Source organism: Geotrypetes seraphini, chromosome 1, assembly GCF_902459505.1.
Source record: "Geotrypetes seraphini chromosome 1, aGeoSer1.1, whole genome shotgun sequence".
Classification (NCBI taxonomy): Eukaryota; Metazoa; Chordata; class Amphibia; order Gymnophiona; family Dermophiidae; genus Geotrypetes; species Geotrypetes seraphini.
Window position 1 is genome coordinate 393,078,319 of NC_047084.1, and position 288,358 is coordinate 393,366,676.

Here is a 288,358-nt window from a genome sequence, read left to right on the forward strand (position 1 = left end):
TTAACCCCCAGCTACAATACAATCAAGAAGGGAACTTTTAAGATAAAATGGAAAAGATGCCAAGTGGTAGTCTTCTCAGAGAAAGATTGTATGCATGCTTATTTTCAACTCCAGTGGAAAGGAAAGGAGTGCCTTATAAAAACATTGAGTATATGCAAAATTGATTTAATATGTATTAACTTACAAATTAAACAGATATGCTATCAATCTGTAACTGTCAAAAATTTCTAACATTCATTAAATATTCTGTATTAGTGTGAAATGAGCTGAAGAAAGTCATCAAAAATCAGGGGATGAAAAGACACATTTCTGAAAATGAACCAAAAATATTTACCTGTAAATGTCCCTAGTAGTTAAGTAACTACTTTGCAATACCTACATCCAAAACCCCCTACCCCCCTTCAGCGGCACCCCATGACCAGCAATTCTCCCTCTCTTCCTCCCTCCCCCATGCATCTCTCCTTCCCTCCTTCATCCCGCTCCACTCTCCTCTTCCTGCAATGGGTCAGCAGCACCCCTCTGCTGTGTCCTACCCTTCTCTATCAGTTTCCTGTTTCTCTACATGGCAGGGTAGTGGCAGACAGAGTGTGAGAAACACTGCTGATGCTGCCCCATTGCAGGAAGAGGAAAAGTGGAGTGAGATGAGATGAGAGAGGGAAAGAGAGGGAGAATTTCAGAACATGGGGTGGAAGATACTGGAGAGGAAGGGAAAGATGCAGCAATGGGGTGGAGGCAGGACCGGTTTTAGACATATTGGAGCCCAGGACAGAAATTAAAAAGGGGGCCCTCTTCTACCTGCCCCTCTCCCAATTTCTCCATCCATCATCACTACCACATATAAAACAACTTTGAATGACTTCTTCACACACAAAATACAGACAGACCTTCACTAAGTACAGAACAAAGGATCACATAATTAGAAATAGAAATATGAATACCAAAACTGAACTGGAAACACCAAAATGTTAAACTTGGTGAGTGCTTCATTTTGTACTGAACACAATCAATGGCATACCCATAAGAGAGGACTTGGCCTCACACTTTGAGCTTAGGCTCCCTAAAAATGAACATCTCCCTTGCTGTAGCTGGTGGGGATCCCCAAGCATCCCCAGCTGACCACCTCCTACCCCTCCTCAGGTCCAGCAAGCAGAACGTTACAGGTTCTGTAGCTCATAGCAGTATTACAGAGCTGCTGCTACTGCTTCCCCCCTTGGCTTTCATGCATGAATGACAGCAGTGGCAGCTTGAGGATATGGCCACTAGCTGCAAAGCTTGGAGATTTCTGGTTGCCAGACTGGAGGAGGAGGTCTTCAGTTGGCAGGACTTGGGGATCACCACCAGCTCAAGTACAGTGGTACCTTGGAATCCAAACTTAATCCGTTCTAGAATCCTGTTCAAGTTCCAAAACTTTTGAGTTCCAAGACAATTTTTCCCATTGAAAATAATAGAAACTGTGCCGACACTCTACATCTCATCCTCCAAGTCCAAATTCGTGGCCATTGAGACGCAGAAATCTGCTGCTTAGTCTCAATGCTCCAAATGTCTCTAAGACTAGTTTTTGTTTTTTTGTTTAAAAATTCAGATATCAATTTTTACCATTTGGCTGCCTGATGTCCCAGCAAATCTGTCTGGAAGCACAGACCCAGCAAGCTATACTGAGTTTTTTATTTATTTAAAAATCCCTATTCATTTTTAAGGGCCGCAATCCAGTCAGGTTTTCAGGATTCCCCCAATGAATATACATGAGATCTATTTGTATGCACTGCTTTCATTGTATGCTAATAGATCTCATGCATATTCATTGAGGAAATCCTGAAAACCCAACTGGATTGTGGCCCTCGAGGAGGGACTTTGACACCCCTGCTCTAAGGGAACTCACAACAGAATCAAAAATATAGTAGATCCCTTGTGAAATAATCAAGGTAAGGTGGCCTACAGATCAGTCAATTCTGATATCTTAATAATTTTAAGTATTATAATAATGTACCCTCAGTGTGATTTTATAAGCTAACGAGACGCTGAACAATGCCAGAGTTCCAGGCTTATAAGTAAAGCTGGTTCTTTTTCAAGCCGTGCTACACACTATCATGGGCATACACTGTGTGCGTTTAAATAATACAAGTGCAAATATAAAATACAAAAGTGACTGTGTTTTGTGCAAATCTTTTAATTAAATGCATATTATTTACCAACTTATCAAGATCAAATGCTGTCAACTGGCAAAGTTAGTGGTACTTATCTCAAGTTCTCCTCGATCACATTTCCTCAATATTCCATTGATGGCCATTTCCGTGTAGTTGAAGTATCAACTTCTAACTTCTTTTTCAGGTTATAAGGCTCTACCAAGCTCAGTTTCAGGTAAAAATATCCTTCCTCAGGAGCCCTTAAAGGAGTTCAATTGCCACTTTCTTAACAGAGTTGAGTAGGAGCTTTCAGCAAAGACAGCAGTGCTACCAGCGAGCAGACCGAACAAAAGATGCGCTGAAAATTTAAAGCCGAGGTGACGTCATGTGAAGCAAAACTTTATTGTTCATTCACCAATAAACATACTACACCAGAGCACTCCATTCAGTGTTTTCATTCAGGCCATCAGGCATGACAGTGCCCAACTCAAGAATCCAATTTCATAAGTGTATATAAGCTCTCTTGTCCCCAGTAAATGTTTCAGAAATTTGTTTGATCATCGTAAATCCTGGAATGTGTGAGCTTTCTCGATGCAGTGAGATATAATCGGGGCTATTTCTGTTTTGGTATGTATTCTGCTCTTATGCTCAAGTAATCTAATTCTTATTTGTCTTATAGTATACCCTACATACATCATCCGACACAGGCAAATAATAATGTATATGACTCCCAAGGATCTACATGTAGTGGAATTGTATAGTTTATATTTCTTATCACTGCAGGGATGCACAAAGTTGTTACAGTCCAAAGAGGTGTCACACACTGTACAATCATTACAGGGGTGATGACCCCTAGATGTTATCATTTTGCCCGTACAGTTTAAAGGTCTTACCGTTGTGAGGTGGTTGTCAAGGTTTTTAGGTCTCGAAAAAGCAATGCAAGGGCCCTCCTGGACTGGCCTGTTCTGGTCTGCTCGCTGGCGGCACTGCTCTCTTTGCTGAAAGTCCAGCACAACTTTTTATGCTAGTTTCAGCGATGCTAGTATGAGCATCATGGATACAAAAGCCTGCTTAAAAATTTTGCTCAAAGTGTGCCTTAAAACTTGTCGCAGTTTGTCATGACAGATTTTGACTAGTCTATCAGCTGCTATAGCTCCAGAGCAAAAGTAGATACAGATTATCCTTGCACTGGACACTACACAGTCAAACTTGCAGCAATTCAGTATGAATAGCTGCATCAAAACATTCCTTCAGACTCTGCACCATTGACAAAAGGGCTGAAATTTGTTAATTTTCAGGGTCAATTATAAAAAGAATCTGCATGAATCTTTTTCTACCTAGTACCATCTGAAAGAGCAAATATTACTCTAAGAGATTTATACTCGTATTTATTTGTTTTGCAATGCAACCCTTATCAATAATAATAAAACCCTTAGCGCACATGCGCACTAGGATTGAAACTCCGTACCTCAGCATGCGCAGTATAATAGAACTCTCCCCTACTTGAAGGAGCCTGTGGCAGTTTCCCCATCGCCCTCCCTTGGTGATGCTGTGAGCCTGGAGACAATGGTGAACCCTCCCCCCTCTCTCCATCGGCCGAGGATACCCCGGGAGAGACCAAAAGGAATAGTAAAAACAACCGCTGCCGCAGAGGGGAAAAGGGGCACTTCCAGTTGCGGCAGGGCAGGGAAGGGCAGGGCTTCTTGGTGATGGATAGCGCCGGGAGCCAATAGGGAGCTAGAGGTGCAACTACCTAGCCAATGAGAAGTAGAGCAAGGATGTGAGGACATAGGCTAGGTTTTCTCTCCTGCAGGGGAGGGTGGAGCTTCTTGGTGATAGATATCACCGGGAGTCAATAGGGAGGTAGAGGTGCGACTGCCTAGCCAATGAGGAGAAGGGCAAGGATGTGAGGACATAGACTAGGCTTTCTCTCCTGCAAACAGAATTTTTTAGATGTTTACACTGTTGTATTGATTCCTCTTGCCTCTGAAGTGTGGCTTACACTTCAGAGGCAAAAGGAGAAAATAGGAGAAGGGAACTAGGGGCTGAAAAAAAGGGTAGGTAGGAGAAGGGAGCTGAAGCTGGGGTCGGTATTGTAAAAAGGGAACATTTTAGAGAAAGGAACTGGGAGCTGACAATGGGGATGTGTAGGAGAAAGGGGCTGGGGGAAGAAAAGGGGATATGTGTGAGAAGGAGGCTGCAAATGGGACATGTGAGAAAAGGGGACTGGGGCTAGAGGCTGAAAGGGAAGGATGGGAGAAGGGGGCTGGGGGGGGGGCTAAAAAGGGGGTTGGGGCTGAAAAAAGGGGACATGTAAGGGAAAGAGGCTTTAAAGGGGGGTTCTTGGGAAGAGACCTGATGTAGGAGGCTGTTAAAAGAAGAAAGTTCAGAGAAGAGAGGGTTGGGGGCTATAAAAAGGGAATGTGTGAGAGAAGGGAGCTGGGGATGAAAAAAGGGGACATGTGAGGGAAGGAGGCTTTAAAGGGGGGTTATTGGGAAAAGAGACCTGGTGTAGGAGGCTGTTAACAGAAGACAGTTCGGAGAAGAGGGCTGGAGCTTGGGACTGCAAAAAGTGAGTTGTGAGAGAAGGGGTCTGGGTCTGGATTTGGGGGCTGAAAAGGAAGACAGGTGTGATAAGGAGACTGGGCCTAGAACTGAGGGCTGGAAGAGCAGGTATGAGAAGGGGGTTAGGGTTATAAAAAGGTAATGTGTGATAGAAGGGAGATGGGGATGAAAAAAGGGGGAGGTGGGAGAAGGGGGCTACAAAAGGGGGCAGGTGAGAGAAAAGGACTGGGACTGAAACAGGGGCCTAAAAAGGGGGCATGTGAGAAAAAGGGGCTGAAGATAGGAGCTGGAAGAATAAGTGAAGGTTGATGGGGAAGGGGGAATGGAGAGGGAATTCTATGGAGGTGAAGGACAGAGAAAGGGCACAGATTTTTAAGTTGGTGAAAAAAGGTGGAAATAGAGAAGGAAAAGGGGGAAATGGGAGTCTGAATATGGGGGTAAGACATAAGAAGAATAGCCATACTGGATCAGACTAATCTATTCTAGCATCCGTTAATGTAATGGGCTTAAATACTACTGGATTCCAAATGAGCAAACCAATATCCCCATTGCCATAGGGGCCACGCCTAATAGCTATGCAACAACAGCCTTTGGTGGGTTTCTTTTCCACAGGTTCCCAAGTTTGTTTGTATGGAAAATTACATGGAACTTTGATGCACTAGTACTTTGCCCAATTGAACAGGGAGGTAAAGTTATATCCTCCTCAAAGTCTGACGTCTTTAACCTAAAAATCGAAGAACACAATCTGCACAAGTTCAAAAATTTTAAAAAAATATCTGACTAAAGCACATGAATGGATTGATAATAATGGGTTCAACAAGACCTACTGAAGACTATCAATTCTGAGTGTAAAAACAATTTTAATACCTAGAAAATACAAATGGTACACAAATGTTATACATAGCAACCAAATGATAAACCCAACGCTGCTGTCACTGGAAAATGAACAGCAAATGAAGCACAAAATATAGTACCAATCACTAAACTCACTCACCACAAGAAAAACACATATTACAACAACACTGTGGAACCTTTAGAAATCTTTGGCAAGCATAAAACAGTTAGAAATAGTGGTATTCAAAATAACAAAAATAAATACAAAATGCAAATATTGCATGTCACACTGCTAAGCATTTCTAAATTTGAGGAGAATGTGTACATTTCTGACAGTGGCACTGCAAAACCAAAAGGTATGCATCTTATATGTTATAATGCAGGAGCAGTAAAAAGCTTTGATCCCAAAGAGAGGAAGTTGCATCAAAAGGAGGAGCCTGGCAGAAGGAAGACCGTGAGCACTGTCGAGCAAGTGTGTGTGCAGAGATCGGCTCACTCTTCAAGGCGTATGCCAGCAGGAGGAAGGCAGATTGGACACACTGGACCTGCAGAGAAGGGGCCAAACAAGCGAGTGGAGGGGGGGGGCAGCTGGAGCCATTGGCCCCGTGGAAGAAAGGGAGAGAATGCAAGGCAAAGCACATGGGCAGGAAGTAAGGGCATAGAGGGGGGCTGTGGCTGAAGGTAAGAGAGACAGAGAGGTGTTTGACCTAAGGAGGGGATGGCCGGAACTGAAGGGAAGGGAGAGAGCTACAGGACCTGCAGGAGGGGGAACTGGAGGGGAAGGGGGGAGAGGTGCTGCACCTGTGGAAAGGGGGGCTACTGGAGGGAAGGGGACTGCTGGAGGGAAGAGGAAGAGGTGCTGCACCTGTGGAAGGGGGGGCTGCTGGAGGGAAGGTAGAGAGATGTTGGACCTTTTGGGGAAGGGGCTGAAGGGAAGAGAAGGGAAAAAGAGATGCCATACCAAGCGGATGAAGGAAGAGTTAATGAAATACTGAACCCAGCAGAGAGGAGAGACACAGGGAGGTATCAGAAACAGAAGGAAATAATGGGCATGGAGAGGAGAATAGGGACAAGGACACAAAGGGAGATGCTGCATGGGAATGGTACATGGATAGAGACGGGCAATGCCAGACATGGGAGGGGGTATATGGACACAGAGAGAAAGAGCTAGATGTGGGAGAGAATAGGGCTACAGAAGGGAGATGCATAATATGGGACGTAGAATAGTGATGACAAATACAGGGAGAAGGACACAGGGGAAATGCTAAACGGGACACAGAGAAAGGAAAGATAGGTACACAAAGATGGAAGATGGATGGTGAGTGAGTTAAGAGATGACAGAGTCTGGGACCAACATGACTTGAAAAATAAAATGACCAGATAACAAAAGGTAGAAAAATAATTTTCTATTTTGTGATTAGAATACTGTATATGAGAACTAAAATGATTATCCTGCCAATGCTGGTGTTAGACATGAGTAGGGCCCAGGGCATAAATTTGGGAGGGGACCTCAAAATCCACTACTAGCCCATGCCATCTTCAGCTTCCAGCAGGCATAGGGCTTTCTCTAGCCAGGGGGCAGTTGCCCTAATTGCACTCCTTAGCTTAACACCATCCCTGGCATGTGTTGATCCTTAAGAAGATAAACAGGATTGTAGAGAGTGAAGCGCAGTGGTTAAAGCTACAGCATCAGCACCCTGAGGTTTTGAGTTGAAACGCACGCTGCTCCTTGTGACCCTGGGTAAGTCACCTAATCCCCCCATTGCCCCAGGTATATTAGACAGATTGTGAGCCTGCTGGGGTAGACAGGGAAAAATGCTTGAGTACCTGAATAAATTCATGTAAACCGTTCTGAGCCCTCTGGGAGAATAGTATAGAAAATTGAATGTTCTCCCAGTGCTCAGAAATCAGGACTTTCATTTCTGGATGCCACAGAAAGGCAGTAGGCTGAGAGTGTATCCTGCTGAGAAGAGAACATTGGGAAGTAGGCTGAGGAGGATTAATTTTGATGTCCTTTAGAGATTTAATGAGAAGATCCACCAGTGCAGGAGATTTGAACAGCCTGTGAACAGAGAGGTCCTCACCCTAGTCCACAGCAGCACTCGGACCCTGATCTGTTTCACCCAGTGTCACATTGTCTCTGACCAAAGCTTCATTCTATGAAAAAGGATAAGCGTCCAGATCATCATCTTCAGGGACCCTGTATGACCAGCTGTCAGTGTCTGGGGGAGACCCGGGCCTTTGTGGAGAACCAGATGCTAAAGCACAGGTAGCTGTGCAGATGGTTGCTCTGTAGCCAACCCGAAAGGCGCTGACAAAGGCTTGCCAGAGCAAATTCACAAAGTCTGGTGTTAAGAGCATAGAGGACCAAGAACCCCCTTCTAGAGGAGGGTTAGAGCGCTTTCTTTTTCCTTTGAAACCTTCAGAACCTGTACTGCTACCACATTATGGGAACCCAAGAAAGGAAAATTGTCCCAACAGTCATTTGGCAGCATTAATAAGGTGGTCAGAGGCTGAACCCGGAGTCCCTGCCTTCCCAGCATACACAGTGGAACATGTGATACAAGAGTGCTCTTCAAGTGCCCATCCGGCACAAACTTTGCATGAATTCATGTCATTGGAGCCTGAGGATTCCATCTCTGGTGGTTAGAAGCAATAATGTGGCTTTTTGAAGAAGTCTGAGAACTTAGAAATCAAATCGGGAAAAATCCAAGATGGCATCGACAGAATTTCCTGCTGAAAAAATGGCTAGAACTCTACCAGAGGACCTAAAAAACCAGCAATTTTAGGATTTTAAAGTGGGGAACAAGACTACAACAAGATTTAACCTTAAAAAAAAAAATCACAAATTCAGACCCTCCCCCGAACTGCTCTATGGGCTGTGATAGCTGCATTCACAGACCAGACATTGGAAAGATTTGCTGCAGCCTGCCACAGCTCCTCTCAGGGTAACTGTAAATAGGAGACGACATCTGCCAACAGGAAAGCTGTCTCTTCTGACTCTTCAGCTGCCAGTAGGCCCAGAGCTGGATTGAGCCTAACCCCCGGATTCTCCAAACTCTGTGAGGAGGGGGGAGGAAACTGCAGCCGACACTGTGTGCACTCCGAAGAAATGCAATTGGTGCCTATACAACCTGTGCTAGCATGCCTGATCAAGTCAAGGAATGAGTAAATAGAAGGGAAAATCCCAAAGCTTCACAATTCAAGCAAGCTGACTGAGCAGGTCCCCAAAGGATCCACCTGTCAGCTGCAGACCAAAGTCTGCTCCTCTCATGCAGGCTAGGCAGTCACTGGAGCTGAACAAGAACACAAAATCTTTTATTTATTCAATTTTCTATACCGTTCTCCCAGGATAGTTCAGAACAGTTTTACATGAGTTTATTCAGGTACTCAAGCATTTTTCCCTGTCTGTCCTTGTGGGCTGGGGCACCTGGTAGCTGGGGCAAGGGGGGGATTAAGTGACTTGCCCAGGGTCACAAGAAGCAGCGTGGGATTGAACCCACAACCCCAGGGTGCTGAGGCTGTAACTTTAACCACTGCGCCACACTCTCCCTTACCCCATGAAAAACCACAAAAATACTTGAAAACCAATAAAGAAGCCCAAGCAGATTAAAGTTGCTCCTGCAAGCTTGCTTGCAGAAGACATAACTGACATGGGGCAGCAGAAGGAGGAGGAGGAGATGCTGAGATCAGTATCTCCTACAACACTCTCAAGAGCAGATGGCTCAGAATACCATCCCTATTGCACTGGAACACCAGATTTCATCATCAAAAATTGTTTCTTTCTCTTTTGAGTATTTTTACCATATCCGGGAAGACATTAATTAAATTATCCATAAATTTATCTCCTCTCTTTTGAAAGAGCTTTAATATCCAGTCTCTATCAGATTCCAAAACAAATCTGGTACTGGATTTTGGATTCAGATTTTGTTTGTACTTTTTTCAGTTGTAGTTTAAAAAGAGATTAGGTTCTTACCTTGCTAATAATGTTTCCTCGATGACTTGCAATTCTTTGCAGGATTCAGCCTATCATGGGCCATGGAGGAAACACATATAACAGCATGCTCTGTGGCCACAGCTGGACTAGAGCATCCAGAGCCACACTTCAGGGCTCGGATCTCTAACTGAAGAACCTGTCCGCTTTCTTATTGTTTGCTGTTGCCATGAGGTCAAACACTGGATGATCACAGCGAAGAACAATGGTTTGGAAGACTGACCCAGACAGCGTCCACTCGCCCGGATCCAGGGTCTGTCTACTAAGAAAATCTGCTTAGACATTGTCCACTCCTGCTATGTGAGCCGCTGAGAGCGCCTGAAGATGACGTTCAGTCCAGTTTAAAAGCAAGTGGGCTTCCAGACACAGATTGGCAATCTTGGTGCCCACCTGGCGAATGACATAGGCCACCGCAGTAGTATTGTCTGAGAAGTCTCTGACTGCCTGGCCTTCCAGAGTCTTCTGCAGTTTCAGTAAGGCCAGCCAAATGGCTCTGAGCTCCAGCCTGTTGATCGACCACTTTCTCTAGGTGGCCGACAACCAGCCCTGGATCATCTGATGATTACAGTGAGCTCCCCAGCTAAAGAGACTGGAATCTGTTGTTACAACTACACAGATAGCTATGCAGAGAGGCATGTCCTTAGTGAGAGACTGAGGGCGTAGCCACCAGTCCTTACTGGTCTGAGCCTCCAGTGCCCATGGTAAGGACTTCTGCAGGGAGTCTGTCTGGGGAGACCACCGGGCTAGCAACACGTGTTGGAGATGACGCATGTGAGATTTCGCCCAGAGGACCACCTCTATTGTGTCCACCATGGACTTGGAGATAGTGTCACGCTGATGGAAACGGATTGGGTAGTAGGTTCGTTTTCTGAGAGCACAGCTTCTGTCTGCATGCCTCTGGAAGACAGACATGGCCATCTGCTATGTTGAGCAAGATGCCCAGGTATTCCAGGGATTGCGTCAGCTACAAATGGCTCTTCCGGTATTTCACAATCCAACCCAGGCTTTCCAGGACTCGGAGGACCTATGCTACTGTGTATTCCACTTCGGTGAACGAGGGAGCCCTGATCAGCCAGTTGTCCGGGTAGGGATGCACCTGTAAGCCCATCTTCAGTAGGTGAGCCGCCACCACTACCATCACTGTGGTGAAGGTGCGAGGAGCAGTTGCAAGGCCAAAGGGATGAGTCTCTGGGATGTGTCTCCTAAGTACTGCCGAGACCACCTGGAGCCACGAAAATTAGAGCATCCTGAGCTAAGTCTGCTATTGGGCTAAAATTTTGGATGGACGATGATCAACCACACTGGTCATAAGATCATCCAGACCCTTCCCGAATAACAATTGCCTTTTGAAAGGGAGTATGCTGAGGGTAGTTTTGGAGGTGGAATCTCCAGTACATTTCCCGGTCCAGAGCATTCTGTGGGTGGAGATCAAATAAGTCGAAGCCTTGCAAGTGACTCTAATGATGTCATATAGAGCATCAGCCACATAATCCACCCCTGTCAGAAGGATCTGGTGCACCAGGTCATCGTTTTCATGCTCCAGAGTTCGTAACTGGTATGGCACGCATGGGTTACAAAGGAAGCCATAGAGGCAGCCTTTGATTCCCAAAACTAAAGCCTCAAAAAGTCTCTTGAGAACCACATCCACTTGGTGATCTTGTATATCCTTTAACACCATTCCACCTTCGCTTGAAAGGGAGGTGCATTTAGTAATCTGCGCTACTAAGGAATCTACCTTAGGCTGCACGAATAACTAGTGACACTCCTGTGCCATAGGGTACAGCCAAGTCATGGTCCTTGCCACCTTAAGGGACCATTCTGGAGCATCGCAATGCTCCGTGATCAAATTGTTAATGTCAGGATACCAGGAGACTGAGCTCTCACAACACTCATAATGGAGGAGGAAGTAGAAGGAATCTGCTGGGAGTCCAAGTTTAACTTCTGAAACGAATCAGTGCTCAGATCCAAGAGAGTGGAGGGTCTAAATAAGTGCAGAACCATGGGATCATCCCCAGGATCAAGAGCCATCATAGGCTCTAAAGTGCCGGACTGCGCTCCTGTACCCCCCTCCCGAAAGGGAGAGCGCGTCCTGAGACATCAATGGCATAGTAAGAGAAGCAGCATCATCTGTATTACCCTCAGAAAGTTCTCCCAGACCCTGGCTATATATAGTTGACAAAGTAAATGGAAATCAAGCAGAAAAATTAACATCCATGGAAGTGAGCCTTGAAGATGTACGCAGGCAGATAGAAAAACTAAAAACTGACAAATCCCTGGGAATTAAAGGAGGAGATAGCGGAACTACTGCAGCAAATTTGCAATCTATCCCTGAACACAGGCATGATCCTGGAGGACTGGAAGATAGCCAATGTTACGCCCATCTTTAAAAAGGGATCATGAGGTGACCCGGGAAACTACAGACCAGTGAGTCTGACCTCGGTTCCGGGGAAAATGGTGGAAGCACTGATAAAAGAAAACATTGATGAACATCTTGAAAAAAATGAACTTCTGATAACCAGCTAACATGGTTTTTGCAAGGGGAGATCGTGCCTAACAAACTTATTGCACTTCTTCGAAGGAATTAACAAACGGATGGACAAAGGAGACCCCATAGACATCATATATCTAGATTTCAAAAAAGCCTTTGACAAGGTGCCCCATGAACGCCCACTGAAGAACCATGGGGTGGAAGGAGACGTACATAGATGGATCAGAAATTGGTTGGCGGGTAGGAGTGAAGGGCCACTACTCGGACTGGAGGAGGATCACGAGTGGGATCCCGCAGGGCTCGGTGCTTGGGCCACTGCTATTTAATATATTCATAAATGATCTAGAAACAGGGACGAAGTGTGAGATAATAAAATTTACAGACGACACCAAACTATTTAGTGGAGCTCGGACTAAAGAGGACTGCGAAGAATTGCAAAGGGACTTGAACAAACTAGGGGAATGGGCGACGAGATAGCAGATGAAGTTCAACGTTAAGAAATGTAAAGTATTACATGTGGGAAACAGAAACCCGAGGTACAACTATACGATGGGAGGGATGTTATTAAATGAGAGTACCCAAGAAAGGGACTTGGGGGTAATGGTGGACATGACAATGAAGCCGACGGCACAGTGCGCAGCGGCCGCTAAGAAGGCAAACAGAATGCTAGGCATAATCAAGAAGGGTATTACAACCAGAACGAAAGAAGTTATCCTGCCATTGTATCGGGCGATGGTGCGTCCGCATCTTGAGTACTGCGTCCAATATTGGTCGATGTACCTTAAGAAGGACATGGCTTTACTCGAGATGGTTCAGAGGAGAGCGACACATCTGATAAAGGGGATGGAAAACCTTTCATATGCTGAGAGATTGGAGAAACTGGGTCTCTTTTCCCTGGAGAAGAGGAGACTTAGAGGGGATATGATAGAGACTTACAAGATCATGAAGGGCATAGAGAGAGTAGAGAGGGACAGATTCTTCAAACATTCAAATAATAAAAGAACAAGAGGGCATTCAGAAAAGTTGAAAGGGGACAGATTCAAAACGAATGCTAGGAAGTTCTTCTTTACCCAACATGTGGTGGACATCTGGAATGCGCTTCCAGAGAGCGTAATAGGGCAGGGGTTCAAGAAAAGCCAGGGGTTCAAGAAAGGATTGGACAATTTCTTGCTGGAAAAGGGGATAGAGGGGTATAGATAAAGGATTACTGCACAGGTCCTGGACCTGTTGGGTCGCCGCGTGAGCGGACTGCTGGGCACGATGGACCTCAGGTCTGACCCAGCAGAGGCATTGCTTATGTTCTTATATTCTTATGTCTGGTGTTTGAAGCATTGCTAGACTTCTCCTTAGGGCGGCTCTCCTGAAAGGCTTTCCACATCAAATTAACAAATTCTGGGGGGAAAGCAGTACTAGGCAGTGCTGAGTCTGCATAAGAGGACTCCAGCTTGCGTCTCTTGGGCTCCGCGGCCTCCGCATCTCTCTGTGTAGGATGTCTGCTGTTCCAAGGGCCAGCGAGAAAAATGGCCTGAATTAAAGAGCTTCCCGTCCTTTTCTCGCCCTGGAGTGCAAAGGAGAGGCTAAGCCAGATGCTTCTGCCTCCCCTTCATTGACTCAGAGAAAATGTCCTTTCAGCACTGAATCTTCATGCTGCCAATCCTCCTCTCCGACGGACCTTGACAAGCAAAAAGAAAGGGGGAAGGCAAAACGCAGCCGGCATACTGCAAAACACCGCTGAGCCTCCTAGAGCTTAACTGCCTATGCTTGAACCCCTGCAAGCAGTAGGTGAGCAAGCTCCAAAACTCCAAAAAATGCTTCTGCAGGCTGGCTAACAGGTACCACAATGGACTGACCAGTCTGCTTCTCCATGTAGGTGGAGCTGAACCCTCGAACAGGGAAGCTGCTAGCAACAAAATCTGAAGAAAACAGCTGATAAAAATAACTAAAATAAAGAAAAGGCAGAGCAGAACAGAAACAGTCTTTCAGGTTTGCATGCAAAAGGAAAAATCTGTAGGTGCAGTAGAGCCCTCTGTGAAGTAGGAGGGACACAGAAAAAATCCATAGTGGATTCATTCTGCAAGGTTTGTGGCTATGGGGAAATTAACCACTTGTCCAGAATGACACACCTATTGCACTAGAATGTGAGTTATATTCAGGTACAGTAGACATTTTCCTGTTCTTGAAGGGCTTAAAGTATTTGTATCTGAGGCAATGAAGGATTAAGTAATTTGACCAAGATCTCAAGGAGTGGTAGTGGGATTTGAACCCTGGCTTCCCTTGTTCTCAGACTGCTGTTCTAAACATTAGATACAGCTGTTATAGACAAAACTTATTCTAAGCATGTTTGGTAACTCAAGAATAATCTAAAGGGCAACAGATCTGATGCTTGGTAGCCAATGACGTAGCTAAAATGGAATGGGCCCTGAACAAAAAAAATGGAGATGGGCCTCCTATATAACACAATTTCTTCCACGTTAGTGGGAATTGAGGGAGGGGGGAAGGGAGGATGCACATTTCCCAAAGCTGGCATATTTCAGTTAAATTCAGAAAAAAAGACTTTTCTTCTACCTTTGTTGTCTGAGCATTGATACGGCCCTGTCTCTGTTTTTCTTTAGGATTTCCTGTCTTTAACATCTCTCTGCCTCCAGCTCTGGCTTGGCCCAAAATTGGACCAACTGCCCACCTCCATCCCTCTGTCCTCTGGCCCCACTCTGCATCTTGAACACTCAAGTAAAATTCTGGGAGTTATCATTGACTCTACACTTTCCTTCAATGATCACCTCAACTCCCTAATAAAAAAATGTTTCTTCAGCCTTCACATGCTGAGGAAAGTGAGAACCTGTTTCCAACAAAAACACTTTGCCGTTCTTGTCCAATCCACCATCCTTTCCAGACTGGACTATTGCAACTCTATCTACCTAAGCCTAACAAAGAAAAACCTTCAAAGACTCCAGAGGATTCAGAATGCCACTGCTAAGCTTATCTTCGCAAAAAGCAAATTCGACCATGTCTCACCGCTTTTGTCCAAGCTCCATTGGCTTCCGATAATCTCCAGAGTCCACTTCAAATGTGCCTGCCTTACTTTCAAGATCCTACACGGCATCCTCCCCCCCCCTTTATTCCTCTTTCTTGGAATTCCTCTAACCCCAATTCCACCAGATCCACCCAAAAACTGAAGCTCTCCTTTCTCTCTCTAAGAAAACTAGGTTCCTCCCTCCCTTTTAGAATCACTGAGCACTGGAACAACCTTACCTCCTCTCTTAGGAATCTGAGCTCCCTCCAACTCTTCCGTAAACATCTGAAAACCTGGTTATTCTCAAAAATGTAACTCTTCCTCCCTCTCTGATTATTCTAGTCCTCTAAATTTCCTCTTCATCCTTCCCTCCTCTGGAGTTCCTTTCTACCCTAACTTCTGTTAACCGTGTCGAGCTTTGCGAATGTAAAGATGATGTGGTATACAAACCTAAGGTTTAGTTTAGTTTAGCATTTATTCATTTCTGTGTCCCTATATATCCCATCCAGCATCTCCCATGTCCCTATTCTTATCCCTCTCCTTCTCCTATGTTCAGTATCTTTTCTCAGTATCCCATTCATCCAGTGGCGTACCCAGTGACACCTGGGCCCATCATTTTTGACCCCCCCCTCCTCCATCTGTATGAAAAACATGATTTTTAGTAACAATCCACATGTCGCACATGAGTGTACCTAGGAAAAGGCAGCAACTTACATACTGCAGTGAGCAGTACAACATCAATACACCCATTGAAAAACTAAATAAGCCATACTAGTACAGATCAATCTTGCAGTCAATTCTAACAGAAAACCATGCCTTTCGAACACACAGAAAACACCTTTGCCTAGTATTGAATATGTAATCACAAACTAACCTCTCCGATTTTACAAAACTGTAGTGTGATCTTTTTGCCATGATGGTAACAGTTCAGACGCTCACAGAATTCTGAGTGTTGGAGCTGTTACCACCATGGCCGACGCTAAAAAAACTCTACGGTTTTGTAAAAGGGGGGATAAAATAGACATATGTAGACAAAGGTTAAACGGAACCACCAAGAAGCAGTGACGCATGTCCCCTAAAAAAAAAAAAAAAAGAAAATGTTTTTCTACCTTTGTCTTCTCTGGTTTCTGCTTTCCTCATCTTCTTGTCACTCTCTTCCTTTCATCCACTGTCTGCCTCTTCTATATGACATCTTCTCTCCTTCTATGCCACTTCCAGAAACTGTATGCCTCCCCCTTCCATCTCTGAGTTCACCCCCCCATTGGTCTGGCATCCCTCTCCCACACCCCTATGCTCTTGCATTTCACTCTCTCCTCTCCCTCCCCCCCACTTCCATCAGCATCTGCCCCCTGTTTTTCCCTCCAACCCAATTCCATCCAGTATCCTTCCTCCTTATGTCTCTCTCCCCTTTCCCTGCACACCAATTCCATCAGCATATGCCCCCTTTCTTTCCCTCTACCACCCTTCCATACCACCCTACCCACTTTCTCTCCTTCCATCACCCTTCCATGCTCCTTTCTCTCCCCCTCCAAACCAATGCTATACAAGGTCCCACGATGACTACGTGTGCCAGCTCTGCTGGAAAGAAGTAAGTGAAGCTGGAGGGGGTTGGACCGGCAGACGCAGTCATTGTGGGACCTTGCAGCAACTCCCCGCGTCTACTGGTCCACCCCCTCCGACATCACTTACTTCTTTCCAGCAGAGCCGGAAGACATAGTCATCGCGAGACCTTCCTACATCTCAATGCAGCTGCCGGTCCACCCCCTTCTGACATCACTTGTTCTGCACCAGAACAAGTACGTCAGAGGGGGGCAGCTGGGGTGAGATGCCGGTCCCGTTGGAGTAGGGCGGGAGGTTCTGGACCTGGCCGACTGTGCACCCCCCTAGGGCGTGCACCCGGGGCGGTTCACCCCCCCCCCCCCGCCCCCCGCCCTTGGTACGCCACTGCATTCATCATAACCCTCTCTGTACCTGTCCTTCCCCTTTTGCCCAGTATTACCCCTCTGTATCACTGTCCCTATGTTCCTTCCAGGGTTAGTACCTCTTCTGTTCCCCGCCTCTCCCCATATCCAGCTTTTCTCTTTCCTTTGTCTTGCAGCTCCTCCTCCTGACTCTCCATGGTCTGGCACGTCCCTCTCCCTCCCTCTGTTTTTGAAAAGTATTTGTCCCCTTCTCTCACTTGGTCCAATCTCTCTGTCTCTGCTCTCCCCTCTAGCATCTGTCCCCTAACATCCCCCTCCCCTTTGCTCCAGGTCTGTGTTTTTTCCCACTGCCCAGCCCCCACCCCCCACGTCCAGCACCTCTGAATCCTTGTACATCCCTGTGCCTAGCATATTCCTCTTTCTGTCTCCCTCCCTGTGGCTACAAAGATAACTTATCCTGGAATTTTCAAATTAAGTTAGTGTCTATCACAAACCAGCATTAGAAAAGTGACAAAAACTTACACCAGCTCAGCCCTTCTGCAGCCCCTGACTGAGCAAACAGCAGAGCCCACACTGGTACTAGCAGCCAGAGTTGGTACAAGAGAAATGGATGCCCTAAACAAATCTTCAGCCTTAAACCCTTCCTCCTCCCATTAACTTTAAAGCTTTTAATCAGAACAAGGTAAAACCAGGATTTTCAGGATCTTCATTGAACAGTACTGAGATCCTGGTAAAAAAGCAGGATTTTCAGGATTTTCCAGGATCCTGGACCACCTTAAAAGCAGACCTCCTCTTTTTTTGATTGCCACAGCTGCTGCTATGCATTTACTGGAGTCCCCTGCAACGTCTTCTTCTCTTCTTTCCTTCTCTGCCGGTCCCACCCCTTATGACCTGCTCTTCTCTTCCTGTGTGGGCAGACTGGCGGACTCCCTGCAGAATGACAGCCAGAGGGGCAGTCAAAATAGGCTGTAGCTTATCCAGGCAGTGGAAAAACAAACAAACCCCCAACTAGAAAAACTTTGGATTTAAAAGGTGACTTTAGCAACCTGGTTAAACTTATTTAAACTAATTACTAGGCAAGTGAATGTTACTGTCTTTTAAACAGTGCAGCGGGATGTAGCTCTCCTCCTTCCATTACTGTTTCTAAACCTGCAGCAGGAGAAGATCAGCACCTTCTGGCTGGACTAAAGTGTGACACTTTTGAAAAGATAGAATCTGTCTTTTGCCAGAAAATGCTTGTGTTCAGGACTCCAAGGTGCACTATAGATGATTGTCATCTCCCCATGTTCCTTGGATGTGAGTTTTTCAACCTTAAAAGTCTATCCCAGAGTGTAAATTAACTTCAGGCATCCTGTAAAAGAAGTGCAAAACCATTCTGCCTGCCAGCTGCATCATGATTTTTCTTTTTGGGTGGCTTTGAGGGACACCTGAGTGTACCCTGCCCCCTCATTCTGGCTCTAGCAGTGCCACCGGGCCTCCTTTATATAATAGGATCAAGAATCAGTTGACAGTCAGAACTCCTTGGAAGTACAAGCAGCTTGGCCTCCTAAATGCAGAGGGCTAGGGCAGGGTGCACAACGATCCAATGGCATGGTAATAAATACCCTGTTGGGAGCAATTTAAATTTATAGGGTGATGCTCAGCACAATAGCATGCAAATTATATGCATGATATTTGTGCAGAGCAGCTCTGGTAAAAAGGGGAAGAACCGTGCCTGCCATTTGCACTTGCTCAGAAGAGCAAAGATAGTGCATATCTCCTTTTCTGCTCACTACAAAAAACAAAACAAAACAACCCCTCTTCTCCACTCCCTGCAATCAGCTGGCAAGCACCTGTGCCACAATCAGATGAGGCTGGCAAGCACTTGTGCCACAATTAGCTGAGCCGGCAGGGGGAAAAACAAAAATCTCTATCAGCTGAGCCAGTGGTGTAGCAAGGGTGAGAGGTGCCCCTCCCTCAATCCCATCTGCGGCGTGTGCTCCCCCTTACCTTCCCTTAGTAAATGACCTGAGTGGTCCATCCAGTCTGCCCAACCATACATGCTCCATAAATTAATTTAGTTTAAATGGTCCTTTTTCTTAGATATTTCTGGGCCAGAAACCCAGAGCCCTGCCCAGTAGTTTGCTTAGGTTCCATCTACTGGAGTTTCCATCAAAGCTCACTTCAGCCCATCTTAACCATCCCAGCTATCGAAACCCTCCCCAGCCCGTCCTCAACTGAATGTCCATATATGGGACACAGGCCATGGCAAGCCTGCCCAATACTGGCCTTAGTTCCTTCAATGTATACCCATTATTTTCTGATTATTTTCTGTGTTCATCCCATGCTTATTTGAACTCTGTCACCGTTTTCCTCTCCACCACCTCCCTTGGGAGCACATTCCACGCTTCAACCACCCTCTCCATAAAGAAAAATTTCCTAACATTACTCTTGAATCTACCAAATTATGTCCTCTGGTTTTACCATTTTCCTTTCTCTGGAATAGATTTTGTTCTACGATAATACCTTTCAAGTACAGAATTTAAACGTCTGAATCATATCTTCCCTGTTCCTTCTTTCTTCTAGGGCAGGGGTGCCCAAAAGGTCGATTGGGATCGACCAGTTGATCACAAAGGCAATGCGAGTCGACTGCAGAGCCCATCCCTGGCTCCACGATAGACTGGTGTTGCCTTTGCGTTCTCCCTGTTCCCGACGCCACAACAGGCCAGCAGCAACTATTAAAGCGCCGGGCAAGCCGGCCTCCCCCCCCCCCCCGATGTCAATTTTGACGTTGGAGGGGAAGTTCCGGCCAGCCAATCGCTGCCTGGCTGGCCCGGAACGTCCCCTCCGACATCAGAATTGACATCAGGGGGAAGGCTGCTGGTCTGTTGCGGCGTTGGGAAAAAGGGAGAACTCGGCGGCGGCGGTGTGGGGGCCTGTTCCCAGACGTTAGCAGTAGCATGAGGACCTGCTTCCAGATGACAGCCCTGGTGGTGGTTTGGGGAGAAAGAAAGGGGAGCCAGAAAGATAGGGAGGCAGAACAGGGAGACAGAAAGAATGAAAGGGGGGTAGGGAGACAGAAAGAATGAAAGGGGGGGGGACATGGAGACAGAAAGAAAGAAAGGGGGCATGGAGAAAGAAAGAAAGACAGCAGAGAGAAAGAAAATTAGAAATGGGGCAGGGAGACAGAAAGAAAGGGGAGGGGACAGGGAGGAGGATGAAAAAGGGGGAGGGAATGGAGGGTGGCAGGGGGCAGGCAGGGAGAGGAAGAAAAAGTTGGACTCGTGTAAGTACAGAGATGTTGGTTGGGGAATGGAATGAGGTCTGGAGGAGACGAAGCATGCAGGAGACAGAAAGGAGGGAAGAAATATTGCATACATAGTCAGAAGAAGAAAGTGCAACCAGAGACTCGTGAAATCACCAGACAATAAAGGTACGAAAAATGATTTTATTTTAAATTTAGTGATCAAAATGTGTCCATTTTTATCTGCTATCTATATTTTGGGAGCCTATGAGCATCCAGAGCAGCACACGGCATTCAGTGCAGCTCCCTGCGCTAAAAACTGCTATTGCAGTTTAGTAAAAAGGAAGGGGGTATATTTGTCTATTTTTTATATAATTGTTACTGAGGTGACATTGCATATTTTAAAGTCATCTGCCTTGACCTCTTTGGAACCCCCCCCCCCCCCCGAATATAAATGATAATTAACATTATTTCTGTGTATAGTGTGCTTTTTAAAATTTTATTGTTGGTAGATCATTTTGACTTGGTCATTTTAAAAGTAGCAAACAAGCCAAAAAAAAGTGTGGGCACCCCTCTCTAGGATATACATATTCAGTGTTTCCAGTCTCTCCTCATACGTCTTCTGGGCCATACCTCCTACCACAGTACTTCCACAGTAGAGAATTGCGCGGGGACAGAAATCCCACCCATCCCCGTGAGGAATCCCCTCCGTCCCCACAAAAAGCAGCAATTACTTCTGACAGGATCATCAATTCCAGCTTCTTTTGTGTTTGTGCTGCTGTTTTCTTTGTAGAATCTCTTCAGTGGAATCCTTTTTTTTGTTTGCTGTTCAGGTAATTAACTTATAACCTCCCCGCTTTTACTACCCCCAATCAAATAAGTATAAGGTGACCGAAGGAAAAACTGTTTGAGGTCTTTTTCTCTTAATTATTTTGTACTCACATTTATGGTATTTTGATTGTTTGGGGGGTGGGGGTGGGATTTTAATTACAGTATGAAAGGTGGAAGCAGGCAGAGGCAATGGATACAGGAAAAAGGGGATAAAGACAGCACAAAGAATATAGGGAAGAGAACAAAAAACAGATACCTGAGATACAAAGTTCAGAGCAGTGCATCTAGAAATGAAATTTATCACGTTGTCGTCACTACACCGCTCTAATAACCTATCACAGAAAAAAAGTGGGTGGTGACCCTAGATAGCTTTGCTATCACTGTGAAAGGCTATTGGAACACCAGAATGAGGTTTTGAAGTCTGAGTGCGGTTAGAGTACCAGAATGAGGCTTGAATATAACTGAGCAAAGCTATTAGAGCACCAGAATGAGGCTTGAATTAAACTGAGCAAAGCTATTTGACCACCACAATGAGGCTTGGAATTTCCACAGACTGAAGTTTGGAACGCTGTTGTGAATAAAAACGCAAACGCTGCAACAGAGAAGCTTAAAAAAAAAAGAGGCAAAACGAGGAGGAGAGAGAAGGAAGGTGAAACTTTAGGCAGCCCCTACCACTGGGGTCCCTGGGCGTTTATGTTTGTTTAGCGTCCATTCTTATCAGGGTACTTCAGTTCGCTCCCACCACGCTTCACCCATGGAGTGCCTGTCCCGGCTCAGCTTCCGCCCGCTTGTTGTGGTAAGGGCTTGCTTAGCTCCAACTCGCATCTTGCACAAGCCAGGGTCTCGCGGCCTCCTGACTTCCCTGTTCCAGCGAGGGCTGCTGCACGATGTCTTCCCGTCTGAAGGCGGCAAAGGGAGCCAGGCGCTGTCTGAGCTCCTGCGGGGCGGCGCGCAGACGGCGTACTGCGGCTTCGATCCCACAGCTGACTCCTTACACGTGGGCCACTTGCCGGCTATACTGACGCTACTGCGCTTTCAGCGCGCAGGCCACCACTCCATTGCGGTCATCGGCGGGGCCACCGCACTCATCGGAGACCCCAGCGGGAAGACGGAAATACGGGAGCCACTTTCGCCTGAGCAACTGGTGCGGAACGAGCGCGGGCTCCGCGAGTGTTTGCGGCGTGTGTGCGCCAACGGGGAACTGTTGGGGGGAGGAAAGGCGCGAGGCAGCCTGAGCATCCTGAACAACTCCGCCTGGTATGAGGAGCGTAAAGCCTTGGAGTTTCTGGCCTCGGTGGGTCGCCACTTTCGCATGGGCACGCTGCTGAGCCGGCATAGTGTGCAGTCTCGCCTCCAGAGCCCCCAGGGCATGAGCCTAGTTGAGTTTCTCTATCAGATGTTCCAGGCCTATGACTTCTACTACTTGCACCAGCACTATGACTGCCGGATCCAGGTTGGTGGCACCGACCAGCTGGGCAACATAATGACAGGCTATGAGTTCATCCACAGGTAAGGGGACCTGCTTTAGTTCTCCTGTGTTCTTTTTCCCCATATTTCAGTAAAATGATGTGGTCCACTTTTTACTCCTGGCGGAATTCTGCAAGTTTATTTGACAACATTTAAACAATATTTTTGCTGATTATTATCCAGAATTTTAGTACAATTCAGTATTTTCATTAAATTATACTAGAGAGAACAAGGAGCCTTCAAATTTTTCTCACTTAGGGACTTTCTTCTAGCAGCACACTTTTATAAAATTCCACCTTAGTGAAGTTTGGTTCATTTGTTTTCATAGTACCGTATTTTTCACTCCATAAGACACATTTTTTTCCCACCCAAAAGTGGGTGGAAATCTCAGTGCGTCTTATGTAGCGAAGGTACAAAAAATGTAACACCCCCCCCCCCAATTTAAAAACACCCCTCCCGCTGCCGCACATTTTTAAAACATCCAACCTGCTGCGCTGCCACATGCCCGCTGCACCTTTGTTAAACCCTCCCCCCTGCACGCCCACCACCGCCACACATTTTAAACCCCCCCCCGCCCACCATTCACGGCAACTTGTTGCAAATAACCTGGTGGTCCAGCGTGATCTCTCCCTTGCTAGCTGTCTCCTATTTCCCAGCCAGCGGCGTGGAGGTCAGGAGCAAAGCTTTTCGCGCTCCTGCTTCACCCGCGCTGCTTTCTGAATGGCTGCGATCAGTTCTCGTGGGACTTGCTCCTGACCTCTGTGCTTTTCTGATCTCCGTGCCGCTGGCTGGGAAATAGGAGGAGACAGCTAGCCAGAGAGGAAGGAATTTTAAAAGGTACCAGGGTGGGGGGATGTTTAAAATACCAGGATAGCTGTCTAGGGAGGGAGGGATTTTAAAAGGTTACGGAGGTGGGTGGGTTATGATTAAAAAAGGTACTGGGTGGTATGTAGGGGGGATGGGGGGATGATTTAAGGTACATGAGGGGTATGGGGCCTGTCTGTCAGCTAATACTGCTGTGGCCAGTGATTTAAAAAAAAAAAAAAAAGCCTAACGTGGCTTTGTAAAAGGCAGGGATTTGTCTATATGTTGAAAAACATTTCTGAAAGCTGACATATTTCAATAAATTCAGAATAAAAAAAGTTTTTTTATATCCTTTGTAGTCTGAGCAGTTTATTTTTCCATTCATTTAAGACCCAGAGTTCCTTTTCTGCTTTTCATTGTTGTTTTTTTTAACTGTCTTCCTAGGATCACCTGTTCATTTTACCCCCATCTGTTCTGTCCATCATTTCTTCTCCCTGTCTTTATCCTGAGCTTCTGCCCTCTGTGATTCTCTCCATTCCCTTGCATCCATCATCCCTCTGTCAAAATCGCTCCTTTTCAAACAATGTCCTTGTATCTAGCAGTCCTTATATGCTGCTGTCTCAATGCACTCTCCCCATCAAGCATTCTTCTCCATTTCTGTCCCTCTTCATGCCCAGCATTGCTTTAGTGTTCTTGTCTCTACCTCAATCCTTATCTAGGATCTTAGAAAACAACAGGGCAGGCAGTCTGCAAAATCCAAAATGGTAATAAACAAAAAGCAGCACAGACAAAAAGATGTGTAGAAACCAAGTTCAATTTTATTATGCAGACATTAGATAAAAATGATGTTGCACACCTGTAACAGATGTTCTCCGTGGACAGCAAGATACAACAGTCATACATGTGGGTGACATCACAGCTGAGAGCACCAAATCGGCCCTTGTCAAAGAGCTCAGATAGACCTTAAAAGGTTTCTGAGCATGCGCACTAGTCTCCCTCCCTAATTCATACATTCGAACCAGAGAATCCTTCAGTTAATTACCAAAGCCATAATTCAGCCAGGGAAGGAAAGGCAGGATTGTGTGGCTGTTGTATCCTGCTGTCCACAGAGACCATCTGTTACAGGTGTGCAACATCATCTTTCTTCATGGACAAGCAGGATAGCAATAGCCACACGTGGAGATTCCCAAGCTGAGGGTTGTATTTGACCAGATAAAAGGAGGAGGAGGCCAGCTGAATTTTAAGAAGCCTCTTTTATTAAAACAACTGGCAAACAATGCACATTAAAGATTGATCAATGCAATAATGTTTGATAAACGTACAAGAAGTACTCCATGTTGCTGTTTTACAGATATCTATTAAAGAAACTTAAAAAATAAAATAACCAAGCGAAACTGGTTTTGCTCTTAGTCTGTGAGCTGTTATTCTTGGAGCTGTAAGTAAAGATCGTGTTGCATATAGCTAATGCAGTCTGCTAACCAATTTGATATTGTCCTTTTTGTAACTGGATGACATATTGAAGCTTGATTGTAAGTTAGGAACAGTTTATTCACAGATATTCTGTAGAACTCTTCCACAGGCCGATGAATGTGGCAAAGTTGAAGAAGATGAACTGTCAGTGGTGCCAAAGCAGTGTTCTCCCCAGAAATTTTTTCCAGCCGGGTGGCACGAAAAAATAGCCGGGCGGGACGGGGAAATTTGGTGGTGCAAATTTGGTGCTATGCAAATTACCCCTCCCTGCTTACGGGTGAAGGAGTAGGCAGGGGTGTCCAACCTTCCCTGGGCCACATTGGATGAAAACAAATTTTTTGGGGTCGCACTAACACTAGCTGATGAGCAAAAAAAAAAAATAGGCTGAGCAGGTCCCAAATTTGCAATCACTAATATAGAAGATGTATGTATCAAATATTAAAACTTCATTAAAGGGACACTGTGGAGAGGAACCCAAAAAAGCAGTAGCAGCCACAGGCTTCCGCATCCCCACTCTGATGAGCAGGGATGCGCGCTCCTGGTTTTCCCATTCAGTTCTATTACAGCTACGGTGAGCCTCATCAGAGCGGGGATGCTGCATCAGCTGTCAGCAGCGCACGTGGAAGATCGTTTAGTCAAGGTAAATATTACTGCTTTATTGGGCCTCCCACTTTGAGCTTAGGCTCCCTCAAAATGAACATATCCCCTTCTGTAGCTAGTAGGGATCCCCAAGCCTCACCAACTGACGACTGCCTCCTCCCCTCCAACTTCCCAAGTTCTGCAGCTGGCAGCAATATTGCAGAGCTGCTGCCTTCCCTCCTCCCTGCCCCCCCTTTGGCTTTCATGCATGCATGAAAGCAGTGGCAGCATGAGGATATTGCCATTTACTGCAAAGCTTGGAGATTTTGGGTTGCCAGACTGGAGGAAGATGTCTTCAGGTGGCAGGGCTTGGGAATCCCCAATAGCTCAAGTATTTGAAAATTGCACTCAGGCGGGAAGAAACTTTGGTGCCCATCCACTAATTTTGAGCTCCAGTCCCTCCCCCAAATCAGCTGCAGTGTTCTTCCCAGGGCCTTTCAGCCGGGCGCTCCGCCCAGCTAATTTAGATGAGCGCCCGGCTGTAATCTCGATCGCAATCCTGCTGCTGCTGCCGCCTTCTGCTCAACATTTTTAAAAAAACCTTCTCACCGGCTTGGAAATTTACCGGGCTGACTCGGCACAGCCTGAATCGCAGGAGCCTGACTTTTTTTTTTTTTTTTTTTTAGTTTTTAATGCCAGCAAGCGACTTGAACCCATGCTCCGGGGCTCTAACGTGGAACCCGCTTCCCTCCGAAACCGGAAGTCACGTCCTGAGGGGGGAAGGGAAGTCGGCATGCACACGCCCCGGAGCATGGGTTTGCTATAGGAGACAGGTCAGCTTACAACTTGCTCTTGCTCGCTTCGGGCTTTCTTCGCTGCCGGATCCTGCCTACTTTCTGTTTCCGTAAAGGCAGGACCCGGCAACGAAGAAGGCCCGAAGCAAGCAAGAGCAGCGAGTTGTAAGCTTCCCTCCATTGCTGACTTATAGAAGATAGGTCAGCGATGGAAGGAAGCTTACAACTTGCCTTAGTCCAGCCCTGCACAACATGCAGCCCAAAACGGATCTCACTGCCGATATGGCTCTCACTCCGCTCTTCTTTGAAGATTAGCTCAGGAGGCAAGATTTAGCCCGAGATCAGACGAACATTAAAGGGCATCTGAGCAGATTGAGGAGAACATGTCCTGTTTTTCCTTGCCTAAAAATACCACCTTGTCTAATGTAATCTCTGATCAGATCCTTAAGAGTGATGCAACTATGTATGCTGGACAGTCTCCTCCAGTAAACAGAGCTTTAAAGCCTGCAGCCATACAGAACCAGATGGTCAAAGGGCTCCAAAGTGTAGTATTGCCAAGGGATCTGTCTCACAAGTTTCTGCTGCTGGCAGATGTAAACACAGCACAAGAAATAGAGACTTGTGGCATTCTGTATGGAAAGCTGATGCATAATGAATTTACTATTACCCATGTAATAGTGCCAAAGCAGTCTGCTGGACCAGACTACAGTACAGTGATATGGGGAATATTGAAGAATTATTCAGTGTTCAAGATCAACATGATCTCCTCACAGAAGAAAGACGGAGAGAAAGAGAGAGGCAGATACTGGAGAGGGGGGGAGAAGGGAAGGAGATAGAGATGTCAGACCATGGGGTGGAGTGGCAAGGAAGGAAGGAAGGAAAGGAGAAGAGAGAGATGCCAGAGCATAGGGGAGGGGTGGAGACAAAAAATGGAGAGGGGTTGAAGCTGAAATAAATCATGTACAAAGGAGAGAAAGAGCACAGAATATAGCGTTTACTGAAGAGACATAGAAAGAGGGAAGATACCATATGGAACAGAGAGAGGGCAGACTGGATGGAAAAGGCAGAAAGGGTGGACAGTGGATGCAAGGGGCAGAGATAGGGTGGACAGTAGATGGAAGGGGTAGAGAGAGGGTAGAGGCTGGGTGAAAGGGGCAAAGAGAGAGGACAGATGTTGCATGGAAGGGAGCGAGGACAAATGCTGAATAGAAAGAAGAGAGTGAAGAGAAGATGACTAAAGCAGAAACGACAAAAGGTAGAAAAAAAAATATTTTTTTTGCTTTACGTAGAATCAAGTAGTATTGTAACTGTATTGATTAAAATTTATCAATAGGAAATGGAAATAAGGCAATTTTGGGGGGGACTAAACCCCTTTCCTCAGATCAGGACAGGATACCATAACAGCTGTATACTGTACTGTCTTGAAGAAAGATTTGGCCTCTGAAAGCTAATTGAAAAATGGATTAGTCCAATAAAATGGTATTTTCAAATTTCTCATTATTTGTTTTATTTCTATTTGTTAATTTGTAAAGTGGTGACTGTTATGTAGAAGTTTTTTTTCAAATTTACATCTACTGTCTTTATATTTTGCACAGTATTAGGGGACGTGTCACTGTTTCTGTGGTGTTGCATTGTATGAAGAGTCTGGTTTCTACATATTTCTATTTTTAGTTTGTGATTATTCCATATTGGGCGAGGGTGTATCTGTGTTCTGTGAGTATGAAAAGGACATGGCTTTGTGTTAGCATCGACTACAGGATCAATTGACTGTGTAGGATCTGGTTTGTTTAGTTTTCCAATGCGTGTGTTGGTGTTCTAATGCCCACTGCAGTGTTTAAGATGCTGCCTTTTCCTAGATGCACCCTTATTGTGTGACTCATGGATTATTACTAAAAATATCTTTTTTTTTATATAGAGGAGGGGGTTGTTAAAAAAATGATTAGCACTGGCTGTCATATATACTAGGTACACCACTGGATTTAATGACCCTATTCTAACTTTACTGTTGAGATAGGTGTTGTCCCCCCCAACACACACACACACACACATTATAAAGAATTAAATTAAAGTTGTATTATCATCAAGCAGCTTTCAAATGACATTATAAGCAAATAAAAATAAAATATTTTTAATACATTGCTAATTATTACCTGCATCTTTACCTATACTATTTTGCCCTAGCTCTTATTTTGCACTATAGCAAAATAAAAAAGAAGCAGATAAAGATCAATCACACAGGTGCCCTTCAAGGCTCAGCAACACCTTTCCATAAATTATGTGGAAGAGGTCTGGAAGTGGAGATAGCACCTATTTCATATCCTCAGTGAGACCTCAGGAAGGAACCTAGTGATCAAAACATTATTAGAGGTGTTGTACAGCCATTTCTTGTATGACTGGATGAGCTATATTTATCTTTTTTTTTTTTAGTTGTTTAAATTCATGCAGAAATAAATGGTTAGATTAAACCTAATGACTTCATTAACGCATTTCCCTTTTTTAAACCTCTATACCATTTGAAAGAGGGTGAATATCTAATTATTCACTTCTAGAATTGGATACTTCTTAGATTTAGTAAAAATATTCTGGCACAAGTGTCAAACCTTAAAGGAAGTCATATCGAGCATTGGAAAATAATAATAATTAACTAATAAAAATAGTATACATTTAATTTTCTCCACTACCAAATTTCCCTGCCCCGCCCCACCCGGCTACTTTTTCATGCCACCCGGCTGGAAAAAATTTCTGGGGAGAACACTGCACATATTCAGAAAAGGCATAATCAAATGGTGTGATGTCTAAATGTCTGCTGGAACTTCTGCAAGAGAGAAATAAGAATTTAATCACTCGGTTCCGTTGCCCTGCCTATTTCATTCATAGGATATGAGAGATAATGTAGACAGGGATACAAACTGCTATGTTTTGCTCCAATCTTTAAAAATAAGCAGAACTTACTAGTTAAAGCAAGATACAGTGCAGTGTTAGGTACAGAGGCATTGTGAAGTTTTGCAGTGTCAATGCTAAGGGGGAAAAAGAAACATGTTAAATCTTAAAGTGCAAGGTCATTTCAAGGTTACTTGAAGCATAACTTTTTCTTCCTTCTTTTGGTTAGGCCAAAAGATTCTTTGTGCCAAAAATGGGTCCAGAATAGCTCTGTATGTATGCCAAATGACTGCCAAGAAAAAGAAGAAACGTTTCAAATCAACACCACCCTCAAGGTCACTTAGAGCAAACTTCGTCCATTCAGGCTGACCTGGACCACCTGTCTGCCACCTGGGCCTCACTAAACTCTGCTGTGCAGAGGTCAGGTGCAGGCTAAATGTGTCTTCTTTTGTCTGCCTTGTCTTGTTCTGGTCCATTTACATAATAACTATCCCTTTCCTCTGGAGCTTTAACTACTAGGTTTATTTTAAATTTATTTCTTTTTCCAGTTGTATTTAGAATTTGATTGATTGCTTAATCATATTTTCAGGACAATGGCCAATTCTAACAACACTTTATACAAACGTGCAGGGGAACAAAAAAAATTCATATTCCAAAACATAAGATACTGGACAGACAGACCTAATAAAGAACACCGGGATAGAGACACAATACTGGAAAGCAAGGGAGACCATTATTTTTATAATTTTCCATTCTGTTCCTCTCTTCCACCCCTGCTAATTCACAGAAGTAACATAAAACTATATCGTATACCACTGTTTTCAATTCTTTTTCCAAATTCCCTCTATTATTTATCAATACAACAATTTTCCTCTGTTAGGGGTTTGTTTGGTTTTTCCCTCTCACTGAAAGCAAGATAAAGGGACTGATTCACAATGTAACTGTAAATCTATAAAAAGCAGAATTTAAAATACCATGTCATTTATAGACGTGGAATATTCTATCATCATAGTTATAATCACCTATTTCAAAATATTTAGCACAACCCCTTTGATTTTATGATATGTTTGGTACTTTGGCTAAAGCATATAAATTAAATACTGTACTGTCACGTTTCTTATCTAACAAGGGTATGTAAAAGTAACCTCCAAGAAAGCAGCAGAGTAATATGATCCATTATTGCATAAACATCAGATAATCACCAAATAATGCAGATAGACATCAGATAAGTGTTCTCCCCAGAAATTTTTTCTAGCTGGGTGGCACGAAAAAAGAACCAGGCGGGACGGGGAAATATGTTGGTGCAAATTTGATGCAATGCAAATTAACCCTCCCTGCTTATAGTGAAGGAGTAGGAGTGAGGAAGAGGGTTGGCCCATGACCTGGAACGCTATGAAAGTTACCCCTCCCTGCTCACGGTGAAGGAGTAGGGTAGGGGTGTCCAACCTTTTGGCTTCCCTGGGCCACATTGGACAAAAATATTTTCTGGGGCCGCACAAACACCAACACTAACACTAGTTGATGAGCAAAAAAAAAGGCTGAGCAGGTCCCAAATTTGCAATCACTAATATAGAAGATGTACGTATCTAATAAAAAACCTTCATTAAAGGGACACTGGGGAGAAGAACCCAAAAAAGCAGTAATTCTTACCCTGACTGAGTGATCCTCCACGTGCACCGCTGACAGTGGGAGCAGCCACAGGCTTCCACATCCTCACTCTGATGAGCAGGGATGCGCGTTCCTGGTTCTCCCATTCACTTCTATTACAGCTATGGTGAGCCTCTTCAGAGGTGAGCCTCATCAGAGTGGGGATGCTGAATCAGCTGTCAGCAGCGCACATGGAGGATCGTTTAATCAGGGTAAATATTACTGCTTTTTTGGGCCTCCTCCCTGCCCCCCCCCTTGGTTTTCATGTATGCATGAAAGCAGGGGCAGCTTGAGGATATTGCCTTTGGCTGCAAAGCTTGGAGATTTTGAGTTGCCAGACTGGAGGAAGATGTCTTGAGTTGGCAGGGCTTGGGAATCTCCACTAGCTCAAGTATGTATAAATTGCACTCAGGCAGGGAGAAACTTTAGTGCCCCTCCACTAATTTTGGGCTCCAGTTCCTCTTCCAAATCAGCTGTATATGACTACGCCACTGAATACAAAAATAATTGTGATGCACATATCCCAAAGCTAACATATTCCAGTTAATAAATTCATAATAAAACAATTTTTTCTACCTTATTGTCTGGATGTTTTGTTTCTCTTTCTGCTTTTTGTTGATCTTCTACCAATTCTCTTTCCAATGTTTGCTGTCCAGTTTTTCTCCTCTCAATACTGTTCCATTCTTTCCTTATGCCTGTCTCCAATGTATTGATTTTTCCCTTTCAGCCTTCTTAACTTTTTCTCTTTTTTGCCTCTGTCCACTCAAATCTTGCCTTCTTTCTCACCCTTCTTCTTTATAAATGTTCAGCTACCTCTCAATTCTCCATCTTCTCTTAGTCCCTAGCTCTCCCATTTCCCATCTCACTCCTTTCCCAGCCTCCTATTTCCTTCTATCTACTCCCCATTACCACATTTCTACCACTGTACTCACTCCTCTCTCACTCATCTTGTCATCTCGCTTTTGACCTCATCCACATGGCTCACCACTCCCTCTCTCCACTGGTCAGGTTGTAACTCCCTGTCCCTTTCTTTCCATCTCCTGCCTAGCATCTTCTTATCCCAGCTCTCTTCACTCCTGCCCTCCCATGGGTCTATCTCTCTTCCTCTAGCTCCATGGTCCAACATTTTGCTCCCTCTCTTTTCTGTTTTCTTCTTCCCTCCCCCTTTGATGCTGAACAATGAAATGGAGTGGGGGGGGGGGGGAAAGAGATGCTGCATCTCTGCCTTCCATCCACATACCTAACATTTCTCCCTCCTTCCCATCCCAAGATCCAACTTCTCTCCCTTTCTCTTCCCAACTGACCCCATCCCATCTCTCCCCCTACCTGCCTGCCTCCCTTCCCCAGGTCCACCATTTCTTCCTTTCTCTTCCCAACAGTTCTCCCTTCAAATATCTTTTTAACTCTTCCTCCACACCAATGCTATAAATTCTGTGCAGGATATCAGGATTATGCAGGTAAGATGAACTAGACCATTTCTAGAATGCTTTTGAAGAGTTATCAAATGTATCTACAATTGATCTGGATCTCTAGAGCAGTGTTCCTCAACCTTATGACACCTATAGACCAGCGGAAATAAAATAATTATTTGGGCACCGGCACCAGTCCACGGACCGGCAGTTGAAGAACACTTGGATAAGTCATGCCTATCTCCACTCAATCTCTGCCCCAAACCCCACCCCCATAATAGTACTAATTTTAACACCATTTGTTGCATTCATTTTTCATATAAACATACAATATAATTGTATTAACAGCACATAGGGCCTGATTCTCCAAAGTGCGTCCCGATTTTAGGCAGCTGTAGGCGTGCTACAGCTATCTAATCAGCCAATCGGGATGCACGTTTTTTAAAAAAAATGCTCTCCAGGAAGGCCGCCTATATTGAAGGCGAGGCCCACAAGACACCTAGGCCCTGATTCTATATAGGACACCCGGGAGAGGCGTCCTATTCAGAATCGGCCTACACTAAACCCCGATTCTGTAACCAGTGTCCATGTTACAGACGCTGGTTAGAGAATCGGGTTAGATTAGACACGGCCCGCTACACTTATCGCGGCAAGGGATCTCTCTGCCGCTATAAGTATAGCGGGCCGCGGCCTGTCCGATCGCTGGCAGGAAGGGTGCCCAATCCCTCCTGCCCGAAGACGCACCCTCCCCCCCCGACAATATCGATCGCTGGCAGGAGGGTGCCCAATCCCTCCTGCCCGAAGATGCACCCTCCCCCCCCCGGCGCTAACAACCCCCAAACCTCCACCCCACCAAACTAACCTGTTCTTACAGCCAGATGGGTCTTGCCCGTCCAGCCGGCAGGCACGCCTGGTCGAAATGAGGCGGGCCCGCCCCTTCCCGGCCCATCCCGCTGAAGACTAAGGCCTGATTGGCCCAGGCTCTAGAAGCCTGGACCAATCAGGCCTTAGGCATAGCGGGTCCGTCCATCCCCACTAAGTCTAAGGTCTGATTGGCCAAGACGAGTAGGCCGATCTTCAGGAGTGCCCAGATGAGGGTAAGAAGCGGTGGGGGGTGCACAGTTGTGTCGGGGGGATGTCGGATCGTGTCGGGGGGTGTACCCAATCATGACGGGGGGGTCTGATCGTGGCGGGGGGTGCCCAATCGTGTGGGGGGGGGGTCGGATCGTGGCGGGGGGAGGTGCCAGTTCGAGGCAGGGGGGGTGCCGGATTGCAGGGGAGGGGGTGCTCGTAAATCGAGCCATGTTTGGTTTCCGAGGCACCAATTTTGCAAATGTTTTGCTCGTCTTGCAAAACACTCGCAAACCGGTGCACTCGTAAACAGAGGTACCACTGTATTTTCATAAATTCTTATCATTTATAAAGGGGAAAATAGGAATTTAAGTATTTGGAAGGTTTAATTTTATAATATAGAGGAAAAAGTGAAGTGAGTTGCTTGGGGGGGAGGAGGGCTAGTTTGATCGTTTGTCTTCAAGTTATCATATTACGAGAAAGGGAGGGAGTAGGGAGGGTATTGTGGGTTTCTATCAATATAATTATAATCAAAGGAGGAGAGGGACCTTATAGTATTTTAAGGGAAATGAAATGTCTACAGGAAAATTATGCTTTGCAGAAGATGTTAAAGTTTATATTTGATAGTAATAATTATATTAATGGAGCTTAAAATACTTTCGCTTAATGTTAATGGTTTAAACCATCCAATAAAAAGGAAAAAAACACTTTTGTTTTTGAAGCAACAAAATATAGATATTTGTTATATTCAAGAGACTCATTTGTCAGCTCTAGAGTCTTTAAAGTTAAAAGATAATTGGATAAAACATTGTTTTTATGCCCCAGCTATAAGGAAGAAAGCAGGAGTTGCAATATTGGTAAATAAAAGATGTAATGCTACTTTCAAATTTATTTCAGCTGATCCCATGGGAAGGTGGTTACATGTAGACATGAATCTGGGAAATACTACAATGGCGTTGTTCAATATATACCTAATATGAACCAAATTGAATTTTTTAAATCTCTACAAAAAATATTGTTACCACTGGCTGCTTCAAATTTAGTTGTGGCTGGGGATTTTAATGCTGTCATAGATCCTTTTATGGACAAAATACCTAGCAGAAGTATGAAATCATTAGGATTGGATAATTTGGTACTAAATTGTGATTTGAAAGATATATGGCGAATATTTCATTTTAATGATCAGGAATTTACGTTTTATTCCCATGTTCATAAATCTTTTTCGAGAATTGATTACCGTATTTTCGCGGATATAACGCGCGCGTTATACGCGATTTTACCTACCACGCATACCCCTCGCGCGTTATATGCCTGAGCGCGGTATAGAAAAGTTTTTAAACATAGTTCCCACCCCGCCCGACGCCCGATTCACCCCCCCAGCAGGACCGCTCGCACCCTCACCCCGAACGACCGCTCGCACGCGCTCCCACCCGCACCCGCATCCACGATCGGAGCAAGAGGGAGCCCAAGCCCTCTTGCCCGGCCGACTCCCCGACGTCCGATACATCCCCCCCCCCCCCGAAGGACCGCCGACTTCCCGACAATATCGGGCCAGGAGGGAGCCCAAACCCTCCTGGCCACGGCGACCCCCTACCCCCACTCCGCACTACATTACGGGCAGGAGGGATCCCAGGCCCTCCTGCCCTCGACGCAAACCCCCTCCCCCCAACGACCGCCCCCCCCCCAAGAACCCCCGCCCGTCCCCCAGCCGACCCGCGACCCCCCTGGCCGACCCCCACGACACCCCCACCCGCCTTCCCCGTACCTTTGTGTAGTTGGGCCAGAAGGGAGCCCAAACCCTCCTGGCCACGGCGACCCCCTAACCCCACCCCGCACTACATTACGGGCAGGAGGGATCCCAGGCCCTCCTGCCCTCGACGCAAACCCCCCTCCCTCCAACGACCGCCCCCCCCCAAGAACCTCCGACCGCCCCCCCAGCCGACCCGCGACCCCCCTGGCCGACCCCCACGACCCCCCACCCCCCTTCCCCGTACCTTTGGAAGTTGGCCGGACAGACTGGAGCCAAACCCGCCTGTCCGGCAGGCAGCCAACGAAGGAATGAGGCCGGATTGGCCCATCCGTCCTAAAGCTCCGCCTACTGGTGGGGCCTAAGGCGCGTGGGCCAATCAGAATAGGCCCTGGAGCCTTAGGTCCCACCTGGGGGCGCGGCCTGAGACACATGGTCGGGTTTGGCCCATGTGCCTCAGGCCGCGCCCCCAGGTGGGACCTAAGGCTCCAGGGCCTATTCTGATTGGCCCACGCGCCTTAGGCCCCACCAGTAGGCGGAGCTTTAGGACGGATGGGCCAATCCGGCCTCATTCCTTCGTTGGCTGCCTGCCGGACAGGCGGGTTTGGCTCCCGTCTGTCCGGCCAACTTCCAAAGGTACGGGGAAGGGGGGTGGGGGGGTCGTGGGGGTCGGCCAGGGGGGTCGCGGGTCGGCTGGGGGACGGGCGGAGGTTCTTGGGGGGGGGCGGGCGTTGGGGGGGAGGGGGGTTTGCGTCGAGGGCAGGAGGGCCTGGGATCCCTCCTGCCCGTAATGTAGTGCGGGGTGGGGTTAGGGGGTCGCCGTGGCCAGGAGGGTTTGGGCTCCCTTCTGGCCCAACTACACAAAGGTACGGGGAAGGCGGGTGGGGGTGTCGTGGGGGTCGGCCAGGGGGGTCGCGGGTCGGCTGGGGGACGGGCGGAGGTTCTTGGGGGGGGGCGGTCGTTGGGGGGAGGGGGTTTGCGTCGAGGGCAGGAGGGCCTGGGATCCCTCCTGCCCGTAATGTAGTGCGGGGTGGGGTTAGGGGGTCGCCGTGGCCAGGAGGGTTTGGGCTCCCTCCTGGCCCGATATTGTTGGGGAGTCGGCGGTCCTTCGGGGTGAGGGTGCGAGTGGTCCTGCCGGGGGGGGGATGTATCGGACGTCGGGGGGGGGCATCAGGCTTTCAGGATGGGGACAGACCTTCAAGGGGGGACAGGACTTCAAGGGGGGACAGTGCACGGAAAGTCAGGGGGGGTGAACGGAGAGTCAGGACAGCGCACGGAAAGTCAGGGCAGTGCACGGAAGTCAGGGGGGGTGAACGGAGAGTCGGGACAGCGCACGGAAAGTCAGGGCGGGCGAAAGGAGCGTCGGGCATCATGCGCGTTATATGCCTGAGCGCGGTATAGAAAAGTTTTGGTACATATCATCGTGATTTCTGCGCGCTATACCCCTGTGCGCGTTTTACACAGGTGCGCGTTATATCCGCGAAAATACGGTATATATTGGTTTCAAATTCATTAGTTCAACAAGTAACACAAGCCTCCATAGATCCAATTATATTATCTGATCATGGTGGGGTGTGGATTAAAATTAAGATAATTGATAAGGAGGATAGTAGACCTATATGGAGATTTGATAATACATTGCTGGTGGAACCAAATTTTATTGAGGAAATGCAAGTGAAAATGAATGATTATTTTCAAATTAATAATACGAAGGATATCTCTATAGAAACATTATGGGATGCTTTCAAGGCAATCATGAGAGGTCAAATTATTCTTTTTCGGCATATATTAAAAAACAAATTAAAAAACAATTTTATAGCTTGGAACAAGATATAAAGATATTAGAATTAATTGAGAAATGGGAATATTCTACATTACAAGACCTCATGAAAGCGAAAGGGAAATATAATGAGATTTCTTCTAAGTTGATTAGAAAAGATTTATTTTCTCAACAGGCATTGTATTATGGAAATTCAAATAAGGCGGGAAGATTATTGGCAAATTATCTAAAAGCAAAAAAAACGGAAAACAAAAATAGTGATTAAAGATGAAAAGGGGAATACTTATTCCCAAATTGGAATGATTTTAAAACAATTTTTAAATTTTTACAAAAACCTATATTCTTCTGAGCCTTATCTAGATAGAGAAAGGGATGGTTTGAAATTTTTAAAGTTAAGGGACAAAAAGTTTAGAAAAGCCAATATTAATAAATGAATTGCAAGCAGCATTGAAGTCCCTTAGAGTTGGATCCGCTCCAGGTGGAGATGGTTATACTGTAGAGTTTTATAAATCATTTCAAAAGAGTCACGTGATGTGTTGAGCCGAGCAGGACGTCCCTAGCTCGAGCTCCTGGGCCCCACGATCCTTCCCGCCTCATCTCCCCTGCAAAAGTGCTTTGTTTTTCTCTTCGGGGCTGGAATTCATGCATGGACCGGTTCGTACAGCTCACTAGCCCTGCCATGAGCGGACGGACCAAGCGTACCGACAAGGACAGGGACTCCCAAACCTGACGCCAAGATGGCGACTGCGGACTCGGGTTCCGCGCTGCCTCTCTCCGAAGCGCATATTGAAGCCCTCTCTGCATCGGTGGTCCGCGCGCTGGATTCACGCTTTGAGGGCCTGTCGGGGCAGCTGACATTGCTGGAATCCCTGCTAACTGAAACCACGCGGCGCACGGGGGAGCTCGAGTCGCGGGTAGCGCTCGTGGAGGAGGCGCACACTTCTTCTGCTGCTGACCTGCTTTCCCTCAAGGACCTCGTGCAGCGTCAAGCCGAGAAACTTGAAGACCTGGAGAACCGGTCGCGCAGGGATAACATCAGGCTGATCGGTTTTCCGGAGTCTGTGCCTGACCCTCGCCTTCTGCCTACCCTTGAAGCCTGGTTAAATGCTGAGTTTCCCCTTCAGGCTGGGATGGGGCCTATTCGTTTGGACCGGGCTCACCGGTTGGGCCGGCGCTCGGAGGATCACACGCGCGCCAGGGTCACGATTATGAAGGTCCACAACTCTGCACACAAGGCTGAGCTGATGAGGGCTTACAAGCAACGGTGCAATACCTTGGCTTATGAGGGTTCTCCGATTCGGCTTTTTCAAGACTACTCTCCAGGAACGTCGGCGGCGCTTTTCCAGGGTGTGTTCGGCCTTGTTTGATCGAAAGCAGCGCTTCATGCTCCAGTATCCGGCACACCTGAAGATTTGGACCAGCACTGGATGGAAGAGCTATGACACTGCAGAGGATGCTCAGGCCTTTTTGGACGCACTGCCGGCTGATCCTGGTCCATCCTCAGCGCCCTGATTTTACCTTGAGTGGGATGTGACTTTTATGGGGATCCCTTTTGGGTGAATTGTCCCTCAGCTTTAGCGCACCTGTCTCCAGTTGGTGGTCTGTGGCTCTTTGTTTGACCTCTTCACTCCCTGGCGTGGACGGAGTGGCTGTCCATTAAGGGGCCCTGCTTGCGCATACCTTCAGGGCTGGATCTGGTGGTCCCTTTGCTGGAGCCCTAGTGACTCTTGTGAGCTGGGCTTCTTGTGGCCCTGACTTGATATCCTTGGGTTTTCCATTATGGGGCACTTGACAGGCTATTTATGTACTGGGCTCACTGGTTATTGGCTTGCCCTGGAGGATTAGCAGACTTCCTGTCTGGAGTGGGTCTGGGGGTGTTTGCAGTCTGATGCTTGGGATGTCTGTATGGACAGGGTGTATGTGGGGTAGACTATTTTGCATGTTTGGTTTGGTGTGCATGATTCCCCCTCTGCTTTTGTTTTTTCTTTGGGATGGTTTTGCGTGGTTCGCCTGGTGGGGGGGGGGTTTGTGTGAGTTGAGGGATCGGGTTGATGCAAGTATGTTTGATTTCCTCGTTGTGCATGTGAACTGTAGCGCAGATGGGTGGGGTGGGGAGGTCTGGGGCCTAGGTTACATTGGTTCGTGACTCCTTCCCTTGGCCCCACTTCGGTGGGATAAGGGGTGTGATTTTGTTGGGAATGGGGATTTGGTTTTGGGGAGGGGTGGTTTGGGCGGGGTTGGGTTTCGGGAGGGGGGGTGCTCTCACTGATGCGGGGATTTTGGGTTTTGGGATTGTGTTTTTTATGGCTTTGTTTGCAACTTCTGGAGAGTTTAGGGTATTATTATTCTTCCTCTTCTTCCTTAGTCTTTCTTTTTTGTCTGTCTGGGGTGCTACTTTTGGAGCTCCATTCTTTCCTTTTGTCTCTTGTCTTGGTGCACTGTGGTTCTAATGGCCCCGGGGGAGGCTGGGCTCCTGGGGTTTTCCTTTGGTGGATTTGTTTGTCGGTGAGGCGTCCTCTAGCTCTCTCCTGGCTGCGGTAGGTTTACCCTTTAGGCTCACTTCTTGGAATGTAGGGGGCATTACGTCCCCGATTAAGAGGTCTAAAATCTTGGCAGCACTTCATCGTCACCGTGCGGATATTGCTTGCTTACAAGAAACTAGGCTCACGGATGAGGAACATCTTAAGCTGCGGCGTTCTTGGGTGGGGGAGGTCTATTTTGCGTCTTCCCCTGGACGTCACTGTGGTGTGGCGGTATTGTTTCAGAAATCTTCCCCTCTTGGAGTGCAGGTCCTTGACAAGTCTCCGGAGGGTCGTCATTTACTTTTAAGAATATCACTGGGAGATTGGAGTTATCTGTTATTGGTGGTATATGGCCCTAATTCGTCAGAAGCAGCATTTTTACGAGACTTGGTTTCCCTCAACTCTCGCTACTCTGGTGATCCTTTGCTCTTGGTGGGTGTTCAATTTGGTTAGCGACCCTGCATTGGACAAATCGGGGACGGCCCCCTCTCCTGCTGGGACCCGAGGACGCCTCCTTGAGGATCTTTGCAATACTATCTCTGTTGTGGATCCATGGCGTCTCTTGCATCCTGAAGTCCGGGACTACACTCATCTTTCTAGAGCCCACAATACCTGGTCTCGTATTGATTACATTTTTGTCTCTGTGGGTCTGTTCTCCTCGGTTTCGTCAGCGGAAATTGGCCCCTTGGCGGTCTCCGATCATGCTCCCATTTGGATTGATATTAATCTGAATCCGTCCTATGTTCGTTCTCCTTCTTGGCGCTTTCCCTTTTATTTGGCTCAGGATGCAGAGTTTAAAACCTTTTTGGAGACTCAGTGGGATGACTATCTACACAATAATGTACAGCACCAAGATAATCCGGTTTTGTTTTGGGAATCCGCCAAAACCGTGATCCGGGATCACATTATTTCCTTTCTTTGTGCCAGACACCGCCGCATTAATAGTAGTATCATCGCCCTACAACGTACCCTTGGCGCAGCTAAGCGGGCCTTTCAGGCTGCTCCCTCCTCAGCTACACGAGAACATTATCTGTCTGCTCAGGCCACACTTAACTCGTTGCTCCACTTTCGCTCGATGAAATGGGCGGCCTTCCACAAACATCGATTTTACCGCTTTGGTAACCGACCGGGGCGCTTATTGGCCCATCTTGTAGATGCTCGGTTGGGCTGCAAGCCGATCTTGACTCTTAAGACACCTGGGGGGGGGTCGAGTGACGCACAAGTCCCATGTGGCGGACACGCTTCTTGATTTTTTTACCCACCTTTATGCCGCCCCGGATGAAATCTCGGGGGACCTCATTTCTGACTATTTACACTCGTCGGGCATGCCCCGCTTGGCTGAGGACTTAGCGACTCGCCTCAATGAGCCCCTTCAGGCGTTGGAATTACAGGTTGCCATCAAATCTCTTGGATCAGGTCGGGCTCCGGGTCCGGACGGGTTCTCTGGCGAGTTTTATCGTATTCTCTCGCATCGCGTCTGCGGGCCCTTACTTGACTACTATAATGCGGCGGTAACGAGGGGCTCCTTTCCACGTTATGCCAATGAGGCCTTGGTTATCTTGTTACTGAAACCAGGTAAGGCGGCTGATGACCCGGGGTCTTATCGCCCGATCTCCTTACTTAATGTTGATTTAAAATTGTTCTCTCGTCTTTTGGCCAACCGGCTGGCGCCACTTCTTCCTTCTGTGATTCATGAAGACCAAGTGGGATTCGTTCGAGGTCGTCACTCAGTACGTAATGTGCGCAAGGTCCTCTTCGCGCTGGCTCATTGCCAGGACTTGGACATTGATTCGCTGTTTGTTAGCCTGGACGCCTCTAAGGCCTTTGACAGTGTCAATTGGTCCTTCTTGTTTCCCACCCTTGAACACGTGGGGTTGGGGGGGTTTTATCTTAGTGCACTCCGTTCTTTATACTCCAATCCGAGAGCGTCTCTTTTGATCAATGGTACTCGCACGGATTCCTTTCCTATTCATCGAGGAACTAGACAGGGCTGCCCCCTCTCTCCTCTACTTTTTCTGCTGTTCTTAGAACCTTTGCTTTGTACTTTGCGTGGCTTTGATGAGGTGCGTGGCCTTCAGGTCGCGGGAGAGTCTCTTAAGACGCTGGCTTTTGCGGACGATATGTTCTTGATCCTGACCACTCCGGAGGTATCTTTACATCTTGCGTTGGACCTTATCTCTGAATTTGGTTTTCACTCCGGCCTTTCCCTTAATCTTGATAAATCTTTGGCGCTGCCTTCTAATCCGGTGGTTCGCGCTTCTTGGCAGGGTTCCTTCCCTTTACGCTGGGCGGACTCGGAGCTTCGCTATCTAGGCATTCGCATCCCTCTGGATCTCACACGCCTCTACTCTTTAAATGTTGGCTCTTTGTTCTCGAGCTTTGGGACTCGGTTACAGTTGTGGCGGGGGCTTCCCCTTTCTTTGTTGGGTCGGGTGAGTCTATATAATATGCTTGTTGTACCGCAGTGGCTTTATGTCTTTCAGGTCCTTCCCCTGTACCTATCCCCGCGGGACGAGAAGCGTCTTGCTCGTATGGTACAAAGATTCCTTTGGTTGGGTAAGCGTGCTCGTCTCCCCTATAAGAGGGCGGCCTTACCTTGGTATAAGGGTGGTTTGGGGTTGTTGAATCTTCGTTTCTTATCTATTGCTAGTGGTATGCGCCATATTACTGATCTCTTCAGAGGCACCTCCACGTTTACTAACACTTCCTTGGAACTTTCCTGCTTTACCTCTACTCATTTTAGCGCGTTTCTTCACTCTCCTTTGCTTTCTAAATGGGACTCTGCGCCCAGTGCGTTGCTGCATATCCCTCTTCGTAAGACCTGGCACTGGGTTTGCAGGTTTCACTCTCTTAATCCTTTGGTCTCTCCATTTCTACCATTGCGCTATAATGCTTGCTTTCCTCCGGGGGTAGACAATGTTAGCTTTGTACATTGGGAAGCAAAGGGGATTCGTTTTTTGTTTCATTTGGTTGATGATGATGGGCTGATCAAATCATTTGCTGTACTCTGTGAGGAATTTACTTTACCTCGAGCAGATGTCTATGCCTATCTCCAGATTCGTCATTACATATCCTCATTGCCTAATACTCAGCTTTCGGCCTCTTGTCGAGAAGTGTTGTTGGAGGCTTTTACCTTTGGCTCCCAACAACCTGTCCCCTTGAAATTTCACCACAGACACCTTAAAGACAAGTCCCCTATGCTTGATTGTCTCAAATTGCGGGATGCTTGGGTGGGAGATTTGAATGTGGAATTCTCTGATGAAGTAATTGTGAATGCTATCAAAAAATTACCATTGTATAATAAATATGCTGTTTTTTGGGAGCAACATTACAAATTGATTCTTCGCTTATACGTCTCCCCTCAGAGAGCTTCTCTGGCGGGACTTTGCCAGACAGCGGACTGCTGACACTGTGGTGCCCCGGATGCTGGCCTTGGTCATATGTTGTGGTCTTGCCCAGCCATCCAGACCTTCTGGGATGCTGTTTTTCTTTTTGTTGAAGACATTTGGACCATTACAGTTCAACACTCTGTCTTGGTATTATTTGGAGCCTCCCTCCACTTCCATCCTCGCAGGCCTGGGGCCTCCGCCTTCTTGCGTTGGACTGCTGTGATTGCCATTAAATGTATTTTGCTCAAATGGATGGAAGCGGAGGCGCCTGATTATTCCCTCTGGCGTTGTCACATGATAACGTTGCTCTCCTGGGAACGGAGAGGAGTTCCAGACGTCTCTTCTTTGCCTGGCCGAGCCTTCCAACGTATTTGGGAGCCTTTCTGGAACACACTGTCTCCAGTAGCCCGTAGCCGTATTTTGAACTGTTAGCCCCTTTGTTTTAATCACCTGTTTTTTGTTTTGTTTTTTTTTGAATTATCATGCATCAGTGAGAGTGGGTGGGGGGTGGGAGGGGTTTTTGGGTACGGTTGGTGGGCTGGATTTGTTGGTTTCTGAAAAATTTTGAGGTGTCTTGTTGTTCTTTACCTTGTTTTGGATTGTTGTTTTTTTCCTGCTCAATAAAACATATTTGACGATAAATCATTTCAAATTACCCTGTTACCATATTTATTAAATTTTATATCGGACTCAACTTACTAATGGTTGTATTGCGGGTACCATGGCTGAATCATTAACTATAGTTTTGTCAAAGCCAAATAAAGATCCCACTTTGGTTTCAAATTACAGGCCTATTTCTTTAATTAATGTTGATGGAAAAATTTGCTGAATCATTAACTATAGTTTTGTCAAAGCCAAATAAAGATCCCACTTTGGTTTCAAATTACAGGCCTATTTCTTTAATTAATGTTGATGGAAAAATTTGCTGAATCATTAACTATAGTTTTGTCAAAGCCAAATAAAGATCCCACTTTGGTTTCAAATTACAGGCCTATTTCTTTAATTAATGTTGATGGAAAAATTTTAGCTAAGATTTTGGCTATACGTTTGGCTAAAGCTCTCCCTTTTATTATTGGTATGCATCAAACAGGATTCGTTGCTCAAAGACATTCTTCTAATAATACTAGGCTTGCATTGCATATGTTGAATTTATCCAAAGCCTTAAAAGATCCAGTTTTTTCTTTATCACTTGATGCAGAAAAAGCTTTTGATCGTGTTGAATGGACCTTTATGTATCAAGCGATGGAATGGTTTGGTATTGGCTCAAGATTTATACAAATGGTTCAAGCATTGTATAGCTCCCCTATTGCTAAATTATATATTAATAATAATTTTTCAGAAGGTTTTAGATTGCAAAGGGGGTTTGACAAGGTTGTCCCTTATCTCCTTTGCTTTTTGATATTGTATTGGAACCCTTGTTATTAGCCATTCAGCAAACAGAGGAGATACAGGGTATTCCTCATAAAGATCGGGAATATAAGATTTCAGCTTATGCGGATGATATATTGCTCTATTTGAGAAATCCTGAGAAAACCATTCCTTGTCTACTTGAAATAATTGAGAATTTTGGAAAATTTTCAGGATATAAGATAAATTGGAATAAGTCAGAAATTCTTCCACTCAATGTTCACTGTACAAAAGGTTTGTTTGATTCTTTTCCCTTTCTTTGGAAAGAGGATGGAATAAAGTATTTAGGCATTTGGATTACAAATACTTTAGATGAAACATTGAAAGTAAATGAAAAATTGTTAATACAGAAGGTTATGGAGATGTGGGGGAGAGTCCAAACTATTAAAATGATTTTACTTGTGGTTTGTAATCAGATGGGTATGTTACCGTTATATTTTCAAGGGCCCTTTTATAAAAAATTAAATAGCATTCTTTTAAAATTTATTTGGCTGGGTAAAACTCCTAGAGTGGCTTTGGTATCTTTACAAAGGTCAATTTCAAAGGGGGGGGGGTAAATTTTTTCCAAATTTTTATAGGTACCACAAAGCCTATATTTTACGCCAAGGTATGTATTGGGTCCTCCCAGTACTCATGGAAAAACTCCCTGACTGGTTATGGTTAGAATGGCAACTCATGTCTCCATTGCGTCTGTGCCATGTACTCAGTATCAAAATGCCTAGCTACAGTAAAGATAATAGAATACTAGTAGATACATGGAAAACATTGCGAGATATAAGTAATTTAACATCTATTCCAATTTTTAAATCTACAAAACAGTCTATATGGGTAAACTCCAAGATCCAAATTGGCGGAGATAGTTTAAATTTTAAAGGTGCCGCTTTCATGATTTCTGGGGGGCATGAATCCAGAACGCAATAGGATTTAGAGTATTTGTTATATAGTCGGGTGTAATTATTCCACTCTAAATCTTGAAAGGAGCTCCAGATCATGTCTGCCGGTATATCATTTCCTTGGGTGAGAGCTATTTGATGATCACTAGGGTCATTAGTTGAACAATGGATTCTAAGGTTTTTAATTTTTGAATCGAAGTACAGTGCTAAGTCATTTGCAGAGGGTAACTTAGTGTTGTGTGTGGATGTGGTGTAGCGAGCGGTGTCAAATTTGTGATCAGGTTGAATAGCTCTTTTGTATTGATTCCTTGTGAGCCATTACAAGATGAGTTGATTTTAATTGAGTAGAATGCGTCTTATCATTTGTTTGTAGATTTTTATGTTAGCTCTCCATTTGTTACGGTCAGCTAGTTCTCCTGTTTTTTTCCAAGTTCTTTCTAGTCGTCTAGCTAGTTGTTTCATTTTTAGAAGTTCGATGTCAAACCATTTGTTATATTTATTTGCATTGCTTTTGCTATTACGTATAGGGGCGATTTTATCTAAAATGGATGTGCTGGTTGTCATCCAGTGATCCCAGAAATCGATTCCTTCTTCTATCTCTGATTGCAGTTCGTATTGTGACCAGTATTCTATTGGGTTAATATAGCCTCTTGTGTGATGTTCTCTTTTTATTATTGGGTGTATTTTAGATTTATGATAAGACCAGATTAGCTGGAAATAATAAGTAAAATGGTCAGACCAGATATCATGACACCAGGTGCCTTTACGTATAGAGATGGCAAGGTCTGGGATGTCCTTTGTGGACATGGCTACCACATCTAACTGATGGCCTTTTTCATGTGTTTGTGTGGGTGGAGTAATTGTTGTGTGGTGTAATTGAGTAGGGATAGAAAGTTTTTAAACTCTTTCGCATTTGTGTTGTCCTCTTCATCTAGGTGTATGTTTATGTCTCCTGCGATGATATTGTAAGAAGGACCAATTGAATTGTTTAGGACAAATGCACAGAAGTCTTCTTTGGCTTTTGGCCAGCTTTTTGGTGGGACGTAGAATAATATGCAGGATAGGGATTCTGCTAGATGACAGTTACCAATTTTACAGGCTAAAATTTCTAGTTGGTCGGTCATTTTGGAATCAAGTAGTTCAAACTCAAATCCTTCTTTAAGAATAATTGCTAAACCTCCTTTTTTTCCCCACACAGTTTAGCGTAAGGATTTTAAAATTGTCTGGTAGGAGATCAATTACTATTGGATCATCTTCTGATAGTAACCATGTTTCAGTTAGTAGAAGGCAGGCTATTTGCTTGTTAATGATCCAATCTTTAAGTAGGAAGGCTTTATTCCTGAAAGATCTAGTATTAAGGTATGCACAGGGGACAGATGTGGGTGTGATAGGTTTGGTAGCGGTAGTGGTTTTGATGGGTTTTACTTGCCTTATTCTTTTTTTAAGGGTTCATTGGTGTCTTCTTTTATTTGAGATAGTAGTAATGTGATTTGTTGTGTTTTCTTGTGGATCAGAGATGTGTAAAATTGACAGATCTGGGTAGTTGATTGATTGTAATTATGGGTGGAATGAGTTAACATCTTTGATGTTGCCAATTACCAGACAAATCAGTAAAATCCAGAAGGAGATTCATGTTTGCAGGGTAAAGTATTTCTTCCTAGAATGGTTTCCCTGTAAATTCTTGAGTTATTGTTTGTATGGTTGTTGACTGGATTGGTGTAATTTTCGAAGGTGGCCCAAAGGAGATATAGATCCTAAGCAGATCTATGGCAAGTCTCTATTAATTACACATACCTCTACCAATTACTCATGCATTTAACAATTGTTTGTCTCTCTGATGGTACAGAGAATTAAAACAATAAGACATGAAGATATGCTATGCCCTGGCCAGCCATGGGCATAATAAATACTATGGAATGAGTGAACTTTTTTTCCCTTCTCTCCCCCATCTTTCTCTCATTCTCTATGTTTAAGTGGGAAACAAGATAAGACTCCTAAGGATTTATGACATAGGCAAATAAATTGCACATTCGGTCACACACACAAAAACATTTAAATCTGGTTTCTGATTACGTTGAGCCCTGTTTACTCATTAAAGCATTGAATTGCAAAAAATCTCTACCTTTAGTTTAAACGGGCTATTTCCACGGTAACACATCTAGAATTTGGCTCATACAAACTCTCAGAACCTTGAAATGCATTGAATGCCTGAATGGATAGGGTAAATCTATTAATACATAACGGGCAGCTTAATGAAAAATACACCAGAAATAAAACAATTTTTCCTGGCTCCTGTTGCTCTCCACACTTCTCCTTTATTTTCCAAAGTGTACAAACTACTTTCGCTTTTTAGTACAAGAAGCCTGTAATGATCTGTAAATTAATTCCCTGTACTCTTCAGTATCTTAATTTAATTGTAATTTCTCTATCTACCTTTTATAGATTATATTTAAAATTCCTCAACAGGCTAATGTAGTTGGAAAAAATCTACAGTTGGCTGGCCACACCTTCCATAAAATATACCTTCATCGTACGGGACAACCTTCACCATACAGGACACCCCTAAGCTACAATTTTAGCCTCCATGCCTACCCCGGGATCACAATTTTTTCCACACAAATATGCAGATAAGGCAATCCATCTTCCCCTTGAAATACCTTCCTGTTCTTTCCCCTTTGAAATTTTTATTTTCTGCAGTAGAGCGCATAACTTATGCGGATCACTACTGCCGAAAATCCACGATGTCACACAATCCTGCTTCCCTAGACCACTTAGTGGCCACCGTCTTATATATACTGTCATCCCACCCAGGGATAGAGGGTTATGAAGCCTGCTCCAGATTCCCCACTTTCTTCTGCTGCTTCTTTGGCCACATGTTGCACCCCACTTCTGGTAACAATTTGTTATGCCACTACCAATTTGTAAATCCACGTATCTATTCAACAAGGGTGTGCACAGTAACATTCAAAGAAAGAGTCAGAGGACTAGATAAACATAAAAATAAAAAACATCACCATGTCCACCCTCACAATCAGGGAATCCGGTAGATTGATGGGTCGGTACAGTCCACGGGCTTCTCTTTGCTGCAGCTGGATTCTAAAAACAAAGTCCCAGGGTTGCCTTTTTATATATTTTTCTCACCACGTCTCTCGCACTGCTGTTTCTGCAGTAAACAACAGGTGTCTCACTTATCTCACAGCTGGAATGTTAACCGATGCTCGAACTCTATCCCTTATCGCAGTGCCATAAGAATCCTTCCTCGGCAACAAGGTAACAAAGTTGAAAAAAACAGCACAGGAAACACCCATAATATGTTCTGATGAAAACAAGTTGAAAGTTGAAACAGATACAGAGAGTTAAAACAAGAATTGGAGCAGATAGGAAGATTCATATACAAGTTGTGTCGCATACGTCCCATAAGCCACGTCCTGGCCATAGGCATAACATGGACCTTCGGACCGTTCTAGTATGGCAAGTCATATGTTCGTAGGAACACAGGAGAGCTGAATGAAGAATTCGTGTAAGATCCGAAGTGCACCATGTAAAAAGATGTGTGCTCAGACATGGATAAGAAATCTTAGAAGTGAATGAACAAATGTTACCAACCAGGGATAAATTTGAGGAATAACCTCTGCTTGGCCTGAATCGGGAGCATGGAATGTTGCCACTCTGGGTTTTGTCCAGTCTCTTTTGCCTTATACTCAACTTGATTACTTCTTCCCAATGAGGTATATATACTCGAGAGCTTTATTCTCTTTAAAGAAAGGTTCTGGGGGAAGAATTTCATTGAGGTGATCGTCATCGAAGCTCAGAACATCCTTCCATGATGACAATGACATTATATCAGAAAGTAGTTGGCACAAAATGCCTAACTCTTGAGGATAATACACAGTACCTCATTGAGAAGAAGTAATCAAGTTGAGTAAAAGGCAAAAGGGACTAGAATTGTATGGCTCATCACCCCTAGACTATTGCAGATATAAACATATTCCCAGAGTTTTACGTATCAACAAACCTTCCATTATGTTTACTGATGATAGTGTGTTTATGTTCCAGGATAACCAATCAAATATGTATACATAAGCAGAGCCTGGTCAGGGTAATATGCACGTCTACAGAAAAAAAGATTGATTCTCTCCCTCATTTCCTAACTAATAAGGGAGAGTGAAGGTCTCTGGCTATAGCATGGGGATTTAGAGACAAAGCAATTCAAATATTGGCATGTCAGATACTGAGGCCAAAGGTAAGCCTCATTCTAAGCCTACATGGGCCCAATTTCCACTGACAAAAACAGGTTTGCTCCATTCTGCATCATTCCACCTCCTGGAAATTGGAGTTGCAGATGCGCCCAAGTCCCTTTGCAGCAGATACATCATACATAAGATAGGGCTAAGACTATACTGTATATTGCAAAATAACTGTCAGATGTTTGATAGGACTCTTACACACCTAAGTATTTCTGATTTCATTTTCATATTATACAATTCATTTCTACAGTTACTTAATGGAAATGAAGCAAACCAAAATTACTAACAATTGCCAGGCATGTATACAATAGCACTAAATGAGTATTATTCAGATCTTCTATTGCCATTCTTGGTATTAGTACACTTGTGTAGAATGTAACAGTTCAGCCAGTGATGATTTTCTGTACCGTTAGAGCAACTCTAACGGTTCTTATTGCATGTGAACTGACCTGGTACATTTTATCCAGGCAATTAACATTTTATGTACTGTATTTCTTGAATGCACATCTCTTGGCATGTATGTGTCTTTCCTATATTTTGATGGAGTTCTTTTCTTTATCATCTACTTCTGGATTTGTGTAAACTGCTTAGACTTGATTACTTCAATATAGGTGGTATACAAAATTACATAATAAACATAAACGTGGAAATGTCTGTCTCATTGCATATTCAACAGTAAGTTCAGTTTATCTCTTCTGTAGCAACATGAGGTAGTTGAATAGCTGACATCAACCTGTTTTGAGAATAATTAGCCTGCTGTCCTCAGAAAACACCTGCTTTTTTAGGGGGGATATGATTCAGACGTTCAAATTCTTGAAAGGTATTAATGTAGAACAAAATCTTTTCCAGAGAAAGGAAAATGGTAAAACCAGAGGACATAATTTGAGGTTGAGGGGTGGTAGATTCAAGAGCAGTGTTAGGAAATTCTACTTTACGGAGAGGGTGGTGGATGCCTGGAATTCGCTCCTAGAATCAGAAAATAGTAAATATTGAAGAACTAAGGCCAGTGCTGGGCAGACTTGTGCGGTTTGTGTCTGTATATGGCTGTTTGGTGGAGGATGGGCTGGGAGGGTGTAGATCAGTGGTCTCAAACTCAAACCCTTTGCAGAGCCACATTTTGGATTTGTAGGTCCTTGTAGGGCCTCAGAAAAAAATAGTTAATGTCTTATTAAAGAAATGACAATTTTGCATGAGGTAAAACTCTTTATAGTTTATAAATCTTTCCTTTTGGTTAAGTCTTAATAATAATATTGTCATTTATAGCTAAAGATACATATGATCAAGAAAAAGAACCCAATGTTCACTTACAAAATGGGGGGATCACCGCTAGGGGTTCACTCACGAGGTTACTCACGAGTAATCTAGAAAGAGACCTGGGAGTGATGGTAGACACAACATTGAAATCGTCGGCGCAGTGCGCCACAGCCTCAAGGAAAGCAAACAAAATGTTGGGTATCATCAAAAAGGGTATCACGACCAGGACAAAGGAAGTCATCCTGCCACTGTATCGTGCAATGGTGCGCCCACATCTGGAATACTGCGTCCAGTACTGGTCGCCGTACCTCAGGAGGGACATGGCAGTGCTTGAGGGAGTCCAGAGAAGAGCAACTAAGCTAATTAAGGGAATGGAAAACCTCTCGTATACTGACAGACTGAAGGAGCTGGGGCTGTTCTCCCTGGAGAAGCGGAGACTTAGAGGTGACATGATAGAAACCTTCAAGATCCTGAAGGGCATAGAAAAAGTAGACAGGGACAGATTTTTCAAATTATGGGGAACCGCAAGTACAAGGGGGCACTTGGAGAAATTAAAAGGGGACAGGTTTAGGACAAATGCCAGGAAGTTCTTCTTCACCCAGAGGGTGGTGGATACATGGAACGCACTTCCGGAGGCTGTGATAGGGCTTCAAAGAAGGTTTGGATAGGTTCCTAGAGGACAAAGGGATTGAGGGGTACAGATAGGAGTAGAGGCTGGTTATAGGGATAGGAGTAAGAGGTAAGTTATAGAAATAGTCAGGGATCACGGCTCAGGCAATAGGCCTGAAGGGCCGCCGCGGGAGCGGACCGCTAGGTGAGATGGACCTCTGGTCTGCCTCAGCGGAGGCAACTTCTTATGTTCTTATGTTATATTTTACTTTTGTGATTATGATAAATATACCGAGGGCCTCAAAATAGTACCTGGCGGGCCGCATGTGGCCCCCGGGCTGTGAGTTTGAGACCACTGGTGTAGATGGACTGGAGTGAGCTTTGACGAAGACTTCAGTAGTTTGAACCTAAGAACAGTACCGGGCAGAGCTTTGGATTCTGGCCCAGAAATAGCTAAGAAGAACACGTTAAGTGTTGATCTCTGCTTTAAATGCAAGGTGAAAATGCATTATCACACTTTATTTTTAAATGATGCCTGGTGTTCCTGAACAGCATAGCAGGTAACAAAACTGTTTCATGCAAAGCAGTTCATTTTCCATTCCAGTAAAGTAGTACTGCAAAAAAATCATTCTGCATTGTGCCCCTCTACCATATTAAAAGGTAAACAAACCTTTTGAGCAAAAGGCCAGTTTTAGGGCAAGGAGGCTGCCATCGAGGGCCTGAGGATCTCTAACAGAGGTTGGAGGAGTCTTTTTCTCTCTCAGCCTTTGTTTGTCCTTGCCGGTCTCTTTTTTTCTCAGCCCCCAAGTTTTATTTGAGATGTTTCATCTCTTTCTCTTCTGATGCTGTGTTTCTCATAGAAATGTGCGTCGCTATTCATTTACTATGTTTTGTAAAAGTGCATCCTATTTCTTTTAGTATGCATCATTAGCAGATAGCACAGCACATGCTATTGCAAAATGACAAGATCAAAAAAAACAAAATAGAATTTTAAAAATGTGAAGTGACTGAAATAGCCATATTTTGTTACATAGCTTAGATTGAAAGTATTACTTTGTGTCCTGGGTGTAGACCTTCCTTTTCTACAATGTGCTGATCTTTCCTTAACAGGGTAACGGGGCAAGACGTCTATGGCATCACTGTGCCCCTCATCACTAGTTCTACTGGAGACAAGCTAGGAAAATCTGTTCGCAATGCAGTGTGGTTGAACCGAGAGAAAACCTCTCCATTTGAATTCTACCAGTTCTTAGTCCGACAAGAGGACTCCTGTGTAGAAAGGCAAGTTCCGTCACATTGTTAAAGGGTCTGTGCTGCCTTTCCTTTCTCTCTCCTCCAGAGGTATTTCAACACAGCCAACTCGTAAATACATAGGTACTGGCTTAGTGGGTGGTTAAATATCTCCAGGAATTAAGGCCCATTTTCTATAAATGTCGCCTTAACTTGGGCACCGGTTGGCGCACTACTGGCACCTAAGTTAAGTCCAAAACACAGTTTAAAAGAGCTTTTAAAATAAATTTCTAGTAACCTACCGGTGCCTAAAAAAAAAGATGTTAGAATCGCACCTTTGAAGGCACTTTATGACACCAGTGTAGGCTTGGCTAACACTGGAAGTGGCGCTAGGCACCATAAAGCATCTCCGTAGGCACAATTTACATCAAAGGTAGGCGCTGGAAATGTAGGCCTTAAACCTTGGCCTACATTTCCGGCGCCTATCTTTCGCGAAGACGCAATTCTCCAAATAGCGCCATTGCATGATTGATAGCGATCGGCGGCTGCTGACAACGGTGCTGTTTATAGGATCAGGGCCTAAGTATTAAGGGTGGTTAATTTTGTGTTGAGTTAGCACCCCCAGTCATTTTGAAAAGTTGGTTCCTATATGTAAATTAATAGGATAGAAATGCTCTTCTTTAGGTAACAGTATTAAAATATATAACCGCATTTAGACAACATAAACAGAATTAACTTTTCAAATACAATAGTATTGTCTGTAATGGGGTGCTTTCTTCTGGCAATATGTAGTCCACTGAACCTAAAAGAGAGCATGTCACAGGACTCAGCTGAGTTTTCAGAGCACTCAGGAGTGATAAAAATTTTCTTTACTTAGTGCCAGCAGCAGATGAATCCAGAGACTAGTGGAATAGCACACATTTACCAGTAGGTGGAGATAGAGAACTGACTCGCAGGTGTATATCTTGGATGGAGCCCCTCTTGCCAGTCCATATGCTCTATTTCCAGCAGGTTGGATGGTTGCTATTCCGATGTTTCCTGGATATCTGATGACTCCTGTTTGGAAAGGCAGTTTCTCCTGTTGCAGAGGCTCCAGTTGAGTTCAGGGGTGTCGGCAACTGGTAGTGCTGACTTTGGGGGCAACACCTGGACTTTAATGCTGGAGTAGGCCTTTCAGAAGCAGGAGTATGTAAGGAACGCTGCTAATTGTTTGCCTGGATATGCAGGGAATAAAACCGTGAGAGGCATGGCAGCGGAGGAAGTGAAACGCTGCACTCAGTGCGGGAAGCTTCATTCTCCTTTGGGGGTTTGTTTGGCCGGCTGCGCGGGAGACGTGGCTGTTCTTTTGGCACCGGAGGGTGCGCTTCCTCCCTGCACAAAAGACGACATGCTTGGGGAGAAGAAGGCAGGACTGGCTCTGGTGGCGGTGATGGAAGTGTGGCCGAGCACTAAAGCAGCAGCTGTAGAATTGCTGACACAGGGAGCGGCAGCCTCGGAAAGGCTTGTGGCCTTTGGCAACCTCTCACCAGAGTTTGTGCTTCTGCTGCATAAGTTGTTGGGTTTTTTTTTGTTTGTTTTTTTGCAGTAGAGGGCAAACCTGGACAGGAGGGGGGATCTACGGAGGGAGCATAGCCCAAGGGGCATTGGTGCAGCCACAGTTTAGTGTGTGGGGGAGGTCAGAAAGGGGCCAAGAGGTGCAGGGTGCTGCCAGAGGCTGATGACTTCTCCAACCCTGATATCTCTCTTCCTCTGTTTGGTTCCAGGGGGGGGTGAGGGGGGTGGAGGCCGGGGTGCAGGACATGGATTCAGAGGAGGCTGAGGGGTATGATCCCTCGGCATTGCGCCTGTTCCATAGGGAGGAACTGGCGGCCTTTATTTCTAAAGCGATGGAGTGTCTGCACATTTCTTGCCGGATATAGGAGGGGAGCAGTGCTCAATCCCCTTATGGCTGGCACTAGGTGGCCGCCTAAAACCTTTCCTGTGCATGGGGCCATGCAGGGGTTGATTTCAGAGCAATTGACTATGCCAGAGTAAGGCCTCAAGGTAGCAAGGGCTATGCGTTTGTTGTATCCGGTGGCTCAGGAGGAGCAGGATAGGTTTAGGCTTCCAAAGATGGACGCTTTAGAGGCGGCAATGACTAGGAAAACCACTTTACCAGTCGAAGGAGGTGTAACTCTGAAGGACTCTCAGGATAGGAAGATTGAGTCTTCTTTAAGGTCTTCATTTGATGTGGTAGCCCTGACTCTGCAGGCGGCCGTGTGCAGTTCTTATGTGGCACGAGCTTGTCTTCAGTGAATCCAGCTGTTTACGGATGGGGTGGTAGAGTCCAGCAGAGCTCTGCCCCCAGACTTTCCAGATGTGGAGTCAGGGCTGGTGTGCTGCCTCAAAGTTGCGCCTGGTACGGGGCAGGTTACTGTTAGGAGAGACCCTGGATAAGTTGGTGAAGGATTTTGTGTTAAGTCTCGGAGGTTGCCGGAGGACAGGGTCTACAGGGGCATCTTGGTCTCCTTCATCTCGACTGCGTTTTCATGATACCAGGAGGTATACCCAGGGAAGTCCAAGCATATAGGGCTTCCTTTATCCCAGGACAAGCAGGCAGCATATTCTCAACATGTGAGTGACATTACCGACGGAGCCCCTAGCGGACATTTTCGCAAGCAGACTTGCTTGAAGACCTTCCCCTCCCACCCAGCCTAGGGCATGCGTCTCCTCAGCGTGTTCTCAGTTCAATGTTTTCCGCGGAGCCAGAAGCACTGCTCCCTTGCTGCACAATCTCGTCCCTCTTGCACCTCAGCTTTCTTTATTATTTTAATTTTAAGTTGCTGTGCTCGCATCTTTATTATTTTCGTATAATTTGACCGGGTTCACGGTCCTTCCCTGGCCGCCTGGCTTCACGGGGCCACAGCCGTGTTTTTCTTATGTTCCGGCCTCGTTCCGGATTTTAAAACTGCACCCAGTGTAACCGGGTTATCTCTATCACTGATCCCCATTGTTGGTGTATTGAGTGCCTGGGTGCAGAACACCGCGCTGAGTCGTGTCCCCATTGTGCGACTTTTCAAGCGCGGGCTCTTCGTCTCAGGTAGCCAAGATTCTTCAACTCTTTGGCCCTATGGATCCTTTGGGGCAGGCCTCGAGCTCGGTCTCGGCACCCTCGTTGGGCGCCTCGACCTTGAAGACCTTGGCCTCAGCTCCCTCGTTGGGTGCTTTTGGTCTTGAAGTCCTCGGCCTCGAAGTCCCCGTCGGCCTCGAAGGCTCCGGCCTCGGCCTCTTCTACTACTCCGGCCTTGGGTAAGTCTCCTCTTTCCTCCTCAGGTATGCCAGCAAAGAAGCCTTCCTCTGAGTCTCATGTCAGCGCCGCATCATCGGCGTCTTCGAGACATCTTTCTAAGCGTGCCTCCTCACGTAGGGAATACTCATCCTCGAGGTCACCCCCGAAGGAGCGCACTGCTGCACCCTCGACCCACCTTCCTTTGGTCTCAGTACCTATGTTCGAGGACATGCTTAAGGCTATTATTACCACACAGTTTTCCTCGGTGGTCAGCCAACTAGTTCCGATCTCGACGCCAGTTGTGGTATGCCCAGCCTTAGCATCACCTTATTTCTTGATGCATCGCCCGCAGGACTCGTTGGGTTGCCTCAAGCGATTCTTCTCCACTGAGGCGCCGAGGACTTTTAAGGGGTCCCGGCTGGATGCCCGTGTTTCCCCCGCTACTGTGGCGAGGCTTGCCTCTTCTAAAAAGCCCCGGTCTTCCCCGCCCTGTCGGGGCAGGTCTCCGACCTTGAGACCATCTACACACACACTTGTCCTCAAATTGGACTCTAGTGTTTGTTCCCCATCGCGAAGCTTGCCAACTTCTAAAGGGCCTCCTTCGAAGCCAGTTGGGGATTTTTCCTATACACCGTCTTCTCCGAAGCTTTCACCGGACTCCGGGGTCTTCCCCAGTCCATTTGGCTCGGGGCCGTTCTTCAATGCCTCCTACAGCCTTAGTCGAACCTCTTCCGTCTCCCATTCACGGGACTCTGAGGCTCCGGCTTACTATTCCAGAGAGGTTTCTTCCTCTTTCTCGGCTGCGCTCCGATCTCCTCCGACGGATGAATCCTCTTCTCAGACCTCCTCCTTTTCTCGTTCATCTCTGACATGGGCAGAGCTCTGAAATTGGATCTTCAGTCCGGCTCCCGCATTACGCAGGAATACCTGGCGGAACTGGAAGTAGACAATGTGCCTCGGGAAGCACTTTGCCTTCCCTTGCATCAGGTCCTTCGGCAGAGGTTTCTCTGGAACCTGGAGACACCTTATGCTGTCACCTGGAGACACCTTATGCTGTCACAGCTATTCCCTCCAAGTTGGAGTCCCGTTACCGGACTACCCCCGTTAAAGGGTTTGAGGGTGCTCTGCTTTCCCACCAATCCTTGAAGAAGTCTAACCCCTCGAAGATCTATGCTGCTGTCCCCCCTGGCAGGGAGGACCGGACGATGGACAAATTTGGTCGTCGCCTTTATCAGAACTCTATGATGGCGAACCGTGTCCTCAACTACAGTTTCTTCTTCTCGTCCTACCTTCGGTTCTGTATTGATGCCCTCTGCTCATTCTGGGAGGTCTTGCCAGAGCCTCGGCGCCAGGCGTTTCGTCTCCTTGTGGAGACCCTCTCTCAGCTCTACCTCTATATGTTTCAGGTCTCTTACAATGCCTTTGAATTATCCTCGAGAGTCACAGCCTTTGCGATCGCTATGCATTGCCTCGCTAGGCTCCGGCTTGCGGATATGGATAAGAATCTACAGGATCATCTTGCCAGTCTCCCGTGTATGGGTAATGAGCTCTTCGATGATTCCATCGAGGCAGTCACAAAGCTCCTCTCGGACCAAGAGCGGTCCTTTGCATCTCTGGTGAAACTTAATCTTAAGGTCCCTCCGGTTCGCCAATATAAAATTCCTCTCCGGAGGTATCCACAGAAATCCACTCCTGCTTTCTCTAGGCCTCCTTCAAAACGGCCTCCGTAGCAGTAGCAATGTCAACCTAAATCTCAGCCACTGGCCCCGGCCAAGTCCGGGCCGTCCTTTTGACAATTCCAGTTCAAGCCTTCGGGCTCCCTTCCTCATGGAGCCTTCCCCATTTCCCATCGGGGGTCGTCTCCATCATTTCTTTGCCCAATGGGAAAATCTTACCACCGACAGTTAGGTACTGTCTTATCATCAAGGAGGGGTACTCCCTCCAATTCCGTCACGTACCCCCGGACCTGCCTCCAAGAGAGTTTCCTTCTGCTCAGTCTCAGCTTCCTCTCTTTCTGCAGAAGCTCAGGCACTTCTTCGCCTGCGGGCGGTCGAGGAGGTTCCCCAGGCATAGTGGAACTCCGGATTTTACTCCCAGTACTTTCTGGTACCCAAGAAAACGGGGGATCTGCGTCCAATCCTGGACCTCCGTGCTCTGAACAAGTTTCTGGTATGGGAACGATTCAGAATGCTCACCCTTCCCACATTGTATCCCCTCTTTGACGAGGGGGACTGGATGTGCTCCCTGGACCTCAAGGAGGCGTACACACATATTCAGATACATCCGGCCTCTCGCCGGTATTTGAGATTCCGGGTGGGGATCTCCATCTCCAGTATCGTGTTCTTCCCTTCGGCCTGGTGGCCTCTCCGAGGGTCTTCACGAAATGTCTGGTTGTGGTGGCTGCGGCCCTGTGCCTCCGTAGCCTCCAGGTGTTTCCCTATCTCGACGACTGGTTAATCAAAGCGTCCTCTCGCTCCGAAGTCCTGCGAGCGACGGAACAGACATTATCCCAGGACAAGCAGGCAGCATATTCTTGACTGATGGGTGACAGCACCGATGGAGCCCCGGTACGGACAATTTTAGAGTGATTGCACTCTAAGAACTTGGAAAGTTCTAGCAGACCGCACCGCGCACGCGCGAGTGCCTTCCCGCCCGACAGAGGCACGTGGTCCCCAGTTTCTTAGTTTCCGCGGAGCTAAGAAGACGCGTTCTTTTCAACGGCCGTTGAAAAGATCTTTTTTCGCCTTCCCGCTCGCGAAAATTTTGTGAGGAAGAGTATCTTCCTTCTTTTATTATTTTTTTCTAAGTTTTTCTTAGTAAAAAACAAAAAAAAACTTTATTTTTTCTCTCGGGTTCGCCCCGGCGGGGCCTGTTGCCATCATCGAAGTCTCGGCTTTCGATTTGTCAGAGGCCGTCTTTACTTTCATGCCCCCTCAACCAGGGTTCAAGAAGTGCCAGCGGTGTGCATGGCCCATTTCTCTGACCGACCCGCACAACTGGTGCTTACAGTGCCTGGGTCCGGATCATAGGGCTTCCACTTGCACTCGTTGTGCAACTTTAAAGAAAAGAACATTGAAAAATAGACAAATTCAACAGAAGTTACTTTTCGGTGCCGACATGGCTGATTCTGTGGCATCGACACCGGCGTCGGCTCCTTCGCAATCGGCACCCACTTCTTCGATGCCACGCAACACCGCGCCGGCATCGCACCAGTCGGGTAAGCTGGCTAAGAAGCCTTCCCCGCTGGAGCGCCCTCCGGTCGCTGTGACAGCAAGTCCAGTCCTGCCGACCACGAAGCGCCCGCGCAAACGCTCCGCCCCCATAGAGGTGAGTGCCTCGTCCTCGGGCTCCTCATCCTCTGGGCGTCGAGCGGCACCACAGGTACCGCAGAAAAAGAAAGCGGTACCGGTGCCTTCCCTGGACGAGCGAATTGCAGCCGTCCTCCAAGTGCAACTTAAAGAGCAGTTGCAGCAGCTCCTTCCTGCTCTATTGGCACCGAACCTTCCAGTTCCAGTCCGGTCTGAGCCACCGGTACCGATGGTGGGGCAGCCTCTATTGTCCGCTTCCACTCTTATCGGTACCGGTCCATTCAGCTTCCTCGGCTTCCATGCCGGTCCTGGCACTGGAACCGAGAGCACATCAGGCTGTCCAAACTTCGGCACCCTTACAGCCTTTAACTTCTCCCGGTACCACTTCTTTGAGGTCAGGAAAGTCGGTACGTAAATCCCGACACCTTGAACCCTCGACACCGGATTCTCGGGATCGAAGTTTTCAAATCAGAGTTCCTGATCTGTGGGGCGACTCCGAAGAGCCTGTTCTCTCTGAGGGTGAATGTTCATCTGGTGAAGAGGATCCTTCTGTTCAAGATCCATCCTCTAAACCGGACATCTTTCCTGAAGGAGATGTGTGAGTCTCTTTCTATTCCCTTGGAGGCTGAGTCCAAGAAATCCAAAGCATTTATTGATGCACTGGACTTCGACCAGCCCCCAAGGGAATTTCAGAAATTACCCCTCCATGATATTCTGAGGGAGACTTTTTATAAAAATCTTGAGACTCCCTTAACTATTCCAGGAGCTCCTCGTAAACTGGACTCCTTATACAAAGTCATCCCCATCCCTGGATTTGATAAACCTCAGCTTCCACACGAGTCTCTATTGGTGGAATCTACTCTAAAAAAGTCTGCGGGAGCTAGTGTGTACGCCACAGTCCCTACTGGCAGAGAGGGGAAGGCCATGGACAAATTTGGTAAGAGGTTATACCAAAATGCTATGTAGGCTAACCGGTCCGGTAATTATGCTTTTCATTTCTCTTTTTATTTGAAGCACCTCATTCAGAATCTGGCTTCTTTTGAGAAATACCTACCTGACCGCAAGAGTTCCGCTTTTCGCCAATGTTCTTCCTCTCTTCTCCAGCTTCAAAAGTTCATGGTACGTTCTATCTATCTTGCCCGCCCCCCACCCAGGAGACCTGGTTCCAAAACCATATGGGTAGAGTAATTCTTCATAAAGCTTCTTTTTCCAGTTCAATATGTCTCCCATATGTTATTAAATTTTGCCCATTGATTAGTTAAAAGGGCTGAAAGTATATATTTTTCACACACTATTCCTAAACGTTCCCTCACATCTCTCAAAGTAGGTACATTTAACATACGCCAGTTATAAATGCCAAGTCCAAAAGTTTAGATTGAGAAAGTGTTAAACCTTCTATTCTTACTCCCAACAATGCCCTTTCAGGATTCCGCTTAAGTGGAGTCTGAATAATCTGCTTACATACTTAAAAACTTGCTCCCAAAACTTCTGGATCCTTTGACATTCCCACCACATATGACAGAATGTACCTCTTTCACCACATCCTTTCTAACAAGTAACATCACTCTGCTTAGTATATTTACTAATTAAAACCGGGGTAATGTACCAACGTACTAGAAGTTTAATAGCATTTTCCACCGAAGTGGCAGCCCTAGCTGTCTGAAAAAGATGTGATACAATTACCCCCATTCATCTATGGACCATTCTTTTCCCAAATCTTTTTCCCATGCTTTCATATATGATGTTTTGATAACTTTATCTTCATTTATAATTTTACATAACTACGAAACACGCCCTTTTGCTACTGGTTCTCCTAACCTTTTTTCAAATTCAGATTTCTTTAAATTTCCATTGCTCTTCATCTTATATGTTAATATATAATTTTTTACCTGTAAATAGAGGAAAGATCTCTCGTTTCTAATTGAAATTGATCCTGAATATCTGTAAAGGCTTTAACCTCACCTTCTTCAACTAGTTGGCCAAAACATTCTAAACCTTTTGCCTCCCATTTAAACATCCCACCTTCCCTACCTGGTGTAAAATCCGGTGTATATAATATAGAGGAGAAAAAAATACCTTTTTCTCTGCCTAAAAAATGTTTTCCTAACACTTTTCCAGATTTTCAGAGAACATTTACTGAAAGGATTATTTATATTTGTTAAATCTATTTCTCCCTGCCATGGTAAATATTTCAGTTTTCTTATACCTTCTTTCCCATCTAACATTGCTTGTTCTATTTTTACCCAAAGCTTAGGAAATGAATGCCATTCAACTATTGCTCTCAACTGTGCTGCTTTATAATAATTCTCCAAAGAAGGAAAACCTAGTCCTCCTTCCGCCTTAGATTTAAACATTGCCTGCTTTCCAACCCTTGGTTCTTTTCCTCCCCATATAAATCTCAATATCATATTATTCCATTTTTGAAAAAACTGTTATCCCAGGACAAGCAGGCAGCCTATTCTCACATATGGGTGACGTCATCAGCGGAGCCCAGATGCGGAAGCTTGCAAGCAGACTTGCTTGAAGAAGCTAGAAGTTTCGAGTTGACCGCACCGCGCATGCGCGAGTGCCTTCCCGCCCAGAGTAGGGCGCGTCTCCTCAGTTCTCAGTTTTCCGCGGAGCCAAGAAGTCCGTCTTTGATTCTCTGCGTTTAACTTTTCAACTTCATGCCTTCTCTACACCGTGGTTTGTGTTTTTTTCTTCACGAATCACTGTTCGTATGTTCTTCCACACCTCGAGGATTCAGCGGCTTCCATAGCCTCGTCCAAGTCTCACTATTCTTTTGAGGCCTTTTATCCGGCCGAAGCTTCATATTTGACCCAGGCTGCCTCGACAATCCCGAGTCCTTCTCGAGGCAAAACATTGCCAGATCAGCTATCTTTATCATCTTTTCTTCATCAGATGGTTGTGGACTTGGACCTTCTAAGGAGTATCTTGAAGTCATGCATCTTCCTCAACCTCCAGCAGAGTCACTTAAAGTGACGTACTTGCAATCTCACTTCGTATTCTACAGCCCTATAAGACAAACCAGAAACTGCTATCTTTTTGCATACCCAAGCATTACTTATTGTAAATATAAAACCTTTCTGGAAAGAACTTTCGCGTACCAAGCAAACAAACAACAACATTGGCTAGACAACTACATTAATAAAGCTAGACTGACCTACAACGCTTTTAGAAAACTCATAAAAACTGCCTTATTCGATAGATATATCACCTAAACAGAATCTTCACCAAACACTTTTGTCTTTTCTCGTCTTCCCAATATGCCCCCTCTGAAATCTTAATCAAACTGTATCTCGTAATTTCGGGACCTTTCACCTAATATGTCCCCTCTGAAAATTCTTAACAAACTGTATATTGTAATTTACGCTGTATTTTTGTAATTTTCGCTGTATTTTTTGTAATTCGCGACCTCTCAAAAAGGTCCTCTCGGAAATTTCTTAGCAAACTGTATATTTTATTTTTTCGCTTTCTTAAAGTTTCTGTACTCTGTATTTCCTCTTGACTATCTGCTTATTGTAACTCGCTGAATGTCCAGCTCTCTTGACTGTAAACCGCCTAGAAGTCGCAAGATTGTGGCGATATAGAAGAATAAAGTTATTATTATTATTATTATATATGACACATTTGAACTTACCTCCAGAGCCACGGCCATGTCTGTTGCCATGCGTCGTCTAGCCTGGCTCAGGGTGTCGGAGCTTGATGTCGACCATCAAGATCGCCTGGCTAATGCTCCATGCCTAGGGGATGAGCTGTTTGGCGACTCCATGGACTCCACCACACAAAAGTTGTCCGCACATGAGACTCGCTGGGACACTCTTCTTAAAACCAAGAAGATGACTCCACCTGTCCGGCCTTTTCGGCAGCAATCGGCCTATCAACGCCGCTATGTGGCTAGACCCTTCCTTAAAAGTGGTAGATACCAGAAGGCACGACATGTTCTCAATTGTGGCCCCCCAGACGTGGAACTCTTTGCCACAATATATAAAAAATGAAAAGGATCTCAGTCTTTTTAAAAATAAATTAAAAACTTTCCTTTTTAAAGATGCTTTTAATCTTTAATAGAAATACTCTTTTGCTGCAGTCAAGTTATCCCTCCCTATGTTTTTTCCTTGAATGTTCCCTTTTCTTCTCGCAACATCTAAAATGTAACTTTTCCCCTTTTTATCATTATGTGTCTTAGTATGTCCGTGTATAAGTCGGTTTCTTATTTAGTACTGGATACTATTAATATGTCTTTTAAAAGGATTAAGTTTGTTTTAAAATGTTCAAGTGTTTGTCTGCTTATGAGTTTTGATTTTAGTTTGTATATAATATTAGTATCTTGTTTTATAATGCTTATGTATCTTATTGTAAATCGCTTAGTAAATTATAGATAAGCGATTCATCAAATGAATAAATAAACATAAACCCTTACCACAGGTTCCTCAGCAGCCTAGGCGTCAGCGTCAGCAACAACGACAACCCCTTCGGACGCAACAACAACAACAACAGGTGAAACCTCCTCCACAGCAGAAGTCTACTCAACCCTTTTGACTTCATTCTCCAGGGCATAGCCAGTGTTTTACCATCCGCCCATTTGCCTCAGCCCTTAGGAGGACGTCTTTCTCTGTTCATCAGCCGTTGGGAGATCATCACCTCGGACCAGTGGGTCCTCAACATCATCCGCCACGGCTACTCTCTCAACTTTCAGACTCTTCCTACCCAAAGTCTGCCAAGAGAGTCTGCTTTGAACACTCCTCAGTCCTCCCTTCTTCTACAAGAAGTTCAATCCCTCCTTTTTCTGAACGCCATAGAGGAAGTTCCTCTAGATCAGAAGGGGCAGGGATTCTACTCCTGTTACTTTCTGGTTCCCAAAAAAACAGGAGATCTCAGATCCATTTTAGATCTTCGCGACCTCAACAAATGCTTGGTCAAAGAAAAGTTCAGAATGCTTTCTCTGGCCACTCTTTACCCTCTTCTCAATCAAGGTGACTGGCTATGCTCCCTCGATCTCAAAGAGGCATACACTCACATACCAGTCAATCTGGCCTCCAGACAGTTCCTCCGCTTCATGATCAATCACTGTCATTACCAGTACAAGGTGTTACCCTTCGGCCTTGCCTCCTCTCCCAGAGTGTTAACCAAATGTCTAATTGTGGTTGCTGTTTTTCTATGCTCTCATCATCTTCAGGTCTTTCCTTACCTGGACGACTGGCTAATCAAAGCCACTTCCTCTCAGGCAGTGCTCCTTGCCACCAACCAGACCATCCTTTTCCTGCAACTTCTGGGGTTCGAGATCAATCTACCCAAATCACATCTCATCCCTACTCAGAGACTTCAGTTCATAGGAGCAGTCCTAGACACAGTCCTCATGAGATCGTTCCTGCCGTCCAACCGTCTTCAGACTCTTCAATCTCTCTGTCAGCAGGTGCTCCCACAACGCTCCATCTCTGCCAAGCAAATGATGATACTCTTGGGGCACATGGTCTCAACAGTTCATGTCACCCCCTTCGCACGTCTTCACCTGCGCACTCCTCAATAGACCCTAGCTACCCAGTGGTCCCAAGCGATGGATCCTTGCTCATGACACATATTTGTGACATCATCTCTTCGTCAATCTCTACAATGGTGGTTGATATCTTCCAATCTCTCCAGAGGTCTTCTGTTCCATCTTCCTCTTCATCAACTAGTAATCACCACCGACGCCTCCCCTTATGCCTGGGGGGCTCATTTGAACGAGTTTCAAACTCAGGGCCTTTGGACGGCTCAGGAAAAGAAACATCACATCAATTTCCTGGAACTCCAGGCGATGTTTTATGCTCTCAAGGCTTTCCAACATCTTCTCTTTCCTCAAGTTCTACTCCTTTGCACAGACAATCAAGTTGCAATGTACTACATCAACAAACAGGGTGGGACAGGCTCTCGCCTCTTGTGTCAGGAAGCCCAAAAGATTTGGTCTTGGGCGACAGATCACCAATTATTCCTGAAGGCTATCTACATTCAAGGAGAGCAGAATTCTCCAACCCCACGAATGGGCTCTCGATCCTTTGACTCTCCAGTCCATTTTCGCTCAATGGGGCACTCCTCAGATAGACCTCTTTGCAGCTCCTCACAATCACCAGCTGCCCCACTTCTGCTCCAAACTCTTCTCACCGTCTGGCAGCGGATGCATTTCTCCTGGATTGGTCCAATCTGTTCCTGTATGCTTTCCCTCCTCTGCCTCTCATGTTACGAACCTTGTTCAAGCTCAAGAGAGAACAAGCCACCATGATTCTCATCGCTCCACGGTGGCCCAGGCAACATTGGTTCTCCCTTCTACTACAACTCAGTTCCAGGGAGCCCATTCTTCTTCCACTGTTTCCTTCTCTGCTTACCCAGCATCAGCAGACACTTCTGCATCCCAACCTACAGTCTCTGCACCTGACAGCTTGGTATCTCTCGGGCTGACCTCAGCTTATTCTCTTCTGTCTCAGCCCGTTCGTTCTATTCTGGATGCTTCCAGGAAACCGGCCACTCTTCAATGCTACCAACAGAAGTGGACCCGGTTCTCTTCCTGGTGTCTTCTTCATCATCATGATCCCACTTCGCTTGCAGTGGAGACCTTGTTAGATAATCTTCTTTCTTTGTCTGACTCTGGTCTCAAGTCTACTTCCATCAGAGTCCACCTCAGTGCTATTGCTGCTTTTCATGAGCCAGTTCATGGGAAACTTCTCTCAGCTCATCCTTTGGTTTCCAGATTCATGCGGGGCATTTTCAATGTGAAACCACCTCTTAAGCCCCCTCCTGTAGTCTGGGATCTCAATGTGGTTCTTTCCACCTTAATGAAGCCTCCGTTTGAACCTTTGGCTACAACTCCTTTCAAGTTTCTCACTTGGAAAGTGGTCTTCCTTATTGCCCTCACCTCTGCCAGGAGGGTCAGTGAGTTGCATGCACTAGTTGCTGATCCACCTTTTACAGTCTTTCATCATGACAAGGTGGTTTTGCGTACACATCCAAAGTTTCTCCCTAAGGTTGTCTCTGAATTTCATCTCAACCAATCGATTGTCCTGCCTGTATTCTTCCCGAAACCTCATTCTCATCCTGGAGAACAGGCTTTACATACTTTGGACTGTAAGAGGGCTTTAGCTTACTATTTAGAGCGTACTAAGCCCCACAGATCAACTCCCCAACTCTTTCTGTCCTTTGATCCAAATAAATTGGGACATCCCGTTTCTAAACGTACGTTGTCAAATTGGCTTGCAGCGTGCATTTCTTTTTGTTATGCTCAGTCCGGACTGACACTGGAAGGTTCTGTCACGGCCCATAGAGTTCGAGCTATGGCAGCATCTGTAGCTTTCCTCTGTTCCACTCCTATTGAGGAAATCTGCAAGGCTGCTACTTGGACCTCAGTTCATACTTTTACATCTCATTATTGTCTGGATGCTTTCTCCAGACGGGATGGACACTTCGGCCAGTCTGTTTTGCAACATTTATTTTCCTAATGGCCAACCTTCCCTCCATCCCTCTTTTTGTTAGCTTGGAGGTCACCCGTCAGTCAAGAATATGCTGCCTGCTTGTCCTGGGATAAAGCACAGTTACTTACCGTAACAGTTGTTATCCAGGGACAGCAGGCAGATATTCTTGCGTCCCACCCACCTCTCCGGGTTGGCTTCTTAGCTGGCTTATCTTAATTGGGGACCGCGCGCCTCCATCGGGCGGGAAGGCACGCGCGTGTGCGCGGTGCGGCCTGCTAGAACTTTCCAAGTTCTTAGAGTGCAATCACTCTAAAATTGTCCGTACCGGGGCTCCGTCGGTGCCGTCACCCATCAGTCAAGAATATCTGCCTGCTGTCCCTGGATAACACCTGTTACAATAAGTAACTGTGCTATCTTGCTCCTTCAGAGTCTCGGCTTCGAGGTGAACTTTCCTAGTCCCACCTCTGTCCGCCCCAGTCTCTCGAGTTCATCGGAGCAGTCCTGGACACAGTGCGTCTCCGCTCCTTCTTGCCTTGGCCTCATTAGGAGGCCCTTATCCGGTTGCACTCCGCGCCGGCTCAGCTCATGATGGTACTCCTAGGTCACATGGCCTCCACGGTTCACGTGACTCCTTTTGCCAACCTTCACCTCCGTATTCCTCAATGGACTTTGGCGTCCCAGTGGAACCTGGTTTGGGATCTTCTCTCTCGACGCATTGTCGTGGCTCTTTCATTGAGGAAGTCTCTCCGTTGGTGGATGCTCTCTTCCAATCTTTCCAGAGATTTTCTATTCCATGGTCCTCCTCCGCAGAAGGTCCTCACAAGGGACTCGTTGACCTATGCTTGGGGGGCTCATCTGGACGGTCTGCGCACCCAGGGTCTTTAGTTCTGGGCCGACCGCCTTTGTCACATCAATGTTCTGGAGCTTCGAGGGATTTTCCTCGCTCTAAAAGCTTTTTGTCATCTACTTCGCGACTGGGTAGTGCTTGTTCGCGCGGACAACCAGGTCGCCATGTATTATATCAACAAACAGGAGGGCACTGGGTCCATGTCCCTGTGCCAGGAGGCAATGCGGCTCTGGGATTGGGCCATCCGCCGCAATATATTCATTCGAGCTGTCTACATTCAGGGCCAGCAGAACTGTCTGGCAGACAAGTTGAGTCGTCTTCTGCAGCCTCACGAGTGGTTTCTCCACTCCGTAACCCTGCGTCAGGTGTTTGCTCGCTGGGGGACTCCGGACATCGATCTGTTCGCGTCCCCCCTCAATCACAAGTTGCCCCGCTTCTGCTCCAGGGTTTACACCCCTCTTAGGATCGAGGCGGATGCTTTCCTTCTAGATTGGATGAATGCGTTCCTGTATGCGTTCCCTCCATTCCCCCTGATTCTGCAGACTCTCATCAAACGCAAGTCTTCGCCTGCCACCATGATTCTGATAGCTCCTTGGTGGCCCAGACAACCTTGGTTCTCTCTTCTGTTGCAACTCAGCCAGGGAGCCGCCTCTTCTACCTATATTTCCTTCTCTGCTTACGCAGAGTCAGGGGTCTCTGCTTCATCCCAACCTCCAGTCTCTGCACTTAACAGCTTGGTTTCTCGAGACTTAATACCCTCGTTCCAGCTCTCTCAGCCTGTCCTGGATGTCCTGGAGGCATCTCATAAGGAGTCCACTCGCCAATGTTACCATTAGAAGTGGACCCGCGTTTCCTCCTGGTGTGCTGCTCGACAGCTGGAGCCTCTATCTGCCTCCTTATCTGCTGTCCTGGAATATCTGTCTGGCGCTGGACTCCAGTCCTCTTCGGTTCGAGTCCACCTTAGTGCCATTGCTGCTTTTCATCAGCCGATTGACGGGAAGCCTATCTCTGTTCATCCTGTGGTCTCCCGCTTCATGAAAGGACTTTTCCACGTTCATCCACCCCTTAAACCTCCTCTAAACCTCCTCCAGTGGTTTAGGACCTAAACATGGTCCTTGCACGATTGATGAAACCCCCGTTTGAGCCGCTGGCACGGGCTCACTTGAAGTTTCTTACTTGGAAGGTTGTGTTCCTTATTGCTCTCACTTCTGCCCATCGGGTCAGTGAGCTTCAAGCCTTGGTTGCGGACCCACCTTTCACCGTCTTCCATCATGATCAGGTGGTCCTCTGTACACATCCTAAGTTCTTGCCCAAGATTGTTTCTGATTTTCACATCAACCAATCCATTGTTCTTCCTGTGTTTTTCTGAAACCCCATTCTCACCCTGGAGAAGCGGCTCTGCATTCTCTTGATTGTAAGCGTGCGCTGGCCTACTTGAAGCGCAGCGCTCCTCACTGTACTGCTCCCCAGCTGTTCTTCTCCTTCGATCCCAATCGTTTGGGTCGCTCTGTTTCTAAGCGGACCATTTCTAACTGGTTGGCCGCTTGTATCTCTTTCTGTTACTCTTCACATCTGGATATAGGAAGATTTTTGAAGGGGGCACGCAGATTGTGACTCCCGTTAAGGCAGCCATTTCCATCTTGGAATTTGAACATCATACTGAGGGGCCTTAGCAGAGCTCTGTCTGAGACCTCGCAGGAGTCATATCTTCTGAATTTGACAGTGAAGATGGTTATTTTGGTGGCCATTGTCTTTACGAGGAGAATTTTAGAGATACAGGCTTTGTCTTGCAGAAATCTATTTCTCGGGATTATGGAGTGGGGGTGTTAATTCAAACTGTACCCTCATTCTTACTTAAGGTGGTCTCAGCATTTCATATTAACCCTTTAATTGGCAGATGGTGAAATGGCTGCTTTACGTAACTTGATGTTGAATGAGAGCAACAGTACCAAGTAACAGGCATTTGGGGATGCAGATCTCCCATAAGAGCCATAGAAGACACATGTTGCTTCTGAGCAACAATGCCAAACAATGGGTTAATCAAGAGGTCAGGCTACCCACTTGTCCATAGGATCCCAGAAGAATGACAAAATGTTGAAAGTACTAGATGTGAGGAGATCCATCTTTTGATACTTGAAAGTGATGAATGACTTTTGTCTTTCAGATCATTTTGTGTTAAATGTGTTAAAGGCGAGGCAAGCTGGAATCCAAGGCGACAATTGTCATATGGATCTGTATAGCTATATCTGTATATGGCTGTATGGCTATATTCAGCAAAGCCTTTGATACAGTTCTTCATAGGAGGCTGTTGAACAAACTTGAAGGGCTGAAGTTAGGACCCAAAGTGGTGAACTGGGTCAGAAACTGGCTGTCGGACAGACGCCAGAGGGTGGTGGTTAATGGAAGTCGCTCGAAGGAAGGAAAGGTGACTAGTGGAGTCCCTCGGGGTTCGGTGCTGGGGCCAATCCGGTTCAATATGTTTGTGAGTGACATTGCTGAAGGGTTAGAAGGAAAAGTCTGCCTTTTTGCAGATGATACCAAGATTTGTAACAGAGTAGACACCAAAGAGGGAGTGGAAAAGATGAAAAAGGATCTGCAAAAGTTAGAGGAATGGTCTAATGCCTGGCAACTAAAATTCAATGCAAAGAAATGCAGAGTAATGCATTTGGGGATTAATAATAGGAAGGAACTGTATATGCTGGGAGGAGAGAAGCTGATGTGCATGGACGGGGAGAGGGACCTTGGGGTTATAGTGTCCGAAGATCTAAAGGCGAAAAAACAGTGTGACAAGGCAGTGGCTGCTGCCAGAAGGATGCTGGGCTGTATAAAGAGAGGCATAGTCAGTAGAAGGAAGAAGGTGTTGATGCCCCTGTACAGGTCATTGGTGAGGCCCCACTTGGAGTATTGTGTTCAGTTTTGGAGACCATATCTGGCGAAAGACGTAAGAAGACTTGAGGCGGTCCAGAGGAGGGCGACGAAAATGATAGGAGGCTTGCGCCAGAAGACGTATGAGGAGAGACTGGAAGCCCTGAATATATATACCCTAGAGGAAAGGAGAGACAGGTGAGATATGATTCAGACGTTCAAATACTTGAAGGGTATTAACGTAGAACAAAATCTTTTCCAGAGAAAGGAAAATGGTAAAACCAGAGGACATAATTTGAGGTTGAGGGGTGTTAGATTCAGGGGCAATGTTAGGAAATTCTACTTTATGGAGAGGGTAGTGGATGCCTGGAATGCGCTCCCGAGAGAAGTGGTGGAGAGTAAAACTGTGACTGAATTCAAAGAAGCGTGGGATGAACACAGAAGATTTAGAATCGGAAAATAATATTAAATATTGAACTAGGCCAGTTACTGGGCAGACTTGCACGGTCTGTGTCTGTGTATGGCCGTTTGGTGGTAGATGGGCAGGGGAGGGTGTAGATGGGCTGGAGTAAGTCTTAACAGAGATTTCGGCAGTTGGAACCCAAGCACAGTACCGGGTAAAGCTTTGGATTCTTGCCCAGAAATAGCTAAGAAGAAAAAATTTAATTTAATTTAAAAAAAAAATAATAATAATTTAAATTGAATCAGATTGGGCAGACTGGATGGACCATTCGGGTCTTTATCTGACGTCATCTACTATGTTACTATGTTATCTTAGACATACATTGGCTGTGGAAAACGGCCTCCAATCTCTGTGAGAGTGTTCTCTACCAGAAGTGTAGTGTCTTCATGGATGGAGATGTGAGCAATTTTTCTTGAAAAAAATTTATAAGGCAACTACATGGTCCACTCTCCACACATTTATGAGATTTTATAGAGTTGGATTTAACAGTGAGAGATGATACTGAATTTAGTTCCTTGGTGATAAAGGTCAGGCTCATCTGTCCCAGATGAGTCAGGAGATTGTTTTGGTATGTCACTTATTGTCAGGACTCGTATGCTTTATGTAACAGAAGGAAAGATTAGGTACTTACCTTGATAATCTTCTTTCTGTTAACACAGCATATGAGTCCTGACAACCTGCCCTATCAGTGGGATTTGCCTATGTATTCTCTGGATCAGAGTTCAGTGTCCACTACTGAAGATTTCATGCTGTCAGTAAAAAAATAAAAATGAAAGAATGAAGGGAGAGTGCTTCAAGGTGAAAGACCCTGCAAGCTTCATGAGGTTAACGCATGTTGAATTTTTGGTGGGTGGTTTTTGGTTCTTGTGCCCTAAGTTATTTCAGATGTTATTTAACCTGTTTGTTATTTCATACAGAACAGAATTGTGTTTGTGGGGAGATTCCCCTCCCCCTTCTTGTTTTCTGTGTTTTAGTGCTGTTCGATTGCTTTGTATCAATTAAAGGGGTCTACACAGCACTAGAAAAGGAGGCGGAGCTGAAAATTTTAAATTTCACCTTCAAGCATCTCGCAGGTATGGGATATTCACTTACTCTCAGGACTCTTATGCTGTGTAACAGAAAGAAGATTATCAAGGTAAGTATCTAATCTTCTGTTCTCATTGCAAGCTTCCTAGGCTCACAAACAACTACCCTCTGTAATTTTTCCTTTTTTACATAAATAAATAAAGTACAATTTTATGTGTCTAAATATCCAATATTGATTCTGTCCTCTAAAGCAGTAGTTCCCAATCCTGTCCTAGAGGACCACCAGGCCAATCGGGTTTTCAGGCCATCCCTAATGAATATGCATGGAGCAAATTTGCATGCCTGTCACTTCCATTATATGCAAATCTTTCTCATGCATATTCATTAGGGCTAGCCTGAAAACCCGATTGGCCTGGTGGTCCTCCAGGACAGGGTTGGGAACCACTGCTCTAAAGTAATTCTTGATTTTACTTATAGATTAATCTGTGGGCAACAAGGTAAACAGTATTACTGCATCTATCTGAAATTGAAAAGTACCTGTATATTTGAAGCTACTCTTGTGTGTTTCTTTTCAAGACTTTTGAAACTTTTCACTTTTTTGCCTCTTCCGGAGATTGTGCACATCATGGACATGCACAATAAAGAGCCAGAGAAGCGAGGGGCTCAGAAACGCCTTGCAGCAGAAGTAACCAAGCTTGTTCATGGCAAAGAGGGGCTGGAATCTGCCAAAAGGTAATCTGAATATGTCTGCATTGAAATAATGTATGGGCTGAGATAAAAGGCATGACAAATGAAGCAAATTGTGTTGTATTTAAACACTTTTGCAGATGCACAACTGCACTTTACCACAGCAGTTTGGATGCACTGGAGGCCATGAGTGATCAGGAGCTGAAGGAGCTCTTCAGAGAAACTCCATTCAAAGAATTAATGCTTGAACCTGGAATGACAGTACTGGATGTGTGTCGCAAAGCCTGTGCCATTCCAGATGGAGCCAGAGGGTAGGCAGTCGTCTCTTGCCTTTTCAGTAATAGTAGCAGCTATTCAGGATGGGATATAGTACATCCAGGTACTGTAGGTATTTCTCTGTAAGTCATGATTGTATCTAAAACTGTGATCTTCCTTTAAAGTGATACATGCACTCTTAGCTGCAGAATATTTTGTACTCAGGATAGCCCTAATGAATATGCATGGAGCAGATTTGCATGCCTGTCACTTCCATAGCTATTCACATCTGCTGGATCAGAACATCAGCATTTTAACAGAATGTGAGTGAAGGGTTTACAGATTGACAATAATTTCTGTAAAATCAACGGATAGGGTCAAAATTTTGGGTTGGTAGAAAAGGATGTAGAATGGCTGAAGATGAGGCCAGGGCCATTTAGTCATAGACAGATCATACCCATATTAGTTTTCACATCCTTATTTTCTATAATACCAGTGTTTAATAACTAAAAAACTGCTTCTTGTTGTTGCTGTATTTTAGTAAAATTTTCACAACAGCCAAAATTACTTTTTTCACTATATGTAGTGCAAGGGGGTATTCATGTAAATTGCCCTATGGAAGTGAAATGAAAATGATTATATGAAGGATGTGCTCACTAATGGTGGAGAGTAGGATTTCTAATATGTGAATTTTGCTGAATGATTTATTTTATAGAAAAGTACCTTTATCTTTGAATGGTTTGTCACTTTCTTCTAGCTTTGAGATGATAACAGAAGGAGGAGTGAGAATAAACCACCACAAAGTATGGAATCCACAAGAGGTTCTTATCCTGGGACAGCACATACTCAAGAATGGATTATCTCTCCTTACGATTGGAAAGAAACACTTCTATGTTGTAAAGTGGCTTCAACTGGCACCTGCAATAGAATCTTTCAGATCCTGCAAATAAAAAGTACATTTCATCTTCAATCCCTCTGTATACTGGACATAGCTATGTTTCTCAGTGCTCCTGCAGTGAAGGACCTACTTTCTGTCTAACAAAGTAGGGGAGATTTCACAGCTTTGCAGGCATTCCTGTATATAATAAAAAGATGGGCTCTCTAATATCTTTGCCCGGATCAGTTTGAGGCCAACTGAGGGTGTTCAGGCCCTGATTGGTGTATTGTAGCCAGCGAATTGATTGACTGGTGAGTGACCAGAGAATTTGAGCGGTAGTATTTCTAATAATTTTGCTTGCCATTTAAGGCAGACATTGATTTTAAATACTGACAGAGCAAAATAGTTGATAAAATAACCCTACTGCTAGGGAAATTGTAGGGCAAAATTAATTTTAGGAACTGGATAATGGAAAAAGTAAGATATCTTCAAAAGAACAGTTAAGACATAATGGATTTATTTTTTTATTAATGATGCCTTACTTATATAGTGTACACTACAGAGTAACATAAGCAGGTGGGGCTTCTTGGGGCATTTTTGATTGGAGGGATGTCTATCAGTTTGAAATGAAACATTTCTATCCTGCTCTAATAACCTTATATATAGAATTAGGGCAAGATCAAGGCCAGAAGCAATTTTGGGTGGAGTCAGAAAAAAATGTACTGACTCCAATTTCAGCTTCAAAATAAAAACTTACATAAAAATATATGGCCTCGAAAAACAAAAAAGGAATTTACCAACAAACAATATATGATATGATATGAAAAATAGTTGGTAATAATTATCTTGGATAAATCACCATTGGAGGCACGTGGCACTTTGGAGAAGTCAAACAGACATTCCAAAAAGTAAGTTAATTCCATTCCTCTTACTTTTTGGAATGTCTGTTTGACTTCTCCAAAGTGCCACGTGCCTCCAATGGTGATTTATCCAAGATAATTATTACCAACTATTTTTCATATCATATATTGTTTGTTGATCAAAATATATGGTACATTTATCATTTTATACTTGTATATAAGTTATATTTATCTGTACTTTAGATCCAGGACAAAAAAATATAAAGCCTAATACCAGTAGAAGTAATTTCTTTTTTCCTTTTGCTCCTTGTTCTCTTTCCCACCCCCTACTCCTACTCCCTCTGATCTTTTTCCATTTTTCCCTCCTGCATAGGCATAATTTGATGTTTTATATTTGGGGCAGGGCGTTTAATAGTTCTTTGTTTGCTCCACTCCTTATACTTTTTAGCTGTTGATTCCTTCACCTCTGGCAGGGATGGCCCCCACAGCCCACCATCACTTCTCTGTATTGATCTTTCCTTGCAGATGTGGAGCTCTATTGGACCGGATTGATGATTGGACTTAGCACCAGATTGGAATTTATTTTGCTCATCCTCCAATTTGTATATTTTAATTTTATTCCTTTTATCTTTTTTTTTTTTTAATTATTTGAATTGTACCTTTCCCTCACAATTCTTGGAATTTTGTTATCTTTTCTATTTTAATAATTGTTTACTCAGGTACTTAACTAGATTGTGAGCCTTTGTGACTGATACGGAAGTTCTAAGTACCTGTATTTTTTTATTTTATTTTAATATTTATTCAATTTTATAACTTTACAAGAATGTACATCTTGCTTAGGATAATACAGCAGGAATAAATGTTAAACATCACATTTTACAAAAAATAAAAAGGCAATACAGATAAGCTTTCTTAGACCACAAATAAGGCAAGTACCTGTATTTTATTGTAAACCGCTTAGATCTGTAATATGCTTAAGCGGTATATCAAATGTTAATGAAACAAACATAAAAACGTCCAGTCCTTCAACTATATCAGTTCTCTGGATGCTTCTATGCTGTGTAGTGATGAATATATTCCTCAAATTTCACATCGTTGGCCTACTCATATACAGTCATGTGAAAAAATTAGGACACCCCATGAAATATTCAGATCTTATTTTCTATCACGGATGTAATTCACCCTTCTATGTCTTCCTAACCTATTTAAATTGTATTTCTTTCCTTTTATCTGTTATAATCATTGTTAGTCCATAACATCTATATGTGTATTTATGATGTTTTGTATATGACTAATGTTTGTATATCCCCTATTTTTAAAAATAATTTTATTACTGTAAATGGCTTAGAAATTTGATAAGCGGGATAACAAATTTTAAAAAACTTGGAAACATATTGATGTCAAATCTTTTTTTCTTTCTTTATCTCTGCAGGTAAAACAACAAAATTTTTCCTTGATTTACTCATGAAACAAAGGATATCCACAAAATGTGTATTCTAACTGAGGAATAAATTAGGACACCCTACACCCTAATAGCTAGTATTACCCCCTTTGGCTGAAATAACTGCAGTGAGATGCTTCTTGTAGCCTTCTACCAGTCTCTTGACATCGGTCTGAGGAAAGTTTGGCCCATTCCTCAATGCAGAATTCTTTCAGCTGTGAGATTTTTGAGGGGGTTTCTTTTTTATACAGCCCATTTCAAATCACCCACAGCATCTCAATTGAATTAAGATCATGGCTTTGACTCAGCCACTCCAGGACTTTCAATTTCTTAGTTTTCAGCCAGTCTGGTATGTTTTGGGTCATTGTCGTGTTGCAAGGTCCAGTTCTGCTTCAGCGTTAATTTTCTTACATATGGTCTCACATGTTCCTCAAGCACCCTCTGATACATGGTAGAATTCATGGTGGATTCTATGAGGTGAGCTAGCCAGGTCCTGCTGCAGCAAAGCATCCCCAAACCATGATACTTCCACCTCCATGCTTCACAGTTAGTATGAGGTTCTTTTCCTGGAATGCTGTTTTTAGTGTACGCCAACTATGTCCTCTCTTCTAGTGTCCAATAATTCAATTTTAGACTCATCTGTCCATAGAACACTATTCCAAAAGTCCTGTTGTGTCTACGTTCTCTCTGGCAAACTTCAGTCTAGCCTTTATGTTTCTCTTGGGGAGCAAAGGTTTCCTACTTGCACATCTCCCATGCAAGTTAAATTTGTGCAGTCTCTTTCTAATTGTAGAGGCATACAATTTCACATCAACAGTAGAAAGAGCCTGGGTTTTTTGGAGACTTCTTTTAGCGTCTTGCGAACTGTTCTGGGGGTCAACTTGCTTGGCCAGCCAGACCTGGGCATGTTGGCAGTTGTTTGGAAAGTCCTGCACTTGTACACTATTTTCTGCACCGTGGAATGGCTAATGTCAAATTCTTTCGAGATCTTTTTAAATCCCTTACCAGACTTATAAGCTGCTACAATGTTCTTTCTGAAGGCCTCAGACAGCTCTTTTGAACTCACCGTAGTGTTCACTCTCACCACAGAAGTCTTGAGCACATCAAACTAAATGTCTGAAGTTTAAGTAGGGTAAACCTCCTTCAAAATGCTAAGTAACGATGTTCTGATCATGTGCACCTGATGTGATATACCTGTGTGTGATTTGAGACACTTTAAGTGGGAGGATATGTGGGGATGTCCTAATTTATTCCTCAGAATACACATTTTTGTGGATATCTTTTGTTTCATGAGTAAATCAAGGAAAATATTTGTTGTTTACCTGCAATTAAACACTTTCTTTTCCAGAGATAAATAAAAAAAGATTTGACATCGATATGTGAACATTTCTTAAGAAAGAACTGACTATTTCATGGGGTGTCCTAATTTCTTTACATGACTATATAGTTCACCAGTCTAAAATGTAAGAAGCTTTACTGGCCAATTTGGTAGCTCTAATACAGCAGAAATTTTGTATAGTCCACAAGAACAGATTAGTTTCACAGATGCTGGGAACAGACTGAGACTTGGCATTTCAAGTAATAACGCTGCTGGTCTCTCATTTCCACACAGTACTCTCTCACTCTACAGTTCTCAACAGTATTCACAACTATTTATCTCGGGTATTAACTCATCTTTTCTACAATTTTGACAATAGTCTAGCCCACTTCATCAGGAAACAATCATTTGAGAACTTATTCCAATCAAAAAGGCTCCAAATTTTTAAACGGAAATGTCAGCATAAATAAGGGATATTTTTTTTTTCCCCAAGAAAGTTTTTATTCAGGTAACAACATAAGTAAGAAAAGATGAAAGGCTAGGATATTTCTGCTTGTTAGCCTTCATAGAAGGAGTATAGTGGGTTTGTTCTATTTCCAGGGGTATATCCAGATTCAGATCTAGTAGCCTTGGGAGGAGCCGTTCGAAGAATTTAACAGGATCAGAACCTTCAGCTCCTTCCCTAATGGCCAATATTCTTATATTGTTTCTTCTGGACCTATTGTTTAGGTCTTCTAGGTCCTTTTTCAGGATTTCGATGTCTTTGGTTTTTTTTTAGGAGAAAGTAAATGTTTGTTGAATTAGCATTGCGATGTGTTTCAGTAGTTTGGGTTTTTTTTTTTTGTTTGAAATATTTTTATTCAAAAAGCAAGCAGACATAACAACAAAATATACAACTACAGCTCAACAAGGAAATACACAGGGCGAGCCCCATAGGGATACACAAGCGAGAACCAGAAGTCTCCCAGAACAGAGGCGGCTCTCATCGGAACAAATGCAGTGAACAAAACAACATTCGTAAGTCTGTGCAGTTTATGATCCCTCCCCCAAAGTTTTCACCCCAGACATACCACACACCACAAGCCCCCCCCCCCCCCAATTCTCCTCATCTTAAGCCTCTCTCCTCCGGAGTGACGGAACAGCAGAGAAAAACAAAAGGAATAACCCCCCTCATACAATGTGCACTCAGCTATGACTGTCTCCCATAGTGACCGATATAGAGTGTTGGGCCCCTGCACCCACACTGCACAGTTCCCAATGAGCCACTTCCCTAAGAGACCACTCCCATCCCACTACCTCCAAAGCTGCCTCGTCCATCCACAGCTGAAGCACCCCCACTTAGCCACTAAAAGGGCAATATACAGAAAGTGCCAGTGCGCAATCGTCAGCCCCTGATCCAACACCTCCTCCTCATGCCCCAGTACCAGAATCATATAGGACCATTGCAGAGACACCCCCAAGATCTTGGTCAGGAACTCCAATATCTCATTCCAATAACCACTCAGCATAGGACATTCAATGAACATATGCACCAATGATCCCCTCATGCACTTACACTTCACACACACTTCAGATTCCCAGAGACCCGCCCTGACTCCCTGGGACCTAGTAAAATAAGTACGGTACAGTAATTTAAATTGTAGTTCTTGCAGTTGGGCATTTCTGGTCCCCCGTACTATGTTAGCAAAACAAGCAGTGAGAACCTCAAGGCTAACCAGCTCCCCCAGTTCTAGGGACAACTGAGAATCTGCTCGCTCCACCCATGCCAGCCCATACCAAATGGAAAGAGAATTGAATGTAGGAGTTGATCCACCTTTAGGAAATGGCCACTCGATGGACTATACTGGTGTTTGGTCAGATATTAATGGCGCAGCTGCAGGTACGCAAAAAAACGGCATCGTTGGTACTGCTGACTAGTGCTACCCGATTCAGGAAAAAACTTCGATTCAGCCTATTAAATTGATTTTTCAATTTGATTTTCCTACCCAGTTGGGTGTTTTTTTTAAACATCCTGGTGGGTTTATTTTATAGCCTTTTCACCCCTTTTATATCCTATTCACCCCCTTTACCTTCTACTAACCACACTGGCGGTGTGGTGTAAACAAACTAAACAAACAAAAAAGACTTTTCCTCTCTCTGTTAAATCCTAGCTCACGTTTGTGGTCTAACACCAGCCCTGGCAGGATACACTTTTCAAATCTGACACATTTTAATAACAAAATAGAAAATTAAATTATTTTTTCTACCTTTTGTTGTCTGGTCATTATTCAAATCTTGTTGGGCCCAGGGTCTCCTTTCTTCTTTCTCTGTGCTAACCATCAATCTTCTATCTGTGTCCTCCCCTCCCGTTTCCCTTCCCTCCCCTGGAGGTCTGGCATCTTTCCTTTTTTTTCGTCTCCATCCACAGATTCACCTTTTCTCAACTACCCTTTCATCCAGCATCTCTCCCTTTCTGTTCCTTCATCCCTAAAATCTCCTAAATCCCATTGTCCACCATCTCTCTCCCTCTTCTCTGTTTTTAGACCCATTATTTCTTCCCCCCAAAGTCTGGCATATGCACGTCTCTTTGAACCTCCCTTCCCTCCCTCCTCTCCGTATACTTCTACACCAGGGCCCCCTCCCCTGAAGGTCTGTACTCAACCCCTAAAGGCCTGCCTGTCCCCCCCTGAAAGCTTGCACCCCACCCCTGAAGGCCTGACTTCCCCCCTGAAGGCCTGCCTGTTCCCCCTGAAGGCATCAATTTACCTAATTTCAGCAGCCTGCCCCTACACCTGAAGGCCTGCCTGTTCCCCCTGAAGGCATCAGTTTACCTAATTTCAGCAGCCTGCATAGGATTGCTGGTGCTAGTGATCTTTGCAAACTGCCATAGGTCTTCGGAGCTGTTTCCTCTGCCACAATCCTGCCTCTGACGTCAGAGGAGGGGCAGGACCGCGGCAGAGAGAAGACAGCTCCGAAGACCTATGGCAGCTTACAAAGATCGCTAGCACCAGTGATCGTATGCAGGCTGCAGAAATTAGGTAAATTGATGCCGAGAGGCCAGTGGGGAAGCCGGCCATCAGCACTTCCCAACTGACCCTCCCCACTCGCCCTCTAAAGTAGGAGCGGCAGCAGCCTGCCAGCATGAGGCAACGCTGCCGCTCCTGCTTCAGGGTCGAGGGGGAAGGGTCAGTGACCGAATCGGGAGGCCGATTTTTTTTATCGTGGTAAATCGATTCGAGAATCGATTCACCCGAAGTGAATTGATTCAAATTGTGAATTGGGCAGCACTAGTACTGATCATTGGCAGCAGAGCTGCATGCCCCATACAGTGGCCCGTGCCTAACTGTTCTGCCACCCCCAATTCCCCTGGCCCCTGCCAACTCTGTGCCTCCACCATAAGAGCACCTGCTGTAGGGGTCCAGCCACATCGAGTTAATCCCCTTGCAAGGGCGCCATCACCGCGGGAGAGCCAAGCACACCAACGCTATGTGTGGAGCCACCCAAGAATTCGGCAAGCCTGCTGGCGCAAATCGAAAATGTAGGGTAAAAAGTTCATGTACCCATCTCATCAGGGCCATCTCATCAGTGCCAGCCCTCCCCTGCCCTGACTCTGTGTGAGCATCCGGAAACCAATGCGCGCTCGGCGGTTATGCCAGATAAAGGTGCAGAGTTGTAAGTCCGCTCGTTCACTCGCTTGAGCCACAGAGGGAGCGTTTGTAAGGGATAAAGAATCTTGGGGAGCAGGATCATTTTAACAAGGGCCACCCTGCCCGATAAAGGGGTAGCTCTCCCCAGCGAAGACAATAATCCTGAATTTGCACAAATTTATCCGAGAGGTTACGGCGATAGACACAGGCCCAATCTGCACTAAGAAAAATGCCTAAGTATTTAAGCTCCCCCTCCGCCCAGCGAAAGTGAAGGCCAGGTCGGTGCCATGAGGCACATGGAGAGGTGACTGGCAGAGCCTCCAATTTACTATAGTTGATACTAAGCCCGAGAAGGTCCCATACAATTTGATCAGATTAATCAAAAGGGGAATAGACACCCGGGCATTACTCACAAATAAAAGCATGTCGTCGGCGAACATGTTGATCTTACAGTCCTCTTGACCCACTTGAATACCGGTAATATCCGGAGTGGCCCGAATCTTAATAGCCAAAGGTTCCAACGACAAGATGAACAATAGTGGGGACAGGGGACATCCCTGCCGAATACCCCTCCACAGCGGAAAGGATTCAGTGTGCTGTTTGTTAATAAGCAACTGGGCAGTGGGGGCAGTGTAAAGATGAGCTATCCACTGTTGCAACGCGCCAGTAGTACCAAACTGTTGCACAATCCAGAAAAGATAAGGCCAAGTAACCTTATCAAAGACCTTTTCTGCGTCCAAACTGAACAGGAGGTCATCACCCTCTCTATATTTACCCTCCCGAAGCGCCACCAACGTCCTTATGATATTGGAAGAGGAAAAATGCCCCAGGACAAATCCCACCTGATTGGAATGTATAAGGTATGGCACCACTTGGGTTAACCGTCCCACCAGGATGGCCGTGAGAAGCTTCATGTCCTGATTAAGCAGGGAGATCTGGCAATAAGAGCCCACCAATTCAGGATATTTCCCTGGCTTAGGGAAAACTATGACATGGGAATGAGTCTGCTCAGGGAGGATTTGGCCAGCGGCTTGCATGTCAGCATATATGGCTCCCAAGGCTGGCCCGATCTGGGGTTTCAGAATTTTATAAAACTCCAGCCCCATACCATTCAGGCCAGCAGCTTTAGCCAGCTTCTACTTGCCTGTGGTGGCATGAATCTCCTGATATGAAATAGGCGCATTCAGCATGCTCCTTTGCCCATCAGAAATACGAGGCAAAGTCAAATTGTGAAAAAACGATTCCCTCGCCGTGAGATCATAAGGGCCCGAGCAATACAAATCCCTGTAAAACCGCACAAATTGCGACTGAATTGCCCCATCATCCGTGTGCACAATGTCTGATCCCTCCCAAATACAAGAAACACACCTTGCCTTCCTAAAAGGTCGGACTAGATTAGCCAATAATTTGCCTGCCTTATTACCCCATTTATAAAGCTGGAACTTGTAGACATCAAGATGGGTCAGTGCCCGTTCAGTCAGGATAGCATCTATACATTTGCGAAGATCAAGATAAGAGCGGCGGGTCTCCGCATCAGTCGTCCGGACATGCTGGGCCTTTCTGGCGTGAAGCTGCTTGGCAAGAGAGGCCAGTTCAGTATCCCACTGCTTCCTCCTCTGAATCGTGTATGCAATAATACTGCCCCTGAGGTAAGCTTTAGCAGCCTCCCAGAAGACTGTATCAGAAACCTCTCCACCCGCATTAGTCTGGCAATAGCAAGTCCATTCTTCAATGAGGTAAGTGTGAAAGGCTTTATCCAAGTAAAGGGTGGGATTAAAATGCCATATTCTCTCATCGGGTATATCCCCTTCCATTTCAGGGTGAAACTAACAGCAACGTGATCACTAAAAGAGACATCCAGAATGTGGGCGCGTACTACCAGGCCAATGGATGAAGCCAGAATAAGAAAATAATCCGAACGAGAGTAGCTATGGTGCACAACCAAAAAAAAGGTGAAATTCATCTCCCCCTGATGATAGATGCACCACACATCCGAGAGATCCAGCTCTCCCATCAGAAAATTCACCCCAGCCTTTCATTATCTTGCCACACCACTCTGGCCGCTTTACAATCTACAGAAGGATCACTGGTGACAGTCACCCCCGCCCCCAATAAATTTGTAGTTAGGAAGAGCCACCAAGTGAGCCAAGACTCTAGAAAAGAAAGTGTGAGTAGATATTGGGTGCGTATAAGTTACACAACACCACGAGGCGATCATTGATGCAGCCAGCCCAGACAACATACTGCCCCTGAGGGTCCATAATAACTTTATGGGACACTGCAGTCACCCCCTTATGGATAAGAATGGCTACTCCTCTCTGTTTGGAGGAGTAGGCAATATCCTCTACCCTGTCACAAACCAGTTTTTTATGTTACCTGGCACTGAGGTGAGTTTCTTGCAAAAAGGCCACTGAAGCCCGCTCCTTCAAAAAGGATAAAACCTTCTTCCTCGTTACAGGGGAGTTGAGACCAGTCACATTTAAGGTGATACAGGCGAGATCAGCTATAGTCAAGTGAGGCACAAAGGGCAATTAGCTGAAAGCCACCTGCCATAGAATGATCCCAAAAGGCCTCCCAGCTGGACCCTCCAGGACTCGCCACTGCTTCCCAATCACTCCCCTCTCCCTTTCCCCAACTCCACAATCCCTCCTCCCGCCCCACCCCAAGCACACCCCAACTCACTAGCACTCCACACCACAGACAAGACAACCCCCTCCCACCCCCAATCCCCCCACTCCTGCCCAACCTCCACATGAAAGCTAACCAAAAAAAACCCTCTCCTTACCCCCCTCCCCACCCACAAAGGAACCAGAGAAAAATTACCCACACCCTCCCACCAAACAGCAATGTAAAAGCAGTCTCCAGATAAACAGACAGTCCATAATGCAACAAAGTCTAATAACAGAATCAATGAAGTCCGTAACCCATGCTTAGCCTGCTAGCCGAGCTCGGGGAGGGGGATAAAAATCCCCAAGACAGACAGTCCTAGGTCGAAAAGAGAGAAGAGAAGATATCCACCTCCACCCACCAAATAACATACAGAACAATTCCCCCACAGAGGCATAAAACAGTGAAAGGGCAGAAGAATAAATGAAAGAGGAAAGAAGAAAATAAAAAGGAATTTGAAAATCCCCCCCAAACATTACTAACTGAATCATAAATTTACAAGGGGTAAATCTCGTCATTAGCATAAAAAACCTTTCACATTGGGAGATGTTAAAAGCCCAAACTATACACGGAAGTCCTGACACAAAGAAGTGCAAGTCCTTGAGGCGCACGGGCCACAACCAGTCAAAGTAAAGCCAAGGGCCAGCAGACCTGCAGTTTATTCCCCCAATTGGGGGAATAAAGAAGGAGATGGATTCCCTCGGCGACTCTCCATGCCAACACCTCGCAGCCACCTCGAGGAAGCCCCACACTTTGAATGTTTATTTATGTTTATGTTTATTTATTCATTTGATGAATCGCTTATCCATAATTTACTAAGTGATTTACAATAAGATACATAAGCATTTTAAAAAACATATTAATAATATCAAGTACAAGCTAAAAAACAGACTCATAAACAGACAAACACAAAGACACATAATGATAAAAGGGGAAAAGTTACATAATAGATGTTTCGAGAAGAAAAAAGGGAACATTCAAGGAAAAAACATAAGGAGGGATGACTTAACTACAGTAATAAAAGTATTTATATTAAAGATTAAAAGTATCTTTAAAAAGGAAAGTTTTTAATTTATTTTTAAAAAGACTGAGTTCCTTTTCATTTCTTATGTATTGTGGCAAAGAGTTCCAAGTCTGGGGGGCCACAATTGGAAACATGTCATGACGTCTGGTACCTACCACTTTTAAAGAAGGGACTGCCAGTAATCCTTGTGCTAAAGAACGAAGAGAACGTGATAAATTGTGTGGGATAAGCATCCGATTTATAAATGAACAGGTGCCGGAACAATGGCGCAGTGAGGGTGCCACACCAAAGCCAGGCCCACCAAAATCTGCAAGGGCCCGGAGCCCTGGACCCCACAGGCCGCACCAAGGAGCAGCAGCCAGCAGTCTATATCATTCCCCCAAGCCGCAAGATAGGGTCCCCTCCACTGTCAAACAATGAAGGCATTGTTCAGGGCAAAGGAGAAAACAGTCCAGATATAGCCTGAATCCAAGCCCATAGTTATCGGCAGGGGACCGGTTCCCCAGCCCCCTCAAGCTTCCGCAAAAGTCCCTCCAGGCGAGTGAAAACACAGGCACAAATGAAAGGAGAAGATGCCCAGACATCTAAGGCACCAGTGCCGGTGAAGCCAGGCTGCAGACACGCCTGGAGATCCCCCAATGTGTTGCACATCTTCAGCCCAGCTGCTCCCAGGATGCACACCTGGGCAGGAAACTGTACTACAAACTTCAGGCCCTTGTTACGAAGTTCAGAGAAGTATGGCACCAAAGCATGACGCTGCGCAGCCACCTCAGCAGAGTAGTCATTGAACAAGAGGATCTTTGTGCCATGATAATCCAGCGTGTCCTGATTTCGATATAACGCCATCAGGCGGGCTTTATCAGCGAAGTTGAGAATCCGGGCTATGACAGGATGCGGTCGGCCATCTCCATCCTTTCAGGGGCCCACATGATGGACTCGTTCCACCTGGATCCTTGAGCTCGCTGGCAGGAACCCGACAGCCTCTGGTAGCTACTTTTTCATGAAGAACCACAGCTCTTTTTCTTTGCTAGTCTCCACCAATCTCATAATCCAGATATTGCTCCTCCTGCCCTGGTTTTCCTGGTCTTCAAGTCTGGCGTTCAGGGTTGTGCACTGGGTCTCCAAGGTCCGCATCTGCTCCTCCATGCTGGAAGTATGATCCTCGTGGTCAGCGATTCTGGTCTCTGCAGTTTGAAGCCTCTGCTCGTGTCACTCCATGCTGTCACAAATGTCTTCAACAGTAACTTGCAGTTTAGACAAGCGGTCATCGATCGCCACTGAGATATTTTTAGTCAGCTCCTTCACCGCATCCTCCTGGAGGAGCACCTTTAGTGGGGTGGAGGGTGCAGATGCCATATTGCTACCTTGAGGCTTCTGTGCTTTTGCTTGTTGAGGTGTCTTGATAGGCATAACTCGGCCAAACTACAGCAGGTGAAGTTACAAGTCTCCCAACTGCAGGTAAGTTGGAGAGTGCGCAGGTAAATTTGAAAGGCAAAAAATCATATAAATAGGCATGAGAGGGTCGGAGCTAAGGCAAGGAATCGGCGCTTAGCTCTGCTTCATCACATGACCCCCCCCCATTTCAGTAGTTTGTTGTGGGTCTGTACATGGGTGATTTGAGATTTTAAAGAAGCTATATTTTCATGAAGAGCTGTTAGAGAATTGTGATTATCTTGCAGGATTCCTTTGATAAAAAGGATTTCATTCATAATGAGTTTTGTCCTCATTTGGCCACGTTGGTGAAAAAGAAGCAGCTTACAACATCTATTATAAAATAAGGAAAAACGGGAGAATGAAGAGTTTTGGAAGTATTGACTGCATTTATTTATTTATTTATATTTCTATCCCATCCTCCCAGTAGCTCAGAACGGGTTACAAGCCAAAATTCACAATGGAAAACATTTTGGACAGTACAAGACTATACAACAACTTAAGTACATTTTGGACAGTACTGCTAAAAGAAAAGACAGCGCTCAAGATAGTACAATAGCTCCTGGTTTCCCTTACTTGACAGTTTATCTCATATTTAAGTGTTGCCAAATCGAGTGCAATATAGAAACTAAGGAACTCTGATATGTATAGAGATGAATGGGTATAAAGTATATAGTCTTGGTATACAACCTTCCTGAAAAATAGACTAACAAAGAAAGAAGAATAAGGAAAATAAATTAAAATAAAGGAGGGTATTAGTTAAATAAGGTTGTTTTAAATAAACAGGAAGGTAGGTAGTTTTTGCCAATGATTAAATCAAGAGCTCTGTGAGCTATCACATATAGACAGCAGATGGTGCTTTTGCTCTAGATCTGAGTTTTTTTCCACCATTAAACAGAAGAGTATAACAAACTAAAAAAGATTCTATCAGGTTTATTGTTTTGATGTCACTACTAGAAAACAGTGGCTAGAGAGAATAGCTTTAGTAATTCTAGATATTTATACCACTATTTGTGAATTTAGATAATTTTGCCTCATATAATACATGCCAGGGGTTCCATGGATAAAGCAAATAACAAAGGTGATAAGGCGCACCCCTGACGGGTCCTCCGCTCTAACTTAATAGGGGGCATCAACATCCCATTAATTTTCACTCTGAATAAAGGGGCGTCATATAAGAGACATATCTATTGATAATATTTCTATCTAATGCCCATCTTATGAGGCACTTATGAAGCACCTTGGAAAGGAAGGGCCAGCCTACCCAACAAAGACTTTTTCAGCAGCGAGAGAGAGCACCACCACTGGGGAGCCTTCTCTTCTCACATGCCATATTAAATGTAGAGTGATCTTTATATTATGAAATGTCTAGATACAACACCCTTCTACTCAACACACTCCATGGAAAAGAGGACAAAGTGGAAGTAAATATCAAAATCCATGTCAGTGCGAGGGCTTCAAAGACATCTTAGCCAAACCAATGTAAAGGAAAAAGCCTCAGAGCCCCCCCCCCCCACACACACACACACATACACCTTCTTAAGTGAAAAAAATGTGGGAAAATTTACCAGGGGTAAATCTCGTCATTAGCATAAAAAACCTTTCACATTGGGAGATGTTAAAAGCCCTAAGCAATGCAGGGAAAACACAAATTTTATACTCAAGCACTCTCAATTACATGCTATCTTCATTCAAATAATCATGACGAAAAATATACTTATCCCACACAATGGTAGGTATGTAGAGCAAGTGTCACAACGGTGCCCAGCATTTTGCTGGAAATGGCTGCTTCAGGATGTGCCGCCTCCCAACCACTTGAGGAGCCGAGGAGTTTGTAGAAGAGTGTTGTATCTAGTATTATATTGTCCTTCCACCCTTGTGTTCGTTGATCTAGTATTATGAAATGTCTGTCATTGGGAAAATGAATTTCGCTTGATCTTTATGCACTAATTTAGGGATGCTTCTCTGGAGTCTCGGAGCTTAAACTTTCATTAAAATTTTATAACCTGTATTAATCAAGTAGATTAACCGATAAGCAGCACAGTTCTCCAGATCCTTCCCCTGCTTATTAATTAGTATCATTGCCACCTCTCTCCAAGATTGTGGTAAAGGGTTATTTTCATCCAGCCTGTTATACTCAGCAGTAACAGGGTCAATAATGTTTGGAACACTTTATAAAATTAATTAGTAAAACCATCAAGACCCGGGGAGGTGCTGAGAGGGAGTGAGCAGATGTCCTCTTCCACCTCATCCTCTGTGATAGCTGGGCAGTCTCACTTTCCAAAAGGATCTCCATCGGAACTTTGGCCAAATATTTCTCTTTCCAGTTCAATAGGTGAGACATTCTAGATCAGAGTTTCTCAACCTGTGGTACGCATACCCTAGGGGGTACACGGACTGCCTGTTAGGGATACGGGGGCTGACAGCCTATTTCTCCCTGCCACCCCCCACCACCGCCATTTAATTATCCCCCACTGCTGCCACAATTCTGGGAAGGGCCAGGTGTGTGCAGTGATTGCATGCTGCCGGCCCACAAGCCTTCCTCTTGACGTCAATTCTGATGTTGGGGAGAAGGTCTGGGCCAGCCAATCGGGGTCCGGACCTTCTCTCCAACGTCAGAATTGACGTCGGGGGGGGAAGGCTTGTGGGCTGGCGGCATGCAATAACTGCACGCGCATGGCCCTTCCCAGAGTTGCGGCAGTGGCAGGGGATAATTAAGTGGTGGCAGCAGACTGGGGGGAAGAGGAATTAGTGGCATATTGGCTTGGGAGCAGGCAGGCTTTGACGTGGGTCAGCTTCGAGGGAGGGAGGAAGGGGGTGGGACAAAGGCTGGAAGGCAGGGAGGGGGCACAAACTTGGGACATGGGAGGAAGGAGGCACTAACTTGGGACATAGGAGGGAATAGGGAGTGAGGGGAAGAGGTGGTGCACATGGGGAAAGGAAGAGGAAAATTGGGCATAGAGAGGAGTGAGGTAGAGATGCATGGGGAATAGAAGGATGAGGGAGAAATTTTAAACGGTATATAAATTTTTAAAATAAATGTTGGATATGGTGATGGAGAGGGAACAGAGGATGGATTGTAGGGGATGCAAGGGGGAGGAATGGGCATAGTGATGGAGGGAGAGATGTGGCATGGTGTTGGAGAGGGGTGATAGAAGGAGAAATGGTCAATGGTGAAAATTGATCTGGGGGATGAGAGGAAGAAAAGTTGGACTCTGAGGGACAGAGAGAGATGTTGGTTGGGGAATGGAATGAGATCTGGAGGAAAGGAAGCATGCAAGAGGCAGAAAGAAAAAGAAATATTGGATGCACAGTCAGAAGGAAGTGCAACCAGAGACTCATGAAATCACCAGACAACAAAGGTAGGAAAAATTATTTCATTTTCAATTTAATGATCAAAATGTATCAGTTTTGATAATTTATATCTGCTGTTTATATTTTGTACTATATTTGTCTATTTTTCTATAGTTGTTACTGAGGTGACAATGCATATTTTAAAGTCATCTGCCTTGACATCTTTGAAAACCCTTATGGCAAATAGTAGTTTACTACTTCAGTGCAAATGGTAACAAGTTCTGTCTATAAGATTGGTAAATGACACACGAACTTGTACTACTCTTGACTGAGACAGCCAAAAATGAGTAATATCGATCTCAATATGAAACCCTCAGAGTCCTGCACTGCTCAATATTATTATTGAACCAGATGAAAGCAGGTGTACAGTTTTTCTTGGGTTTTCATACTTCTTTATATATCTTATTGCATCTTAAGCACCGTATTAATAGAGACATGTGCAACTTAACACTAATAAATAAATAAATAAATAACTAGCAGCACTTATCTTTATCGTGTTGCTGCATGTGTGGCAACAAACGCCTAGCCCGTGAACACAAAGGCCCGACGGGACCCGTTTCGCCAGTTAAGGCTTCTTCGGGGGTCGTGAAGTTCGGGCTATAAAAAAGATTAAAACGATTTAATATACAATACTCCTAAAAACTACCAGTCAAGTTTAACATTTTTATCTAGGTACTCACTGTGAACAGTCTGACCCGCTCTTAGCAGATCAAAAAATGGTGCCGGCAAACTGCCGAAAACGCGCATGCTCTATATGGCCAAAATCAATGACCTCATTAAATGACCTCACACTGTTTGCACATTAATTTATGACAAAGAAAGAAACCTAATTCTACAGTTCTATATCTGTGCTGTAATCACATTGTTGTTAGAAAAAAGCATACCAATCAACGGCATTGTTGAGACCTGATGGTTTAACTGTACTTAGAGAGAAAATCCATCGGCATTCTTTTTGATGTAATAGCCTCTGCCTGTCTCCCCCTCTTATGTTGGCTTCTACCTTATCAATACAAAAACATTTAAGGTCTGTAAACTTATGCTTGAATTGAACACAATGTTCCACAATAGGGGCTGTTAATTTATTGTGTTTTAAATTAGATTTGTGTTCAGAAAATCTAACCTTGAACGCTCGTGTTGACATCCCAACATACCACTTTGAACAGGGACAGACTATGACATAAATAATGTGGTCTGTATTGCACATCAGGAAATGTCGAATAGTATACCTCTTCCCATTAACTGGATTAGTGAATTCTTTCGTAGGCACCACTACTTCACAGAAACTACATTTACCGCACTTAAAAAACCCTTTAGGGAATAAATTATCAACTTTAGGGTGCCGCTGAGTTATCATCGCAGGACTTAATATATCTTTTAAGTTTCTCTCCCGAGAAAATGCAACTCTGAGATCTGTTCGTTGAAAAAGAGGATGAGATTGGATGATCTTCCAATTGTTTTTGAGGATGTTAGCCGGTATGTTGCCGTGTGTGGAATAACGCATCATACAGGTACAGATGTCATCTTTGGCTGCTTCTTTGGGTTCATCTTGAGAACGTAAAAGATAATCTCGATTATAATATCTCGCTCTTTTTAATGCATCTTTCAGGATTCTATTAGGATACCCTCTCGTGTTTAATTTCTTCTTCAAACTTTTGGCCTGCATTTTAAAGGTGGAAATAGAAGAACAATTCCGTCTTAAACGGAGGAACTGAGAGAAAGGCAAGTTCCTTGTTAGACTGGATGGATGACAACTCTTAAAATCTAAAAATGTATTTCTGTCCGTGGGTTTGATGAAAGTATCGAATTCAAAATGATCAATGGCTTGGGTGATTGACAAATCCAAAAAAGTTATATTATTAGTTGAATAGATCATTGAGAATTGAATATTAGAATCACAGCTGTTAAGCCAAACTTGAAATGCCAATAGATTCTCTGAAGTGCTAGTCCAAAGCATCAGCACGTCCTCAATATATCTGAACCATTTATGGATGTGATCTTCAAAAGGAGAATTTGCTATCCATGATTTTTCAAAAGTGTCCATAAATAAATTGGCTACCGATGGAGCAAAGGTCGCGCCCATAGCGACTCCCTTGTTCTGTTTGTAATATTGTCCATCGAAGAGAGAGAAATTCTCTTTCATGGCCATACTTGCTAGAGAACACAAAAACTCAGTTGGAATGGTATGAGGTCGTGTCCGTGTTTCTAATACTTCTTTAATGGGGAATAGAAGTATACAATGTAGCTTCATTGTATACTTCTATTCCCCAAGAGGAGGCTTTATCCACAATTAAAGAAGTATTAGAAACACGGACGTGACCTCATACCATTCCAACTGAGTTTTTGTGTTCTCTAGCAAGTATGGAACTGGACAATGTTCTGGGGCAAGAGCAAGCTCTACAGGAGAGATGGACTGCACCTGAGCGCGGCGCGAACTGGACTTCTAGCAAACAACGTCAGGAGAGGAATAGAACAGGCTTTAAACTAAGAAGAAGGGGAAAGCCGACAGTCGACCAAGCGTCGACGATTCAGAAGAAGGTATCCCATGAAGATACTAAGGGGAAAAAAGGCTGAAAAGAAACAAGAGACAAATTATAGGAGTCGGCTAACCCAGAAGAGGAGGTTAGAAAGCTTGTAGTAAAAGAGAAGAAACCAAAGCACAGGGAAAGGAAATGATGATAAGAAAATACCAGGATCTAAATTGCGTATATACAAATGCAAGGAGCCTAAGAAACAAAATGGGGGAATTAGAAGTCATGGCCAATGCAGAGGACATAGACATCATTGGAGTCGCTGAAACATGGTGGAATGAGGAAAACAAATGGGATACAGCACTGCCGGGGTACAAGCTCTATCACCAGGACAGGTCAGGACAGAAAGGAGGTGGAATAGCCCTATACATAAAAGAAAGCATACAATCGACAAGAATGGACACAGAAGAGACAACCAACAAGCTGGAATCACTATGGGTTAGAATACCGGGAAGGAAAGGGCCTGAAATAAAGATGGGCCTATACTATCATCCACCTGGGCAAATCGGAGATATCAATGAAGAAATGGAAGCCGAGATGAAGCGAAAATGCAAAAGCGGTAACACGGTTATTATGGGAGACTTCAACTACCCCGGGATAGACTGGAGTCTTGGAAGCTCAAGATGCACTAGGGAGACAGAATTCCTGGAGGCTACACAAGATTGCTTCATGGAGCAGCTTGTTAGAGAACCAACGAGAGGAAATGCCACTCTGGATCTAATCCTAAATGGGTTAATGGGACCTGCAAAGGAAGTGGAAGTAGTGGGACCGTTGGGAAACAGCGATCATAATATGATCAAGTTCAAGGTTGAGGTTGGAATACCAAAAGGAAAGAGAACCATAGCGACAACTTTTAACTTCAAGAAAGGAAACTACAAAGCAATGAGGGAAATGGTAAAGAAGAAACTTAGGAACACTTCCAAAAAATGGCAAACGGCAGAACATGCCTGGTCTTTTTTCAGGGACACGGTGAGTGAGGTGCAAAATCTATATATCCCCAGATTCAGAAATGGGTGCAAAAAGAGTCGAACAAAAGACCCGGCGTGGATAACTAAAATAGTGAAGGAAGCGATAGGCAATAAGAAAAATTTATTCAGGAAATGGAAAAAGGACAAAACTGAGGTGAACTGGAAAGAGCACAGGAAGTATCAAACAGAATGTCACCATGTGGTTCGAAAAGCCAAAAGAGGGTATGAAGGCCACTGGACCAGTACGGATCGTCAGTGTTGCATCAATCTGTTAGAACTCAGCGATTTTAAAGGCTCTCACAGCTTTTCAACATTCCTCCTTGTCTTCTGTTTCAGACTACCTTTTGCACTTATCCACTTCTGGCCTCAAGTCTACATCGATCCGAGTCCATCTCAGTGCAATTGCTGCTTTCTATCATCCAATTGAAGGAAAACCCCTTTCTGCTCCTCCGGTGGTTTCCAGATTCATGAAAGGTCTTTTCAATGGTCAAAGGTCTTTTCAAACCGCCTCCAGATGTTTGGGACCTCAATGTTGTTCTTGTTCAATTGATGAAGCCTTCATTTGAACCAATGTCTACGGCTCATCTGAAGTATCTCACTTGGAAAGTGATGTTTCTCATTGCCCTCATTTCTGCTCGAAGAGTCAGTGAGCTACAAGCTTTAGTTGCTGATCCACCTTTCACTGTGTTCCATCATGACAAGGTGGTTCTACGTACTCATCCTAAATTCCTACCTAAAGTGGTTTCGGAATTTCATCTCAACCAATCCATTGTTCTTCCAGTGTTCTTTCCAAAGCCTCATTCTCATCCTGGAGAATCAGCTCTTCATACTTTGGCCTTCTATTTGGAACGCACCAAACCACACAAAACTGCTCCTCAACTTTTTGTCTCCTTCGATCCAAATAAGTTTATAATAAAGAGATTTTGGCAGTTGGAACCCAAGCACAGTACCGGGTAAAGCTTTGGATTCTTGCCCAGAAATAGCTAAGAAGAAAAATAAAAAAAAAAAAAAATTTAAATTGAATCAGGTTGGGCAGACTGGATGGACCATTCGGGTCGTTATCTGCCGTCATCTACTATGTTACTATGTAAGTTGGGACATCCTATCTCTAAGCGTACCATTTCCAAGTGGATGGCTGCTTGTATCTCATTCTGCTGTGCCCGGGCTGGATTACCCCTACACAGTAGAGTCACAGCCCATAAAGTCAGAGCAATGGCAGCTTCAGTAGCTTTCCTCAGATCCACTCCTATTGAGGAAATTTGCAAGGCTGATACTTTATAATTGGTTCATACTTTCACTTCTCACTATTGTCTGGATGTTTTCTCCAGACGGGATGGCCATTTTAGCCAGATAGTATTACAAAATTTATTTTCCTAAATTGCCAACACTCCCACCATCCCATTTTGGTTAGCTTGGAGGTCACCCATATGTGAGAATAGGCTGCCTGATTGTCCTGGGATAAAGCTCAGTTACTTATCATAACAGGTGTTATCCAGGGACAGCAGGCAGCTATTCTCACAACCCACCCACCTCCCCTGGTTGGCTTCTCTGCTGGCTATCTGAACTGAGGAGACGCACCCTGTGCTGGGTGGGAAGGCACTCGCACATGTGTGGTGCGGCTGACTCAACTTCTAGTTTCTACAAGCAAGTCTGCTTGCGAGGCTTCCGTATCGGGGCTCCATCGATGACGTCACACATATGTGATAATAGCTGCCTGCTGTCCCTGGATAACACCTGTTACGGTAAGTAACTATGCTGTTAAAGAAATCAGCCAGATTGTCTGTTGTCACTATAGATTCTTCTACCGGATTTGTATAGGATTGGATATCGTACAAGTCATTAACTAATTTAAAAAGCTTACTGCTATTTATGGATATATTACCAATTTTGTGGGCATAAAAGATTTTCTTCTTTTCATAAGAACATAAGAAGTTGCCTCCGCTGGGTCAGACCAGAGGTCCATCACACCCAGCAGTCCGCTCCTGTGGCGGCCCATCAGGTCCATGACCTGTAAAGTGCTCCTTGTCTAAAACCCTTTATTCCCCTTTATGCTTCTATCTATACCCATTCATAATCCTATCTCTACCTCTATCTGTATCCCTCAATCCCCGCATCCTTCAGGAATTTATCCAATCCTTCTTTAAAACCCCGTAGTGGACTCTGTCCTATCACAACCTCTGGAAGTGCATTCCAGGTGCCCACCACCCTCTGAGTGAAAAAGAACTTCCTAGCATTGGTTCTAAACCTGTCCCCTTTCAATTTCTCAGAGTGCCCCCTTGTTCTTGTGGTTCCCAATAGGCTGAAGAATCTGTCCCTTGGATAAGTTTTATTGCTTTTCAGTTTATGATGCCAGACCTCTCTAAGTTCTATAGTTCCTAATTTTAACCATTTCCTTTCTAATTTTCTTAATTCCCTCTTTATCTTTAAAAGTTCTGGGTCAGACTAGCCCGTTAGATTTCTAAGTCTCTTCCTTTCCTGCAGCCACAACTTCAACTTTAACACCCCGGCTGCTCATAGGAAGCAAATTTAGAAATAGCCTGCTGCAAAGGTAAGGGGCAGAGAGGGAGGAAAAGTGGGGTGGAGAGGAACAGATGCTGAAGGGAACTGGGGAAGGTGGAGTGCGGAGGAACAGAGGCTAAAGGGAACTAGGGAAGGTGGGGTAGAGAGGAACAGATGCTGAAAGGAACTGGCGAAGCTGGGGTGGGGAGGAAATAATGCAGAAGGGAACTGGGGAAGGTGGGCTAGAGAGGAATAGACGCTGAAGGGAACTGGGGAAGGTGGGGTTGTGGAGGAACAGACACTGAAGGGAACTGGGGAAGGTGGGGTTGTGGAGGAACAGATGATGAAGGGAACTGGGGAATGGGTTGTGGAGGAACAGACACTGAAGGGAAATTTGGAAGAGAGATATTCCAGACTATGGGGGGAGCGGAGGGAAGAAGATTGGGGCAGACCAATTTAGGTGGGGGTGGAGGGAGAGATGGAAGGGAGAGGCACAGTAACGGAGCATATGGAAGAGACAGAGAAGGCAGACAGTGAATGGAAGGAAATGAATGAGGAGAAGATGAGGAAAGGAGAAACCAGACGACAAAGGTAGAAAAAAATTTATATTTATTTTTTTTGCTTTAGGATAAAGTAGTATATTAGTTGTGTTGATAACAATTTATAAACAAAACCCTGCCAGTTGAGCATCTCTCTAGTTCAGCAGCCAGAACTTTGATTTATAAGGAAGGAATAAGCTAAATTTTGCAGTACTGAGGCTTGTATGGATGCTGCGGGGACAGTGGTCGCAGAGACGAAGATGGGGCAGGGAGTGGTTATGGGGCAGTGGTTGCAGGGATGGGGCGGGGACAGTGGTCACGGGGCGGGGACAACGTCGGTGGTCACGGGGACGGGGCAGTGATGGGAAACAAATTTTTTACCTGTGTCATTCTCTAATCCTGACACATCCTGCAGGATCCTGTGATTTTGATGGTAAAGGAGTGCTGGGAATGGATGTTTTCTGCCTCATAGGTGGTGAAAGATGCTAAAACCAGAGAAATACAGCCCTTCCTGGGTCAGAATTGCAGGATCCTGACACATTCTGCTGGATCCTGGCAGGTCCTGTGCTTTTGATGGGGAAGGAGTGCAGGGAATGGATGTTTCCTGTCTTATAGGTGGTGAAGGGTGCTGAATCCAGAGGGATTGTGAGCCCCACCATGACAGGCAGGGAAAATGCTTGAGTACCTGAATAAATTCACGTAAACCATTCTGAGCTCCCCTGGGTGAACAGTATAAAAAATTGAATAAATAAATCTGAATAATTAGTTTCAATAAGATTGACCAGGTTACTAAAATTCATCTTCTAAATCCAAAGTATTGCTGTTCTTTTTTTTCCTCTGCTTGATAAGCTATAGCCTATTTTTACTGCCCCTCTGGTTGTCATTCTGCAGGGAATCCCTGCGCTGACGTCTTCTCCTTCTCTGCTGGTTTGCCCACACAGGAAGAGAAGAGCATATCATAAGGGGCGGAACCTAGAGAGAAGAGAAGAAGACATTGCAAGGGATTCCCCGTAAATGCATAGCAGCAGCTGTGGCAATCAAAAAAGAGGTCTGCTGTTAAGGTGGTCCAGGATAGTGGTGCACCAAGGCCAGGGGGGGTTTGGTTGCGGACTGCCACAGATGCCAGCCCTAGGGATCTGCATAGGCGGCCGGGTCCGAAGCAGAGTGCATATGTGCAGTCATCGCAGGAAGGTCCCGCGATGACTGCCTCTGCGCCTCTGTTCCAGAAGACATAAGTGACGTCAGATGGGGTGGACCGGCAGCTGTAGTCATTTTAGGTCCTTGCTGCAATTCCCTGCATCTGCTAGCCCACCCCCTCCGACGTCACTTACGTCTTCTGGAGCAGAGGCAACAGAAGCAGTCATCGCGGGACCTTGCTGGTTTGGAGGGAGAGAAAGGGGGCAGGGTGGTATGGAAGGGTGGTGGAAGGAGAGAAAGGGGGTAGATGCTGATGGAATTGGTGTGCAGGGAAAGGAGAGAGAGAAATGAGGGGGAAGGATACTGAATGGAATTGGATTGGAGGGAAAGAAAGGGGGCAGATAATGGAAGTGGGGGAAAGGGAGAAGAGAGAATGAAATACCAGACCATGGGGGTGTGGGAGAGGGAAGAAGAGGAGAGAGATGCCAGACCATTGGAGGAGGGAAGGGAAGAAGATGGATACCCGATCAATGAGAGTGAAGGGAGAGATGGAAGGGGGAAGCATAAAGTTTCTGGAAGGGAAATAGGAGAGAAGATGCCATATAGAAGGGACAGAGAGAGGGTAGACAGTGGATGAAAGGAAGAGAGTGACAAGAAGATGAGGAAAGCAGAAACCAGAGAAGATAAGGTAAAAAAAATAAATTATATTTATTTTTTTGCTTCTTGGTGGTTCAATTTAACCTTTGTCTACATATTTCTATTTTATCCCCCCTTTTACAAAACTAGAGCATTTTTTTAGCGCCAGCCGTGGTGGTAACTCTGATGCTCAGAATTCTGAGTCTGAGCTGTTACCACCATGGCTAAAAACCACACTACAGTTTTGTAAAAAGGGGAGGGGTTGGTTTGTGATTACATATTCCATACTAGGCAAGGTGGATTGACTGTGCAGGATTGATCTGTACTAGTGTGGCTTGTTTTACAATGGGTGTATTGATGTTGTACTGGTCACTGCAGTATGTAAGATGCTGCCGTTTCCTAGGTACACTTGTGTGATGTGTGTATTGTTACTAAAAATCATGTTTTTCAAGATGAGGGGAAGGGGGTGTCAAAAAATGATGGGCCCCGGGTGTCACATATGTTAGGTACGTCAGAATCCTGCTTTTATACCAGGATCTCAATACAAGTCAATGAGGATCCTGGAAATCCTGGTTTTTTTACCTTGTTCCGGAGTGGACAGTGTATGTTATTCTGTGTAGGGTTGTAAACACAACTCACTGGATACTGGGAAATCTCTTCCCACCAAGAGTTTCAAGATAATGTGTAAACTGCTCAGTATAAAAAGCTTTGAAACGGGCACGACACGGATAAATTACCGACAAAACGATTTCTTATGATCTGGCGCTTTCCCTGCATTTTTAGCTAAGCCTCCTCCCTGTTCTAAAAGCCAAGTCATTTAGCTCTATTGGCTATGAACAATAAACTACAAAATAGAGGATTCTGGGGGCAAGTATAGAGGAAATGACTTTAGTAGAGCAAGGCATTTTGGTTTTCAGCCAGTAGAGAAACTAGGGGAACGGAAATGAGAGGTATGTACTGTCATTTTATATTTAGTACGTGTGTAAACTGGAAATTAAAATAGTGAATTGGATGTTTGTTTTGAATTGATTTGTTCCCACAATAAACAGTATGCTGTGCCATATTTGAGCATTAATAAGGATTATAGAGAAGGCGCTTGGGGGTTGCAAAAAGCTGCTGTAGTTGCAAACGTTGCTTTGTTATTCCTAATGCAGTGTTTCTGCCGATGCTTGGCTTTAAGCCGGGAGGCACAGGAAGGAGCTCCGTGCAAGGTTCACCAGACTGAAGTCTGCAGACTTGCACTGGAGTTCTTCCTGTACCGTCCAGCCCCAGGGGAGACAAACTGGATTTCTTGCGCGCGGGGGAGTGTGTTGTAATCCGAAACTGGGATTTAAAAAAAATGGTTAATTGGCAAACACCTTCGGGTCAATAATCAAACTCTACATTCGATGTTTAATTTAAACTTGGATATTGGAAATAGGTAAGTGTTGGATCCTGTCTGTTCCACCTTAAAAGCTGGCGGAGCTGTAGGGGAAGATGGAGGATCTTTTGCTGCGCTCAGGATGCGACTTTTTCTGAGCTGGCAGTTACTGTGGGATCCTGCTTTTGCTCAGGGCCATTAGCAGCGGCACATCCAGCTTGATTCTCCATGTCTGCAAACGAATCGCACTTTATCTGCTGCTAATACCGGTATTCCCTGGAGCAAAAGCAGCACCCTACTACTCAGATCCTTACTTCATTCTTGGTGCGTTTGTTTTTTTACCAGACCTCACAGGGAATTTTTATTTCTCCATTAAAAGCCGAAAATATCCTTCCTTGGCTGTCTGTATCTCCCCTAATTGAAGCCTATGCCAACTAATATTATCCTAAAATATCAGACTTTTTTCAGGGGGTATTAGAGGGTGATTTTTCCATTGCCTGGTAAAATTGACCCGTGGTAATCAAGTATTTATGAAAGAACCCAGGCTGTGCACGGAAGTGTGCACCTTTTCATAGATTCTATGGCTGGTTGCAGGGAGCCTGGATATTGTGGAGTAGGACACTGGATGATCAACCCCCTGAAAGATAGCCTGGCATTTGAGTCTGTAGCACCTTTATTGCTGGGGAAAAAATGCATTGAATAATACCCATATAAAGAAAGTGTGTGTGTATATATATATATATATTTGTGTGTGTGTGTGTGTATATATATATATATTTGTGTATATATATATATATATGTGTGTGTATATACAGTATATATATTTTCTTCCTATGTAGGAATTTAATTGATACAAATATACAGGTGGTATATATATACTAGTTACTATTATTCACAGGGTATATCTTGGAAACGGTTTATTGATTATATCGTATTCATACGAGGTCTATTCAAAAAGTTCCAGGACTGATTTTATAAAAATCTATTAAACAATCTTATAGCTTATTCCATTGGGTCCCCTTCAAAGTACTCCTCTTCCCTACATATACACTTTTTCCAACATCATTTCTACTTATGGAAAAGAGTAATAAGAACTGAAGAATAAGCCTTACTGGTCCATCTAGCCCAGTATCTCGTCTTCACGAAGGCCAATCTAAGTCACAAATACCTGGCAAAAACCCAAATAGTAGCAGAATTCCATGTCACCAATCCAGGGAAAGCAGTGGCTTCTCCCATGTCTGTCTCAACAGCAGTTTATGGACTTTTCCTCCAGGAACATGTCTAAACTTTTTTTTTTTTTAAACCAGCTACATTAACCACTCTTAGAATAACCACCTCTTAGAATATACCACCTGTATATTTGTATCAATTAAATTCCTACATAGGAAGAAAATACTGTTTTATTCTGTTGTAAAAACATAGCAATCAATACTAGTACTGCCTGATTCACCGTTTCTAAGTATATTAATTTTTTGTTATACCATCTATCCCAAGTATTTAGACGGTTTACAATAGATTAAAACAGTAAAAGTTTAAAAAGTTATATATATAATCTTAAAAAATTAGGGAGGGAGAAGATAGACTAGACAAACAGGAAACAAGTAGGGAAGCTGGGGGAGGGAAGTAAAGCTACAATTAAATTAAGTTAGAAAGAGAACAGAACATAAGAATAGCCTTACTGGGTCAGACCAATGGTCCATCAAGCCCAGTAGCCCGTTGTCATGGTGGCCAATCCAGGTCACTAGTACCTGGTCAAAACCTAAGGAGTAGTAATATTCCAAACAGTGGCTTCCCCCATGTCTTTCTCAATAACAGACTATGAACTTTTCTTCCAGGAAATTGTCTAAACCTTTCTTAAAACCAGCTACGCTATCAGCTCTTACCACAACCTCTGGCAGTGCGTTCCAGAATTTAACTATTTTCTGGGTGACAATTTTTTTTCCTATCGGTTTTAAAAGTATTTCCCTGTAACTCATCGAGTGTCCCCCTAGTCTTTGTAATTTTTGATGGAGATAAAAATTGATCCACTTGTACCCGTTCTACTCCACTCAGGATTTTGTAGACTTCAATCATATCTCCCCTCAGCCATCTCTTTTCCAAGCTGAAGAGCCCTAACTGTTTAGTCTTTCCTCATATGAGAATAGATCTATCCCCTTTATCATCTTGGTCGCTCTTCTTTGAACCTTTTCTAGCGCCACTATATCTTTCTTGAGCTAAGGAGATCAGAATTGAATGCAATGCTCTAGATGAGGTCGCACCAGGGAGCGATACAGGGGCATTATAACATTTTTAGTCTTGTTAACCATCCCTTTTTAATAATTCCTAGCATCCTGTTTGCTTTTTTGGCCGCCGCCTCACATTGGGCAGAAGGTTTCATCATATTGTCTATGATGATATCCAGATCCTTTTCTTGGGCGCTAATCCTCAAGGTGGACTCTAGCATCTGGTAACTGTGATTCAGGTTATTTCCAATGTACATCACTTTGCATTAGTCCACATTAAATTTCATCTGCCATTTGGGCGCCCAGTCTTCCAATTTCCAAAGGTTTGCCTGTAATTTTTCACAAGCCGCTTGCGTTTTAACAACTTTGAACAGTTTATTTTTTTTTAAGTTTCAAAATTTTATTAAATTTTATATATTAAAGCAGATGAGAATATAAATTCTAACAAATCTATTACAAATAATATTGTCACAATGCAAAGGATATTCAACTTGAGTTCCACCAAAATTGAAACGATAATAAAGAAGCATCTTACCATGTTTTCAAAATAGTTTGGATCGCAACAGCAGTAAGTATTGCTTTTAATATCATATGATCATTAGTCATATCAATGGAAGCATCAGAGATATTGAAAATTGCTCCCGAATGTCAGAGAAACATCCATATGTAACAATAATTCTACATGACTCCAAACTTGCTGCCAAGTCATGAACTATAGGATAATAAAATAACATATGTCTATCGAATGATTGTATTTTTATTGAATGAATGTACTTCGCTGAATGTCCAGTTCCCCTTAGTGTAAACCACCTAGAACTTCTGGTAATGGCGGTATAAAAGAATAAAGTTATTATTATTATTATTATTATTAATGTGCCTTTTTCATGATTACAAGACCAGCACAAAGGAGAATATTCAGAGTTAAGCTTGTTTAATTTAACCGGAGTCCATAAACGCGCCTAATTACAAAAAATAGAGGCAGATTGGCAACATCTAAGGTGCTTGAGGAATATGAATCTCCATTGATTATCAGATATAGACACAGATAATTCTTGCGACCAAATGTCACGGAAGTCATCTATTTTTAGCTTTTGTTGTTCCATTTGTACTAATATTTTGTACCAGGATCTGATCCCTTAATCCCTTTATATATTGCAAGAATACTTGGTTTAGTGTCATCTGCAAACTTAATCACCTCACTCATCGTTCCAATTTCCAGATCATTTATAAATAAGTTAAATAGTATCGGTCCTAGTACAGACTCCTGCGGCACTCTACTGTTTACTCTCCTCCATTGAAAAAAATGACCATTTAATCCTACCCTCTGTTTTCTGTCCGATAACCAATTCCTAATCCACAACTGAACTTTGCCACCTATCTCATGACAATTTAATTTTCTCGGGAGTCTCTCGTGAGGAACTTTATCAAAAGCTTTCTGAAAATCTAGATACACTATATCAGGGGTAGGGAACTCCGGTCCTCGAGAGCCGTATTCCAGTCGGGTTTTCCCCAATGAATATGCATGAGATCTATTTGCATGCACTGCTTTCAATGCATATTCATTGGGGAAATCCTGAAAACCCAACTGGAATACGGCTCTCCTGCACTATATCAACCGGCTCACCTTTATCCACATGTTTATTCACACCTTCAAAGAAGTCAAGCAAATTTGTGAGGCAAGATCTCCCTCGGCTGAACCCATGCTGACTCCATCTCATTAAATCCACAATTTTATTTTTTATAATTGTTTCTACCATTTTGCCCGGCACTGAAGTGAGGCTTAACTGGTTTGTAATTTCCCAGATCTAGCCTGGAGCCCTTTTTAAAAATTGATGCAACATTGGCCACCCTCCAATCATCGGGTACTACAGACGATTTAAGCAACAGGTTACAGATCACTAACAGCAGGTCAGCAATTTCATGTTTGAGCTTTTTTAGTACCCTGGGATGTATATCATCCAGTCCAGGCGATTTATCACTTTTTAACTTTTCAATTTGGCTTAGTGCATCTTCGAGATTCACAGAGATTTCTTTCAGTTCCTCCGCATCATCACCCTTGAAATCTATTTCTGGTTCAGGTAGATCTTACATCTTTTTCTGTAAAGACCGAAGCAAAGAATTCATTCAGTCTTTCCGCTATGGCCTTATCCTCCCTGAGCCCCCCTTTTTGCTCCTTGACTATCCAACGATCCAACAGATTCCCTCGCAGGTTTTCTGCTTCTGATGTACTTCAAAAATTTTTTGCCTCTTTTGCAAGTTTCTGTTCATATTAGTTCATAGCTGTCTTTATCAGTGCTTTGCATCTAACTTGCCAGTGCTTGTGTTTTTTCTTATTTTCTTCATTCCAATCCTTTTTCCATTCTTTAAAGGATTTTTTTTGGCTCTAATAGCCTCTTTCACTTAACCACACCAGGGAGGGTAAGTACAATGTGTGTGTGTGTGGGGGGGGGGGGGGGGGAGAAATCTCTTATGTTTGTCATCTTAAAGTGAGAAAGTGTTAATCCATATCAAGAGCGTCTTGACACAGGAAGGTTTTAAGTTTGAATTTGAATGACGATAGTAATGACTTGTTTCATTGGCATTGCGTTTCATAATGTTGGGGTCATAATGGAGAAAATTGATTTCCATGTAGTGTCGTAGAAGATTTCATGTATGGAGAGGATACAAGAAGATTTTGTGAGTTGGATCATAGAGTTCTAGAAGAGAAATAGGGAATTATAAGTTTTGTTAATGAACACAGGGAGAATTTGTAAGTCTTGTTTTGAAAGTAAGGAGAAGCAGCTTGTAGGTGATCCGATGGGAGATGGGTAGCCAGTGTGCTTTTCGGAGTAGAGGGGTTACATGGTCGTATTTTTTGCTTTCTGGATAAGCTTAATGGCCGTGTTTTGATTCAAAATGATTTACCGATTCACTTTGGCGAATTGATTCGTTTCCCCCCAAAATTGGACTCACTGATTCAGTGAACAGCCTCCCCGCCCCCTAAAGCAGTAGCAGCGGCAGTTGACGGCTAGCAGATGCAGACTCTGAACAGGCTTGTTCGCAGTCTGCCCCACCGGGGTCTTCCCTCTGCCGCGTTACTGTTGGTGCAGCAGAGGTAAGCCCTGGCAAGGTAGGCCGCGAACAAGCCAGTTCAGAGCCTGCATCTGCTAGCCATCCACTGCTGCTGCATTAGGAGACCCGACAGTATGTCAAATCTCGGGGAGTGGGAGTGTCAGTTGGGAAGTGCTGCATAGGGAGATGGATGGGACGGAAAGCTGCTGCACAGGGGAAGAAGAGAGGAAGAATTGTTGGACATGGGGTGGAGGAGAGGGAGTGCAACAAAGAGCTAGAAGGGTGAGAGGGAAAAATCCTGCATATGGTGGAGGGGAGGGAGATATGCATGGAGAAGAGAGAGATAAATGTTGGAAATAGGGTAGAGGGCAGGGCGAGATGGTGCATGGGGAGAAAGAAAGAAATATTTCACATGATAATGGAGAGGAGAAAGGGAGAGATGCTGCTTGAAGGGGGAATAGAAAGGTTTGACCCAGGGCATAAGGCAGGGCGAGAGAGATGGTAGACAGTGGGAAAGAAATGTTGGATATGGTAGTGGAAGGAAAGGTACAGAGATGGAAGGTGGCTTAAAAATGATTTAAATAAATAAAATGTCAAATGGGTAGGAGACACTGATGAGCGAGTTAACAGAAGACAAACAGAAACCTGAGCCTGGGACCAACATGATTTGACCAGACAACAAAAAGTAGGGATAAAAAATATTTTCTATTTTGAGATTACAATATGTCAGATTTGAAATGTGTATCTTGCCAGAGCTAGTGTTAGACAGTGAGCATGAGTTAGGACCTAACAGAGAGAGGAAAAGTCTTTTTTGTTTGTTTATTTTGTTTATACCACAATGCTGGTGTGGGGTTGGAGAGGGCAAAGGGTGGGTGAAGAAGCTGCAAAATAAACCCACCTAGATGTTTGAAAAAACAACACTTAATTGGGCAGGAAAATCAAATCAAATTGAAAAATTGATTTAATAGGCTGACTAGAATCAAATTTTTCCCCTGAATTGGGCAGCATAAGTCTGTACTTTAGGTGAATATCCCATGGTCGCGAGTTGCTTACAGAAAGATGTTAATCACAACTTTCAGCTCCTCCTCCTTCACCAGTTGCATATAGTGCCATTCAGGTTTTGTTATTTTCTGATATTTTTTCATCCGATTCATGAGGTTTTGGTGCCTGGGAGAAGACGCAGAAGCTGGAAGGGCGGTCGGCCTCTCGCCGGATAACCCCTGGGTGCACCTGATGAGCTGACCTGCTTTGTTTATTTTGAAGATCGGGGCCCGTTTCCCTGGGAGCTAGCTTGCCATATGATTTATTATTCTTGAGCGCAGGCTTTGGGTCTCTTGTGCTAATTCCTTAGAGCAGTGGTCTTCATTGCAAGGCCCATGAGCCAATGGCTACCCTCCGAGACCTCTGTGGCAGCCCACAGAGCCTGTGCAAAATATTCTCCTCCCCCCTCCCCCATTGGGATCTGGCACTTTTTGGGGGGCTACGGGCAGAATGAATGAAGTAAACATGTTGCCTTTAGCAGCCTCAAAAGCTTGCCCTCTGTTACTGCTTCCTACTGTGGGGACAGGAAGCTGTAGCAGAGAGAAGGTTTCTGGGGTTGTCATTCATGCTGCCTGTAGCCTGGAGATTGCAGGACTGCTGCGCTAGAACAAAAAATTACCGGAATCTGACGAGGAGGGGAAGAAGATGCCAGACCTCTGTGGGGGAAAAAGATGATGGAGGAAAGGGGAAGAAGATGCCAGCCCTCTGTGTGAAGAAAGATGGGGTGGAAAGGGTGGTGCACTTGGATGGGAAGGAAAGGGGAAGACATGGAAAAATAGACAGATTGAGAAGGAAACAGAAAAATGGAACAAAGTTGAATGTTAAAAGTTAATGCAAAAGATAGATGTAGGGCAGAAAGTGAAGGAATGAAAAACAGCAAATGGATAAGAAGTTTCTGCAAACAGTAAAGAGCACAGAAGGAAGTGTAGGCAGAGCCTGGGAAAAGATGATTCTTTACGGATACACAGAAGTTCATACTTGAACTGTTGATTATGATTTCCCGCAAACTGCAGAAAGATAGCCCTTTAAGAATTTGAGAACTCCTCCCCTTCTGCAGTGCAGCACATCACCCTCCTCAGTTATTCCTTCAATTGAACTCGGGTGTGTTTTGCTCTGCACTGAAGTGAGGCTTAACTGGTTTGTAATTTCCCGGATCTCGCCTGGAGCCCTTTTTAAAAATTGATGCAACATTGGCAACCCTCCAATCATCAGGTACTATAGACGATTTAAGCAACAGGTTACAGATCACTAACAGCAGGTCAGCAATTTCATGTTTGAGTTTTTTTAGTACCTTGGGATGTATATCATCCAGTCCAGGCGATTTATCACTTTTTAACTTGTCAATTTGGCTTAGTACATCTTCGAGATTCACAGAGATTTCTTTCAGTTCCTCCGCATCATCACCCTTGAAATCCATTTCTGGTTCAGATAGATCTTGCATCTTTTTCCGTAAAGACCGAAGCAAAGAATTCATTCAGTCTTTCTGCTATGGCATTATCCTCCCTGAGCCCCCCTTTTTGCTCCTTGACCATCCAACGGTCCAACAGATTCCCTCGCAGGTTTCTGCTTCTGATGTACCTCAAAAATTTTTTGCCTCTTTTGCAAGTTTCTGTTCATATTAGTTCATAGCTGTCTTTATCAATGCTTTGCATCTAACTTGCCAGTGCTTGTGTTTCTTCTTATTTTCTCCATTCCAATTCCAATCGGGTGTGTGTTGCTCTGCTCTTTTTTATTTTTGGGTTTTTCCACGCAACTGAACCTCCCTTCCTAATGAAGGTGGAGTGATGCTGAAAAACGCACAGGACTGTAGAGTTGACGTGGTCTTGAAAAAGACAGTTTGAAATGGCCATCTTGGATTTTTAGCAATCTGATTTTACATTTCTTTTTACTTCTTAAGAATCACTCGTTTTGACAAGTGACTGCCTCTGGATGCCACAGAGCTTTCTAGATCTTTCGTCGGTTGTGCGGAGTTGTCAGTTGAGGAGCAGCCATGTTTCACGTGCTGCAGGAGGAAGGGGCGAGAGCTTTGGACTCGTCCCCTAGTCAGTCCTCCAAGGCCCTGGAATCTCTGAAATCCTGGAAAAACCCGATGTAAGAGAAAAAGGTCCTGCTCAGATGAACCAAGCAGTGATGGAGCAAAACACAAGCACGTGGTGGAAGAGGATGCCTCTCCTCTTCTCCAGTCTGGAGTTATGTAAGGAGTCTTGGTTCCCCGATGCAAGGCTTCTCAGATTTTGTCAGCCTTCTATTGAAAGCCTATTTAATGGGCCCAGGAAGCGCTGTGCTGCCTACGGGCGTGCCTATTCCGCTTAAGGGGAATCCTTTTCCCAAACAGGCATCCCTGCATCATACCATGCTGGCTCTCAGTGTCGGTGACCCTTCAGAGCAGGATTGGGATGATTGGAAGTCCATATCTATACTTTTGTTTTCGCTGGGCTCTTCTTTGTCTTCATTCCGGCAGCTGCAGCGATGGACCCCTCCATCCCCAGATCCACCATCTGAAAATGGTAAAACCAGAGGACATAATTTGAGGTTGAGGGGTGGTAGATTTAGGGGCAATGTTAGGAAATTCTACTTTACGGAGAGGGTAGTGGATGCCTGGAATGTTCTCCCGAGAGAGGTGGTGGAGAGTAAAACTGTGACTGAGTTCAAAGAAGCGTGGGATGAACACAGAAGATTTAGAATCAGAAAATAATATTAAATATTGAACTAGGCCAGTACTGGGCAGACTTGCACGGTCTGTGTCTGTGTATGGCCGTTTGGGGGAGGATGGGCAGGGGAGGGCTTCAATGGCTGGGAGGGTGTAGATGGGCTGGAGTAAGTCTTAACAGAGATTTAGGCAGTTGGAACCCAAGCATAGTACCGGGTAAAGCTTTGGATTCTTGCCCAGAAATAGCTAAGAAGAAAAAAATTAAAAAAAAAATAAAATAAAATTTAAAGTGAATCAGGTTGGTCAGACTGGATGGACCATTCGGGTCTTTATCTGCCGTCATCTACTATATTACTATGTATCTCTCCTTTTCTTTTTTAGTATTTATTATCTTTATTAGTTTTTCAAATGTAAATACAAAGATTGTAACAATACTTTGTTGTAACAATACAAATATTATAACAATTCAATCATTATAAATATAAACATTGTTTCAAAACAATACCAAAATACCTTATCTTACCATCTCCCCTCCCCTCTCCCAGAACTGAAAATTCGAAGTCAATACCTATCAATCAAAACACGACTTCGTGCTGTAGGAGATAACGTATTTAAAAAGGGTTGCCAAATAGTGAGCAACACTCATCCGTTCTTAGTGTCCCATTCAGAGACATGCTTTCCATAATTAAGAGATGTAGCATATTGGAACGCCATTGGCTTTAATTAGGACACAGCAGTCCTATCCAAAGAGAAAGGATGACTGTCAAGCCTGAAAGCATGACTCGTTTCAGAAATCTTTTAAGTCCTCTGGGAATAGGATGCTGCAGATCAAATAGCCAAAATAAGCTATAACTGTTACAATGCCATCTAGTGCTCCACATGCTACTAACTCTAGAAAAAACTACAGACCAAAATTAACGTACATAAGGACAGATCCAAAACATATGAGATAAAGGGGCTTTTGGGTGACCACATTTGGGGCAAGGGCCTTCAGAGACGAGGGTTGCATGATAAGCACGCCAAGGTGCTATATATAAACAGCAAAGAAATTTATATCCCATTTCAAAATATGAGTTATCAGGTAATAATCTATATATCGATTTTAAAAAGCGATGTATATTAAACCCTGCAATGTAATTTTCAGCTCCACATTCTGTGCCTGGTATAATCTAATGATGGAGAAAAATCCATAAGAGAGTGTCTGATGTATTTCAATGGTACTATCAGTTGAGCTTATAACCAATATATTTCTGACAAAAGCTCATTCACCTTAAGATGTAAATTTAAAGTTGGTAAAGAGTTCACATCATGTCTGAGTTGCATATAAGAAAAAAATATCCAAAGTAGTCCAGCCATAAGTAGTACACAACAGAGAGAACCAGTAAAAGTACTATCATCATTAAGAAGCTGATACAATTAAAAAATAGGTCTCCTCCTTGTCATCTGAAACCTAGTTGATGTTATACCAGCACCAGCGATCCACAGGCTGCCATATTATCTTAAGGTAAGAGCGGGAAACAGTGTTCTCCCCAGAAAGTTTTTCCAGCCGGGTGGCATGAAAAAGTAGCCGGTAGGGCGGGACGGGGAAAATTAAGGGCTCCTTTTACTAAGCTGCAATAGCGTTTTTAGCGCGTGAAGAATTGCCGTGCTACACGGCTAGAACCAACGCCAGCTCAATGCTGGCGTTAGCGTCTAGCGCGTGCGGCAATTCTGCGTGAGCTAAGTGCACGGTAAAACCGCTATCGCAGTTTAATAAAAGGAGCCCTAAATATGTACTATTTATATTAGTTAATTATTATTAGTTATTTTCCAATGCTCAATATGGCAGCTTTTCTTAAGGTTTGACACTTGTTCCATAATTTTTTATTAAATTTAAGAAGTATACAATTCTGGAAGTGAATAATTAGATATTTGCCCTCTTTCAAATGGTATAGAGCAGCGTCTCTCAAACTTTTTTTTAACTCCGGCACACTAAACGGAGCAAATGTTTTTTTGGCACACTAAATACAGCAAATAGTTTTCATGGCTGGAAAAAATTTATGGGGAGAACACTGTTGCCGTTAGTTTTCAAGGTCCAATCACGTCAAAGACTGATGCTTATCTGGGCAGTTGTATAATAAAAAGAATGGATAAGATAAGATGAGAAGTGAAATTGTCATGAATCAGAGGGATACATACCCTGAAGGTCCTAAAAGCAGGCTTGTGGATTAGATATAAACTATGAAGGCAGTGGTGTACCTAGCATATGTGACATCCGAGGCCCATCATTTTTTTTACACCCCCCCATCTGTATGAAAAACATGATTTTTATAACAATCCACACATCACACAAGAGTGTACCTAGGAAAAGGCAACATCTTACATACTACAGTGAGCAGTACAACATCAATACACCCATTGTAAAACTAAACAAGCCATTCTAGTACAGATCAATCCTACACAGTCAATCCTAACTGAAAACCATGTCTTTCGAACACACAGAACACAGAAAACACCTTCGCCTAGTATGGAATTTGTAATCACAAACTAACTCCTCTCCCTTTTACAAAACTATAATGTGGTTTTTAGCCATGGTGGTAACAGCTCAGATTCTCATAGAATTCTGAGCAATTACCACCATGGCTGGTGCTAAAAAAACGCTCTACAGTTTTGTAAAAGGGGGGGATAAAATAGGAAAACGTAGACAAAGGTTAAATTGAATCACCAAGAAGCTGGACTCTGTATACAATGCAACACCACATAAACAGCGATGCATCTCCCCTAAAGCAAAAAAATAAATAGAATATTTTTCTACATTGTCTTCTCTGGTTTCTGCTTTCCTCATAGTCTTGTCACTCTCTTCCTTTCATCCACTGTCTACCCTCTTTCTGCCCCTTCTATATGGCATCTTCTCTCCTTGTATTCCCCTTCCATCTCTCCCTTCACCCCTATTATTCTGGCATCCATCTTCTTCTCTTCCCTCCTCCAATGGTCTGGCATCTCTCTCCTGTTCTTTCCTTCCCTCTCCCACACGCCCATGGTCTGGCATTTCACTCTCTCCTCTCCCTTCCCCCCACTTCCATCAGCATCTGCCCCCTTTCTTTCCCTCCAACCCAATTCCATCCAGTATCCTTCCCCCTTATGTCTCTCTCTCCTTTCCCTGCACACCAATTCCATCAGCATCTGCCCCCTTTCTCTCCCTCCATCACCATTCCATACCACCCTGACCCCCTTTTTCTCCCTCTACCACCCTTCTATGCTCCTCTCTCCCTCCAAACCAGCAAGGTCCCATGATGACTGCTTCTGTCGCCTCTGCCTCTGGAAGATGTAAGTGATGTTGGAGGGGGTAGGCCGGCAGATGCAGGGAGTTGTGGCAAGGTTCCGCAATGACTTGCAGCTGCCAGTCCACCCCTTCCGACGCCACTTACGTCTTCCGGAGGCAGAGGCGGCAAATGCAGTCATCGCAGGACCTTCCTGCACTTCAGTGTGGCTGCCGACTCTGCTTCGGAATAAGTACAGCAGCCGTGCTGAGGTGCAGGTGCCATTTAGAGCAGCTCGGAAGGTTCTGGATCCAGCCGGCTGTGTACCCCCCTAAGGCTGGCACCCGGGGCGGTCTGCCACACTATGAGGGGACAAAAAATATTTAAAAGAATGGGTAACTTGACCGATTTAGACATGTCATACGATTATAACCACAAAAATATGTCATAAAATGTAATTCTAAACTCAAAAGACTCCAGACGAAAAGCAGACTATAGAAAGGAAACCAGAAAAGACCAGGTAGATGAAAAGTGAAACCTGGGAAAGATCTAAATTATTGTTCAAATGAGCTTCTATTAAAACCAAAGAATAAAACCACAGCACTCGGGAAAGTAAAAAAGGGAGAGTAAAATGGACTTAATGAAAAGGTCTCTGCACTGATGAGATAAACTCGTACACAGAATAATTGTGAACATGCGACAGTGGGGCTATGATATTTGATCTGTTGAAAGAGGCGCCAAAAAAGTGTCGGCAGTGGATTGAATGCACACTGATAGGGGAGGGGCATCGGGCTGTTAAAAAAGACTGCTTTAATAAACAAATGAAAATACCGGTGAAAAACTAAATAAAAAACCAAAACCATGATAAAATGCCAAACCTGACTGCAAGTGGTAGTGAAAGTAGCATAAGGCACCCGTAGTACTGTAAATGCCAGAGCTGCTTAGAATAAAGAACCGTGCTGTACATGAGGAGAAAAAAAGAAAGAATGAGGTGATAAGATGTAAAGTGCTGGCCCCTCACTGCACCACTTGATAAAACTAAGGAGCGATGTTCTAGAACAGGGGTGCCCACACTTTTTGGGCTTGCAAGCTACTTTTAAAATGACCAAGTCAAAATGATCTACCAACAATAAAATTTTTAAAAAACACAAAGCACACTGTACGCATAGAAAATGTTAATTATCATTCCTATTCCAGGGTTTTTCAAAGAAGTCAAAGCAGATGACTCTATGCACTGTCACCTCAGTAACAACCATACAAAAATAGACAAATATACCCCCCTCCCTTTTTACTAAACCACGATAGCAGTTTTTAGTGCAGGGAGCTGCGCTGAATGCCCAGTGCTGCTCTTGACGCTCATAGGCTCCCTGCGCTAAAAACCTCTATTACGGTTTAGTAAAAGGGGACCTTACTGTAAAATATAGATAGCAGATATAAATTCAGACACTTTTGATCACTAAATTTAAAATAAAATAATTTTTCCTACCTTGTCTGGTGATTTCATGAGTCTCTGGTTGCACTTTCTTCTTCTGACTGTGCATCCAATCTTTCTTCCCTTCTTTTAGCCTGTATGCTTCCTCTCCTCCTGACCTCATTCCCTCTTCCAACTTTTCCTTCCTCTCTCCCTGCCCTTTCTTTCTCTCTGCCTCCCTTTCTTTTTTTTCTGTTTCTCTTCTTTCCTTCTGTCTACCTGCCTGCCCTTTTTCTTTCTTTCTCCCTGCCCTCCCCCAAGCCACTGCCACTGCCTTCGGGGACCAGGACCCAAACCGCCACCAATAACAGGCCGCAAACTGCCACAAATAACAGGCCCGACATAACTTCCGGTTTCGGAGAGAAGGGAAGCCCGCACCCACACATTAGAGTCCCGGAGCTACTGGCTGAAATCTCCAAGCCGGGTTTTTTGGGGTTTTTTTTAATGTTCAGCAGCGGCGGCGGCAGCAAATGATAGCCGGGCACTCGTCTAAATTAGCTGGGCGGACCGCCCAGCTAAAAGGCCCTAGGGGGAACACTGGGGAAAGCTGAGGAAACATCCAGGCCTTCCCAACTGACTCTCCCCCCTCGCCCCCTAAATCAGAAGTGGCAGTGGTGGCCAGCAAGAGGCAGTGCAGCCGCTCCTGCTTTAGGAAGGCACAGGGAGGAGAGTCGTCGCCGAATTGGGAGGCCGATTTTTTTATTTATTTATTTATTTTTAAAGCAAATTGATTCGAATCGGAAATTGGGCAGCATTAGTTTCTAGCTCAAGAAGAGATTGAATGCTTGAGTGTTTGGAATGCCATTGATAGATGACTACACCAGAGTGTACATGTTTATTAGCGAAATACAGTGAATTTCTGTTATTTTCCAAAATAAAGTGCAGATATTGAAGGTTCATTTAATAAAATATTGCTAGATTTTTTGCATAAAATGTCTTTATCAATGTATCATTGCTGAGTATGAAAACAAAAGTAATAGTTAGGATACCAATAAATTTTCTCCATTAAGAATAAATAGCAAATTTTAAGAAAAATGGAGCTTTATGTAATCAGTGGCTTTGAGCAACCCCAGGATGGGCTTAAAAATTTTTTCCTGATCACACAATCAAATTCATGGGAAAAACTTTAATTCACATATTTTTCCCAGCGTTAGGTTTTCTGGACATCCCTATTCTCAGTATATACTGATCTCCCCTGTTTCTGTATTATTTTCTGTTTCATTGTTTGCTTGAAAGTATTTTTTAAAAATTCTGCAGAAATAAGAATAGGGTCTCCTTTCATCTCATTTGAGATTTCAAGGGGGCAGGGTGGTCAAGGTTGCTTTGAGGTTGCCACATTTCTAGTTGAGAATCTTTGCTGTCATGTCAGAAACTCCCCAGGCTGCAACATCAGTCAGTCTTTCAGAAGAATATGCCACACTGCCACCTGAGATGCACAAACACATTTTTTATGGCTCTGCCTCTTGGGGGAGCACTTTCAGTTCAGAGTTCTTAGAATTGACCCCACCACAGCTCTTTGATCCTTTACCAAGGTGGTTGTGGTGCCCTTCACAAGGAAAAGATCAGGTTGTATCCATACTTCAGTGATTGGCTAATCAGGCAGACTTTGAGCTAGAGTCTGGGCAAGTGAGTGAAGTGGTTTTTGTTTTGCAGGTCCTTGGCTGAGTGATCGGCTTTGCCAAGAGTCATCTAGAATCGTCTCAATCCTCAAGTTATGGGGTTCCTTTTGATATCAGGTGTTGGCCTTTCTTCCACAACCTCAAGTGAGTAAGGTTCATTTCCAGCTCCTGACTTTCTACACTATTCAGCACCCAGGACTTGGGATTACCTCCATTTATTTATTTTTTGGAATTTATTAACTGCCTTTATGAAGAAATTCACCCAAGGTGGTGTACAGCAGGTATAATTCAACATAAAACTTACAATTGTGTTAACAACATAACAGTAATAAACCCCCCTCCCCCCTAATCCCCCCAAATATAAACAAATGCAATGAATGAATAAAGTTAAAATAAGTAAACTGAAATTTAATAATAGAACTATCATAACATAGTAACATAGTAGATGACGGCAGATAAAGACCCGAATGGTCCATCCAGTCTGCCCAACCTGATTCAATTTAAATTTTTTTTTTTTTTTTTCTTCTTAGCTATTTCTGGGCGAGAATCCAAAGCTTTACCCGGTACTGTGCTTGGGTTCCAACTGCCGAAATCTCTGTTAAGACTTACTCCAGCCCATCTACACCCTCCCAGCCATTGAAGCCCTCCCCTGCCCATCCTCCTCCAAACGGCCATACACAGACACAGACCGTACAAGTCTGCCCAGTAACTGGCCTAGTTCAATCTTTAATATCATTTTCTGATTCTAGATCTTCTGTGTTCATCCCACGCTTGAAACAGTTTCAAAAATATACTTAATAACAGCACTGAAATTCTAATGAGAGATATAATGTATACTAAAAGAGAGACATAATACTTAAGAAGCATCTAATAAGCACAAATCAGAACATTCAAATAACATAGATATGATGCTAATGCTTTTCTATAATACAGCTTATCCTATAGCTGAGAGGTCAAATGTAGATATTTTATGGGGACAAGATGGGTAGTACAGAGTGTATGAGGGTAAACAGATGGGAGGCTAAACTCAGGGCAAGTTGTTTATACAGTTAAACTGGGTTCCATGGCTCTGGCCTAAGCAAAGGCATTTCATTACTGCCCTTTCTCCTGGGATCCTCGAGCCGAGTTGTTCACCTCCAGGTGCTACTATTTGGGATTTTGCAAGGTACTTGTGACCTGAACTGACCACTGTGGAAACAAGATACTGTTTGTTTTATTTATTAAAAAATTTATATACCGCATACAATTATGCGGTTTCCATCATCACTAATAATAAAACCCTAAGCGCACATTCGCACTTCTATCTGCTTGATCTGTAATTCCGTGGCCGGCAGAGAAATTGTAAAGCGTGTGGCAAATGCGCGTTCAGCGTGTACACATGTTCGGCGCGTGTGCGCATGACGGTTTGCTACGAGTGGCGGTTTACTTTATCCAGCAGCTTTTACTGTGCCGGTTGCCCTTTCCAACACGACGCGTGATTTTTTTTTTTTTTTTTTTTAAAGGTGGGTGGGAGAAGGGGCATGATAATTGACAGACTAACAGAAGGACATACACAGAAAGACAGGGGGCCAGGGAGAGAGATTGAAAGAGAAAAAAAAACCAGACAGCGGCCAAGGAGGCAGATAGCAAAAAAAGACAGACAGACAGCGGCCAAGGAGAGAGAGTGACGGAAAGAAAGAAAGACACACACATCTATTCTAGCACCCGTTAATGTAATGGGCTTAAAGAGTAGTATCACAATAAATCAATTGATATATCTCCAGCTAAAATCTGCGCTGATAGCAAAAATGCTCAATGGCTTAACCCCTTGTCAGCATTAAACTTCATTTTCAAACAAGCATGATCGAATAAGGGAAATGCCTCAGAAGCTGCAGGGCAAACATTGCTCTGGAGCTATGAATGGGAGCTTAAATTGCTCTTTAACTCCCCTCCATGCATTCTATCATTGGCGAAACAACTCCTTGTTAATGCTGTATACGATAGTACAAGAAACAAGCAGCACTTATCTTTGCCTTAACGTGGCTACAGCTTCCTCACTGAATCAATAAAAACAGACAATGGCCAACGTTTCATGATCTGCCGATCATTTCTTCAGGGCTCTTAAGTATTAGCAATGCTTAGAGTCTGCGGGGTCACACATATAAAATCTTGTTTCCCTCTGATTATCACATATAACAGACATGTCAAGACAACATCGTTAATTGTCCCTGTTATAATAGGGATAGAACACAAATTCAAACAATTCAGAAGTACAAACAAGCTTTAAATAAGAAGGCATTGGCAAATAATTGAGTTTTCAGCATTTTCTTAAAATTCATCCTCCCCATACAAAACTGCAGGATACCAGGCAAGGCATTCCATAGTTGTACGCCAGCCACAGATATCATTGATGCTCCGATCCTAGCATGCATAGTCGACATTCTACCCTCTCCCTGCCCGCCCTCCACTGGCCTCGTTGGTTTCTCTTCCTGATCGAATGTAAAACAACAAGTTAAAGTATAACATAATTTAGCTCCCCCTATCAGTATTTCTGCATCGTTACCTGAAGCGGTGGAAGATTTCCCACCATCTCAGGGGAGGGTGTTCCTTTGGACTGGGTTCTGCTAGCTCAGAGTGTTTGGGGCCTCATTGTCTGTACAGGGTCATCCATGGAAGTCAAAGGGTCCATTAATTTTCTGGGCGTGAGGGATATTTATTTATTTGGATTTATATCCCGTCCTCCCCAAAAAGCTCAGAACAGGTTACAGTTTATATTCACAGTGTTACAATATAGGGTTTACATAGAATGTATTTCAATATATCTTCCTATAGGATTACTTACTGATGCTGGTGATGGGTTGAGGGAGTGACTAGGCAAAAAGGTAGGTTTTTACAGCATTTTTGAAGTTAAGAAGTCCTTTAAGGGCTCTGATATGAGGATGTAGGCTGTTCCAGAGGTTTGGTAAGAAATGGGGATAGGATCGTTTCCAGGCTGTCTGGAGTTGAAGGGAGTGACCTGATGGTGTATGTAGGTGTATTTCATTTTGTAAGCGTAGCAATCTCTGGGGTTTAGAGAGGAAATTTGTCTGAGAAGTATTTGGGTGTCATGTTGTAGAGCAGGGTCTCAAACTCGCGGCCTGGGGGCCACATGCTGCCCACCTGGTACTATTTTGAGGCCCTTGGTATTTTTATCATAAACACAAAAGTAAAATAAAACAGTTTCCCTAGCAACAGCAGCAGATGAATCCAGAGACCAATGGGATAGCCCACATCTACCAGCAGGCAGAGATAGAGAAACTAATTAACAGGTAGTCCTATTGGCTGGCACTCCTCCTGTATTCTCTATCTCCCAGCAGGTGAAAGTCGCTATTCAACTAGCTCCTGGATTCTGGCTGTGAGTGGAACCTTATTTCTCCTGTTGAGATTTTCTCTTCAGTGAGTTGTCAGTACTATTTCTCCTGTTGAGGTTTCCTCTTCAGTGAGACAGGGGTGTCCGGCTGAACGGTGCCGGCTTTAGGGGTTACACCTGGGCCCCCCCCCCCAGGTCACTGCCTCACCCTCCCTCCAGTGATAGAGGATTTGACTGAGTCTCGTATTTTTTTTCTTCTTTCCCTTCATTAAGAAAAAAGAGACTCCAGTTCCTACTTGACTGTTCTGCCCTGCTTGTGCTGAGCATTTACCGGCTGATCATTTGCCGGCATCTACCGGCCCTGACAGTGAGGTTGTGAGTATTTGCCCTTTTCTTTTTCTTGTGTTAGCCTGTGGGTTCGGTGTTGTTTACACATAAGCCGGACTTCATGGGGCAATGGATATGATGGTGTATCTGGTGGGCGAGTGTTGCAGTGTGTGGGAGTGTTTTGGTGAACGGCTCCGGATGGGTTATTCGAGCTCCGTTGTAGGAGCCGGTGCTTTCCCGCCTGCGGGGGCCGCGCGCTTGTGTCTGATATGGAGGGAACACAACTGTGTTCGCTGGGTTCACCTTGTGGCTGCCTTTGCTCCGCGTGGAACGCAGCCACGGCTTACTCGGCTGGGTCCGAGATTATGGTGACTCATTGTTGATTGGAACCATACCTTCCAGCCCCCGGGAGCTATGCGCTTGGAGTTCTGCGCTACAAGAACCGCCGCGAGGTTCACTGAGTTTTCTCCGAGCCTGCATGGGGGCGGTTTCTACCGTGACTGGGTGGATATTATTTGCTTTGTTCTGGGTCTGTTATTTCTGGGACAGTTAGCTTATGGCGGGCGAGGGACTTGTGCTTGTGATCCTGCCTTGGCGGGAATGCCGCAGCGTTCAGGTGGTTTGTGTTTTCAACAGACTTCTGCCTAGCGTGTCACATGGCGTCGATGTATTCGGGGTCGGTTGCATCAGAAGGTTCGTTTCTAGTTTGCGATGTTGCTGCGGTCGAGCTCCCTGTCGGTGTGTCTCCATTCTTGTATCATTTATCTGCTTTATTGTTCATATGCTCTGTACTGGCACTTCTGAGACAGAATTTTCTCCCGCCCAGTTTTCCCGCCTTGTCTCTGTCCTGAGTCAGCGTCGGGTGATGGCTGACCATTTTTGGCAGCAACGGGAGAGTGCCCTGTGCTTATTGCGGGTATCTCTTTGGTACTTTCGGGGTTCATAATGAGATGGGTTCCTTCTCTGTGTCTATGGGCAGCGCTGGTAAGGATTATATACTTGTCTATTTTCCTATTTGCGCCTTGGGGCCATGCTGCTGGTGTCTGGTGGCACTATAGCAATGATTCGTGGTCCTAGCATGCTGGATTTACTGTTGGGCTACACTCTGCGAGTGGAGTTGAGTGGCCTGGTGGCACCTGGCCTTTTCCCACGGGCAGGACTAGATTTTGTTTGGTTTCTGGCGCGATGCCAGGTCCTGTGTTTTACGCAATACTACATAGACTTATGAGGCTACCGTCTTCTCCTGTCATATGGTACGTAGCCCCCCCCCCCCCGTTCGCATGGTTCTTCGAGGGCTTCTTTCCCCCTGGCTGCCATGCACCAGGAGTGTCCCTTTCTTCTTTGCTGAATTTGTGATTGTCCTCCAGCTCGTTTTATGACCGCTGCTGCACTTTGTGGGGGTCATTTCTTCCGCTGTCAGCTCTTTCAGCTTTCTCGTGGACAGGGAGCTGCATATGGGCAGGTCACGATGCTTTTGTTGTTTTCCAAAGGCGGTAGATACAGCATCTTGATTGCATCTAGTACGTGTTCCCTTTAAAGGCCATAAGTATTTCGCTCACGTTGCATGGAGTTAGTACTGTTTTCATGGGTTACATTATGAACCTTGATTTTTCCTAGGAGGATTTCTTTCTTCTTGAAAGTTCCTACGGTGCTCATCCTGCCGTTTACTGACCTTTTGCACTTCCTTCTGAGGGGATCTTGACTTCTTCCAAGGCCTCGTCAGGCTTTCTCATGAGGGAGTAGTTGCTATATTGTCAGGTCAGGGGGCTGTGAACATTTTTCAGGATGCTTGCGCCTTTGCATCCTCCTCAGGTTTCCTGTTCGTTCATGGAGTCTCTATGATTTGTGTTTCTCTTTGAAGTGTTACTCCTCAGGGGGATTCTTGTAGTTCTTAGGGAACCACTTACTGCATGGTGGCCAAGACAAGGGCATTGGGCAGGCTGGATCCCATTCTGCTGAAATAGTTTCTCGGTGTTGCACATTTCTACTGACATCCTGGGAGTATATTTACATTTTTTCTATAGACTCCGACTCGGCACTAGGTTTGCCTGCCTCTCTTGGAGCAGTGCTTTCGGTTTTGGCTCATGCCATTTCGCCTAGCCAAGGCTTCACGAACGTGTTAGATGATGTGGGCGGTGGTACCATTTTGGCGCTACCAGTTGATTCATCTAATTTCTTCTTGACTGCCTGCTTGATTCGGACGACTTCGGGCCATTTGACTGACACGAAAAGGGTGGTATCTTTTCCTCAGTTCTTTACACGTGCATCTTCGAATTTGCAGTGCTCTTTTCTCCTGTACTATTTATAGGTATATCGGGGTGATGTTTTTATTCATATAGGAGAGACATGTGTTTCTTTCCGGAGACTTGGGCATGGGGTTTCGGTCTCAGATTGGCATTCTTCTTCGCTTACCATGACCAAGGGTATGGGATTCTGTACAGTTTCTAGGATCCATATTGCTGACTCCACTGGGAACTTCGGCTTGCTTTCCTTTTCTTATGCTACAGCAGTCGCTTTTGTTCTGGTGGTTCCTGGTATCTCAGGGCTCCAATTGTTTGGTATGGTCCTCCTGCATCGCTCTGTATGATTTGGTGGCTCCGCGCGATTTCTCTTTTCAAGGTATGCCTCAGTATTTGCTGGACTAGCTCATGACCACCGACCATCCCGGGCTGTCGGGTTGGGGGGCTCGGTGGCTTCCATCCTCAGCTCCAGGAGTCTGGTCTTCAGAGGCGATTCAGTACTTGTTCGTTCTTCTACTCTTGAGCAGGGTCAGGCTACCTTTCTGGAGCTTCAGATCTTTCTTCAGATCATTCTGCCGCTGAGGGTCCTTTTGGTCAGTATTAGGATGGAGGTAATTCTCTACAGCTTGGGCAGTAGGTGTTGTACTCAGTTGGCAGGTGAAGTTGTTCTGCTTCAATGGGTGGACTTTCATCTTCATCTTCTGTTGGCAATTCCTTTTTTGGATCAGGATAAGAGTTTGGATAGACTTTCTCTCCGCGGAATCTGAGCATGGCCCATTTCTTGTATGTTGCAGTGTACAGCACTGTGTACGCTCTGGAAAGTGTGCATGTTAGTCATAGTGTAATCTTCTGCATCCTGGATATGGAGATTTGTGGCTCAGGCGTTCTAGCTCTTTTTATGGACGTGAGATCTCCTGGACCTAGGCCTCATGGCCTCGTCTCTCAATTCTAAGCTTCCTGGCTTCTTTGGCGGGCCCAGGGAGTGGGAGTTAGAGGGGGTTACTGCTTGGCTCCTTTCTCGCCTCTACCTTCCCTTTTTCAGTGTTTTCCGCTGGCTGATGCTGGCTTTCCGGGCACAGTATTTGTAGATTCTCTGGATTGGCGGCGCCATCCTTGCTATGCGGAATTGATGAGTCTTTCGACAGCCGGACTAAGAAGTTTTCTGGTATCTCTGGCTATGCTCGCCTAGGGTCCGATCAACATGGATATTTGTGCTACTTTAGTATTACGACCTAGCTTTTTGAAAAGTCTTGGCTGACGTGTAAGGGTTATGCGAAGCAGGTTGTTCTTCTCTTATCCAGGTGCTACGGACGTCGTCTTCTGTGGCTTCTGCTTCTTTTTGGAGGTTTTTTCCTTTCTTGGGTGCTTCTTCACGTCTGAACCACTCCAGAGTTCCTTTTTGGCACAAGTGTATTGCCGAGGGCTTCGCGTTCAATTCCCTTCAGCTTCTTTTGCCATTCTTGGCTTGTTGCAAGGGCTAGGTATATTGCTCTTCGCTTACTTCTCAGCTTCATGTGGTTCATTTCCTAAACGAAGTGTGGTATATTCATGCACCTCCTAGAAAGCCTGGTTTGGAGTACGATCTTCACGTACTGCTTCTCGGTTTACCGATGGCTTCATTTCATCCTGGTCTTTTGGGATTCTAAAGGGCTGTGCCATTGAACACGGGGTTTCTTGTGGCCATGGCTACCGCTCTGCAGTTTTCTATATTGCAGGCCTTGTTTAGCGGGGATTCCTACTTCTGATTTCCGAAATATGGGGTATCAGTTCGGATGGTACCACTATTTCTTTCTAGGGTGGTGTCATCCTTTCTTTTATGTCACGCTCACTTTTCCTTCCTTCTTGCTTGGAGGAAATATTGGGTGCGTAGCGTTCTCCGCGAGCTAGATTTCTAACAACTTTTAGTTGTTTATATCTCCTTTTTGTGTTTTTCAAGGGACGCCTCAAACGTATGGCAGCGTCCAACGCCTCCACCGCTTGATGGGTCCAGGAGGACATTCTTTATGCTTGCTTGCTGGCAGGGAAGCGGTTGGCGAAAGAACTTCATGACCATTCCGCTGGAGCGATGGCTGCTTCTTGGGCTCGGCCCAGAGGTTTTTTCCTTGGAGGAGATTTGTCTCGCGGCTAATTGGTCTTCCGAGAGTGCTTTCTCTCCGCATTTCTGCTTGGATGTGAGGGCGCATGTGGTAGGGGCGTTTTGTGCTTCGGTTGTTGCGGAGGCGGCGTTTGCTTCCCACCCAGATTGAGGATTGCTTTGCTACATCCCATTGGTCTCTGGATTCATCTGCTGCTGTTGCTAGGGAAGGAAAAATTATGTTCTTACCTGTTAATTTTCTTTCCCTTAGACACAGCAGATGAATCCAGAGCCCCACACTTTCTGGATATTGTCTCTCGTTTTTTTCTTTTGCAACTTTCGCAGTTGGTTCTTGTGGCAGGTTGTTTTCTGTATTATTGCATTTTGAGATTTGTTATGGGAAAGAAGTTTTTTACAGGCTATGCCTATTGTTGGTTACGGATGCTTGGGCAAGGAGCTATATTGGATAAACAGGAGGAGTGCCAGCCAATAGGACCACCTGTTAATCAGTTTCTCTATCTCCGCCTGCTGGTAGATATGGGCTATCCCATTGATCTCTGGATTCATCTGCTGCGTCTAAGGGAAAGAAAATTAACAGGTAAGAACATAATTTTTCCTTCTTGATCATATGTCTCTTTAGCTATAAATGACAATATTATTATTAAGATTTAGCCAAAAGGAAAGATTTATAAACTATAGAGTTTTAACTCATGCAAAATTGTAATTTCTTTAATAAGACATTAACCATTTTTTATGAGGCCCTCCAAGTACCTACAAATCCAAAATGTGACCCTGCAAATGGTTTGAGTTTGAGACCACTGTTGTAGAGAGCTTTATATGCCAACACTAGGCCTTGGAGAATGCAACATTTGGTTATGGGCAACTAGTGGACCGATATCAGTGCTGGAGAGACTGAGTCATAGGCTTGTAGGTTTTTCAATAGTCTTATTGCTGCATTTTGAACTCGCTGTAGTTTGGTATTTTTTGCTGTAAGACCATTGAATAAAGCATTTCAGTAATCCAGGCATTTAAGAACAAAGACATAGAGTAGTTGGGTGAAGTCTTGTTCTGTGAAGTAGTTTCTTATCTTTTGGAGCTGACAGAGGTAGTAGAAGAAGGAAGAGACTACTTGTGAGATGTGTTTGGAGTAGTGCTGCCTGGTTCACGATTCGAATCAGTTCACCGATTCACTTCAGGTGAATCGATTCAAATCGGTTCAAAACAAAAAAAAAACAGCTTCCCGATTCGCCTGACCCTCACCCTCACCCCCTAAAGCAGAAGCTGCAGCTGCCGCACCTGCTTTAGAAGGCGAGGGGGAAGGGTCAGTCGGCTTCCCCCTCCCCCCCGGCTTCCGGCTCCCACCCCCTCGGCCTTCCGCTCCCCCCCCCCCCCGGCCTCCCCGCACTGTTTACTTTCCAGCCGGAACAGCCTGCAAACAAGATCGCGGTGTTAGCGATCTTAGTACTGCTTCGGAGCTGGTTCCTCCGTCGCGGTCCTGCCGCTCCTCTGATGTCAGAGGAGGGGGCGGGACTGCGATGGAGGAACCAGCTCCGAAGCAGTACTAAGATAGCTAACACCGCGATCTTGTTTGCAGGCTGTTCCAGCTGGAAGGTAAACAGTGCAGGGAGGCCGGGGGGGGAGAAGTGGAAGGCAAGGGGGGTGGAAGTCGGACGCTGGGGGGGGGAGTGAGCAGTCCTTCGGAGTGGGACAGGCAGGCAGGCCTTCAAAGGGGGGGACAGGTCTTCAAGGGAGGGACAGGCCTTTAGGGGGGACAGGCAGGCCTTCAGGGGTGGGATAGGCTTTCAAGGGGGGACAAGCCTTCAAAGGGAGGACAGGTCTTCAAGGGGGCCACAGGCCTTTAGGGGGAGACAGGCAGGCCTTCAGGGGTGGGATAGGCCCTCAAGAGGGGGACAAGCCTTCAAGGGGGGGAGGCATGCCTTCAAAGGGGGACAGGTCTTTAAGGGGGGGATAAGCCAGCCCTCAGGGGGGGATAAGCCAGCCCTCAGGGGGGGGAGATAAGCCAGCCCTCAGGGGGGGGGATAAGCCAGCCCTCAGGGGGGGGGATAAGCCAGCCCTCAGGGGGAGGATAAGCCAGCCCTCAGGGGGGGGGGGGGAGATAAGCCAGCCCTCAGTGGTGGGCAAGCCTTCAGGGGTGGGATGCAGACCTTTAAGGGGGGGACAAGCTTTCAAGGGTGAAACAGGCCTTCAGGGATGGTGGCACAGGCCTTTAGGGGTGGGGTGCAGGCCTTCAGCGGGGGACAGACCTTCAAGGGGGGCCAGACATTCAGGGGAGGGGGGCCCTGGTATAGAAGTACACGGAGGAAGGGAAGGGGGGGTTCAAAGAGATGTGCATATGCCGGACTTTGGGGAGGAAGAAATGGGTCTGAAAATAGAGGAGAGGGAGAGAGATGATGGACAATGGGATTTAGGGAGGAAAGGAATAGAAAGGGAGAGAAGTTCGACGCAAGGGATGGTGAGGGGAGGATAGAGATACTGGATAGGAGGGGAGATGAGAAAAGAAAGGGAGAGATGGTGGACCCTGGGGTGGTGGGGAAGGAAGGAGAGATGCTGGATGAAAGGGTAGTTAAAAAAAGGTGGATCTGGAGGGAGACGAAAAAAAGGAAAGATGCCAGACCTCCTGGGGGAGGGAAGGGAAACGGAAGGGGAGGACAGAGATGGAAGATGGATGGTTAGCAGGGAGAAAGAAGAAGGAGACCCTGGCAAGCAAGTTATCAGAAGACAACCAGAGCCTGAGACCAACAAAATTTGAATAATGACCAGACAACAAAAGGTAGAAAAACTAATTTTCTGTTTTGTGATTACAATATGTCAGATTTGAAATGTGTATCCTGCCAGAACTGGTGTTAGACCGCAAACGTGAGCTAGGATTTAACAGAGAGAGAAAAAGTCTTTTATGTTTGTTTATTTTGTTTACACCACAGCGCCAGTGTGGTTAGGAGAAGGCAAAGGGGGTGAAGAGGCTGTAAAATAAACCCAACAGGATGTTTGAAAAAAAAAACCCCAATTGGGCAGGAAAATCAAATTGAATCGAAAAACCAATTCAATAGGCTGAATCAAATCGAATCGAAATTGTTTTTCCTGAATCGGGCAGCACTAGTTTGGAGATCGATAGGTTTGAGTTGAGAGTAATTCTTAGACTCTGTACTTTATCTTTTGCTATCAAGATAGTTGATTTCCAGGTTAGGAAAGGGTGGCTGTAGGAGCATTTTTCTTTCCTAATCCTTGGAGGCGTTCAGTTGAAGTTTGTTTGAGGTCATCCAATGTTTAATTTCGGATAAGCAGTTGAGCAGGTTTATGGACTGGGTGTTGCAATTTGCGCCTAGTGGTAGGTATAGTTGAATGTCATCAGCAAAGGAATAGATTTTGATTTGGTATTTTTGGGCTATGTCAAGTACTGGCTTGATATAGAGATTGAAAAGAAGAGGGGATAATAGGACCCCCTGTGATACTCTCATATTTGATTTGTTTCAGTTTGGATAGATTAGTGCCAAGTAGTACTCTTTAGGATCTTTGGCTCAGAAAGGATTGGAACCAGTGTAGTGCTGTATCATGGATACCAATTTCTGCGAGGTGTTCAAAGAGGATAGAGTGATCGATGGTATCAAAAGTTGCACTCAGGTCAAACAAAACAAGTAGGAAGTCATTTCCCTTATCCAGCAGTTGCCAACAGTCGCCTATGATGTCGAGTAAGACAGTTTCAGTGCTGTGGTGTTTTCTGAAGTCTAACTGGAATATGGAAAGGGCCTCCTGTTTGTTGATGAATGTTTGTAGCTGGGTTAGTTCTGCCTTTTCCAGTATCTTAGATATGTAGATTAGGTTGGAGCAAGGCCTGGTTGGTGTGTTTGGGATGGTTTTTTTAGGATCAGCCTTATGATTGCTGATTTCCAACTTTTGAGCATTTATCCTGTTTGTAGCGAGGTGTTGATGAGTGGAAGGATAGAGTTTATAAAGGAGTCCTTGACTGATATTAGGAGATTGGGCAGGGGTCCAAGGTGGCGTTTGAGGGCCGGATAGCGTCTGCAATTCTGCTAAGTTCTTCGTGGGAGATGGTGGTGCTTGTTCTTTCTAATAATGTCACAGTGGTAGCACATGTCATCAGGAGGGGAGTGGAAACTAAAAGGCACTAGTCTACATACCATGAGATACCGTTACTTATATCCCGCAAATTTCAACTAGGATCCATTGCAGTTTACAATAAGACTTTGAAATAGTTGCAGTGAGTTACAATGAGAATCTAGAAAAATAACTGGACAGGGAATTACACAAATTCTCTGTATGAGAAGATCTCCTTATTTTCTCCCTAGCCCAAATGGTGGGAAGTAGCCAGTCGGTAGGCAGACTTTCTCAGCTGTTAGACTGGTTCCCAGGGAATGGGAGCTTAGTCAGGCATCTTTCACTTTGTGGTACAGCATTGAGGAGCTCTACTTTTTGGCATGATAGTATCTAAGCAGAATGCCAAGTGCCCCGATGCATCCATGGCCCTAGCTCTGGTCTCTGTATGTTTTGTCACTTGTGGGACAGGTGATTAGCAGAATAGCAACACACCTGTTCCTAGTGAGCGGACCACTGGGCACAATGGACCACTGGTCTGACCCAGCAGCAGCAATTCTTATGTTCTTATGTAGTTATTCTAATGCACCAGATTGGCCTCACTGGCGTTAATATGTGAATCATGCTCATCTTTTCATGGGGCCTTCTCTTTCCCTATTGGGAGACATGCAGCTTCTTCAAGATCCAATTCTCTTAGGGGTTCGGGATCTGGATCTCAGCTGGTTTAGAGCCTGACTTTTGAAAGGTGGCATCTAAGGAGAAAGGGGCTGTTTCTGTCCATCATTGTCATTTTGTTGAAGATGTGGAAATACTCTACTTTTTTGGCTTATGTCAGAAGAATGTTTGAGTCCTGGTGCTCTGAACTGGGGACATCCTCCCTTGACTGTTGAACATTCAAGACCAAAAAAGGCCAGAATGGCTGGTTCAGTGTTTGGCACTTAATTCTCTCAGACAAAGTGTGTCTTATCTGGATGTAGTCCATTCTCTGCAAGCAGCTGAGTTGATCTATCTCGTTCTGTGTCATAGGTCCTTAGTGGCATGTCCAGTTGATGTTGGTGGCCCTTGCTGGCGTTTCTTGTTGCCACCTGTTCAGTTAGAAAGACCTGACTTTCAGGCTCTTTCATAGAAATCCTTTCTTAGACTTCTTTTTTGATTTGGCTTCCCCCCTGAAGGTAATTTTGTCTTTTCATTTTAATCAAGCCATTATTTTGCCTTCCTTCAGGAGGCCATTGGGTATTACCTTGAAGTCACTCAAGTTTAATTTTTTTTAATTTGTTGAATCGCTTAATTTAACTAACTTTTGGTTGTTGAATCATCTTTTTGTTCTCTTCTTTACGGCATTCTGCTTCAGAATACAGCTGTTCGATTGATTTTTGGTTTAAAAAAGAATGACCATATTAGTCCATATTATTGTTTACTTCATTGGCTGCCTTTGGAGGCAAGAGTATTGTTCAAATTTTCCTTTAAGCTGATATCAGGATTGTCTCCAGCTTACCTTTTTCCTCATTTTGTGTTACATAGACCATCAAGAGAAACTAGAACTTTCTACTTATTTGTTTATCCAGAAATTAATGGGTGTAGATATAAGACCCTCTTAGATAGGACCATAGCATTTCAAGCTGGTGGGCAACAATCTTGGTTAGGTAAATGTATTCAGCAAGCTATCCTATTGCAGTTTTCGGAATTTAATTAAGACCACTTTGTTCGATAAGTTTATTACTTAAATGAGAGTTTTATTATTGAAATATTTTACAAATATTTGTATTTTTTACTGTATTATTGTACTTCCGCTGATTGTCCAGCTCCTTTTAGTGTAAACCGCCTAGAACTTTTGGTTATGGCGGTATAAAAGAATAAAATTATTATTATGAGTCCTTCATTGTTTGTTGCATTATGTCAGCTACTGAGTCAGCCTACATTCTTTAGGGCAAGTTGGTGCCTTAGGGGGCCTCTTCTACCAGATTTCAGGCTTTTTCTGCCAGATTTCATGCTATGTCCTGGATTGGAAGCATGAAAAGTACCTCTGGAGGATTGATTATAAATAAATAAATTTCTTATATACTGCCTGAAGGCTATCAAAATGGTGTAATTAAGGTAGTGTAGGTAATTTTCTGTCCTGGTGAATTCACATCTAAGTTTGTACCTGACGCAGTGGAGGAACAACCTAGTGGTTAGTGCAGTGGTCTGAGAATCTGGGAAACTGAGTTTGATTCCCACTGCAGCTCCTTGTGATTCTGGGCAAGTCACTTAACTCTCCATTGCCCCAGGTGCAAAATAAGTATATGTATATAATATGTAAACTGCTTTAATTGTAGCCACAGTTAAAGGAAAGATTTATAAACTAAAAAGGGTTTTATCTCATGCACAATTGTCATTTTTTAAAGAGACTGTGTTGGAACCGTGAACTGACCTTTTCAGATAAGTGGTCTACTATTAAACAGCTTTTGTAGAACCATAACATTTGCCACTCCATTCAATGTGTTATGATTAAAATTCAAGCACCTTTCTAGCAATGTTGTACTGCTGCTGTGGCGCCTTGCTGAAGAGCTTATGAGCACATTTAAATATTTAAAAGCCTTTAAATGTTATATGATGATATTATTTGAGAACCTTGCCCAGTATTGATGAGGAGTGGGGTCTATTGTGTTTTGTTCTATTTTGAAAGTATTGCCCCCTTGAGTGGACTGTAATTCAAAATCCCTGGTCTGTTTGGATCAAACTTGCATCCATCTTTGGCATTAACTTAACATTCAATTTTTCCATTTTTCTGCTTTCTTCTCAAAATCTACTTTTCCATGTCTTCCCTTCCTATCTCTCCTTCCTCCCTATTTCCATCTCTCTCCTTCCTTTCTCTCCCTCCCCCCTTCCTTTCCCCTGGTCTGGCATCTGTCTCCTTTCCTTCTTTCCTTTCCCTCCCTCCCATGGACTTGGCATCTCTCGTTCCTCTTCTCTCCCTTGTCTTCCTTCTCCCTCATTCCCTCTCTCTCCCCAATTGGGTGCAGCAGCATTTCTCTTCCCCCTTCCCTCCCCTCCCCCCTTCCCTGATCAGCAGTAGCATTTCCCTCCCTCCCACTTTCCTGTGCAGCAGCAGCATTTCCCTTCCACCCTTCCCTGTGCAGCAGGAGCAGCAGCATTTCCGCCCCCACCTCTGTACAGCAGCGGCAGCAGCATTTCCCTCCTCCTCCACTTCCCTGTGCAGCAGCAGCATTTCCCTCCCACCCTTCCCTGTGCAGCAGCATTTCTCTTTCCCCTTCCCTGTGCAGCAGCGGCAGCAGCATTTCTCTTTCTCATTTCTGGCCAGCTCCCTTGCTGAAGTTATTTTTCAGTTCAAAGCTGTGGTGGTGGCAGCTCCTTGCGCTATCCGCACCTGCATCGGAAGCTTTGAGATTTTAAACTGGAAATCAAAAGAAATTCTCTCTTTAAACCTTCAACTGCTAGTTCAGAGCTGACATTATTTTTCCATCAGTAAGAGCATATAAAGTTTCATTGTTTGTGCTGTTCTGAGCATTGGGAACGCATATGTTTGACTACATTTAAATACAATTTACAGCCATCTCTACTACACATTCTATTCTATTCGTATACTTTATATACCACCCTTTACACAAGGTTTAAGAGCGGTTTACAATCAATCCTTCCCTTATAACAGCACTGATCATATGTGAATTTTAACTGGCCTTACTGCTGGCTGTAGATTTTGAGAATCAACTTGTTAGTCTGGCAAGAACATAAGAACATAAGAATTGCCGCTGCTGGGTCAGACCAGTGGTCCATCATGCCCAGCAGTCTGCTCACACGGCGGCCCTCTGGTCAAAGACCAGTGCCCTGAGACTAGCCTGTGGCTTTGAACTGAAGAATGACTTCCCTTTATCAATGATAGCATCAGAATCTTAAAGTTTTTTTTGCTTCCATCTGATGGAAAGGGGACATAATCCTTAGGTCTGGACTGCACTAGCAGGATTTGATTTGATTTATTATATTTGATTCAATGAAAGGTAATAAATGGATAAGAACAAATTTTATTACTTTGCAACTCACTGTGGTATGGATCATATTGAACATTCTTTACCACTATTTCAGCAGAGAAAGGCATGAACTCCGAGGTGTCCCCTTTTTCTAAACACAACAAGTTGAAATGGGCATAATATGGGCATTGCAAAATAGGCATGTTCCTTTGTAATCATCTTCTTGTACCTCTCTTCCCACACCAACAGTTCCTTCTTCATGCTGTGCACATTTCTTCTTCTGGCAGTAGTAGGAGATCTTGCTGGCACTTTGTTCTACATCATCACGTGCTGGGTTCTCTTGCTGAAAAGACATTGGGATCCTTTTGCTGTCATCCTACCATTCAACAACTGACGACTTCTCTTCTCTTCGATTTGCATATGTGTTATCACTTCACTAAAGGTATGTGGTCGTATGTGTGAATGGACCTTCCATAACAGATGATCTTGCTTGCTGCGAAACGGGTCTAAAAAGAGCATATTTTGCAGCTTAAGCTGTGATGCCATAGCTCATAGCTTCAAGGCTGAGCACCAGAGGCCTGTTCTATACCATTGCACTCAACATTTACTTCAGTGGTGAACAAATATCTAAGATTCCTTAGCAACGGCAGCAGATGAATCCAGAGACTAGTGGGATAGCACACATCGACCAGCAGGTGGAGATAGAGGACTGATTAACAGGTGGTCGTCTTGGATGGAACGTCTCCTGCAGCTTCAGTGTGCTCTATCTCCCAGCAGGTCATGGTCGCTATTCTAATAGCTCCTGAATTCTGGTTGTCTATGGTCGTCTGCTCTCCTGTTGAGAATTTTCTTCAGTGAGAAAGGGGTGTTCGGCTAAACAGTGCCGACTTTAGAGGTTATATCTGGGCCCCCCCAGTTCCCTGCCTGCGAGAGGGAGAATTTAGAAGGCCTTGAGCATGCGCAGATGCATACTCAAGGCCGGCAGAGGCAGGAAGATCTTCTAGTGGCATCAGCACGTCCTGTGGGTTGCGTGCCGGTGCCAGATGGAGGGTAAGTTCAAGTTGTTCGGGCGGGGGGGTGCTGATTCGCGTGAGGGGGGTGCCAATTCGAGCGGGGAGGCCTTTGTGAGCGGGGAGGAGCGATGCCGGCTATCGGGGGGGGGGGGGTGCTCGCAAATCGAGTCAGTGCTCGTTTTGTGAGACAAGTTTTGCGAGAATGTTTTGCTTGTCTTGCAAAACACTCGCAAACCGAGGTTTGACTGTATATTCAAAATGAACAATTTTGTAATAAATTTCTGGGTACCAAAATACCCAAACATATAATGTCAAGTCAATTTAAAAGGGAATGCCTGCTTCAGTCTCAGTTCTTCATCCCCTGCGATAATAATTCTTAAAAGCTCGGACTTGTCCATGTTGACCTTGAACCCCACTAATGTACCGTAAAGTAAAAAAATTTCCATTACCCGGTCTCTAATATACTGTACATAAAATTATCATCAGCAAAAATGCAGTCCTGTGTTCTTTATTCCCAGTTTGAATTTCCTTCTAATCTGGGAGGGACTGAATATAGACCACAAGGGGTTCTACTGATATCACAAAGAGTAAAGGGGACATCTGTCATGTCCCTCTTCCTATGGATTAAAAAAACCCTATATACGAGCTGTTAATTTGAAGACATGCCACTGGGGATTTATAAAAGACTTTCACTCGCATGCCAAAAATGCTATCCTAATTATATTTGCAGCCCATAGGAAGGCCCAGCTCACCATATTGAAGGCCTTTTCAACATCAATTGCTAATTAAGTTATCTTGCTTCGGAGGGCTCAGCAAACCTGGAACAAGTACACCATCCTCCTAATGTTATCTCATACTTGCCTTCTAGAATTAAATCCCGACTGGTCAACATAGACAAGTCCCAGCAACAACCTTCCCAACTTAGGAGTCGAACCTTAGCTACAATTTTTGCCTCTACATTAAAAAACAAAATAGGCTTATAGAACTCACAGAGAGTGGGTTTTTTCCTGGTTTCAATAACATTGACACCTGATTCACTCAAAGAGGGAGGCAACTGATTTACCTCCCTCACTCCATTCCCTACCCTGGTCAATAACCCCTCCCCCAAATAAATAAATTAATAATAATAATAATAATAAGTCACCCATGTTTGTAAAAATGACACATATACTCATTCAGGCCTGGGGCTTTGCCATTTTTTAACTGACAGATAACCCCTTCCACTTCTCCCACATTCAAGGATTCATCTAACCGATCCCTCTCATTCTTAGAAAGGTAAAGCAGCTCTAATTTATCCAGAAACCTGTCCAGCTCAGCAGAGCTCTCCCCCATATCCTTTTGGTAGAGCTGCTAATAATATAGTATTAAGTAATTTTGATTATTGCCATCAGTATATCAGTATCCACTGACTATTGGATCTTTTGAATGATCATTCTGAAATACCTACCCTGTAATTAACTAGCTAGTAATTTACTCAATTTATTCCCAAACTGAAAAGGCTGCTGTTTGAGTTGAGCACAGTAGAAATCTACTTCTTTGAGTTTAAATTGTTGCAATTCTGAATGGATTTAGATTGGATTTATTCATTTTAATACACTGCTGTTGATATAACTGAGCTCCCATCTGTGGGTCCAAGTTATATTTATGCTGGTGCTCTATCTACCAGTTTTCTTTTTCTCTAAAAACTTTATTCATTTCACAACTCAAATCAAGTACAATCAATATAAATAACATTTTACCTTTCAAATACACCTGACATCTTATAATTTGTTCTTATAAATTAATATAATAAATCTTTTCCTTAATCATTCATAAAGATGAATTAATTTAATTATAATCAAAAAATACCCACACCCTTCCCCCCTTCCCTCCCTTAATATCTTAAACATTTTATTCAGAGAAGAATATTTTTAATCTTTACAATAGTCCATCAATGGCCTCCACACTTTTTGAAATTTGTTATAGTACCCTTTTTGGACAGCTAACACCCTTTCCATTTATATATATGACAAACAGAATCCCACCAAAAGCAATAATTAAGACCCTTCCAAATTGTCCAATTATATGTGATCTGTTGAATGGCAATCCCAGTTAAAATTAACAATAATTTGTTATTATTAGATGATATTTGTTTCTTTGCTCTCATATCTATACCGAATAAAACTGTGCCATATGATAAGGCCACATGATTTTCTAACAAAGAATTAATTTGATTCCAGATTGATTTCCAAAATTCTAATATATACGGACAATTCCAGCATCTATCAGATTTAGAGCTATCTAATTTTTTTAACCGAACAGGGATCCAGAAAGCTCTATGTAGCAAAAAAACCCACGTTTGTCTCATAGAAGCAGACATTGTACATCTCATCCTCCAAGACCAAATAAGTGGCCATTGAGATGCCATAATTTCGTGCTTAATCTCAAAGCTCCAAATATCTCTAAGACCATTTCTTGGGGGGTTTTTTTTTTCAATAATTCAGATATTAATTTGTACCACTGTGCGGCCTGGTATCCCAGAAAGTCTGCCAGAAAGCATAGGAATTCTAAACTATATTGATTATTAAGATTTTTCCATTCAGGGAACCCTGCCTGAATGGCCTGCTTCAGTTGCAGCCAACTAAATTTTGTGATTTATTCAAGCCAAATTTTTGTTGCAACTGTGAAAAATCAAGCAGTTTACCATTAGATATTACATCATCAAGAGTACGTATACCTCCTATTATCCATTGCTTCCAGATAAGCTTAATTCCGCCAATTTGAATCTTGGAGTTAAGCCAAATTGTTTGATTTGTCGATTTATGAATTGGATTAGAAGTTAAATTATCTACCAATTTTAAAGTTTTCCAGGTGTCAATTAATATTCTATTTTCTTTGTATAACCTAGGTATTTTAGTACTAATAATATGACACAGCCTTATAGGAGACATGAGTTGCCATTCAAATCTTAACCAATCTGGTAACTTTTCCATGAGTTCTGGGAGGACCCTGGCGCATAATATAGGCTTGATGATACCTATAGAAATTTGAAAAATTTACTCCTCCCTCCTCAATTGATTTTTGTAAAGTCACTAAGGCAATTCTAGCAATTTTGCCCTGCCAAATAAATTTTGTAAGAACACTATTTTTTTGTAAAAAGACCCCTGAAAAAACACTGGTAACATTCCCAATTAGTAGCAAACCACAGGTGAAATCATCATTTTTACTGAACTCTTCCCCGCCATGATATATGTAAAGGATTCCATTGTTCACATAATTCTGTAACCTTCTGTAATATATGTTTTTCATTTATTTTTATTGTTTCTTCTATTGTATTTTTAATCCAAATACCTAAATATTTTATTCCTTCATCTTTCCAAACAAATGAAAATGTATCAAATAATCCTTTTGTACAGTAAACATTGAGTGGAAGGACTTCTGATTTACTCCAATTTATTTTATATCCTGAAAATTTTCCAAAATCATTCATCAAATTGAGTAAACTTGGAATCATTGTTTCAGGATTCCTCAAATAAAGCAAAATATCATCTGCATAAGCAGAGATCTTATATTCTTGATCTCTATGAGGAATACCCTGAATCTCCTTTGATTGCTGAATTGCTAATAACAAGGGTTCTAAAACTATATCAAAAAGCAAAGGAGATAATGGACAACCTTGTCTAACCCCCCTCCGCAAATTAAATCTCTCTGAAAAATTATTATTAATATATAATCTTGCAACAGGTGAGTTATACAATGTTTGAATCATTTGTATGAATCCTGATCCAATTCCAAACCATTCCATTGCTTGATACATAAAGGACCATTCCACTCGATCAAAAGCTTTTTCAGCATCTAACGAAACACAGAAGGCTGGATCCTTAATATCTTTGGATAGATTCAACATATGTAAGGCCAATCTAGTGTTGTTAGAAGAATGTCTATGAGCTACAAATACAGTCTGACACATACCAATGAAATGGGGAAGAGCCTTAGCTAAACGCAAAAGCTAATGTTTTAGCCAAAATTTTCGCATCTACATTTATTAAAGAAATAGGTCTATAGTTTGAAACCAATGTGGGATCTTTATTTGGCTTAGGCAAAACTATAGTAACTGATTCTGCCATAGTTCCTTTAATACTGCCATTATTTAATTGTGTTTGATACAAATTTAATAGATAAGGTAAAATGGTAATTTGAAAAGATATGTAAAATTCTACTGTGAAACCATCACCACCTGGAGGGGATCCAATTCTAAGGGATCCCAATGCTGCTTGCAATTCTTTTAATGATATAGGCTTCTCTAAACTTTCTTTTATATGATCAGGAATTTTTGGTCCTTTAATAAACTTTAAAAATTCTAACCCTGCATTTTCCTTCTCTGAATAAGGCTCAGAAGAATACAGGGACTTAAAAAATTTCAAAAACTGTTTTATAATTACATCCGTTTGAGAAGATGCATTTCCTTTTTCATCTTTTATCATCCCTATTTTTGTTCTTCTTTTTTTACTTTTAAATAATTCGCCAATAATCTTCCCGCCTTATTCGAATTTCCATAATACATTGTTTGTTGAGAGAATAAGGCTTTTCTTACCATTTTAGAAGAAATCTCATTATATTGTCCTTTAATTTTTAATAAATCTTGTAAAGTAGAATTATCCCACTTATTCATTAAATTTGATTCTAATCTCTATTTCTTTTCCAAATTAGAGAATTGTTTTTTAAATTTGTTTCTTATTAAATGTTGAAAAGGAAATAATTTGTCCTCTTATGGTAGCTTTGAATGCATCCCAAATTGTTTCTATAGAGACATCTGCAGTATTATTAAATTGAAAGTATTCATTAATTTTTGACTTAATTCTCTCAACAAAATTGGGATCTGGCAAGCAATGTATTATCAAATTTCCATATTAATTTATTAATCATTAAATTTATTAATAAATTAAATTTATTTTGATCCATACCCCTCCATGATCAGATAGAATGATTGGATCAATTGAAGCTTGCGTTACTTGTTGAACTAAGGAATTTGAAACAAATAAATAATCTATTCTAGAAAAAGATTTATGAACCTGGGAACAAAAAGAAAATTCCCGATCATTAAAATGAAATATTCTCCATATATCATGTACAACACAATTTTGTACCAAATTATCTAACCCTAATGATTTCATACATCTACTAGGTTTTTTATCCAAAATCGGATCTATAATAGCATTGAAATCCCCAGCCACAACCAAATTAGAAGCAGCTAGTGGTATTAATAATTGCTGAAGGTTTTTAAAAAATTCAATTTGATTCGAATTAGGTGCATATACATTGAAAAATGCCAAGGTGGTATTTCCCATTATCATGTCCACATGTACCCATCTTCCTAATGGGTCTGCATTTTTCATTTTAAATGAAGCATTACACTTTTTATGAATTAGAATTGCTACTCCTGCTTTTTTTTTCCTATAGCTGGCGCAAAAAAACAATGCTTTATCCAATCACATTTTAAATTTTTAGATTCAATATCAGACAGGTGGGTCTCTTGGATAAAACAAATGTCAGAATTCTGCTGTTTTAGAAAAAGTGTGTTTTTTTCCTTTTTATAGGATGGTTGAGGCCATTTACATTAAGTGAATATATTTTAACCTCCATTTAAAAAATTATTACTAAATTCATATACCTGAACAAATTATTATATTGTAACCTTTTCATTAATATTCCTCTCTTCCTATTATTTCCTCTTTCCTCTTCCCTTAATTTAGTATTCATTGTCTGATTTAATAAATCCCCATATCCTCACCCTTTTCCCACCCATATTCCCACCAACTCAAACTTATGATAACTTGAAAACACCATAACAGGCAAGTTTCTAACACCCCTTCCTTGAAAATCTTAAAAATCCTCTTTTGTTTTGTTTTTGTTCCTTCACATAGAAATTAAATAAAATACATGACACCTCCTATTTCAAATTTCTCAATAAATGATATACAAATATAACTTAAAAATATAATTACCTCTGGACACCTTAACTTAGTATTCTTAAAAATTATATATAAATATAATTCATCAATCAACCAATATATTCTAATAAATTCATTAGAGATATTTCAAATAGCTTTTTCCTTAAATCCCTACATGACACAAAAATTCATTCATATTCTATAATGTCATAAATAAATTACATTTTCAGTAAGCATCAAACATAACAATAAATCCGAAATTAATATTAAAAAAACCTTCACCATCTTTACAGTTTATAAGTATTCCTCTTTAACATACATTAAGAATATATATATATATATATATATATATATATATATACATACAGTCAAACATTAAACATTATCTGCCATTGTGATGTCCAGTCTCACAAGATCTTCTTACAGTTTTTCACAATCCTTTGAAATTTAACAACTCTGAACAATTCTGTGTCATCAGCAAGTTTAATTATTTCAGTAGCAGGGTGGATTTGATTTAAATCAAATCGATTTAAATAACTAGTCAGAAAGAATTGATATAAATTATGGTTTTCTACAGATACGCCAGTAAGATAAACAGATGAAGGTTTGGTTTTTGTTGTCTTTTTTTAATTTAAAAAAAAAAAAGTTTTCAAATTAGTTTTGTAGTTATACCAAAAAATTACTGGTTTGGTTATACTATTAGAAATACACAGATAATTCAACTCGCATTGCAATGATTTCATAATTAATTTCATAATTAGCTCCACTTTAATAGGTTAATCATTTATATTTGGACAACTTTACTGCTGTACTTTATTGAAAGGAGAAAAATAATCATCTTAATTTAAATTGTTTTAGTTAACTATGACATTATAGTATTTTATTTTTACTGTATTTTCTATATACCTATTCTGCATATGCATTCTTGTATTTGTTTAAACATCCTTGTTGACTGATGTGATCAAACATAATGACCTGAATTTTCTAAACGGTGCCAGTTTTTTAAGCACAGGTAGGCACCCAAACTTAATTTAAAAAATGCCGTTGAAACAGCATTTTAAACTAAGTTTCAAGGTGACTAACATCACCAGAATTGCACCTCTGTAGGTGTTTAGGCTGTCCAATGCCACTATGGGCCTGGCAAATGCCAGAAGTGGCATTAGGTGGCATAAAGCACCTATGGAGGTGCGATTCACATCATAGGTAGGCGGCAGAAATGTAGGCCAGGTAAACTCTAGCCTACATTTCTGGTGCCTACCTTTGCCGGAGGTATGATTTTATACCTGGCGCCGTTGCATGATTGACATGCAATCGCCTGCCGCTTTTAAGGTTATAGAATCTGGGCCAATATCTTTAAAAACAAAACTAAGACTATCAGCCAGATCTACACATGATAAACTTAAAATACTGTCTTCTGTAGCTCACTACATCTTCATCTTCTTGTTTGTTCATTATTTGGAAAAGAAAAACAAGCTTTCCTGCTTTATCGCTTCCTCTTTTATCCTGCACTGCATAGGAGCGCTTACAGATTGTTTGGCTGTACATTGATAATTATAGACACACATATATATTCATTTTTTTAGCCGATTCCAGTTGTTATCCATCAGGTTTCCTGCTTACGATACCAATTAGGACCCCTGAGGAAGGAGTGTTTCTTCAAAACACGGACCGTGTCAGATCCAGGTTCATCAGTCCTTTTGGATACAAACTGTTATATGATTATATTCATTTTTTATGATTGTTCAATTAAAGACTTGACATCTTGTACATCACCACTGCAGTTTTTGCAATGATTCATTTGCGCCACCAGGCCTTGCATTACTGTGTTTGCATTTTGTAGTCATGCTTGCCTTACCCATAGGTAGAGGAACTTCATTAAAATATTCCCAAACTGGGTCTCTCTTATGGCCTGCTGCCATTTATAGGTTTTCTCCACCAAGGAGAGAATAAAATGATAAAGCTCAGGCTATACTCGCAAAGATCCCAAGACTTGTGGAGTATTGTGCTCAAAAGGTTTCATTTTTACTGCTTGCCCCTTCCTTCTCACACTTAGCTCCTTGTGCAGGTATATAAACTTAACACTTAAGTGGTAAGGGGTTGATTCTGTGTATATCAATTTTGTAAAGGAATGAGGCTAAGATCTTTTACTCAACTCTGCATATTTTATAAAAGATATAAACAGAGTGGAATCAGTCTAAAGGAAGGCTACTGAAATGGTTGGTGGTCTATGTCATAGAGTACACGGGCAGGCTTAAATATCTCAGTTTGTATACTTTAGAGGCAAGGCGGGAGATGGGAAATATGATAGAGACTTTTAAATACCTATGTAACATAAATATGCATGAAGCGAGTCTCTTTCAATTGAAAGGAAACGCTAGACTCCAGAGAGAGAGAGGACATGGGATAAAGTTAAGAGGCTCAGGAGTAATTTAAGGAAATATTTTGTTTTTACTGAAAGGATAGTAGATATGTGGAATAGTCTAGTAGAAGTGGTAGAGACAAAGACTGAATCCAAGAAAGCGAGGGACAGGCAAGTGAGATCTCTTAGAGAGAGAAGGAGATATGGATGGGCCATTCGGCCTTTATCTGCCATCATGTTTCTAAGTTTCTCTCTCTTGCAGACACAAATTCACAGGTTTTTTTGTTGTTGGGTTTTTTTAAATATCTTTATTCATTTTAAAACTTTCAATAAGTGCAAAATACATTACAATCACTTTACACTTTAGCATCACTTAATATTTTCAACAACGTGTACTTCACATCTTATATCCCTCCCCCTCTTTATATATAACCATTGTTCTTGAACATAAGAAAACATCAAATATCCCCACCCATCTTCCCTATCCTGGACATGTGTATACAAATGGGAAAATACTCTTCATTCTGCACAATAAGTTGTTAATGGCTCCCAAACATCCTTACATTTCTGGGAATGCCCCTGCTGTATGGCTAGTAACCTTTACATTTTAAAAACATGGCATAGTGAATTCCACCAGAAGTTATAATTCAATCGATCCCAATTTTTCATAATTTGTTGTATGGCAATCCCTGTCATAATAAGCAACAATTTATTATTACTAGAAGATATTTGGCTCTTAGCCCTCATTGATGTACCAAATAATACCGTGTCATATGATAACGCCACCGGATTTTCCAGTAAGTTATTTACTTGGCCCCAAATGGATTTCCAAAAGCTAAGTATCAATGGATAATAGAATAGTAAATGATCCAATGTCCCAGCTTCGAAATGACAGTGCCAGCATCTATTAGACTTGGAGCTATCTAATTTCTGTAAACGAACTGGGGTCCAAACTGCTCTATGTAATAAGAAAAACCAAGTTTGTCTCATAGATGCTGACGCTGTACATCTCATCCTCCAAGCCCAAATTCGTGGCCATTGAGACGCAGTAATTTGATGTTTAATCTCAATGCTCCAAACCAGTCTTTGGTTTCTTATTTAAAAATTCAGATATTAATTTATACCACTGAGCGGCCTGGTGTCCCAGGAAATCCACCTGAAAACATAAGAACGGCAGACTATACTGATTACTAAGCTTTTTCCATTCAGGGAACCCCACCTGAATAGCTTGCTTCAACTGCAACCATTTATAATTTTATGATTTATTAAGACCAAATTTGTGTTGCAATTGTGAAAAACCAAGCAGCTTACCATCAGAAATAACATCATCCAAAGTACGTATACCCGCCTTCATCCAGTATTTCCAGATGACTTTAAATCTGCCAATTTGAATCTTGGAGTTCAGCCATAGAGTTTGATAAGTTGATTTAGGAATTGGGATAGGTGTTAAATTATTCACACATTTTAATGTTTTCCATGTATCTACTAGTATTCTATTATCCTTGTATAACCTGGACATCTTGATACTTAACACATGACTCAATCTCAATGGTGACATGAGTTGCCATTCCAACCATAACCAATCTGGGAGATTTTCCATGAGATCTGAGAGGATCTAGTACATACCCTGACGCATAATATAGGATTGATGATATCTGTAAAAATTAGGAAAATTTACCCCACCTGCCGCAATTGATCTTTGTAAGATACTAAAGCAATTCTTGACATTTTACCCTGCCAAATAAATTTTGTCAGTATACTGTTCAATTTTTTATAAAAAGGCCCCCCCAAAAAACCTGGCAACATACCCATTTGGTAACAAACCACAGGTAAAATCATCATTTTGGCCATTTGAATTCTCCCCCACCAAGAAAGATGTAATGGGTTCCACTGCTCACACATTTCTGTGACCTTTAGCAACAAAGATTTTTCATTTACTTTCATTGTCTCCAAATTCCTAAATATTTAATACCCTCTTCTCTCCACAGAAAAGGGAACAAATCAAATAATCCTTTTTGACAATGGACATTTAACACAAGAATCTATGGTTTACTCCAATTTATCTTATAGCCTAAAAATTTTCCAAATTTATCAGTCAAATCCAGTAAATGTGGAATGGTAGTTTCAGGAATCCTCAAATGAAGCAAAATATCATCTGCATATGCAGAGACTTTATATTCCCGACCTGAATAAGGAATACCCTGAACCTCCTTTGATTGTTGAATAGCCAATAACAAGGGTTCCAGTACAATATCATATAACAAAGGAGATAATGGACAACCTTGTCTAACTTTCATCTCTAAACAAAAACGCTCTGAAAAATTATTATTAATATATAATCTAGCAAAGGGGGAGCTATACAATATTTGAATCATTTGAATGAATCCAGAACCAATCCATTGCTTGATACATAAAGGTCCATTCCACCCGATCAAAGGCCTTCTCTGCATCCAAGGATACAGAGAAAGCCGGATCTTCCATGGCTTTTGTTAAATTAAACATATGGAAAGCCAACCTGGTGGTGTGTGATGAATGCCTATGAGCAACAAACCCTGTTTGGTGCATCCCAATATGAGGGAGAGCCTTAGCCAAATGTAAAGCCAACAACTTAGCCAGAAGTTTTCCATCAACATTTATCAAAGAGATAGGCCTGTAATTTGAAACCAACGTAGGATCTTTATTTGGCTTTGGCAAAACTATAGTTAAAGATTCTGCCATAGTACCTGTAATACAACCTTTAATAAGTTGAGCTTGATATGTTTGTAATAGATGAGGTAAAAGGGTATGTTGAAATGCCATATAAAACTCTACAGTGAAACCATCCCCACCTGGAGCGGATCCAACTCTAAGGGACCCCAATGCTGTTTGTACTTCTTTAAGTGAAATTGGCATTTCCAGAAATTTTTTTTTATATGCTCAGGAATTTTAGGTTCGTGAATTAATTTTAAAAATTCTAACCCATCCAGTTCTTTATCTGAATAAAGCTCAGAAGAATATAAAGCTGTATAGTATTTTAAAAACTGATTTAAAATATTTTCACTCTGAGTTTGAGTTATCCCCTTCTCATCTGTAATAGCCATAATTTTTACTTTTCTTTTTTTTTTGCCTTAAGATAATTAGCCAATATTCTTCCTGCTTTATTTGAGTTTCCATAAAATAAAGCCTGCTAAGAAAACAATTCTTTCCTAGCCATTTGAGAGGAAATCTCATTATACTTGTATTTAGCTTTTAAGAGAGCCTGTAAAGTATTTTGTTCCCACTTTGAGGCCAATTGTAGCTCTAAGTTCCTAATCTTTTGTTCCAAATCAGAAAATTCCAGTTTTAATTTTTTCCTTACATGAGCCGAAAATGAAATAATTTTCCCTCTCATGGTAGCTTTAAAAGCATCCCATAAAGTTTCTAAAGAGATTTCCTCTGAGACATTCATTTGAAAGTATTCATTTATTTTTAATTGAAGTTCTTCAATAAAGTTTGCATCTGCAAGCAATGTATTACTGAATCTCCAAACAGGCCTATTAGAATCTTGATCAGCCATTTGAAAATCAATCCAAACTCCCCCATGATCTGACAAAATAATTGGATCAATGGTGGCTCTTGTGACCCGCTGAACTAACTTATCTGAAACAAAAATATAATCTATATGTGAAAATGATTTGTGAACTTGGGAGCAAATGGAAAATTCCTGAGCATTAAAATGAAGGATCCTGCAAATATCCTTCATTCCACAGGATTGAACCAAATTATCTAAACCTAATGATTTTAATATTCTACTAGGTTTTTTTTATCCAATAACGAATCCATAATAGCTTTGAAATCCCCAGCCACAACCAAATTAGAAGCAGCCAGTGGCAGAATCAACTGTTGAAGAGTTTTTTAAAAATTCCATTTGATTCGAATTAGGAGCATACACATTAAATAGCGCCAAAGTATCTTTCCCACAGCTCATGTTCACATGGATCCACCTTCCTGAGATATCTGCAGAAATTAACTCAAACCTTGCTGAACATTTCCTATTCACTAAAATAGCCACCCCAGCCTTCTTTCCCACAGCAGGAGCATAAAAACAGTGTTTCACCCACCCTCCCTCTAATTCTAATGATTCAATTCCAGATAAATGAGTTTCCTGAATATAATAAATATCAGCATTTTGTTTCTTTAAGAAATTAAGAGTTTTCTTTCTTTTAACAGGATGATTAAGCCCATTAACATTTAAAGAATAAAGTTTAAAAATCATTTACAGTACTTCAATAAACTGGTATCTTAATAAATGTTCCCAAAATTCTCCTCTTTTAAACATTAAATATGCATCACACATCCAACATCCCATAATAAAATAAACCCCTCCCCCCTCCCCTGCCCCCTATTATATATTCTGACTGCATATATGCATATACCAACATTTCAACAATTTTACCTTTAATAACTATAGTATTAGAAAAACTTATCAATTATACGGTACCCCATTTCTATAGTAACAACCATGAATTAGTTATTATATCCCTCCCACATAAAATTTCTATAATTACTTAGATCATAGTAATCATTATAATCACCCTAACCTACCCCTAAAACCCTTTTCATTCAGGAATTTATGTAAATATTATAAAGAGATATCCTCAAAACCCATGACCTTAATTAAATTAAGTGCTAATAATTAATGGATACTAACGAGTTATATAGCATTAGATGATTACTTGATGACAAATTCATTCAAAAATTTATGTAAATATTGTAAAGAGATATCCTCAAAACCCAGTAACCTTAATAGCATTAAGTACTAATAATTATGGATACTAGAAAGTTATATAGCATTAGATGATTAATTAATTAAACAAATTCCAAGGCAAAATGATCTTTCATTTCATTAAATATACTTTTCATATGGATATGAATAAACTTATTTTATCCCATTTCTTTTAAACAATGAACTAAAAACAACACCCCCCAAAATTTAACAAATGATAATTGAACCAAGTACTGTACTATTTAAAATAAACTTAGTTTTCCACTTTTACAAAATCAAATCTCATCAAGCCCTAACATATTGAGTTTTTTTTTCTTTTTTAAAAAAACTTCTTTATTCATTTTTAAAGCTACAATTATGCATAGTAGATGATGCATTTACATAAAATATTAATATTACAGCATAATAAACTTATTAGAAACATTGTTACTTCTCAATGTCCAATGAGACTTTGAATACAGACTTCAGCCTCATAAAACTGTGTGATAGAATATGCGTTGAATAATATGTTGCAAAAGTGGGGGGTCACGTGATGAGTCTGGCTTGATAGGACATGCATTTCTGAGCTCTCTGACCTCGGGTCTCCTAAAATCGGCTTAACTCCCTTTAAAACACTGACTGGCTGTTTTTGCTAACACCGGACCTTTGGCTAAGGCTATGAGCACGCGGGGGATATCTTGCGAGCTCGCTTGGAACCGGAATGCCGGTAAGATTGGCGAAGACACCTGAGCACAAGTTGGCCTTGCCTGGGTCTAAGATGGCGGCGTCCCCGACTCCCATTTCGGCACCGGCACAGTGGGGGGAGTGGGCTCAATAAATCTCACGCATGGTAACAGCGGCCCTGGAAGATCGTCTGCATAAACTGCAATCAGCTGTGGAGGGCTTTACGGAGAGATTTGAGTCCCATTCTACCCGCATTGCAGCGGTTGAACAGCGCATTTCAGACGGGGAGGATGCAGCGCTACAAGACCGCACTAGCGTGCTGGCATTGCAGGCTCAGGTGGCCACCCTGACCAGCCGCCTGGATGATCAGGAAAATCGCCAGCGGCACAACAATTTACAGGTGGTGGGCCTCCCGGAGCTCCAGGCAGAGCAGGATTTGTATAATTTCTTTCAAGTTTGGCTCCTGACACAGCTGGGTCTTGAGCCGCCGGCGGCTGGCTTCCTGTGTGAGCGGGCACATAGACTGGGGCAACGTTCGGGGGATAACAACCGTCCCCGAGCAGCGATTGCAAAATACCTTAATTGGAGGGAGAAGGAGCTCATCCTCCAGGCTTATAGGAAGGCAGGTCAGCTGGACTATGACAGGAGGAAATTCCTGCTGTTCAACGATTTTTCTCCCCACGTGGCTTCCCTCCGCCGAGAAATGGCGCCCCTGTGCACAGCGTTTCATTGGCGTGGAGTGCGCTTGCATTCGTTTATCCGGCATCCCTGCGGGTGTGGCGGGAAGGGAAGCCCCATACATTCCCAGATCGAACGACAGCCCAGAAATATTTGGATTCCTTGCTGGCGAGTCTCAACGGGGGAGCCCCTGCAGCGGATCTGGAGGGTTGATTTGTTTGGCTGCGGCAATCTGCATTCAGCACGTGGTCTCCGGGGCCTTCTCGTAGTGTGAGTACTGTTTGACACTGACTGCTGGGACTCCTGCTACATGAGGTTTTGCGGTCTGGCTTCTGCTGACTGGAGAGGGGGTGCATTGCGGGACCCGGGGGTGGGGGGGCCTGGGGTTTTGGCTGTGCCCTTCCTGCTGTCGGTCCTGAGGGTGGGGCTGTTTTCCCCGGATCCCTGGTTCCATTCCACCCCCCTGGATGCTGCTGTCTTTTCAGCCTGGATTGCCTGAGAGCTGTTTTCTCTTCAGCGGGAATTGCCTTTCTTCGTTGCATCTTTGACTGTTTAAATACTATGGGGGACTCTGGGTCAGGGAAAACTCAGTAGAAGATTTTGGGTTGCTCCTGTTTTTGGGAGCGCAGTTCACTGTTGTTTTTATTATTATTTTTTCCTTTTTGTTCGGGGTGGGGTTTTTGGGGGTGCCTCGGGGGAAGGCTTCCTCTGGGGGAGGGGGCGGGTTAATCCTTCCTTCTACTCTTTTGTATTGGGGGCTTTGGGAATGGCTCTGGGGCTGTTTCTCTCTGGGGGGAAGGATTTGGAGGAAGGGGGGAGAGGGAGTGGTTGGGGTGGGGGGTAGGGGAGAGGATGTTGTGTTTGCTTGTGGGTTGGTATGGATGTTGTGTGAATGGATAGCTGAATGGGTTGAGTGCGGGAGGGTGCAGCGTTCCTGGGGGTGGATGTATCTGATTCCTTGCTTTGTGCTCCCTCTTAGAGGGTTCAGGTTTCTGTGTCCTTGGATGGGTGGCCTAGCTGGGGGGCTGCCTGTCTTTAGTATTTCATTGTCTCTTGTAGTTTCACCAGGGGAATTTTTTCCCAATGACTAAGTTGACTGTCGCTACCCTAAATGTGGATGGGATTCACTCTCCTATTAAGAGAAAGAAGATCTTGAACTGGTTCCAAAGGAGGGGGACTGATATAGCCTTTGTGCAAGAAACCCACCTTTCCGCTGCGGAGCACCTTAAGCTGCGGAGGGATTGGGTGGGCGAGGTCTGCTCGTCTTCCTTTGGAACCCAGAAGCAGGGGGTGGCCATCCTTATCCATAAACAATTGCCCTTCCATACTCATAAAGTTCTCCAGGACCAGGATGGCCGATATGTACTCATCTTGGGGGAACTGTGGGGGCATAAGTGGTTGTTGTGTAATCTGTATGCTCCTAATGTGTATAATCATAAATTCTTTTCAGCCTTGCTTGCCAAGATAGCCATGTATCCTGATTACCAACCGTTGATAGGGGGAGACTTCAACATCACTGTGGATCCCGCTCTGGACTGCTGTCCGGCAAAGAAGGGGGCGGGGGATCACGGAGCCAAGGGGGTAAATTTTCTACTTAGCCAGTTGCAGTTGTTGGACATTTGGAGGATTCTGCATCCCACAGAACGCACTTATACCTTTTATTCCCACCCCCACAATGTATATGCTAGGTTGGATTATCTGTTGCTCTCGCCCTCTCTGCTCCCCAGGGTGTCTGGGATCACTATAGAAGAGGTTCCCTTGTCAGATCATGCGCCGGTTGTCATGGAACTACGGTTTGCGCCGGAACCCGAGGAACGTCGTTGGAAATTTCCGTGTTACCTTTATAAAGATCTTGATTTTCATAAATATCTTCGAGAACAGTGGTTGGAGTATAGTTCTCATAATAAAACTGAGGATGTTCACCCAGTGACTTATTGGGAGGCTTCGAAGGCGGTTCTGCGGGGGTTCATTATTGCTTATCTTTCTCGCAAGAGGAAGGCATTGGATGCGGAGTTACTGACTCTATCGGGGGAGCTTCGACAGTTGCGGGTCAGGCATAGTGCTTCTCTTTCGGCGACTGACGAAACTCGCTTGCTGGACGTCCGGCGGCAGATAGATACCATCTTGATGCAACGGACTTCTCGGGATATTTATTTCCAGCGGTATAAGTTGTATGCCTGGGGGGGTAAGACGGGGAGACTGTTGGCGAATTTGGTCTGGCCTCCGCGCACTCGGCAGGTTATTCTGTCCATCAGGGACCCGAAGGGTACTTGCTACACACAATTCGTTCACTTTTATGAATTTCTGTATGCTGCTAGATCGTTCTCGGACGCGGATAGGGATGCTTTCTTTCAGGGGCTCCAGCTCTCTCGGCTGACAGCAGATCAGTTGGAACAACTGAATGCCCCTTTTAGTTCAGACGAAGTACAGCTTGGTATTAAGAGGCTTAAACTGACTAAGGCGCTGGGCCCGGATGGCTTTGGCTCTGAGTATTACAAGATTCTGTCGGATCAGATCTCTCTTGCGCTGGCGGGGGCGTTTAACGCGCTCTCTGAGAATCGGGGATTGGGGACCCCCTAATATGGCCCATGTCGTACTGTTGCCTAAGCCTGGCAAGGACCCAGCCCAGGTGGGTTCTTATCGGCCTATTTCCCTCCTTAATCAGGATGCTAAACTTTTTGCCACACTCTTGGCGAGTAGATTGAATGCCTTTTTGCCACTTTTGGTCCATGAGGATCAGGCTGGCTTTGTGCCGGGCCGTTATGCGTCAATGAATCTGGTCCGGGCTTTGATGGCCCTTCATTCCAGATGTGGCCTTGAGGGCGAATCGGCTATTGTCGGCCTGGACATGGAAAAGGCATTTGATAGTATCTCGTGGCAATATCTCTTCTGGGTTCTGCGTCAGTTTGGCCTGGAGGGGTCTATTCATCAATGGATCCGTAGCTTGTATATTCAGCCGCAGGCCAGACTTTTGGTCAATTTACTGAACCGTTTGCTTTGGGACGGGGGACGAGACAGGGCTGCCCGTTGTCCCCATTACTTTTCGTGTTAGCTATTGAACCACTGGCTGCTCGGGTTCGGGGGGATCCGACTATTCAGGGCATCCGCATGGGGGGTATGGAGAGTCGTATTAACCTCTTTGCGGATGATATCCTCCTTTATCTGGATCCGGCAGGATCTTGGGCGGGTCCTTGCTCTGGTCCGTTCCTTTGGAGATCTTTCTGGTTTGCGTGTTAATTGTGATAAGTCTGAACTTCTCCCCTTGCGGTCCACTAGGATGGAGCCATGGCATGCGAGTCTTGAGATTCCCCCGGTGACGGGGCTGATGCGTTACCTTGGTGTATACTTAAGTCCGGACCTCAAGCTTCTGTACCGCTCTAATGTGACCCGTCATTTGGAGGAGATTCAGAAATTGTGTGATAAATGGAGAGACCTTCTGCTGGGTATTTCGGGTCGGGTGGTTTTGACTAAGATGGTCCTTCTCCCTAAAATTTTGTATCCGTTGCAGGCGGTGCCGCTTTGGGATACTGCTAAAGATGTGCGTCTGTTTCGTTCGCTCATCTCCTCCTTCATTTGGCGTCATAAGTGGGCCAGGATTAGCTATGCCACCTTGGCTCTGGATAAATATAGGGGTGGTTTGAGTCTCCCAGATCTTAGATATTATAATGTCGCCGCTCTGTTTCGCTTTATTCATGAGGGATGGTCGGGCTGTTACAAATTCTCTTCCCAGGACTGGGTAGAGTCGTGGTGTGCCCCACATTCAGTCCTGTCTCTTCTGCATGTTCCGCTGTCGGCTGTACCGGGTGGTGGGGCTAAGTTTGCGTATCTTCTCCTGATGCGGTGTGCGTGGCGGTGGTGGAGGAGACGGCAGGGGAAGATCCCGACAGCTTCCCTATTGTTACAGCTGTATGGCAATGCTGATTTTTCCCCGGGAGTGGGTCATGCTTGGTTTCGGCAGTGAGAGCAGAGAGGGGGTAGAACTCTCTGGGATATCCTTTCAGTGGGGGGGGGGGGTCATTTTCCTTCTTTTGCACCAGCTGCAAACGCATTGGCAACTGCCTAGGACTCACTTCTGGGCTTACCTTCAGGCACGGCATTATTACTTGTCCCTTGACCGTCGTTGGGGGGCTGCTTGGCTCTGTGGTCCCTTGGATGTCCAGTTTTTTCAGGTAACTCCGGCCTCAAATAGTTTATCTACCTGGTATCGGATCCTGAAGAATGCATCGGATCTGGGCCCTATTGATCGACTGACGTCCCAATGGCACTCGGAGCTTGGCACTACCTTGGACTGTAAGGCCTTTTTGGATCTTTTTGCCACTGTGTACGCCTTGGGAGGTTCCACGGATTTTAGGGAAATGCAATTTAAAATTTTGCACTGGGCTTATATTTCTCGGGCTCAGGGAGCTCGTATGGGGCTTTGGGAGGAAACAGTGTGCACCAAATGCAATCGTTCCTTAGGCACCCTTACCCACCATTTTTTTGGAATGCCCTTCCTCTGCATTATGGCTGCAGGTTCTCCCTTTTTTGGAGCGCATTCTCCAGAGAGCTGTGCCTTGGACGTATGGTTTTCTGCTCCTGGGAGATCAACGTGATTTGATTGAAGGGGGGCTCACGCTTTCCCAACGCAGGGTTCTCTACATGGCTGTCTTGGTGGTAAAAAAGCTCCTGTTGCAGCATTGGGTGGATGATTCTGTGGCATCCTTTCCGCAATGGAGGGCTCGTTTGGTAGAGGTGGGACGCTACGAGCTTCTCCGGGTCCCTAGCTCTGGGACTCTGACTCACCGCTGCTATCGAGATCTGTGGCAGCGAGCGTTGCAGGTCTGTTCCAGTATGGAGATAGGGAGCACGGCATTCTCCCCTTGATTTTTCTTCTCGTTTCTTTTGTCTTTCTGCTTTTGCATTTCCTGGGTAGCTGCATCTGTGTGTGTGTGGGAGTGGGCTTTTGGGAGTATGACTGTCTGGTGATTCGAGTGCGGAGTGTTTGTTGTGGTTTGTGGTGTAGGCTTGGGGTTTGGGTGTGTCTGTCTGGAGGGGGTTGATATCTCAAAATGTCAATTGTGATGGGCATTCACCCATGGGGGGTTGGTATTGAGCACTCTTTGTTGTCATTATCTCCAGTACTGTTTCTGGATGCTTTGTTTTCTGCTTGTTCTGCTCATGGTTGTCTGTTCCTTTGCAATTGTTAATAAAGATAATTGAAAAAAAAAAAATATGTCGCAAAAGTGCCACTGTATCATATTAAGAAATTGCAATGCTAACCAGGATGTTTCAGGTTTCAGGTTTATTTAAAAATTTGATATACTGCCTTATCAAAATTCAAAGCGGTTTTACATAATATAAAAACAAAGAATACAAAGGACTTGAGTTAAAAACAAATTACAATAAATATTACAAACAATCAAACGCACAGACAAACATTAACATACCTATACAAAATGGAAAAGGGTAGAAATACATTTGTATAATGAGAAAGAGAGGGAGAAGGATCAAAATAAAAGGGAGGGGAACAAAAAATAAATAGTCTGGTACTTTGTAAAATAGGTTAAAATGATTAAAAAATGGCAAGTTTCCATTGCCGTCCTTAGATGGACTGTTATACTTCAAATGGACAACACTTTGGAAAAACTGACCACTGCACCAATGATTTTATGATGAGAATACTAAAAAGGAAATTTTAAGACAATCCAAGAATTTAAAATGATGAAATATATTGATACCTACTAGACAGGACTTAAAGACCTTGGCTTCCTTTCACACTACAAAGAAATTTAAATTGTTTTGTCACCTCTCTGTCTCCTACATACACACCCTCCCCACCCTCTTCCTGTGAAACTGTTACAAAATATTTCCCTTATATATGCGGATATTTGTCAGCATTTTCTTATTTCTGTTCTGAAGAAGGGGTTAATTTTTGAAAACTAATCATAAAATACACTGAGTTAATCCAGTAAAAAAGGTATTACCTTCTTTTATGTGTTTGTTTTATTTCTATATATTACCAAAGATAAATTACTAATTTCTAACAATAGCTCTGCAAGTTTAATTTTCAATTCTGTCAGTACTCTAGGATGTATACCATCTGGTCCTTGTGATTTGTTACTTTTCAATTTGTCAAATTGTCCTGTTACATCGTCCAGTTTTAGAGAGATTTGTTTCAGTTTCTCAGACTCATCAGCATTGAATTAGAGGTCTGTTTGGGAACGGGGATCGCGGGAATCACGGGGGTCCCGCGGGAATCCCCCCTAACCCACGGGACTCCCACGGGGACCCCCCCTCTAGCCAACGGGACTCCCACGGGGATGGAAGGCTTTGGAAGCAGGGTTCGTCCATATAATATAATGGACACGTCAGCCTTAGTGAAAGAGGGAGTTATAAATTAATTACCTGAACAGAAAACAAAAAGGGTTCCACCAAAGAGATTCCACAAGGAAAACAGCAGCGCAAACACAAAAGAAACTGTGGAATTGTTGATCCTGTCAGAAGTAATTGCTGCTTTTTATGGGGACGGGCGGGGATGGAGGTAATTCCTTGCGGGGATGGGTGGGGACAGAGAGGATCCTGACGGGGACGGGTGAGGACGGAGAAGATCCTGGCGGGGATGGGTGGGATTTCTGTCCCTGCGCAACTCTCTACATTGAATACCATTTCTAGCACTAGTATCTCCCCCACATTTTCCTCAATGAAGACCAAAGCAAAGAATTTATTTAACCTCTCCAAATGACCTTGTCTTCTCTGTATGCCCCTTTTACTCCCTCGGTCATCTAGCGTTCTAGCTGATTCTTTTACCAGCTTCTTGCTTTTAATATACCTAATAAGTTTTTACTATCGGCCTCTTTTACAAAGCCACACAGAAAGAGCCCCGAAGCCCTTTAATTCTCTATGGGCTTCGGGGCCGTTAGTGCAGAGCAGCCGCTAGTGCGGCTTTGTAAAAGAGACCGTATGTGTGTTTTACCTCTAGTACAATCTTTTTTTCAAGGTCTCTCTTTGCCTTCCTTATCAGCGCCTTGCAAGTGACTTGGCATTCCTTATGCTGTTTCCTATTATTTTCAGTCGGATCCTACTTCCACTTTCTGAAGGATTTTCTTTTAGATCTAATAGCTTCTTTCGTCTCACTTGTTAACCAGGCCAGCTGTCATTTGACTTTCCTTCTTCCTTTTCTAATACACTCCTCCCTCCGTATTTGCGGGGGTTAGGGGCAGAGCCAGCCTGCGAATATGGAAAATTCGCGAATAACATTTGGGCTGACTCTGACTCACCCCCACCTCCCTCCTGCCTTCCTTCTGCGATCCGGACTTTACCTGGTGGTCTAGCGGTGACCTAGAGCAGGATCGATCTTCCTACACTCCTGCCCTGTGCAGAGCCCTCATCAAAAATGGCTGCTGTGAGTTCCCGTTGTAGTCTTGTGAGACCACAGGAACTTACAGCAGCCATTTTCGATGAGGGCTCTGCATGGGCAGGAGTGTAGGAGGATCGCTCCTGCCCTGCATCACTGCTAGACCACCAGGTAAGCCTGATTCACTGGGGGGAGGGGTCCCGGCACCAAAAACCACGAATAGTCAGAACCGCGAATAAGGAGGGAGGCGTGTACATGGAATATATCTGATCTGGGCTTCCAGGATGGTATTTTATAATAACATCCACAACTGATATAAATTTTTGACCTTTGCTGTTGCTCTGCTAAGGTGTTTTTCAATGTTAAATGCTATTGTATTGGTTTCATATATACACTTACTCCAGAGATTATATCAAATCTGATCTTGTTATGATCATTGTTTATCACTATGTATTATCAAGTGGCCCCAGCACCATTACCTTCTGCACCAAATTATGCACTTCACTAAGGACTAGAGGCTGGGTTCTCAAAAGTCTTTAACAATGGTAGCTAAACTGGTTTCAGTTGGTTTAGTGTGCCAGTATTTTACCATCCGAAGAATGGCTCACTGTTTTTTTCCAAGCTTCCTGGCAGATTCTGATTCTGCCATGCAAATGTAGTACAATGAGGTCATTAATATTAAAATGGAATTACAGTGAGGTCATTAATATTAAAATGATTACCCTGGGTGATTTTCTAACCTTGTACTCCATTTGCGGGCAAAATTTTCCGGCAGGGTCTGAGCTCTCATAGCCTTACTTTCCGGTCAGTATGCCTGAGCACTGATTAGGCTTAGGCACTGACAGGAAAGTAAAGCTTGACAGTTCAGACCCCACCACAAAAAAATCCCCTCCTGCCCACAAATTAAAATAAAGGGAACCTCTATTCTTCCCTCCCTTCCACTGATGCCCCCCAGGGCTCTTTAATGTCCCATGATTAGCATGAAGGATGTCCACTCTCTTCTGCCTCAGTTGCCGTTGCCCGGATCTGCCTGGACCCCTTCATACACCCCCGTGCTTTGGCAGGAGGGATGCCCACTTCCTCCTACCGCCAGGTCCCCTGCTCCTGTACCTTTAAATCAAAGGATGACAGGAGGGGTGTCCACTCCCTCCTGCCAGCAGGCCAGTAGAGTCCCTCAGCAACCCCCTCTCCCCCCCTCCCCGGTAACTTCAAGTCGAAGGACGGTTGGAGGGATGCCCACTCCCTCTGGATGGCCAGCCCACTTCTTCAAAATGATGAGCCTTCCCCTTCCCAGTGCATCCTGGGATGCACTAGGAGGGGCCTAAGGCCCTCATTGGCTCTGGTGCTTAAGGTTCCTCCCCGATAGGGGGGCCTTAAGCATCAGAGCCAGTCAGGACCTTAGTCTTTTTACTGAACTGATGGCCTACAACGTCGGGTGGGAAGGTATTAGCACACATGCAGTATGGGCACTGTCAAAATATTTAAAGTGACAGTGCTGTTGGTAGTGGCTCTACCAGGTTCCATGGATGATGTCGCCCATATGTGAGAATATATGCCTGCTGTCCTCGGAGAACACCTGCTACAAGCAAGTATCTTTGCTGAATTGTTATCTGAAAGCAAAAATTGTAGTTTGCATGAATTTTTTTTTTTGCATGAAATGAGAAAGACATATATTTAAGTATACTGCTGTAAGATCTTTAATGCCAAAACACTATAACAACTGAAAGGCCGTATCTCAGGTTAAATATTAATTTGATATATTATTGGTTATTTATAATAAACACACTAACCTCCTCTTTTACAAAATAGCGATAGCAGCTTCTAACGCGGAGAGCCGCGCTGAATGGCCCACGCTGCTCCCGACGCTCATAGGAACTCAATGAACATCGGGAGCAGTGCAGGCCATTCAGCGCAGCTCCCAGCACTAGAAACTGCTGTCACAGTTTTAATAGAAGAGGGGGTAAATTTCACTTCTCATTTTCTCTGGCACATGTTCAACTTTTGCTTTCAGGTGATGGCACATTTGATTTTATTTGTAATAGATGAATAACTGCTTATATGGGTTTTAAATGGAATTCTCATTGCTTTAATATATAGGGCTATTTTTTTCTTTAAAAATACAGAGAAATCTTGATTTCTATTTTTTTAAACCATCAGTATATCTGTGCCCCATAAACTTTGACAAAGAATCTGTCAAACAATTCTGGCTAAGAATAGACAGTGTGTATAAAATATCTGAAAAATGATGACAATGATATTTTTAAATGTTTTCCCATATTAATGCTTTATCTTTTATTTATTTTTAGGATAATTCGTAGAAAAAAGAACATCATGGCAGTATATGCATGTAAAGAATTGATGTATACAGTAGAAGAGGCATTAAATATATTAAGAAATCCTGATCTCTCAAAAGCCATCAAGATTCCTCCAGTCAATCCTAGACCAGGGCAAGTCTTTTTATTTTCTTATGCTGAATGTGCAGACAAAAAAGAGGACTGGCGAGCAGATCAGTATCTATGGATACATCAAGGTGTACGTCGATGGCCCAAAAAAAACCCCAAACTTCTAAAGATGTACCACCAAGTTAAATCTGAAAATGGTGCAGGCAACTTCTTTAGGTACAGTTACCGACTCCTAAAAGTTGATAGTACTCTTGTTTTAATTCAATACCTTGGTAAAGTTCCAGACATCCAGATGCAGATCCATGGTAATCGAAAGAAGAATTTGGGGAAGTTCCACATTCGAAGCCCACCATCAGTCCTTCTAAGTATGAAAAAGGAACAGGGAAAACCCATCCAAATTTTTCAGAAGCTTTGTTCTGAAGGTAATAAAACATCTGTGATGTTGCCTCGAGATGTTCAGCAAGTCAGAAATGCTAAAAAAGCCCAAAAAAGAAAGAATCAGGCAATTTTAGATGACTTGAACAGTGCAGAGGAGCACAGTTTCCTCTTGGATGATTTTGTTTGGCTTTATTCTCTTCTGCCTGAAGTTGTGGTCATGGCGGGTCATAGAGAAATGTGTAAAATCTTTGAAGACCTAGCCTCTCAAACAAATGATATTCCAGTATTGATGTCCTATGATACAACATTTAAACTCGGTGACTATTATATCTCAACTCTGGTTTTTCTGCATGGATTTTTTAAAGAGAGTCCCATTGTCCCACTTGCATTCATGTTGCATAAAGCTAAGAAAGAACTCAATCACTGGTTGTTTTTCATTATGATTTTGAGACACTGCCCAAAACTGTGTACAGAAAGAATTGTAATTGCATCTCATGAGGAAACCGCCATTCAATCAATCGATCAGGTGTTCCCAACTGCTAAAAGAGTGATCTGTTGGAACCATATAAGGCAACACATCAATGTATGGGTTACAGAGCAAGGGGGCTCAATGGATGAAATTGAGTTTTACATGACAAGCGTTGCAGATCTTCTATGGTCAGATTCCAAAGAATGTTTTGAAGAAAAGCTGAGAGAACAACAGGGAAAATGGAGCCAACCATTTGTACAGTATTTTCAGAGTAACTTGCTCAACAGCATAGTGCAATATGCTGGAGCCTGGGTATTAAAAGAGTACTTAGTTTCTGAACCTGGCAATGGAATAATGACAAACATTTCTGAGAGTTTCAATGTTGTTCTGAAGCGTTTGGTAGAGTGGCAGGAAATGCCAATGGAAACTTTGGTTATCTCCCTCTATTACCTACAAAATTATTATATTAGAGAGCTGCTTCGTGGGCAGTGCCACTTAGGAAACTATCACTTAAGAGAAGAATTCATGAGTTATGCTAAGCTGCTAGAAGATGTTACATTTCCCGAAATGTACTGCAATCCAGAGGTTATTTTGGATATTGCCAGGGGACAAACAGAGTTACGGTTTGCAAAGATTTGAAAAGCAGCCTAAATTTCTACCTGTCAAATGTCTGAAACAGAACAATAAGCAGAGGATGGATAGGTCATGAACCTGCATTGGGCATGTAAAGAAACCCTTCCTCTCCTCACCATATACAGATAACAGCCATAAGTGTCAGGAAGTTCCCAAAAGCTTCAGTACAGAATATAAAAGCTGCAGCTGGAATAGTCGATGTAAAACAAAAGTCAAGATCACTAAAGCATGTGGATTCCCTGCAGCTGAATTGTAACAACCTAGTTAGAAGCTGAAGAAAATGCTGTCAGAGTCCTGCAGCCTTCCTTTAACCCTCTGTGTGCCTGGAGGAAGTCGGTGCACTCACTGTGGCCAGTGCCTGATACCCTGAGCATTTGTCAGCAGCTCAAAGATGAGCTGTTGAGTCTCTTCAAGGGGAGAGGAGAAAGCAGCTTCTGAATTTGGCTCATCGACTCCTTCCTACGGAGCATGAGGACTGAAGGAAGCCTGCAGAGAACAGAATGTCCTCGAATAAAAGGGATGAGAGAAATTTTAGCTGTCCCTGGATGTCGGGCAGTTTTCTTCAGTGAAAATGATGGTGAAAACAGAAGAAAACTGATTGTGATGGGAAAGCATGAAAAGAGAACCCAGGCTGGGGATGGAAGTAGCTTTGATGAATACAGAGAGTTGAACTCTCGGTAGATGCGAATTCTGAGGTAGTGCTCTGCTTCCTGTTCAGAGAGAGGAGCTGCACATTGAAGCTCCATGCCTGGCATTGCCAGCTGCCAAAGAGACCCGGTCCCATCCATATTAGCCAGAGCACAAAAGAGAGAGACTTGGGCACCTGCCTTGGGAGGGGAAGGAGGCAAAAAACAGTAAGGAGCAGAAGCAAAAGATGGCCCAGATGCTGTCTGATGACACTCGAGGACTGATCCATTATTTAACAGCTTTCCATGTCGCACATCCTAAGATAATCTCTCTTCATTCCATACTTTATACTGAGGACTCCCTGATGTATATAGGGTTTTGTGTTTGTTTGTTTGGGTTTTTTTGTATACTATGACATTGAATTTTTAATATATTTTGTTAATAATCTAATCTCTGAGCTGCTGCATGGGCTCACTGTCTCACATGACTGCATAGTGTAGATAATGCTATTAGGCTGCTGGTGATTTCATAAAAATAGATCACACCTTTCAGTAGTAGCTCAAATATTCAGGTACAGTAGATATTTCCGTAAGTGGCGTTTTATATTTTGAGGTGTTATCACGTTCTCTAATGTTGCATAAGCAAAGAGTTGTTCTGTGGAGATTTTGATCTTTTAATTCACATCTTTACCTGGTTTATACAGTCTCTAACTTTCATTTTCATAAATACCCATGGCAGTGTGGTGAAGTTTTTACATGTTGGAAGAATCCATTATAAAGATTTGTAAATAAAACTATTAAATCACACTTAAGACTAAGGTGAAATTTATTGTATTTAACAGTTTATACTTAGTCAAATTGTCAGGAAGACTGATGTGGTTATAGTCAGTGTATGTTGGCACCTTTGGCAGGGGTGATTTTCCTTGGCACAACCCCTCTCCTCCATACCCTTACCACTTGGTGCTTCTTCCAAACTATTCTCCACCCCTTCTTTAGGTGTACAAGTCTGTCTTGGTCTCCCAGTCCTCCTCAGATGCATGGACTTCCAAACACAAGAGGGTTTTTTCCCTCCCATTCTTTTTTAAAAAAATATCTTTATTGGTCAAGCATTACAACCACAACACAACCACAAGTACAACAGTGCAACAAGCCAATGCAACAGTGCAGATACAGAAAAAGAAGAGCAATCCAGCTGCAAATCGGCTCCCAGCTGCAATGTCCAGGTGTGTTATGGCCAGCCGCTCAGCCATTGGTTTTCAGTATACAAAATACAGGCAAATGAATCAAAAGAATCCCCCCCTACATAATCCCTAATACTAAAAATGAACAGAAAGAAAAAACAACATTCACACTCCTTGCATTCCACAATCACTCCCCCCAAGCACTAGCCCAGAAGTTACTCAAAGTATTTTAAAAGTGAGATAGACAGAGACAAAGAGGAACCCCCCATCCATATGGTGCTTTGCCCCTAAGTCATCACAGGTAGAAACACTGCTGCCACAACCAAATATAACGCTGTTGTTCGGGGGTTTGTCATTTCCCTTTTCCCACCAAGAGTTCACATCTGGCCGTTTGCACCAAGAGAGATCCATGCAGCGACTGGAGGACTCTCATTCTACTCTCTCAGATGTACCAGTACCTCAGTTTACTCATGGCTCATTCCCATCAGTATATTTCTCCCTTTTGGATCTTCCACCTGCCTCTGTCTGTTATTTCTGTGGCTCTGTATATAATATGAACTTGTATATAATTACTCATAAGCATCGGAACGGGGGAAGCCACAGGGGCCGAGGCCTCCCCCAAATTGCCAATTTTATGTACCACTTTTATCCCAGGTGGTCCAGAGGTGCAGGGGGCAGGAGCAAACTTTCCGCACTCCTGCCCGCTTCTAACCTGGTCGATCGCAGCTAGTTTCTTCTGCTGCTGAGCGTCAACGAGCAGGAGCACGCTTAGCTCCTGCTCAGCACTCAGTGAATTCTTTGATTGGCTCCCACAAATTCTCATGAATCGCCAAGAATTCATGGGAGCCAATCAAAGAAACCGCTGAACGCCGAACCTGAGCGCCAAAGCACACTCCTGCTCATTGCTGCTCAGTGGCAGAAGAAACTAGCCATGACTGACTGGGTTAGCAGCGGGTAGGAGTGTGGAAAGCTCACTCCTGCCTGCTGCACCTCTGGACCACCAGGCCAGAGGAGGTAAGAGGATGGGGCAGGGTGCAGAAAGAGTGAGGGAGGGAGGGTGGCTAGGTGCAGAGGTTTGATGGGGAGAGGCTGGGGATAGGGAGTTGGGAAGGCAGGGAGGACATGCTCGGGGGGTTAGGAAAGACATTCTGCACATACTGTGAGAGGGTTGGGACGTACAAATGCACGGGCTGGGCTGGGGGGTTAGGAAAGGAAGAAAAGAGAGATGCTGCACAGGTGGAGTAGTGGGAAGGGAGAGAAAAAAAATGCTGCCGGTGGGGGAGGGAAAAGGAATGGAGAATTGTTGGAAATAGGTGTGTGGCATGAGAGGGAAAGGAAGATGATGTATATAGGGAAAGGAAGAAAGAATTGTTGGACATGATAGTGGTGGAGAGGAAGGAGGGAGAAATGTTACACTGGGAGGGAGGAGAGGTGACCCATAGAAGAGAGAGATGTCAGACCACTGAAATGGGAAGGAGAGAAAGAGAGATGCCAGACCACGGAAGGGAAGGAGGGGAGAGAGAGATACCAGACTGCAGAAAGGAGAGGAGAGAGATGTTAAACCTTGGGAAGAGGGAGGGAAAGAGAGAGAGATGCCAGACCATGGAAGAGGAGAGAGATGCCAGACCATGTGGGGGGGAAGGGGGAAGACAGATATCTGAGCATGGGAGATGGATGAGATGGTGCATAGGGGTGGAGGGGAAGGGGAGAAAGAGGGAGGAGATGGTGCACAGCAATAGGTGCGACAGGAAGAGATAAGAAATGCTTCTTATGGATAGATGGGAATAGGGGAGAAGAAAGATGGAGGAGATGGAACACATGGATAAATGGGAAGGGAAAGCATGGAAAAGTAGATTTTAAGAAGAAAGCAGAAAAATGGAAGAAAGTTGAATTTTAAACGTTAATGCTAAAGATGGATGTATCACTTAAGCAGCTCCTACTATTTAAAAGCATGATGTACGAAGGTAATCAAAAAATGACAATGCTTCCAAATGCTCAGAGGTGTGCAAAACTCTATGGGGGGGTGTTTCTGGCCCCCTTGTTTAATAGTTTGTTCTTCAATCATTGCATGGATTTAACTTTGTCAAATTTAACTTTTACAATAGATAGCTGTGCAAAATAACATGCTTCATATATCTATAATAATAAAACCCTAGCCGCGCATGCACACTTGAAACTGTGCCTCCGCATGTGCAGAAGAACCACCGAGCAGGAAAGCATCTCAGCACAGTGGCAGCAGTCCTGACCCGTCAACCCCCCCATTACTTACCCAGAGCATCAGTGGCAGCGCTGTAAACAGGCTTTGCGGCAGGACCTTTCCTCTGCCGCATCACTTTGGATGCAATAGAAGAAAGGCCCTGTTGGGGGCTGGCCGCGAACAGCCTGTTTACCTTGCTGCCACTGTTTACCTTGCTGCTTTGGGTAAGGAATGGGGGGTTGGTGGGTCTGGACTGCTGCTGCCGCTGCTACTGCTTTGGGGCACAGAAGGAGGAGGGGTTGGTAGGTCAGGACCGCTGCTGCCACCTCGGGTAAGTAATGGGGGTCTAGGAGGCCAGACCCACATGGAGGGAGGGCAGACCTGTGGGAGCGGTGGACCAGGGGTGTGTGTGTATGTGTGTGGAGGGTCCATCAGGGTGAAGGGCTAGGGAGGGGCAGCCTGCCCAAAGATTCAGTGCAGTGGCCAGGGAGGGGGTGGGGTTTGAACTGGTGCAGGCTCTGGTGTTGGGGTGCGGTTGGGTGAAGAGGGTTAAAGTAATGGGAAGGGGGAGTTGCAGTACCATGGGGAAGGGCAGGGGAGAGACGAGAGAAATTGGTCCTGGGGTGGGGTACAAGAGAAAAGGTAAAAGAGAGGAGCAGTGTCGGTACCTAGGCTGTCCAGTTCCCTTGTTCCGGTGCCGAGGAGAGGAGCAGCATCGGTACTGGGAACAGAGAGGGAAGGCAGGAGGGAACAGAAGACTTGGAGAAGCGGCGAGGGTTCGCTTCGCCCACCGCCAATGCAGCACACGCGGTGCTGAAGAGAGGAGAGGAGCAGCGTCGGTACCTAGAGGTTACCTAGGGTGTCCAGTTCCCTTGTTCCGATGCTGAGGAGAGGAGCAGCGTCAGTGCCGGGAACAGAAGGCTCGGGGAAGCGGCGAGAGTTCACTCCGCCCACCCCCATCGCATCAGAGGCAGCGCCGGACTCCCCCTTAAAAGGGGAGGGGCCAACAGCACCCAGTAATTCAGCGTACGGCAAAGGCGTTCGCCTTAGCGGGAGCGTCTTTGCGAAGGGCCTCAAGAAGATCCAAGTCACTACACCCAAGAGCACCAGGGAAGGACTGAAAGGTAAGGAAGTGGCAAGCACAGAAGGTAAGGAAGAAGTAGGCGCAGAAGGAACGAACACACACAAGCAACAGTAAGGTAAGGTAGAGCAAAGACAGCACACACAAGAAGGCAGCAAGGTTAGAAGCAGGCGCAGAAGGAACAAACACAAGCAAAAGTAAGGTAGAGCGAAGGCAGCAAGGCAAGAAGGCACAGAAGGAACAAACACATAAGCAAAGGTAAGGTAAAGCGAAGGCATCACACACGAAGGCAGCAAGGCAAGAAGCAGGCACAGAAGAAACACGTAATCTTAACTGTTATCTTAAAGTAGGAACTACAATGGAAGTAAAGGGAAACCATCGGGGAGACAGTCATATGTATGCGGTTGGTGTCAGGAGCTAGAAGGACTTTACACCACGGAGGACCCAATCAGGACAGCTGAAGACTTCATGAGTGAGAGACACATCGAGGAGGAAGTCAGGGAACTCGAGAAATTCATTGAGGAAGCATACAGGAGGAGGGTGGAAGAGAAAGAACTGATGAAAGATGAAGTTACACCAACACCAACATGGAAGGGAGAACAAGAAGCAGATGACCTCAAAGAAGACACCCACAGAGAAATACTGCACGAGGGGAAGGAATTGTCTAGTCGATGCCCAGAAGAAGAAAGAGCAAAGCACACCGAGGACATTGACCTGAGACTGAAGCGAAAATTGAAGAAGGGAATGTCAGCGATCCTAGTGGGAGACTCGATCATGAGGCATGTGGACAGCCACATAGCAGGAGGGAGAGAGGATTGACTGGTAACCTGCCTCCCAGGAGCAAGAACCAAGGACATCGTGGACAAAATTGGAAAGATCCTGGAACGAGCAGAGACTAGAGAGTTGCACGGGGACAGAAATCCCACCCATCCTCGCCTGTCTCCGCCAGGATCCTCTCCGTCCACACCCATCCCTGCAAGGAATTACCTCCATCCCCGCCCGTCCCCATAAAAAGCAGCAATTACTTCTGACAGGATCATCAATTCCATAGTTTCTTTTGTGTTTTGCGCTGCTGCTTTCCTTGTGGAATCTCTTTGGTGGAACCCTTTTTTTGTTTTCTGTTCAGGTAATTAACTTATAAACCCCCTCTTTTACTAAGGCTGACGTGTCCATCATATTATGTGGACGAACCCTGCTTACAAAGCCTTTCATCCCCGTGAGAGTCCCGTTGGCTAGGGCTCTAACTTGAATCTCCTGCTTCAAAACAGCTCCACTACCAACGGGAGCTGCCCGACGCCTCAGCACACCTCCTCACTGCAGGGATCTGAATCGGGACGGTGTGGGAGACAAACTCTGCCTCCCGCCATCCCTAGCAGGGCTCTAACTTGAATCTCCTGCTTCAGAACAGCTCCACTACCAACGGGAGCTACCCGACGCCTCAGCACACCTCCTCACTGCAGGGATCTGAATCGGGACGGTGTGGGAGACGAACTTTGCCTCTTGACATCCCTAGCAGGGCTCTAACTTGAATCTCCTGCTTCAGAACAGCTCCACTACCAATGGGGGCTGCCCAACGCCTCAGCACACCTCCTCACTGCAGGGATCTGAATCGGGACGGTGTTGAAGACGAACTCTGCCTCCCGACATCCCAGCAGCGCTTGGAACAAAAAAAAAAAAAGACTGAACTCTGATGCTATACGATCCCTTACTAGAAACTATTGTCTATCTCTAACCAAGTTTCACATGAAACTAACACCTGTTAAGCTGTTAAACTGCAAGTAATTGTCTAACCCCTCTTTGCTCTTATCTCACTAGCAGCAGTTGGTGCTAAGTCTTCAACCCAGCTTGCTTGTTTTCTGGTTTTGTTTTGTTTTTCTCTTTCTCTATCCTCCAGTTGTCTCACTAGTAACAATTAGGCACCAAATTCCCATCTTAGCTCTGTCATACTTGACCCTCCATTAGGCTCCAGCTGCAACAGTAGGACTGGCCAGGACCTGATAGTGAGACCCTCTCGAAACTCTTCCAGCCCAGCTCCTCAATCCCCCCATCCTATCATTCCCCCAACTCTCCAGGCCACCCCCTTCCCCATCCCCTTTCCCACCACTTTTCAAACCACCCTCTTCCCCGCCTCCATTCATACCACATCCCCAACACTCCTTACGACACTATACTTCACCATCCCCATCGTTACAGGCCAAGGCAGATACGGTGATCTTACCTCCCAGCACAAAAAAAAAACACACCAGGAACCCTGCCAACCTCATCCCCATTCTACCCTCCCCACCAGCAATACTCTTAAACTGGCACTCATCAATGCAAGATCAGTCAACAACAAGACCTTCCTCCTATACAACCTCATCTGTGACAAGACTTGGGACGCCTTCATGATCACTGAAACCTGGATCCAAGACAATGATGGGATAGCACTAGGCGAACTATGTCCTCCAGGCTACCAGGCCCTAACCTGCTCATGTACCTCTGGGAAAGGAGGTGGAGTGACTACCATCAAGACCTCCACCACACCAAAACTGATAAACTCTATCAACATTCCCTCCCTAGAAGCTCTTGCTTTCACCATAGGCCACACCAACCAAACAGAAGTTGATAGTGAGACTCTCTCGAACTTCTTCCAGTCCAAAGTACAAACCATCCACAATAATCTTGACACCAACACCAACCCACTCCTGCACACCCCCAGCCTAACCCAAATACCCCATCCTCTACCACTCTCCCCCAATTTGATATGGCCACCCATGCCGAGGTTCTCAAAACCTTGACAGAACTCAAACCCTCCAACACCATCCTCGATCCCTGCCCATCCAGCCTCCTGCTGTCCACAGAAGACGCCATGGCAGAATCCATCCTCCCCATCATTAACACCTCCCTCTCCACAGGGACAGTTCCCCTCAGCTGGAAATCAGCTATTATCAAACCCACTCTCAAAAAACCCACCCTTGACCCTAACGAACCCAGCAACTATCACCCGGTCTCCAACCTCCCATTTGTCTCCAAACTCTTAGAACGAATTGTGCTCCGCCGACTACACCCTTTCATAGAAAAACAAGCTGCTCTATCCCCTGCTCAATCCGGCTTCCGAACAGGCCACAGCATAGTGTCAGTACTCCTAGATATCATCGATGATAGCTGGTTAATACTCGACAAAGGCAGCGATGCCCTACTAGTCCTACTTGACCTCAGTGCTGCCTTTGACACGGTCGACCACCACCTCCTCATATCCAGACTCTATGATCTTGGAATCAAGGACTCTGTCCTCCAATGGTTCACCTCGTTCCTCCACCAAAGGACCCAAACTGTCCTACTAGGGACGCACAAATCTAACCCCAAGCCTATCAAATATGGCATTCCCCAAGGCGCCCTTCTATCCCCCTTCCTATTCAACTTCTACATCAGACCTGTCATTGATATAGCACAAAAGTACAACATTAAAACCCACTCCTATGCCGATGACATCCAGCTGCTCCTCCCACTAGGCGAAAACCGTTCGTCCCAAATTGCTAACCTGCAACACTGCCTCTCTGACATGAAAACCTGGATGACAAACAACAAATTACAACTGAACGCTTCTAAGACCGAACTCTTATGGATCAGGAACAAAAACACCAAATACACACGCCCAACACTATCATGGGACTCCACTCTACTAACGGCAACAGATCAAGTACGCAGCCTAGGAGTAACCTTAGATGGACACCTATCCCTATCCACCCACATATCCCAAGTAGTCTCTACCTCCTTCTACTACCTCCGCCAACTGAGAAGGATCAAACCCTACATCTCCACACCTGACCTAGCCCAACTCCTCTACGCATATGTCCTCTCCAGAATGGATTACTGCAACTCCCTATTTAATGGCATAACCAAAAAAGATCTCAAGCGTCTCCAACGGGTCCCAAATGCAGCTCTCCGCCTCCTACACAGCCTCAACTACCATGATCCCATCTTCTCAGCACTCCGCGCTGAACACTGGCTCCCAATTAGCCAACACTGTGCATTCATGGCCCTGGCAATAGCACACAAAATAATTTATGCCACCACCCCCTCCTACATAAAATCCAAGCTACCCATCTACATCCCCACCCGCATCCTCCGCTCAGAAACGGAGATACGCCTATGCATTCCCCCCGGAAGGTCCCTCCTCTCAGAAACCGCCCGCAAACGCTCCTACAGCCACTTCATTCCCCAACTCTGGAACCAACTCCCCCCTCAACTCAGACTACAGAACTCACTAATGACATTCCGGAAAATGGTAAAGACCCTCCTCTTCAACTAAAGGTCACCCTCAGTCTACACCCAACCCCTTAAACCCCACCTCTACCCTTCTTTCTCCATTTTAATCTGCCTAAATTTCTGTATAGTCCACTCTCAGCCTATACTCAGATAACTTGTATCTAAACTAAACTACTTATATTTAAACTACTGTTCTTAATTTGCTGTATAGTCCCTATATTTACACTGCTGCACAGTCTCGTATGTCCAAGTATTTAAATCTGTATAATCTTGTATGTCCAATTCACTCCATTGTGAATGTTTACTTGTAAACCGTTCTGAGCTACTGGGAGGACGGGATAAAAATCTAAATAAATAAATAGTCTCGTTGGTTCGCAGTCGTGTTTTATTAGGAAAACCTTAATTTTCCCTTATGTCCTTTGCTTTTTGATATTGTATTAGAACCCTTGTTTGCTATTCAGCAAGCGAAGGAGATATAGGGTATTCCTTATTCGGAACAGGAATATAAAGTCTCTGCTTATGCAGATGATATTTTGCTTTATTTGAGAAATTCTAAAACAACCATTCCATGCTTGAATTGATAGAGAAATTTGGAAAATTTTCAGGGTATAAAATAAATTGGAGCAAATCAGAAGTTCTTCCACTCAATGTGCATTGTACAAAAGATTTATTTGATTCATTTCCCTTTATCTGGAAGGAGGAGGGAATAAAATAATTAGGTATTTGGATAAAAAAACACGCTGGAAGAAACAATGAAAATGATTGAAAAATGTTTATTAAAGAAGGTAACAGAATTGTGTGAGCAATGGAATCCTTTGCATCTGTCTTGGTGGGGGAGAGTCCAAACTATTAAAATGATGATTTCCCCTGTGGTTTGTTACCAAATGGGTATGATACCAAGTTTTTTCAAGGTCTTTTTATAGAAAATTAAATAGTATTCTTACAAAATTTATTTGGCTGGGTAAAATTGCTAGAATTGCCTTAATATCTTTACAAAAACCAATTGCAGAGGGAGGGGTAAATTTTCCCAATTTCTATAGGTATCATCAGTCCTATATTATGCGCCAGGGTATGTATTGGGTCCTCCCAGAACTCATGGATAAGTTCCCAGATTGGTTGTGGTTGGAAGGCAGCTCCTGTTTCCTTTGAGGCTTTGCCATGTTCTTAGTATCAAAATGCCTAGATTATATAAATAAAACAGAATATTAATAGATACATGGGAAACTTTACGTTATGTCAATAATTTAACACCTATTCCAATACAAAAATCTACAAATCAAACTATATGGCTGAACTCCAAGATTCAAATTGGCGGGTTTAAGGTCGTGTGGAAGTATTGGATAATAGCAGGTATATGTATTTTAGATGATGTTATATCTAATGGTAAACTGCTTGATTTTTCACAGTTGCAACATAAATTCGGTCTTGATAAATCACAGTTATAAGTGGTTGCAAGTGAAGCAGGCAATTCAGGCGGGGTTCCCTGAATGGAAAAATCTTAATAATCAATATAGTTTAGAGTAGAGAATGACATGGGGAAAAAATCTGTCCCCATCACTGCCCCGTCCCCAGCCCACCGTCCCCTTCACCGCCCCGTCACCGTCACTGCCATCCCATTCACCACCCCATCACTGTCCCCGCAGCATCCATATAAGCCTTAGTACTGCAATATTTAGCTTATTTCTTCCTTATAATTATAAATCAAAGTTCTGGCTGCTGAACTAGAGAAAGAGATGTTCAGCTTGCAGGGCTTTGTTTATAAATTTTTATCAACACAACTAATATACTACTTTATCCTAAACATTCCAGGTGCCCACCACATGTTGGGCTCGACTCTTTTTGCACTCCTTTAAGAATCTGGGGATATACAGATTTTGCGCCTCGCTCACCGTGTTCTTGAGAAAAGACCAGGCATGTTCTACCGTTTGCCATTTTTTTGAAGTGTTCCTAAGTTTCTTCCTTACCATTTCCCTCATTGCTTCGTACTTTCCTTTTCTGAAGTTGAAAGTTGTCGCTATGGTTCTCTTTCCTTTCGGTATTCCTACCTCAACCTTGAACTTGATCATTTATTGATTGTAGTTCCTCCTGCCTTTTCACATCTGCCCTTGGTACTGGTAGGATCTCTGAGAACGCTATCTTCTGGGTCCTCATCTTCAGCTTCCTTCCCAGAATCTTGAACTGTTCTATCAACCTGCTTCTTCTGTAGTCTCTCCTGCTGACATCGTTCATCCCGATATGGATCATTACTGTGGTCTCTTCCGTCTCCGCTCCTTCCAGGATCTTTCCAATTTTGTCTACGATGTCCTTGGTTCTCGCTCCTGGGAGGCAGGTCACCAGTCGATCCTCTCTCCCTCCTGCTATGTGGCTGTGCACATGCCTCAGGATCGAGTCTTCCACTAGGATCGCTGACTTTCCCTTCTTTAGGTTTCGCTTCGGTCTCAGGTCAATGTCCTCGGTGTGCTTCGCTGCTTCCTCTCCTGGGCATCGACTAGCCATTTTCTCCCCCTCGTGTGATGTTCCTCTGTGGGTGTCTTCTATGAGGTCATGTGCTTCTTGTTCTCCCTTCCATGTTGGCGTTGGTGTAACTTCATTGTTCATTTGAAGTTCGTTTTCTTCCACTCTCCTCCTATAGGCTTCCTCAATGAATTTCTCGAGTTCCCTGACCCTCCTCCTCAATGTGTCTCTCATTCATGAAGTCTATAGCTGTCCTGATTGAGTCCTCTGTAGAGTGAAGTCCTTCTAGCTCCTGTATCTTGTCCTCTAGTCCCTTTACTTCATTCTTCAAGCTTTCCGGCTTCTGGCACCGACTACATACATATGAATGTCTCCCCGAGGGGAGGTAGCCATACATATGACACTCTGTGCAGAAGACTGGAAAGCTCATCTTCTGGTTTCCCTCTGCTTCCATTGTCGTTCTGTCTCTCTCTGCCTGCTGCTGGTGTCGTTCTCTCTCTCTCTGCCTGCTGCTGGTGTCCTCTCTCTCTCTCTCTCTCTCTGCCTGCTGCTGGTGTCCTCTCTCTATCCCTCTCTGCCTGCTTGTTGTCCTTCCCTGGTGTCCTTGGGTGTAGTGACTTGGCCCTTCTTGAGGCCCTTCGCAAAGGCGTCTCACTAAGGCGAGCGCCTTTGCCGCTCGCCTTCGCCACGCGCCGAACGGCCGCGTGCCATTGGCTCCTCCCCTTTTAAGGGGTGAGCTTCGAGTCTGCTTCGGGTGATGTCAGGGAGTGGGCGGAGCTACCTCTCACCTCAGCCTTCACCCTCTGCCTTCTCTCTGCTCCCTCGTGCCTTCTTCGGTGGATTTTCTCCTCTCTCCCTTCTCTGCTCGACTTCACCTGCCTGCCCTGAACTCAAGCTGGCAAGCTCGATCTTCAGAAGCTGTGCAGTGTTGCTCCTCCCCTTTTAAGGGGGAGCTTCGAGTCTGCTTCAGGTGATGTCAGGGAGTGGGTGGAGCTACCTCTCGCCTCAGCCCCTCACCCTCTGCCTTCTCTCTGCTCCCTCGTGCCTTCTTCGGTGGATTTTCTTCTCTCTCCCTCCTCTGCTCGACTTCACCTGCTTGCCCTGAACTCATTCCAGGTATCCACCACCCTCTGAGTGAAGAAGAATTTTCTAGCATTGGTTCTAAATCTATCCCCTTTCAATTTCTCTGAGTGCTCTCTTGTTTTTGTAGTTCCTAGTACGCTGAAGAACCTGTCCCTTTCCACCCTCTCTATACCTTTCATAATCTTGTAAGTCGCTATCATGTCACCTGAGTCTCCGTTTTCCAGGGTGAAGATGAGATGTACAATGTCTGCATCTATGAGACAAATATGGTTTTTCCTAGAGCATTCTGGACCCCTGTTCGTTTACAAAAATTAGATGGCTCTAAGTCTAATAGATGTTGGCATTGTCATCTTGAAGCAGGGACTTTAGATCACTTATTATTCTATTGTCTATTTATTTTGGCTGTTTGGAAATCAATTTGGGGCCAAATAAATTGTTTGTTAGAAAATCATGTGGCATTATTTAATTTAATTTTTTAATTTAATTTAATTCTTATATACCGCTAATAACCGTGAGGTTTCTAAGCGGTTTACAAAAATGATGCATTAGAAGTTACAATAAATAAAAATAAATAAGATAGGTACTTGGAAATTCCCTAACTGTCCCAAAGGCTCACAATCTAACTAAAGTACCTGAAGAAACAATTTATGAAAAGTAAAGATAAAAATATAAAGACAGAGGTAGAGATAGAAATAGAAATGAATATTCCAACAAGATGGCGGCCAGTTAGGTCATCTTCTGTGCTGTCTCCCTTGTCCTGCTTTCGTATGATACAGTATTATTTGGCATGTCTATGAGGGTAAGAGCCAAATATCTTCCAAAAATAATAAACTTTTACTTATTTTGACAGGAGTTGCCATACAACAAATAACATGTAATTGGAAAAATTAGAATAGATTGAACTACAGTTTTTGGTTGATATTGGAAATTGATTGTTTATATTTGATATTATTATTATAGATGTACTGTTAAATTTCATATGTTTCATATTGTTAATATGTGTACTCAATAAAAATGATTTAAAGTAAAAAAAAAAAAAAAGCAAACGGAGCTGCCGCTGCTGGTCAGGAGGGAGGGGGGTGCAGAAAGAAACACGATGGCAGCAGAAAGATGCTGCCTGTAAGGGGGGGGGGTGCGTGTGCAGAGAGAAACATGATGGCAGCAGGAAAATGCAGCACTGACACTAAAGGAGATGCCTCGCAGTGAGAGGCAAGTCAGCTGGCAGGCGCTTCCCTTCCTCCTCTGTGAGCCACAGCACACTTGGAATCTCAGGAGGCACACTAGTGTGCCGCGACACATAGTTTGCAATACACTGCTCTAAGCATTGCTTTCAGTTTCAGATTCCAGTTTATTTTTGATATACTGCAAATCATATATAATTCTAAGCAGTTAACAAGATAATTACCGTAAAATGGGAAAGTGATTAAAGTACAAAATAAGGAAGACAAAACCACAACGCACTAAAAACACAAAAAGGAATAAGAAGCAAAAATTACAAAGCCATGATAAAAAAAACAAACCGCAAAAGGTGTACTGCAGTGAGTGAGTTTGGAAATATGAAAAGAATAGAAAGTAGATCAGTTTATAAGAAATGCTTTTTAAATAGAGAGGACTTAAGATCAATTTTAAGTTTCTGATAAGATAATTCAGCCCTGAGACAGGCTGGAAGTGAGTTCCAAAGGCACAGGGCAACAACACTGAAGTAAGAATGACGAATAGTATTGAGCCAGGTGAGACGAAATGAAGGCATTGTAAGAAAATGCTGACTGGAGGAATGAAGGGTACAAGATAGAATATATGGAATAAGAAGACTAAAGAGGAAAGTGAGCTGTATTTATGACCTGATGTACAATGATTAAATATTTAAAGACAATGTGGGAGGACACAGCTAGTGCTCAGAGATAAGAGGATGGTGGGCGTTACATGATTGAACTTGTTAAGGACTAATTTGACAGTGTTCTGAATTCATTGAAGTCTCCTAAGTAGGGTAGACTGTAGGACCATGGTACAGAGAGTTGCAGTAGTCAGTTTTAGATATAACTAAGGATAAAAGCAAAATCCAAAAGGAAGACATTTCAAGAATTGATGGTATGGCATGGATCTGTTGCAAGGTAAACAACCTCTTCGCCACATTAGAGATTTGAGTGCAGATAGATAACTGCATCAAAGGTAACCCCAAAGACCTTAACAGAGTCATGGGTGCCAGCAATCCAGGGCAGTGGCTCCATTCCTGGACCACTTAAAGGCTGGAGAGCACTGGAGAAAAAGCCCTATCTGTCTGAGCTCAGGGCCAAGTTTGGGGATTTGCCATACAGCAATGATGTCGCAGTTATTGTTTTAAAAACCTTTTCCAAAACCTTTGCCAGGTAGCACAAATTAGATACTTAACAACTCTAAGAAAGCCAGATCTAAGAAAGGCTCCTTCAACTCAGTATGAATCAGGACATGCTTCCAAGGAGATGGAATAGTTCAAGTAAGTAAACTTTGTTGATTTATCATTGAGTACTAAAGGTAAAAGAATGTGATTAGAAAGCCAGTCAGAGGGAATTGGTTCCAATGTGCAGCTGGTAACATGCATTATTGATCTCACAATAGGCAAGATGGAATAACTACCATTTGTGAATATTGGAATTACCCCAAGAGGCCAGACAAATTACAGTTGTAACATAGAAACCTACTGGTCTATATTCATCCTGTAGCAATCAACGTTTTTTAAAAGGCTGACCATTGTTGTCAGAATTAGTTTCAAGTTTATTATAAATTTGATTAATCACTTATTCGAAATTCTAAGCGATGTACAAATTACAAATTTTTAGGGGGGGAGACAAAACAGACGATTAGAGCTATCCTTACAAAACATTGAAAAAAAAGAAAGAATGGGAAGAGAAATACAAGTTGCTGATAGTAAATAAGAGAGAATAATGTACTTTGAATACAAGTTGTTGATAGTAAATAAGAGAGAGAACAATGTACTTCGAAAAAGTTATGAAATGGGATTCAATTGAGGCTCCTAATCAGGCTTTCTAGCTATCAAATGCATCCTTAAAAATTAGCCCTGGATATTCAGTGCCAGGCCCTGCCCAGGCACAACACTTAATATCCAAGATTACTCAAACATACAGTGGCCACCGGAACATATGTGGGTCCTGGCCAATATTCAGCCAGGGCCTGCATAAAACAGTTATGTAGGCTCTAGTAGAATATCAGCTGGGACCCATAGAACATTAAAAGGTGCCTTCTAGTTCTATGACCCTCCACCCTTATCTCCCACTGTTCTGGTCCCAGTGTACTCTAGTGAGACCCAGACCCCTTCCCACCCTTTGCAAGTCTATACCAATCCCACAGATGTAGATTCCCCTCTCAACCATCCCCCCCCCCCAGCCTCCCAAATCAGGATAGGCCCTTTGGGCTTACCTAAATTCCCTTGAGGTCCTAGCATCGGCCTCTACAAAATGGCTACTATGACATCTTGCAGCAGCCTTTCGGTACTACTTTTAAGCAGTCCTAAATTCTCCCGCATAGCTATATGGGTGCTGGCATTGAATATTGGTCAGGACCCATATAACTCCTAACTCTTCCTTGATTCTAACCCTGTTACTCACCTGTTTGACCCAGTTTTGTGCTAATATTCAGTGGCAATGCCTGATTAAGCACTGCTGAATATTAGTGGTTAGCCAGATCCAAGTGATTTAAGTGGACAGGAGCCTCTCCTGTCTGCTTGGATCACTTTCTTTGAATACTGACCAGAGAGGTTAGTTATTGGTGGAGCACGTGCAGATTCAGAAAGTAATACTAAGATCATGGAAGAAACCTTACGATCCAAACTAAGAACAGATTGAGTATCACCTAGAGATGCTGCAGCTGATATTGTAGATGACAAGCCCCCAGAAAGAGAGCACATCCAATAAAAGGGATTCCTGGAAAACATCTGGAACAAAAGGCACTTGCAGAGCAACCAGAAATGATCAGCTAGTTTAGTTGCTGAACTCTACTAGGACTAGGTAATATGTAGAAATAAAGGAAAAACATAAAGGAACAAAAATATAATTCTCTTTTTATTTGACTAACTTAATGTATGTAGTTTGATTAGCTTTCGAAGGTAACCCCCTTCTTCCTCAGATCAGAAATAAGCAAATGTTGGTAGAATCAATATATACGAGTAAGGTAAACATGAATGCATTTCAGTGGTAGTTGGACGAAGAGCATTTACCTCGTTGGGCTGCAATAAAAACCTCTACTGCAGCTTTGTTAAAGGATTCCTGTGGGAATGGGGATAATACTTGATTAAATCGTAAAAATTCAGATAGACTATTTTACAGCAGTTTGCTTCTGTCCTTTTCCCTTCCAATCCCCATCTCAGTCAACAACTCCAGTGCAGGCTGTAACCTGTCTGGATTTCCTCCAGACAGAAACCCAAAAAACAAAAACAATTTGCACTGTTCAGATCCATCACTGAGGCCCAGATCTCTGTCCATCCTCCAGAGTGTACAGTTTCTCTCCCCACCTCCAGTTTTACAGCAGGCACTCTTGCCATGCACTGCTTGCAGGGTCTTCACTGCTTTACCCCCAATCTCACACTCTTCTGTTACTCCAACAGAGGTGACTCACACTCTTCTGTTACTCCAACAGAGGTGATTTCTGTTACTTTATAAAGCCTTCATAGGATACTACACTTCTCCCTCCGAATCTGCGGTTTCAGCATCCGCAAATTCGGTTATTTGTGATTTTTAAACAAAAAAATCATTTAAATTTTTCAGGCTATTTTAATCCCTGTAAGCCCCCCTCCCTTAAGCCTTACCTGATGGTCTAGCGGTTTTTTGGGGCATGAGCGATCTTCCCACGCTCCTGCCCCATGCAGATCACTCATAGGAAATGGCTGCCTTGAGCTCCCATAGTCTCGCGAGTCTGGGTCAATGGCAGGAAATGTGAGAAACCAAAGACCCCCTTCCCTAGCTACACATATAATTTTACCTCCCCCACCCCCCGTGACATATACTGTCATCTACTATAACTGCAAAATTTATATCTTACTGTAAACTGTAACTTTCAATATACAGTATATTCACCCTCCCCTGCCTGGCAGGCTCAGGCCTAACCCATTTCAGTAATCCTTTGGTGAATTTCACCCAAACACCTGCATTCTCATTCCCCAAGGGGATTACAGTAGTGAGACCAATATTCATCTAGCTGTCCAGATAACATTAGGATAGCAATTGTTTTGTTTTAACTGGAAAGTAGACTCAGTATCATGAATAACTTGGTTCCCCTCTCAGTGCCAGGATGGTGTATCTATATAATGCCACTAAATATTCATGGATAGTGGCAGCTAAAAAAATTATGCAGATAACAGCTGCCATGATCTGGATAATACCCTTTAAATATCAGACCCTAAATATACATTTTATAGACCCCCTTGAATCAGAAGTCTTAGTATACGCAAACTCATATGTAAGGTCCTAAACATCATTGCATTTTTCAAGAATACTTTTCTGAAGATCCTTAGGGTCCCACAGCTGCTGAGCTTCTCGTCATGAACCCAACTCCATTAATGAAGCTCTGTGCAGACACTTTACTGCTTTGTGTTTCCTAACCTGCTGTTTTACAGAGGAAAATTTTTCTTCTAAACTGTGAAGGTAATATTTTATTTTTAGTGGTTTAATTTTTATTTTAATAAAGATAATGTCTGTTCTTGGCCCTCCTCATAAAAACCAAATTTCAAAATGATTGGGGTGCTAAAGCCAACTACATTGTCCCTCCCTGGACACCTCTGCTCATAATTACTACTACTAGTTTGTTTTTTTATTGTTTTTTTTAATTCTTTTAAGTTTCAAGTTTTTCAAGTTTTTTTTTTAATTTTTGTTATGTACGCAATGTCAAAAGCCTCAATGCAAATAACATTTTTAAAAAATGGGGGGGGAGGCAAAACAAAACTCTCTTATACAATTACATTTAAATTCTATACATTCTAATACATGACTGGTACGGAAGGTGAAGGGGATGAACTACAATCTTTAAAGAAAGAAAGGAAACATTTAGGGGGGGAACACATATGGTGGGTAACACAAAAAGAAGAAAAAAAAGATACATTTATAATCTATGCATAAATCTGATTAAGATCTAAGAAATTTGGTGATTTGTAAAATTATGTTGTCTATTTTTCAAATGCGTCCTTGAACAAAAAACTTTTTAAGGAACGCTTGAATTTTTCTAAAGAAGATTCATTACGAATATATATTGGTAAATTGTTCCAAAGCTGGGGTGCTATAAGTGAGAAAATAGTAGATCTCCTGGCCTCTATTATTTTTAATGAAATGATAGTCAATAGATGTTGTTGTGTTGATCTTAGTGCCCTGGATGGAGAATACGGTATCAAGAGACGATGCAGAAAAATCAGAGCATGAGTTTGTTGAATTTTAAAAGTTAACAATAAAAACAAAGGTTATTCTATGTGTGATTGGTAGCCAATGAGCTACTTGTAGAAGTGGTGTAACGTAATCGTATTTTTTTGAGTTAGTGATAATTTTTATTGCTATGTTTTGCATTATCTGTAATCTTATTTCTTTTTGAGTTATGCCCTGAAATAAAGTGTTACAATAGTCAAGCCTAGAAATGATTAGTGAATGTATTAGAATATTAAGGGCCTCTGGTTTTAAAACTTTTGATAAGGATCTAATGAGACGTAACTTATAAAAACAATTTTTAACCACTGAACTAATCTGGTCATGATAGGTAAGTTCCTGATCTAGTGTTACTCCCAATATTTTTGTTGTGGTTACTTTTTGGAGAGGGATATTGTTAGGAGAATCTGTGATGAAAACTTAAGATCATTTTTCCATGGGAAAAACATTATGGAAGATTTTGTTGCGTTCAGTGCCATTGGCTTATTTGTTTTAACTTGTTATTTATAGTTTATTGGGATCTGCTGTATTTAAGGGGTACAGGAGCTGAATGTCATCTGCATATGCATAAGAGGAGAATCCTATAGACTGACAGAGGGTTAAGAGAGGTGATAAAAAGATATTAAATAAAAGTGGGGAAAGAATTGAACCTTGAGGAATGCCTTATGAATTGGTGAAGATGTTTGATGATGAGCTATTAAAAATAACTTTAGCTTACCGATCTTGGAAGTATGATTTAAACCAATTTAGTACTTGGTCAGAAATTCCAACTGAGGATAGTCTTTTGATGAGTAAATGATGGTCTATGGTGACAAATGCTGCGGATAAGTCAAGTGAAACCACAGAAGTGCACAATAATTAATACATTTACATATAATATTACATATTTACATATAATATTAAAGCACATTAACTTACGAAAATGTATAAAAAGGAAAATTAATTCCCCCACCCTTCCACCTATTAATCAATCAATAAATACCTTCAAGAACAATCAATACATACCCCTGAAACCAATTCCAAAATGTTACACCCCCCCCCCCCCCCCCCCGGATGTGTATGTTAAAGGAACAACTAAAGAAATCAATCCTTACAGTATTTAGTTAACGGTTCCCAAACATCCATAAATTTCTTGTAATTTCCCTGCTGAATGACCATAAACCGCTCCATTTTAAAAATATAGCAGAGATTCCCACCAAAATGTGTAATTTAGTCTATCCCAATTTTTCCAATTTTTTTTTAAATAAGCTGCATGGCAACCCCTGTCATTATAAAGAGAAGTTTGTTACTTCTCACAGATAGTTGACTCTTCGCTCTCATAAATGTACCAAATAAAATGGTATCATATGATAGTGCCACTGGATTCTCCAATAATTTATTAACTTGCTCTCAAATAGATCTCAAAATTTCAGTATCAAGGGACAATAGTATAACAAATGATCCAACGAACTGGGGTCCAAACAGCTCTATGTAATAAGAAAAACCATGATTATCTCATAGATGCCGACACCATACATTTCATCCTCCAAGTCCAAATTCGTGGCCATTGAGATGCATTAATCTGTTGCTTTATCTTAATGCTCCAGATGTCACGAAGACCAGTTTTTGATTTCTTATTTAAAAATCCAGATACAGTGGTACCTTGGTTTACGAGCATAATCCGTTCCAGGATCAAGCTCGTAATCCAAAATGCTCGTTTTGCAAAGCAAAGTTCCCCATAGGCTTTAATGCAAACTCAGAAGATTCGTTCCACAACCGAAGTTTGCAATGGTGGCCCAGGGGTGAGTACCTGCCTGCGGGTGCTTCACAGCAATTCGAAAGTGGTGCCTTCCTTACCTTGGGTTCCCCATGCGGCTGCCCTCCTGCTTCGGCGATGCCTCTGCCATCCGTCAGCGCTCTACCGGCTCCTACGTGCTTGTACATGGTGAGCGTGTTGTCGGGGCAGCGGCTGACTTAGGAGAGGAGAGAGGTGAAGTCGCGCATGATCATTCAGGATGGCGGCCGGTTTAGATGGGAGCCGGGAGAGCGCTGACAGACGGCAGAGGCATCACCGAAGCAGGAGGGCAGCCGCATGGGGACCCCGAGGCAAGGAAGGCACCTCTTTTGAATCACTGTGCAGCACCCGCAGGCAGGTACTCACCCCTGGGCCACCATTGCTGAGTGCTCGTTTATCGGGGCAGTGCTCGGTTTATGAGACAAAAGTTTGCTGAGTGTTTTGCTCGTCTTGCAAAACACTTGCAAACCGGTGCTCTCATAAACCAAGGTACCACTGTATTACTTTATACCACTGAGCAGCCTGGTGACCCAGGAAAACCGCCTGGAAGCACAGAATGGCAAACTATACTGGTTTTTAAGATTTTTCCAATCAGGGAACCCCTACTGAATGGCCTGCTTCAACTGCAACCATCTATAACTTTGAGTTTTTAGCAATACCAAATTTTTGTTGCAGTCATGAAAACTCAAGCAGTTTACTGTCTAATACAACATCATCTAAAGTACGTATGCCTGCCTTCATCCAGTACTTCCAGATGACCTTAAACCCGCCAATTTGGAGGGCTGACTGCCTCCTGCCGGAGTTCCCACTCTCCAGTCAGGCACCCCTGCAGGCACTACCGCCAGTTGCTGATCCGACGAGAGGTCCTCTGTCATCAGAATAAGAACTGTGTGAGACGCGGAGTAAAGACTGCCTCCTGCCGGAGTTCCCACTCTTCAGTCAGGCACCCCTGCAGCCACTACCGGCAGTTGCTGATCCGACGAGAGGTCCTCTCTCATCAGAACAAGAATTGTGAGCCACGGAGTGTGGCCCGTTGATGCATGCCCGAGGCCATGTGTCTGAAGGGGCATGGCCAAAGGGGCAGGACACGCCCCTTTGGAGCCATGAGGAGCGAGTAGCAGTTGGGAAGAAAGTATGGGAAAATGGAAAGCTAAGATTACTTCGTCTTTTACACCTTTAAATGTAATTGGACCAATGGATCGCCACCTAAGTGTATTAACTGGAACATCTTTGGAAGGTAAGATTGATTTATGATCCCAATCTGCCTCTCTCTCATCTAGTGAACCCACGCCTTCACCTCAACCTCTTACTTCATTACCAAAGAAGGCTGACACCGTTTCCTTGTCATGTTCGGATTCAACCTCTCTATTACCTTTTGAGCTGGACTCTAAAAACATATCGAAAGGGGAAAAATCTTTTATGGTGCCTCCAGTCTCAATGCCTATCGGTCCTACTTCTAGGCCTGAATTGGGCAATAAATTAATAACATTGCAAGATGTCTGGACTGTAGTAAATAGAATTGAGTTTCAAGTTTCAAGTTTTATTTATATTTGATTAATCGCTTAATTAAAATTATATCTAAGCGAAGTACAGTGTATGAATAAACATGATACTAAAGTAGTAAGTAACATGAAATATTATAAAATTAACAATTTATACTAAAATTTACTAAAATAGTAAATAACATGAAATATTATAAAAGTTAACAATTTATACATTAAGTAATAAAATATTTAAAAAAAAAAAAAAGATATAAAAAAATTGAATTCATTACAGGGCACAGCGGTGCAGCTTTGTCAATTCTCCTCAGAAATAACAAATAAAGTAGCTGAACATGATGCTCAATTGGTATTAATGGGAAAGAAATTGGATAAAGTGGAAAAATCTGTCTCTGTAATGCAATCTTGTGTTGTATCTCAAGTTATACAGTTGGAAAAAATGGAAAATGCTATGAGATCCAGGAACCTCAGATTTCTGAATTTTCCTATATCTTATTACCTTTCTCCTTTGGAACTACTTAAAATGTATCTAAAAGACATACTTTGTTATACTCATTTAGAAAATTTTTCTTCAGATAATCTTTATTATTTACCTAGTGGCTCCAAAAAGATTTCAAAAGAAGGGGGAAAGATCAATTAGTGTCACCTGACAGTCTAAATATCTCTCAATTTCTGGAGTCATCGAAAGATTTTATAGCCAAAAGAGCAACATTATTAGTTACCTTTTATGACTGAAATGAAAAAACAAGATATTCTTAAATTGTATTTTGCAAATAAAAATGCCTGTTTTGTGGTCAACAGATAAATATTTTTCCAGATGTCTCTAAACAGATGCAACACAGGAGGAAACAATTCCTGCAACTCAAGGCTAGAGCCTTGAGTGTGGGAGATTCATTTTTTCTTAAATTCCCATGTAAATGCTTGATGACATATCAGAACACTAGATATATTTTTCTTGATCCAGCTCATGTAGAAAACTTTCTTTTAGATAAACCTAAATTAGATGTATTGCCTGTATCTTGAACAGAGACTGGGATGGAATGAAATGATTATTATTTGCTTGACTCTAGAGTGTATTTGTATACTGTTGTTTTCATTTTTTACCTGTTTTGATATAGAGACTTCGGCAGGAACAATCAGCCCTTAATAATAATGTGGACTTGATGATAATAGTATTTCTATATTTTGACTTATTTCCTTTACAACTGCTTATATTAGTTGAACTTGTTATATGTTGTAACAACTAATAAATTTATTAAAAAACAAAAACACCAATTTGAATCTTGGGGTTCAACCAAAGGGACTGACAAGTGGATTTATGAATTGGAATATCTGTTAAATTGGTAATAAATTTCAAGATTCCGGAACTTGGAGACGTGGTTAATGGCTGTGTAGCTGTTGAGCTCCCGCCTCTGGGCAGTATTTACTGGGTTCCAGCTATACAATTTTTCTTCTATCAAGACAGAAAATCTGTAAATTCCTCCACTAATGGCTTCCAACAAACAAAAAATGGAGGAAATTCCTACAAAGTCTGCTGGAAAGACAAAAAGGTTAATGGAAGATCCACCTACCCCTGTCAAGACTCCTTTACCGATGGATGCCCTGGATATGATTGAGTTATTGGAGGAGCTAAGGAACATCAGGTTAGCTCTGAATGAGATGAAGGAAGAGATGGTGAATATGAATAATAAATTGGACTTGGTTACCAGCAGAATGGATCAGGTTGAAGTCAGAGTGGAAAAAATAGAACAAGTGCAGCAGGAATATAAAGAGGATCATAAGATCCTAAAAGCAATTGTAAAGAAGATGATGGACTTTGAGAACCGGTCAAAAAGGCAAAACATAAGGATCCTTGGTTTAAAGGAAGGGGCAGAAAGGAGAAATATAACATTCTTTCTGGAAGAAATAATCCCCAAAATACTTCCTATCAAGTTAAGAGCCACTTGAAATAGAAAGGGCACATAGGATCCTAGGGAGGAGACCTCAAGACCAGGCAAAACCCAGGCCAGTAATTTTGCATTTACTGTGCTTTCAGCATGTTCTTGAGATTTTAAAGATGGCAAATGAAACAAAAAACTTGTCTTATAAAGATTCAAAACTAATGTTTGTCCCAGACTTTGCCAAGGAGACAGTGTAGCTGCGTAAGCAATTTCTTCAATTGAGACAACCACTAAAAGAACGTGGGGCAAAGTACGGGTTTTATGACCCTGCTCTGATGAGGGTTATGTACAGGGACAAGTTTTACCAATTTGAGGATCCAGAAAAATTAAAAGAATTTTTGTCATCTCAAGATACACCAATAATTTGAATTAACAATCCTGTAAGTGGACACAGTGTTTTTTTAATATTATTTTATTTATTCTTATGGATTCCTGAATTTAAGAAAATTAAAAGAAGAATTAAATATTTTTGGTTCTAGATGATTTAATACATGAAATTTGATGTTCCAACTGTATATAGTTTTTTTTAACTGCAAAAGAACTCTGTGAGCAGTTTTTTTTCATTTAAACAAGGAGAAGAGTCTAAATCTAAAAGAAAGTTCCATCTCATTTATTTATTCTTATGGATTCCTGAATTTAAGAAAATTAAAAGAAGAATTAAATATTTTTGGTTCTAGATGATTTAAATACATGAAATTTGATGTTCCAACTGTATATAGTTTTTTTTAACTGCAAAAGAACTCTGTGAGCAGTTTTTTTTCATTTAAACAAGGAGAAGAGTCTAAATCTAAAAGAAAGTTCCATTTCATTAACCTAATCACATGCAAATTTATACCTGATGACGAGAGAGGTGGGAGGAACATTCGGTACGCCTTCATTCCAAAAGGGGGCCTGAAGTCCCGTGGGCCATCTCTTAAGACATCTGCTGCTGTTGGTTCATTTGTTATGCTGGGAAAGCTGCTTCCGGTGGGGATTCTGATTGAGAGCATAATAGCGATTCGGCACAGGAGTTCGGACACAGGTCTTGAGCAGTTCTGGTCCATCACTGTTGCTGTGTTCCACCCCCTGATGGGAGTGGCATCTTTTTTGGTGGTGAGAGGGAGGGGCCTGGTGCTGTGATATTCAGTGTCTTGATAGAGCCCGGCAGACTGTCTGGCGGATGTGCGGGAGATGCTGAGTCTACATTGAGATCTGCGGTGGAAAGGTCATCCCCGGGTTGAATAGAGATCCATGCTGGTGTTATGATCTCTGCTTCCGCTTCCATAAAAAAAAGAGAGACAGAAAGAGACTCTGCTCGTCCCTGGTTGACGGTGTTTAGCCTGAATGCTCGATTTCGCCTGAGGGTCCTGTCGACGCTGAAATACTGGAACGAGTGTGTAAGACCAAGAGGATAAACAATCACTGGTCTCATCTAAGGCAATGCACAATTCTAGTTAAAGTGGTTATGATAGTGGATCCGTGTAGTATGCGATGATCCCTCACAATGCATGTGTTGTTGCTTTGTTTTATAACATTTTCTAAGTTATTAGTGTATAACTGTTCTCATTCCCTTGTGTCTTGGTTTCATTCATACAATTCCTGATAAATAGCATCAGCAGCACATTCTCTCAGTATCTTGTTTGCAGCATATCCCAACATGCAGGCACTTTAGAAATATCTATTGGTTGTACTTTGTATCAGAGTGTATTAGGCTCAGGTGTTAGCAGCATTGGATGTTTAATGTAGTTTAAGGGAAAATGTTTAACTAATATGGATGGTGAAATGATAAAAAGAATAAATTAGTTAAATCCATGAATTCATTTAACTTCAATACTGTTATGAATTTTATATAGGTGAAAACTTTATTTATATTGATAATATACTGCAACAATTAATTATTCATCATTATGAATAGGTTTCACCCAGATATATATGAAATGATTTTGCCTTATAGGATTGATTGATGTTATTCTTATTAAAGGGGTTATTAATGAGGTTTTTAGGATAGGGGAATATCCATTTAAGATTTTTAGAAAAATTAATCATTTCATAGGCTAATTATTTTGACACTCTGAGACCTGGTATGTATGTTCTTAGTAATATATTTGTGGGAATTTACTGATCATACTTATTTGTTTCATTTTTGTAATGAATTCCACATAAATAGGAAGTGAATTTTATTCTGTTGCAATATTCGTTAATTATTTATTTGCTTTTTTGAATGTAATTATAAGTTTATGTTCTATTTATAAAACTTCTCAATTAATATGGGTTGATTAACTGTAATAATTTAGAGGGAAGTATTAAAGTAGGATGCCTGGGGGAGGGTTATGGCTGCCAGTCTAAATATATGTCTTCAAGTAATCGTATGATAAGGAGGGTGGGGATTTGGGAGGGAAAAGGGATGGGTTTTTGGGGTATTGGGGTTGCAGAGCGGAGGCTCCGAATTACAGACCAGTGAGTCTCACATCAATAGTGTGTAAACTCATGGAAATTCTACTTAAAGGCAAACTAGACACAATACTGGATGAAGGGAATCTGAGGGATCCCTGCCAATATGGATTCACTAGGGGCAGGTCATGCCAGTCCAATCTTATCAGCTTCTTTGACTGGGTGACAGGAAAGCTAGACTCAGGAGAGTCTCTGGACATAGTGTACTTGGATTTCAGTAAAGCTTTCGACAGTGTCCCACACCGTAGACTATTAAACAAGATGAAATCAATGGGGATAGGTGAGAAACTAACTGCATGGGTCAAGGAGTGGCTGAGTGGAAGACTTCAGAGAGTGGTGGTCAATGGCACCCTCTCTGAGACATCGGAAGTGACTAGCGGAGTGCCGCAAGGCTCTGTCCTGGGACCATCCCTTTTCAACATATTCATAAGGGACTTGACCCGAGGGCTTCAGGGTAAAGTAGCACTGTTTGCCGACGACGCCAAACTGTGTAATAGAGTATGTGAAAGCAATCTCAAGGATAGTATGACGCAGGATCTGATCACATTGGAAAACTGATCCTCGACGTGGCAGCTGGGCTTCAACGCTTAGAAGTGTAAGGTCATGCATCTCGGTAGCAGAAATCCATGCAGAACATACACCTTGAATGGAGAAACACTAGCTAGGACTTCAGAAGAACAGGACTTGGGAGTGATCATCAGCGCAGATATGAAGGCTGGCAAACAAGTAGAGAAGGCCTCATCCAAGGCAAGGCAAATGATGGGATGTATCAATAGAAGCTTCGTCAGCCGCAAACCTGAAGTCATAATGCCACTCTACAGAACCATGGTGAGACCTCATCTGGAATACTGTGTGCAATTCTGGAGGCCACATTACCGGAAAGATGTGCTTCGAGCTGAGTCGGTCCAGCCGATGGCCACTAGGATGGTCGCCGGACTCAAGGGTCTCTCATACGAAGAAAGACTGGGCAAACTGCAGCTCTATACCCTAGAGGAGTGCAGGGAAAGGGGTGACATGATTGAGACATTCAAGTACGTCACAGGTCGTGTAGAGGTGGAGAACGATATATTCTTTCCCAAGGGACCCTCGGTCACAAGGGGGCACCCGCTCAAACTCAGAGGAGGGAAATTTAGTGGTGACAGGAAGTATTTCTTCACAGAAAGGGTGGTAGATCACTGGAACAAACTTCTGGTGCAGGTGATCAAGGCCACCAGTGTGCTCGACTTTAAAAATAAATGGGACATCCACGTGGGATCCCTACGACGGTCGAGTTAAGGAACTAGGTCATTAGCACTCAGACTTAATAGGGTGGGTAAATGGAGTGGGCAGACTTGATGGGCTGTGGCCCTTTTCTGCCGTCATCTTTCTATGTTTCTATATTGATCAAGGGATCTATTTATGAATTGTATTTGGTATATTATTATGGTTTCTGTTTTTTATTTGAAATTTTACAATGATTTTTAAATTGTTTTCTCTAAATGTTAATGGCCTCAATCCTGTCAAAAGAAAAGAAACACTAAATTTTTTTAAAACAACAAGATGCAGATATTTGTATGATACAAGATACTCATCTGTCCATAGAAGAATCTAAAAAACTGGAAGGTGGATGGGTCAAGCAATGTTTTTTTTTTTGCGCCGGCAGTAGGTAAGAAAGCAGGAGTAGCTATTTTAGTCCATAAAAAATGTTCAGCTATATTTAATTTTAGCTCTGCAGACCCTTCAGGAAGGTGGGTTCAACTACATATGACTTTGGGGAAACATGTTTTGACGCTGTTTTGTATATATGCCCCTAATTCGAATCAGGCAGAATTCTTTAAGACTCTTCAACAGGTACTTCTGCCACTGGCTGCCTCTAATCTAGTGGTAGCTGGGGACTTCAATGCTGTTATGAATCCATTGATAGATAAACAACCAAGTAGAATATTGAAATCAATGGGATTAGATAATATAATTCATTCCTATAGTTTAAAAGATATCTGGCGAATTCTCCATTTTAATGCTCGGGAATTTTCCTTTTGTTCTCAGGTTCATAAATCATTTTCAAGAATAGATTATGTATTTGTATCAGATCAATTAGTTCAGCAGGTTACCAAAGCTGGCATAGATTCAATTATTTTATCAGATCATGCTAGAGTTTGGATTGATTTAAAATTTGTGGAACAAGATTTTAATAGACCTGTGTAGAAGTTCAATAATACATTGCTTGCAGATTCTAACTTTATTGAAGAATTTCAATTAAAAATAAATGAATATTTTCAAATAAATGACTCAGAGGAAATCTCTTTGGAAACATGGGATGCTTTCAAAGCCACCATAAGAGGACAAATTATCTCGTATTCGACACATGTTAGGAAAAAACTTAAATTGGAACAAGAGATTAAGAATTTGGAGTCACAATTGGCCTCAAAGTGGGAACAAAATACTTTGCAGGCCCTATTGAAAGTTAAATGCAAATATAATGAGATTTCCTCTCAAATGGCTAGGAAAGAGTTATTTTCTCAACAGGCTTTGTATTATGAAAACTCGAATAAAGCGGGGAGAATACTAGCTAATTACCTTAAAAAGGAGAGGAAAAATTGTGGCTATTACTGATGATAATAGGGAAACTCATTCTCAAACTGAAATTATTTTAAAACAATTTTAAAGATTTTATGAAGATTTGTATTCTTCCAAGCCTTATTCAAATAAGGAACTAGATGGTTTCGAATTTTTAAAATTAATTGAGGGACCAAAAATTCCTGAGCATATAAAGGGAAATCTTGAGGAGCCTATATCATTGAAAGAATTGCAAACAACGTTGAAGTCCCTTAGAGTTGGATCTGCTCCAGGTGGTGATGGGTTCACTATAGAGATTTACAAATCTTTTCAAATTACCCTATTACCTCATCTATTAAATTTATATCAGGCTCAACTGACTAAAGGTTGTGATACAGGTACTATGGCAGAATCTTTAACTATAGTTTTACCAAAGCCAAATAAAGATCCTATGTCGGTTTCAAATTACAGACCTATTTCTTTGATTAATGTAGATGGAAAACTTTTGGCTAAGTTATTGGCTTTGCGCTTGGCCAAGGCTCTTCCTTATATTATTGGTATGCACCAAACGGGTTTCGTTGCTCGGAGACATTCATCAAATAACACCAGACTGGCCTTTCACATGTTAAATCTAACAAAAACTATGAAAGATCCGGCCTTCTCTGTATCCTCAGATGCAGGGAAGGCCTTTGATCGTGTGGAATGGACCTTTATGTATCGGGCAATGGACTGGTTTGGTATTGGTTCTAGATTTATACAAATGATTCAAACCTTGTATAGTTCTCCTTATGCAAGATTATACATTAATAATAAGTTCTCTGAATGTTTTTGTCTTAAAAGGGAAGCTAGACAAGGGTGTCCATTATCTCCTTTGCTTTTTGACATTGTATTTGGAACCCTTGTTATTGGCTATTCAGCAGGCAAAGGAGATACAGGGTATTCCTTATACAGGTCGGGAATATAAGGTCTCTGCTTATGTGGATGACATATTGCTTCATTTGAGGAATCCTGAAATCACCAGTCCACATTTACTGGATCTGATTGATAGATTTGGAAAATTCTCTGGTTATAAAATAAATTGGAGCAAAATGTATATGTAAAAAAAGATTATTTGGTACATTCCCTTTTCTCTAGAAGGAAGAGGGTATAAAATATTTAAGTATTTGGATAAAAAGTACACTGTAAGAAACTGAAAATCAATGAAAAATCTTTACTGCTGAAGGTTACAGAAATGTGTGAACATTCGAACCCATTACATCTGTCTTGGTAGGGGAGAGTCCAAACAGTTAAGATGATGATTCTGCCTGTAGTCTGTTACTGAATGGGTATGTTGCCAGTGTTTTTCCAGGGGTCTTTTTACAAGAAATTAAATAGTATTCTGACAAGATTTATTTGACTGGGGAAAGCAACAAGAATTGCCATAGTATCTTTACAAAAAACAATTGCAGAGGGTGGAGTAAATTTTCCCAACTTTTATAGGTAGCATCAAGCCTATATTATGCGTCAAGGTATGTATTGGATCCTCCCAGAGCTCATGGAAAAATTCCCAGATTGGTTGACGTTGGAATGGCAACTCATGTTTCCTCTGAGATTAAGCCATGTTCTCAGTATCAAAATGCCTAGGTGTATTACTATTTAAAAAGGCAATAAAAGGCCTTCGGTCACTGTCCTCACTGGGAAGAATACCAGGAGATCAAAATAGTATACAAATTAAGTTTTATTACATAAATACAATATTTCTAGCCATAATCATTAATTAAGTACAGAGTTTGAATCAATACGTTACCGGTTATTGCATCATCACTCCGTCGGGGGACCACGATCAGGAGGCTTACTCAAAAAATGTCATCACACAGCTCGTCAGCAGTGGAAAAGTCCCTGCCTTATTCTAGGGGAAGCAATATTTATATCCTCTTGGGCTAACTGAATGCCGGGGTGATGTTTACCAATCAGTATGTGTTAGAAACTCCTAACCTGTCTGACTACACATCCCCTCCTTGTGGATTGAGTTAACTGAATGCCAGGGGAATGTTTACCAATCAGCAGACTCGAGAGAGACTTGGGTGTGTTGGTGGATGCATCACTGAAGCCATCTGCACAGTGCGCAGCAGCCTCGAAAAAAGCCAACAGGATGCTGGGCATCATAAAGAAGGGCATAACAACCAGAACACGGGAAGTCATCATGCCATTGTATCGAGCGATGGTGCGTCCGCATCTGGAATACTGCGTTCAGTATTGGTCGCCACACCTCAAGAAGAACATGGCGGTACTTGAGAGAGTCCAAAGGAGAGCAACGAAAATGGTAAGAGGGCTGGAACACTGCTCATACGCCGAGAGGCTGGAAAGGCTGGGGCTCTTCTCTCTGGAGAAAAGGAGGCTCAGGGGAGATATGATAGAGACCTTCAAGATCATGAGGGGCATAGAGAGGGTGGATAGGGACAGATTCTTCAGACTAAAGGGGACAGCAAATACAAGGGGGCATTCTGAGAAACTGAAGGGAGATAGGTTCAAAACAAATGCAAGGAAGTTTTTTTTCACCCAGAGGGTCGTGGACACTTGGAATGCACTACCGGAGGAAGTGATCAAGCAGAGTACGGTCCAAGGATTCAAACAGGGATTGGACAGATTCCTGACGGATAAAGGGATCGTGGGATACTGAGGGAGGAGCTGGGATGTCCACGGTCCAAGGATTCAAACAGGGATTGGACAGATTCCTGACGGATAAAGGGATCGTGGGATACTGAGGGAGGAGCTGGGATGTAACACAAGTATAGAATGTTAACCAGGTAATGAGTATAAACCAACCAGGTCGTGCATGTGCAAGACTGGAGGGCTAGGACTTCGATAGGAAGGCAGGACTTAAACGAGATACCAAGGTGGCAAGGGAGCCCCTTCTAGTGATTCAGACAGGTCGTGACCTGTTTGGGCCGCCGCGGGAGCGGACTGCTGGGCAGGATGGACCTATGGTCTGACCGGCAGAGGCACTGCTTATGTTCTTATGTAGTATGTGTTAGAAACCTAACCTGTCTGACTACACATCCCCTCCTTGTGGATTGAGTTAACTGAATACCGGGGGGATGTTTACCAATCAGTATGTGTTAGAAACTCCTAGCCTGCCTCGTGATTACGATTTGTTTTCATAGTACCTGTTCTTTTAACGTCTGCCCCGGATCCAAGGCAGTGTCATTCAATATTAATAATTCTCTCATAATCATTCGTTTCACATTTGTATCACACTAGGTTATATAAAGAAAATAGAATATTAGTAGATACATGGAAAACATTAAGATATGTTAATAACTTAATACCTATCTAAATACTTAAATCAACGTATAAGACCCTATGGCTAAACTCAAAGATTCAAATTGGTGGATTTAAGGTCATCTGGAAATTTTGGATGAAGGCAGGTATATGTACTTTGGATGATGTTATTTCTAATGGTAAGCTGCTTGACTTTTCACAATTGCAACACAAATATGGTCTTAATAAATCACAAAGTTATAAATGGTTGCAATTGAAGCAGGCCATTAAGGTAGAAAAATCTTAGTGATAAGTATAATTTGCCTTTCTTATGTTTTCAGGTGGACTTTCTGGGACACCAGGTCGCTCAGTGGTACAAATTGATATCTGGATTTATGAATATAAAAACAAGGACTGGTCTTTAGGTCATTTGGAGCATTGAGAGTAAGCATCAAATTACTGCGTCTCAATGGCCACAAATTTGGTCTTGGAGGATGAGATGTACAGGATCTACATCTATGAGAGAAACCTGGTTTTTTTCTGTTACATAGAGCTTTTTGGACCCCGGTTCATTTACAGAAGTTAGATAGCTCTAAATCTAAGCTGGAACATTAGATAATTTGTTATTCTATTGTCCATTCATTCTTGCTTTTTGGAAATTAATATGCGGTCAAATTAATATCCTATGGTACTGTATTGTTTGGCATGTCAATGAGAGCAAAAAGTCAAATATCCTCTAATAATAACAGGCTTCTGCTCATTATGACAGGGGTTGCCATACAACAGATCACGAATAACTGGAAAAATTGGAAGAGGCTGAATTACAGCTTTTGGTAGAACTCATTATGCCACATATTCAAAATGGAAAGGATAATTGCTATAGAGCAGGGAAATTTTAAAAAATTTCAGGTTATTTGGGAGCCATTAACAAAATATTGCAAAGATGGAAAGTATTGTATAGAATAAACATTAAAAGAAATCATAAAATAATCCCATCCCCCCCCCCACCATGGATGTATATGAACCAAATGAAAAAATTATTTATGAATAAATATAGGATACAAGGGAGAGGGATTATTCGATATATTTAGAATTTGATGTTGTATTAAGTGTGATTTAAATATAAATGATTGTATTGTGTTACATTTACTGGGAGTTTTAAAAATGAATAAAGATTAATTAATATAACAAGTTATGGGGAGGAGGGGGGAAATTATTATTTTCTGTATTGATTGTGTACTTAAAGAGCCTTTTCTGTAATGCTTACATCTAAATTAATTGTATGGCACTGTCAAAGTTTGAAAATCAATAAAGATTAATTAAAAAAAAATTTCAATGTCTTCCAAGTGTCCATTAAATTCTATTGTCCTTATACAGCCTAGGCATCTTGATACTCAAAACATGACATAATCTCAGTGGACAAGTCATATACTGGTTTGTCTAACACAACTAACTTACCTTTGCGGCAGACAATTTCTAAATTTGCTTCTTACGAGCAGCTGGAGCGTTGACATCACGTGTTGCTGCAGGAAAGGTCATCTCTGATGCATCTTCCAGTTGTGTCAGAGATGACTTTTAAGGCAGCCACACATGATGTCAATACTCTGGCTGCTCGTAGGAAACAAATTTAGAAATTGCCTGCCGCAAAGGTAAGGGGCAGGGAGGGAAAAAGGGAGATGCTCAGGCAGTGGCGACGGTGATCAGGTGGTGGCAGTGATCAGGAGGGAGGGAGATGCTCGAGCTGTGGTGATGATCGGACGTCAGCTATCAGTAAGGAGGGAGTGCAATTGATAACCACACGCGTTCCCTCCCTTAACTGCGGAGACAAGGCCATTCACCACTCCACGGGGCGGTGAATGGCCTTGTCTCCGTAGCCGCGGTGAACACTTTCTCTCCTCCCCACACCGTTTCGGCAGGTTACCCACGGCCACCTGTGGGAACACAAAGAGGAGATGAACCAGGGCATCCAGCTTTATGTTCCCAGTTCGACTTTTCAACCGTAGAAGCAATTCGCCTTTGCATTCTTAGCTGAGACCATGAGATCCATCTCTGGTCTTCCCCAGCACTACACAATGAGGTTGAATGCTCTCTGGGACAGGAACCACTCCCCTGGATCCAGAGTCTGCTGGCTTCTAATTTGTATTTGTATTTGTGTGAGTGCAGCCTCCATCAGGATGCAGGATTGTAATATTATTTGTCTCCCAAAGTTTATTAAAAGTGGATCTTGCATGTTTCTAGATAGATTTCTGTAGTATCACCCAAACATAAAACTTCAAGATCGTGATTTTCTTTTCAGGGACTTATCACTGCTAGGACGTTCTCCCACTCCATTTAGCAATCAGGTTTACTTTTAGAATGCTCCATGGTTATACAAATTCCATTTTTGACCACTGGATGTCAGCCTTCTTCCTTCCTTGCCAGTATAAAATCCAGCTGCTGAAACTATGACATTATGTTGAGTTGAATCCTAACATGTAGGCTGCACTCGTTATCAGTGGGTAAATGATAAAACTCTGTGGCCTCAGGAATACAATCATGCTATTGTTTGGAGTCTTGGCTTAAAAAAAAAAAAAAAATCTGTGCCCTTTATTTTGCTGGTTTCCTAATCAGGGACACATTATGGAGTCTGTTTGACAGAATAGTTCTCAAGGGTTCAGTTCCTGGGGTGATTTCCAGGATCTGAGAGCAAAAGAGCTGCTCTAGGCCAGAACTGAAAGGGGATAGATTCCGTACGAACGTAAGGAAGTTCTTCACCCAGAGAGTGGTAGAAAACTGGAACACTCTTCTGGAGTCTGTCATAAGGGAACACACCCTCCAGGGATTCAAGACAAAGTTAGACAAGTTTCTGCTCAACCGGAATGTATGCAGGTAGGGCTAGTCTCAGAGCGCTGGTCTTTGACCAGAGGGCCACCGCGTGAGCAGACTGCTGGGCACGATGGACCACTGGTCTGACCCAGAAGCAGCAATTCTTAAGTTCTTATGTTCTTAACTGCTAGCTAGCTAGCTATCTAGATCAGTGCTTCTCAACTCGGTCCTGGAGTACCTCCTTGCCAGTCAGGTTTTCAGGGTATCCACAGTGAATATGCATGAAAGCAATTTGCATATAATAGAGGCAGTGTATGCAAATCAACTTGAAGCACAAATCATTGAATACTGCTGGCGCTTGTCAGACAGAGAAGAGGAGTAATCCTGAAACAAGCGGATCTGATTTTGATGCTGTCAGTATTTTTGAAAGACGGCTACTTTATGCACATAATTATACACTTTAACGATTACTACCCGAGGTCATTGATTTTCAAGCTTGCGTCCCAGACGATGTGCTCTTTCAAGCCTGATAGGACCAATGCCAGGGGGGGAGCGGCAATTCTTTTTGCAGCCAGTTTTCAAGCTGAGACATTAGATTAGAGCAGTGGTTCTTAACCTTGTTGGAGGTACTGAACCCCACCAGTTTCATATGCGTATTCACCGAACCCTTCTTTATTGGAAAAATAAAATATGATTTTTACAAATTCAAAACATAGGTATACAGTGAGGGAAAAAATAATATCAATTTTGAAAACAAAAAAGTTCTCCTATATTTCGAATAATAATGAAATTTACTGCAAATCAGTGTGACTTCTGCTGTTGCCTCTCAGAGACCAGTTCAGAAATGTGCGGCTTTACCTTGGCAAGTGCCACTCTCATGTCATTTTCGCAACAAAGTCTGTTCCTTTTCTTCGTTTTTATGTCCAGCATCCTCGAAAAGGATTGCTCGCAAAGATATGTTGTAACAAACGGTATGAAAATTTCCAGAGCTTTCTTAGCAATAACAGGGTACGTTACCAATTGTTGACACCAAAACGTTGAGAGCGTTGTTGTTCTGAAGAGTTACTGTTGAACCTGGCTCTGCTGAATTTCAATGATTTCATCGAGGTACTCATCATTGACATCTGTTGTCTCAACACTAAACATGAACGGCTGTCTCACCCATGCTGGATATGACTCTCTTGTAGGGAAGTATCCGTCGAGAGACTTTGCAAGCTCATCTAAGTGCGTGGCAATAGTTTGCTTCAGTTTCATGGGTACAGAAATGTCTCAGATTCCAGATACATCTTCGATCTTACTTACACAGTTGTCTAGCAGGGGAAAGTTTGCGAAGTTATCGTTTTCTGTTCGTTGTTTCCATAATGGTAGCTTTTTTTGAAAAGCTTTCAGGTTTTCTTCCGCTTCGATGATGTTGACTCCACCACCCTGCATCTGCTTATTGAGATGATTGAGAGCTGCAAAAATATCAGCCATGTACGCTAAAATGAGAATGAACTCAGAATTTTTGAAGCAATCTGCATGACAATGTTGCTGCTCTTGCAAAAACAGAGCTAATTCCACATGCATGGCAAAAACACCTGTCCCCGGGATAACCACCGAACGTTAGAATGGTACAGAAGTTCCTCAAATTCAGATCCCATTTCTTTACACAGCTCCTTGAAGTTGTGGTGCTTCAGAGCTTTATTTCGCACATAGTTCACGCATTCCACAACAATTTTTAAAACTTCTGCCAGTTTTGGAGGCAAGGTTTTTGTTGCCAACGCATGCCTGTGCAGAATGCAATGCGTAACAATGATGTGTGGTGCATCAGCATTCACTAGCGCACCAAAACCGGACTTTCTTCCGAGCATGGCTGGAGCTCCGTCCGAACAAACTGCAGAAACCATATCCCACGAAAGATTGTTGTCTTTGAAGAAGTCATCCACAAGTTTCTTCACATCAGTTGCCTTAGTTGTTGTTGTAAGATGCTTACAAAATAAAAAATCTTCCTTTATCACGTCGTCTTTCACATAGCACACGAATACTGCAAGCTGGCTTAGACTGGAAACCTCTGTGGTCTCGTCGAGTTGAAGGCTGAATTTTGCCGGGCTTGAAATCAGATCTGCAACTACTTGAGCCAAGATGTCTTTGCTCATGTCCTCTATTCTGTTGCTGATAATGTCATTTGAAAGAGGAATTTCAGATAACTGAACTTCAGCCGCTTTTCCCAGCATGATATTCACCATCTTCAACACAGCTGGTTTTATGAGTGTTTCACCAATGGTGTGTGGTTTGCCCTGCTTTGCGATCAGGTAAGCAACTTCGTACAATGCTGTGAGGATCGGTTTGTTGATGGGTACAAAGCCGAGAACAGGCAGAGTAGCCTTTTCATCGAATCTTGCTCTCTTCACCTTGAATTCAGCGAGCGTTGTGTTCTTGTATTTTCTATCTCCATGCAGCTTAAGGAAGTGTTCCCTTAGTTTTGCCGGAGCTAGACTAGAATTACTCAACTTGGCATTGCAAATCATGCAATTAGGACGCTGACTCCCATCACGTTTCGTTATACATGTGAATCCATATTGTACGTATTCGTCCGACCACTTTCGTATTTTGCTCGACATAGTAAGGGATTAAAATATTAAGATAGGTATCACACAACGTACCATCACAACAGTTACAATTCGACTACTGTTAAATCTATCAGTTAAATCACAAATTTTGATCAGGAATTGATTGATGTATATAAGGCGTTAGTTACAGATTGATAGATCAAGAAACCGAGTACACGATCAGTCTTGATCAAAATCACTGAATAACTGATAGATGATTGAACGTGACCGAAGCGTTATATGAGTCGGAGGTGTGTTTTGACCTCCGCCGAACCCGCGAGACTGACTCACCGAGCCCCTGGAGTTTGGTCAAACCCAGGTTAAGAACCACTGGATTAGAGTCTAATACAGTTTCCGGGAGTCCAACAAATCTAATATTGTCTCTGCTGGAGCGATTCTCTAGCTCTTCAATTCTGGCTTCTTGTACTAAAAGCTACTCCTGCAAGGTTACAACTAATCTCGAAGAACTTGTTATATCTTCAACTTCTGCCACTCATACTTCTAGCTTTCCAGTGTGGCATGTAATTTCTTACAAGAAAGATTCCACCTTTGTTATTTGATCAGACAGCTGGGTAAATCATGGCTCCAAAGTTTTTACCACAGCTTCGAATCGAGGTTCCAAAGCCTGAACAACTTCAAGTGAGAACTTTTATTTATGGAACATAAAGCTGAAGCTGGAATGAGTTCCAGCTAAGAGAACTAACAAGGAAATATGACGGAAGGGGAGAGACAGTCTGAGGAATTAGATTCTGTGATCTAAACAAATATGCTATTGTTTATTTTATTTCTTCCATTTGTGCGTCGCACATACCTACAACCTCTAGGTGGCATTACAGAAAAGGGTAGGGAGGACTATGGAGGGCAGGAAGGAGTGGAGAGGAGAGAAGCATGTAGAATATTTCATAGAAATTCCTAACTTTACAGATAGGAGCACCATCTATGTACATGATATGTAAATGAATTAAAGGAATAGAAGGGAGGAACCGTTGAACAACAGAATTCAGGGAAATTCAATTAATAAAATAAAAACAATAGGGGTAAAAACAATGAAATAAAATTTAAAATAATTCATAAACTGGAAGAAAAAATTGAAAAACAAAATCAAATAAGTCTGGCAGAAGTCCAATTTCCTGAAGCAGCTCTGTTGCCTCAGCATATTTTAAATAATCCCAACTGCAAAAGTCCAGACAGGACAGATATCAGCTCAGGCTTTCCAGCTGCTGCAGCCCCGACTCATCACTTCCAGGCAGAAGATGCACAAAGATAGAACAATCCATCACCGGGCCGCACTGCTTTCGGTGAGCGGCGGATGCTCATGGGCAGTTCCCGAAGAATACCTCACTCTGCCTCCATCGGACAACCAGGAGGAGGAGTCCACGGCACGGTCACACTCCACGGATCCAGAGACACCACCAGCTCCTCCCCCCTTAGAGAGCGGATGCCGCTCCATCCTAGGCAACAACCAGCAGCAATCCACCATGCCTCCACTGGACTCCCGCCTCCAGCAACGATCTCCCTGCAGTGATCTCCAGTCACCACACACAAATAGGAAGGACCTCTGTAAAAATGAACCGTTCCAGGCCTTTAGGTTAATAGATAGTTATGCTGTGATTCTATAGCTGTCAAACTCCTCCTATCCAAGATGTTTTCTGACTCGCCCGAGTGATGAATAAGGCAGATGAAAGGAATAAAATAAAGTAGAAACCAACAAAATAAAACTAAAAACTTAAAAATATAAGAGAGAGACACTCAGGCAACATTCTAGAACATGCTTTTGTTGCTGGTTGATCAAAAGTGAGTGAACCTATTGGGCCATGTATCTGCACACTACTGATACTGTGTTTCCACAAAAATAAGACAGTGTTTTATATTAATTTTGTGTCTAAAAAACACATTAGGGCTTATTTTCAGGGGATGTCATTTTTTTTCATGTACAACAATCATCTCTTCCTTCCTCTCCTCCACCCCAATTCTTCCTCTTTCCTTTATCCCTCCCCCCCTCCATGTGCAGCATCTTTCTATCCTTCCCAACCCCCTGTGCAACAGAACTCCACCGACCCTCCCACCATGAGACTGACATACCTCCGCTCTGAGGCCTCCTAAAGCAGCAGGGGCAGCAGCACTATGAACGAGTTGCTTCGCAGTCTTCCTCGCCAGGGCCTTCCCTTTATCGCATCATTGATGATGGCTCCAGCATGTACACTGCAAGTCATCTCTCTGCTCCCCCAGACTTTTTCCCTAGTAATGTCTACATGCAAGTTGCTTAAAAGAAGGCACACATTTTTTATATACATACATGGCTGCACAATTTTATAAGAACCTTTTTCTACATGTAAATATGTTTTACAAGTAGGCATTGGGGAATTTAGTGCATGCCTTCTTTCAGTAATATCTCAAAGCAAATTGCATCCAGCTATAGTAGTTATGCTCCTGTCCCCAAAGGGCTTACAATCTAAGAGGGGCATTTTTGGTTGGACGTTTTAGGCAAGACATCCACAAAACCAGTAGAAAAAAAATGTTCATTTTCAATACTGCCAGATGTCTAGCTTTTATTTTTGAAAATGACCTATGCATAAATTTTGGTTCATAGGAAGTTTATCTTTTTTGGCCATTTTCAAAAATAAAAATGTCCACATGAAAAATGCACAAAAGCAAGTTTTGTAGATGTACCCAACTACCTTGGCTAATCGTGGCAGGGGAATCTCCATCAGCTGAGCTAGTTTTGGGAATTCCTGCCGGCTCAGCTGATGGGGAATCCCCCTGCCAGGATCAGCTGAACTGGCAGGAAGCTTCCTCCCTCCCTCCCTCACTGGCACCAATCCCCTAGCCCCCTCCACAGAAAGCCCCTGCAGTACACCCCTCCCCCCAACATCCTTCGACCCCCCCCCCCCAACAGCACTAGCAACCCCCCCCCCACACACACACACCACCCAACAGCACTGGCAACACAGCATCACGTGACACTTTCATACCTTGCACTGCAAAATCGACAGGAAGGGCCCCTCCTGCCTACAGGGCTGCATGCTGCGAATGATGGGCACTTAATGTGATTCTACAAGGTGCACATACCTTTTATAGAATTGTGCTTAGTGGCCTATGTGCATCGCATAACTTAGGTGCACCCATTTAGGCCAGCTAAACCCGGCCTAAATGCCTGCACCTAAGTTGCACATGCATCAATTATGTGCATTGTGGGGAGAGTGTGTTGCAGTGGTCAAAGCTACAGCCTCAGCACCCTGAGGTTGTGGGTTCAAACCCACACTGCTCCCTGTGACCCTGGGCAAGTCTCCCCACCCCCCATTGCCCCAGGTACATTAGATTGTGAGCCCACCAGGACAGAAGGGGAAAAAGCTTGAGTAGCTGAATAAATTCATGTAAACCATTCTGAGTTCCCCTGGGAGAACAGTATAGAAAATTGTATAACCCTTTTCAAATTCATGTACTGCAACTGGCACATACTTTTTATAGAATCGTGCTTCCAAGCTGTGTGTCTAACTTTAATTAATGCCAATTAAGCCAATTAATTAAGTTGTGCACAGAATCTGGAGGTAGATGAAGAAATACTGAGGGTCATCAACAGGTCAGGCATTCATGGTAGCCCTAATGAATACGAATGAGAGAGATTTGCATACAGTGGAGATAGTTGGCATGTATGTCTCCAATGCATACTCATTAGGGCTATCCTGACCAAATGCCACTGCCCTAGAATATTTTAATGATAAAAGGCTTTTTCTCCTGACGCTTCACCCCAATGTGACCTAAATGACTTTCTTAAGAATTCTGGAAGTGAAAATATTTCTGTGGCATCTATACATATTTCTTTTCCAAAAGGGGTGTGGCAAGGGAGATTTTTCAGATAACAATTCTGTGTGGTGTTTAAAAGAAAGAAAGGCCATTTGTAATATATTTTGTTCAGAACAACATTATTTTAGCTTTCAGTTCTTTATGGTAATACTGAAATTGTTCTGTGTAATGAGAACTATCATACAGAATGAGGGAGGCTGTGATTGTGCATACATTCCAAAGTATTAAAGCTGACATGTTGAGCTCTTTTGAATCTCTAAGGGTCTTTACTCGAAAAATACATCATGCTGGATAAGCTGAAATCCATCATCAAGATCCTATTCATAATAGAAGTTTTGAGAAGGGTTTTACTTGGATTATTTCAGTGTTGAGAAGATGAGTAACAATGTTTCAGAGAAAGACAATGCACAGAATGTGACTTTATGGGCCAGAGAATAGCATTTCCTAGAGAAGCACAAAATCAGACAGCAGAGCCCAGTGATATGTAACTGAAGCTGTGCATTTCTTATTTCTGTACTATCAAACTGGCATGTTCAAGTATAACACTGAAGAGCATTATACTACATCGGAAGTAGCAAATATGAATTTCTGTCACATATCCAGAATTGATAAAGATATGTCAGAAGTTTAAACATCGTTTTTTGTTCTGCAACAATCCCAAGCCATGGAAAATGTTACTTATCTAGAGGAATTTGACAGACTGATTTTTTTTTTTAATGTGGCAAAAAAAGAAGTCTGAGTTAATATTAGTATCATGGATTAAAAAAAAAAAAAAAAGGAAGAAGAATTATTTGAAGCAAAGTACTCATTTGCTAGGAACAAGCAAAGAATTTGATGACTTCATATACTGAGTGCATATAAACATTCTTCCTGGATTAAGGTGTATTTCTAGTTGCCAGTCCTTTACCTAAAAATATTCTGGCTAGAATAAAAAAACATATTTGCTTTTAAGTGAAAAAGGAGGCTCATTAGGGTCTTTAGAGCTATCCTTTTTTTGTGTAAAATCCATGGAAGCCTAAGAGTATTAAATATTATTTCATACTATAGTGCAATATTCTTCAACTGCTGGTCTGTGGACCAGTGCTGGTCCGCAAAAAAATCTTGCCAGTCCGTAAAGGATTTAGGTCCCGACCATAACAAAAGGTGTCGGCGTTAGCTGACTTGCAACTTCCTGTTGCTGTTGCTATGCTGAGACTCCTGCCTTCGTTGGGACTCCTGCCTTCCACCGCGTATGCCAGGACTCCTGCCGCATATGCCTCCTGCCTTTGTCTCTGTACCCCCAAACCAGCAGCGGCAGCTCTGTGTGCTTTCAAACTTCGGCACACAGCTGCCCCTAAGCAGTAGTTTAGCCACGGTTTCATGAGACAGCCTTGGGGCCTTTGCTAGGCCGGCCTACTTCGATGATGCGATGTGGGCTGGCCTACCAAAGGCCCAGAGGCTGCCTCATGAAACCGCGGCTAAACTACTGCTTAGGGGCAGCTGTGTGCCAAAGTTAAAAGCACACAGAGCTGCCACTAGCCTAAAGAGATGAAACATTTGCTGGAGAGGGAAGGGAGATGGGGTACTCCTGGACAAGGGAGGGGAAGGGGGGTACTGCTGGACAGGGGAGAAGGGAAAGGGAAGAGAGTTACTGTTGGATAAGGAGAGGAGGAAATGGAGATGGGGTACTGCTGGTCAGGGGAGGAGGAAAATAGGAAGGAAACAGCTGGCAGGAAGATTAGAGGATGGGAAGGAGTCAGGATGGAATGGAGAGATCAGATGAGGGAAAGGGGAGAGACAGAGGAATGAGAAAGTAGAGAGATTGATACTGGGAAGGGGGTCAGATGAGAAATAAGGAGAGAGGGACAAAGATGCTAGATCTTGTGTAGGAGAGATAAAAATGAGAACAGAATGAATCATGTATAAAGGACAGAGGGGCACATGCTGGATGGAAAGGGGAGAGGGGCATAGAAAGAAGGCAGATACCATATGGAGGGGGAGAGGGTAGACAGTGGATGGAAGGGGCAGATGCTGGATTGAAGAGACAGAGGGCAGATGCTAGATGGAAGAGAGTGAAAAGACAATGAAAGAAACCAGAGACAACAAAAGGTAGAAAAAAATAATTTTATTTCTATCTTGTGATTATAATATATCAGATTTGAAATATGTATCCTGTTAGAGCTGATGTTAGACATAAATGGGGTGTGCAAAACCCAGGCAGTGCTTCTTTAGCTTCCAGCTGTCTTAGGGCTCTCTCTGACTAGGGGGCAGTTGCCCTAGTTGCACTCCCCCTAACACCATTCCTGCCATGTGTGGCTGCAGTATTCTGTTAGCATGATATTTGTGTAGCATTCTGTAATAATTTGGCTTATTCAGTTTTCTTGATAGTAGAGGGGATATATGTGAAGGGGAGTGGAGACGGGTGCCCTGTATTATTTGTATTTATATAATGACAATTGTACAGAATATTGTTTCTTTTTATACTTTAATAAAATATGTTCAAAATAAAATCATAACTATTTGAGGCTTGTGCAGATAGGATCAGATGGTTTGCGGGTCCGAGCTCGTGGAGACGGGGCGGCAATGGGGGTTTTTTGTGGTGTTTTTTTTTTTTTTTTTTTAATATATCTATTCATTTTGAAGCCAAAAATAAGTGCAACAATATTATACAATCATATTACACTATAATAGCACCTAAATTCAATCAAAATACATATATCACCCCTCCCCATCTTCATATTCAAAAATTGCACACAAATTAAAAATTAAAAATATTTTCCAGCCCCCCACCCTGGACGTGCATAATCAAGGGCCAAATTCAACAATCACTCTTTGCAAAATTTTGTCAATGGCTCCCAAATATCCAGAAACTTTTTTAATGCCCCCGTTGTATAGCCATAATACGTTCCATTTTCAAGACATGACACAGAGACTTCCACCAAAAGATATAGTTTAACCGATCCCAGTTTTTCCAATTTCTTAAAATAAGTTGTATGGCAACCCCTGTCATAATAAAGAGAAGTTTGTTATTGTGTTGTGTGTTAGTGCCACTGGATTTTCCAGTACTTTGTTCATCTGATCCCAAATGGATTTCCAAAATTGAAGTATCAAGAGACAATAGTATAATAGATGATCTAACGTCCCAGTGCCAGCATCTATTAGACTTGGAACTCTCTAATTTCTCTAATCTAACCGGAGTCCAAAATGTTCTATGTAATAAGAAAAACCAAGTGCGTCTCATAGATGCAGACACTGTACATCTCATCCTCCAAGACCAGATTCGTGGCCATTGAGACGCAGTAATCTGATGCTTTACCTCAATGCTCCAAATATCACAAAGACCAGTTTTTGGTTTCTTATTCAAAAATCCAGATATTAATTTATGCCACTGAGCGGCCTGGTGTCCCCTCATAAATTACATCATCTAGAGTACGTATGCCCGCCTTCATCCAGTGCTTCCAGATGATCTTAATCCCGCCAATTGGAATCTTGGAGTTCAGCCAAAGGGACTGACAAGTGGATTTATGAATTGGACTAGATGTTAAGTTATTAATAAATTTTAATGTCTCCCAAGTGTCTAATAAAATTCTATTGTCCTTATACAACCTAGGTAACTTGATACTCAAAACGTGATACAATCTCAATAGAGATAGGAGTTGCCATTCCAACCATAACCAATTTGGAAGATTTTCCATGAGCTCAGGGAGGATCCAGTACATACCCTGGGGGATGATGGGGTTTTTAAAAATTTCAGTATTAGTAGTTGGCTGGTCCACGAAATTTCTGCCGGTCCATAGGTGTAAAAAGGTTGAAGAACACTGCTATAGTGTATGTCAGTCGCTGGGTCATAAGCATTCAAAGGGAGAGAGAGCAGGGCAAGATTAATTTGTCGACGGCCCCTAGGCAAAATTATATTTCCCATTGCCTTTCATACCTGCGTTGCTTGCTTGTCTTACTTTCCGTCGATGGGGGGGAGCTACGTTGCCAAGAATGCTGGAGGGGCCTATCGCCGTTTGGAAAAAACAATGTTGATGCCCTCCTTTATTGGGCCCCCCTGACCATTTCGAGCCCTAGGCATGTACCTACTGGGCCTATTGGTTAATCCTGCCCTGAGAGAGAGAGTGCTAGAGTAATGAGCAACTGGAGATGGGTAATGTCTCCAATTGATAACTGAATAATAAAAGACCTGCTCTCTTATTCTTGAGGCACCATATGGATTAAGGCTTTAAAAACTGATTTAAGTCAGTGAATTTTAGTTAATGAGTACAGGGTGTTTGACAGTTCATGGGAACTTGTGTACAAATTTATCCAAGTTCAACAGGGTTTATCACACAAATAGCACTCATAAGTGACGGGCAGGAATCACCCACAAGCATCATATTAAACACCCTGTGGCCAATCAAATCTATAATATTAAAAATTTCATTACATATTTATTTTAATGTTTTAAAACGTACTAAATAGCCCAAAATACCCTGGTGCCTGAATAATTTAGTTCAAGAAATCAAAATCACTAATACAGTGTCGCATCATTTGAAAATTGTTCCTGCAGTGCCAAAACAATATATCAGTCTTTCAACAATCAATAAGGCTACTGAAAGAAGGAACTTATCTTAATCAAAAGACCGCTGTCGTTCATCACTCAAGGAATGTTTGTATCGGGGAGTGCCAACTGATTGCCCTACAGAGCCCTATTTTGTGTTCTTCATCAGGGTCAACCTCAGGGGCATCTCCCGTTGGGTGCGATTTGCGGTGATAAACCCTGGTGAACTTTGATCAGTTCATGGGAACTTGTGTACAAATTTATCCAACACCCTTTACTCATTAACTAAAATTCACTGACTTAAATCAGTCTATAAAGCCCTTAATCCTTACGGTGCCTCAAGAATAAGAGAGCAGGTCTTTTATTATTCACGTAAGTATCCTGACCCCTCTCATTTAGAGTAGGCTTCAACATTTTTGGATTCCAATTGATAACTGCCACGGAGACTTATGTCAAAGATGATATTTAAGTATAAAGGTCATCACTTTACTAAATTGACTTTGTAAATGTGGCCCTGGTACCCACAAACAAGATGAAAAAGTAGTAGCTCTGCAGTCAGTGTTCAGCCAAATCATTGGCACTGATTAACAAATAAAGAAATAGCTTTTCCTGAAACATGGCAGCCAAGCAGGCATATCTCCTGTGCTGAGACTGGCCTGGCTACTAAAAGATTCAGCAGTGGAGAATGGAGAGAAGTTGCCAAGCAGATACAAACTTACTAAAATAGAAATATTTAGGGAAAGGTGAAAGACTATATGAAAATCATCTGGAATAAACATTATCAATTGACAGTTTAAAATGTAGCCAAAACTGTTAACATATCTCTGATTTTGGTTGGGCCTTTTCTTGTTGTAAGGTCCTCAGTGACCGCACAGTATTTTAGTTATAGACAAGTTCCTTTTCTGCACGAATGTGTTTGTACCTTATAGTGGGACTGATTCAGTAGCAGCACTCAATACTGCCATGGAGTGGGCTACAGTTCAATTTCCAGCTGAGGTCTTTTGTTCCCCAGACTGACAATAGAAATACTTTTAAAATCAAAAAGGAGGAAATATTTTTTCACTCAAAGAATAGTTAAGCTCTGGAACTTGTTGCTGTAGGATGCGGTAACAGTGGTTAACATCGCTGGGTTTAACAAAGATTTGGACATGTTCCTAGAGGAAAAGTCCATCATTTGCTATTGAGATATATATATTTATTTATTTAATTGGTTTTCTAACCTGTCCTACCTGGAAACCCAGAATGGGTTACAGAGGAACATACATAGTTTTTTTTTTAATGACCATTACACAATAATTTAGAGTAGTGCAGGGTTTACATGTAGCTAAATCAGTTAATTTCTAGACAACATTTATCATCAAACAATATCTGAGAGTAATATAATAGTTACATCTGGTCAGAACAGATAATTTCTAGGCAACAATTATCAGGCGACATCTTCTGAATCATTAAAAGGTTTCTTCTGACAGATAAGTATGCAAGTTCTGTTGTAGTGGTATTTAATTTTTAAGACTGAGTTGGTTAGTGAATAAGGCCATTGTTACAGAATTCCTGAAGGATTAGGAGTGTGTCTATGTCTCTGATGTGGTGAGGTACTTGATTCCATAGCTTTGTCACTGAATGGGAGTAAGATTGTTTGGGAGTAAGATTCTTTGCAAGCACTTTCTAAGTGGAGGAGATGTACTGGTGGAATACTAAGCTGATTCTTGTGCTGGGATCGGAGCAATCATTTTGGGTGGTATATGGTAAGTTTGCTTGACATGAATTGTGGTGTCATGCCATGGAATCGTTTGAAGATGACTCGCTTTTTGATCGGGAGCCAGTTGCTTCAATCATTGTGGTGGAGATGTGATTGAAAGGGCCAAGGTTTTTCAGTATCCTCACCGCTACATTTTATATTCTTTGCAGTCGTTTTAGATCCTTAAGTGGAAGGCCAGCAAATAGACCAATACAGTAGTCCATGTGGGACAGTAAGGAGGCATATAGCAGCTGGAAGAAGTTGGCTTCTGAAAAGTATCTGCGTAGATTATTCAACCGTCGCAAGTAATAGAAGGAGGTAGCTACCACTTGGAAATATTGAGACAACTGAACAAGCCAAATTATTACAAAATGCTGCATAGAAAAATCATGCTAGCAGAATACCTCGGTCACACACACAGAACACAGTCCCTTCTTGATGTAATTGGAAGTTGGATTCTTCTTCTCCGTGGTGGCTGAAGGTTCTGAGGTAAAAGTGGGCTTGGGTGAGAGGGGAGTTGGGGAGGAAGGCACAGAGATGCCAAACCAGGCACAATTGTTGTTGGTCTTTTTTTTACTGCAGGAACAAGGCTTTTTACTGCTCCCGAGGGGCGTTAAAAAACTTTGCTCCTGTTCCCGTGGTAAACAGGTGACATTTTTTTTGTACCTGCGAATTTCCCCACAGTTTGTCATGGTTTATTGTGAGAACCCATCCCTGTGTCATTCTCTACTTTGCAGCAGCGGGGACAGTGAAGCTTCTGATAGGCAGATTCTGGAGGAAATGCTGTTTCAGTCTGGCATAGACTGGGGATAAGTTTCACCTTTCAGCATCCTAACCACAAAACAGAAAGAACAATAGGGCCTCAGCAAGAACCAGGTGAATACCTCTGAGTGGCCCATTAAAGGCTCAGATCTAAATTCAACAGAGAATTTTAGGCCAGACTTGAAAAAGCTTGAGCTATTCTGCCAAGAAGAATAGCACCATTCAGCTTTGCTTTGGACACCAGTTACTGTCCTGTTCGTCCTAACATTGGCTTATGTTGAATGCTCTATTCATTTATTAGAATAATAAGCTTTTGAGATTCTTGACAAAGGCATAGACGCTGAAACACTGTCAGTGTCGAGTAGTGCTGCCCGATTCACTGATTTGAATCGATTAAATTTTTTTAAAAATCGGCCTCCCAATTCGATGACTGACCCTTCCCCTGTGCCTTCCTAAAGCAGGAGCAGCAGTGCTGCCTCTTGCTGGCCGTCCGCTGCCGCTCTTGCCTGAGGGGGGGAGGGTCAGTCGGAAAGGCCTGCATGTTCCCCCAACTTCCCCACTCTTACCTTAAGCTATTGTGGCAGCCTGTAGGATCTGCAGCAGCCCGTCGTCCTCAGTGGCACGTTCTCTCTGCTACGGTTCTGCCCCTGCTCTGACATCAGGGGCAGGATCGTGGCAGAGAGAACGTGCTGCTGAGGACGACAGGCAGCTGCAGGGATCGCTCTAGCACCACAGATCCTGCAGATTGCCGTATTAGCTGCTTAAGGTAAAAGCGGGGAAGCTGTGGGAACATGCAGGCTTGCGGGGGGAGTAGGCTTTCGCGGCAGGGAGGAGGAGGAAAAGTGCCTTCGTGACAGGGGGCAGGCCATCGTGGGGGGGGGGGGCAGGCCTTCGGCGGGGAGGCAAGCCTGTGCAGAGGGAGGAAGAGGAAAAGTGCCTTCATGGCGGGGAGCAGGTTCGAGGTGGGGAAGCAGGCCTGTGCAGAGGGAGGAGGAGGAAGGAGTAAGAGAGGGGAGAAAAGATGCTAGACCTGGGGTGAAGTGAGAGAGACCAAACCAAAAAGAGGGGGAGGAGAGCAGAGGAGAGGTGCTGGACTAATGGAGAGAGAAATGCAAGACCACAAGGGGCAGGGAACAAGAGGGACAGATACTGCTCCAATGTAGGTGGGCAGGGTGCAGGATGGCAGAAGAGATAGTAGGAGAAAGCCTGTACCTGGGGAAAGGGATACAGGATGTAAGGAAGAGAGAAAGAAGAAGCTAGAGAGACATGAAACAGAAATAAGATGCTGGGCATGAAGGGAGCATAGAAATAGGGACACAAGGGGGACACTACTGGAGAGGAGAATAGGGACATGGACACAGAAGAGAGATGCTGGATGAAAGGGTAGCTGAGAAAAAGAGAGATGGTGGATCTGTGGATGGTGGGGTCCATCGCTGCAGCTGCGGGGGGATGGAGATGAAAAAAAAGGAAAGATGCCAGACCTCCGGGGGAGGAAAGGGAAACAGAAGGGGAGGACAGAGATGGAAGGTTAGCAAGGAGAAGACAACCAGAGCCTAGGACCAACATGATTTGAAAAATGACCAGACAACAAAAGGTAGGAAAAATAATTTTATTTCCTGTTTTGTGATTAGAATATGTCAGATTTGAAATGTATATCCTTCTAGAGGTGGTGTTAGAACGCGATCGTGAACTAGGATTTAACAGAGAGAGGAAAAGTATTTTTTGTTTGTTTATTTGTTTACACCACAGTGCCAGTGTGGGAGGAGAGGGCAAAGGGGGTGAAGAAGCTATAAAATAAACCCACCAGGATGTTTGAAAAAAACCACCCAATTGGGCAGGAAAATCGAATTGAATCGAATCGAAAAATCAATTCAATAGGCTGAATTGAATCGAATTGAAATTATTTTTCATGAATCGGGCAACACTAGTGTCGAGTCTTTGAGTCTTTGCAGTGCTACAATCAATATAGTGCATCTTGAATTTTATCCTCATGGTTGAATTATTGACATCTTAGCCTCACGGCTCCTCTGTTGTGCTGTAGAGTTGGTAGACACATAAAGGATGATTCTATAAATTGGCATCTCAGTATAGGTGCCCCAAAGCCATGTACATGAAGCCAATTCTATAATACTTCTTTGAACAGGACAAATAGTATAGGCAGGGGAATACATAAAATCTTTCAGCAAACCCCAGGTATAAAACACTCTCAAATGTAGATTATTCAGTAGTTATCCTTTGTCATAAAACTTTCTTTAGGACCTTTAGAGACACATCTTTCAGGTAGCAAATAACATATCCTACTGGTCTTTCAGATTGCATTCAGCACATCTTACCAATCAAAAACTCATCATTGGTCCAGAATTGTAGTTCATGTTAAATATTTTCCAATTTTCAAAAACATTCTTCACAATTTGCAATTCCATTTTTTATATAAATCCAAAAAGGTGCACTTAGCTGTAAACAAAAGAACAGACCCACTGCTGACATGGCTAGTGGTTAAATACTTCTTCAGGGAAGTGGGCTGTTGAATATCACATGCGTTCCATCTCCTAAGGCTTCTTCAAGACCTGCCTGAGAGATGTGCATCTGAAGGTACTATTTTTTTTTCTGATAAAGGATAATAGCTGAATAACTCACAGTGTGTTGATACAAATACATTCGAGAGTGTTTTACGCCTGGGGTTTGCTGAAAGCCAATTCTATAATGGCATCTTGGTGCCATGATTCCATTTATAGAATACTCATGTATGTCAGCATTGGTGAACCCATATTTAGCTGTCCCTTCTTAAGCCATGTCGATGGCAGGTGTAAGTTGGTGATTTCTGCATGAACTTACTGTATAATTTATACAGTAATATTCTGTATTCTTTTACACTCATTTTAATAGCCCTATTTGCCTTTAATACATGCAAAAACCAGCATTTGTTTGCTTATCTTGGTAGAAATTAGAACATAAGAACAAAAATGGTTAATAACAATGGTCCATCTAGCCCAGTATCCTTTTTCCACAATGGCCAATCCAGGACCCAAATATCTGGCAGAAATCCAAATAGTAGCATCATTCCATGCTACCAATCCCAAAGCAAGTAGTGGCTTCCCTCAAGTCTGTCTCAATAGCAGACTATGGAATTTTCCTCCAGGAACTTGTCCAAACCTTTTTTTAAACCTTTTTTTGCTAACTGCTATTACCACATCATCTGGCAATGAGCTCCAAAGCTTAACTATTCTTTGAGTGAAAAAATATTTCTTCCTATTTGTTTTAAAGGTATTTCCATTTTAATTAATTGAGACCCAAATTCTCTATAGTGTGCCATAGGTGAGGTGACAGTAGGTGCTCTACCACCGCTTAACTTAATTGTTTTAATTGGTAATAAATGGTGCCGTAATTGACTGCATTGTTTAAAACCAATTAAAATCTTTTTTAAAATTTTGCAAGTGCCTACAAACGACTGTGTTCAGCTCCTATCCATAGAGGTGCCTACATTTAAAGTAAGCATGTTTTACGTTGGAAGTGAAGTAGGCAGTTGAAATGTAGGCCTGTAAACCCTACATTTCCGGTATCTACTTTAGACTTGGCCGCACTTCTCTAAACAGTGCCATCATGTAATTGACATACAGTCGACGCTGCTTTCCTAAGCAGTTGCCGCTAACCGCGCTATTTAGAGAATGCAGCCTTGAGCATATCCTAGTCTTTATAATTTTTGAAAGAGTAAAAAATCAATTCACTTGTACCTATTTATTTTTTTTTAATCTTTATTCATTTTAAAGCCAAAAATAAGTGCATCATATACAGACATTTTACACTTTAACAGCACTTAAATTCTATCAAATTATATTTTTTTTGCCAAAAACATAAATCATCCCCCCTTTCTACATATCCAACAATTGCACTCAAATTAAAAGTATCTCCCCACCCTGAACGTGTATGATCAAAGGGCAAATTCAACAATCACTCCTTACAGAATTTTGTCAATGGCTCCCAAACATCCATAAATTTCCTATAATATCCCTGTTGTATAGCCATAATACGTTCCATTTTAAAAGTGTGGGATAGAGATTCCCACCAAAAAGTATAATTTAACCGATCCCAGTTTTTCCAGTTTCTCAAAATAAGTTGCATGACAACCGCTGTCATAATGAAGAGAAGTTTATTATTATGGGAAGATATTTCGCTTTTAAGAACATAAGAACATAAGAATTGCCACTGCTGGGTCAGACCAGTGGTCCATCATGTCCAGCAGTCCGCTCATGCGGCGGCCCTCTGGTCAAAGACCAGCATCCTAACCGAGACTAGCCCTAACAGCGCACGTTCTTGTTCAGCGGGAACTTGTCTAACTTTGTCTTGAATCCCTGGAGGGTGTTTTCCCCTAAAAACAGCCTCCAGAAGAGCATTCCAGCTTTCTACCACTCTCTGGGTGAAGAAGAACTTCCTTACGTTTGTACGGAATCTATCCCCTTTCAACTTTAGAGAGTGCCCTCTCGTTCTCCCTACCTTAAAGAGGGTGAACAATCTGTCCTTTTCTACTAAGTCTATCCCCTTCAGCACCTTGAATGTTTTGATCATGTCCCCTCTCAATCTCCTCTGTTCGAGGGAGAAGAGGCCCAGTTTCTCTAATCTTTCACTGTACGGCAGCTCCTCGAACCCCTTAACCATTTTAGTTGGTCTTCTCTGGACCCTTTCGAGTAGTACCGTGTCCTTCTTCATGTATGGCAACCAGTGCTGGACGCAGTACTCCAGGTGAGGGCACACCATGGCCCGGTACAGCGGCATGATAACCTTCTCTGATCTGTTCGTGATCCCCTTCTTTATCATTCCTAGCATTCTTTTTGCCCTTTTTGCTGCTGCCGCACATTGCGTGGACGGCTTCATCGACTTATTGATCAGAACTCCCAAGTCCCTTTCCTGGGAGGTCTCTCCAAGTACCGCCCCGGACATCCTGTATTTATGCATAAGATTTTTGTTATCGACATGCATCACTTTACACTTATCCACGTTGAATCTCATCTTCCATGTCGATGCCCATTCCTCGAGCCTTATTATGTCACGTTCCAGATCTTCGCAATCCCCCTGCGTCTTCACTACTCTGAATAACTTTGTATCGTCCGCAAATTTAATCACCTCGCTCGTCATACCTATGTCCAGATCATTTATAAAGATGTTAAAGAGCACGGGTCCAAGCACTAAGCCCTGTGGCACCCCACTGGTGATGCTCTTCCAGTCAGAGTATTGTCCATTTACCCCCACTCTCTGTTTCCTATACTCCAGCCAGTTTTTAATCCACGTGAGTATTTCATCCTCGATTCCATGGCTCGCAATTTTCCTAAGTAGTCGTTCATGCGGAACCTTGTCGAACGTCTTCTGAAAATCCAGATATACAATGTCGACCGGATCACCCTTAGCTCTCATTAATGTGCCAAAAAGCACTGTATCGTACATCAATGCCACTGGATTTTCCAATAATTTATTCACTTGACCCCAAATGGATCTCCAAAATTTAAGGGCTCCTTTTACAAAGGTGTGCTAGTGTTTTTAGCACACGCATCAGATTAGTGCGTACTATAGCACGTGCTAGCTGAAAAACTACCGCCTGCTCATGAGGAGGCGGTAGTGGCTAGTGTGTGGAGCATTTTAGCATACGCTATTCCGCGCATTTAAGCCCTAACGTACCTTCGTAAAAGGATCCCTAAGTATCAAGGGACAATAGAACAGCAGATGATCCAGTGTCCCTACATCGAGATGACAGTGCCAGCATCTATTAGTCTTAGAACTATCCAATTTCTGTAAACGAACATGGGTCCAAAAAGATCTATGTAACAAGAAAAACCATGATTGTCTCATAGAAGCAGACACTGTACATCTCATCCTCCAAGTCCAAATTTGTCCAGAAATCTGTTGCTTTTACTCAATGCTCCAAATGTCACGAAGACCAGTCTTTGGTTTCTTATTCAAAAATTCAGATATTAATTTATACCACTGGGCGGCCTGATGTCCCAGGAAATCTGTCTGGAAGCATAGGACTGGCAAACTACACTGATTTTTAAGATTTTGCCAATCAGGGAACCCCTTCTGAATGGCTTGCTTCAACTGCAAATAATATCTAAAATCTCAGCTTTATTGATATAATTTCATTAAAATACTTTTTTTCTTTTTTAATTTGAAAAAGTGCTCAGTGTAATCATTCGTGCATTCTTGCTACAGCGGTTAATCTAAGGCCATCTTGGTCTTCATTGCCTTTTTACCAACCAATCAATAAATAACACACTTATTTATGGTTTCTCTTTAGGTTGGATTTCGTCCGTAACCGCTGAATAATTTATAAAGGTGAACTTGTGCAAAAGTGCTGTAGTGCTGTAAACTTGACTCCTTTAAGTTTCAATTACCCCCCAGGGGTAGTTTTGCACAAGTTCACCTTTATAAATTATTCAGCGGTTACGGATGAAATCCAACCTAAAGAGAAATCATAAATAAGTGTGTTATTTATTGATTGGTTGGTAAAAAGGCAATGAAGACCAAGATGGCCTTAGATTAACCGCTGTAGCAAGTTATCAATGCACGAATGATTACACTGAGCACTTTATCAAATTAAAAAAGAAAAAAAGTATTTTAATGAAATTATATCAATAAAGCTGAGATTTTAGATATTATTTGATTATAACATCCAGCTATATAAGCAATAACTCCCAAATTTTGCGATATATTGCTTCAACTGCAGCCACCTATAATTATGAGACTTGGCAATACCAAATGTTTGTTGCAGTCGTGAAAAGTCAAGCAGCTTTCCCTCTGATACTGCATCACCCAGAGTACATATGCCCGCCTGCATCCAATGCTTCCAGATGATCTTAAACTCAATTTGAATCTTGGAGTTCAGTCAAAGGGACTGGCAGGTGGATTTATGAATCGGAATAGGTGTTAAATTATTAATAAATTTTAATGTCTGCCAAGTGTCTAATAAAATTCTATTGTCCTTATACAACCTAGGTAACTTGATACTTAAAATGTGAAACGAACTCAGTGAGACAATCTCAATGGAAAAATAAAGAAAAACTGCAGACAAACGTACAAGATGCAGGCTATGTTTATTATATCAATTAATTATTGTGGTTAATATTACCACCTTTACACAAATCTAGGGACCCGACACGGTCCGTGTTTCGGTTAACATGCCTTCATCAGGTGTCCTAGCTTGGCACGGTATCTAATTAAACCACAAACAGAAAAAGAACAATAGCCTGTATGGATTGAAGGTAAACACTGATCCAAAATCTCGGACTGCTCTGGGGGTTGGTAGTAGATGCTGATCTTCGTTTCCATTCCATTTGTTCCTGGAATTTTGACCCATAGAGACTACCTTATTTTTCGTTTCCAGCATGTTCTATCTGGTAGACTCAATTCCCTCTTTGACATATAGGACAATACACTCCACCTTTTTGACCTTCTCTGTCTCTGCGGTATAGCTTGTATCCCAGTAGCACAGTGTCCCAGACGTCTTCCTCATTCCACCATGTTTCCGTGATACCGATGTCAAGGTTATCTTTTCGTGCCATAGCTTCCAATTCCCCCATCTTATTCCTTAGGCTCCTTGCGTTCGTGTACATACACTTGAGTTTACGGCCTGTTACTTTCTTGCATTTCCTTCCTTCTTGTGTCCCTTTTGATCTGTCAGGATTTCTGTCTTGCCTATGATCCGGTGAGTCTTTCCCGCTATCTTCCTGCACGGCATCCTCTAGGTGTACCGGTTCCCGAAACATCAACTCTTGGTCGACTGTCATCTTTCCCCTTCTTCCTAGTTTAAAAACTTCTCAATTTCTCTCTTGATGTTGCTTGCAAGTAGCCTCGTTCCATCTCCGCTGAGGTGGAATCCATCCTTCTGAATAGCTTGTTCTTCCCCCAAAACGTCATCCAGTTGCGCACGAAGTGGAATCCTTATTCTTCACACCAGCACCTCATCCATTCATTGACTGCTTGCAATTCCGTCTGCCTCTTCTCGTCGGCCCTGGGTACCAGCAGGATCTCTGAGAATGCTTCCTTTGGAGTCCTGGTCTTCAGCTTCCCTCCTAGCATCCAGCTGCCAAATTTCAGACCATTCTTCAAGCTTCACTAGGTCTTTCTCCATGTTATTCACACTATCTGGGGTGTCTACTCTGGTGCAGATTTTGGCATCATTTGCAAACATGCAAATCTTACCTAACAGCCCTTCAGCAATATCACTTATACAAATGTTAAAAAAGAACAGGCCCAAGAACCTCTGTCTCCTTCCACTCAACCAGTTCTTGACCTAGTCCATCACATTGGGGCCCATCCCGAGGGCACTCAGTTTATTTATTAGACATGTTTAAGAGTGGTGGTGGTGGTGACGATGAGAAATGTAGCAAAATTCATGAAAATATGGGACAAGCACGGAGAATCGCTGAGGGAGAGAAAGTGCTCAGAGCTTAGTAGGTGGTATGGATGGGCATTCAGGATATGACATTTGACTTATATCTTTGACTATTTTCTATGTTTCTCAGCCACTATGGTATTTTTTTGTTTAATTTATAAATTGTGGGTTTTATTTTAATTATTTATTTAGGGCTCCTTTTACAAAGCCGCGATAGAGGTTTCTACTGCAGGTCAGTAAGGTAAATGCTCTGACGCTCATAATAATTCTGAGAGCTTGGAGCATTTACCTTGCTGACCTCCAGTAGAAACCTCTATCACGTCTTCATAAAAGCCAGTGTTAGTTATAAAACCTTAATAATGAGACATGGGAAAGGAATTTATGCCGCCTATTATTCTTTCAAGTGTATTTGAATAACTTCTAGTTTTAAAGTACTATGGTTAAAAACACTAAATTGTGAGATTTGAAAGATATGAATGTAGAAGAATCTCCATCCCTTAAATTAGAGCACTTCTGCTTCATTGTCTTGGCAGATGATTTTTTTTTTTTTTACTGCATGATTCCTGCCTTTGTTTAATGGCTGGCTTCCTAGAAAAGTAATACCTTAGGTAACTGATAGAGAAGTGTGTGCACTAGACTAAAGTAATTGACATTATTCAGTGACATTTCAATGTTGTTCTGTAGAATATGTACTGTCTATTTTAAAGATGCTCAGTCAGGGATATTATCGGTGTACAGCTTATTCATTTTAAGGTTTTGTTATAAACTTTAATTAGAGTTGTAAAAGAATAATAAAACATGACTGTAAGGTTTGTTAGTGGCCCCCACAATGTATGGTTGGTGGGGTCACTTGAGAGGCGCCCTTACAAACGCCAGGTCCCAGGTTCAGTTCCCTCACTGAACATTCACCAGGAAGTAGAATCAAAAAGGCACAGCCAGAGGTGATTGCATAAAGAATATATTATAGAAATAGGCTTACAGAAAAGCAATATTTATAAGCATTACAATTAAGCATTACAATTAATGAGAGAGCAACGCAGTTTCCCTGCCTTACAGAGTTCAGAGGAAAAGAGAGACATAGAAGCCTGAAGTTCCAGGGAAAGGCAGAGAGAGAGAAAAGGGGGATGGGGTGATGGTCCAAGCTTCGTGTTCCATAGATAAAGAGAAGGATAGACAGAGAAAGAGATAGCTCAAGAGATAGACGAGAGGACCAGAGTGCCAAGAGCCAAGAGAGGGGGTTGATGCTGCGAGGGGTTTTTTATAGTTTGGAAACTTATTCTGAATATAGAAAACTATTGAGCTTCAATAGAAGTTAAATCTCCCCCCTCCTTCGTAGACAGGAGAAAAATAGGCTGTAGTCATATATGTATTTCCAATCTGTCTCTGACAATAGTTTCTGATTAACTTTAGTTATCTGTGCACCTGGACCCATTGTCCTAAGCACCCTCTTAATCAGACATTAACACATTAACACCTTTTAGCTAATCAGGATTCAATCAGGGCTACTTAAAGCAGTCTCCCTGCCCTCAGGGTCTATCTGCATTCACATGCCAAAGTCAGATTGATATAATTTCCCATAGGCCTTTGCTGACATAAGTTATGCCAACTGAAAATGCTGATTGCTAGCGATAGCTATGCTGAAAATGACAAGGGCATTTTTGGTTCAGGTCCCTTTAAATGAACTGAATAGCAGCAGGGACAGCATGAACCAAAACTTAATTTAGGTCCATATGTTTGTGGCACAGTAAAAAGAAATGGGAAAGGGATGAGATGCTTTTCCAGGTGGGATCTTTATTTGAAAATGTAACCCCTCCCTTTTTGATTATCAATTCTCACTCTCTTCACCTTCTGTAGTCAGGTTACCTTATAAGTCAAAGTAAGAATGTTTCTAAAAAGAGGGAAAAGTTGGCATAAAATATAAAATCTACCCTAAACAAAAGATACTGGGTGAACAATAAATGAAACCTTTTAAATAAATACTGGTTCTAAAAGTTTTTGTTAGTTTATTTTTACAAATCTAACAAAATGTATATATCTATATAACTTTAGAACAAGTTTCCATATAAAATCTTTCTCTTTTTTTTAAATAAAAGCTTTTTATTTATGGAAGAAAAATAAAATACATCAGCAAATACAAACAAGAATAATGAATAGTACAAAAAAATATTGATTATATGATAAGAAAGGGTGGGAGATAACAGCATATTATTTGTACCATTGATGATTATTAAGTGTTATATTTATTGTTAATTTGTTTGGATATATTGTTACACTTATTGTAAATTTTTGAAAATGAATAAAGAATTTTAAAAAAATGATGAATAGTACAAAAAAGTACAACCAATAGAAAAGAAGACTACCACATCCCAGTCCATAGCACAAACAACAAATCCCCACAGTAAACCTCACATATCCACCCCCCTTCACCACCGAAAACAGATTTCACAACCCAAGCCACAAACCAGTGAAAGGTCTCCTAACTCATAAATACCAACCGGGCAGCAGTAAAAGCCAGCTTACAAAACAGGGATTCTCCCCATTCAAGATCCAATTGATGCCAAAAGAGGAGAGCATGGCGCCAATCCACCGGGACCTGCTTCCGCAGAAACCGCGAAATATGAAGAAAAACCTCAGCCCAAAAGTCCTGTACCCTCCCACATGACTATCACATATGGAGATAGGAACCCACCTCCCCACACCCCCTCCAGCAGAAACCCAACCCACCCCCTCGCCACTTGGCCAAGACATGAGGGGTGTAGTACCACCGAAAAAGGACCTTGTACTCATTTTCAACCAGGAAGGCCGCTATACCCACAGAAAATACCTCCCTCCAAATAACCTCCCAAGTATCCCGGGGGATAGTGGACTCCCAATCCCCCTCCCAGGCTTTCATATAAGGTAGCACAGCATCTCCCCGAACATTAAGGCACCTATACAGAGCCGACAGTCCCCTTCTGAAGCACCGAGCTCAGTAACAGCTCAAAGGGCATCTTGCCTCCTCTCATGTCCCCCATGATCCCCGAGGTCTGTAAATAATGAAGAACTTGTAAATAGGGGAATAAATCTCGAGAAGGTAGACCATAACGAGTCTGAATCTCCCCAAAAGACCGTACACGATGCAAAGCCAAATCCCACCAACTGCCCCACACATACCAATCCCTGGATCTCCCAACGCGCAAACACCCCCTCTCCTCTACCAGGCACAAAATCAGGATTATGCCGCAACGGGGTATACCACGAGTGATACCTACCCAACAACAACCCCTTCCGAACCAATCGCCAAACCCTCAAAGAGGTGTCCGAGGACAGACAGCCCTCCATCCGCACCCTCCCAGGCAACAAGGGACAATGTAGCATCGGAGCCCCACTCACCAAGGCCTACTCGATCACCACCCATGGCTTCGGATCCTGTGTCTGCCACTCCAAGAGAGCACGCAATTGAGCAGCCTCCACATTAGGGACCGCCAGATCCCCCTCTCTCCGACTCAAATAGAGAACCGTCTGGCCCACGCGCGGCTTACGCCCTGCCCAAATAAAGCGAAGAATGCTCCGTTGGACCCCTTCCAAGGTCCGCTTACTAACCCACACCGGAAGCACCTGGAACAAAAACAAAAGGCGGGGCAGCACCATCATTTTCACTAACTCCACCCTGCCTAGCCAAGAAAAATATTGGTTCCCCCAGCTATCCAGATCCAACTGAATGCGGCGAAACAACAGAGGGTAATTAAGATCATATACACTAGAGGCAGGTGGGCCAAAATAAACACCAAGATAGCGCAGTGAATGCTTAACCCACCAAAACGAAAAACATCTCTTCAGGATATCCACCCTGTCATTAGACAAATTCACATTAAGCAACTCAGATTTCCCGACATTAACACGAAACCCCGACACCAACTTCCAACTCCCGCAGGATAGCCGGCAAGGAGACCTCCGGGTCTTCAACCATAAAGAGAAGGTCATCAGCAAAAAGAGTCAGTCCATAGTCCCCTCCCGGCACAGAGACACCCCTAATATCTCTATTCCCTCGAACCCTCTGCGCCAGAGGCTCTACTGTCAACGCGAAGAGAAGGGGAGAGAGAGGGCATCTCTGGTGTGTGCCCCGTGCTAAAGAAAAAATGTCAGAATAACCTCCATTCACCTCAATGCATCCCAAAGGACAGGAATATAGAATACGAATCCATTCCCATATGCGCGGACCAAGGCCGACAGATTCCAAAACTTGAAACAAAAAGGCCCAAGAGACCCTATCAAAGGCCTTTTTAGCATCAATGGACAAGAAAATCGCCTCCGGCGCCCTCCCCCGGACCCACTCTAGCAAATTATAAACCCGCCTAACATTATCCCCCACCTGCCAACCAACCACAAACCCCGACTGATCAGGGTGAATCAACCGAGGAATCCAACACATCAAGCGATCCGCCAAAATCCGTGTGAAAATCTTAGTATCCACCCACAGCAAAGATATCGGACAGTAGGAGGCACACTGCATAGGATCTTTCCCCTCTTTCACCAACATGGTAACCCCCGCCAATCGCATGAAAAAGGGAAGTTGACCATCCCCTTCCAGAGAATTAAGAAATTGCAGGAGAGGAGGCAACAAGAAATCCTGAAAGCACTTATAATACTGTACAGTAAAACCATCCAGCCCAGGAGACTTGCCCACTTTCATGGACTTTAGGGCACCCCTCGCCTCAAGCACCGTAAGCGGGCGGTCCAACCTCCCCACATCCTCCTCCGCAATCCGGGGCAACGACACCAAAGCCAGATAGCTATACCACTCCTGCTTAGACCCTTCCGCCTCCGGAGTGTAGAGTTGAGAGTAAAATTCTACAAAACGAGCTCTATCATTCTCCCTCCTCAAAATCTCCCCAGAGGCAGCCCGAACAGAGAGAATACGATTGCGTGTTTGATGCACCTTCAAGCGATGTGCCATTAACCTTCTAGCCTTATTGGAAAACTCAAAATATTTCTGTTGCAAGAGTTGTAAATTGAAGCGTAAACGCTCCATCTCCAAAGCCTGAAGATCTCGCCTGGCCTGTTGTAATCGCTTTCCCACCTCCACATCCCAAGGTTGATGTTTATGCATCCCCTCCAATCTCCCTATGCGATTTAACAGCGCAGTGACCTCCTCCTGACACCGATTCTGTTTGTAAGATGCCAAAACAATCAATCGACCCCTCAGTATAGCCTTTAATCCCTCCTAGACAGCCTCCGAAGAGGCTCCACACTCCAAATTCAAATCCAGATACTCATGTAGCCACCCCTCAATTTGAGCCACCACACCGAGATCATCTAAGAGACTATCATTAAAGTGCCAATATTTCCGTCCCAAACCACCTCTCTCACCCACAAGTTGTACCCAGAGAGGCACATGGTCCAACCAAGTAACCCGTTCAATCCCTGTCATATCCACCCATCGAAGCAAGCCGCGCTCTACAAAAATGTAATCAATTCTGGAATAAGAGGCATGTGTCGTAGAAAAATGGGTATAATCCCGTACCAGCGGATGCAGCCAACACCAACCATCTTCGACATTTAACGAAGCAAGCGCCTCCCGCAACAATTTACGGTCCCGCCTCCCATAGCTGCCAGTTCTCCCCAAATTGTCCAAAGGAGGGGTCACGGTAAGATTAAAGTCCCGGCCTAGGATCAAAGATCCCCCCTTGAACTGTAGAATCCTGGACACCAACTCCTGAAAGAAGGTTCCCTGTCCCTCATTAGGTGCATAAATGTTGACCAAAGAGTACAAGCTCCCCTCAATCATAAGAACATAAGCATCGCCTCTGCCAAGTCAGACCATAGGTCCATCGTGCTCAGCAGTCCGAACCCGCAGCGGCCCCCCAGGTCCGTGACCTGTAAGTGATCCTTTACTTAAGACATTTTATCCTATATAGTATCCCTCTAACTATACCCCTCAATCCCCTTTTCCTTCATGAACTTGTCCAACCCCTTTTTGAAACCCAAAATCGTATTCTGCTCTACCACCTCCTCTGGAAGCGTATTCCAGGTATCCACCACCCTCTGAGTGAAGAAGAGCTTCCTAGCATTTTTTCTGAATCTGTCTCCCTTCAATTTTCTTGATTGCCCTCTTGTTTTTGTTTCCCCCGCCAGACTGAAGAATCTGCCCCTCTCTACCTTCTCTATACCCTTTATGATCTTGTAAGTTTCTATCGTGTCCCCTCTAAGTCTCCATTTTCCCAGGGAAAAGAGCCCCAGTTTCTTCAGCCTCTCTGGATATGAGAGGTCTTCCATGCCCTTTATCATTTTTGTTGCTCTTCTCTGGACCCTCTCAAGTGTCGCCTTATCCTTCTTAAGGTACGGCGACCAGTATTGAACGCAGTATTCCAGATGCGGGCGTACCATCGCCCAATATAGCGGCAGGATAACTTCTTTAGTTCTGGTAGTGATTCCTTTTTTAATAATGCCCAACATTCTGTTCGCCTTCTTGGAGGCCGCTGCGCATTGTGCTCCCGACTTCATTGATTGGTCCACTAAGACCCCCAAGTCCCTTTCTAGGTTGCTCTTCCCCAATACCATCCCCCCCATCTTGTAATTGAACATCGGGTTTCCTTTCCTTATGTGCAAGACTTTGCATTTCTCTACATTGAAGCACATTTGCCATTTATTTGCCCATTAACTCAGTTTGTTCAAGTCCCTTTGTAGTTCTTTACATTCTTCAACAGTTCTAACCCTACTGGAGAGTTTTGTGTCATCCGCAAATTTTATAACTTTGCACTTCGTCCCCACTTTCAGGTCATTAATGAATATATTGAACAGCAGTGGTCCCAGCACTGACCCCTGCGGGACACCACTTGTGACTGCTTCCCAGTCAGAATACCGTATTTTCACGCATACGCGTATAGCGCGCGGGAACAAAGCATTGCTGTAAAAAAATCTATAAAGCACGCACACACGTATACCACGCATGCTGCTATAACCTCCTCCCACCACCCCCGCTTACACCCTCTTCTGGCCTGTGAACCGGCATCCTCCCCCCCCCGCTCGCGTCACCACCCTCCCCCGCGATCCTACATCCCCCCCAGCACCGCAAAGACATCGCTTACCCGATTGGGCACCGGCACCAGCACCAATGCACAGGACGTGCCAGTGCCAGTGCCCGAAGATCTGAATCTAAGAATCTCGGAGAGAGCGAGACCAGAAGGCTTTGAGCATGTGCAAATGCTCAAAGCCCAGACCAGCCCAGCACAGGGAAGAGGGAGGTTCTCCCTCGCACAGACCAGCCCAGCCCAGCTCAGCCCAGGCGAGGGAGGATCTTCGGGCACTGGCACTGGCACGTCCTGTGCATTGGTACTGGTGCCGGTGCCCAATCGGGTAAGCGATGTCTTTGCGGTGCGGGGGGATGTAGGATCGTGGAGGAGGGGGGATGACGTGAGCGGGGGGGAGGATGCCAGATTGCAATGAGAAAAAAAAAATTTGTATAACGCGCTCACACATATAACGCGCATGGTTATACTCTGTTTGTAAAATCGTGTATAACGCGCGCGTTATATGCGTGAAAATACGGTAGTGTCCTTTTACTCCTACCCTCTGCTTCCTATCCGCCAACCAATTACAGATCCATCTGTGCATTTCTTCTTCCACCCCATGGTTCCACAGTTTCCTTAGCAGGCGCTCATGGGGTACCATGTCGAAGGCTTTTTGAAAGTCCAGATATATGATGTCTATGGGGTCACCTTTGTCCAATTGTTTGTTTATCCCCTCGAAGAAGTGCAGTAGGTTCGTTTAGCAGGATCTTCCTTTACAGAAACCATGCTGGCTGGTTCTCATCAGATTATTTCTTTCTATATGCTCATTGATGCTGTCTTTGATTAATGATTCGGCCATCTTCCCCGGAACTGAGGTCAAGCTCACCGGTCTGTAGTTCCCCGGGTCACCTCTGGATCCCTTACAAATCTTCTGTAGTAACTCCGCTATTTCGTCTCTGAGCTCCTTCAGTATTCTCAGGTGGATTCCATCAGGTCCCGGCAATTTGTCAGTTTTTAGTCTATCTATCTGTTTGAGTACGTCCTCGAGGCTCACCTCTATTGATAATAATTTTTCCTCTTGATCCCCCTTGAAATGTTTTTTCCGGTTCTGGCACGTTGGTTCTGTCCTCTTTTGTGAAGACTGATGAGAAGAACGTGTTTAATCTGTCTGCTACCTCCTTTTCCTCCTTTACCACTCCTTTTCTGCCTCCCTCATCCAGGGGTCCTACTTCCTCCCTTGCCGGTTGTTTTCCTTTCACATATCGAAAGAATGGTTTAAAATTTCATGATTCCTTGGCAAGTCTCTCCTCGTACTCTCTTTTCGCTATTCTGACCACACGGTGACATTTTTTTTTAATGTTTCCTGTGCTCTTTCCAGTTTTCCTCAGTTTTATCCTTTTTCCACTTCTTGAATGATTTTTTCTTGTTTCCTATCACCTTCTTAACTTCATTGGTTATCCATGCTGGGTCTTTTATTTGATTCTTTTTGTTCCCTTTTCTAAATCTGGGTATATACAGGTTTTGCGCCTCGTTTACCGTGTCCTTGAATAAGGTCCAGGCTTGCTCCACCGTCTGTGTTTTCCTGGAGCTGTTCTTGAGTTACCATTTGCTTCATAGCATCATAGTTCCCTTTCTTGAAGTTAAACGCTGTTGTAATGGTTCTCTTCCCCTTTGGCATTTCTATTTCCACTTTGAATCGGATCATGTTGTGATCACTGTTTCCTAATGGTCCTACTACTTCCACTTCTTGGGTAGGTCCTTTCAACCCGCTGAGGATTAAATCCAGTATAGCTGTCCCTCTTGTTGGTTCCTTGACAAGCTGCTCCAAGAAACAGTCCCGTACAGCCTCCAGGAACTCCGTTTCCCTTGAACATCTTGAGGCTCCATGGCTCCAGTCTATCCCGGGATAGTCGAAATCTCCCATAATTATGATGTTTGCATTTTTACATTCTCGTCTCAATTCAGCCCTCAATTCTTCATCCGTTGCTTCTGTTTGTCCAGGTGGGGATAGTACAGTCCTATCTTTATCTCGGTTCCCTTTCTTCCTGGTATTTTAATCCATATTGATTCCGGTTGGTTCTTTGTCACTGCTGCATCCACTCTGGTCGAGTGAATGGTATCCCTTATATAAAGTGCTACTCCTCCCCCTTTCTGATGCGTCCTGTCTCTTCGGTAGAGCTTGTATCCTGGTAGTACTATGTCCCATTTGTTTTCTTCGTCCCACCATGTTTCCGTGATTGCTATGATGTCCAGGTTCTCATCTTTGGCCATGATTTCTAGTTCACCCATTTTGTTCTTCAGGCTTCTTGCGTTAGTGTACATACAATTTAAGTCTTGATATTTTTGTTTTTTTGTTACTTTCCTTTGTGATTTGTTGTTCTTACCGTCCCCTTCCTGTCCTGCAGACTCCTATTTATTGTCTTTTATGTTATCCCCTTGTGATACGTTCTTATTTTCCTCCTTATGCTCCTTCCCTTCCTCTTGTTTCTTTTCGTCCTCCCCTTGTAGTAGACTCCTCCTAACCTCCTCTTGATTTGTCTGGCTCTGTTGGTCTTTCATCGCCTGTTGTGTGTCTTTGGTGTCTTCCCAGCACTTTCCCCACCCAGTATCCTTTCGGGATACTGTCTTTCGAATCATCGACGCCTGGTCGACTGTCGGCTTTCCCCTTCTTCTTAGTTTAAAGCTTGTTCTATTCCTTTCCTGACGTTGTTTGCTAGTAGTCTAGTTCCCGCTGTGCTCAGGTGTAGTCCATCTCTCCTGAACAGCTTGTTCTTGCCCCAAAACATTGTCCAGTTCCTCCCGAAGTGGGAACCTTCCTCTTCGCACCATCTCCTCATCCACGCATTAATTGATTGTAGTTCCGTCTGCCTCTTTACATCAGCCCTCGGTACTGGTAGGATCTCCGAGAATGCTATCCTCTGTGTCCTCATCTTCAGCTTCCTTCCCAAGATCTTGAACTGTTCGGTGAGTGCATTCCTGTTGTAGTCTCTCCTGGTGACATCGTTTGTCCCGACGTGGACCATCACTGCCGTTTCCTCAGTTTCTGCTCCTTCCAGGATCTTATCAATTCTGTCAGCGATGTCCTTAGTCCTTGCTCCTGGGAGAAAAGTCACCAGCCTATCCTCTCTTCCTCCCGCTATGTGACTGTCCACTTGTCTTAGGATAGAGTCTCCCACCAGGATTGCAGAGTTCCCCTTTTTCAGCCTCCGCTGTGGTCGCAGATCGGTGTCCATGGTGCTTTTCATTACTTCTCCCTCAAAGCGATGGTAGGATCTTGCCTTGTCTTCTTGCGAGTTTCCTCCATGGGATCCTTCTGACTTGGTGTCATATGGTTCTTGTCCTTCATTTAGTGCATCCTCCTCGTTCTGTGCTGTTCGTGTTCCTGTTCTTCCACTCTCCTGTAGGCTTCCTTGATGAACTTCTCGAGTTCCCTGACTTGTTCCTCGATGCACCTCTCTCTCATAGGGTATTCGGATGTCTGGAAAGGTTCTTCTGAGGTGTAGCGTCCCTCCAGTTCTTGGATCCTGTGCTTCAGATGGCTGACTTCATTCTTCAAGCTCCTCAGTTCCCGACTGAGGAGGTAGTCGTACATGTGGCAGCCCGTGCAGTACACTGGGAAGCTCAACCCCTGGGCTCCTGCAGCTTCCATTCTTGTCCGCCTTCTAGAAATTCCTGTACTCCTTGCTTGTGTGCTCACTCCTGTTCCTGGCTGTTCCTAGTCCTCTTCGTCTTCTGCTTCCTTCCGCTTGTGCGTCGCGGTGTCCTCCTCCTCTGCGCCTGCCAGTACCTTTTGCTTGTGAATGTGTGTGCTTTTCCTCTTAACCCTCTTCCGTTACTTTGTGCTTGTGTGTGTTCTCTTTTTGCTTCTGTGTGTTCCCTCTGCTGCTGCCCTTCTGCTGAGGTGTGTGTAAGCTACCTCTTGGGCCTACCCTTTTCCTACCTTCTGTTCCTGCTACTTAACTCCTGCACCTCCTGTGCCTGCCGCTCCTCTTTGCTCTTGTGAGAGTGCTGTCCCTCCTGGGCCTACCTGTTGTGTTGTGTGCTGTCCCTCCTGGGTCTACCTGTTATGTTTGTTTGTTTGTTGTTTTTTTTTTTGTTTGTTTTTGCTTTTGCCTTCTTGGACGTAATGGCCCGGCCCTTCTTACGGCTCTTCGCAAAGGCGCTCTCACTAAGGTGACCGCCTTTGCTGCTCGCCTTCACCGCGCGCCGAATGGCTGCGTACCGTTGGCTCCCCCCTTTTAAGGGGGAGTCCGGGTGCCGACGCCGCTGGTGAAGCGGTTCGGGTGGGCGGAGCTAACTCTCGCCGCTGCCCGCCGCCGCTGTCCCGGTTCCTTCCCTCTTCCTCCTGCTGCCTCTTGCTCTCCCGGCTACCTCTCCTCTTTACCTCCTTCCTCAAACGCCGCCTCTGCCTGCTTCAACTGCCCTGCGGTCGCTTGGTCTTTGTGCCGTAGCTCCCTCCTGTTAAGGGGAGTCCGGGTGCTGATGCCGCTGGTGATGCGGTTAAGGGTGGGTGGAGCTACCTCTCGCCGCTGCCCACTGCCGCTGTCCCGGTTCCTTCCCTCTTCCTCCTGCTGCCTCTTGCTCTTGCTCTCCCGGCTACCTCTCCTCTTTACCTCCTTCCTCAACCTCCGCCTCTGCCTGCTCCAAGCTTCTACCATGATATACCTACCCTGGGGATCCCGGGCCACCCTACGAACCTCACAGTGCACCCCCTTACTGATCAAAATCCCCCCCCCCTTCTTAGAGGTGCCCACCTGAGAGGCCCAATAGGACTGGGGAAACCATAAATCCCGGACAAGGTGCTCATGAGATCGCAATAGGTGGGTTTCTAAAACAAAACAAACTGCAGTCCGCAATCGATCAGCTTCCTGAAAAAAGCCCTCCGTTTATAAGGAGAGTTGAGACCCCTTGATGTTATAAGAAACTAACTTAAGCCCCGCCATAGACAAAATGAAAGCCAGCAGCAGGAGACCTCCAGAGCAATGATCCATCCCTACCCCCCATCCCCCCACCTACCCCCCTCCAACCCAAAACACCCCACCCCACCATTCCCCCCTCCCCCATAGTGAGATCCACCAGACCTCTCACCAACATACAAGGATGTAAACAGTCCCCATCGCCCATTACACAAACAACCAAAACTAAAGCAACAACCATCCCCCCAATCCCACACAGTGTACAAAGAGCAAACATCCCCTCCCAACCATGCATCAGAACCAAATCACCCCCAACCCACACCACACACCCGCAAAACATAGAATCTGACCACACCCTCACCCACTCAGTAACCTCAACCAGTGAAACCCCCACCCCCTCCCCCAACAAGACTATAAACCTCCAGAAATAGAGGGGAGAGATCAACCCAACCCACCCACCATGAGCCCACACTCAAGCAATTAAAGTCCCCAACAGAGAGCATGCATCAGGTCCAGAATGAGTAGCAATGGCACTCAGCAATCAAGGGGGGCCATTGGAAGATGCTGCTGCTGCAGAATGAGGGGGCCCCCCCACAACCTCCTCGACCTCCTCAGGAATCTCGCTCCACTCTCTGCCAGTGGAAAGAAGCCGGACTCTGACTCACACTCGGAGCCCCCCCCCTGCTCTGGGCCCGAATCATTCGGGACCTCAATCCCCTCCTTTTGCAGCAAAGCACGTGCCTCCTTAACAGAGGTGACCTTAGTATGCATACCATTGAAAGTAATAACCACCCCAAAGGGGTAAGTCCAGCGGTATCTCAGGTTACTTCGCTGCAGAGCTTTGGTCACCTCCCGAAAGGTACGACGCTTCTGTAATGTGCTGGCAGCTAAGTCGTGATAGAATTCCAAGTGATGACCCTCCCAGGTCACCATACCCATCTCCCGGGCTCTCCGCAAGACTTGCTCCGTAAGCACAAAGCTCTGAAGGCATAGCACTTGTCACACCCGTGCTCTGGCGCTGGGTTGCGAGCCCCAGGATCGTGACACAATACTCTGGACTGGCATGTCCCCTACTACCAAGGGACCCTTCAGGACTTTGCTTGGCTTCCTATCAGTCTAATAAGGGCATGCAAGGCAAATCAAAAGGTTTTATTATGATCACTGGTTTCATTCAACAAAAGAAATAGGCTTCAGCCCAGCAGGTTTCAAAGCAAGCACTCAATACTATGAGGCGAACACAAGCTGCTCAAACAAGGCAAAAGCTTCAAAATCCAGTGTCCAGGATTTTGAGTATGTCCCACCTTAACATACAGTCCCCTGCCTCTGGACTTTCTTAGCAAAACTTTATACAGTCCTTTTCACCAGGGCAATTTAGTTTAGAAACACTTACTGTGCTGCTTTAGCTCCAGCAGCTGTATCAGTTCAAAGGTAGGTAAATCCAGAAAAGCAAACAAACTTTACCAACCAAAAACTGAGTAACGAGAAACCTGGCCAGCATGTCACATGGTTTCTCCAGCCTAACGTTTCCTCTCACACACTGTTGCTCTGTAAAACAGATTCCTCATTTGTACAAGTTTCAAAAGGTACACTCAGCACATCTGAGGCTGTGAAGAAGTTTTCTTTTTGCCTAGCCCTAGCTCGGGGACATGCAGGGCTCTCAGCACAGCTCCCTGCTGTGCCGTTCAGTTAATCAATTATGCACAGCTGTGTGAAAGAAGTGCCTGGCTCAGCTTAGCAGCTAGCAGGAAAAAACTTTTGCTAGCCTCACAAATAAAGCTTTCCAGCAATGGCTCAAAGTTTACTATTAGAAGGGAGAGACATACAAATCCCCTTCAAACAAACATAGGCATCACTGAGGGTTCACTACTGTGGACACAGGCAATATACATATTCCTTACTGCATGTCAACGTCCATGGGCACAACCTACGGTCCTACCAGACTCTCTTGTGTCTCCATGGGTTCCCCTGGGGTTCCTTCCTCACTCTCAGGGTCAGCAGTAAGCTCCTCTGCCAGTCTGCAGAACCTGCCTCCTCGGGGTGGAGAGAGTGGATGATTCCCTCCTGTTTACCTCCAGGCTGCTTCCCCCCTCAGTGTTCTAAACTGACTCGTTTTAAGCCGTGGAGGGACACTCCCACTTGGCCTAGGTGGGGGAGGGGCCTTCCACACACAGGCGTTTTCCATCTAGAGGTCTGCACGGGAATGGGGATCACAGGAATCCAATGGGGATCTCCCCTAGGTCAGCGGGACTCCCACGGGGACCCCTCCTAGGTCCACGGGACTCCCATGGGGATGGAACTGGGATTCCTTCCTATCCCAACTCGAGGCCTACCTTATTTCTGGTCCAGCGCTGGTCTTTTTCCCGACGAATCAGCAGCATGTCACATAGGCATGGAGATCATCATGTAGGCAGTAAGCTCAACACAGGCACACTTTGGTTCAGCTGTAGCACAATGGGCCAATCACAAACAACCTCAGCGTTCTAAGGTCATTTATGATTGGCCCATTGTGCTGCAGCTGAACCAATGTGTGCCTGTGTTGAACTTACTGCCTACGTGATGAGCTCCAGAAGAAGGAGAGCCGACGGCCGAGTTGCTGTTTCTGGGGAGCTGCGGTGTATCACTTTTCGTTGCCTTTGTGCAGCCGCCCAAACGATGAGTAGGATGGCTCTCTGGCTCCCAGCTGCGTTCTGCCCTACCCCCACCTGAGCTGGCCAAAGTTGCACAGGGTAAGTGTGGGCACTGGGTCTGGAGAAGGGAAGGACCTCTGGGGGCGAGGCGGGTCAGGCCAGAATCCTGCACCTCCCCCTCCATGGCTCCCCGCTGCGGTAGTGAAGATGGCTGCAGCTCCTGGGCACTGGGGTGGGCTGGCTGGGAGAGGGCCTATTCCCCTTGCCAAACCACTTGGCAGGAGCTGGCTGGTGCTGCTGAGGTCAGGTTAGTGCGGGTGGGGGAGGGGGAAAGGCATGGTGAGTGCTGGGACTTGGCCTGCATGTGACAGGTGGAGGAGGAAAGAGAGGAGAGTCAATTTGGTCCACAGGTTAGGCAGGGGTGGGCTTGGGATTGTGGGGGGACAGCTAGGGGGAAGGGAGAGGGAAGTGACAGGCAAGCCAGGGTAAGGAAAAGGAAGAGTGAGAGCTAGTATGAAGGGAGAGAGTGAGGTGACAGGGAGAGGGGGGGCGCACAAGATAGCAGAAACAAGTAAGCAGACAGTACAGCTAATATGAGAACTAGCAAAAGGGACAGATGGCGACCATCATGAGAGGTAGAGCGAATGAGGCAATGGTGACATGGAGCATGGGATAATAAGGTGTCAGACAGGCCAGCCAAGGTGATAGCCTTCCACCTTGGGCAGAGAGAGATGTAGGGAGAGTAAAGTGGCAGGCTGGATGGGGTGAAGGGGAAGGGAGAGAATCTGGTGACAGGAACAAGCAAAAGGGGGTACAGAAATGATGGTGACGGGATCAGGGGTAGGGAGAGTGTGGTGATGGTGACAAGGAAGCAAGTGGGTCAGTATGAGGGGTAGGTAGGTTGTATTCTATATGTATGAGAAGGACTGTTTTCTTTTAGCGTTGACTGTGCAGGATCGATCTGCATTAATCTGGCTTCAGTTTAACAATGGGTATATTAATGTTCTAATGTTCACTGCAGTGTTTATGATGCTCCTTTTTCCTATGTGCACCCTTGCTTTGTGACTCATGGATTATTATTAAAAATATATTTTTATAGAGAGGAGGGGGTATTAAAAAAGGAGGGGGGTGTTAAAAAAAAAAGATTGTATTTTATTGTTGGTTTAAATAAACTAAGGCTTTAAAAAAATCCAAACTTTCTGAAGGAATTGCTGCTTTTTATGGGGACAGGTAACTTTTATGGGGCGATAGGTGAACATGGGTGGGGACGGAGGGATTCTTCGCGGGGACGGGCAGGGACGGAAGGATTCCTCGTGGGGATGGGTGGGATTTCTGTCCCCGCGCAACTCTCTAGTTCCATCTGCCTTAGTGCAGGATCTTTTCAAGCTTTAACCCTTGCCTGACTGGCTGCTGGAAAGGAAGTAATCCCCTAGCAGACTTGGGGACAGGTTTAAACCCTGTGCAGGTTTTCTGCTTCAACCTTTCCTGCTCTGCCTCATCTGATTCTACTTCCAGGTCTGAGCAGTAGTCAGCTAAGTCTAACGTTGGGGACACTACCTGATCAGCTCTGTTACAAAGGGGTATATTGCACTTCTTCCTAATCCCTGTGGCAAAACCCGGGCCGGACTTGGGTTTGTCATAGAAAGGACCCAAAATGGGCCTGGGTTTGTCACACGCTATATCCTTGGGCTGATCACCAACTCGGGGACCCAGCGCCCTGTACGCTCTTTCAATTCCCGGTTCCAAAAAGTCTCACTCTGCAGCAACCAACAAAACAATTTAAGCACAGTGGCCCCGCACATCTTTATACTCCGGTTGATCAGGCAGGTCCCGCACCTGCAAATTGTTGCGCCGGGTGCGGTTCTCTAAATCCTCCAGTTTGTCCAGCAAAAGCTGATATTCAGCAGAGACATTCTCCAGTTTTTGTTGCACCCCCGTCACACTCTCCTTGCAACTATCCAGACGGGTCTCCACCACTTCACCCACATGCCCACATCCACCAGGTCCATGTGAAGCTCCTGAACTGCCTCCCGTACCGGCACCGCCACAGCCGAAATCTCCAATTTAACTTCCAAAATCCATTGCTGCATATCGGCCTTAGTCAGCGGGTCAGGAGGTGTACGTTCCGGGGCCGGCTCAGCGATCATATCAGCCACTGCCTCTATGGCTCTCCCCAGGCTCGCGGCGCCACTCTCGCTGGACTCCATACATCGCCACCACGTATGCCCCTGCTCAGCGCCTGTTCCATCGTGCGCTGCCCCGCTTTGTCACAGGGGAGCTTTCTGCGGGTCGCCATTCCCTCCACACACCAATCCTGCACCGGTAGCAGGGAAGAAGGATGTTTATCAGCGCGATAACACATCACGAAGAAGGGATAAGCTCAAGGCACGAATGGAGCTCCTAGTTCAGGCGTCCATTCGCATCGGTGACATCACTTCCTCTCATATAAAATCTTTCTCAAATAATTTAGTTCTTTGAAATAATTTTTTCCTCACAGGGTCCAGGTGTACTTTTTTCTGCAGAGCCGTTGGGTACCAGCGCTTCTTCTTTTTAGGAGATTCAGCTTCAATAAATGGAGTACCTACTCCCTAACTAAAAAAAAACCAAAGGAAGCAAAACCCTATGATACCCTGAAATTTATATTTGTTTCTTTACTTTTGACTAGCTACCCAGAGAAAAAAAAAAATGGATAATTAAAATTTCCCTAAACTTTTTCCCATCCACAATATATCTTAATCTATAGGCTTATCTCCAAGGTTATAAATCAAATGGTTATCTAAACCAAAATATTTCAGTGACAGAATTCACTCCAATTCACAACTGGTTTTTATAAATAACCAGAACGCATCAATAAATGTTTCCTCAGCACTACTTCTTACAACGTCAAAAATATACTTTCTATCCTGTTTTCTTAATGTTAACCAGGACAAAATTAATTTAACTGTTACTACATTCCATTTAAATACAAGATCTCTGCACCTCAACACAAAAGTGACAGAAAATCACTGTATGACATAACCAAACACAGCCCTTGCCACAAAAATAGCCCAGACTTGAACTTAATTAACATTAGCCAAAAATCCACTAAAACATTTTTAAAAAAATCTCTTTCTATTCTCAGGCAACCAAGACTAACCTGTCTTCCAGACTGATAACCACCCAACTGCTCTCCCTGGCACTGCTGACTTCTACATGAGGTCATCAGACCTGTTGCAGACATCAGCAGTCTAGAATTCCAACAATCAGTCATACAAACACAGCATTATCTTTGCTGGACAACAACAACAAAAAAAACTTTTAACTTTAAAATATTAGAGGAAAAAAACCTCTGTCAGGTCTCTCCTGCCCTGGGTCAACTATAACAAAAAGTCACCAATTATCGCAAAACTTAACACTGACAGTGTTTTGACTCCAAAAGGCCCAGAACCTAAGGCCCCTCCCATAAGATGGGTAGGGGTGGGGTGTTGGCTCACTGGGCATTCGCATTCCATGCCTGGCTCCAAGCCAGTGACCCGGGCTTCTTATTCATTTAAAGTTTGAGAATAGGTTGAGATTGTTTTGGACCCAAGTCCTCTAATCATTCCCGATGAGCCCCCCAGCTATCCTACTACTACTACTACTACTATTGATTATTTTTAATGCTACCAGACATGCAGCACTCTACAGAGTCACAAAGAAGATAGTCCCTGCTCAAAAGAGCTTACAATCTAAACAGACAAACAGGATGCCATGGATACAGTTAGGGGGAATGGCTAATTTGCTGGCTAGGGCAATGGGGATTAGGGTTATATATTGATGATATCCTGAGGGAAACTTCAGAGGGAACCAGCTACTGGATGGTTTGATTAGTCTTTCGCCCCTATACCCAGGTCAGATGACAGATTTGTACACCAGGACCGCTATAGACCTCTACCAGAGTTTCCTTTGGCTTTTCCCTACCCAGGCATAGTTCAACATCTTTTGGGTTTTATTGTGTGCGCTTACACAGCACCTCCCTGACTCCTAGGGGAGTGGCCTTTGGTATCTGTGACAATCAGTGTCTTAGGCCCCTCCCAGGATCCCAGGATGCACTAGAAAGGAGGCTTAAGGCCCTTATTGGCCCAGGTGCCTATTGCCCATCCTAAAGGAGGGGCCTTAGGTATCTGGGCAAATCAGGGCCTTAGGCCTTCCCTGGAGAGGAGGGCTTACTAGCAGGAGGGGAGTGGTCATCCCTCTTGCTGGTCTTCCTAAACAGGTGTCTGGAATTTGGGGAGTATTGGGAGTTCGAGGGGGCCAAGCAGCAGGAGGGAGTAGGCATCCCTCCTGGTGATCACAGGTCCTCTACCCACTGCAACCAAATGAGCTGATCATGGCAGGAGAATTTCCCCATGATCAGCTGAGCCTCTAGGACTTCCCGAAGCCATGGTTTTGGGGAGTCTTTCCATCTCATCTGATCGGGGATTCCCGTGAGATGATCAACTGATGGCAAGGGATCCCTCAGCAAATTTAGGCAGCTGAGCTGCCTATCTTTGTGATCAGGCAGGCACGATTCTCTAACTGGCACTGGTTGACATAGGTGTCAGTTACAGAATTGGGGATAAGGCGTCTGTTTATTTAGGTAGACATGATTCTGTATCGGATGCAATACGTGACTGACATACAATTCTCAGCCACTTCTTAGGTGACCGCCAAGACCGGTGTCCTATACTGAATCAGGCCCTTTGAGTAAAAAGTAAAAGTACTGCAACTACAATGAATGTAATTATTCTTAATATTTTAATCTCAATAACTCCACCCCCCCATTGGTCTGACAACCATCTTCTTCCCTCCACTCCCCCCCCCCCATGGTCTAGCAACTATGTCTTCTTTCCTTCCATCTTTCCATCCCTCCTTCAGGTGGTTTTTAGCATCTCTCTCCTCCTTTCCTCCTCTCAGATCTGGTATCTGTCTCCCTAATCCAGCATGTGCCTTTTTTTTCTTTATCCCCACCTTCCATCCAGTTCTCTTCAGTGTCTGTTCCACTCCCTCCTACCCACTTTCCTTCAGTGTCTTCTCCTCTCTCTCTCTTCCCCATTTCCCTTCAGCATCTGTTCTTCTCACCCCTTCACTTCCCTTCAGCACCCTTCAAACAGTCCAGCAGCTCCCTCCCTCCCGCTCGCCACGGTCCAAGCATCTCCCTCCCTCCCTTACCTTCGCTGGCCATTTTTATTTTTCTCTCAACAAGCAGCCAGAGCCTTGAAGTCACATGCGGTTGCTGGAAACTTCGCCTCTGAAACAACTTCCTGTTTCCGGTTGTGGCAGGGAGAACTTTCTAGCAGCTGCACATGACTTCAAGCCTCCAGCTGCTTGTTGAGAAAAAATAAAAATCATCAGCGAAGGTGAAGGGAAGGATGGAGGGAGATGTCCAGACCTCAATTGGGAGGAAGGAGGGAGGGGGCTGCTGGACTGCGCGATCGAAGATTTTGTGATCGTTCCTTCAATTAACTGCTGGGACAAGGCCATTCATCGCTCCATGGGGCAGTGAATGGCCTTGTCCCCGTACCTGCAGCGACCAGGTTTTTTTTTCCCCCCATTTTGGCGGGTTACCAGTGGCTACCTGCGGTTAACAGTCACCATATCATTCTCTACTTCAGACCACCTGTTCACTGGTTTGTGAACCATTCATTGGTAATACCAAGAGCATGAAATTCTTTCATATATGTCTAATATCAGATTTACTTATATTTACACATTTAATCTACATCCATAGCATAATGATAGCATTATCACCTTTTTAGTGCAAAATTATCTGCTAATCTTAAAGGAAAAAACAGATTTTGGTGGTGCTTATATTCATTGACTTTGAACAACCTCAGGATGGGCCTAAGAAATTGTTCAAAAATATTTTATAATCAAGCACATACAAATTCATGGTGAAAACTTCAATTAGTAAAGTTTTTCTAACTTTTGATTTTTCTGGACAACCCTAGTGTACGTGTTTAACTATTAGCAAAGTATATTATTTCTGTTATTGTCCTCAATAAAGTGCAGATATTGAAAGTTAATTTACTAAAATACTGCTAGATTTTTTGCATAAAATGTCTTTTATCAATGTATCGTTGCTGAGTGTGAAAACAAAAGTTATAGCTATAATACTGTGACCAGGAAGTGGCATCAGAAGGAAGCCAATTTCCCTGAGACACAGCAAGAAGGGCTCAGTGGCCTCAGCATATTAACTCTCTGTCCTCCCTCAAAGAAACCAAAAGAGGAGCTGAAATTGATACCTACTTCACATTCCCCATGCTTTGCCTTCTGCGTTCTGCCTTCTCCCTTGTGTTCTCTTCTTTCCCCAAACTTTCTTCACTTCACACTCTATCATCCCTTTCCTAATGATTCCTAGCATCCTGTTTGCTATTTTGGTCACAGTTGCACATTAGGTAGAAGGTTACAGTGTATTGTTTACGATTACACCAAGATCTCACAACCAAAAGGCAGCAAGGCAAGGAAGTGGCAGGCACAGAAGGTAAGGGGGAGGCAGGCACAGAAGGAACACACACACACAAGGAAGAAGCAGGTACAGAAGAGAACACACACACACAAGCAAAAGGCACCGGAACATTAACAGAGAGTACTACAAATACACGGACAACAATGGAAGCAGAAGAAATCCAGAAAATGAGCTTCCTAGTGTACTGCACGGACTTCCATATGTACGATTACCTCCCCTTCGGGAGGCAGTCATATATATGCAGTCGGTGTCAGGAACTGAAAAGCTTGAAGAAGGAGGTTAGTCGACTGAAGTACAGGATTCAAGAACTGGAGGGACTTTACATTGCGGAAGACCTGTTCAGGACACGCTCAGGACAGCTGAAGACCGAGAGAGAGAGAGGCGCATCGAGGAACAAGTCAGGGAGATCGAGGAGTTCATCGAAGAGGCCTACAGGAGGGTGGAAGAACAAGAACATCGTAGGAAGGACGAAGATACACCCGCATGGAATAGAGGACAAGAGCAGTTGGACTCCAAGGAAGAAGAAGCCCATAGAAGAACTCTGCAGGAAGGGGAGGCAAGGTCTTGCCAGTGCCTAGAAGAAGACGCAATAAAGCACACCGAGGACACAGACCTGCGACTGAAGCGAAAGTTGAAGAAGGGAAAGCCTGCGATCCTAGTGGGAGACTCAATCCTAAGGAATGTAGACAGCCACAGAGCAGTGGGAGAGATGATCGACTAGTGACCTGTGTCCCAGGAGTGAGAACAAAGGACATCATGGACAAAATTGGAGAGATCCTGGTAGGTGCAGAGATGGCAGAGACTGCAGTAATGATCCACATCGGAACAAATGATGTCAGCAGGAGAGACTACAGAAGAAGTGCACTGATAGAACAGTTCAAGATCCTGAGAAGGAAGTTGAAGATGAGAACCCAGAAGATAGCGGTCTCAGAGATCCTACCAGTACCGAGGGCAGATGTGACGAGGCAGACGGAACTACAATCAATAAATGCATGGATGAGGAGATGGTGTGAAGAAGAGGGGTTCTACTTCGTGAGGAACTGGACAACGTTTTGGGGTAAGAGCAAGCTCTTCAGGAGAGATGGACTGCACCTGAGCACGGCGGGACTAGACTTCTAGCAAACAACGTCAGGAGAGTGTGGTGCAGTGGTTAAAGCTACAACCTTAGCACCCTGAGGTTGTGGGTTCAAACCCACGCTGCTCCTTGTGACACTGGGCAAGTCACTTAATCCCCCCATTGCCCCAGGTACATTAGATAGATTGTGAGCCTGCTGGGGCAGAGAGGGAAAACTGCTTGAGTACCTGAATAAATGCATGTAAACTGTTCTGAGCTCCCCTGGGACAGTGGTATAAAAAATTGTTGGTTTTTTTTGTTTTTTTTGAACAGGCTTTAAACTAAGTAGAAGGGGAAAGCCGACAGTCGACCAAGTTGTTGATGATTCGGAAGGAGGTATCCCACGAAGTTATTAAGGGGGAAAAATGCTGGGAAGAAACAACAGGCAAAACACAGGAGTTGACTAACCCAGAAGAGGAGGATAAAAAGATTGCAGCACAGGAAAAGAAAATAGAGTTCGAAGCACAGCGAAAGGAAACGAAGACAAAAAAATACCAGGACCTAAATTGCATATATACTAATGCAAGGAGCCTAAGGAACAAAATGGGGGAATTAGAAAAGTCATGGCCAAAACTGAGAACATAGACATCATTGGGGTCTCCGAAACATGATGGAATGAAGAAAACAAATGGGATACAGCACTGCCGGGGTACAAACTCTATCGCCAGTTCAGGTCAGGTCAGAAAGGAGGAGGAATAGCCCTATACATAAAAAAAGCATACACAGCAGCGACAACCAACAATTTGGAATCCCTATGGGTTAAAATACCAGGAAGAAAAGGGCCCAAGATAAAGATGGGCCTGTACTATCGTCCACCTGGGCAAACCAAAGCTATAGATGAAGAAATGGAAGCCGAGATGAAGCGAGAATGCAAAAGCGGTAACACGATTATTATGGGAGACCTTCAACTATCCCTGGATAGACTGGAGTCTTAGAAGCTCAAAATGCACCAGAGAGACCGGATTCCTGGAGGCTATACAGGATTGCTTCATTGATCAACTTGTTAGAGAACCGACGAGAGGGAATGCCACTCTGGATCTAATCCTAAATGGGCTAAGAGGATCTGCAAAGGAAGTGGAAGTAATGGGACCGTTGGGAAACAGCGATCACAATATGATCAAGTTCAAAGTTGAAATAGGAAGGGAAAGAGAACCATAGCGACAACTTTTAACTTGAAGAAAGGAAACTACAAAGCGATGAGAGTAATGGTAAGGAAGAAACTTAGGAACACCTCAAAGAAATGGCAGACTGCAGAGCAATCCTGGTCTTTATTCAAAGACACGGTGATCGAGGCGCAAAATCTACATATACCAAGATTCAGAAAAGGTTGCAAAAAGAATCGAACAAAATGGAAATGGAAAAAGGGCAAAACAGAGGAGAACTGAAAAGAGCACAGGAAGTATCAAAAAGAATGTCACCGTGTGGTTAGAAAAGCCAAAAGAGAATATGAAGAAAAGCTAACCAAGGAAGCACGAAATTTCAAACCATTCTTCAGATATGTTAAATGGAAGCAGCCGGCTAGGGAGGATGTGGGACCGCTGGATGATGGAGACAGAAAGGGAGTGGTGAAGGAGGAGAAAGAAGTGTTGGAAAGACTAAACATGTTCTTTTCGTCTGTATTTACAAAAGAGGAAACATCCAACATATCGGAACCTGAGCAAATCTTCAAAGGAGCCCAAACAGATAAACTAACATCTATGTAAATAAGCCTTGAAGATGTACGCAGGCAGTTAGAAAAATTAAAAACTGACAAATCGCGGGGCCCAGACAGAATCCACCCTAGAGTATTGAAAGAACTGAAGGAGGAAATAGTGGAACTACAACAGCAGGTTTGTAATCTATCCCTGAAAGCAGGCGTTATCCTGGAGGACTGGAAGATAGCCAATGCTACGCCCATCTTTAAAAAGGGATCAAGAGGTGACCCGGGAAACTACAGACCGGTGAATCTGACCTCGGTTCCGGGGAAAATGGCGGAAGCACTGATAAGACAGCATCGATGAGCATTTTGAAAGAAATAAACTTCTAATCACAAGCCAACATAGCTTCTGCAAGGGGAGATCGTGCCTAATGAACTTACTGCACTTCTTCGAAGGAATTAACAAACGGATGGACAAAGGGGACCCCATAGACTTCGTATATTTAGATTTCCAAAAAGCTTTGACAAGGTACCCCATGAATGCCTACTTCGGAAACTGAAGAACCATGGGACGGAAGGAGATGTACACAAATGGATCAGAAATTGGTTGGCAGGGAGGAAGCAGAGGGTAGGAGTGAAAGGCTACTACTCGGACTGGAGGAGGATCACGAGTAGTGTTCCGCAGGGGTCGGTGCTCGGACCGCTGATATTCAATCTAATATAATAAAGCTCTAGCCGTGCATGCGCACTCCCACCTGCTTGCGCCGGTTTTCCGTGAGCTGTAGGTCTCTTGCAGGTAGGAGTGCGCATGCGCACCTAGCTGTGCCAGTGGCCTGCCTGCTCTCTACCTCGTGCAGTCCAGAGTTTATTTTAAAAGAACACACCACGACGGCTCCTCCCACACAGGCACGATCGTGAGAGAAGACACCCTCAAACCCAAAAATGTATCAATGGGACCACGGGAAGGGAAAGGGTGGCAGGTGGTGGAGCAGCAAAGGATGAAGTGAGCCACGGCGCTATCCTGTCGGCTCCCACACACAACCTACTCCTCCTGCAGCCCGGACAACGAACTCCACAGATGCAGTGTGGCCAAACCAGCTCCCCGCGGCCCAGCAGAGGCCCCGTGCCAGAGTGCGTCGGCAAACGATGCAGAAGCCAGCTCCCCCGAAGCCCAAATCCCAACAGCGGCACCAGACGGAAATAGATAAGGTAAAGGGAAAATGGGATCTTGAATATGGTTAGATAAAAGCAAGGGAGAAGGGCTACTGCTGGACAGGGGGAGCAGGAAAAGGGTACTACTGGACAGGGGGGGGAGGTAAAAGCAAAGGGAGAAGGGCTACTGCTGGACAGGGGGAGCAGGGAAAGGGTACTACTGGACAGGGGGGGAGGTAAAAGCAAGGGAGAAGGGCTACTGCTGGACAGGGGGAGCAGGGAAAGGATACTACTGGACAGGGGGGAGGTAAAAGCAAGGGATAAGGGCTACTGCTAGACAGAGAGAGCAGGGAAAGGGTACTACTGGACAGGGGGGAGGCAAAAGCAAGGGAGAAGGGATACTGCTGGACAGGGGGAGCAGGGAAAGGGTACTACTTGAAAAGGATTAGGTCCCAATTACTGCCTCACACACTCTGTCATTGGTAAGTCAGATGCATCTGGGGACAATATCTTAGAGACAACAGACGCCTATTATCTCCCAAACATGTCCAGTTTATTGTCAGCTTTACAACCCTTTTTATATCATTTTACATGGTTCAGTGTCGTCAGCATATGACGTAAATACAAACCATATATGGACACAGATCACATGAAACTTTAAAAAAATAACAAGCATCTTACTTCTAAAGGCCAAAGTTTAAAGGGGGCTCTGCTTAGCAGAGACTTTTCTTATCTAAGGCTTCTTACAAATACAGCTACAAAAGACAATTGAATTCACTTCACAACAAGATAAGAAAACACATCTCTCAAACATAAAATGGCCTTGTAGTATATCAACAAGAGAAAGAAAAACAAACAGGGTCTGGTTTTTACAGCTTCAAACACAGTTGAAAGAAAAACTACAAGACACATAAAAAGTATCCCTTCACTACTGGACAGGGGGGAGGTAAAATCAAGGGAGAAGGGCTACTGCTGGACAGGGGGAGCAGGGAAAGGGTACTACTGGACAGGGGGGGAGGTAAAAGTAAGGGAGAAGGGCTATTGCTGGACAGGGGGAGCAGGGAAAGGGTACTACTGGACAAGGGGGAGGTAAAAGCAAGGGAGAAGGGCTACTGCTGGACAGGGGGAGCAGGGAAGCGGTGCCGCTGGACAGGGGGGAAAGAAAGAAAAAAAAAAAAAAAGAAAGAAAGAAAGAAAAGAAAAGCCTAAGTCTGCACATATATTCTAGCACCCGTTAATCTAATGGGCTTAAACACTAGCATATTTTTAAATGATATAGAAACAGGATCGAAGTGCGAAATAATAAAATTTGCAGATGACACCAAACTATTTAGTGCTGTTCGTACTAAAGAGAACTGCGAAGAATTACAAAGGGACCTGAACAAACTAGGGGAGTGGGCGACGAGTTAGCAGATGAAGTTCAATGTAGAGAAATGTAAAGTATTGCATGTGGGAAGCAGAAACCCGAGGTACAGCTATACGATGGGAGAAATGTTATTGACTGAGAGTTCCCAAGAAAGGGACTTGGGGGTAATAGTGGACAAGACAATGAAGCCGTCGGTACAGTGCGTAGCGGCCTCTAAGAGAGCGAATAGAATGCTAGGTATAATCTAAAAGGGTATTACAATCGGAACAAAAGAAGTTATCCTGCCGTTGTATCGAGCGATGGTGTGTCCACATCTGGAGTACTGCGTTCAATATTGGTCGCCGTACCTTAAGATGGATATGGCGATACTCGAGAGGGTTCAGAGGAGAGCGACATGTTTGATAAAAGGTATGGAAAACCTTTCATACACTGAGAGACTGGAGAAACTGGGGCTCTTTTCCCTGGAGAAGAGGAGAATTAGAGGGGATATGATAGAGACTTTCAAGATCATGAAGGGCATAGAGAAAGTGGAGAGGGACAGATTCTTCAAACTTTCGAAAACTACAAGTATGAGAGGGCATTCGGAAAAGCTGAAAGGGGACAGATTCAAAACCAATGCTAGGAAGTTTTTCTTCACCCAACGAGTGGTGGACACCTGGAATGTGCTTCCAGAGGGCGTGATAGAACAGAGTACGGTATTAGGGTTCAAGAAGGGATGGGACAATTTTCTGAAGGAAAAGGGGATAGAGGGGTATAGATAAAGGACTGCTACACAGGTCCTGGACCTGTTGGGCTGCCGCGTGAACGGACTGCTGGGCATGATGGACCTCTGGTCTGACCCAGCAAAGGCACTTCTTATGTTCTTAAAATACATTTAACATTTGGATGCCCATTCCTCCAATTTCCTGAAATTATTCACAGTCCATATGTGTTTTAACAACTCTGAATAGTTTTGTGTCATCTTCAAATTTAATCCCCTCACTTATTCCAATTCCCAGATCATTTATAAATATGTTAAATAGCACCAGTCACAGTACCTGTTGGGGGGGGGGAAGGGGGCAGGAAGAGAGGATAAAATGCCAGATTATGAGGTGGGCTAGAGAGAACGAATAAGAGAAAGAGAGCTGCTGGTCTGTGAGGGATTCAGGGAAGATAAATTATTTTATTTTTAATTTAGAAATTGAATTTATACGTATGTCAGTTTAGAGAATTTACATCTGCTATCATTATATCTTACACTGTATAGGAGGAAATATGAGGAAGTGTTTCAGGTGTCCTTTTAATAAGGCGCGCTAGCCGTTTTAGTGCACGCTAAAACAGCTAGCATGCCTTAGTAAAAGGACCCCTATAAGATTAAAAATTTTAATTGTGATTATTTGTGAGATTAAAAATTTTAATCGATGTACAACCCCCAAAATACACAAATTACTGAAATATGTTTGTGTTCTGACAATAGTTTTTATGTGTTTACATTGCATATTAATGCCTTTTGTGCCTCAATTCAATTTATCATACTTATTTACCCATATTAACACTAACACATAAGTTTCATTTTCTCATTCACAGGTTTTCAATATAGCGTCATCATAGCAATAATCTAATAGAAAAACAAGAATGAAAGTTTGGACTCATTTACATCACTTGCAGAGAACTACTTGTTGCTGAACTGCCAACTTTCAGAAAACTCATTTGATACAGGTTATATTTAAGAGACATCAGTGATTAAAACACTAGATTACTTGCTCATTGTTACAAAGCAAATCCAATATTCAGTGGTCCTGCTATAAATAGCCTTGTTAGGATTAAAGCAAAGTTGAAATCCACATGGGAACATATCAGCAAAGTTTCTGCAGACAGAGCAAAACTGAAGGAGAAAGATAGATTTATGGCAAAGCTCAACAAACTGATGGACATATGCAGCTATTCTTAAATGCCTTTTTATAGGTATTTTCGCTAAAATTGATGAATTATCTATGATCTCTACTATCATCACCATGGTAATTTCCCGAGGATTGGATGTATATTCATTTTATTATTACATGTGTATTTTATTATGTATTTGGTTTTATTTTGTCCTTATTTTAATATTGTGTATGTAAATTATGTAAACTGTTTAGTTTTAAACAGTATATAAATTTTTTAAATAAATAAAGAAATACGTGCAAGTGTGAAATAAAGCATTGTACTAATGTGGGATGCAATTCTACCTGTGTCAGTGAAATACATATACTTTGTCACTGCAGCAGAGAGAAGAAGATTCTTGTGATTGAGTTAACCTTTATAAAAGGACAAATTGGGGGATGCAAATCATTTGGGGGATGCAAGTCATTTGCATGCAAACTCATTTGTGCAGCGATCGAGTGACTAAAATGGTTAAGGGGCTGGAGGAGTTGCTGTACAGTGAGTGATTAGAGAAATTGGGCCTCTTCTCCCTTGAAAAGAGGAAACTGAGAGGGGACATGATCGAAACATTCAAGATAATGAAGGGAATAGACTTAGTAGAAAGAGACAAGTTGTTCACCCTCTCCAAGATAGAGAGAACGAGAGGGCACTCTCTAAAGCTAAAAGGGGATAGATTCCGTACAAACGTAAGGAAGTTCTTCTTCACTCAGAGTGAATTGGAACACTCTTCTGGAGGCTGTTATAGGGGAAAACACCCTCCAGGGATTCAAGATAAAGTTAGACATGTTCCTGCTGAACCAGAATGTACGCAGGTAAGGCTAGTCTCAGGGCACTGGTCTTTGGCCTAAGGGCCGCCGCGTGAGCAGACTGCTGGGCACGATGGACTACTGGTCTGACCCAGCAGCGGCAATTCTTATGTTCTTATGCTGTTTTGTGCATCTAGGCCAAAGTTGGGAGTGTTGGACCAGTCGACCTGCTTGAGACCTGAAGACAAGAACTACTGAAGAAAAGGCAGGCAGAAAGGAAGGAGGATAAAGAAAAGCAGAAAATGAAGAGTGATAAAAGAACAGAAGAAGAGCAAGAAACGATGGAGAAATATGTGTTTAAAGTGGAATAGGGAGATTCAATGATGTGGCGGAAGAACCAATGGAGGAAGCTCCTGTTGCTCTGAGAAAGTTAGAAAAAGGCCAAAATATAATAATGAGGATATAACTGACCTAGTCCTTGCCAGTTTAAGACACACTACAGGACAGAGAGTTACAGCAGAGATTGGATACTTCTTTGGCGATTGATCACAATAAGGTGAAGAATGCTCAGGTGAGAATCAAGAAAAAATTGGATGCACAATTGAGGAGGAACTGCAGCAGAATGGCATTAGTTGCATTTTCTTTGATGGTCACCATGATGATACCAGGGTCATGTTAAAGGCAGAAGAGAATGAAAAAATATATCCAGGTATGGTGAAAGAGGAAAGTTGCACAGTTTGTATGGAGAGGCAGATATCTGTGGTATTTTTGAACTTCTCTGGTATCCTGGGATGTGTTCTATCCAGTCCCAAGGCTTTGTACACTACCAGACTTCTGTTTTGATATGTACATTTTGTTAAATGGCTGTGTATGTCATATTCTGCAGAATGGAAAAAACTGATATTAGTATCTTAACCAAGAACCAGTGGCGTACCTAGGGTATGTGGCACCTGGGGCCCATAATTTTTTGACAACCCCCCCATGTAAAAAATATTTTTTGTAATAACCATGAAACTGAATAAATGGTCATAATAGAAACAGGCAGTGAAAATTTTCTTTTATTGAACCTCATATATGTAACCATTATTCCAAACATACCATAACATAACATAAATTATGTCTGAATTGTTATGACATCAGAAGTACATATGGAGTAGTTGCAGGTGATGCTTGGGACAGTTCTGATTGTGTTAGTTCGGTTTTATGTGTTTTTTTGAATAGAAGGGTTTTTATTTATTTTTTGAAGGTTTTGTAGTTTGTGATTGAGGTCAATAGGTTGTAGAGTTGGGGGTCGAGTGTTGCAGCTCGAATGGCTAGGAGGTTGTCGAACTGTTTTTTTCTTTTGACGTTTTTGGTTGGAGGGTGTGTGAATGGTGCGTGAGTTCTCCTATGTCTGGTTGAAGTGGATTGAATTATTTAGCTGAAGAAATTAGTTAACCCCCCCCCCCCCATTCCACACACATTAATTCTCTTCCATTTTTTGTTCCCATTATAAAAAAAACAATAAGTTCCCAGAAAAAAAATACATTAAAATAAGAAGTGAAAACAAAGGCCCCTACAGATGAGAACATAACATAAGAATAGCCTAACTGGGTCAGACCAATGGTCCATCATGCCCAGTAGCCCATTCTCATGGTAGCCAATCCAGGACACTAATACCTGGTCAAAACCCAAAGAGTAGCAACATTCCATGCTACCGATCCAGGGCATGCAGACACTTCCCCCCATGTCTTAATAACAGACTATGGACTTTTCCTCCAGGAATTTGTCCAAACCTTTCTTAAAACCAGCAACGCTATCTGCTTTTACCATAACTTCTGGCCACTTCATTTTTAAGCTTAGATCTTTCCTTCCAAACAGAGACCTTGCTAGATGTCAAATACAGAAAGAACAAGGTAACTTCATAAGGACTTAGCTGTGCAGGAAATGTGAATCTCCTCATACACCCACCATATAGTGCAAAAATGTGCAAAGGTCTGGTTTTTTCTTTCGATCACTACATAGACTAATGCCACACAAGCAGCACTGTTACAAACTGTTACAAGTTTCCTTCCTTGGACCAGAAGGAGATACTGACAAACCACTGGAAGAGATCCTAAAACAACTATCCAGGAACAACACCCAAAGACCCACTCAGTGTGTGAACCAGTTGAGTGGAGTGGACTAACTGGGGGGGGGGGGGGGGAAATGGGCCCGGAGTTTGCTCAGCAGAATTTCCCAGATCACCTCTTCCTCTCAACACATTGACACGCTGCCGCCACCACCACTAGGAACACCTCACCGGGTAGGCCAGCAATTCTATAAACTTTATAAAACACATTATTATATTTTCTTATAAAGCACATATTTTAACTGAACTCTCTGACATCCTCAGCCTTTCCATTCACAAAAATAGAAGGAAGAAAAGTTCCCATTTCCTGCTGTCTCATGTCCCCGGCCTATATAATATTTTTCTTCTGCAGAGTGCAGACCCTTCAAAAATCTGAACAAATCCTCATTTCACTTGCATTATAAAGTACTGAGGATGCCATCTCTCCCCAATCCCAGGTCCTAAAGTCTAAGACAGTAGCGCAAACTAGTGCTGCCAGATTCAAGAAAAAAAATTTCGATTCGATTCAGCTTATTGAATTGGTTTATCGATTCGATTTTCCTGCCCAATTGGGTGTTTTTTTCAAACATCCTGGTGGGTTTATTTTATAGCTTTTTCACCACCCTTTGGCTTCTCCTAACCACACTGGCGCTGTGGTGTAAATAAAATAAAGAAAACAAAAAAGGACTTTTCCTCTCTCTGTTAAATCCTAGCTCACGTTTGCGGTCTAACACCAGCTCTGGCAGGATACACATTTCAAATCTGACATATTGTAATCACAAAACAGAAAATAAAATTAGTTTTTCTACCTTTTTGTTGTCTGGTTATTTTTCAAATCTTGTTGGTCCAAGGCTTTGGTTGCCTTCTGATAACTTGCTTGCCAGGGTCTCCTTCTTTCTTCTTTCTCCGTGCTAACCATCCAGCTGCCATCTCTGTCCTCCCCTTCCGTTTCCCTTCCCTCCCCCGGATGTCTGGCATCTTTCCTTTTTTTGTCTCCCTCCACAGATCCACCTTTTCTTAACTACCCTTTCATCAAGCAGCTCTCCCTCCTTCCCTACCACCCCAGGGTACACCATCTCTCCCTTTCTTTTCCCAACTACCCTCCTAACCAGTATCTCTATCCCCCCTCCACACCATCCATTGTGTCCAACTTCTCTCCCTTTCTGTTCCTTCCCTCCCTAAAACCCATGTCCATCATCTCTCTCTCTCTCCTCTATTTTCAGACCCATTATTTCTTCCCACCCAAAGTCCGGCATATGCACGTCTCTTTGAACCCCTCCCCCTTCCCTCCATGTACTTCTACACCAGGGCCCCCCCCTCCCCTGAAGGCCTGTCTCCCCCTTAAAGGTCTGCATCCCACCCCAGAAGGCCTGTCCCCCCATTGAAGGCCTGCCTGCCTGCTCCCCTTGAAGACCTGCCCCCCCTGAAGGCCTGTCCCCCCCTTGAAGGCTTGCACTCCCCCCTGAAAGCCTGCACCCCCCCCGAAGGCCTGTCCCCCCCCTTGAAGGCCTGCCTGCCTGTTCCCCTTGAAGGCCTGCCCCCCTGAGGGCCTGTCCCCCCCCCTTGAAGGCCTGTCCCTCCCCTTGAAGGCCTGCACCCCCCCTGAAGGCCTGCACCCCCCCCGAAGGCCTACACCCCCCTCAAAGGCCTACACCCCCCCGAAGGCCTATACCCCCCCGAAGGCCTACACCCCCCTCGAAGGCCTGTCCCCCCTTGAAGGCCTGTACCCCCACCGAAGGCCTGCACCCCCACCGAAGGCCTGCACCCCCCTTTAAAGGCTTGCCTGCCTGTTCTCCCCATGAAGACCTGTCCCCTGAAGGGCCTGTTCTCCCCCCCTCCACAAGGTCTGCCTGCCCGCCCCACCCTGAAGGCCTGCTGCCCCCCCCTACCTCGAAGGACCCGCGTCGGGCCCCACCACCCACCACCACCACGAAGCACTGCTCATTCCCCCGGCTCTCCCCGCTTCATATTCCTGGGGAAACAGCCTGCAGCAAGATCGCGCGATGCCAGCGATCTTTGCTTGCTTCGGCTGTTTACTCCGCCACGTCCCGCCCCTCCTCTGACGTCAGAGGAGGGGCGGGACCGTGGCGGAGGAAACAGCTGAAGTAGGCAAAGATCGCTGGCATCGCGATCTTGCTGCAGGCTGTTTCCAGATGCGACACCCGTCGCGGTGGGGGGGGGGAACCGGACCGGACCAGGAGCACCCCCTCAGGGCTTGGCACCCGGGGCGGACCCCCCCACGCCCCTTGGTACGCCACTGCCAAGAACACAAAAATAAGATCAATAAAATGACTTAGGATTTCCCAAATGTAGCAGAGTATTTGGTTCATGCTAGCACTGAAATAAAAATGACACTGATTACATCAAGAATACCAAACACAGGTTTTCGTTGTATGTACTGAAAGGAAAAGTTGAATTTTTGTGAATGTTATAGATAAAAATGTGGCCTGGACCATTAAAGGCACACAGATAATTATCTTTATATGGATTTTCAGCTATGAATTCATAATCTGAATTTTGAATATGCCAGCATAACTTAAATGGATAACTTATCCTTATAAAGTTGCTCTTAGTATTTCTGATATTCAGACCATCCCTAATCCTGCCCAAAATTACATGGATAAATTTTGGCTGTATAGTGACTTAAATAGACAAAATACATTTGTTCTGCCCAGTATTTTCTTTTATTTTTGCATATTTTTGATTAAACAGTACTATTGTTAATGTCTGTATTTCAGCTAATAGTACAAGGATAATGATTACCTAACATGTCATTTTTGACTGGTAGGTAGTAGATATCTACTTTAATTATATGCGAGTAAAAGCATATAAATGCAGATTCATTTATAACTGTCAGATATCTTGGATCCTGATGACCACATTATATCAGTTCACAATGTAAGAGGGTGGTACAAAAAGTTTGGTAAAAAAGCAAGTTAAATAGCGTGTTTCCATCAAGGGCTAGACACTTAGTTCAGCGAGTTTCCAGTTTTTTTGTATCAAAGGAAAAATAGCTTATGAAAAAACTAGAAACTCACTGGACTAAGGGCTCCTTTTACTAAGCTGCGATAGCAGTTTTAGCACGCTCTTTGCATGCGCTGAACTGCCTTGCGCTAGACCCTAACGCCAGCATTGAGCTGGTGTTAGTTCTAGCCCACGTAGAAACATAGAAACATAGAAAGATGACGGCAGATAAGGGCCATATAGCCCATCAAGTCTGCCCACACTATTTACCCACCCTCTTAAGTCTTCTGATCCCTTAAGTATAATTGTAATTATACTGTCGCTCTACTGACCCGCTCATTCAAGTCCTAGTGACCCTATCCCTTGGCATGACCCCGTAGGGATCCCACATGGGTATCCCATTTGTTCTTGAAGTCTGGGATGCTGCGTGCCTCGACCACCTGCACTGGAAGCTTGTTCCAATGCTCGATCACTCTCTCCGTGAAGAAGTACTTCCTTGCGTCTCCACGAAACTTCCCTCCCCTGAGTTTGAGCGGATGTCCTCTTGTGGTCGAGGGTCCCCTGAGAAGAAAGATATCTTCTTCCACCTCAACCCGTCCCGTGATGTACTTAAATGTCTCAATCATGTCTCCCCTCTCCCTACGCTCTTCAAGAGTGTAGAGCTGCAATTTGCTCAGTCTTTCCTCGTACGGGAGACCCTTTAGCCCCGAGACCATCCTGGTGGCCATCCGCTGAACCGACTCAATTCTGAGCACATCCTTACGGTAATGTGGCCTCCAGAATTGCACACAGTACTCCAGATGAGGTCTCACCATGGCTCTATACAATGGCATCATGACTTCAGGTTTCCTGTTGACGAAGCTTCTCTTGATACAACCTATCATCTGCCGTGCTTTAGATGAAGCCTTCTCCACTTGAGTGGCTGCTTTCATGTCAGCACTGATGTTTACTCCTAAGTCTCGTTCTGCTGTAGTCCTGGTTAAAGTTTCTCCATTCAGGGTGTAAGTTCTGCAAGGATTTCCGTTGCCGAGATGCATGACCTTACATTTCTTGGCGTTAAAGCCCAGCTGCCACATCAAGGACCAACTTTCTAAAGTACGCAGGTCTTGCTCCATAGCATCTGTAGATTATGGCCGATGTTACTATATTGCATAGTTTGGCGTCATCAGCGAATAAGGTTACTTTGCCTTGAAGCCCTTGAGTCAGATCCCCAATGAATATGTTGAAGAGGAGTGGGCCCAGGACCGAACCCTGTGGCACTCCGCTAGTCACCTCCGACATTTTAGAGCGGGTACCGTTAACTACCACCCTCTGAAGTCTGCCATTAAGCCAATCTTTAACCCATGCAGTTAGAGTCTCTCCTAATCCCATCGATTTCATCTTGTTCAGCAGCCTGCGGTGTGGGACGCTGTCGAACGCTTTGCTGAAGTCCAGGTACACGACGTCCAAGGACTCTCCTGAGTCCAGTCTTCTTGTTACCCAGTCAAAGAAGTTGATTAGATTTGACTGGCATGACCTACCCTTGGTGAATCCATGTTGGCTGGGATCCCGGAGATTTCCCTCGTTCAGGATCGTATCTAATTTATACTTAATTAGTGTTTCCATGAGTTTGCACACTATTGAGGTTTAGTGCGCGCTAAAATGTTGCATGCGCTAAAAACACTAGCACAGCTTAGTAAAAGGAGCCCTAAGTGTCTAGCCCTTGATGGAGGGAGGCACGCTGTTTAACTTGCTTTTTTTTAACCAAACTTTTCAAACCACCCTCATATATGGTTATGTGGCCAGCACCCAATGCTGGCTGGTCAGTGGATTTGAATATTGCCCTCAGCATATTATAGCTATATGTGGGATATATAGAAAGCAAAGAGAGAGAAGTAGATGACTCCTAACCCTCCCCCCCCCCAATAGTTTCTGGATGAGGAACTTCTGTAGATAACATTGTTATAACATCTTACATTACAAATCCTTTAAAGGATGGCACCATGTTATGTGATTTCATTGCACATTGTGGTTTACTCTACATATGATGATTTTTAATATTATGAAAAATATAGAGTGGAATTGTCCTAAACAGAATGATGTCCATAAAAATAAAAATGTCTATATGCAAGAAAAGAAAATGTACTTAGGAAACTATTTTTTGAGAGAAGAGATTTACTTTGAAAGTTAATTTACTCTTTGAGCATGCATGAGTTTTTTTTCTATGTAGAATAATCTCATTTATATCCATTGGAAAGAAGATCCCAATTGTGTATTGTGTGCACCACTTATAAATGTTATTATTGTACAGGAACTGTAATTAACTCACTCCCAGTGACCTTCAGACTTATTCATTCTGAGTGAGTGCTTTCTCATATAGGATGGATTTGCAAGTAGCTAAGCAGAACATGCTGTAAGCTTCTGAGTGTGTCTCTGTGTTCAGAAGTGTTAATTCATTTTAGGAACTTGATCCACTGCGGCCCTTAAAATAAATTAAACTTTTAATATCCAATTTAGATGCTATGCTGGGCATTTAATTAAAGGGTAGGAAGCTGCATAAAAGATGTTAACTGGAAAGTCTTACATCAGAATAATATAGAGTCTCATTCCAGGAGGTTATTAGTTTCACAAACCCTAGTTTCAGTGCTAGTCATTTAATGCAAAACAGGCAAAGCACATTCTGCCTCTGGCAATTCAAAAGGAAAACTAAGAACATAGGAGCTGCCATATTGAGTCAGAACAAGAATTCATCTGGCCCAGTATCCTGCTTCCAACAGTGGCCATTCCAGGGTCATAAGTGCTTGGCAGAGTCTTAAAGAGTAGTAAGATTTCATGCTACCGATCCAGAGATAAGCAGTAGTTTTCCCCAGGTCAGACTTAATAATGGTTTATAGACTTTTCCTCCAGGAACCTGTACAAACCTTTTTTAAAAAAAACTCTGCTACATTTAATTGTTTTGTACCACATGCTACAGCAATGCATTCCAGAGCTTAGCTATTCATTGAGTTAAAAAATACTTTCTATTTGTTTTAAATGTGCTACTATGTAACTTCAAGGAGTGTCCCCTGGTCTTTGTACTTTTTAGAAGAGTAAACAATTCATGTTTGTCCATTCCACTCCATTCAGGATTTTATAGACCTCTATAGCTCCTCTCAGCTGTCTCTTTAGGCTGAAGTGACCTAACCTCTTTAGCTTATTCTCACGTGAGTCCTTTCATTATCTTAATCATTTTGGATGCCCTTCTATATACCTTTACCAGTTCCACTACATCTTTTTTTGAGATGTGATGACCAAGAAGCAATCTCACCATGGAGCAGCAGATTCTGTTTGTTTTTTTGACTGCTCAGCTGGCCATCCATCAAGGGTTGTCAGGTAAGATTTGCCTCTTTGAGGATGATACCAAAATCTGCAATAGAGTAGACACGCTGGATGGTGTGAATAACATGAAGAAAGACCTGGCGAAGCTTGAAGAATGGTCTGAAATTTGGCAGCTAAAATTTAATTTTTTACCAGCTATAGTTTGCTGAATGAGCACTCTGCAGAGGCTACAGTAGCAGGAATTGTCAACAGAAAATGCAGACTGACCCATATATTTGGAAAGAGTCCTTCCAGTTTGTACTTTTTCAAGCAATTCAGCAGCTCCAATGGGCCCAGCTGGTTCTCTCCAAAATGTGATCGATGAACAGGTGACAATTGAAATGAACTGTGAGTTCACCAATAACATTATCCAGCATTACATAGAAAACAAACTTTCTGAAATATGCTTCTTTTGGGGAGTCATCCATTTCATGTTGTTGTGACAATTTGGCATCTTCACCATGGAACTTCTTTTTGCGTTACCACGACTTCCAGATACAGTGGTACCTTGGTTTACGAGCATAATTCGTTCCAAAAGCAGGCTCTTAAACCAAAACACTCGTATATCAAAGCAACTTTTCACATAAGAGTTAGTATAAACTTGAACAATTCATTCCACATCCCCAAAAACTTAATTACCATTAGGGACGCCTCCACCGCTACCTCTGCCAAAGACCCATCCACGCGGCTCCTCCAATTCTCCTCCTCTGCTGCTGTTCGCTGATCTCACTGTGGGAGGTGCTGGCTAAGCAAACCCCGCCGCCGCCACAGAGCCCGATTGGACACTGTTGGCTCTGCCGCTCCCAGATGCTGCCCCCCCCCCTGATGCCACTACCCTCTCAGGTGCTGGCTCACTCCTGCCGGACGCACCCCAACTCCCATGCTCCACCCGAGGCCACCAATGCTGCTATCGCCTTTTCCACCCCCCTCCCCAACTGGCCCTATACTTACCCCTGCAACGCCGGTGATAGAAAGTGCCTGCTGCCGGTCTGCTGCTGAGCCTTGAGCATCTGCGTATGCTCAGGCCTTCTGGATCTCACACCCTCTCCGAGATTCTCATGAGATCTTGAGTCTCATGAGAATCTCAGTGAGGATGAGATCCAGAAGGCCTTGAGCATGCGCAGATGCTCAAGGCTCAGCAGCAGACTGGAAGCAGGCCCTTTCTAACTCCGGTGGCACACGGATAAGGACAGGGCCGGTCGGTAGAAGGGGAGGAGACGATCGTGAAGGGAGGGAACAGCGACAGTGGCCTCGGGGGGAGCAATACTGTTGGTTCCCGCGGTCAGGTTGGGTAGGGGCTCGCAAATCGAGTCAATGCTCGGTTTACGAGTCAAAAGTTTGCTGAGTGTTTTGCTCGTCTTGCAAAACACTCGCAAACCGGGTTACTCGTAAACCGAGGTTTGACTGTATTTCGGATAGTATTACTGCTTTACAAATATTTGAACACTTTTATATATGCATGGAAAGGGTTCAGAGTTAAATTCCTGGGTAAGAAGGTGGGAAGGGAAGGAAGGGGTTTTTTTCAGAGATGTTTGGGGGTTGCATAGAAGAAAAACTGTGCACTGGTAAACTAATCTTTGTTTTGAATTTTTTTAAAAAAGAAAAACAAGTGGAAATAAAGAAATAAATAAGAAAACAAATGGGGACGGAACATAGGCGGGGTGGGGGCAGGGCCTAGGGTCCCTCGAAAATTAATCCTGCCCTGCTTGGATCCACTCTTGGATTGGTAAAGTTGATGGCAGCACTTCCAAACAGTTTACCTACTCCTACTAGTACTACTACTATTTATTAAATCCACTTATTTGAAGCTGCATTTAAACACTGACCTAACCCACATATCTATCTGTAATTCCCTTACTAATCCCCCTACCACCTTTTAGTCCCCTCTGTGTGTCTGCCATAATTAGATTGTAGCAAGATAAAGACTGACTCACTCAGTAAAGCCAACATATGAGAAGGACAAGCGCTACTGTCTCAAAGCTCAGAGACTTGTAACTCTGAAGAGTGCCTATTGTACTTTTTGTCTCCTATTGTACTTTTTTCAAAGACGAATCAACTTATATATTATCATTGAAAGCATTACAAACAGTTGCCTTCTTGAGTTGGACTTGCCCTCACTGTAATTCTAGCTATGATTGGATGCAAAACTCTTTTTCTAAGAGAGGATAATCTTCCCCTCTTCAGAGTTACAAGTCTCTGAGCTTTGAGACAGTAGCGCTTGTCCTTCTCATATGTTGGCTTTACTGAGTGAGTCAGTCTTTATCTTGCTATTTAACGTTTTTTCTGACTCTGGCTGATACATTGTCCCTGCTGTTGTGGAAACATAATTAGATTGTAAGCTCTTCTGAGCAGGACTGTCTCTTGCATGTACAATGTACAGCACTGCAAGTGCCTGGCAGCACTATAGAAATAATAAATTGTTGTTCAGGAGAAATACCACCGCAAAACAAATGACTTCCCTCTTTGACCAATAAAAGTTCAGTATAAATTCACAGTGTGTTATCTCTTCTCATTAAGGTCCAAGACATAACCTTTCAGTTTAATTGAATTATATTGTTGGGCTATTTTTTTCTCCAGTGACTGAATGATCTCCTTAGAGTGTGATGTATGCTAAAGCACATTATCTGTCTTTTGCTTCCTGCATAATGTCCCTATTCCCTGGGTTCATGTGCCAGATGGTGCTAGCTGGAAAATAAATATGCTATCTAATTTCCTTTACACTAAGAACATCTGTAAGACGTATTTCTATATTACCAATATTTGGTTTATGCTCCCTCCCTTTCTCCACAAAAGAAACTTACATGTTAATGAGACAGATGCTAAAGACACATGAATGATTTTAATTTCTGCAGCTGATGTTGACAAATATTGGGAAAGGCAATGGGATTTGATATACTGCCTTTCTGTGGTTACAATCATAACATAGTAACATAGTAGATACAGCAGATAAAGACCCAAATGGGTCCATCCAGTCTGGCCAACCTGATTCAATTAAGACTTTTTAATTTTTTTTTTCTTAGCTATTTCTGGGCAAGAATCCAAAGCTCTACCCCAGGGGTGTCCAACCTGCGGCCCAGTGAAGTATTTTGTGCGGCCCATGTCAAGGGTGATGCAGTGTTTTCCTCTGCTGCCCCCAGGTGTTTACCGTCTTGCTGCAGCGTGTGCACATTTGTGCAGCCCCAGAAACATTTTTTTCGACCAATGCGGCCCAGGGAAGGCAAAAGGTTGGACACCCCTGGTTCTATCCCGGTACTGAGCTTAGATTCCAACTGCCGAAATCTCCGTTAAAACCTACTCCAGCCCATCTAGAACTCCTCCGCAGGCCCACTGAAGCCCTCCGCCAGCCCAAATCTGCCTAGCCCAAACGGGCCCATATACAGACACAGACTGTGCAAGTCTGCCCAGTACTGGCCTTAGTTCAATATTTAATATTATTTTCTGATTCTAGATCCTCTGTGTTCATCCCACGCTTCTTTGAACTCAGTCACAGTTTTACTCTCTACCACTTCTCTCGGGAGCGCATTCCAGGCATCCACCACCCTCTCCATAAAGTAGAATTTCCTAACATTGCCTTTGAATCTACCACCCCTCAACCTCAAATTATGTCCTCTGGTTTTACCATTTTCCTTTCTCTGGAAAAGATTTTATTATATGTTAATACCCTTCAAGTATTTGAATGTCTGAATCATATCTCCCCTGTCCTTCCTTTCCTCTAGGGTATACATATTCAGGGCTTCCAGTCTCTCCTCATACGTCTTCTGGCGCAAGCCTCCTATCATTTTCGTTGCCCTCCTCTGGACCGCTTCAAGTCTTCTTATGTCCTTCGCCAGATACGGTCTCCAAAACTGAACACAATATTCCAAATAGGGCCTTACCAATGACCTGTACAGGGGCATCAACACCTTCTTCCTTCTACTGGCTACGCCTCTCTTTGTACAGCCCAGCATCCTACTGGCAGCAGCCACTGCCTTGTCACATTGTTTTTTCGCCTTTAGATCTTCGGACACTATCACCCCAAGGTCCCTCTCCCCGTCCGTGCATATCAGCTTCTCAGCTCCCAGCATATACGGTTGCTTCTGATTATTAATTCCCAAATGCATTACTCTGCATTTCTTTGCATTGAATTTTAGTCGCCGAGATTCTCGGAGATCTCCGAGAATCTCGGCGAGAGGGAGAATTAGAAGGCTTTGAGCATGTGCAAATGCATGCTCAAGGCCGGCAGAGGCAGAAGATCTTCTAGCGGTACCGGCACATCCTGTGGGCTGCGTGCCGTTGCCAGACGGACGGACGGGGGGGGGGGGGGGGGAAGCAGCGCCGCTGGTCTGGGGGGGGGGAACGTATCAAAGCGAGTTTCCATTATTTCCTATGGGGAAACTCGCTTTGATATACGAGTATTTTGGTTTACGAGCATGCTTCTGGAACGAATTATTCTCGTAAACCAAGGTTCCACTGTATAAGTCTATATTAATAACAAGTTTACAACGCGTCTCAACTGCCTCACTCTACATCAACCAACTGTAAGCCATATGTATGTATAAACAACCAAATCTGTAACTCCTCTAGTATGTTTCACTCCATGTATGTTAACTTGCAACGAAACAAATAGGCAAGCAGTCTACCAAAGAATCCAATGTGAAACAAAAGAAGATTGGCAGAAAAAAAAGAGATTCAAATCAGATTAATTCAAGGTGCTCCCAAGAACCATGCCCGATGCATTTCACCAAACAGGCTAGTCAACGCTAACAGAAAACCATGTCTTTCATACACATAGAGCACAGATACACCCTCACCCAGTATGGAATAAGTAATCACAAACTAAAAATAGAAATATGTAGATAAAGGTTAAATTGAACTGCCAAGAAGCTAAATTGCATACAGTGAAACACCATAGAAACAATGACACATAGCCCCCTAATACTCTGAAAAATATAAATATAGCAAATATAAATTTGAAGAAACTGACAATCACCACTTTACAAATTAACAAATATAAATAAAACAAAACTTGAAAATAAGAATATACCATTTTATTGGACTAATCCATTTTTCAATTAACTTTCAGAGGCCATATCTTCCTTCTTCAGGTCTCTATAATATACTGCTGTTACATTACACTGTCCTGATATGAGAAAGGGGGTTTTGGTCTCTAAAAGTTAGTAAAAAATGTATCAAAATTAGTTCAATAAAAAGGTTACCTTATTTTCTGTTTATAAAAGTTTAATCAATACAGCTACAATACTATTTTATTCTAAAACAACAACAAAAAATTTTCTACCCTTTTGTCGTTTCTGCTTTAATCATCTTGTCTTCACTCTCTTCTTTCTAGCCAGCATCTGTCCTCTCTCTCTCTCTTCCATGCAGCATTAGCCCCTTCCATCCACTGTCCACCCTGTTCCATATGGCATCGTCCCTCTTTCTATGCTCCTTCCATAACTGTGCCCTGTCTCTCCTTTGTATATGATTCATTTCAGCTCTGCCACCTCTCCATTTTTCTGTCACCACACCCTCTCCTATGCTCTGGCATCTCTCTCTTCTCTTTTCTTTCCTTCCCACCTCACACCACAGTCTGGCATCTCTGTCTCCTTTCCCTGATTCCCTGGCATCTCTGCATCTTTCTCCTTTCCTTTTCTTCCCTCTATCCCTCCTCCTCCATGCTCTGACATCTCCTCCTTCCTTTCCCTCTTCCTTTTCCCTTGGTCTGGCATACCTTCCTCCTTCCCTCCATGCCCTGGCATCTCTTCCTCCCTTCCTCTCTTTCTTCCTCCAGTTGAGTGCAACTATTCTTTCCCCCTCTGCTCCCTTTCCTCTTTCTGTCACCCCATCCCCGATTGGCAGTGCAGTCCCTAAGCAGGTACACAATTTGCTGCTGTTGCTGGCTTCGGGCCTTCTTCTCTGTTGGATCCTGCCTTTGCGGAAATAGAAAATAGGCAGGACCCGGCAGAGAAGCTGACAACAGCAGCAAATTATAAATGCTGCTGCTGCCCAAAGAAGTTCATGACACCAGGCCTTGGAGCACAAACCAAAAAGCCACTGGAGGTGTCTGCTGTAAAAACTTCAGTCCCAAAGACAGAGGCAAAAGACCAGGCTTCCACAAAGAAACAAGGGACGTTCACAAAGCACACCATGTTAAGCCATCTCTTGGACACAGGACACAGGAGTTTAAAGTTCAAATGCTTTATTTCAAATTCAAAAAGCTACACCAACAAACACTGGAGCCTAGATCCACTGTGTGAGTGGACTGCTGGGCATGATGGACCACTGGTCTGACCCAGCAGCGGCAATTCTTATGTTCACAAGCTATGGGTGGGTAATTATAAAAATAAAAAGAATGGTGAACCATCGGGGGGGGGGGGGGGGGAGGGTTAACCAGAGCAAAAAAACCCAGATTACGTACTTGTGCAGTAACCTCAGTGATTGGGATAAAATTGAAGAAAGCAGCGTGTTTTGCCAGCAAAAGGTGAAACAAAGAGACCGGCCTCAGGAAGTGCACCTGTGTAGACCGCTTCTCCCTCCCCCTCCCTCCCCGAGGGGCCCCCGACATGGTAGCCATTCTCACAAGCTACCAGCGGCTGCCCCAAAGTTTTCCCTCTGCTGCAACTTCCTGTTTTGGACAGAGCAGATCGCTGCCGAGGGAAAGCTTTGGGACAGCTGCCGGCTGTTTGTGAGAACAGCTGCTGTGTTGGGGCCCCTCTGAAAAGGAAAATTTAGCTTTTTAATAAAGCAGTTTGGACCACGGGGCCCCCTTGATCCGTGGGGTCCAGGGCAACTGCCCTGTTTGCTTCCCCCTAATGCCAGCTCTGGGGCCTCCCTGATAATTTCAGGTCCTAGGGACGTGCCTCCTGGGCCTATCCTTTAATCCGGCCCTGGATCCAAGAGGATTGTATCTAGAAAATCAACCTGAAGAAGAGTGCCTGGGCTGCAACTGCCTTGGAGGAAAGCAATGAGTATATCCAGTATCTCATATGCATTCCTCTTAGCAAATGAGAAGACCCAGTGCTATGGGAAAAGAAACATATCTCCAAGATGCATCCCTTCCTCCTAGAAGTGGTGTTTTGTGATATTTTCAAGACATTTAATATCTGAAAATTTTCCCAAAGGCGATTCCTTGTACAAATCAAATATGGAACTGCTTGATTTGAAGCACCGTTCAGTGATAAAGTTTCTCACAAAAGAAGGGAGAAAGCCAAAGGAGATGACTGCAGTTTATGGCAAGTCTGCACCATCATCCTACAATGCAAAATTTTGGAGCAAGCAGTGGGCGGCCTGTGGAACCAACTTCCACAGAAATATGCAAGAAAGCTGAGGATTTAATTTTGTCAGACAGATGAATTAAGGTTTCCCAAATAGCTGAAGAAATGGGCATCTCTGCAGCTACAGTTTGGAAATAATTTCATGAAAAATTGGGTATGTTCAAGATTAGTGCATGATGGTCTCCAAAAATGCTGACACCATGTCATAAGGCTGCAAGGCTCCAATGCTGTCAGGAGAACTTGGAGATGCTCCGTGAAGACCAAGTGAATTTTTTTCATCATTTTGTGACTGGAGATGAGACATGCGTCTATCACATGCGTCCAAATTGGAGTCAATACAGTGGAGCACAAGTCATCCCCATCCCAAAAAAGTTCAAGACAAAAATCTGCAGGCAAAGTCATGGCAACTGACTTATGGGATGATGAAGGATTTTTGTTTCTGGCGTTCATGCCACACAAGACAACCATAACTGGGGAGAGTTATGGCAACACAATGATTGCTTTGTGGGAGTCAATCAAGTAGAAAAGATGAGGAAAACTCACAGTAGGCATGTTGCTGCTTCACAACAATGTGACGGTGCACATGTCACGACAATCATAGGCTGCCATCTGAGAATGTGGGCAGCTGAACTATCCACCCTATAGTCCTAACCTGTCCCCCCTCGAATTATTTCTTCTTCTGAGTTTTGAACAAATCTCTCTGTGGACAGCAGATTTCAAGTGATGAAGATGTCAAGGAAGCTGTGACATCCTCGTTTGAAGGTCAAAAAGAATTATTTGGTTGATCTGAGCAGGAGAGCAGGAAAAAAGCAGCTACATAGAGAGGCAGAGGGAGAGAGAAGCCAAAGGGGAAAAAGCAAATAAAACAGCAGGAGAAAGAAGCAGAGGCAGGAGACCAAAAGGGGAATCGGCGATAGAGTTAGCTCCACCCCCCCCGACGTCCACCACTGAAGCGCCGCCTTAAAAGGGGAGGGGCCAACGGTAGCAGAGTTTGATCTGAGGCAGGAGATCAGGAGAAAAGCAGCTACAGAGAAAGGCAGAGGGAGAGAGAAGCCAAAGGGGAAAAAGCAGATAAGAGCAGGTGCAACCATAGTAGACCCAGAAGGCATCCGCAGCAGACCAGTAAGCAGACACAATGGAAGCAGTAGACGGAAGCAAGATGTTGAGCTACCCAGTTTTCTGCATCGTCTGCCATATGTATGACTACCTCCCCTCTAGGAGGCAGTCTTACGTATGCGCCCGATGCGGAGAACTGGAGAGCCTGAAGAGACAAGTCAGACTCCTGGAGGGCAGAATATTGGAACTGGAGGCACTTCAAGCAGTGGAGGAGGGAGACAGAGATGCAGAGAATGTCCAGACAGAGGAAGCAGAGAACAAGACTGAAGACACCATCGAGGAAGAAGACCGAGAGCTGGAGAAGTTCATAGAGGAGGCATACAGGGAGGCCGTGGAAAATCACCAGCAACAGTGGAACTGCCAAAAGACACCTACAGAGAGTGTGGACCACCCGACAGACAACCACCAGGAAGAAATGGGTGATACAGTAGCAAGAACGAAGGATACGGACCTGCGGCAGGAGAGATGGACATACACTAGGGACACTGACTTGAGGCTGGAGAATCAGGAGAAGATAGAGAGGACAGCAATCGTCGTGGTGACTCCATCATCAGACAAGTTGACAGCCACATAGCGGGAGGAAGACTTGATCGGCTGGTGACCTGCCTACCGGGAGCCAAGGTAGAGACATAGTGAGCCGCATCGACAGGATCCTCAACAGTGTGGAAGAAGAAGATACGGCGGTGGTGATCCATGTGGGGATGAATAACGTGAGCAATAGGAACTACAACAGGGAAGTACTGAAGGACCAGTTCCGGATGCTAGGAAGGAAGCTGAAGACCAGAACGCAGAGGATAGCATTCTCGGAGATCCTGCCGGTACCCAGGGCACATGAGAAGAGGCAGATGGAGCTGCAAGCAGTCAACGCGTGGATGCGGTGCTGGTGTGAGGAAGAAGGATTCCACTTCGTGCGCAATTGGACAACGTTCTGGGGGAAGAGCAAGCTCTACAGGAAGGATGGACTCCACCTCAGCAGAGACAGAACGAGGCTACTTGCAAGCAACATCAAGAGAGAAGTGGACAAGTTTTTAAACTAGGAAGAAGGGGAAAGCCGACAGTCGACAGAGAGAGAGAGTCGATGGTTCGTGAACCGGTATACCCAGAGGATACCGTGCAAGAATATAAGGGAAAGACTCACCGGATTACAGGCAAGAAAGATCAAAAATGACACAAGAGGGAAGGAAATGCAAGAAAGGAGAAAGCTGCAAACTCAAGTGTATGTACACAAACGCAAGGAGCCTTACAAATAAGATGGGTGAATTAGAAGCCATAGCACAAAAAGATAACGTTGACATCATAGGCATCACGGAAACATGGTGGACTGAGGAAAACGTCTGGGACACTATGCTACCGGGATACAAACTATACCGCAGAGACAGAGTGGCTCAAAAACGTGGGGGCGTTGCCATATACGTCAAAGAGGAAATTGAATCTGCTGGAGAGAACACGCCACAACTGATGGATAAGTTAGAGTCTCTATGGATCAAAATTCCAGGAACAAATGGCCTGGAAACGAAGATCGGCATCTACTACCGACCCCCAGGGCAGTCCAAAGAAATTGATGGAGAAAAGACAGACGAGATTAAACGCAACTGCAAGGGAGGCAACACAGTTATCATGGGTGACTTCAACTATCCGGGAATAGACTGGAACCTAGGCATCTCCGGCTGGATTAGAGAGACCAAGTTCTTGGATGCTGTAGGCGATTGCTTCCTGGAACAACTTGTCAAGGAAAATACTAGAGGAAATGCAATTCTGGATTTAATGCTAAATGGCCTGTGAGGACCAGCACAAGATGTAGAAGTAGAAGGGACGCTGGGAAGCAGTGATCACAATATGATCCGCTTTGATCTGGACGCAGGGGAGAAACATTGGTCCAAAACGACAGCCAAGGCACTGAACTTCCGAAAAGGGAATTACGAAGGGATGAGACTCATGGTAAGGAAGAAGATTAAGAAGAGGAATAAGCACTGTAAAAACGCTAGAGCAAGCTTGGTCCCTTTTTTAAGGACACAGTCACCGAGGGCCAAAATATATATATACCGCGTTTCAACAAGGATCCAAGAGAAAAAAGAACAAAGAAACTGCGGGCTCACTGTAGAGGTTGAAGAAGCGATCAAAGAAAAACTTCATTTAAGGAATGGAAAAAGGTCAAAAACGGAATGAAAAACTGGAACAAGCACAAACAATATCAACGCAGGTGGCCATAAGGCGGTAAAAGGGGCCAAAAGAAACTACGAGGAAAAAAATAGCCAAGGAGGCGAAGAACTTAAAGCCGTTCTTTCGATATATTAAGTGGGAAATGACCCGCAAAGGAAGTGGTGGGATCTTTGGATGACCATGGAATAAAGGGAGCACTAAAGGAGGACAAAGTAATCGCTGACAAACTGAAACACTTTTTTGCATCTGTATTTACCGAAAAAAGATGTACACAGCATACCGGAACCCATCAGGCTATATGCTGGAAACGAAGACGGAGAGCTGGACAGGATTGACGGTCAGGTCTAGAGGAGGTATGTAGGCAGATTGATAGGCTTAAGAGCGATAAATCCCATGGGACTGGATGGCATCCATCCGAGGGTCATCAAGGAACTGAAAGGGACCATAGCTGAACTGCTCAACTAATAGCCAATCTGTTGATCAAATCGGGAAAGATTCCGGAAGACTGGAAGGTAGTGAATGTTACCCGATCTTCAAGAAAGGTTCGAGGGGAGATCCGGGGAACTACAGACTGGTGAGTCTGACCTCTGTACTGGGGAAAGATGGTAGAATCACTGATAAAGGACAGCATCATAATCACCTTGACGGAAACGGCTGATGAGGACCAGTCAGCACGTTTTTAGCAAAGGCAGATCGTGTTTGACGAACTTGCTGCACTTCTTTTGAGGGAGTAAACAGACAGATAGACCAAGGGGCGATCCAATCGACATTGTATATCTGGATTTTCAGAAGGCGTTCGACAAGGTTCCGCATGAACGACTACTTCGGAAAATTGCAAGCCATGGAATTGAGGGTGAAATACTCACGGTGGATTAAAAACTGGCTGGAGCAAGGAAGCACAGAGAGGTGGGGTAAATGGACAATACTCGGACTGAAAGAGCGTCACCAGTGGGGTGCCGCAGGGGCTCGGTGCTTGGACCCGTGCTCTTTAACATCTTTATAAATGATCTGGACATAGGTACGACGAGCAAGGTGAATAAATTTGCGGATGATACGAAGTTATTCAGATGTAGTAAAGATGCAGGGGGGATTGCGAAGATCTGCAACATGACATAATCAAGCTCGAGGAATGGGCATCGACATGGTAGATGAGGTTCAACGGGATAAGTGATAAAGTGTATGCATGTCGGCAACAAAAATCTCATGCATGAATACAGGATGTCCTGGGTGGTACTTGGAGAGACTCCCAGGAAAGGGACTTGGGAGTTCTGATCGACAAGTCGATGAAGCCGTCCACACAATGTGCGGCGGCAGCAAAAAGGCAAACAGAATGCTAGGAATGAATAAAGAAGGGGATCACGAACAGATCCGAGAAGGTTTATCATGTCCGCTAGTACCGGGCCATGGTACGCCCTCACACTGGAGTACATGCGTCCAGCACTGGTCGCCGTAACATGAAAAAGGGACACGGTACTACTCGAAAGGGTCCAGAGAAGAGTGACCAAAATGGTTAAAGGGCTGGAGGAGTTGCCTTACAGTGAGAGATTAGAGGAAACTGGGCCTCTTCTCCCTCGAACAGAGGAGATTGAGAGGGGGACATGATCGAAACATTCAAGGTACTGAAGGGGATAGACTTAGTAGATAAGGGACAGGGTTGTTCACACCTCTCCAAGGTAGGAGAACAAGAGGCACGCTCTAAAAGTTGAAAGGGGATAGATTCCGTACAAACGTATAGGAAGTTCTTCTTCACCCAGAGAGTGGTAGAAAAGCTAGAAAGCCCATTCCAGAGGCTGTTATAGGGGAAAACAACCTCCAAGGATTCAAGACAAAATTAGACAAGTTTCTGTTGAACAAGAATGTGCGCTTGTAGGGCTAGTCTCAGTTAGGGTGCTGGTCTTAGACCAGAGGGCCGCCGCTGGGCATAATGGACCACTGGTCTGACTCAGCAGTGGCAATTCTTATGTTCTTATGTTCAAAGGGATTAAAGTTATTGCAGGAAAAGTGGATGAAGCTATCATTCATTCGATTTTCTATACTGTTCGCCCAGGGGAGCTCAGAGTAGTTTATATGAATTTATTCAGGTGCACAAGCATTTTTCCCTACCTATTCCCTGTGGACTCCAATTTATCTAATGTACCTGGGGCAATGGGGGATTAAGTGACTTAACCAGGGTCATGAGAAGCAATGTGGGTGTGAACCCACACCTCAGGGGTGCTGAGGCTGTAGCTTTAACCACTGCACCACTCTCTGCGCATGGAACTTATTGAAAAATAAAACAAGAATGTTTTGTAAACTCTTTTCTTTCCTACTGAGATAGATAAATTATTGAATGCTCCTCATAGATATGATGACTGATGAAACCCTCCATGGAGGTGGGTTTTTGATAGTTTTAAAAAAGAAGAAAATCATTTGTGTATAGTAGTTTAAAATCAACATTATCTGTTTGCATTAAAACTGAATGGGAACAATTGTGGCTGCCATCTATTGGGGGTGCAGGAAAATTACATCCAGTTCACATAGGTTACAAAGCAGAACCCTCCTCTTTCCTGCCAACTGCCGCCAATGTAGTAACCACCAATGCCTTTTCAAAATGGCTGCAGAGACTTCAAGTGGAAGCCTTGCAAGATTCAGGGAAGAATTGCAAGACTGCCACATGAAGTCTCAGCAGCCATTTTAAAAAAGACTTGACAGCAGCTACATGGTAGAAGTGGGCAGGAAAGAAGGGGGTTCTTTACTTCCCCCAAGGAGGCCACCAGACCACCAGGGCTGTTAAGGTAGGGGGATGACCTCTGCTATCTCATTGAAGCCGGGACTCCAAGGACTTGCTACACAGTGCTAGATAACCATGTTTTAGCACCAAAGTGGTAAGTGTTAAATAAGGCACTGTGCGTTAAGCGATCAGCACTAGTGCTGATCTTATAAGTTTTCTCTTTTTTGTTTTTAACTTGCACTGGTTCTACAAATAATTTTGTGCATAAAACAAATGCATTGACTCATAGGTAGAGTTAAGGGCAGCCTAGTGGTCAGCAGAGGTTATAGGCAGAGTATGAAATTAAGCTGTATTGAATATAACTTAAGCCAATTAAATAAAAGTCTACCTTATATGCATAAATGGTGACAGTTACCGCTTATATGGATTGTTAGTTTAAAAAAGCATCACTTTTATTTTTTCTGTTTTTATTTATTAACCTCTGTTTTCATGCTTTAAAATAGACTAACAGGCAGTCACCCCACTTTGTCCATGAGAATAGCTATTTAAATGAATGGAAACAATGAATATGAGCATAAAGATAAGAGCTAGTGGTACATTAAGAAATAATTTATAAAATAATAATAGTAACTGTAAAATGGCAGATTCTGTTGGTGAACATAAGAATAGCCTTACTAGGTCAGACCAATGGTCCATCAAGACCAGCAGTCAGTTCTCACGGTGGCCAATCCAGGTCACTAGTACCTGGTCAAAATCCAAGGAGTAGCAATATTCCATACTAACAATCCAGGGCAAGCAGTGGCTTCCCCCCTGTCTTTGTCAATAACATACTATAGTAGTTATTGTTTCGGATCAGATTATAGTTCAAGCCTGAAGGCAGGATTCAACATATTTTATTGCCATAGCTGCTATTCCTCTAGATGCCTGTAGGATTAAAGATTAGTTTTCCTGTGTTCACCTTAAGCAGTTGTGCTATGCAATTACTTAATTTTTTTAATTTCAAATAATTTTTATGTTTTGCAAAGTACAGAAGGGGAATGAATGCATTACTGTTTCTAGTTCTCTAATGTTATACTGTATGCAAAGGACAGCTTCTGGGGGTTTTAGTTTCATTTTTGTCTATGTATTTATATTTTTAGTTTGTAGAAACTTATCTCTTGTTTGGTGAGGGTCTGTCTGTGTGAAAGAGGTCAGTTATTTTGATAGCATTAAATGTCTATGTAGAATTGATTTGTACTAATCCAATTTGTGTAGTACATATATTAATATTCTTGTGTCCACTGATACATGTTTACAGTGCTACCTTTTCCTTAGTAGGCCCTTGTTGTGTGACTCTTGGAAGTAAGGTATGGTAGATTTATTGTTTATTTACTCGCTATATCCTATAATTCTATGTGAGTTACAAAATGCATTCATAATTTAAAACAAATACAGACAATAAACAATGTAATGACACAAAAGTAAAATCAAATGTAAATAATACAACAATCTTTTCATCATCACCGCAGTCACCTCTGCTCACCTCTTCGAAATGCATAGATAATGTCACTCGAACAATACCGTTTTGATCAATTTCCTAAAAGTTATTAAAGAGGTGGCTCTTTTAACTTCAAGTGGCAGGGTGTTCCAAAATAACACTCCCTGTACTGTTATCATTGAGTGATGAAGACATACTACCTTCATTTTTTTCAAAGATGGAACTTCTAAGCGGAGCTGTTCATCTGAACATAATGGTCTACTTGGCTGATTTGAGGTAAGCAAATTACTCAAAATTACTGGCTGTTATGTCTTTCAACTTAAAGATAAAACACACTTTAAACTCAATTCACACTGATACAGGCAACCAATGAAGCTGAACTAGAATTGGCATAATGTGTTTAAATTTAGAAGGAAATATTGGATGTTTATTTCACTTCACGCTGAGGAGTTTAGGACATTTGGTTATTTTGTTTTAAGATGAGCAGTTTTTCTTGTTTTTGATAATTCACAATTCTGTTATTACTTCAAAACCAACTATACAACTATGGAATTATCCAGTATAAGATCATCAGCATCTGCTATACCTAAGAATATATACATTCCTTTTTTCATCTTGTGAGGACTGCTTAATTGATCCTGGACTTTATACCTTTTCATTTGGAAACTAACATCATCAAGATTCAGCTAAGTACTTTATATTTTTTCAATCATTGTTCTGTTACTACTAGCTAATTAGGTTAGTCCAGTTTCAACAAGAGCTAATAAGGATGGTAGGCAGGTGAGTGCAATGATGTAGAAGTCATACATCTTCATTCTACAAATCTGTTGGTTTTGAATAAGATATCACACTGAGCATTCTTAATTTCAATAATAATATTTTATTGTTTATTTTGATTAGATTATACATTATTGAATTCATATTTTTTGATAAATTTAGAAGCACCCACAATTAGCCATGCCACTACATTTTGCATCAATTGCAGTGCTCGTACTACATATTTTGGTAAGCTTAGGTAAAGGGCATTGCAATAATCAATGGTTGGAATCAAGATCGCACTTATCACTGTACAAAAATTCTTTACTGAGAGGAAATCTCTTAATTTTCGAAGCAACCAAAGTTTGAAAAAAGCTTTGGATACCACTGCTCTTATCTGTGACTTAAGACAGAGTGGAATCCAAGATCACCCCCCAAATATTTACATTCATTAGTTACCGAAATCAAGAGGGAAATGAGTCAAGTTGTCTTTGATGACTAAACATAACACTTCTGTTTTATTGGCGTTTAATTTCAAATGATTGATGTCCATCCATTCTTTAATCACTTTGAAACATTCATTAGGTGGGGGGTCACGTGATGACGTTGAGCTGAGCGGCGGCTCCTTGCTCGTGCTCCGACCCTCTCGCGCTTAAATCTTCGCTATTAAAAGCCTTTCTGCCTGGATCCTCTCACTTCTTCGGTGCAGGATAGAGCGGAACGCTGAGGGGAGCTAACGGCTGCTTCGGCGGCTCTCTGCAACAGTTTTTGGGCAAGTTATGCCCGTTAAGACCCCGCGGCCGATTCGGGCTCAGCGTGCGCACGGAGCTCCCAAGATGGCGTCCGGAACTGCGACCCCGCCGAGAGTGTTACTACAGGACGACGCGGTTAAAGAATTGACCCGGACCATCTCAGCGGTGATTGACGAGCGGCTCACTAAGCTCCAGGCAACTGTGGAGGATGTGCGGGATTGCCTGGAGCGACATGGTCAACGACTCCAGAACGCGGCGTCTCGTATAACAGCCCAGGAGGACCGTTCTGGAGAGCTGTAGACGCAGGTTAGGGCCCTGCAGGCCCAGTGCGCGACCCTCCACGAGCGGCTGGAAGACCAAGAGAACCGCGGCCGCCGCAACAATATCAGACTGGTGGGCCTGGCTGAAAATATCTGAGATGCTGAACTACGCGAGTTGGTGGAGAGGTGGCTACCTGGCTCGGTGGGATTTACCCCTGAAGGATCGCGCACCTTGGTGGAGAGGGTTCATCGTCTGGGCCAGCGCCGTGAGGGCGCGGGCAGGCCCCGACCTGTCATTGCCAGGTATCTGAACTTTGCTGACAAGGCCCAAGTCATGGCTCTATACAGGAAAAAGGGCGCGCTGGAGCGTGAGGGCGCTAAGATCCTACTTTTCAATGACTACTCCGCGGAAGTAGCTGCTCGCCGGCGCGCCCTGGCGCCTCACTGCACCGAGCTCCGCAAAAGAGGCCTACGCTTCGTGGTGCAATACCCTGCACGGGTCCAGGTGTTTGAGGCCGGGGGACCGAAGACCTGCGAGGATGTGGAGGCGTTACAGGCTTATATTAGATCTTTGGCGCCTGTACCTCCGGACCCATGAGAAGATTTGCTTTGCTGCCCTAAGACTATCTTCGGCCCCTGCATATCCGGTACCTGAACCCGGGGTCAGACAGTCTTGAGCCTTTGCCCTGTGCTTCGCTTATGGGGGGGCTCCGGGGCCAAAATGGTTTCCTATTCTGCCAAGTTCCTGGCTGCCCTGCTGGATGTTTTAGGGGTGTGATATCCTGTTGTACCTGATGCTACCTCAGCTTTAACTCCTGCTTAGGACATGCCTATCCGGATCCCTAGACTAGGTTGCTGCATTCTTATTTTGCACGCAGGGATCCTGGACTCTGGACTTCGGGTGTCTGGTATTTCACTCTATGCCCCTTGTTTTCTTTCCTGTTTTGTTTGGCTTCTTTGTCGCCCTTGGACATGTTAGTGAGGGGAGGTTTGCTAATGGGGGTGGGGTGGATTTTCGAGGTTATATGGGTCTTTTTGCGTGAGGGGGTTGGGGGGGGCTTTCAGAAATATGTTTTTAGTATGGGGGGGATGGTCGGGAGGTTGGATGGGTGGGGGTGGGAGAGGCGGGAGGAAGAACGGAAGGGGTATTGTATGTATGGTGAGTTGTGGACTATTTGTGTGGGGTGTGCTTGGGTGTGTATGTTTGCGTGCTGTGGACACGGGGCGGGGAGAAGGGGTTTGGTCGTGGGGGGGCGATTCCCTAGTTCAGTGGGGGGTTGGGGGCTTCATTGCTTGTACTTGGGGGTTTAGCTGGGAGACCCTCAGGGATTTTGTGCTGAATCGTTGGGACGGTGCATTGGTGCTGAGCTCTTCCCACAGATATGGCTGACTTGGTGTGTCTTACGCTGAATGTGGCAGGCATCAACTCGCCGGTGAAGCGCACAAAGGTCCTGTCGTTCTTGAAAAAGGAAAAGGTCTCTGTGGCTTTTCTACAAGAGACTCACCTCATGGCCTGCGAACATCAGAAGTTGCAGCGTGATTGAGTGGGGTAAGTAGTGGCGTCCTCTTACTCATCTAGACAGAGGGGGGTGGCTATCCTCATACATAAGGCGGTGGTAGCGGTCACATACAGAGCTATCCGGGACCCTCAGGGCCGCTTTATCATCTGGGTGGGGACTTTGAATGACAGACCTGTGGTGCTCTGCAATGTTTACGCTCCAAATGTCTACACTCCCTCTTTCTTCTCTACTCTAGTGGCCCACTTGATAGCATTACCGAATTACGAGCTCCTGGTGGGAGGGGACTTCAATATCACCAGCGACCCTTCTATTGATTGTAAGCCTCCGAGACCAGTGGCGGCGGACAATGAGCGCAGGGGGGTGAACTTCCTGATGGGAGAACTGGACCTCCAGGATGTGTGGAGGGTGTACCACCCTGGGGAGGTGGATTTTACCTTTTTCTCAGGGGTTCACCAGTGTCATTCTCGTCTGGACTATTTCTTACTCCCCTCTCGTACCATCGGGCGGGTGGTGCGCACCCACATATTGGACGTCCCTTTTAGTGATCACGCTGCTGTGACATTGACTTTCAAGTGGGGAAGTGGCTCTCAGGGTGATCGTATTTGGCGTTTTAATCCCTCCCTGTACCTTGACGAGGAATTTCACACCTATCTCATCGAGGAATGGTCTAAGTATAAGCAGACGAATGAAGGGACCGAGGTCTCGGACACGATATTCTGGGAAGCGGCGAAGGCCTATCTCCGCGGCTGCATAATAGCCTACTCTATTCGTAAGCGTAAGCTCCGGGATGCTGAACTTACGTTGCTGGCAAAACATATGAGGGAATGTCGGTTATATCATCTGCGGCATAGCTCCGAGGAAGCTCGACAGTCTTATCTCCGACTGTGCAAACAAATTGACGCCATCCTTTCTGTGCGGGCTTTGACTCACCTTGACGTGTACAAGTTTCAACTTTACAGGTGGGGTAACCGGGCGGGGAAGCTCCTGGCCAACCTGGTTCGTCCACACCGTCACGCTGCGTGTATCTCCCATATTCGGGACTCTTCGAATGTATCGCATCGGATGGAGACGGCTATCCAGACCCAATTTGTACATTTTTATAGCGATTTATATAGCGCGGGCGTGTACGATACTGAGGCTCGTGATCTTTTCTTTCGAGGCTTGAATCTCCCGACTGCCTTGGAGACGCACCACGACCTACTCAATGCTCCTATTACTTGTCAAGAGATCTCCGTAGCCATTGGTCGTCTGAAACTTGCTAAGGCTGCTGGACCGGACGGTATGGGGCCCGAGTTCTATAAGATTTTACAACATCATGTGGGCCCTGCTTTATGCGCCATGTTTGGTGATATGCAGGTCTCGGATAGAATTCTCCCGGAGCAGAACCATGCTCATGTCGTAGTGCTTCCTAAACCGGGCAAGGATCCCACCTTGGTGGGTTCATATAGACCCATATCCTTGCTTAACCAGGATATGAAACTTCTTACGGCTATCTTAGCTAAGCGCCTAGCTCAGGTTGTCCCTTTGCTTGTACATCCTAACCAGGTGGGTTTTGTGCCTGGTCGTTTTTCCTCAGCCAACATTCTTAAGGCTCTGGTGGCTTTGAGAGAGGGCAGGGGACGATCTGGGGACGACTTGCTGGCTAGTTTAGACGCCGAAAAAGCCTTCGATAAGGTTGTTTGGCCTTACCTTTTCTGGGTCCTTTGGTATTACAGGATCTTTTCTCGAATGGGTGGTCCGTTTATATACGGCTCCTACCGCTCAGCTTCTTATTAACCGCCAGCGCACGGCTCCTTTTCCTTTGCGGAGAGGGACCCGGCAGGGGTGTCCCTTGTCGCCGTTGTTGTTTATACTTTCGCTTGAACCGCTGGCGGCTAAGATACGAGATGCCCCCGGGGTAGAGGGCATCCGAGTGGGGGCGGAGGTGTGCAAGATTACCATGTTTGCGGATGATATGCTACTCTTTGTCGGCAATGCCCGGGTTTCTATCCCTTGCATTACTTCCTTCATTGATTCTTTTGGGGCTTTCTCGGGACTATGTATTAATTTCAGTAAGTCCGAGGCGCTCCCGGTCACTTTGCCTTGCGCATCGCGAGCTCTGCCCTCTTTCCCTTTTAGGTGGGCGATGGGAGAGCTTAAATATCTTGGGATCTTTCTTAGCGCTGATTGGGCCGTGGTTTATCGAAGCAACATTGTGAATCGTCTTGCCCAACTTCGGGATGCTTGCCATCGATGGGGCGACCTCCCCCTGTTGCTCTTTGGCTGTATTGCATTAGTAAAAATGGTTCTGTTGCCCAAGATTCTTTATCCTTTACAGATGATCCCCCTTGTGGTTGCGAGCGACTGAGGAGAGGGCCTACAGGTCCTTTGTTGGCTCTTTTATCTGGCGGAACCGGAGGGCCCGTGTGGGGTTTTGGAGACTTACGCAGAGCAGAGCCCGGGGTGGTTTAGCGCTCCCGGACATCCGGTTATACAATGTCGCGGCCCTGATTCGCTGGGTGCATGAACTATACACGCTGGGTTCCCGATTTGCTCCCCCGAGATTGTTTGATTCTTGGGTGGCCCCGCACTGTGCACTGGCTTGACTTGATGTCCCTAGATAGCGACGCCCCAGGACGGGTTGTAATTCTCTTTGGCTGGATCCGCTGAGGCGTGCGCTGCTCTGGTGGCGGCGCCGGATTGGGGGGGGATCGCGGGACAACTGGGCTTTTCAATTTGTTAGGGGCAACCCTGAGTTCCCACCGGGTGTCGGTGTGGCACGTGGCCTGGAGGCCAGTTTTGGCGCTTGCTTCTGCTTGGGGCATGTTGCGGCATTGACATCTGTGGAGGGGATATTCCCTCCCCTTGCTGACCTCCGCCGTCACTGGTCTCTCCCTGATATGCCTTTCTTTGCTTATTTGCAGTTACGTCATTTTTATGAGGCCTATCGAAAAGGCGCCCCTACTGGCTATGGTTTCTTGAAGGTTGATCACATTTTTCTCTCTCTTCCTGCCTCTCTAAATTCTCTCTCTACTTGGTATAGGATGGCCCGGGAGGAACGAACGGATCCTCGGCTCCTTGGTTTGGCTTCTCAATGGACTGAGGAGCTCGGGGAGCCGGTCGGGGTTGAGATGTTGGTTGCATGCTTTTCCAGCATCCCTCGAGGGGCACGGAATGTTTCCCTGCAGGAAATACAATTCAAAATACTACACTGCACATACTTTACTAGGGTGCGGGGCAGGAGGGCGGGCCTTTGGGGATCTGATCTATGTGTTAAATGTCAGCGTATGCGTGGTACCCTCATACTGGGGTGTGAGGGAGAGGTGTTAGACCAGGGCCTTAGTTCGGAGCACTGGCGCTTTCTGTACACCGCTTTGTTGGTGGCTAAACGTGGAGTGCTCCGTCTCTGGATGGATGTCAATGCACCCGAGGTGCTGGTATGGAAGCGTTCCTTACTCGAGGTGGCTCGCTGGGAGCTCCGCGTTCACCCAGAGCCGCTTTCAGCGTCCCGGCGCCTGTACCGTTCTCTATGGGATGCCACTATATTGGAAGTTGGCTCTTTGTGAATGGCTGTGTGTGTCTTGCCCACACTCACTTTCACTGAACTGGGGGGGAGGGGGGGGAGATTTTTATCTGTTTCCTTGCTGGATTGGATGGTCGATGGTATGTGACTGTGCGGGTTGGTGCGAATGGGGTGTGATTGGAGTATGGTGCGCGTGAGCTGGATGAACATTGGGGTTTCTTTCTATGTACAGTACTTAACTTGGGGGTTCTGTTAATTGCAAAATGTTGACTTGTACTGCTCAGCTTGTTTGTATTATGTGCCTCTTGCCTATGCGGACTGAGTTGGGGTGGCTTTTGATTTGTCTTGTCCTCTTTGGGGCCTGGTGGGGTTGGCTTTCCCCCTCATCTGGGGGGGTGCTCCCCTGTTTGATTTGATTCACTGTTTTGCTCACTCCCAGTCCTGTCTGTAATGCAATGTTTTTTCTTGGCTGTGCAGTGCTTTTCTGTTTAATAAAAATTATTTCAAACAAAAACAAAAAAACATTCATAGGAAATTTCTTTTTTTTTTTTTTTTCCTAGGGTTTTCATTCTCTTTTTCCTTTTTAAAAAAAAATTATTTATTCATTTTTACAACTTACATCAAGTGTAATCAGAAATAACATCACTTGAATTTCTATTACAATCATCTTATATTAATGAAATGAAATTTATCCCCCCTTCCCACCCTTCCCATATCATATATAATCACGTATATCATATAATATATTCTTTTCTATTAATCCAAGCAATTAATGTAAGATCAGAAACCTCCCCACCCCACCCTCTCAGTTACAATTATGTAAATAAGGGAAAAGTGTTATTTACTCATTACAATAATCTGTTAATGGTCCCCAAACATCTTTGAATTTATTAAAATGTCCTTTCTGTATAGCTAATATTCTTTCCATCTTATGGCATAAAGAATTCCACCAGAAATTAAAGTTTAATCTACTCCAATTCTTCCAATTAAAGGTAATTTGTTGAATGGCGACTCCAGTCATAATTAGCAAGAGCTTATTATTTTTTGAGGATATTTGACTCTTTGCCCTCATTGACATGACAAATAAAATAGTATCATATGACAGGGCCACCGGATTTTCCAATAAACTATTTATTTGGCCCCATATTGATTTCCAAAAATCCAAAATAAATGGACAATAGAATAATAGATGATCTAAAGTCCCAGCTTTGAGATTGCAGTGCCAACATCTATCGGACTTAGAGCTATCTAATTTATGTAAACGAACAGGGGTCCAAAATGCTCTATGTAACAGAAAAAAACAAGTTTGTCTCATAGATGCAGACACTGCACATCTCATCTTCCAAGACCAAATTTGTGGCCACTGAGACGCTGTAATTTGATGCTTGATCTCAATGCTCCAGACCAGTTCTTAATTTTTTATTTATAAATCCAGATATTAATTTGTACCACTGTGTGGCCTGGTGTCCCAGAAAGTCCACCTGAAAGCATAAGAACTAAACTATATTGATTAGTGAGATTTTTCCATTCAGGGAACCCCATCTGAATAGCCTGCTTCAGTTGCAACCATCTATAACTTTGTGAATTACTAAGACCATATTTATGTTGCAACTGTGAAAACTCAAGCAGTTTACCATTAGAAATAACATGTATTCCTGCCATCATCCAATGCTTCCAGATGACTTTATATCTGCCTATTTGAATCTTGGAGTTCAGCCATATAGTTTGATTTATTAATTGGAATAGGTGTTAGATTGCTCACATATCTTATTGTTTTCCATGTGTCTACAAGTAATCTATTTTCCTTATATATTCTAGGCATTTTGATACTAAGTACATGGCATAATCGCAGAGGAAACATGAAACGCTATTCCAACCAAAACCAATCTGGGATATTATCAACAGGCTCTGGGAGGATCCAATACATACCCTGGCGCATAATATAGGATTGATCATACCAATACAAGTTGGGAAAATCTACCCCTCCCTCTGTAATCAGTTTTTGTAGAGATACTAAAGCAATTCTAGCCTTTTTACCCAGCCAAATAAATTTTGCTAGAATACAATTTAACTTTTTATAAAAGGACCCTTGAAAAAAAACAAAAAACGGTAACATACCCATTTGATAACAAACCACAGGAAAAATCATCATTTTAATAGTTTGGACTCTCCCCCACCAAGACAGATATAAAGGATTCCATTGCTCACACATTTCTGTTACCTTCTGTAATAAAAATTTTTCATTCACTTTCATTGTTTCTTTCGTGTTTTTTAGCCAAATGCCTAAATATTTTATTCCGTCTTCTTTCCATAGAAAGGGGAATGTTTCAAATAATCCTTTTGTACAATGGACATTAAGTGGAAGAACTTCTGATTTACTCCAATTTATCTTGTACCCTGAAAATTTTCCAAATTTCTCTATCAATTCTAATAAGCTCGGAATGGTTGTTTCTGGATTTCTCATATGAAGCAGTATATCATCCGCATACGCGGAAACATTATATTCCTGATCTGAATAAGGAATACCCTGTATCTCCTTCACTTGCTGAAAAGGGTTCTAATACAATATCAAAATATAAAGGAGACAAAGGAGAGCCTTGTCTAACCCTCCTCTGCAGATCAAAACTTTCTGAGAAATTATTATTAATATATAATCTAGCAGCAGGGGAGCTATACAAAGTTTGGATCTTTTGTATAAATCCTGAACCTATACCAAACCATGCCATTGCTTGATATATGAAGGCCCACTCCACCCGATCAAAAGTCTTCTCTGCATCTAAGGATACAGAAAAGGCCGGATCATTCATAGCTTTTGTTAAATTTAACATGTGAAAAGCCAATCTGGTGTTATTAGAGGAGTGTCTCTGAGCAACAAATCCTGTTTGGTGCATACCAACAATAAAAGGGAGAGCCTTGGCCAAGCGTAAAGCCAATGTTATAGCTAGAAGGTTGTCATCTACATTAATTAAGGAAATAGGCCTGTAATTTGAAACCAATGTAGGATCTTTATTTGGCTTTGGCAAAACTATATAGTAACGGATTCTGCCATAGTACCTATGATACAACCATTAGTTAGTTGGACCTGATATAAATTTAACATATAAGGTAATAGGGTATTTTGGAATGATTTATAAAACTCTACCATAAAACCATCTCCACCTGGAGTGGATCCAACTCTAAGGGACTTCAATGCTGTTTGTAATTCGTTTATTGATATTGGCTTTTCTAAACTTTCTTTTATATGTTCAGGAATTTTAGGTCCCTTAATTAATTTTAAAAATTCTGATCCATCCTTTTCTTTATCTAAATAAGGCTCAGAAGAATATTTAAAAATTTAAAATTGTTTTAGAATAGGATCAATTTGAGAATAAGTATTCCCTTTATCATCTTTTACTGCCACTACTTTTGTTTTTAAATAATTTGCCAATAATTTTCCCGCCTTATTTGAATTTCCATAATACAATGCCTGTTGAGAGAATAAATCTTTTCTTATCAATTTAGAAGAAATCTCATTATATTTCCCTTTAGCTTTCAAGAGATCCTGTAATGTAGAATATTTCCATTTATCTATTAATTTTGTTTCCAATGTCTTTATATCTTGTTCTAACCTAGAAAATTGATCTTTAATTTGTTTTTTAATATATGCCAAAAAAGAAATAATTTGACCTTTCATGGTTGCCTTAAAAAGCATCCCACAGTTCCATTGAGATATCTTCTGTATTATTAAATTGAAAATAATCATTTATTTAATTGAATTTCCTCAATAAAATTTGGTTCTACAAGCAATGTATTATCGAATCTCCATACAGATCTGCTATTATACTATATCTGCTATATTTTAATTTTAATCCATACCCCACCATGATCAGATAAAATAATTGGATCAATGGAGGCTTGTGTTACTTGCTGAACTAATGCATTTGAAACAAATATATAATCTATTCTTGAAAATGATTTGTGAACATGGGAGAAAAATGAAAATTCCCGATCATTAAAATGAAATATTCGCCATAGATCCTGTATGACTTTAAGGTTTTGTATTACTTCATACGTAATATGCCTAATACTAGATTTTGGATTTGGATTTAGCTCGTATATTCAGGTACACTAAGCTTTTCCCTGAAGGGCTTATAACTGAGGATTACATGACTTCTCCAAGATCTCAAGGAGCAGCAATTGTATTTCAACTCTGGTTCTCAGTCCACTGCTCTATTATGTACAACTAATACAGGTAATATGTAATCCAAACATATTTAGTAACTCAACAAATAACTAAAGGGCAGCAGATCTGAAACTTGGTGGCTGTTTGGCAACCTACTAAAAACATTGATAGGCAAATCATTTTATGGTTAGTAACCACAGGATTTCTGTTACAGTGCTATTGAACATCACATGGCCAACTGGAAAATGCTGGACATTGCATAAGTGCTCCATAAGGAATATCATTAATGAGGAGGAGATTCTCCAGCAATCTTAAATTTTTTTTATATAAGTGTCCTTTTTTAAGATGGAAAAAGGGAAAATATTGATTCATATGAGGGGCTGCTGAAAAGTTCTCAGCCTATCCAAAATGTGGCCCTGCAAAATCCTTTGCAGGGCCACATTTTGGATTTGTAAGTACTTGGAGGGCCTCAGAAAAAATATTTAATGTCTTAAAGAAATGACAGTTTTGCATGAGGTAAAATTCTTTATAATTTATAAATCTTTCCTTTTGTTTAAGTCTTAATAATAATATTGTAATTTATAGCTAAAGAGACATATGATCAAGAAACTGTTTTATTTTACTTTTGTGATTACGATAAACATACCGAGGGCCTCAAAATAGTATCTGTCGGGCCGCATGTGGTCCCCGGGCTGCGAGTTTGAGACCAATGATGTAGAGCCATGAAACTTACAAGTTATTCCACACTTGACGCTTTTCATTTTGTTTCATATCATTGAAATGAAAAATGTTAAGAAAAATGTGGAATAACTTGTAAGTTTCATGGCTTGATATCATTCTCTTCTTGGTTGGGCTGAGAACTTTTCAGTGGCCCCTAATACAACCTGCTGAGGTTCGCATTTATTTGTATCCCCCGAATTGCACAGTTGTCAAAAACAACACCAGTTACAGATTCCACCCCCCCCCCCTACAACGATCTGGGCAGGAGGGAGCCCAAGCTCTCCTGCCCCATTGAGCCATGACCCCCCCCCCAACGATTGGGGCAAGAGGGAGCCCAAACCCTCCTGCCCGGAGAGCCGCGACCTGCCCCCAACGATTGGGCCAGTAGGGAGCCCAAGCCCTCCTGGCCAAGTGACCCCCTACCTCCACCCCCACTAAGATCCGGGCAGGAGGGATCCCAGGCCCTCCTGCCCTTAGCGCACGCCTCTCCCACGATCGCCCCCCCCTGAATCCCTGATTGCCCCCCCACCCACTGACCCCATGACCCCCTTCCGACCCCTCGACCCCTCAACCTCCAACCCCCCTTCCCGTACCTGTAGATACGTTGGCCGGATGAATGGGTCCGAAGCCCATCCGTCCAGCAGGCCCGCCATCCGTCGAATAGCGGGCCTTAGGGCCCGATTGGTCCAGGCGCCTCAAACCCCGCCCAACCCCACCCAACACAGCCCATGTGCCTAAGGCCCCATCCACAGGAGGGGCCTAAGGCTACTGGAACGATTCCGGTTGGCCCAGGAGCCTCAAGCCCCCACCTGTGGGCAGAGTTTGAGGTGCCTGGGCCAATCAGGCCCTAAGGCCTGCCATTCAATGGATGGTGGACCTGCTGGACGGACGGGCTTGGGACTCGTCCGTCCATCCAACGTATCTATAGGTATGGGGAAGGGGGTTGGGGATGGGGGAGGGTCGAGGGGGGTCAACCGTGGTAGGGGGTACACTGAAGGCAGGATGGCCTGGGATCCCTCCTGCCCAGATCTTAGTGGGGGTGGGGGGTAGGGGGGTTGCCCATGCTTCATATGCTGCTCTGCAGTTATGGCAGAAAGTTAAACTGACTTAGTTTTACAATATGGAGAATGAACCATTTATCAACTTCCAAAAAAGATTTGTTATAGAGCAACTGAATAAACAAGAACTTACTGTAACATGTAAGAACCTGGCTCCATACAAATGTGATGAATTCAGTTTGAAAAGGTAACTGAGTCTAAGAGATACATTGGCTACAGTAGAGAAGTCTGACTATGAGAAACCCAGCTTCCCTAACCTGCCTTACGTCTAGGGTTAAGCAGCAATTGGGATATAGATTATATCCTGAGTTAGTACGTATATGGGTACAGGGACCATCCAGTAGGAGAAAAAATGCTACTCCTAACATTAGTCCAAAAGTTAGAGACTTTATAGCTATCTGGGTCAGTTAATAAAACTGTAAGCCACCAGATGGCAGTATAACATAAATGCACACAATATAAACTGTAAATGTTCTGTCATCCCCCCTGTTTGCTCCTATGACTGTTCTATTCCAGAATATAAACTGTACAGACAAGAGTAGATGTGAATTTAGGATATTCTTTAGCTTTTAAGTAGTTTAAAGGAAAGAAACTCTCCTCTACTTAGCTCCAATAGATATACTGGGCCCGGTATTCAGTGCTATTTAGCCGGTAGGGAATGGCTCTTTCCCAATTAAATAGCATACAGCCAGCTTTCCACTGATATTCAATGAGCAAACATTGGCTATCTCCTGCTGAGTATCTCATTTGGCAGATAATCTAGTGACCAGCTATGTTGTGTGACATAACCAGTCGCCACCATTATATAGCGGCTCGCCAATTAAGTTCAACGGGCAGATAGACCCACCTAAAAAGCAGGTCTATCTTTGGAAGCTAGGAGTTAGCTGGCCAGCTGATGAATATCGACTTAGTTGGCTATGTCTCTGCCAGCCAAAAATAACCTGGAAATTCAATGCTGGTCGCTAGATATGGTGCTGTCATTGAATTTCTGGGTTCACTGCAGACCACAGGAGACAGTCAGCTATATCCTGCGATATAAATATCAGCTGGACTATGGGGCTTATTTTCAAAACACAGAGACGTCCAAAAAACAAACAAACAGCATAAAGTGGCATTTGGATGTTTGGATCGCCAAAACATTTAAATTGCCAATTTTGAAACCTACTTTCTAGATGTTTTTCTAGGCTGTTCATCTCCAGTGTGTCTAAATCTCAAGGGCCATGTTAGAGGCGTGTTTAGGGTAGAAATAGGTGGAATTAGGATTGGATGTCTTGTAGTGATAATCAAACATTTCACAAATCATCCAGGACTTCATTTAGATGTTTGGAGTTAGACCTGTTTTGGAAATGAAAAGACCAAAAAGGTGCCCAAACTGACCAGATGACCACTGGAAGCATGAAGGCATGACGGCCCCCAAACACACATTCTACCAAGGGTCACTGAACCTCTCCAACCCCCAATGATGTGAACAAAACAGTACTTATCTGTCTCTATGATGGTAGCAGATGTAATGGCCAGTCCTATTAGAGCAGCAAGCAGGTGTCTGGAGTAGCTGGTGATCAGTGTAGTAGACTTCAGAGAAGGGGACCTAAGGTCCATATCATACCTTAACCACTATACTTGTGGTGAAAAGTGTGAGTCCATCACAACCCTACTGTACTGACATATAGGTGATACCTACAAGCTGTAGGGGTGGGTGGTGTACAGGTGGATACAGTAAGTTTTGAGATTTGGAAGGCACCTCATGCACTGTACGGGGGTTATAATGAGATGTGTACCTGGGACCCTTTATGTGAAGTTCAATACAGTGCCTCCTTGGATGCCCCATTACTCTACTGGGTCTGACCCAATAAGGCTCTTATGTCTGTGTGGCCTTTCTATGTCCAAATGGCTTGTTATGTATGTTTTTCATTTGAACGTTTTGTTTTTCGAAAATGATCAAAAAGATAGATGCATTAAAGGTGAACACGTCTAAACATGTTCATTTTCGAAATAGACGTTTGCTATTTTGAAAATGGACATTTTTCCTACCCAATGTTTGGACGTACTTCACAAAATGTCCAAAGTCGGATTTAGATGTCATATTGAAAATGCCCTTCCAAGTTTTTAGAACCTTTTTTCCCCTGTATTTGAAAATTTCTTTTGCTTATTGCAAGAGGAAAGCCCAGATTTCTTTTAATATAATACAGGGGAATATACCATATTTTCATGCGGATGAGAGAAGTAAGTGGGCTGCTTATTTTCAGTTCCATACATATCCATAATTTCATACCAACATACATTAGTATATTATTGTTCATTTGTAATTTTGTTTTTCTTGCGCAGGCTAACCAACAGTATGCGCTAAATGCCAGATGCTTATTATATATCTATGGGCCATAAAGCACTTAGGGCCATATTCTATATATGATGCCTAAACAATTGGCACTGAAAAGGACATCATTTAGTACAATTCTATAAACCACCTCTAAAGTTAGGCATAGTTTACAGAATCACTTAGCACCTGTACACATGATTAAAATTTAGTTAGGTGCCATTGACTCATGTTCGAATCCTAACGACTTGATGAATTACAGATCTAAAAAGAAATTGGTTTTGTGCTAGTACGGTAAGGTCCTCCAACATCATCCCCGTGTCTAGTCATCTAATTGCAGGTTGCCTTCTTCTGGCTCCTTCTCCAATGATCTTTCTCTTCTGACAGTGTGAACAAAATAAGACAGTCGTAACCTCTTCATTTGAGCTTTGAATAACATAGCCTGTTTGATCTCTTCCAGAATCAATTTGTTAGTTCTGGTGGTTCACGGCATGCATATAATCCTTCTCTAGCACCAAAGCTCAAATGAGTCAACCTTCTTTCTGTCTTATTTCTGTAATTGACCACTGAGAAAATGAGTGTATGGGCAAGTCTGATCTTCATTTGGAGTGTTATTTTCTTGCTTTTGAATACTTTGTCAAGAGCCTTCATTGAAGAGCAACCAAGAGCTATTCTGCAGAGTATTTCTTCCCTGCTAGTTGGTTCTTTGTTTATGAAAGATCTCAGGAGATTGAAATCCTTTATAACTTCTATTCTATAGCCTTCAAGCTCAAAATCTTCATCATTTTCCATGTTCATGATCTTCATCTTCATACCTGGAGGACAAAGGGATTGAGGGGTACGGATAAGAGTAGAGGTAAGGTTATAGGGATAGGATTAGAGGTAATTTGTAAAATTGGTCAGAGACCACTGTTCAGGCAGTGGGCCTGATGGGCCGCCGCGGGAGCGGACCGCTGGGCGAGATGGACCTCTGGTCTGACTCAGCGGAGGCAACTTCTTATGTTCTTATCTTATTTAAGAGGTCTGACAATTAAGTTCATGAACTCATCCTAGAAAAAGTGCTACATGCCTTCAGTGGCATACCTAGCATATGTGACATCCAGGGCCCATCATATTTTGACACCCCCCTCATCTATATGAAAAATATGATTTTTAGTAATAATCCCCATATTACACAAGAGTGTACCTAGGAAAAGGCAGCATCTTAAACACTTCAGTGAGCACTAGAACACCAACACATACATTGTAAAACTAAACAAGCCAGATCCTGCACAGTCAATTGATCCTGTACCATCAATGCCAACAGAAAACCATGTCCTTTTCATACACACAGAACAGAGATACACCCTCACCCAATATGGAATAATCAAACTAAAAATAGAAATATATAGACAAAAGTTAAACTGAACCGCCAAGAAACCAGACTCTGCATACAATGCAACACCACAAACACCAAAGAAACAGTGACAAATGTCCCCTAATACTGTGTAAAATATAAAGCCAATAGATGTAAATTTGAAAAAACTGATACATAACAATCACCACTTTATAAATGAACAATAGAAATAAAACAAATAATGAGAAATAAGAAAATACCATGTTATAGGACTAATCCATTTTTCAATTAACTTTCAGAGGCCAAATCTTTCTTCAGAACAGTATAGTATACTGCTGTCCTGACCTGAGAAAAGGGATTTAGTCCCCCCCCCCAAATTGCCTTATTTCCATTTGCTATTTATAAACCTTTATCAATACAGTTACAATACTACTTGATTCTAAGTAAAGCAACAACAACAAAAAAATCTTTCTACCTTTTGTCATTTCTGCTTTTGTCATCTTCTCTTCACTCATGAAGGGCATAGAGAGAGTAGAGAGGGACAGATTCTTCAAACTTTCAAAGAATAAAAGAACAAGAGGGCATTTGGAAAGTTGAAAGGGGACAGATTCAAAACGAATGCTAGGAAGGTTTTCTTTACCTAACGTGTGGTGGACACCTGGAATGCGCTTCCAGAGGATGTAATAGGGCAGAGTACGGTACTGGGGTTTAAGAAAGGATTGAACAATTTCCTGCTGGAAAAGAGGATAGAGGGGTATAGATAGAGGATTACTGCACAGGTCCTGGACCTGTTGGGCCGCCGCATGAGCGGACTGCTGGGCACGATGGACCTCAGGTCTGACCCAGCGGAGGCATTGCTTAAATTCTTATGTTTTTATACAGCATTTATCCTCTCTCCCTTCCATGCAACATCTGCACCCCTTTTTCCCCTTCCACCCTACATCTGCCCTCTATTTCTACCCCTTCCATCTACTGCCCATACTCTCTGCCGCTTCCATCCACTGTCCATACGGCATCTTCCCTCTTTCTATGTCCCTTCAATATCCTGTGCCCTGTCTCTCCTTTTTACATGATTCATTTCAGCTTCACCCCCTCTCTATTTTTCTGTCTCCACCTCCTCCCCTATGCTTTGACATCTCTCTCTCTTCTCCTATCCTTCCTTCCCACTCCACACTATGGTCCGGCACCTCTATCTCCTTCCCTTCCCTCCCGCTTGTCCTGGCATCTCTATCCCTCCATGCTCTGGCACCTCCTCCCCCTCTTGTCTGGCATTTGTCTCCTTAGTTTCCCTTCCCTCCCCCCATGCCCTGGCATCTCTCTCCTCTCCTTCCAACTCTCCCTTCCCCTCCATTATCTGGCATCTCCTCTTCTTCCTTTCTCTCCCTCCCTCCTTTTTTCCTTTCCCCTTGTCTTGCATCCGTCTCCTTCCCTCCCCCATGCCCTGGCATCTCTCCCTCCCCCTCCATGGTCTGGTATTTCCTTTCTTTCTTTCCTTTCCCTCCTTCCCATAACTTGGCATCTTTGGTTCCTACCCTTGTCTTCCTTCTCCCTCCTTCCCTCTCTCTCCCCACTTGGGTGCAGCTTTCTCTTGCCCCCCCTTCCCTTCCCTGGGCAGCAGCAGTATTTCTCTCCCCCCTTCCCTGTATAGCAGCAACATTTCTCTCCCCCCTTACCTGTGCAGCAGCAGCATTTCTCTTCCCTGCCCTATGCAGCAACAGCGTTTCTGGCCAGTTCCTTGCTGCAGCTGGTTTTCCATTCAAAGCCATGGACGTCGGCTCCTCACGCGATCTACGGCTGCTTCGGAAGCCTTCTCTACAACGTTGTGACATCAGAGGGAACGCTTCTAATGCAGCCGTGGATCGTGTGAGGAGCCGACAGGTGCGGCTTTGAGCAGAAAAACTGCTGCAAGGGAGCTGGCCAGAAACTAAACACTCACCGGAGGGCGCACAAGCTGGGCCGCAGACACCCCTGATTTTAAGTTTACTGCTGCTGGTTAAGGAAAGCAGCTGCGGCAGAATAGGGAGGGTGGCCAGCTGTGCACCCCTTTGGAGCATGCGCCCGGGCTGGACCTCCCCCCCCTTGATACGCCACTGCATGCCTTATTGCTGAATATCACTATGGTCACCTTCGAAGTACTCCCATTGAGAAGCTATGCACTGATGCCTTCAGAGCAATTTTGGAACTCTTTTTCTGGAATGGCCATCAGAGCTGTCATATTACCTACCCTTGATGTCCTGAATGTTATCAAAATGTCTTCTTTTCAATAATTCCTTTATCTTTGGGTAAGAAAAAGTCATTGGGGGGCCAGATCAAGTGAGTAGAGAGGGGGGTTCCAATACAATTATTTGTTTACATTGTCGTGTGAACTGATGCATTGTCATGATGCAAAATCCACGAGGGATCATTTTGGCACACAACTTTCTCACACCAAAGTTTTCAGTTAAGATTTTCCTATCTACTTGGTCTCCTATGCTTCTCAGTCAGCCAACAATTTTTTTTTTTTAATCTTTATTGATTTTTAAGCTTTGAAAGTGCAATACAATTGATTAAACAAAAAATATTGCATAAAGCGCACTATGAACTACACAAATAATACATTAAACATTCATTTTCACCCATTCACATCTGAATTATTAATACAACAATGCATATGATGTAATAAAAATATTATAATTAAGTAATTTAACTCCTCAGAGTACATTTCCCTCCCCCCACCCACCCTCCCTGGATGTGTAAGGAAATCTAATGAAAAAGAAAGATACATGACCCTTACTGCAATGCAACAAATGCAATCAATGGACTCCACACTTTATTAAATGACTTACTAGTCCCCAAACATTCCGCAGTCATTCTTTCATATTTATATGTGGTACCCACATTTACCCACCAAAAAGTGTAATTAATCCTGTCATGGTTCTTCCAATTATGTGTGCCCATTTAAACAGCTATTCCCGTCATGATCAGGAAAAGGCGACTTTTGTATTTATCTAGAGTAGGCTTAACATGTAGTAACGTACCACAAATTACGGCTTCATAGGTTAAGAGAATAGATGACTCAAGAATGAGATTTATTTGTCCCCAAATTGACTTCCAGAAACCAAGTATCAATGGACAAAAATATAACAGATGATCCAGAGTCCCTATATCTCTATGACAATGCCAGCATCTATTAGACTTAGAACTATCTAATTTTTGTAAACGAACTGGGGTCCAAAAAATCCTATGCAATAAAAATAACCATGTTTGTCTCATAGATGCTGACACTGTACATTTCAACCTCCAAGTCCAAATTCATGGCCAACGAGATACGGAAATACTGTTTAATCTCAATGCTCCAAATATCTCTAAAGCTATTTTTTGGCTTCTTATTTAAAAATTCAGAAATTAATTTGTACTACTGGGCGGCCTGATGCCCTACTAGATCTGTCTGGTAGCAAAGGATCTGCAAGCTATAATAAGTTTTTCCATTCAGGGAACCCACTCTGAATAGCCTGCTTCAACTGCAACCACCTATACTGTTGAGACTTTAAAATGCCAAATGATTGTTGCAGCCGTGAAAAATCAAACAGTTTTCCTTTAGATATAATATCATCCAATGTCCAAATACCTGCCTGCATCCAATTCATCCAGGCTATCCCAGCACCGCCTATTTGAATCTTGGAGTTTAACCATAAAGACTGCAAAGTAGAATTCATTTTAGGAACATCTGTTAGTTTATCAGTAAATTTAATTGTTTTCCATGTATCCAATAAAATTATGTTGTCCTTAGCATATCTAGGTAGTCTGATACTTAATACATGAGATAATCACATAGGGGACATAATTTTCCATTCTAGATATAGCTAGTCTGGAAGATGCTCCATGAGCTCAGGGAGGATCCAATACATACCTTGATGCATTTTATAGGCTTGATGATATCTATAAAAATTGGGAAAATTTACCCCCACCCTCCACAATTGGATTTTGTAAAGATACTAGAGCAATTCTCACATTTTTCCCAAGTCAAATAAATTTTGTCAGAATATTATTTAACTTTTTATAAAAGGACCCTTGAAAATAAACTGGCAACATACCCATTTGATAGCAAACCACAGGCAAAATCATCATCTTGACCTTTTGAACTCTCCCCCACCAAGACAGATGTAGAGGGTTCCATTGCTCACACATTTCCATGACCTTTAACAATAAGGATTTTTCATTTACTTTCATCGTTTCTTCCAATGTACTTTTTATCCAAATACCTAAATATTTTATACCATCTTCCTTCCAACTAAAAGGAAACATATGAAATAATCCTTTTGTACAATGTACATTTAATGGCAGAACCTCTGATTTACTCCAATTTATTTTGTAACCAGAGAATTTTTCAAATCTATCTATCAAATCCAGTAAATGTGGAATGGTTGTCTCCGGATTCCTCAAATGAATCAAAATATCATCTGCATATGCAGAGACTTTATATTCCCGACCTGCATAAGGAATACCTCACATCTCCTCCGCTTGTTGAATAACCAAAAGCAAAGGTTCCAAAACAACAGTGGTGTACCTAGCATATGTAGACCAATACTTTCAATTGTCGACTGCTGTAATGTTAGGACATTAAAAGATAACGTTTTGCTGAAACACAGTGGAGCAGGTGCCACCTCGCTTTTCAATCAAAGAGAAGGAAAAAGCCTCAGAAAAGGCCCTCCCACCGCCACAAAACGTGGATATCAAGGTGGTTAGACGGTAACCTCACAGGCAAAACCTTCAAAAATGAGTTGATGCGAGCAAAGAAACTTATGCTTCACATGTGTATTAATGTAGATAGAGGAATAAAGCCACTTATCTTTAACTGATCGGCACACCGACGGAGGCCAGCGTTTCACCGACTAGCTGCATCAGGGTGTGACCTGACCGATCAGTCTGCAAAACAAAAAGAAAAAACAAAAGGAACTTAAACAGTTTCTCATTATGTTTTAGCTTCTTAGTGTTCAAATACTACCTTGTACCTTAGAAGAGCGGAAACAACCGCTTCTGCTGAGTCCAAAAAGATGGCTTACATGGGGCGGCTCTGAACTTCTGAAATTTAAATACCCCCGGTAGGAACGTCACTACCGGAAGTACGTCAGAGAAAGAGGACTCTGAGGAGACGCATTACTGAGCATAAGAGCTGTCTTCATAACAACAAGCTGCAAGCTCCCCTTGTTGTACATTGTCTTGAAAATGACCACATGTTTGAGGATTTACGTTGCTTTGCCATTGATCATGTCAAGGAAGACACTATAAATCGAGCGACTCATTTGTTACGCGCTGAACAGTTCTGGATTCACCTGTTAAACAGCGAAGAACCTGCAGGGTTAAATCAGAGACTGGAATGGAATGCTTTTTACTAGATCCTTTTTCTTCAGGGCTCAGTTACACTGTGCCTTTTGGGTCCACTGTTCTTTCCCAACCAGTTAAAAAGCCTGAAAATTTGAAAAAATCATAAAAATCAAAAAAATCTCAAAATACATGAAATGGAAGAAAAATAACAAAACACACAAAAACATTAAACAATTAAAAATTAAAAATAAAATAAAATATGAAAAATGAAAAAATGATAAAACGCACCCACAAAGAACACCTGGTTGTCTTTATTTTGTTCTATTTTATTACTGTTTTTGGTTTTTGCTGGCTTGTTGTCATCTCTCAGCTGCCAACTCTTTCTCTGACGTACTTCCGGTAGTGACGTTCCTACCGGGGGTATTTAAATTTCAGAAGTTCAGAGCCGCCCCATGTAAGCCATCTTTTTGGACTCAGCAGAAGCGGTTGTTTCCGCTCTTCTAAGGTACAAGGTAGTATTTGAACACTAAGAAGCTAAAACATAATGAGAAACTGTTTAAGTTCCTTTTGTTTTTTCTTTTTGTTTTGCAGACTGATCGGTCGGGTCACACCCTGATGCAGCTAGTCGGTGAAACGCTGGCCTCCGTCGGTGTGCCGATCAGTTAAAGATAAGTGGCTTTATTCCTCTATCTACATTAATACACATGTGAAGCATAAGTTTCTTTGCTCGCATCAACTCATTTTTGAAGGTTTTGCCTGTGAGGTTACCGTCTAACCACCTTGATATCCACGTTTTGTGGCGGTAGGAGGGCCTTTTCTGAGGCTTTTTCCTTCTCTTTGATTGAAAAGCGAGGTGGCACCTGC

At 43.7% G+C, this 288,358-nt stretch overlaps 1 protein-coding gene across 11 annotated transcripts; it reads left to right on the forward strand.

The window, feature by feature from the left end:
* Positions 1–21,503: 21,503 nt before the first annotated feature.
* On the forward strand, positions 21,504–157,942 carry YARS2 (tyrosyl-tRNA synthetase 2). 11 transcript variants are annotated; one of them, XR_004536724.1, is made up of 7 exons: positions 21,508–22,499; positions 52,070–52,237; positions 71,979–72,134; positions 72,230–72,400; positions 73,102–73,297; positions 130,157–130,349; positions 154,934–157,942. XR_004536724.1 is itself a non-coding variant. In XM_033917589.1 (6 exons), exons 1-5 carry the CDS (start codon positions 21,745–21,747, stop codon positions 73,292–73,294), a joined length of 1,443 nt encoding a protein of 480 aa, XP_033773480.1. In that variant the 5' UTR covers positions 21,508–21,744; the 3' UTR covers positions 73,295–73,297; positions 74,607–74,730. The 11 variants fall into 11 exon arrangements, 9 of the variants coding, with proteins under 9 accessions (XP_033773480.1, XP_033773469.1, XP_033773457.1 ...); XM_033917589.1 differs by lacking the exons at positions 130,157–130,349; positions 154,934–157,942 and adding an exon at positions 74,607–74,730; XM_033917578.1 differs by lacking the exons at positions 130,157–130,349; positions 154,934–157,942 and adding an exon at positions 74,530–74,727.
* Positions 157,943–288,358: the final 130,416 nt, after the last annotated feature.

What these genes read in the sequence shown, in the direction of transcription:
- YARS2 (XM_033917549.1), top strand. Translation starts at nt 154,959, where the DNA reads ATGGCAGTATATGCATGTAAAGAATTGATGTATACAGTAGAAGAGGCA.